Raw genomic sequence first — 269852 nt, forward strand, 5'->3', positions numbered from 1 at the left:
TGTGTCCTGTGCTCAGTTTTTCAGTATACAGTGCCCTGTGCTCGGTCGCTCTCAGTATACTGTGTCCTGTGCTCAGTCTCTTTCAGTATACGGGGCCCTGTGCTCGGTCTCTCTCTGTATACTGTGTCCTGTGCTCGGTCTCTCTCTGTATACTGTGTCCTGTGCTCGGTCTCTCTCAGTATACGGGGCCCTGTGCTCGGTCTCTTTCAGTATACGGGGCCCTGTGCTCGGTCTCTTTCAGTATACGGGGCCCTGTGCTCGGTCTCTCTCAGTATACTGTGTCCTGTGCTCGGTCTCTCTCAGTATACTGTGTCCTGTGCTCAGTCTCTTTCAGTATACGGGGCCCTGTGCTCGGTCTCTCAGTATACGGGGCCCTGTGCTCGGTCTCTCTCAGTATACGGGGCCCTGTGCTCGGTCTCTCTCAGTATACGGGGCCCTGTGCTCGGTCTCTCTCAGTATACGGGGCCCTGTGCTCGGTCTCTCAGTATACGGGGCCCTGTGCTCGGTCTCTCAGTATACGGGGCCCTGTGCTCGGTCTCTCAGTATTCTGTATCCTGTGCTCGGTCTCTCTCAGTATACTGTGTCCTGTGCTCGGTCTCTCTCAGTATACTGTGTCCTGTGCTCAGTTTTTCAGTATACAGTGCCCTGTGCTCGGTCTCTCTCAGTATACGGGGCCCTGTGCTCGGTCTCTCAGTATACGGGGCCCTGTGCTCGGTCTCTCAGTATACGGGGCCCTGTGCTCGGTCTCTCTTAGTATACTGTGTCCTGTGCTCGGTCTCTCAGTATACGGGGCCCTGTGCTCGGTCTCTCAGTATACGGGGCCCTGTGCTCGGTCTCTCAGTATACGGGGCCCTGTGCTCGGTCTCTCAGTATACGGGGCCCCTGTGCTCGGTCTCTCTCAGTATACTGTGTCCTGTGCTCAGTTTTTCAGTATACAGTGCCCTGTGCTCGGTCGCTCTCAGTATACTGTGTCCTGTGCTCAGTCTCTTTCAGTATACGGGGCCCTGTGCTCGGTCTCTCTCTGTATACTGTGTCCTGTGCTCGGTCTCTCTCTGTATACTGTGTCCTGTGCTCGGTCTCTCTCAGTATACGGGGCCCTGTGCTCGGTCTCTCAGTATACGGGGCCCCTGTGCTCGGTCTCTCTCAGTATACGGGGTCCTGTGCTCGGTCTCTCTCAGTATACTGTGTCCTGTGCTCAGTTTTTCAGTATACAGTGCCCTGTGCTCGGTCTCTCTCAGTATACTGTGTCCTGTGCTCAGTTTTTCAGTATACAGTGCCCTGTGCTCGGTCGCTCTCAGTATACTGTGTCCTGTGCTCAGTCTCTTTCAGTATACGGGGCCCTGTGCTCGGTCTCTCTCTGTATACTGTGTCCTGTGCTCGGTCTCTCTCAGTATACGGGGCCCTGTGCTCGGTCTCTCTCTGTATACTGTGTCCTGTGCTCGGTCTCTCTCAGTATACGGGGGCCCTGTGCTCGGTCTCTCAGTATACGGGGCCCTGTGCTCGGTCTCTCAGTATACGGGGCCCTGTGCTCGGTCTCTCAGTATACGGGGCCCTGTGCTCGGTCTCTCAGTATACGGGGTCCTGTGCTCGGTCTCTCTCAGTAATCAGTGTCCTGTGCTCGGTCTCTCAGTATACGGGGCCCTGTGCTCGGTCTCTCAGTATACGGGGTCCTGTGCTCGGTCTCTCTCAGTATACTGTCCTGTGCTCAGTTTTTCAGTATACAGTGCCCTGTGCTCGGTCGCTCTCAGTATACTGTGTCCTGTGCTCAGTTTTTCAGTATACGGTGCCCTGTGCTCGGTCGCTCTCAGTATACTGTGTCCTGTGCTCAGTCTCTCTCAGTATACTGTGTCCTGTGCTCGGTCTCTCTCAGTATACGGGGCCCTGTGCTCGGTTTCTTTCAGTATACGGGGCCCTGTGCTCGGTCTCTTTCAGTATACGGGGCCCTGTGCTCGGTCTCTTTCAGTATACGGGGCCCTGTGCTCGGTCTCTCTCAGTATACTGTGTCCTGTGCTCGGTCTCTCTCAGTATACTGTGTCCTGTGCTCAGTCTCTTTCAGTATACGGGGCCCTGTGCTCGGTCTCTCAGTATACGGGGCCCTGTGCTCGGTCTCTCTCAGTATACGGGGCCCTGTGCTCGGTCTCTCTCAGTATACGGGGCCCTGTGCTCGGTCTCTCTCAGTATACGGGGCCCTGTGCTCGGTCTCTCAGTATACGGGGCCCTGTGCTCGGTCTCTCAGTATACGGGGCCCTGTGCTCGGTCTCTCAGTATTCTGTATCCTGTGCTCGGTCTCTCTCAGTATACTGTGTCCTGTGCTCGGTCTCTCTCAGTATACTGTGTCCTGTGCTCGGTCTCTCTCAGTATACTGTGTCCTGTGCTCGGTCTCTCTCAGTATACTGTGTCCTGTGCTCGGTCTCTCTCAGTATACTGTGTCCTGTGCTCGGTCTCTCTCAGTATACTGTGTCCTGTGCTCGGTCTCTCTCAGTATACTGTGTCCTGTGCTCGGTCTCTCTCAGTATACTGTGTCCTGTGCTCGGTCTCTCTCAGTATACTGTGTCCTGTGCTCGGTCTCTCTCAGTATACTGTGTCCTGTGCTCAGTCTCTTTCAGTATACGGGGGCCCTGTGCTCGGTCTCTCTCAGTATACGGGGGCCCTGTGCTCGGTCTCTCTCAGTATACTGTGTCCTGTGCTCGGTCTCTCTCAGTATACTGTGTCCTGTGCTCAGTCTCTCTCAGTATACGGGGCCCTGTGCTCGGTCTCTCTCAGTATACGGGGCCCTGTGCTCGGTCTCTCTCAGTATACTGTGTCCTGTGCTCGGTCTCTCTCAGTATACGGGGCCCTGTGCTCGGTCTCTCTCAGTATACTGTGTCCTGTGCTCGGTCTCTCTCAGTATACTGTGTCCTGTGCTCGGTCTCTCTCAGTATACTGTGTCCTGTGCTCGGTCTCTCTCAGTATACTGTGTCCTGTGCTCGGTCTCTTTCAGTATACGGGGCCCTGTGCTCGGTCTCTCTCAGTATACGGGGCCCTGTGCTCGGTCTCTCTCAGTATACTGTGTCCTGTGCTCGGTCTCTTTCAGTATACGGGGCCCTGTGCTCGGTCTCTCAGTATACGGGGCCCTGTGCTCGGTCTCTCTCAGTATACTGTGTCCTGTGCTCAGTTTTTCAGTATACGGGGCCCTGTGCTCGGTCTCTCTCAGTATACTGTGTCCTGTGCTCAGTCTCTCTCAGTATACTGTGTCCTGTGCTCGGTCTCTCTCAGTATACTGTGTCCTGTGCTCGGTCTCTCTCAGTATACTGTGTCCTGTGCTCGGTCTCGCTCAGTATACTGTGTCCTGTGCTCGGTCTCTCTCAGTATACTGTGTCCTGTGCTCGGTCTCTCTCAGTATACGGGGCCCTGTGCTCGGTCTCTCTCAGTATACGGAGCCCTGTGCTCGGTCTCTCTCAGTATACAGGGCCCTATGCTCGGTCTCTCTCAGTATACGGGGCCCTGTGCTCGGTCTCTCTCAGTATACGGGGCCCTGTGCTCGGTCTCTCTCAGTATACGGGGCCCTGTGCTCGGTCTCTCTCAGTATACTGTGTCCTGTGCTCGGTCTCTCTCAGTATACTGTGTCCTGTGCTCGGTCTCTTTCAGTATACTGTGTCCTGTGCTCGGTCTCTCTCAGTATACGGGGCCCTGTGCTCGGTCTCTCTCAGTATACGGGGCCCTGTGCTCGGTCTCTCTCAGTATACGGGGCCCTGTGCTCGGTCTCTCTCAGTATACGGGGCCCTGTGCTCGGTCTCTCTCAGTATACGGGGGCCCTGTGCTCGGTCTCTCTCAGTATACTGTGTCCTGTGCTCGGTCTCTCTCAGTATACTGTGTCCTGTGCTCGGTCTCTCTCAGTATACTGTGTCCTGTGCTCAGTCTCTTTCAGTATACGGGGCCCTGTGCTCGGTCTCTCAGTATACGGGGCCCTGTGCTCGGTCTCTCTCAGTATACTGTGTCCTGTGCTCAGTTTTTCAGTATACAGTGCCCTGTGCTCGGTCTCTCTCAGTATACGGGGCCCTGTGCTCGGTCTCTCAGTATACGGGGCCCTGTGCTCGGTCTCTCTTAGTATACTGTGTCCTGTGCTCGGTCTCTCAGTATACGGGGCCCTGTGCTCGGTCTCTCAGTATACGGGGCCCTGTGCTCGGTCTCTCAGTATACGGGGCCCTGTGCTCGGTCTCTCAGTATACGGGGCCCTGTGCTCGGTCTCTCTCAGTATACTGTGTCCTGTGCTCAGTTTTTCAGTATACAGTGCCCTGTGCTCGGTCGCTCTCAGTATACTGTGTCCTGTGCTCAGTCTCTTTCAGTATACGGGGCCCTGTGCTCGGTCTCTCTCTGTATACTGTGTCCTGTGCTCGGTCTCTCTCAGTATACGGGGCCCTGTGCTCGGTCTCTCTCTGTATACTGTGTCCTGTGCTCGGTCTCTCTCAGTATACGGGGCCCTGTGCTCGGTCTCTCAGTATACGGGGCCCTGTGCTCGGTCTCTCAGTATACGGGGTCCTGTGCTCGGTCTCTCTCAGTATACTGTGTCCTGTGCTCAGTTTTTCAGTATACAGTGCCCTGTGCTCGGTCTCTCTCAGTATACTGTGTCCTGTGCTCAGTTTTTCAGTATACAGTGCCCTGTGCTCGGTCGCTCTCAGTATACTGTGTCCTGTGCTCAGTCTCTTTCAGTATACGGGGCCCTGTGCTCGGTCTCTCTCTGTATACTGTGTCCTGTGCTCGGTCTCTCTCAGTATACGGGGCCCTGTGCTCGGTCTCTCTCTGTATACTGTGTCCTGTGCTCGGTCTCTCTCAGTATACGGGGCCCTGTGCTCGGTCTCTCAGTATACGGGGCCCTGTGCTCGGTCTCTCAGTATACGGGGCCCTGTGCTCGGTCTCTCAGTATACGGGGCCCTGTGCTCGGTCTCTCAGTATACGGGGTCCTGTGCTCGGTCTCTCTCAGTAATCAGTGTCCTGTGCTCGGTCTCTCAGTATACGGGGCCCTGTGCTCGGTCTCTCAGTATACGGGGCCCTGTGCTCGGTCTCTCTCAGTATACTGTGTCCTGTGCTCAGTTTTTCAGTATACAGTGCCCTGTGCTCGGTCGCTCTCAGTATACTGTGTCCTGTGCTCAGTTTTTCAGTATACGGTGCCCTGTGCTCGGTCGCTCTCAGTATACTGTGTCCTGTGCTCAGTCTCTCTCAGTATACTGTGTCCTGTGCTCGGTCTCTCTCAGTATACGGGGCCCTGTGCTCGGTCTCTTTCAGTATACGGGGCCCTGTGCTCGGTCTCTTTCAGTATACGGGGCCCTGTGCTCGGTCTCTTTCAGTATACGGGGCCCTGTGCTCGGTCTCTCTCAGTATACTGTGTCCTGTGCTCGGTCTCTCTCAGTATACTGTGTCCTGTGCTCAGTCTCTTTCAGTATACGGGGCCCTGTGCTCGGTCTCTCAGTATACGGGGCCCTGTGCTCGGTCTCTCTCAGTATACGGGGCCCTGTGCTCGGTCTCTCTCAGTATACGGGGCCCTGTGCTCGGTCTCTCTCAGTATACGGGGCCCTGTGCTCGGTCTCTCAGTATACGGGGCCCTGTGCTCGGTCTCTCAGTATACGGGGCCCTGTGCTCGGTCTCTCAGTATTCTGTATCCTGTGCTCGGTCTCTCTCAGTATACTGTGTCCTGTGCTCGGTCTCTCTCAGTATACTGTGTCCTGTGCTCGGTCTCTCTCAGTATACTGTGTCCTGTGCTCGGTCTCTCTCAGTATACTGTGTCCTGTGCTCGGTCTCTCTCAGTATACTGTGTCCTGTGCTCGGTCTCTCTCAGTATACTGTGTCCTGTGCTCGGTCTCTCTCAGTATACTGTGTCCTGTGCTCGGTCTCTCTCAGTATACTGTGTCCTGTGCTCGGTCTCTCTCAGTATACTGTGTCCTGTGCTCGGTCTCTCTCAGTATACTGTGTCCTGTGCTCAGTCTCTTTCAGTATACGGGGCCCTGTGCTCGGTCTCTCTCAGTATACGGGGCCCTGTGCTCGGTCTCTCTCAGTATACTGTGTCCTGTGCTCGGTCTCTCTCAGTATACTGTGTCCTGTGCTCAGTCTCTCTCAGTATACGGGGCCCTGTGCTCGGTCTCTCTCAGTATACGGGGCCCTGTGCTCGGTCTCTCTCAGTATACTGTGTCCTGTGCTCGGTCTCTCTCAGTATACGGGGCCCTGTGCTCGGTCTCTCTCAGTATACTGTGTCCTGTGCTCGGTCTCTCTCAGTATACTGTGTCCTGTGCTCGGTCTCTCTCAGTATACTGTGTCCTGTGCTCGGTCTCTCTCAGTATACTGTGTCCTGTGCTCGGTCTCTTTCAGTATACGGGGCCCTGTGCTCGGTCTCTCTCAGTATACGGGGCCCTGTGCTCGGTCTCTCTCAGTATACTGTGTCCTGTGCTCGGTCTCTTTCAGTATACGGGGCCCTGTGCTCGGTCTCTCAGTATACGGGGCCCTGTGCTCGGTCTCTCTCAGTATACTGTGTCCTGTGCTCAGTTTTTCAGTATACGGGGCCCTGTGCTCGGTCTCTCTCAGTATACTGTGTCCTGTGCTCAGTCTCTCTCAGTATACTGTGTCCTGTGCTCGGTCTCTCTCAGTATACTGTGTCCTGTGCTCGGTCTCTCTCAGTATACTGTGTCCTGTGCTCGGTCTCGCTCAGTATACTGTGTCCTGTGCTCGGTCTCTCTCAGTATACTGTGTCCTGTGCTCGGTCTCTCTCAGTATACGGGGCCCTGTGCTCGGTCTCTCTCAGTATACGGAGCCCTGTGCTCGGTCTCTCTCAGTATACAGGGCCCTATGCTCGGTCTCTCTCAGTATACGGGGCCCTGTGCTCGGTCTCTCTCAGTATACGGGGCCCTGTGCTCGGTCTCTCTCAGTATACGGGGCCCTGTGCTCGGTCTCTCTCAGTATACTGTGTCCTGTGCTCGGTCTCTCTCAGTATACTGTGTCCTGTGCTCGGTCTCTTTCAGTATACTGTGTCCTGTGCTCGGTCTCTCTCAGTATACGGGGCCCTGTGCTCGGTCTCTCTCAGTATACGGGGCCCTGTGCTCGGTCTCTCTCAGTATACGGGGCCCTGTGCTCGGTCTCTCTCAGTATACGGGGCCCTGTGCTCGGTCTCTCTCAGTATACTGTGTCCTGTGCTCGGTCTCTCTCAGTATACTGTGTCCTGTGCTCGGTCTCTCTCAGTATACTGTGTCCTGTGCTCAGTCTCTTTCAGTATACGGGGCCCTGTGCTCGGTCTCTCAGTATACGGGGCCCTGTGCTCGGTCTCTCTCAGTATACTGTGTCCTGTGCTCAGTTTTTCAGTATACAGTGCCCTGTGCTCGGTCTCTCTCAGTATACGGGGCCCTGTGCTCGGTCTCTCAGTATACGGGGCCCTGTGCTCGGTCTCTCAGTATACGGGGCCCTGTGCTCGGTCTCTCTTAGTATACTGTGTCCTGTGCTCGGTCTCTCAGTATACGGGGCCCTGTGCTCGGTCTCTCAGTATACGGGGCCCTGTGCTCGGTCTCTCAGTATACGGGGCCCTGTGCTCGGTCTCTCAGTATACGGGGCCCTGTGCTCGGTCTCTCTCAGTATACTGTGTCCTGTGCTCAGTTTTTCAGTATACAGTGCCCTGTGCTCGGTCGCTCTCAGTATACTGTGTCCTGTGCTCAGTCTCTTTCAGTATACGGGGCCGTGTGCTCGGTCTCTCTCTGTATACTGTGTCCTGTGCTCGGTCTCTCTCAGTATACGGGGCCCTGTGCTCGGTCTCTCTCTGTATACTGTGTCCTGTGCTCGGTCTCTCTCAGTATACGGGGCCCTGTGCTCGGTCTCTCAGTATACGGGGCCCTGTGCTCGGTCTCTCAGTATACGGGGTCCTGTGCTCGGTCTCTCTCAGTATACTGTGTCCTGTGCTCAGTTTTTCAGTATACAGTGCCCTGTGCTCGGTCTCTCTCAGTATACTGTGTCCTGTGCTCAGTTTTTCAGTATACAGTGCCCTGTGCTCGGTCTCTCTCAGTATACGGGGCCCTGTGCTCGGTCTCTCAGTATACGGGGCCCTGTGCTCGGTCTCTCAGTATACGGGGCCCTGTGCTCGGTCTCTCTTAGTATACTGTGTCCTGTGCTCGGTCTCTCAGTATACGGGGCCCTGTGCTCGGTCTCTCAGTATACGGGGCCCTGTGCTCGGTCTCTCAGTATACGGGGCCCTGTGCTCGGTCTCTCAGTATACGGGGCCCTGTGCTCGGTCTCTCTCAGTATACTGTGTCCTGTGCTCAGTTTTTCAGTATACAGTGCCCTGTGCTCGGTCGCTCTCAGTATACTGTGTCCTGTGCTCAGTCTCTTTCAGTATACGGGGCCCTGTGCTCGGTCTCTCTCTGTATACTGTGTCCTGTGCTCGGTCTCTCTCAGTATACGGGGCCCTGTGCTCGGTCTCTCTCTGTATACTGTGTCCTGTGCTCGGTCTCTCTCAGTATACGGGGCCCTGTGCTCGGTCTCTCAGTATACGGGGCCCTGTGCTCGGTCTCTCAGTATACGGGGCCCTGTGCTCGGTCTCTCAGTATACGGGGCCCTGTGCTCGGTCTCTCAGTATACGGGGCCCTGTGCTCGGTCTCTCTCAGTATACTGTGTCCTGTGCTCAGTTTTTCAGTATACAGTGCCCTGTGCTCGGTCGCTCTCAGTATACTGTGTCCTGTGCTCAGTCTCTCTCAGTATACTGTGTCCTGTGCTCGGTCTCTCTCAGTATACGGGGCCCTGTGCTCGGTCTCTTTCAGTATACGGGGCCCTGTGCTCGGTCTCTTTCAGTATACGGGGCCCTGTGCTCGGTCTCTCTCAGTATACTGTGTCCTGTGCTCAGTCTCTTTCAGTATACGGGGCCCTGTGCTCGGTCTCTCAGTATACGGGGTCCTGTGCTCGGTCTCTCTCAGTAATCAGTGTCCTGTGCTCAGTCTCTTTCAGTATACGGGGCCCTGTGCTCGGTCTCTCAGTATACGGGGCCCTGTGCTCGGTCTCTCTCAGTATACGGGGCCCTGTGCTCGGTCTCTCTCAGTATACGGGGCCCTGTGCTCGGTCTCTCTCAGTATACGGGGCCCTGTGCTCGGTCTCTCTCAGTATACGGGGCCCTGTGCTCGGTCTCTCAGTATACGGGGCCCTGTGCTCGGTCTCTCAGTATACGGGGCCCTGTGCTCGGTCTCTCAGTATACGGGGCCCTGTGCTCGGTCTCTCTCAGTATACGGGGCCCTGTGCTCGGTCTCTCTCAGTATACTGTGCCCTGTGCTCGGTCACTCTCAGTATACTGTGTCCTGTGCTCAGTCTCTTTCAGTATACGGGGCCCTGTGCTCGGTCTCTCAGTATACGGGGCCCTGTGCTCGGTCACTCTCAGTATACGGGGCCCTGTGCTCGGTCTCTCTCAGTATACTGTGCCCTGTGCTCGGTCTCTCTCAGTATACGGGGCCCTGTGCTCGGTCACTCTCAGTATACTGTGCCCTGTGCTCGGTCTCTCTCAGTATACTGTGTCCTGTGCTCGGTCTCTCTCAGTATACGGGGCCCTGTGTTCGGTCTCTCTCAGTATACGGGGCCCTGTGCTCGGTCTCTCTCAGTATACGGGGCCCTGTGCTCGGTCACTCTCAGTATACGGGGCCCTGTGCTCGGTCTCTCTCAGTATACTGTGCCCTGTGCTCGGTCACTCTCAGAATACGGGGCCCTGTGCTCGGTCACTCTCAGTATACGGGGCCCTGTGCTCGGTCTCTCTCAGTATACTGTGCCCTGTGCTCGGTCACTCTCAGTATACGGGGCCCTGTGCTCGGTCACTCTCAGTATACTGTGTCCTGTGCTCAGTCTCTTTCAGTATACGGGGCCCTGTGCTCGGTCTCTCAGTATACGGGGCCCTGTGCTCGGTCACTCTCAGTATACGGGGCCCTGTGCTCGGTCTCTCTCAGTATACTGTGCCCTGTGCTCGGTCTCTCTCAGTATACGGGGCCCTGTGCTCGGTCACTCTCAGTATACTGTGCCCTGTGCTCGGTCTCTCTCAGTATACTGTGTCCTGTGCTCGGTCTCTCTCAGTATACGGGGCCCTGTGTTCGGTCTCTCTCAGTATACGGGGCCCTGTGCTCGGTCACTCTCAGTATACGGGGCCCTGTGCTCGGTCTCTCTCAGTATACGGGGCCCTGTGCTCGGTCACTCTCAGTATACGGGGCCCTGTGCTCGGTCTCGCTCAGTATACGGGGCCCTGTGCTCGGTCTCTCTCAGTATACTGTGCCCTGTGCTCGGTCTCTCTCAGTATACGGGGCCCTGTGCTCGGTCACTCTCAGTATACGGGGCCCTGTGCTCGGTCTCTCTCAGTATACTGTGCCCTGTGCTCGGTCACTCTCAGTATACGGGGCCCTGTGCTCGGTCTCTCTCAGTATACGGGGCCCTGTGCTCGGTCTCTTTCAGTATACGGGGCCCTGTGCTCGGTCTCTCTCAGTATACGGGGCCCTGTGCTCGGTCTCTCTCAGTATACTGTGTCCTGTGCTCGGTCTCTCTCAGTATACTGTGTCCTGTGCTCGGTCTCTCTCAGTATACTGTGTCCTGTGCTCGGTTTCTCTCAGTATACTGTGTCCTGTGCTCGGTCTCTTTCAGTATACGGGGCCCTGTGCTCGGTCTCTCTCAGTATACGGGGCCCTGTGCTCGGTCTCTCTCAGTATACTGTGTCCTGTGCTCGGTCTCTCTCAGTATACTGTGTCCTGTGCTCAGTCTCTCTCAGTATACGGGGCCCTGTGCTCAGTCTCTTTCAGTATATGGGGCCCTGTGCTCGGTCTCTCACAGTATACGGGGCCCTGTGCTCGGTCTCTCTCAGTATACTGTGTCCTGTGCTCGGTCTCTTTCAGTATACGGGGCCCTGTGCTCGGTCTCTCTCAGTATACTGTGTCCTGTGCTCGGTCTCTCTCAGTATACTGTGTCCTGTGCTCGGTCTCTCTCAGTATACTGTGTCCTGTGCTCGGTCTCTCTCAGTATACTGTGTCCTGTGCTCGGTCTCTCTCAGTATACTGTGTCCTGAGCTCGGTCTCTCTCAGTATACGGGGCCCTGTGCTCGGTCTCTCTCAGTATACGGGGCCCTGTGCTCGGTCTCTCTCAGTATACTGTGTCCTGTGCTCGGTCTCTTTCAGTATACGGGGCCCTGTGCTCGGTCTCTCTCAGTATACGGGGCCCTGTGCTCGGTCTCTCTCAGTATACTGTGTCCTGTGCTCAGTCTCTTTCAGTATACGGGGCCCTGTGCTCGGTCTCTCAGTATACGGGGCCCTGTGCTCGGTCTCTCTCAGTATACTGTGTCCTGTGCTCGGTCTCTTTCAGTATACGGGGCCCTGTGCTCGGTCTCTCTCAGTATACGGGGCCCTGTGCTCGGTCTCTCTCAGTATACTGTGTCCTGTGCTCAGTCTCTTTCAGTATACGGGGCCCTGTGCTCGGTCTCTCAGTATACGGGGCCCTGTGCTCGGTCTCTCTCAGTATACTGTGTCCTGTGCTCAGTCTCTTTCAGTATACGGGGCCCTGTGCTCGGTCTCTCTCAGTATACGGGGCCCTGTGCTCGGTCTCTCTCAGTATACTGTGTCCTGTGCTCAGTTTTTCAGTATACAGTGCCCTGTGCTCGGTCTCTCTCAGTATACTGTATCCTGTGCTCGGTCTCTCTCAGTATACTGTGTCCTGTGCTCGGTCTCTCTCAGTATACTGTGTCCTGTGCTCGGTCTCTCTCAGTATACTGTGTCCTGTGCTCGGTCTCTTTCAGTATACGGGGCCCTGTGCTCGGTCTCTCTCAGTATACTGTGTCCTGTGCTCTGTCTCTCTCAGTATACTGTGTCCTGTGCTCGGTCTCTCTCAGTATACTGTGTCCTGTGTTCAGTCTCCCTCAGTATACGGGGCCCTGTGCTCGGTCTTTCTCAGTATACGGGGCCCTGTGCTCGGTCTCTCTCAGTATACTGTGTCCTGTGCTCGGTATCTTTCAGTATACGGGGCCCTGTGCTCGGTCTCTCTCAGTATACTGTGTCCTGTGCTCGGTCTCTCTCAGTATACTGTGTCCTGTGCTCGGTCTCTCTCAGTATACTGTGTCCTGTGCTCGGTCTCTCTCAGTATACGGGGCCCTGTGCTCGGTCTCTCTCAGTATACGGGGCCCTGTGCTCGGTCTCTCTCAGTATACGGGGCCCTGTGCTCGGTCTCTCTCAGTATACTGTGTCCTGTGCTCAGTCTCTTTCAGTATACGGGGCCCTGTGCTCGGTCTCTCTCAGTATATGGGGCCCTGTGCTCGGTCTCTCTCAGTATACTGTGTCCTGTGCTCGGTCTCTCTCAGTACACTGTGTCCTGTGCTCAGTCTCTCTCAGTATACGGGGCCCTGTGTTCGGTCTCTCTCAGTATACGGGGCCCTGTGCTCGGTCTCTCTCAGTATACTGTGTCCTGTGCTCGGTCTCTCTCAGTATACTGTGTCCTGTGCTCAGTCTCTTTCAGTATACGGGGCCCTGTGCTCGGTCTCTTTCAGTATACGGGGCCCTGTGCTCGGTCTCCCTCAGTATGCGGGGCCCTGTGCTCGGTCTCTCTCAGTATACGGGGCCCTGTGCTCGGTCTCTTTCAGTATACGGGGCCCTGTGCTCGGTCTCTTTCAGTATACGGGGCCCTGTGCTCGGTCTCTCTCAGTATACTGTGTCCTGTGCTCAGTCTCTCTCAGTATACTGTGTCCTGTGCTCGGTCTCTCTCAGTATACTGTGTCCTGTGCTCGGTTTCTCTCAGTATACTGTGTCCTGTGCTCGGTTTTTCTCAGTATACTGTGTCCTGTGCTCAGTCTCTTTCAGTATACGGGGCCCTGTGCTCGGTCTCTCTCAGTATACGGGGCCCTGTGCTCGGTCTCTCTCAGTATACTGTGTCCTGTGCTCGGTCTCTTTCAGTATACGGGGCCCTGTGCTCGGTCTCTCTCAGTATACTGTGTCCTGTGCTCGGTCTCTCTCAGTATACTGTGTCCTGTGCTCGGTCTCTCTCAGTATACTGTGTCCTGTGCTCGGTCTCTCTCAGTATACTGTGTCCTGTGCTCGGTCTCTCTCAGTATACTGTGTCCTGAGCTCGGTCTCTCTCAGTATACTGTGTCCTGTGCTCGGTCTCTTTCAGTATACGGGGCCCTGTGCTCGGTCTCTCTCAGTATACGGGGCCCTGTGCTCGGTCTCTCTCAGTATACTGTGTCCTGTGCTCGGTCTCTTTCAGTATACGGGGCCCTGTGCTCGGTCTCTCAGTATACGGGGCCCTGTGCTCGGTCTCTCTCAGTATACTGTGTCCTGTGCTCAGTCTCTTTCAGTATACGGGGCCCTGTGCTCGGTCTCTCTCAGTATACGGGGCCCTGTGCTCGGTCTCTCTCAGTATACTGTGTCCTGTGCTCAGTTTTTCAGTATACAGTGCCCTGTGCTCGGTCTCTCTCAGTATACTGTGTCCTGTGCTCGGTCTCTCTCAGTATACTGTGTCCTGTGCTCGGTCTCTCTCAGTATACTGTGTCCTGTGCTCGGTCTCTCTCAGTATACTGTGTCTGTGCTCGGTCTCTCTCAGTATACTGTGTCCTGTGCTCGGTCTCTCTCAGTATACTGTGTCCTGTGCTCGGTCTCTTTCAGTATACGGGGCCCTGTGCTCGGTCTCTCTCAGTATACGGGGCCCTGTGCTCGGTCTCTCTCAGTATACTGTGTCCTGTGCTCAGTCTCTTTCAGTATACGGGGCCCTGTGCTCGGTCTCTCTCAGTATACTGTGTCCTGTGCTCGGTCTCTCTCAGTATACTGTGTCCTGTGCTCGGTCTCTCTCAGTATACTGTGTCCTGTGCTCGGTCTCTCTCAGTATACTGTGTCCTGTGCTCGGTCTCTCTCAGTATACTGTGTCCTGTGCTCAGTCTCTTTCAGTATACTGTGTCCTGTGCTCGGTCTCTCTCAGTATACTGTGTCCTGTGCTCGGTCTCTTTCAGTATAGGGGGCCCTGTGCTCGGTCTCTCTCAGTATACGGGGCCCTGTGCTCGGTCTCTCTCAGTATACTGTGTCCTGTGCTCGGTCTCTCTCAGTATACTGTGTCCTGTGCTCAGTCTCTCTCAGTATACGGGGCCCTGTGCTCAGTCTCTCTCAGTATACGGGGCCCTGTGCTCGGTCTCTCTCAGTATACTGTGTCCTGTGCTCGGTCTCTTTCAGTATACGGGGCCCTGTGCTCGGTCTCTCAGTATACGGGGCCCTGTGCTCGGTCTCTCTCAGTATACTGTGTCCTGTGCTCAGTTTTTCAGTATACGGGGCCCTGTGCTCGGTCTCTCTCAGTATACTGTGTCCTGTGCTCAGTCTCTCTCAGTATACTGTGTCCTGTGCTCGGTCTCTCTCAGTATACTGTGTCCTGTGCTCGGTCTCTCTCAGTATACTGTGTCCTGTGCTCGGTCTCGCTCAGTATACTGTGTCCTGTGCTCGGTCTCTCTTAGTATACTGTGTCCTGTGCTCGGTCTCTCTCAGTATACGGGGCCCTGTGCTCGGTCTCTCTCAGTATACGGGGCCCTATGCTCGGTCTCTCTCAGTATACGGGGCCCTGTGCTCGGTCTCTCTCAGTATACGGGGCCCTGTGCTCGGTCTCTCTCAGTATACTGTGTCCTGTGCTCGGTCTCTCTCAGTATACTGTGTCCTGTGCTCAGTCTCTTTCAGTATACGGGGCCCTGTGCTCGGTCTCTTTCAGTATACGGGGCCCTGTGCTCAGTCTCCCTCAGTATACGGGGCCCTGTGCTCGGTCTCTCTCAGTATACGGGGCCCTGTGCTCGGTCTCTTTCAGTATACGGGGCCCTGTGCTCGGTCTCTCTCAGTATACGGGGCCCTGTGCTCGGTCTCTCTCAGTATACTGTGTCCTGTGCTCGGTCTCTCTCAGTATACTGTGTCCTGTGCTCGGTCTCTCTCAGTATACTGTGTCCTGTGCTCGGTTTCTCTCAGTATACTGTGTCCTGTGCTCGGTCTCTTTCAGTATACGGGGCCCTGTGCTCGGTCTCTCTCAGTATACGGGGCCCTGTGCTCGGTCTCTCTCAGTATACTGTGTCCTGTGCTCGGTCTCTCTCAGTATACTGTGTCCTGTGCTCGGTCTCTTTCAGTATACGGGGCCCTGTGCTCGGTCTCTCTCAGTATACTGTGTCCTGTGCTCGGTCTCTCTCAGTATACTGTGTCCTGTGCTCGGTCTCTCTCAGTATACTGTGTCCTGTGCTCGGTCTCTCTCAGTATACTGTGTCCTGTGCTCGGTCTCTCTCAGTATACTGTGTCCTGAGCTCGGTCTCTCTCAGTATACGGGGCCCTGTGCTCGGTCTCTCTCAGTATACGGTGTGACGGGGTGTACAGCAGAGCAAGGAGAGACAACAGGCCGAGGAACGATCCAACAGGTTTATTCACAAGAACACTGGAACAGCACACGATAAGTCCACGTAAAACAGATTCGGGGGCACCTCCCGATAATCCAAAGTGCCAGATCACAACGTAATAGTCCTTTTCAGAGTCCCAGAAATCCCACACAATCCACTGGACGGCGAGGTCTGTCCGCAGATTCAGATCTCGCTCCCTTCCTCTTCAAAAACTCAACTCCCAACTGCATTTAGAAACAGGAGTGTATTGTCTGAGCTCGTGGGCCCGCCCCTCAAGGGTAGGGGTCTATGCAATGGTTGGGTCCACTAGAAGATTCTAGAAGGTTGGCTCCGAGATGTCTACAGGTTTGTGTAGTTGGCGTTATCCACTGCTTACGAAACAATGGGAAGTTCCCCTGGCTGTGTGGACAAGAGATAATTGCATTATGGGCCCAGAGACACAGGAGATGGGGGGAAGGTATGGTTACTTACATCCCAAGACATTTCAAAGTGTTCAGTAAGTACAACCAAAGGAAAGTGACATCACATCCTGACATAGTATTACAGCAAATACAGTGAGAAGGTAAAATACATCACATGGCATCTTATACAAGAAATATGGGATGGAGAAAAGCACATACATCATGACAATTCCTTCCCCTCCCAACTTGTGTACGTACTAGGGACCTCTACAGGTCACTGGTTAAGTACACACAGGCAGAGCGTTACTTACATGTGGCTTCATGCAGCCACGAATTGGCATTGTAGCTCTCCCACATCATTGCCCAGGAGAACAGCTGCAGGCAGACCACCCATCACCCCAACCACACATCGCCTGACCCCAAAACCAAAGTTCAGATCCACAGTGGCTGTGGGAATAGTCCTCCATTGTCCACCAGCCAGTTCAATAACAATCCCAGGTCCTCTATGGATTGCCTCAGGCCGAACCACTCGGGGATCAGCCAGTGTGAGGAAAGCACCCGAGTCACAAAATCCAACAAGTCTCTGTCCATCCAGCACAACCTCCTGCAAGTGCTTACCTCGATGAGCAGAAGTCGTCATAACTGCGGGTCGCACCCCGTAAACTCCTGGTGGTGCAACATGGGGGGCTGAGTCACTAGGCCAGTCCTCACATAACGGTGCCACATCTTCCTCCATGGCACTGGGCTGTAAATAATTAACAATCCGATTGGGTGCAGGATCAGTCCTCATTTGAACAGCTGGGCAGGAGACTTGCCGATGCCCTGGCTGTCCACATTGATAGCATCTGAGCTGGGTCTCCCTCCATCCAAGGCGTCCTCTTGGGTAAGGGGTAGGGGAACTTGGAGGCCGGCTCCCACCTGAAGGTGCTGTAGGGGTTTGAGGATGATTCCTCCATGGCCTGGCTGGGCATGAGGCCTGCAAATGCCCGGGATGCCTACAAACATAACACCTGCGCTCTGTTACTTCCTCTCCCCGGTGTATTCCAGAAAGTGCAGTAGAAGCAACTGGAGGCACATTAACACGGGTATCAACATGTGGTGGCTTAGAGGAACGGGGAACAATGGGGACAGAATAACTGGGGGCATCCGGTGTTGTGGAGCTGTTAGGCGTCTCTCCATCCTCCAACAGAACCCTCCACTGAGGCTTGATGGTGAGCACCTCATCAGCGAGAGCAGCAGCTTCATCCACTGTCGCTGGTTTTCTCTCACGCACCCATTCCCGGATCTCAGCGGGGCACTGGGCAAAGAATTGTTCTTTTAGGATGACCTGCAGGAAGGTCTCCCAAGATAAGGCCTCCTCTGCCTCCAGCCAGCGATTACATATTTGTTTGAGTCTATGAGCATATATCTTAAAAGACACTTCCCCATCACAGGCTAAAGCACGGAACTGAGTCCTGTAAGTGTCTGGGGTCACAGCATAATGTTCTAGAATAGTCTGTTTAATATCCGCATACTCACAGTTCCACCGAGGGTCCATAGCTCTATAGGCTTCAGCAGCTCCCCCCTCTAGGAGCCCAACCAGATGCCGGACGCGCTCCCTTTCTGGGACTTCCATTAATCGACACTGATGCTCAAAGTCCTGGAAGAAGCCCTCAATGTCACCAGCAGCCTCATTAAATGGCTTAAAGTCTTTGCGGGACACCCTGGGAAGTTCCCTCATGATGGGTGCTGGGGTTACAGTCTGTCTGGAACCTCTCGCGGCTTCCACAGCGAGCTCCTTATCCAGCAGTGCCATCTCCTCCATCCTGCGCTCCTTCTCTTCAGCTCCACGCATGGCCTCCCTCTTATCTTCTATGGTGGCCTCATCTCCAAGCAGTGCCATCTTTTCCTTGTACCACACAACCCATTGACTTTTTTGGGTATTCACCTCCAGCTCCCGTCTTTCCTCCCTTTGCTGTGAGGATCCTTCCTCCACGTCATTTTGCGAGCAGACTCCTTCTAGCGCCTCAATCAGCTGCTCCTTGGAGAGTCCTTTGAAACGAACTCCTACTTCACGGGCCTTTGATTGCAGGCTCCCCAAAGTCCAGGTCTTGTACTCTGCAGTGCTGGTTCCTGATGTTGAGCCATTGTCCTCCATTACTTCTGCTCTGATCCCACCGCTGCCACCAGTTTGTGACGGGGTGTACAGCAGAGCAAGGAGAGACAACAGGCCGAGGAACGATCCAACAGGTTTATTCACAAGAACACTGGAACAGCACACGATAAGTCCACGTAAAACAGATTCGGGGGCACCTCCCGATAATCCAAAGTGCCAGATCACAACGTAATAGTCCTTTTCAGAGTCCCAGAAATCCCACACAATCCACTGGACGGCGAGGTCTGTCCGCAGATTCAGATCTCGCTCCCTTCCTCTTCAAAAACTCAACTCCCAACTGCATTTAGAAACAGGAGTGTATTGTCTGAGCTCGTGGGCCCGCCCCTCAAGGGTAGGGGTCTATGCAATGGTTGGGTCCACTAGAAGATTCTAGAAGGTTGGCTCCGAGATGTCTACAGGTTTGTGTAGTTGGCGTTATCCACTGCTTACGAAACAATGGGAAGTTCCCCTGGCTGTGTGGACAAGAGATAATTGCATTATGGGCCCAGAGACACAGGAGATGGGGGGAAGGTATGGTTACTTACATCCCAAGACATTTCAAAGTGTTCAGTAAGTACAACCAAAGGAAAGTGACATCACATCCTGACATAGTATTACAGCAAATACAGTGAGAAGGTAAAATACATCACATGGCATCTTATACAAGAAATATGGGATGGAGAAAAGCACATACATCATGACATACGGGGCCCTGTGCTCGGTCTCTCTCAGTATACTGTGTCCTGTGCTCGGTCTCTTTCAGTATACGGGGCCCTGTGCTCGGTCTCTCTCAGTATACGGGGCCCTGTGCTCGGTCTCTCTCAGTATACTGTGTCCTGTGCTCAGTCTCTTTCAGTATACGGGGCCCTGTGCTCGGTCTCTCAGTATACGGGGCCCTGTGCTCGGTCTCTCTCAGTATACTGTGTCCTGTGCTCGGTCTCTTTCAGTATACGGGGCCCTGTGCTCGGTCTCTCTCAGTATACGGGGCCCTGTGCTCGGTCTCTCTCAGTATACTGTGTCCTGTGCTCAGTCTCTTTCAGTATACGGGGCCCTGTGCTCGGTCTCTCAGTATACGGGGCCCTGTGCTCGGTCTCTCTCAGTATACTGTGTCCTGTGCTCAGTCTCTTTCAGTATACGGGGCCCTGTGCTCGGTCTCTCTCAGTATACGGGGCCCTGTGCTCGGTCTCTCTCAGTATACTGTGTCCTGTGCTCAGTTTTTCAGTATACAGTGCCCTGTGCTCGGTCTCTCTCAGTATACTGTATCCTGTGCTCGGTCTCTCTCAGTATACTGTGTCCTGTGCTCGGTCTCTCTCAGTATACTGTGTCCTGTGCTCGGTCTCTCTCAGTATACTGTGTCCTGTGCTCGGTCTCTCTCAGTATACTGTGTCCTGTGCTCGGTCTCTCTCAGTATACTGTGTCCTGTGCTCGGTCTCTCTCAGTATACTGTGTCCTGTGCTCGGTCTCTCTCAGTATACTGTGTCCTGTGCTCGGTCTCTCTCAGTATACTGTGTCCTGTGCTCGGTCTCTCTCAGTATACTGTGTCCTGTGCTCGGTCTCTCTCAGTATACTGTGTCCTGTGCTCAGTCTCTTTCAGTATACGGGGCCCTGTGCTCGGTCTCTCTCAGTATACGGGGCCCTGTGCTCGGTCTCTCTCAGTATACTGTGTCCTGTGCTCGGTCTCTCTCAGTATACTGTGTCCTGTGCTCAGTCTCTCTCAGTATACGGGGCCCTGTGCTCGGTCTCTCTCAGTATACGGGGCCCTGTGCTCGGTCTCTCTCAGTATACTGTGTCCTGTGCTCGGTCTCTCTCAGTATACGGGGCCCTGTGCTCGGTCTCTCTCAGTATACGGGGCCCTGTGCTCGGTCTCTCTCAGTATACGGGGCCCTGTGCTCGGTCTCTCTCAGTATACTGTGTCCTGTGCTCGGTCTCTCTCAGTATACGGGGCCCTGTGCTCGGTCTCTCTCAGTATACTGTGTCCTGTGCTCGGTCTCTCTCAGTATACTGTGTCCTGTGCTCGGTCTCTCTCAGTATACTGTGTCCTGTGCTCGGTCTCTCTCAGTATACTGTGTCCTGTGCTCGGTCTCTTTCAGTATACGGGGCCCTGTGCTCGGTCTCTCTCAGTATACGGGGCCCTGTGCTCGGTCTCTCTCAGTATACTGTGTCCTGTGCTCGGTCTCTTTCAGTATACGGGGCCCTGTGCTCGGTCTCTCAGTATACGGGGCCCTGTGCTCGGTCTCTCTCAGTATACTGTGTCCTGTGCTCAGTTTTTCAGTATACGGGGCCCTGTGCTCGGTCTCTCTCAGTATACTGTGTCCTGTGCTCAGTCTCTCTCAGTATACTGTGTCCTGTGCTCGGTCTCTCTCAGTATACTGTGTCCTGTGCTCGGTCTCTCTCAGTATACTGTGTCCTGTGCTCGGTCTCGCTCAGTATATTGTGTCCTGTGCTCGGTCTCTCTCAGTATACTGTGTCCTGTGCTCGGTCTCGCTCAGTATACTGTGTCCTGTGCTCGGTCTCTCTCAGTATACGGGGCCCTGTGCTCGGTCTCTCTCAGTATACGGAGCCCTGTGCTCGGTCTCTCTCAGTATACGGGGCCCTATGCTCGGTCTCTCTCAGTATACGGGGCCCTGTGCTCGGTCTCTCTCAGTATACGGGGCCCTGTGCTCGGTCTCTCTCAGTATACGGGGCCCTGTGCTCGGTCTCTCTCAGTATACTGTGTCCTGTGCTCGGTCTCTCTCAGTATACTGTGTCCTGTGCTCGGTCTCTTTCAGTATACTGTGTCCTGTGCTCGGTCTCTCTCAGTATACGGGGCCCTGTGCTCGGTCTCTCTCAGTATACGGGGCCCTGTGCTCGGTCTCTCTCAGTATACGGGGCCCTGTGCTCGGTCTCTCTCAGTATACGGGGCCCTGTGCTCGGTCTCTCTCAGTATACTGTGTCCTGTGCTCGGTCTCTCTCAGTATACTGTGTCCTGTGCTCGGTCTCTCTCAGTATACTGTGTCCTGTGCTCAGTCTCTTTCAGTATACGGGGCCCTGTGCTCGGTCTCTCAGTATACGGGGCCCTGTGCTCGGTCTCTCTCAGTATACTGTGTCCTGTGCTCAGTTTTTCAGTATACAGTGCCCTGTGCTCGGTCTCTCTCAGTATACGGGGCCCTGTGCTCGGTCTCTCAGTATACGGGGCCCTGTGCTCGGTCTCTCAGTATACGGGGCCCTGTGCTCGGTCTCTCTTAGTATACTGTGTCCTGTGCTCGGTCTCTCAGTATACGGGGCCCTGTGCTCGGTCTCTCAGTATACGGGGCCCTGTGCTCGGTCTCTCAGTATACGGGGCCCTGTGCTCGGTCTCTCAGTATACGGGGCCCTGTGCTCGGTCTCTCAGTATACGGGGCCCTGTGCTCGGTCTCTCTCAGTATACTGTGTCCTGTGCTCAGTTTTTCAGTATACAGTGCCCTGTGCTCGGTCGCTCTCAGTATACTGTGTCCTGTGCTCAGTCTCTTTCAGTATACGGGGCCCTGTGCTCGGTCTCTCTCTGTATACTGTGTCCTGTGCTCGGTCTCTCTCTGTATACTGTGTCCTGTGCTCGGTCTCTCTCAGTATACGGGGCCCTGTGCTCGGTCTCTTTCAGTATACGGGGCCCTGTGCTCGGTCTCTTTCAGTATACGGGGCCCTGTGCTCGGTCTCTCTCAGTATACTGTGTCCTGTGCTCGGTCTCTCTCAGTATACTGTGTCCTGTGCTCAGTCTCTTTCAGTATACGGGGCCCTGTGCTCGGTCTCTCAGTATACGGGGCCCTGTGCTCGGTCTCTCTCAGTATACGGGGCCCTGTGCTCGGTCTCTCTCAGTATACGGGGCCCTGTGCTCGGTCTCTCTCAGTATACGGGGCCCTGTGCTCGGTCTCTCAGTATACGGGGCCCTGTGCTCGGTCTCTCAGTATACGGGGCCCTGTGCTCGGTCTCTCAGTATTCTGTATCCTGTGCTCGGTCTCTCTCAGTATACTGTGTCCTGTGCTCGGTCTCTCTCAGTATACTGTGTCCTGTGCTCAGTTTTTCAGTATACAGTGCCCTGTGCTCGGTCTCTCTCAGTATACGGGGCCCTGTGCTCGGTCTCTCAGTATACGGGGCCCTGTGCTCGGTCTCTCAGTATACGGGGCCCTGTGCTCGGTCTCTCTTAGTATACTGTGTCCTGTGCTCGGTCTCTCAGTATACGGGGCCCTGTGCTCGGTCTCTCAGTATACGGGGCCCTGTGCTCGGTCTCTCAGTATACGGGGCCCTGTGCTCGGTCTCTCAGTATACGGGGCCCTGTGCTCGGTCTCTCAGTATACGGGGCCCTGTGCTCGGTCTCTCTCAGTATACTGTGTCCTGTGCTCAGTTTTTCAGTATACAGTGCCCTGTGCTCGGTCGCTCTCAGTATACTGTGTCCTGTGCTCAGTCTCTTTCAGTATACGGGGCCCTGTGCTCGGTCTCTCTCTGTATACTGTGTCCTGTGCTCGGTCTCTCTCTGTATACTGTGTCCTGTGCTCGGTCTCTCTCAGTATACGGGGCCCTGTGCTCGGTCTCTCAGTATACGGGGCCCTGTGCTCGGTCTCTCAGTATACGGGGTCCTGTGCTCGGTCTCTCTCAGTATACTGTGTCCTGTGCTCAGTTTTTCAGTATACAGTGCCCTGTGCTCGGTCTCTCTCAGTATACTGTGTCCTGTGCTCAGTTTTTCAGTATACAGTGCCCTGTGCTCGGTCGCTCTCAGTATACTGTGTCCTGTGCTCAGTCTCTTTCAGTATACGGGGCCCTGTGCTCGGTCTCTCTCTGTATACTGTGTCCTGTGCTCGGTCTCTCTCAGTATACGGGGCCCTGTGCTCGGTCTCTCTCTGTATACTGTGTCCTGTGCTCGGTCTCTCTCAGTATACGGGGCCCTGTGCTCGGTCTCTCAGTATACGGGGCCCTGTGCTCGGTCTCTCAGTATACGGGGCCCTGTGCTCGGTCTCTCAGTATACGGGGCCCTGTGCTCGGTCTCTCAGTATACGGGGTCCTGTGCTCGGTCTCTCTCAGTAATCAGTGTCCTGTGCTCGGTCTCTCAGTATACGGGGCCCTGTGCTCGGTCTCTCAGTATACGGGGCCCTGTGCTCGGTCTCTCTCAGTATACTGTGTCCTGTGCTCAGTTTTTCAGTATACAGTGCCCTGTGCTCGGTCGCTCTCAGTATACTGTGTCCTGTGCTCAGTTTTTCAGTATACGGTGCCCTGTGCTCGGTCGCTCTCAGTATACTGTGTCCTGTGCTCAGTCTCTCTCAGTATACTGTGTCCTGTGCTCGGTCTCTCTCAGTATACGGGGCCCTGTGCTCGGTCTCTTTCAGTATACGGGGCCCTGTGCTCGGTCTCTTTCAGTATACGGGGCCCTGTGCTCGGTCTCTTTCAGTATACGGGGCCCTGTGCTCGGTCTCTCTCAGTATACTGTGTCCTGTGCTCGGTCTCTCTCAGTATACTGTGTCCTGTGCTCAGTCTCTTTCAGTATACGGGGCCCTGTGCTCGGTCTCTCAGTATACGGGGCCCTGTGCTCGGTCTCTCTCAGTATACGGGGCCCTGTGCTCGGTCTCTCTCAGTATACGGGGCCCTGTGCTCGGTCTCTCTCAGTATACGGGGCCCTGTGCTCGGTCTCTCAGTATACGGGGCCCTGTGCTCGGTCTCTCAGTATACGGGGCCCTGTGCTCGGTCTCTCAGTATTCTGTATCCTGTGCTCGGTCTCTCTCAGTATACTGTGTCCTGTGCTCGGTCTCTCTCAGTATACTGTGTCCTGTGCTCGGTCTCTCTCAGTATACTGTGTCCTGTGCTCGGTCTCTCTCAGTATACTGTGTCCTGTGCTCGGTCTCTCTCAGTATACTGTGTCCTGTGCTCGGTCTCTCTCAGTATACTGTGTCCTGTGCTCGGTCTCTCTCAGTATACTGTGTCCTGTGCTCGGTCTCTCTCAGTATACTGTGTCCTGTGCTCGGTCTCTCTCAGTATACTGTGTCCTGTGCTCGGTCTCTCTCAGTATACTGTGTCCTGTGCTCAGTCTCTTTCAGTATACGGGGCCCTGTGCTCGGTCTCTCTCAGTATACGGGGCCCTGTGCTCGGTCTCTCTCAGTATACTGTGTCCTGTGCTCGGTCTCTCTCAGTATACTGTGTCCTGTGCTCAGTCTCTCTCAGTATACGGGGCCCTGTGCTCGGTCTCTCTCAGTATACGGGGCCCTGTGCTCGGTCTCTCTCAGTATACTGTGTCCTGTGCTCGGTCTCTCTCAGTATACGGGGCCCTGTGCTCGGTCTCTCTCAGTATACTGTGTCCTGTGCTCGGTCTCTCTCAGTATACTGTGTCCTGTGCTCGGTCTCTCTCAGTATACTGTGTCCTGTGCTCGGTCTCTCTCAGTATACTGTGTCCTGTGCTCGGTCTCTTTCAGTATACGGGGCCCTGTGCTCGGTCTCTCTCAGTATACGGGGCCCTGTGCTCGGTCTCTCTCAGTATACTGTGTCCTGTGCTCGGTCTCTTTCAGTATACGGGGCCCTGTGCTCGGTCTCTCAGTATACGGGGCCCTGTGCTCGGTCTCTCTCAGTATACTGTGTCCTGTGCTCAGTTTTTCAGTATACGGGGCCCTGTGCTCGGTCTCTCTCAGTATACTGTGTCCTGTGCTCAGTCTCTCTCAGTATACTGTGTCCTGTGCTCGGTCTCTCTCAGTATACTGTGTCCTGTGCTCGGTCTCTCTCAGTATACTGTGTCCTGTGCTCGGTCTCGCTCAGTATACTGTGTCCTGTGCTCGGTCTCTCTCAGTATACTGTGTCCTGTGCTCGGTCTCTCTCAGTATACGGGGCCCTGTGCTCGGTCTCTCTCAGTATACGGAGCCCTGTGCTCGGTCTCTCTCAGTATACAGGGCCCTATGCTCGGTCTCTCTCAGTATACGGGGCCCTGTGCTCGGTCTCTCTCAGTATACGGGGCCCTGTGCTCGGTCTCTCTCAGTATACGGGGCCCTGTGCTCGGTCTCTCTCAGTATACTGTGTCCTGTGCTCGGTCTCTCTCAGTATACTGTGTCCTGTGCTCGGTCTCTTTCAGTATACTGTGTCCTGTGCTCGGTCTCTCTCAGTATACGGGGCCCTGTGCTCGGTCTCTCTCAGTATACGGGGCCCTGTGCTCGGTCTCTCTCAGTATACGGGGCCCTGTGCTCGGTCTCTCTCAGTATACGGGGCCCTGTGCTCGGTCTCTCTCAGTATACTGTGTCCTGTGCTCGGTCTCTCTCAGTATACTGTGTCCTGTGCTCGGTCTCTCTCAGTATACTGTGTCCTGTGCTCAGTCTCTTTCAGTATACGGGGCCCTGTGCTCGGTCTCTCAGTATACGGGGCCCTGTGCTCGGTCTCTCTCAGTATACTGTGTCCTGTGCTCAGTTTTTCAGTATACAGTGCCCTGTGCTCGGTCTCTCTCAGTATACGGGGCCCTGTGCTCGGTCTCTCAGTATACGGGGCCCTGTGCTCGGTCTCTCAGTATACGGGGCCCTGTGCTCGGTCTCTCTTAGTATACTGTGTCCTGTGCTCGGTCTCTCAGTATACGGGGCCCTGTGCTCGGTCTCTCAGTATACGGGGCCCTGTGCTCGGTCTCTCAGTATACGGGGCCCTGTGCTCGGTCTCTCAGTATACGGGGCCCTGTGCTCGGTCTCTCTCAGTATACTGTGTCCTGTGCTCAGTTTTTCAGTATACAGTGCCCTGTGCTCGGTCGCTCTCAGTATACTGTGTCCTGTGCTCAGTCTCTTTCAGTATACGGGGCCGTGTGCTCGGTCTCTCTCTGTATACTGTGTCCTGTGCTCGGTCTCTCTCAGTATACGGGGCCCTGTGCTCGGTCTCTCTCTGTATACTGTGTCCTGTGCTCGGTCTCTCTCAGTATACGGGGCCCTGTGCTCGGTCTCTCAGTATACGGGGCCCTGTGCTCGGTCTCTCAGTATACGGGGTCCTGTGCTCGGTCTCTCTCAGTATACTGTGTCCTGTGCTCAGTTTTTCAGTATACAGTGCCCTGTGCTCGGTCTCTCTCAGTATACTGTGTCCTGTGCTCAGTTTTTCAGTATACAGTGCCCTGTGCTCGGTCTCTCTCAGTATACGGGGCCCTGTGCTCGGTCTCTCAGTATACGGGGCCCTGTGCTCGGTCTCTCAGTATACGGGGCCCTGTGCTCGGTCTCTCTTAGTATACTGTGTCCTGTGCTCGGTCTCTCAGTATACGGGGCCCTGTGCTCGGTCTCTCAGTATACGGGGCCCTGTGCTCGGTCTCTCAGTATACGGGGCCCTGTGCTCGGTCTCTCAGTATACGGGGCCCTGTGCTCGGTCTCTCTCAGTATACTGTGTCCTGTGCTCAGTTTTTCAGTATACAGTGCCCTGTGCTCGGTCGCTCTCAGTATACTGTGTCCTGTGCTCAGTCTCTTTCAGTATACGGGGCCCTGTGCTCGGTCTCTCTCTGTATACTGTGTCCTGTGCTCGGTCTCTCTCAGTATACGGGGCCCTGTGCTCGGTCTCTCTCTGTATACTGTGTCCTGTGCTCGGTCTCTCTCAGTATACGGGGCCCTGTGCTCGGTCTCTCAGTATACGGGGCCCTGTGCTCGGTCTCTCAGTATACGGGGCCCTGTGCTCGGTCTCTCAGTATACGGGGCCCTGTGCTCGGTCTCTCAGTATACGGGGCCCTGTGCTCGGTCTCTCTCAGTATACTGTGTCCTGTGCTCAGTTTTTCAGTATACAGTGCCCTGTGCTCGGTCGCTCTCAGTATACTGTGTCCTGTGCTCAGTCTCTCTCAGTATACTGTGTCCTGTGCTCGGTCTCTCTCAGTATACGGGGCCCTGTGCTCGGTCTCTTTCAGTATACGGGGCCCTGTGCTCGGTCTCTTTCAGTATACGGGGCCCTGTGCTCGGTCTCTCTCAGTATACTGTGTCCTGTGCTCAGTCTCTTTCAGTATACGGGGCCCTGTGCTCGGTCTCTCAGTATACGGGGTCCTGTGCTCGGTCTCTCTCAGTAATCAGTGTCCTGTGCTCAGTCTCTTTCAGTATACGGGGCCCTGTGCTCGGTCTCTCAGTATACGGGGCCCTGTGCTCGGTCTCTCTCAGTATACGGGGCCCTGTGCTCGGTCTCTCTCAGTATACGGGGCCCTGTGCTCGGTCTCTCTCAGTATACGGGGCCCTGTGCTCGGTCTCTCTCAGTATACGGGGCCCTGTGCTCGGTCTCTCAGTATACGGGGCCCTGTGCTCGGTCTCTCAGTATACGGGGCCCTGTGCTCGGTCTCTCAGTATACGGGGCCCTGTGCTCGGTCTCTCTCAGTATACGGGGCCCTGTGCTCGGTCTCTCTCAGTATACTGTGCCCTGTGCTCGGTCACTCTCAGTATACTGTGTCCTGTGCTCAGTCTCTTTCAGTATACGGGGCCCTGTGCTCGGTCTCTCAGTATACGGGGCCCTGTGCTCGGTCACTCTCAGTATACGGGGCCCTGTGCTCGGTCTCTCTCAGTATACTGTGCCCTGTGCTCGGTCTCTCTCAGTATACGGGGCCCTGTGCTCGGTCACTCTCAGTATACTGTGCCCTGTGCTCGGTCTCTCTCAGTATACTGTGTCCTGTGCTCGGTCTCTCTCAGTATACGGGGCCCTGTGTTCGGTCTCTCTCAGTATACGGGGCCCTGTGCTCGGTCTCTCTCAGTATACGGGGCCCTGTGCTCGGTCACTCTCAGTATACGGGGCCCTGTGCTCGGTCTCTCTCAGTATACTGTGCCCTGTGCTCGGTCACTCTCAGAATACGGGGCCCTGTGCTCGGTCACTCTCAGTATACGGGGCCCTGTGCTCGGTCTCTCTCAGTATACTGTGCCCTGTGCTCGGTCACTCTCAGTATACGGGGCCCTGTGCTCGGTCACTCTCAGTATACTGTGTCCTGTGCTCAGTCTCTTTCAGTATACGGGGCCCTGTGCTCGGTCTCTCAGTATACGGGGCCCTGTGCTCGGTCACTCTCAGTATACGGGGCCCTGTGCTCGGTCTCTCTCAGTATACTGTGCCCTGTGCTCGGTCTCTCTCAGTATACGGGGCCCTGTGCTCGGTCACTCTCAGTATACTGTGCCCTGTGCTCGGTCTCTCTCAGTATACTGTGTCCTGTGCTCGGTCTCTCTCAGTATACGGGGCCCTGTGTTCGGTCTCTCTCAGTATACGGGGCCCTGTGCTCGGTCACTCTCAGTATACGGGGCCCTGTGCTCGGTCTCTCTCAGTATACGGGGCCCTGTGCTCGGTCACTCTCAGTATACGGGGCCCTGTGCTCGGTCTCGCTCAGTATACGGGGCCCTGTGCTCGGTCTCTCTCAGTATACTGTGCCCTGTGCTCGGTCTCTCTCAGTATACGGGGCCCTGTGCTCGGTCACTCTCAGTATACGGGGCCCTGTGCTCGGTCTCTCTCAGTATACTGTGCCCTGTGCTCGGTCACTCTCAGTATACGGGGCCCTGTGCTCGGTCTCTCTCAGTATACGGGGCCCTGTGCTCGGTCTCTTTCAGTATACGGGGCCCTGTGCTCGGTCTCTCTCAGTATACGGGGCCCTGTGCTCGGTCTCTCTCAGTATACTGTGTCCTGTGCTCGGTCTCTCTCAGTATACTGTGTCCTGTGCTCGGTCTCTCTCAGTATACTGTGTCCTGTGCTCGGTTTCTCTCAGTATACTGTGTCCTGTGCTCGGTCTCTTTCAGTATACGGGGCCCTGTGCTCGGTCTCTCTCAGTATACGGGGCCCTGTGCTCGGTCTCTCTCAGTATACTGTGTCCTGTGCTCGGTCTCTCTCAGTATACTGTGTCCTGTGCTCAGTCTCTCTCAGTATACGGGGCCCTGTGCTCAGTCTCTTTCAGTATATGGGGCCCTGTGCTCGGTCTCTCACAGTATACGGGGCCCTGTGCTCGGTCTCTCTCAGTATACTGTGTCCTGTGCTCGGTCTCTTTCAGTATACGGGGCCCTGTGCTCGGTCTCTCTCAGTATACTGTGTCCTGTGCTCGGTCTCTCTCAGTATACTGTGTCCTGTGCTCGGTCTCTCTCAGTATACTGTGTCCTGTGCTCGGTCTCTCTCAGTATACTGTGTCCTGTGCTCGGTCTCTCTCAGTATACTGTGTCCTGAGCTCGGTCTCTCTCAGTATACGGGGCCCTGTGCTCGGTCTCTCTCAGTATACGGGGCCCTGTGCTCGGTCTCTCTCAGTATACTGTGTCCTGTGCTCGGTCTCTTTCAGTATACGGGGCCCTGTGCTCGGTCTCTCTCAGTATACGGGGCCCTGTGCTCGGTCTCTCTCAGTATACTGTGTCCTGTGCTCAGTCTCTTTCAGTATACGGGGCCCTGTGCTCGGTCTCTCAGTATACGGGGCCCTGTGCTCGGTCTCTCTCAGTATACTGTGTCCTGTGCTCGGTCTCTTTCAGTATACGGGGCCCTGTGCTCGGTCTCTCTCAGTATACGGGGCCCTGTGCTCGGTCTCTCTCAGTATACTGTGTCCTGTGCTCAGTCTCTTTCAGTATACGGGGCCCTGTGCTCGGTCTCTCAGTATACGGGGCCCTGTGCTCGGTCTCTCTCAGTATACTGTGTCCTGTGCTCAGTCTCTTTCAGTATACGGGGCCCTGTGCTCGGTCTCTCTCAGTATACGGGGCCCTGTGCTCGGTCTCTCTCAGTATACTGTGTCCTGTGCTCAGTTTTTCAGTATACAGTGCCCTGTGCTCGGTCTCTCTCAGTATACTGTATCCTGTGCTCGGTCTCTCTCAGTATACTGTGTCCTGTGCTCGGTCTCTCTCAGTATACTGTGTCCTGTGCTCGGTCTCTCTCAGTATACTGTGTCCTGTGCTCGGTCTCTTTCAGTATACGGGGCCCTGTGCTCGGTCTCTCTCAGTATACTGTGTCCTGTGCTCTGTCTCTCTCAGTATACTGTGTCCTGTGCTCGGTCTCTCTCAGTATACTGTGTCCTGTGTTCAGTCTCCCTCAGTATACGGGGCCCTGTGCTCGGTCTTTCTCAGTATACGGGGCCCTGTGCTCGGTCTCTCTCAGTATACTGTGTCCTGTGCTCGGTATCTTTCAGTATACGGGGCCCTGTGCTCGGTCTCTCTCAGTATACTGTGTCCTGTGCTCGGTCTCTCTCAGTATACTGTGTCCTGTGCTCGGTCTCTCTCAGTATACTGTGTCCTGTGCTCGGTCTCTCTCAGTATACGGGGCCCTGTGCTCGGTCTCTCTCAGTATACGGGGCCCTGTGCTCGGTCTCTCTCAGTATACGGGGCCCTGTGCTCGGTCTCTCTCAGTATACTGTGTCCTGTGCTCAGTCTCTTTCAGTATACGGGGCCCTGTGCTCGGTCTCTCTCAGTATATGGGGCCCTGTGCTCGGTCTCTCTCAGTATACTGTGTCCTGTGCTCGGTCTCTCTCAGTACACTGTGTCCTGTGCTCAGTCTCTCTCAGTATACGGGGCCCTGTGTTCGGTCTCTCTCAGTATACGGGGCCCTGTGCTCGGTCTCTCTCAGTATACTGTGTCCTGTGCTCGGTCTCTCTCAGTATACTGTGTCCTGTGCTCAGTCTCTTTCAGTATACGGGGCCCTGTGCTCGGTCTCTTTCAGTATACGGGGCCCTGTGCTCGGTCTCCCTCAGTATGCGGGGCCCTGTGCTCGGTCTCTCTCAGTATACGGGGCCCTGTGCTCGGTCTCTTTCAGTATACGGGGCCCTGTGCTCGGTCTCTTTCAGTATACGGGGCCCTGTGCTCGGTCTCTCTCAGTATACTGTGTCCTGTGCTCAGTCTCTCTCAGTATACTGTGTCCTGTGCTCGGTCTCTCTCAGTATACTGTGTCCTGTGCTCGGTTTCTCTCAGTATACTGTGTCCTGTGCTCGGTTTTTCTCAGTATACTGTGTCCTGTGCTCAGTCTCTTTCAGTATACGGGGCCCTGTGCTCGGTCTCTCTCAGTATACGGGGCCCTGTGCTCGGTCTCTCTCAGTATACTGTGTCCTGTGCTCGGTCTCTTTCAGTATACGGGGCCCTGTGCTCGGTCTCTCTCAGTATACTGTGTCCTGTGCTCGGTCTCTCTCAGTATACTGTGTCCTGTGCTCGGTCTCTCTCAGTATACTGTGTCCTGTGCTCGGTCTCTCTCAGTATACTGTGTCCTGTGCTCGGTCTCTCTCAGTATACTGTGTCCTGAGCTCGGTCTCTCTCAGTATACTGTGTCCTGTGCTCGGTCTCTTTCAGTATACGGGGCCCTGTGCTCGGTCTCTCTCAGTATACGGGGCCCTGTGCTCGGTCTCTCTCAGTATACTGTGTCCTGTGCTCGGTCTCTTTCAGTATACGGGGCCCTGTGCTCGGTCTCTCAGTATACGGGGCCCTGTGCTCGGTCTCTCTCAGTATACTGTGTCCTGTGCTCAGTCTCTTTCAGTATACGGGGCCCTGTGCTCGGTCTCTCTCAGTATACGGGGCCCTGTGCTCGGTCTCTCTCAGTATACTGTGTCCTGTGCTCAGTTTTTCAGTATACAGTGCCCTGTGCTCGGTCTCTCTCAGTATACTGTGTCCTGTGCTCGGTCTCTCTCAGTATACTGTGTCCTGTGCTCGGTCTCTCTCAGTATACTGTGTCCTGTGCTCGGTCTCTCTCAGTATACTGTGTCTGTGCTCGGTCTCTCTCAGTATACTGTGTCCTGTGCTCGGTCTCTCTCAGTATACTGTGTCCTGTGCTCGGTCTCTTTCAGTATACGGGGCCCTGTGCTCGGTCTCTCTCAGTATACGGGGCCCTGTGCTCGGTCTCTCTCAGTATACTGTGTCCTGTGCTCAGTCTCTTTCAGTATACGGGGCCCTGTGCTCGGTCTCTCTCAGTATACTGTGTCCTGTGCTCGGTCTCTCTCAGTATACTGTGTCCTGTGCTCGGTCTCTCTCAGTATACTGTGTCCTGTGCTCGGTCTCTCTCAGTATACTGTGTCCTGTGCTCGGTCTCTCTCAGTATACTGTGTCCTGTGCTCAGTCTCTTTCAGTATACTGTGTCCTGTGCTCGGTCTCTCTCAGTATACTGTGTCCTGTGCTCGGTCTCTTTCAGTATAGGGGGCCCTGTGCTCGGTCTCTCTCAGTATACGGGGCCCTGTGCTCGGTCTCTCTCAGTATACTGTGTCCTGTGCTCGGTCTCTCTCAGTATACTGTGTCCTGTGCTCAGTCTCTCTCAGTATACGGGGCCCTGTGCTCAGTCTCTCTCAGTATACGGGGCCCTGTGCTCGGTCTCTCTCAGTATACTGTGTCCTGTGCTCGGTCTCTTTCAGTATACGGGGCCCTGTGCTCGGTCTCTCAGTATACGGGGCCCTGTGCTCGGTCTCTCTCAGTATACTGTGTCCTGTGCTCAGTTTTTCAGTATACGGGGCCCTGTGCTCGGTCTCTCTCAGTATACTGTGTCCTGTGCTCAGTCTCTCTCAGTATACTGTGTCCTGTGCTCGGTCTCTCTCAGTATACTGTGTCCTGTGCTCGGTCTCTCTCAGTATACTGTGTCCTGTGCTCGGTCTCGCTCAGTATACTGTGTCCTGTGCTCGGTCTCTCTTAGTATACTGTGTCCTGTGCTCGGTCTCTCTCAGTATACGGGGCCCTGTGCTCGGTCTCTCTCAGTATACGGGGCCCTATGCTCGGTCTCTCTCAGTATACGGGGCCCTGTGCTCGGTCTCTCTCAGTATACGGGGCCCTGTGCTCGGTCTCTCTCAGTATACTGTGTCCTGTGCTCGGTCTCTCTCAGTATACTGTGTCCTGTGCTCAGTCTCTTTCAGTATACGGGGCCCTGTGCTCGGTCTCTTTCAGTATACGGGGCCCTGTGCTCAGTCTCCCTCAGTATACGGGGCCCTGTGCTCGGTCTCTCTCAGTATACGGGGCCCTGTGCTCGGTCTCTTTCAGTATACGGGGCCCTGTGCTCGGTCTCTCTCAGTATACGGGGCCCTGTGCTCGGTCTCTCTCAGTATACTGTGTCCTGTGCTCGGTCTCTCTCAGTATACTGTGTCCTGTGCTCGGTCTCTCTCAGTATACTGTGTCCTGTGCTCGGTTTCTCTCAGTATACTGTGTCCTGTGCTCGGTCTCTTTCAGTATACGGGGCCCTGTGCTCGGTCTCTCTCAGTATACGGGGCCCTGTGCTCGGTCTCTCTCAGTATACTGTGTCCTGTGCTCGGTCTCTCTCAGTATACTGTGTCCTGTGCTCGGTCTCTTTCAGTATACGGGGCCCTGTGCTCGGTCTCTCTCAGTATACTGTGTCCTGTGCTCGGTCTCTCTCAGTATACTGTGTCCTGTGCTCGGTCTCTCTCAGTATACTGTGTCCTGTGCTCGGTCTCTCTCAGTATACTGTGTCCTGTGCTCGGTCTCTCTCAGTATACTGTGTCCTGAGCTCGGTCTCTCTCAGTATACGGGGCCCTGTGCTCGGTCTCTCTCAGTATACGGTGTGACGGGGTGTACAGCAGAGCAAGGAGAGACAACAGGCCGAGGAACGATCCAACAGGTTTATTCACAAGAACACTGGAACAGCACACGATAAGTCCACGTAAAACAGATTCGGGGGCACCTCCCGATAATCCAAAGTGCCAGATCACAACGTAATAGTCCTTTTCAGAGTCCCAGAAATCCCACACAATCCACTGGACGGCGAGGTCTGTCCGCAGATTCAGATCTCGCTCCCTTCCTCTTCAAAAACTCAACTCCCAACTGCATTTAGAAACAGGAGTGTATTGTCTGAGCTCGTGGGCCCGCCCCTCAAGGGTAGGGGTCTATGCAATGGTTGGGTCCACTAGAAGATTCTAGAAGGTTGGCTCCGAGATGTCTACAGGTTTGTGTAGTTGGCGTTATCCACTGCTTACGAAACAATGGGAAGTTCCCCTGGCTGTGTGGACAAGAGATAATTGCATTATGGGCCCAGAGACACAGGAGATGGGGGGAAGGTATGGTTACTTACATCCCAAGACATTTCAAAGTGTTCAGTAAGTACAACCAAAGGAAAGTGACATCACATCCTGACATAGTATTACAGCAAATACAGTGAGAAGGTAAAATACATCACATGGCATCTTATACAAGAAATATGGGATGGAGAAAAGCACATACATCATGACAATTCCTTCCCCTCCCAACTTGTGTACGTACTAGGGACCTCTACAGGTCACTGGTTAAGTACACACAGGCAGAGCGTTACTTACATGTGGCTTCATGCAGCCACGAATTGGCATTGTAGCTCTCCCACATCATTGCCCAGGAGAACAGCTGCAGGCAGACCACCCATCACCCCAACCACACATCGCCTGACCCCAAAACCAAAGTTCAGATCCACAGTGGCTGTGGGAATAGTCCTCCATTGTCCACCAGCCAGTTCAATAACAATCCCAGGTCCTCTATGGATTGCCTCAGGCCGAACCACTCGGGGATCAGCCAGTGTGAGGAAAGCACCCGAGTCACAAAATCCAACAAGTCTCTGTCCATCCAGCACAACCTCCTGCAAGTGCTTACCTCGATGAGCAGAAGTCGTCATAACTGCGGGTCGCACCCCGTAAACTCCTGGTGGTGCAACATGGGGGGCTGAGTCACTAGGCCAGTCCTCACATAACGGTGCCACATCTTCCTCCATGGCACTGGGCTGTAAATAATTAACAATCCGATTGGGTGCAGGATCAGTCCTCATTTGAACAGCTGGGCAGGAGACTTGCCGATGCCCTGGCTGTCCACATTGATAGCATCTGAGCTGGGTCTCCCTCCATCCAAGGCGTCCTCTTGGGTAAGGGGTAGGGGAACTTGGAGGCCGGCTCCCACCTGAAGGTGCTGTAGGGGTTTGAGGATGATTCCTCCATGGCCTGGCTGGGCATGAGGCCTGCAAATGCCCGGGATGCCTACAAACATAACACCTGCGCTCTGTTACTTCCTCTCCCCGGTGTATTCCAGAAAGTGCAGTAGAAGCAACTGGAGGCACATTAACACGGGTATCAACATGTGGTGGCTTAGAGGAACGGGGAACAATGGGGACAGAATAACTGGGGGCATCCGGTGTTGTGGAGCTGTTAGGCGTCTCTCCATCCTCCAACAGAACCCTCCACTGAGGCTTGATGGTGAGCACCTCATCAGCGAGAGCAGCAGCTTCATCCACTGTCGCTGGTTTTCTCTCACGCACCCATTCCCGGATCTCAGCGGGGCACTGGGCAAAGAATTGTTCTTTTAGGATGACCTGCAGGAAGGTCTCCCAAGATAAGGCCTCCTCTGCCTCCAGCCAGCGATTACATATTTGTTTGAGTCTATGAGCATATATCTTAAAAGACACTTCCCCATCACAGGCTAAAGCACGGAACTGAGTCCTGTAAGTGTCTGGGGTCACAGCATAATGTTCTAGAATAGTCTGTTTAATATCCGCATACTCACAGTTCCACCGAGGGTCCATAGCTCTATAGGCTTCAGCAGCTCCCCCCTCTAGGAGCCCAACCAGATGCCGGACGCGCTCCCTTTCTGGGACTTCCATTAATCGACACTGATGCTCAAAGTCCTGGAAGAAGCCCTCAATGTCACCAGCAGCCTCATTAAATGGCTTAAAGTCTTTGCGGGACACCCTGGGAAGTTCCCTCATGATGGGTGCTGGGGTTACAGTCTGTCTGGAACCTCTCGCGGCTTCCACAGCGAGCTCCTTATCCAGCAGTGCCATCTCCTCCATCCTGCGCTCCTTCTCTTCAGCTCCACGCATGGCCTCCCTCTTATCTTCTATGGTGGCCTCATCTCCAAGCAGTGCCATCTTTTCCTTGTACCACACAACCCATTGACTTTTTTGGGTATTCACCTCCAGCTCCCGTCTTTCCTCCCTTTGCTGTGAGGATCCTTCCTCCACGTCATTTTGCGAGCAGACTCCTTCTAGCGCCTCAATCAGCTGCTCCTTGGAGAGTCCTTTGAAACGAACTCCTACTTCACGGGCCTTTGATTGCAGGCTCCCCAAAGTCCAGGTCTTGTACTCTGCAGTGCTGGTTCCTGATGTTGAGCCATTGTCCTCCATTACTTCTGCTCTGATCCCACCGCTGCCACCAGTTTGTGACGGGGTGTACAGCAGAGCAAGGAGAGACAACAGGCCGAGGAACGATCCAACAGGTTTATTCACAAGAACACTGGAACAGCACACGATAAGTCCACGTAAAACAGATTCGGGGGCACCTCCCGATAATCCAAAGTGCCAGATCACAACGTAATAGTCCTTTTCAGAGTCCCAGAAATCCCACACAATCCACTGGACGGCGAGGTCTGTCCGCAGATTCAGATCTCGCTCCCTTCCTCTTCAAAAACTCAACTCCCAACTGCATTTAGAAACAGGAGTGTATTGTCTGAGCTCGTGGGCCCGCCCCTCAAGGGTAGGGGTCTATGCAATGGTTGGGTCCACTAGAAGATTCTAGAAGGTTGGCTCCGAGATGTCTACAGGTTTGTGTAGTTGGCGTTATCCACTGCTTACGAAACAATGGGAAGTTCCCCTGGCTGTGTGGACAAGAGATAATTGCATTATGGGCCCAGAGACACAGGAGATGGGGGGAAGGTATGGTTACTTACATCCCAAGACATTTCAAAGTGTTCAGTAAGTACAACCAAAGGAAAGTGACATCACATCCTGACATAGTATTACAGCAAATACAGTGAGAAGGTAAAATACATCACATGGCATCTTATACAAGAAATATGGGATGGAGAAAAGCACATACATCATGACATACGGGGCCCTGTGCTCGGTCTCTCTCAGTATACTGTGTCCTGTGCTCGGTCTCTTTCAGTATACGGGGCCCTGTGCTCGGTCTCTCTCAGTATACGGGGCCCTGTGCTCGGTCTCTCTCAGTATACTGTGTCCTGTGCTCAGTCTCTTTCAGTATACGGGGCCCTGTGCTCGGTCTCTCAGTATACGGGGCCCTGTGCTCGGTCTCTCTCAGTATACTGTGTCCTGTGCTCGGTCTCTTTCAGTATACGGGGCCCTGTGCTCGGTCTCTCTCAGTATACGGGGCCCTGTGCTCGGTCTCTCTCAGTATACTGTGTCCTGTGCTCAGTCTCTTTCAGTATACGGGGCCCTGTGCTCGGTCTCTCAGTATACGGGGCCCTGTGCTCGGTCTCTCTCAGTATACTGTGTCCTGTGCTCAGTCTCTTTCAGTATACGGGGCCCTGTGCTCGGTCTCTCTCAGTATACGGGGCCCTGTGCTCGGTCTCTCTCAGTATACTGTGTCCTGTGCTCAGTTTTTCAGTATACAGTGCCCTGTGCTCGGTCTCTCTCAGTATACTGTATCCTGTGCTCGGTCTCTCTCAGTATACTGTGTCCTGTGCTCGGTCTCTCTCAGTATACTGTGTCCTGTGCTCGGTCTCTCTCAGTATACTGTGTCCTGTGCTCGGTCTCTCTCAGTATACTGTGTCCTGTGCTCGGTCTCTCTCAGTATACTGTGTCCTGTGCTCGGTCTCTCTCAGTATACTGTGTCCTGTGCTCGGTCTCTCTCAGTATACTGTGTCCTGTGCTCGGTCTCTCTCAGTATACTGTGTCCTGTGCTCGGTCTCTCTCAGTATACTGTGTCCTGTGCTCGGTCTCTCTCAGTATACTGTGTCCTGTGCTCAGTCTCTTTCAGTATACGGGGCCCTGTGCTCGGTCTCTCTCAGTATACGGGGCCCTGTGCTCGGTCTCTCTCAGTATACTGTGTCCTGTGCTCGGTCTCTCTCAGTATACTGTGTCCTGTGCTCAGTCTCTCTCAGTATACGGGGCCCTGTGCTCGGTCTCTCTCAGTATACGGGGCCCTGTGCTCGGTCTCTCTCAGTATACTGTGTCCTGTGCTCGGTCTCTCTCAGTATACGGGGCCCTGTGCTCGGTCTCTCTCAGTATACGGGGCCCTGTGCTCGGTCTCTCTCAGTATACGGGGCCCTGTGCTCGGTCTCTCTCAGTATACTGTGTCCTGTGCTCGGTCTCTCTCAGTATACGGGGCCCTGTGCTCGGTCTCTCTCAGTATACTGTGTCCTGTGCTCGGTCTCTCTCAGTATACTGTGTCCTGTGCTCGGTCTCTCTCAGTATACTGTGTCCTGTGCTCGGTCTCTCTCAGTATACTGTGTCCTGTGCTCGGTCTCTTTCAGTATACGGGGCCCTGTGCTCGGTCTCTCTCAGTATACGGGGCCCTGTGCTCGGTCTCTCTCAGTATACTGTGTCCTGTGCTCGGTCTCTTTCAGTATACGGGGCCCTGTGCTCGGTCTCTCAGTATACGGGGCCCTGTGCTCGGTCTCTCTCAGTATACTGTGTCCTGTGCTCAGTTTTTCAGTATACGGGGCCCTGTGCTCGGTCTCTCTCAGTATACTGTGTCCTGTGCTCAGTCTCTCTCAGTATACTGTGTCCTGTGCTCGGTCTCTCTCAGTATACTGTGTCCTGTGCTCGGTCTCTCTCAGTATACTGTGTCCTGTGCTCGGTCTCGCTCAGTATATTGTGTCCTGTGCTCGGTCTCTCTCAGTATACTGTGTCCTGTGCTCGGTCTCGCTCAGTATACTGTGTCCTGTGCTCGGTCTCTCTCAGTATACGGGGCCCTGTGCTCGGTCTCTCTCAGTATACGGAGCCCTGTGCTCGGTCTCTCTCAGTATACGGGGCCCTATGCTCGGTCTCTCTCAGTATACGGGGCCCTGTGCTCGGTCTCTCTCAGTATACGGGGCCCTGTGCTCGGTCTCTCTCAGTATACGGGGCCCTGTGCTCGGTCTCTCTCAGTATACTGTGTCCTGTGCTCGGTCTCTCTCAGTATACTGTGTCCTGTGCTCGGTCTCTTTCAGTATACTGTGTCCTGTGCTCGGTCTCTCTCAGTATACGGGGCCCTGTGCTCGGTCTCTCTCAGTATACGGGGCCCTGTGCTCGGTCTCTCTCAGTATACGGGGCCCTGTGCTCGGTCTCTCTCAGTATACGGGGCCCTGTGCTCGGTCTCTCTCAGTATACTGTGTCCTGTGCTCGGTCTCTCTCAGTATACTGTGTCCTGTGCTCGGTCTCTCTCAGTATACTGTGTCCTGTGCTCAGTCTCTTTCAGTATACGGGGCCCTGTGCTCGGTCTCTCAGTATACGGGGCCCTGTGCTCGGTCTCTCTCAGTATACTGTGTCCTGTGCTCAGTTTTTCAGTATACAGTGCCCTGTGCTCGGTCTCTCTCAGTATACGGGGCCCTGTGCTCGGTCTCTCAGTATACGGGGCCCTGTGCTCGGTCTCTCAGTATACGGGGCCCTGTGCTCGGTCTCTCTTAGTATACTGTGTCCTGTGCTCGGTCTCTCAGTATACGGGGCCCTGTGCTCGGTCTCTCAGTATACGGGGCCCTGTGCTCGGTCTCTCAGTATACGGGGCCCTGTGCTCGGTCTCTCAGTATACGGGGCCCTGTGCTCGGTCTCTCAGTATACGGGGCCCTGTGCTCGGTCTCTCTCAGTATACTGTGTCCTGTGCTCAGTTTTTCAGTATACAGTGCCCTGTGCTCGGTCGCTCTCAGTATACTGTGTCCTGTGCTCAGTCTCTTTCAGTATACGGGGCCCTGTGCTCGGTCTCTCTCTGTATACTGTGTCCTGTGCTCGGTCTCTCTCTGTATACTGTGTCCTGTGCTCGGTCTCTCTCAGTATACGGGGCCCTGTGCTCGGTCTCTTTCAGTATACGGGGCCCTGTGCTCGGTCTCTTTCAGTATACGGGGCCCTGTGCTCGGTCTCTCTCAGTATACTGTGTCCTGTGCTCGGTCTCTCTCAGTATACTGTGTCCTGTGCTCAGTCTCTTTCAGTATACGGGGCCCTGTGCTCGGTCTCTCAGTATACGGGGCCCTGTGCTCGGTCTCTCTCAGTATACGGGGCCCTGTGCTCGGTCTCTCTCAGTATACGGGGCCCTGTGCTCGGTCTCTCTCAGTATACGGGGCCCTGTGCTCGGTCTCTCAGTATACGGGGCCCTGTGCTCGGTCTCTCAGTATACGGGGCCCTGTGCTCGGTCTCTCAGTATTCTGTATCCTGTGCTCGGTCTCTCTCAGTATACTGTGTCCTGTGCTCGGTCTCTCTCAGTATACTGTGTCCTGTGCTCAGTTTTTCAGTATACAGTGCCCTGTGCTCGGTCTCTCTCAGTATACGGGGCCCTGTGCTCGGTCTCTCAGTATACGGGGCCCTGTGCTCGGTCTCTCAGTATACGGGGCCCTGTGCTCGGTCTCTCTTAGTATACTGTGTCCTGTGCTCGGTCTCTCAGTATACGGGGCCCTGTGCTCGGTCTCTCAGTATACGGGGCCCTGTGCTCGGTCTCTCAGTATACGGGGCCCTGTGCTCGGTCTCTCAGTATACGGGGCCCTGTGCTCGGTCTCTCAGTATACGGGGCCCTGTGCTCGGTCTCTCTCAGTATACTGTGTCCTGTGCTCAGTTTTTCAGTATACAGTGCCCTGTGCTCGGTCGCTCTCAGTATACTGTGTCCTGTGCTCAGTCTCTTTCAGTATACGGGGCCCTGTGCTCGGTCTCTCTCTGTATACTGTGTCCTGTGCTCGGTCTCTCTCTGTATACTGTGTCCTGTGCTCGGTCTCTCTCAGTATACGGGGCCCTGTGCTCGGTCTCTCAGTATACGGGGCCCTGTGCTCGGTCTCTCAGTATACGGGGTCCTGTGCTCGGTCTCTCTCAGTATACTGTGTCCTGTGCTCAGTTTTTCAGTATACAGTGCCCTGTGCTCGGTCTCTCTCAGTATACTGTGTCCTGTGCTCAGTTTTTCAGTATACAGTGCCCTGTGCTCGGTCGCTCTCAGTATACTGTGTCCTGTGCTCAGTCTCTTTCAGTATACGGGGCCCTGTGCTCGGTCTCTCTCTGTATACTGTGTCCTGTGCTCGGTCTCTCTCAGTATACGGGGCCCTGTGCTCGGTCTCTCTCTGTATACTGTGTCCTGTGCTCGGTCTCTCTCAGTATACGGGGCCCTGTGCTCGGTCTCTCAGTATACGGGGCCCTGTGCTCGGTCTCTCAGTATACGGGGCCCTGTGCTCGGTCTCTCAGTATACGGGGCCCTGTGCTCGGTCTCTCAGTATACGGGGTCCTGTGCTCGGTCTCTCTCAGTAATCAGTGTCCTGTGCTCGGTCTCTCAGTATACGGGGCCCTGTGCTCGGTCTCTCAGTATACGGGGCCCTGTGCTCGGTCTCTCTCAGTATACTGTGTCCTGTGCTCAGTTTTTCAGTATACAGTGCCCTGTGCTCGGTCGCTCTCAGTATACTGTGTCCTGTGCTCAGTTTTTCAGTATACGGTGCCCTGTGCTCGGTCGCTCTCAGTATACTGTGTCCTGTGCTCAGTCTCTCTCAGTATACTGTGTCCTGTGCTCGGTCTCTCTCAGTATACGGGGCCCTGTGCTCGGTCTCTTTCAGTATACGGGGCCCTGTGCTCGGTCTCTTTCAGTATACGGGGCCCTGTGCTCGGTCTCTTTCAGTATACGGGGCCCTGTGCTCGGTCTCTCTCAGTATACTGTGTCCTGTGCTCGGTCTCTCTCAGTATACTGTGTCCTGTGCTCAGTCTCTTTCAGTATACGGGGCCCTGTGCTCGGTCTCTCAGTATACGGGGCCCTGTGCTCGGTCTCTCTCAGTATACGGGGCCCTGTGCTCGGTCTCTCTCAGTATACGGGGCCCTGTGCTCGGTCTCTCTCAGTATACGGGGCCCTGTGCTCGGTCTCTCAGTATACGGGGCCCTGTGCTCGGTCTCTCAGTATACGGGGCCCTGTGCTCGGTCTCTCAGTATTCTGTATCCTGTGCTCGGTCTCTCTCAGTATACTGTGTCCTGTGCTCGGTCTCTCTCAGTATACTGTGTCCTGTGCTCGGTCTCTCTCAGTATACTGTGTCCTGTGCTCGGTCTCTCTCAGTATACTGTGTCCTGTGCTCGGTCTCTCTCAGTATACTGTGTCCTGTGCTCGGTCTCTCTCAGTATACTGTGTCCTGTGCTCGGTCTCTCTCAGTATACTGTGTCCTGTGCTCGGTCTCTCTCAGTATACTGTGTCCTGTGCTCGGTCTCTCTCAGTATACTGTGTCCTGTGCTCGGTCTCTCTCAGTATACTGTGTCCTGTGCTCAGTCTCTTTCAGTATACGGGGCCCTGTGCTCGGTCTCTCTCAGTATACGGGGCCCTGTGCTCGGTCTCTCTCAGTATACTGTGTCCTGTGCTCGGTCTCTCTCAGTATACTGTGTCCTGTGCTCAGTCTCTCTCAGTATACGGGGCCCTGTGCTCGGTCTCTCTCAGTATACGGGGCCCTGTGCTCGGTCTCTCTCAGTATACTGTGTCCTGTGCTCGGTCTCTCTCAGTATACGGGGCCCTGTGCTCGGTCTCTCTCAGTATACTGTGTCCTGTGCTCGGTCTCTCTCAGTATACTGTGTCCTGTGCTCGGTCTCTCTCAGTATACTGTGTCCTGTGCTCGGTCTCTCTCAGTATACTGTGTCCTGTGCTCGGTCTCTTTCAGTATACGGGGCCCTGTGCTCGGTCTCTCTCAGTATACGGGGCCCTGTGCTCGGTCTCTCTCAGTATACTGTGTCCTGTGCTCGGTCTCTTTCAGTATACGGGGCCCTGTGCTCGGTCTCTCAGTATACGGGGCCCTGTGCTCGGTCTCTCTCAGTATACTGTGTCCTGTGCTCAGTTTTTCAGTATACGGGGCCCTGTGCTCGGTCTCTCTCAGTATACTGTGTCCTGTGCTCAGTCTCTCTCAGTATACTGTGTCCTGTGCTCGGTCTCTCTCAGTATACTGTGTCCTGTGCTCGGTCTCTCTCAGTATACTGTGTCCTGTGCTCGGTCTCGCTCAGTATACTGTGTCCTGTGCTCGGTCTCTCTCAGTATACTGTGTCCTGTGCTCGGTCTCTCTCAGTATACGGGGCCCTGTGCTCGGTCTCTCTCAGTATACGGAGCCCTGTGCTCGGTCTCTCTCAGTATACAGGGCCCTATGCTCGGTCTCTCTCAGTATACGGGGCCCTGTGCTCGGTCTCTCTCAGTATACGGGGCCCTGTGCTCGGTCTCTCTCAGTATACGGGGCCCTGTGCTCGGTCTCTCTCAGTATACTGTGTCCTGTGCTCGGTCTCTCTCAGTATACTGTGTCCTGTGCTCGGTCTCTTTCAGTATACTGTGTCCTGTGCTCGGTCTCTCTCAGTATACGGGGCCCTGTGCTCGGTCTCTCTCAGTATACGGGGCCCTGTGCTCGGTCTCTCTCAGTATACGGGGCCCTGTGCTCGGTCTCTCTCAGTATACGGGGCCCTGTGCTCGGTCTCTCTCAGTATACGGGGCCCTGTGCTCGGTCTCTCTCAGTATACTGTGTCCTGTGCTCGGTCTCTCTCAGTATACTGTGTCCTGTGCTCGGTCTCTCTCAGTATACTGTGTCCTGTGCTCAGTCTCTTTCAGTATACGGGGCCCTGTGCTCGGTCTCTCAGTATACGGGGCCCTGTGCTCGGTCTCTCTCAGTATACTGTGTCCTGTGCTCAGTTTTTCAGTATACAGTGCCCTGTGCTCGGTCTCTCTCAGTATACGGGGCCCTGTGCTCGGTCTCTCAGTATACGGGGCCCTGTGCTCGGTCTCTCTTAGTATACTGTGTCCTGTGCTCGGTCTCTCAGTATACGGGGCCCTGTGCTCGGTCTCTCAGTATACGGGGCCCTGTGCTCGGTCTCTCAGTATACGGGGCCCTGTGCTCGGTCTCTCAGTATACGGGGCCCTGTGCTCGGTCTCTCTCAGTATACTGTGTCCTGTGCTCAGTTTTTCAGTATACAGTGCCCTGTGCTCGGTCGCTCTCAGTATACTGTGTCCTGTGCTCAGTCTCTTTCAGTATACGGGGCCCTGTGCTCGGTCTCTCTCTGTATACTGTGTCCTGTGCTCGGTCTCTCTCAGTATACGGGGCCCTGTGCTCGGTCTCTCTCTGTATACTGTGTCCTGTGCTCGGTCTCTCTCAGTATACGGGGCCCTGTGCTCGGTCTCTCAGTATACGGGGCCCTGTGCTCGGTCTCTCAGTATACGGGGTCCTGTGCTCGGTCTCTCTCAGTATACTGTGTCCTGTGCTCAGTTTTTCAGTATACAGTGCCCTGTGCTCGGTCTCTCTCAGTATACTGTGTCCTGTGCTCAGTTTTTCAGTATACAGTGCCCTGTGCTCGGTCGCTCTCAGTATACTGTGTCCTGTGCTCAGTCTCTTTCAGTATACGGGGCCCTGTGCTCGGTCTCTCTCTGTATACTGTGTCCTGTGCTCGGTCTCTCTCAGTATACGGGGCCCTGTGCTCGGTCTCTCTCTGTATACTGTGTCCTGTGCTCGGTCTCTCTCAGTATACGGGGCCCTGTGCTCGGTCTCTCAGTATACGGGGCCCTGTGCTCGGTCTCTCAGTATACGGGGCCCTGTGCTCGGTCTCTCAGTATACGGGGCCCTGTGCTCGGTCTCTCAGTATACGGGGTCCTGTGCTCGGTCTCTCTCAGTAATCAGTGTCCTGTGCTCGGTCTCTCAGTATACGGGGCCCTGTGCTCGGTCTCTCAGTATACGGGGCCCTGTGCTCGGTCTCTCTCAGTATACTGTGTCCTGTGCTCAGTTTTTCAGTATACAGTGCCCTGTGCTCGGTCGCTCTCAGTATACTGTGTCCTGTGCTCAGTTTTTCAGTATACGGTGCCCTGTGCTCGGTCGCTCTCAGTATACTGTGTCCTGTGCTCAGTCTCTCTCAGTATACTGTGTCCTGTGCTCGGTCTCTCTCAGTATACGGGGCCCTGTGCTCGGTCTCTTTCAGTATACGGGGCCCTGTGCTCGGTCTCTTTCAGTATACGGGGCCCTGTGCTCGGTCTCTTTCAGTATACGGGGCCCTGTGCTCGGTCTCTCTCAGTATACTGTGTCCTGTGCTCGGTCTCTCTCAGTATACTGTGTCCTGTGCTCAGTCTCTTTCAGTATACGGGGCCCTGTGCTCGGTCTCTCAGTATACGGGGCCCTGTGCTCGGTCTCTCTCAGTATACGGGGCCCTGTGCTCGGTCTCTCTCAGTATACGGGGCCCTGTGCTCGGTCTCTCAGTATACGGGGCCCTGTGCTCGGTCTCTCAGTATACGGGGCCCTGTGCTCGGTCTCTCAGTATTCTGTATCCTGTGCTCGGTCTCTCTCAGTATACTGTGTCCTGTGCTCGGTCTCTCTCAGTATACTGTGTCCTGTGCTCGGTCTCTCTCAGTATACTGTGTCCTGTGCTCGGTCTCTCTCAGTATACTGTGTCCTGTGCTCGGTCTCTCTCAGTATACTGTGTCCTGTGCTCGGTCTCTCTCAGTATACTGTGTCCTGTGCTCGGTCTCTCTCAGTATACTGTGTCCTGTGCTCGGTCTCTCTCAGTATACTGTGTCCTGTGCTCGGTCTCTCTCAGTATACTGTGTCCTGTGCTCGGTCTCTCTCAGTATACTGTGTCCTGTGCTCAGTCTCTTTCAGTATACGGGGCCCTGTGCTCGGTCTCTCTCAGTATACGGGGCCCTGTGCTCGGTCTCTCTCAGTATACTGTGTCCTGTGCTCGGTCTCTCTCAGTATACTGTGTCCTGTGCTCAGTCTCTCTCAGTATACGGGGCCCTGTGCTCGGTCTCTCTCAGTATACGGGGCCCTGTGCTCGGTCTCTCTCAGTATACTGTGTCCTGTGCTCGGTCTCTCTCAGTATACGGGGCCCTGTGCTCGGTCTCTCTCAGTATACTGTGTCCTGTGCTCGGTCTCTCTCAGTATACTGTGTCCTGTGCTCGGTCTCTCTCAGTATACTGTGTCCTGTGCTCGGTCTCTCTCAGTATACTGTGTCCTGTGCTCGGTCTCTTTCAGTATACGGGGCCCTGTGCTCGGTCTCTCTCAGTATACGGGGCCCTGTGCTCGGTCTCTCTCAGTATACTGTGTCCTGTGCTCGGTCTCTTTCAGTATACGGGGCCCTGTGCTCGGTCTCTCAGTATACGGGGCCCTGTGCTCGGTCTCTCTCAGTATACTGTGTCCTGTGCTCAGTTTTTCAGTATACGGGGCCCTGTGCTCGGTCTCTCTCAGTATACTGTGTCCTGTGCTCAGTCTCTCTCAGTATACTGTGTCCTGTGCTCGGTCTCTCTCAGTATACTGTGTCCTGTGCTCGGTCTCTCTCAGTATACTGTGTCCTGTGCTCGGTCTCGCTCAGTATACTGTGTCCTGTGCTCGGTCTCTCTCAGTATACTGTGTCCTGTGCTCGGTCTCTCTCAGTATACGGGGCCCTGTGCTCGGTCTCTCTCAGTATACGGAGCCCTGTGCTCGGTCTCTCTCAGTATACAGGGCCCTATGCTCGGTCTCTCTCAGTATACGGGGCCCTGTGCTCGGTCTCTCTCAGTATACGGGGCCCTGTGCTCGGTCTCTCTCAGTATACGGGGCCCTGTGCTCGGTCTCTCTCAGTATACTGTGTCCTGTGCTCGGTCTCTCTCAGTATACTGTGTCCTGTGCTCGGTCTCTTTCAGTATACTGTGTCCTGTGCTCGGTCTCTCTCAGTATACGGGGCCCTGTGCTCGGTCTCTCTCAGTATACGGGGCCCTGTGCTCGGTCTCTCTCAGTATACGGGGCCCTGTGCTCGGTCTCTCTCAGTATACGGGGCCCTGTGCTCGGTCTCTCTCAGTATACGGGGCCCTGTGCTCGGTCTCTCTCAGTATACTGTGTCCTGTGCTCGGTCTCTCTCAGTATACTGTGTCCTGTGCTCGGTCTCTCTCAGTATACTGTGTCCTGTGCTCAGTCTCTTTCAGTATACGGGGCCCTGTGCTCGGTCTCTCAGTATACGGGGCCCTGTGCTCGGTCTCTCTCAGTATACTGTGTCCTGTGCTCAGTTTTTCAGTATACAGTGCCCTGTGCTCGGTCTCTCTCAGTATACGGGGCCCTGTGCTCGGTCTCTCAGTATACGGGGCCCTGTGCTCGGTCTCTCAGTATACGGGGCCCTGTGCTCGGTCTCTCTTAGTATACTGTGTCCTGTGCTCGGTCTCTCAGTATACGGGGCCCTGTGCTCGGTCTCTCAGTATACGGGGCCCTGTGCTCGGTCTCTCAGTATACGGGGCCCTGTGCTCGGTCTCTCAGTATACGGGGCCCTGTGCTCGGTCTCTCTCAGTATACTGTGTCCTGTGCTCAGTTTTTCAGTATACAGTGCCCTGTGCTCGGTCGCTCTCAGTATACTGTGTCCTGTGCTCAGTCTCTTTCAGTATACGGGGCCCTGTGCTCGGTCTCTCTCTGTATACTGTGTCCTGTGCTCGGTCTCTCTCAGTATACGGGGCCCTGTGCTCGGTCTCTCTCTGTATACTGTGTCCTGTGCTCGGTCTCTCTCAGTATACGGGGCCCTGTGCTCGGTCTCTCAGTATACGGGGCCCTGTGCTCGGTCTCTCAGTATACGGGGTCCTGTGCTCGGTCTCTCTCAGTATACTGTGTCCTGTGCTCAGTTTTTCAGTATACAGTGCCCTGTGCTCGGTCTCTCTCAGTATACTGTGTCCTGTGCTCAGTTTTTCAGTATACAGTGCCCTGTGCTCGGTCTCTCTCAGTATACGGGGCCCTGTGCTCGGTCTCTCAGTATACGGGGCCCTGTGCTCGGTCTCTCAGTATACGGGGCCCTGTGCTCGGTCTCTCTTAGTATACTGTGTCCTGTGCTCGGTCTCTCAGTATACGGGGCCCTGTGCTCGGTCTCTCAGTATACGGGGCCCTGTGCTCGGTCTCTCAGTATACGGGGCCCTGTGCTCGGTCTCTCAGTATACGGGGCCCTGTGCTCGGTCTCTCTCAGTATACTGTGTCCTGTGCTCAGTTTTTCAGTATACAGTGCCCTGTGCTCGGTCGCTCTCAGTATACTGTGTCCTGTGCTCAGTCTCTTTCAGTATACGGGGCCCTGTGCTCGGTCTCTCTCTGTATACTGTGTCCTGTGCTCGGTCTCTCTCAGTATACGGGGCCCTGTGCTCGGTCTCTCTCTGTATACTGTGTCCTGTGCTCGGTCTCTCTCAGTATACGGGGCCCTGTGCTCGGTCTCTCAGTATACGGGGCCCTGTGCTCGGTCTCTCAGTATACGGGGCCCTGTGCTCGGTCTCTCAGTATACGGGGCCCTGTGCTCGGTCTCTCAGTATACGGGGCCCTGTGCTCGGTCTCTCTCAGTATACTGTGTCCTGTGCTCAGTTTTTCAGTATACAGTGCCCTGTGCTCGGTCGCTCTCAGTATACTGTGTCCTGTGCTCAGTCTCTCTCAGTATACTGTGTCCTGTGCTCGGTCTCTCTCAGTATACGGGGCCCTGTGCTCGGTCTCTTTCAGTATACGGGGCCCTGTGCTCGGTCTCTTTCAGTATACGGGGCCCTGTGCTCGGTCTCTCTCAGTATACTGTGTCCTGTGCTCAGTCTCTTTCAGTATACGGGGCCCTGTGCTCGGTCTCTCAGTATACGGGGTCCTGTGCTCGGTCTCTCTCAGTAATCAGTGTCCTGTGCTCAGTCTCTTTCAGTATACGGGGCCCTGTGCTCGGTCTCTCAGTATACGGGGCCCTGTGCTCGGTCTCTCTCAGTATACGGGGCCCTGTGCTCGGTCTCTCTCAGTATACGGGGCCCTGTGCTCGGTCTCTCTCAGTATACGGGGCCCTGTGCTCGGTCTCTCTCAGTATACGGGGCCCTGTGCTCGGTCCTCTCAGTATACGGGGCCCTGTGCTCGGTCTCTCAGTATACGGGGCCCTGTGCTCGGTCTCTCAGTATACGGGGCCCTGTGCTCGGTCTCTCTCAGTATACGGGGCCCTGTGCTCGGTCTCTCTCAGTATACTGTGCCCTGTGCTCGGTCACTCTCAGTATACTGTGTCCTGTGCTCAGTCTCTTTCAGTATACGGGGCCCTGTGCTCGGTCTCTCAGTATACGGGGCCCTGTGCTCGGTCACTCTCAGTATACGGGGCCCTGTGCTCGGTCTCTCTCAGTATACTGTGCCCTGTGCTCGGTCTCTCTCAGTATACGGGGCCCTGTGCTCGGTCACTCTCAGTATACTGTGCCCTGTGCTCGGTCTCTCTCAGTATACTGTGTCCTGTGCTCGGTCTCTCTCAGTATACGGGGCCCTGTGTTCGGTCTCTCTCAGTATACGGGGCCCTGTGCTCGGTCTCTCTCAGTATACGGGGCCCTGTGCTCGGTCACTCTCAGTATACGGGGCCCTGTGCTCGGTCTCTCTCAGTATACTGTGCCCTGTGCTCGGTCACTCTCAGAATACGGGGCCCTGTGCTCGGTCACTCTCAGTATACGGGGCCCTGTGCTCGGTCTCTCTCAGTATACTGTGCCCTGTGCTCGGTCACTCTCAGTATACGGGGCCCTGTGCTCGGTCACTCTCAGTATACTGTGTCCTGTGCTCAGTCTCTTTCAGTATACGGGGCCCTGTGCTCGGTCTCTCAGTATACGGGGCCCTGTGCTCGGTCACTCTCAGTATACGGGGCCCTGTGCTCGGTCTCTCTCAGTATACTGTGCCCTGTGCTCGGTCTCTCTCAGTATACTGTGTCCTGTGCTCGGTCTCTCTCAGTATACGGGGCCCTGTGTTCGGTCTCTCTCAGTATACGGGGCCCTGTGCTCGGTCACTCTCAGTATACGGGGCCCTGTGCTCGGTCTCTCTCAGTATACGGGGCCCTGTGCTCGGTCACTCTCAGTATACGGGGCCCTGTGCTCGGTCTCGCTCAGTATACGGGGCCCTGTGCTCGGTCTCTCTCAGTATACTGTGCCCTGTGCTCGGTCTCTCTCAGTATACGGGGCCCTGTGCTCGGTCACTCTCAGTATACGGGGCCCTGTGCTCGGTCTCTCTCAGTATACTGTGCCCTGTGCTCGGTCACTCTCAGTATACGGGGCCCTGTGCTCGGTCACTCTCAGTATACTGTGCCCTGTGCTCGGTCACTCTCAGTATACTGTGCCCTGTGCTCGGTCACTCTCAGTATACGGGGCCCTGTGCTCGGTCTCTCAGTATACGGGGCCCTGTGCTCGGTCACTCTCAGTATACGGGGCCCTGTCATCCCTCAATATAATGGCATGCTGCTGCTGCTCCTATGATAAAGCGTTACTCATCCACCAGACTCGCGCGCATTACGCTACACGTGATTTACAGCTGGTGCCGGTCACGTTATGTGGAAGCTCCGCCCCGCGCTGTCGTCACTCTAGCGGTACACGTGACCGGAAACCAGCTGTTGTTTTCCCTTTGGAGCCCGAGTGCAGCGACGGAAGCCTGTGTGGCCCCTCAGGTAGAGGTCGCGGGGCCCCTCACTGGCTGTGGAGTTAGAATACGTTCCAGTGATAGTAATATAGCCGCACGGGTGCCGCGGTGTGAGGGCGCCGCCGGGGGGCGCTGCGTTTCGCTTTGGGCTTAGTTGTATATTTTTCGGTTGTGGGAGTGTGGGGGGGCTGCTCGGTGATTTGGGGGTTGTGCGTGCGTGTGTGTTTTTTGGTGGTCCTAGATGTAAGGGAAGTCGCTGGATGCATGGTGGGGGGGGGGGGGTTGGGTGCTGCTGCGTGCTGGGGTCTTACACGTGGGGGCTGTTGCTGTGTGTGCGTTACATCCTGTTTATTGTTGGTCAGTGGGATCCTCATGGGGAATGTAGTTGGGGTGATTGTCGTGTTCCTGTGGTTGCTGGAGGTGTTGGATGCTTTGTGGGGTCTTTGGGGTGTTGTGATGCCCCTCATTGAGGGGTCATTGGTGAATATGGGCACTGTTGTGTGTATTGATGCTGTGTATTGGGGTGAAACTCACTATTTGGGTGCTTTAGGGAGTGTGTTATATATATATATGAGATACTTTGGGATGTTGTTTGCTGACCTTGGGGTGTAGCTAAGTTCTAGGTTGAGATTAAGAGGCATCTTGCTTTGAAACGCGTAAAGAGATGATGGGACTTCACTTTTCCATCCTTTGTCATATGCTTTCTAACTTGACAAGGCAAAACTGTCCGTAGCTAAGTGTAGGGGTTAGGGGTGTTGGAGGGTATCTCGTGGGATGTTGCTATCAGGGATCTCTGCTTTTGCCTCCATATTTAGTGTCACCTTCTTTCCTCTCAGGGGACATGTGACTGATTGTGTCGAAGCGCTGACATGTACTCGCCGCAGACCCCGCTCCCGGACCCCAGAGATGTCAAACAGGTATTGGGGTCCCCTGTTTTGATCTCGATCTTCTTGCGCCACTGGATTAGTTTTATCACTGGCACCAATCATATTTTTGGTCAATAAATGAGGGGATTGTGCCATCTCTGCTGTGTCCTGGCATTATCTGTGGTGTAGGGTTATCCTGCGGCTATTGTGGGGCCTCTCCTATGGTCAGATAGAACAATCTCCACCACTCTCCCGATGACTGATGCCCACAGGTGACAGTGTTCCCACATATGTCTTCCAGGTGCCAGCCTAAATCTTATGTTTCAATTCTTAAGTCTCTTTGTATAGTTTTGATAAGTTTCTGTTGTGTGCTGTAAAGGTGCATGTGGACATTTCTAGCTGAGTCTTAGGAGAGCCCTGTGCAGGTGGAGAAGGAAAACCTTGGAGGGATTTCTTGTAATATTGTTTTTCTTCTCATGACAGAATATAACAAAAAAGTTAGCGTCCTCGCTCCGCGCCCTTCAGATACGCTATGTGACGACTGATGATGTTGTCACGAGCGACGATGATGATGCGAATGGCTTGTGTGTGGCGCTGGAGGCCATCTTTGTCCATGGACTGAAAGTGAAGTTCATCAAAATCCAAAACGACAGAAGGAGAAATAAGGGGCGCCACATCCCCTTACCCCAGCCGGCCTTCTGGCCCCTTCTGAAAGCGATCACTCACCGGTCAGTGCATGGAGGGTAAAGTCTTTCATTAGTCTGTTCTGCCATTACCCTGTATACTGGTCTGTCCTCCGTATAGCATTTTGTCATTACCTTATATACCTTTCTGTCCCCTGCATACTGTCCTGACATTGTCCTGTATATCAGTCTGTCCATATACCATTCTGTCAGTACCATGTATACCAGTGTGTCCCCCGTATACCGTCTTGACATTACCCTGTACCGCTTTGTCCTCCGTATACCATTCTATCTTTACCCTATATACAGGTCTGTCCCCCGCATACTGTCCTCCGTATACTGTCCTGACATTACCCTGTATATCGGTCTGTCCCCCATATACTGTCCTTTCATTATCCTTTATACCCGTCTGTCCCTATATACCATCCTGACATTACCTTGTATACCGGTCTGTCTCTATATACCATCCTGAGATTACCCTGTATACCGGTCTGTCCCTATATACTGTCCTGACAATACCCTGTATACCGGTCTGTCTCTATATACTGTCCTGACATTACCCTGTATACTGGTCTGTCCCCCGTATACCGTCCTGACATTACCCTGTATACTGGTCTGTCCCCTGTATACCATCCTGTCATTAGCCTGTACAGCAGTCTTTCCCCCGTATACCTTCCTGTCATTTCCCTGTACAGCAGTCTGTCCCCCGTATACCATCCTGTCATTACCTTGTACAGCAGTCTTTCCCCCGTATACCTTCCTGTCATTACCTTGTACAGCAGTCTTTCCCCCGTATACCTTCCTGTCATTACCTTGTACAGCAGTCTTTCCCCCGTATACCGTCCTGTCATTACCCTGTATGCCGGTCTGTCCCCCGTATACTGTCCTGTCATTGCTCTATATACTGGTTCCCTCCGCTCAGCGGGTCGGTACGTAATCTTCTCCATGTTTCTTGTCTTGCAGCGACGTCTTCACTCAGCTGGAGGCTATAAGTTACATAACCAGTGATGTTGGCCGCTGTCGTTCTTGGTTGCGCCTGGCCCTGAATGAGTCTCTTATGGAGTGCTATTTCCTCACACTGCAGAGGGAGAAGTCCCGCTTGGTGGAGTACTACCAGCCATTTGCACTACTGCTGGATGCGGAGGATTGTGACGTTGTCCTCAGCTATTTGCAGGGTCTGTCCTCCCTGACATTCACCCTTTCCTACAAGTCTTCTATCCTGAATGAGTGGACGGCGTCCCCGCTGACATTATCGGGCCTGTGGCCGGAGGACGCTGAGCGTGTTGTGCCATATGAGCCGCACAGGAGGAAATCTCTGGACTCGGTCTCCCAGTCTTCTAGCTCTGATGACACCAACCATTCAATGATCAGTAACACTAAGGGGCAGCTGGAGTCGTCTTCTCTGAGCCTGGATAATAGCAGCACATCTTCCCAGCTTTCTTCCAGCCTGGGATCTGATGAACCAGTAAATCAGAGCTTAGTGCCTCCCGCATCCCCCAAGATCTCAGCATTTCCCCTACAAATTCCCGACCCTTGTGACGTTGTGGAGAGCGTTGATGCCGGCACGCAGTAAGTGCGGGTGGGGTTGGTTAGCCAGGGCAGGATACAGAGCTTATTTCCACTTCTGTTTTCCAGATGACAGCTCACATAAATGTCACAACCTTGTGTCACATGTGAGCGTTTACAGTCACTGGTCAGAGAGTGTGAGGCGTGATTACATGAGCCTATTTGGCCGCAGCAATAAAAAAACCTAGTATTACATCCAACTGTCGCAGATTTGCAGGATTTGTCAGTAAAGCAAATATATTTTAGCTGTAAATAAATAAAAACAATGGCAAAAACTGCATCACAAAACTGGTGTGTCACGGTAAAACCAACTTTTTTGCTTCTGTGGCTAAACACAACTCACAAATACACCCACATGATAGCGATCATTTGCGTTCGATAGCGGTAGGGCGGATACTATGAGCTAAATTATCTTTGACACTCTTTATTCTCAGGGACACAAGCACTGTGATGTCTGACGAGCCATCTCTGTATGATTTACCCATCCCCAAAGTCCTCAAAGCAGATGAAGAATACAAGGAGCGGTCAGAGCCTCCTGTAATAGAGACGCCTGAGACTATTCCCATCATAGAAAACACCCAGGATGCTGAGCTGGCTACCACTGAACTGCCCTCCTCTCCTTCCACACCGGCACATTGTGTGGACAACCATCCCATTCCTGCTCCTCCTAGCAACAGGTCTCTGTCAGCCAAGGCATCATCAACTGCAGAACTCCCAGTGAGTACCCACTGTAGTGCCAGTAACACTTTTGCTGACGGAAATCACCTATACACGCTGCTTGTCACTTTGTGGCTCTGCCTTACATATCTGTCATTATTGCATATGACCCTTCGCCTCGCTCTGTGTCCCAGCAAAACTTGTCGCCCCCCCACCTTCTCTCCGGCGAAACCTGCCCCCCCACCCTCTCCTTCTGTCCAGCGAAACCTGCCCCCCCGCCTTCTGTCCAGTGAAACCTGCTGCCTCCCCCAACTTCTCTCCAGCGAAACCTGCCCCCCACCTTCTCTCCGGCGAAACCTACCAACCCCCGCCCTCTCCTTCTATCCAGTGAAACCTGCCCTCCCGCCTTCTGTCCAGTGAAACCTGCCCCCCCCCTGCCTTCTGCCTGACGAAGCCTGCCTTCCCCACCTTCTGTCCGGCAAAACCTGCTCCCACCTTCTGTTTATCTTATTCCCTCTAACAATTGTTCTTTGGGGCCCTTTATATAGCAAATTTATTCACATAAACCCCAGAATTTCTTAAAAATTACCTTTTATTAGTTTTTGCTAAAATCCACCCATAGACAGACAAACAACAATGGGTATCTTAATTAGGCAATGATATAAATATCTTCAGTAATATAACCAACAGTTATGGAAATCACCACTCCAAACCAAGAATTTTTTGGTACTATTACTCCCACCAACTCCCCATCACATTTAGTTCATAATTTATCCATCAATAACTGCATAGATTCATACGATGGGACGACACAGATGAAAAAAGGAGGGAGAAAAGGAATTTTAGCAAAAAACTTATAAAAGGTAATTTTTTATGAAATTCTGGGGTTTATTTGAATAAATTTTCCCCACCTTCTGTCCGGCGAAACCTTCCTCCCACCCACCCCCATTTTCTGTCCAGCGAAACCCGCCTCCCCCACCTTCTGTTCGGCGAAACCTGCCTCCCACCCACCCCCATTTTCTGTCCAGCGAAACCCACCTCCCCTGTTACGGTTGCTGCGAGCACTGGAGACTAAGTCCAGATTTCTTGCTACTGCACATGTGCGAGCGCCGGAGACTAAGTCCAATCTTGGAGCCATTGCACATGTGCGGGTGACATCATCGCTGACACGAGGTCACATGTCTCTGACACCTTCTATGCCGATTGGTCGCTGGTCATGTGCTTGTGACGTCTTGCTCGGTGATAGGCCAGCATGACGTCACTCCTGTCATTCTGGAAGCGGATTGGCTCTGGTGTCCTCCATCTTGGATGAGGCACAGAGTCTATATAAGACCCTGACACACGCCGCATGGTGCTCAGTCCTCTTGGTTCATGCATATGAGTAGACGCTCTGTGCGTGTTCCTCTAGGCATTCCTCTGTCTATGCTAGGTGAGCGCTACCGGCAGGGTAGCGTTCTTATACCTTACAGCTTCGGCTGCTGTCCGTATCCTTACCTCTTAGGGGAGCGGACATAGGCAGGTGCCTGAGGCACATGGTCTGGCTGGGCCTTGTGATTGTACTCGTAGGTGGACGTTGCCGCTAGGGTAACGTTCCTTATACTGCGTCTGGCAGTTGTTCGTATCCTCGCACACTAGGGGAGCGAACAGAGGTAGGAGCTTTGTGCGGCTTACGCTGCTGTTCGTCTCTTTTGCACCACTAGAAGAGCGGACCTAGGTAGGTGCCATTTCGCACACATTGCCTTTGTCTCTGTGATTATTAACAGAGATCATTCCACACACCCTCCAAGTAAGGGAGGAATTGCTTTACTTTCTTATTATATCCTTCTGTGAGTTAACAGAGGTATTGCACTCTGCCATAGTCTGCAGCAAAGTCTTTGCACGGTGGACCCTGACTGTCTGATACTCCTTTCGGTTATTATCAGACAGCCCCCCGTAACATCCCCCACCTTCTGTCCGGCGAAACCTGCCTCGCTTCTGTTAGTTCACATTACTATTGAGGCAGTAAGTAGAGCCATTTTAATCTTGTGTTTTTTGTGTTTTGTTTTTTAATCTAATGTATTTTTTTTCCCCTCAATTTGTTCAGAAAAGCCGGAGCTGGATCTCTGAAGACGACTTCCATACAGAATCTCCTGTTATTGCAGTAGATGAACCCAGTATTGGACATTTGGCCTCCAAACTGCCAAATATTTCCAGCTCTGAGCTCCTGAAGCCTCCTGGTGTAGCCTTTAATGTAGTCCACCGCAGGCAGATTGGTAATTCCCATCTGTTCAATGCTCCCCCCTATGAATTCTTACCTTTTTAGTCTTGTGCTAATTTTTCCTATGTTGTTTCCCACAGGGCTGCCCAACCCGTTCCGTGGCCTCCTGATGCTGGGATCCTTGGAGCGTAAAAATGCCTTAGGCCTATACAAGCCGTATTACTGTGAGCTGACGCCGTATGAGTTTCGCCTGCATGTAGAAGGAGATGAGCAGAACTGCCCTGAGAGCTGTTCTCTGCTCCGCTGCGAATCCGTAGGCCCCGCACACAGCGACGGTCGCTTTGACCTTTACTTTCCAAGTAAAAAATTGTACATGAGGGCACCGTCTAAGGACGAGGCCCAAGACTGGGTGGACAGAATACAGGAAGCGGTTGAGAAGTTTCGACCGCAGAAGGATGATTGCTGGGAGGTGATAGAGTGGCCGGATTCCCAACAAAGTTCTGCACTTCCCAGGGAGAGGGCGTCCCCCTGCCAAGTATTTGACTGGACTTTCCAAGTGGAAGAGGAGACTGATATCTTGAAAGAGTCTGTTCTGTATATGAAGCAGCACAAGTCCTGGTCGAGGTTCATTTTTTCGCTGACGACGCAAGCACTGAAGTGTTTCCAGATACGGAGCAGGGAGAAGACTCTGTACAACATATACACTGCCGAGATGGTGAAAGACATTCTGCCGGACACCGGCCTCGGCAGCCCCTCCTGCTTCCGGCTGGTGACTACCAAGGGCTCCTTGCAGTTACAGGCGGAAAACGCAATTGAAGCCAAAACCTGGAGGGAGCTTGTCCGCGCTGTGTTCCTGGAGTTGGAAGATGACGCTATGCTTTTCCTGAGGGTGGCAAGCTTCCACATAAAACCTCACATCAGGGAGCACCTGCTCTTCCAGTACCTCCTGCATATCCCCACCGAGCGGGGGTTGGACACGCAGAACTTTAAGTGTGCAGGTGGGTGAAAGCCTGGGGGTCCTACGTAGATGCCGTTCTGCACGGGTTGTTAAATTATACACATTTATTGGGCATCACTAGATGACCAAATTAAAGGAGTAACGCCATTTTCCAATAAAAACAATCTTTATTTTGACATATATTTTAGCATAAAGGTACCGTATACAAGAGAGACACAGGCAGGAGAAGTAATTAAATCCCTATAATAATAACTGGGATATTCACACCCAGCCAGGTGAGTATCTGTATTGTTACAGCCAAAGTACACGTTTACAAATGAACACCCGCAGTGATGACCACAAAGTCCACATAAGCCATTTGCGAAACACGTGTCGGAGTGTGAGGGTCACGGCAGGATACCTCCTACCCAGGTGATGTAATTTTGCGATACTAATATGCTTGATGTTAGCCTATCTACAGTAGTTTGTATTTGGTTATGTACTCATGTGGACTTTGTGGTCATCACTGCGGGTGTTCATTTGTAAACGTGTACTGCATTTCTGAACTGTAAAGGCTCCCATACGTTTATGGACGTATGTGGGCTCTGTGGATACTGCTATGTGTGTTCAATGGTAATCTACACTGCACTTTTTGGAATTATCCCTTTGCTCTGGGGACCCTGTATACTCTTTTATTTATTTATTTATTCTTACGAGTACAAATTATCATGGGGGAACCCTGCATTGAAGAATCTGTGCATTACTGATGAAAAACGCAGGTGGAACCGCAGAGTCTGCACTTGGTCCATTTAATATATGATATGTTTGTAAAAATCATGTATGGGGGAACCTTGCATTGAAGAACTTTTTGCATCATTGATAATAATGCAGTTGGGATCACTGAATCCATATTTGGTCCATTTAATATATGATATTTGGCTGTAACAATACAGATACTCACCTGGCTGGGTGTGAATATCCCAGTTATTATTATAGGGATTTAATTACTTCTCCTGCCTGTGTCTCTCTTGTATACGGTACCTTTATGCTAAAATATTTTAAAATATATGTCAAAATAAAGATTGTTTTTATTGGAAAATGGCGTTACTCCTTTAATTTGGTCATCTAGTGATGCCCAATAAATGTGTATAAATTATGTCAATTGGAGTGCCAGTAGTCAATTATTAGGACATGAGGTTGTTAATCACGGGTTGTTAAATGTCTACTTTTGTTTCAGGCTGCCATAAACAGATTGGGTTTAACTTTGGTAAGGCGAAGTTGTGCGCGTTTTCTGGCTTGTATTATTGCGACTCGTGTCATCAGGATGAAGTGTCCATCATCCCCTCCAGGATTGTGCATAACTGGGATTTGACGGAGCGACCGGTGAGTACAGCTGGGATCTCTCTTCTCCCTCATCTGCCTAGTTCCTGCAGGTTGGGAGCAGCTCGCACCTCTTGTTCTGGTTACTAGGCCCCCTACAGATGGGCATTCAGGTGGTGGCACCCCCTTCACTTCACTGCCCATGTGTCATCTACTTTTTTCATTAAGGTACATTCACATGATCACATTTTCAGTCCTAGTGTTTGCTGTAAAGAAACCGGACCTCACACGGACAGCACTCGGGGCAATGTTATTCAGTTAGCCGGCTATACAAATGCCCGGTGATTTTTTTTTTTCTTCACATAGACCGAATGTCCTTTCGTGGATGAGACTTGCACAAAATAATAATCTGATCATTTATATGACATCCAATGTTAATGTATAAACTGCAGTTATTAACATAAGAAATTGTATTTGGTCTTGTAAGTTTCATGAACTATTGATGTATAAAAATGGCTGCCACACTGATGACGATACAGGCAGTCCCTGGGTTACCAACTCAATTTGTTCTGTAGCTTTGTTCATAACCTGGATATGTATGGATATAGGAACAGGTCCAGGGAAGAAAAAACAAACTAATACCTCATCTTACCACTCCCGCCGCTCCTCGCTACTCTGCCCACCATATTGTAGTCTTTCCATCATCCAATGCCGAATCTCCTGGCCTCCTCACTACAGACCAGGTCTTATGGCCACAACAAGGCCTCGATGGTCACTGCGCATCATAACGTTGCAACGTCATTGCCGTAATCTTAGGAGTCTCGGAGATCCGGCGCACGACGGCTGATAGAACAGGACTGGAGGGCAAGCAGTGAGGCAGCGAGATACGCGAGTGTTTTATTATTTTTTTAACCAATACCTTAGCCATCCGGTTCTCTTCTTACCATCGCGTGCACTGCATTTCAGCCCTGTTCACTATAGGCCAGGCTCCCGGCTTCACCAGAATTTACAGTTTGTCCTGAGGTTGTGATGACAACGTGACTTAACTTTGTTCATGGTAAAACCCCTTTAATTTTTAATCAATAGATCTTGGAATAATAATAATAATTTCCTCAATCGGATATGACTAAAAAAAATGTTTTTGTGATGTGATAATCTTATATATGTGCCCGTACTGTGTAATGACAGTGTCTGACTGTACGGACATGGTCTGATCACACCACATCTCATGGGCAGGGGGGACACGAGTATAAAGACATTACAGAATAGGATCATAGCTGATTCTTTATGTGAGGTAAAACATTTCTCTGCCTCTTTTTAAAAAAAAATGTTTTACCTCAAAGAATTATGTTCCTGTGCTATAATGTCTTTATACTCTTTTTTTCTTTATCGTTCCTATGGGAGACCCAGACCATGGGGTGTATAGCTACTGCCTCCGGAGGACACACAAAGTTACTACACTCAAAACGTGTAGCTCCTCCCTCCTAGCATATACACCCCCTGCTAGCCAGTCCTAGCCAGTTTTTTGCTTTGTGTCAGGAGGATCACAACACACACATGCATCCTTTTTTGATTTTCATTTTTTCTACAGATTTGGAAGAAAAGCGGGTCCACTGGACCCCCGGCATGTCCCTTCACACCCCCCTGGCGGCGGTGCTGTTAAGGTTGATTCAGGGCAAGAGCCCTTCATGCCGCGCTTCTTCACCATCCCATGCTGGGGCTCTGGCTTGAAGTGGGAGCCAACACGGTTCTCACTGCTTTGCAGGAGACCGGCCTCCATCCGCAGCCCTTTGACAGGACCCTGCTGGACGGAGCACTGGACCCCCACCCCACCAGGGACTGGACCCTGCGTCTCAAATCTAAGTATAGAGACGTTATTCAGAGGGTCCTTCTGCAATGTGGGGCACTTTATTAGGGGGACAGTGTTTGACTTTGATAATGCTGCTTGTACTGTGTTTCCGGCCGGTTCCACTGTTTTTTTCTGTGTACCGCGCCGATGATGCCTGATTTTCGGCCGCATGTTTAACTCTAGGCCCCGGCTTCAGCCGCGGCCTAGTTTCGTCTCGTTCCCCTGCATGTCAGTCATGCAGGGGGACGCTGCAGCGCCGCCCGCCGGCCGCTCTGCACAGGGGAGGACACTCCTTGTTGAGGAGATGATTCCCTCCCCTGTACATTTCTTAGCCCTCCGATTCCCGCTCCTGGGTTAACCCCCGCCCTCCCCCCTCACTCTAGCGCCATTTTCTCAGCGTTCTTAGTACGCTGATCGGCGCTGGCTGCTCTGCAGTGCAGAGGGAGTGAATATCTGGCTGGGGGTCCAGGCTTGGAACCTGGGGGGGCACTCACAGCGGCCTGACAAGTCACAACCTCTGGTTGTGCACTTTTATATACTATCAGGGCATCGTGAAGGAGTTAATTCTTTATTATAGAACCTCCTCCTCAGCAGCATGTCTCACTAGGAGCAAAGCTCCAAGGCTGTACACTACATGTTCTGCATGTAAGCTCATATTGCCTGAACCGGCACAGACCCATCCTGTCATGGTTCTTAGGTGGTGGTGCCTCAGCCTGGAGTCTCCCCAGGCTGAACCCCTGTCTTGTGTTTTCTAGACATTCTAGACAGAGCCCCCCACCTCTGCAGCAGGTCTCACAGAGCGAGGCTGCAGGCTGTTTTTTATTATCCACTGCTGGTAGTCTCGTACGGCTGTACCGAGCTCATAACCGCTGTGGCCCCTCAGCTTGGAGCCTCATGCATGGTCCCTCCAGCTGCTCTGGGTTCGGTGGCTGACCCCTGGGGGAATCTTTTTCCAGGGGTCGGCTGTCCCGGCATCCCCTGAGCATGCAACCCCCTTCTCAGGGCGTTTTCTGCTTGCTCAGCAAAGCTCACAACCCCGTCCTCCTGACAGGGAGACGCAGGGTCCCCTGTCCTCCCCGTCCCGCAGCTCCGATACGAGCTGACCCACTGGACGAGGAGGATGTCTCTATCAGGGGCTCGGACGCTGCTTTACGTACTTTGATCCGTCCGTAGATGACGGGGATGCGAATGATTAGATTGCGTCCATTATATTGGACCTCCATCCGCCTGTATCAGGGGAGTATTCCCCGCTGGCAAAAAGGCATCAGTATACCTTTAACAAGACGAGGAGTGTGTTCCTTAACCACTCCAGTTTTCAACCCGCTGCGTCCAAGCCCGCAGCCTGTCCTGCAGATCCCACAGCGGGGTTCTGCTGCCTGTCTCCCCCTCCCATCAGAGGTGGTCAAGGAGTGTACTCATTCGCCAAGCGTGGCCACTCCGGTGTCCAGACTTTCAGCCCGGATAGTTGTATCAGTGGCTGACGGCACCTCTATAAGGATCCCACGGTACATTAACTTTGTACTGGACCTCAATCCGCCGGAGTTACCTTATCTAGGTGAACACAACGTGTGTTCCTTAACCACGCCAGTTTTCAGGCCCCTGTAACCAGCCCAGGGTCCGCTCTGACAGTCGCTTCCCATGAAGCGTGATTCTGAGGACTGGGTTTCCCCCGTCCACCAATGATGGTCAAGAGGTGGGCTCATTCACCTCAGGTGGCTCAGCCCGGACCGTTGTGGCTGATGGCTCCTCAGAGGAGATGCATTCCCTCACAGGGACTCTATGCCCAAGACGGTTGCCTGAACTTCCAGACTTCAGTCTTTCCATCCTCTGCCAAGTCTGCCATGCTGGACACCGCACAGCGGTGGTTTTGGCTACTTTCCTCGCTATCCGCAGGTGTGGCTTCGGCAATGGAAGGCAGATGCCTCTATAGAGGTTCCTTGCTGGGCTCCCCTTTGGTGGGACCAGTCTCTTCGGAACCAACTAGATGAAATTTAGGAAGCTCTCGGCGACGAGAGTTCTTCCTTGCCACAAACCTAAACCAGGGCAGGAATCAGTTGAGGTTTCGGTGGTTTCCGTTCCTCCTTCTGATCGTCCTCTAGCTCGGCCTTAGTTCATAGAACCAAATGGCTTGAAGCTGCGTCTTCAGAAGACCGCAGGAGATGCTACCTCGGAGTCAGCTTCCTCCGAGCTATCTGGCCACGCCAACCACCTCCTTGGTCGGTGGCAGGCTCTCTCCACTTGGCGACGTATGGTTCTACCACGTCTCCGTTCAGTGGGGGCGAGTTTATATCTCCCATGGCTACAGGATGGAATTCTGTCCACCCGCCAAACAGATTTTTTCTGTCAACTCCTCCCGGCTCCAAGGCCGCCGCCTTCTCACAGGCCGTGGCATTTCTTGCAGGCCAACGGAGTAATTGTTCCGGTTCCCGACTGGGAACGGTTCTGAGATTTTTGCTTAAATCTATTTCTAGTCCCCGAAGAGGGCGGTGCTTTCCGACCTGGATCTTTAGCTTTTCAAGCATGGTCAGGTGTGGCGTTTTCACATGGAGTCTCGGTCTTGTTCCGTGTGTTTTTTCACCGGATCAATCAAGAACCCAAGGAGATTCCCTAGCAGCCATCGGCATCAGGGATGCCTTTCGGCAAGGATCAATCGCAGTTTCACACCAGCGTTGACTACGTTTTGCCATCGGAGTGGTCCAATTCGTGGCTCTTCCCTTTGGGTTAGCCACGGCCCCTCGAGTATTCTCCTTGGGGCTGCTGTGATTAGGGTCCTGCACCCCTAGGGGTTGGCAGTGATCGTTTGCCCTGGACGGTTTTCTTCTCGGGGTTTCATCCAGCGCAGACTCTTAGTAGAGTACTTCGCTTACTCTCGCCACTCTAATCTATTCGGGTGGCTTGTCATTCTGTCCAGGTCCACTCTGACTTCGCACCAGAGGTTTTCAGGGACGCAATTCGAGACTCTGTCGGCACTTGTGAAGCTGCTCTTAGTCGATCAGTAGTCCCTCCGGGTCGACGTCGTTCTATCAGACACCAAATAAGGTGCTGGTCAGACGGTGGCGTCAATGGAAGCGATTCCTTGCCCAGTTTCTCCTGCGTCCTCTGAGACTGGAGGGTTTCCGCTGTACACGCGACCTCCCTCCTTCTCGGAGTGGTGGCTTCGCCACTGACCAGGGGCTCGTTGCAGTGGTGGTTTCGGCCACTCTGTCTCAGGGATGCTCCTTCCTAGCCCCGTCCCGGGTGATCCTCACCAGGGTGCTGGTCTTTCCGCCTTGGGAGCAGTATATCTCCACCGTGGAGCGCAGGGCACTTGGACTCTGTCCGATTCAGCCCTCTGGTTCAATGTGCTGGAAATCAGAGCTGTATTTCTAGCTCTCTAAGCCTTCACCATCTGTTGGCGGCTAGGCACATTCGAGTCCAGTCGGACAACGTGACAGCGTTTTCCTACATCAACTTCCAGGGCGGGACATTCAGCCGTCTGGCAATCTTGGCGACTCATCATTCTTCAGTGGACAAGGGACTCCTAGTCCACCATATCCGCAGCCCACATCCTAGATGTGAAAACTGCGAGGCAGACTATTTCAGCTGTCCAACCGTGGTCCACAATCCTCAGGTTTTGCGGTAGGCACACTGGTTCATGTTTGATCCCAGCTTCGTCTCTACCTCTTGCCCAGAGTCCTGCGCAAGATCAGTTAAGGGGGCCGTCGGGTCATCCTCATTCTCCAGACTGACCCAGGCAGGCTTGGTACCCTGACCTGCTCCTTCTGTCCGTTGGATTGCCATGGCATCTTCCGGACCGTTCAGACCTTTTCTCAAAAGGGTCCGTTTTTTCCGTCAGAATTCTGGATTCTCAGATTGACGGCGTAGATCTTGAGTCCTGGATCTTGGCGACTTCTGGTATCCTTCCTGAAGTCATCTCCGCTATGACTCGAGCTTCAAAGTGTCCTTTGACCTTTTTAGCCTTGCCGACCCTCCTGTCTCTTTCACAGTCCGGTTTACAGCTAGGACTATCCCTCATACGGGACAGGTCTCGGCTCTGTCAGTATGTGCCAGCGGCGTATCGTCCGGCTGGCTCCGGTGCGCTCCTTTCAGGGCGCATCTCACATTATTCCGCCTTTCCTGCGGCCTATGGAGCCCTGGGACCTTAATCCGGTCCTCCCGGTTCCCGGAAACCCCCCTTTGCGCCTCTTAGGGAGGTTTCTTTGTTTCATCTTTCACAGAAAGTAGTCTTCTAGTGGCTATAATTTCCCGCCAGAGAGTTCTAGCTGTACTCTCTCGGAGTCACCCCCTTCTTGGCCTTTTGCATCAAGACAAGGTGGTCTCCGTCCGACTCCGGACTTTTTTCCCTGAGGTGGTTACTGCTTCCACCTTATCCGGGGCAATTTTCCTGCCTTCCTTTTGTCCGGCTCCTGTTCATCGTTTGAGAAAGCGTTGCATATCCTGGATCTGGTGCGGGCGCTCCGGATCTATGTGTCTTGCACCGCCGTTATTAGGCAGTGCACCTCTCTCTGGTGCTGACCGCTAGTCAGCGTAGCGGTCTCTCGGCATCTAAGCCGACCCTGGGTCGTTGGCTTAGGTCGGCCATTTCCGAGGCCCAACAAGTGTACTCAAGTGCCTTCCCCGCCGGGGATCAGAGCACATTTGATCAGACCTGTCGGTGCCTTTTGGGCTTTCAGGCTCCAGGCTACGGCTCAGTAGGTCTGTCAGACTGCAGCTCGAATTAGTCTGCATACTTTTTTCGAAGCTCTATCCAAGGCATGCTTATGCTTTGGCAGACGCATCTTTCAGGCGTCTGTCGCCCATTTGTGAAGTTAGGTTTTGCCTGCTTCTCAGTTGTCTGTTTATTCCCACCCATGGACTGCTTTGGAACGTCCCATGGTCTGGGTCTCCCATAGGAACGATAAAGAAAAAGAGAATTTTGTTTACTTACCGTAAATTCTTTTTCTTATAGTTCCGTCATGGGAGACCCAGCACCCTCCCTATTGCCTGTTGGCAGGTTTCTTGTTCCGGTGTCTTCACCGGCTGTTATTGTTGTAGACAGAGGTTCCGGTTCTTCCGGTTTTTACTCTGTCTCTTCTTGTGGGTGGATGTCCTCCTTCAGCTTCTGCACTAAACTGGCTAGGACTGGCTAGCAGGGGGTGTATATACTGGGAGGGAGGAGCTACACGTTTTGAGTGTAGTAACTTTGTGTGTCCTCCGGAGGCAGTAGCTATACACCCCATGGTCTGGGTCTCCCATGACGGAACTATAAGAAAAAGAATTTACGGTAAGTAAACAAAAATTCTCTTTTCTTTTTTTTTTTTTTTTTCCTTTCTCCCTGGCCCAAGAGATGTGGGATGATCAGTCCATGTCCCTTTACGGTCAGACACAGTCATTACACAGTACACAGCAGAGAGACATACAGTCAGGGCCAGAAATATTTGGACAGTGACACAAGTTTTGTTATTTTAGCTGTTTACAAAAACATGTTCAGAAATACAATTATATATATAATATGGGCTGAAAGTGCACACTCCCAGCTGCAATATGAGAGTTTTCACATCCAAATCGGAGAAAGGGTTTAGGAATCATAGCTCTGTAATGCATAGCCTCCTCTTTTTCAAGGGACCAAAAGTAATTGGACAAGGGACTCTAAGGGCTGCAATTAACTCTGAAGGCGTCTCCCTCGTTAACCTGTAATCAATGAAGTAGTTAAAAGGTCTGGGGTTGATTACAGGTGTGTGGTTTTGCATTTGGAAGCTGTTGCTGTGACCAGACAACATGCGGTCTAAGGAACTCTCAATTGAGGTGAAGCAGAACATCCTGAGGCTGAAAAAAAAGAAAAAATCCATCAGAGAGATAGCAGACATGCTTGGAGTAGCAAAATCAACAGTCGGGTACATTCTGAGAAAAAAGGAATTGACTGGTGAGCTTGGGAACTCAAAAAGGCCTGGGCGTCCACAGATGACGACAGTGGTGGATGATCGCCGCATACTTTCTTTGGTGAAGAAGAACCCGTTCACAACATCAACTGAAGTCCAGAACACTCTCAGTGAAGTAGGTGTATCTGTCTCTAAGTCAACAGTAAAGAGAAGACTCCATGAAAGTAAATACAAAGGGCTCACATCTAGATGCAAACCATTCATCAATTCCAAAAATAGACAGGACAGAGGTAAATTTGCTGAAAAACACCTCATGAAGCTAGCTCAGTTCTGGAAAAGTATTCTATGGACAGATGAGACCAAGATCAACCTGTACCAGAATGATGGGAAGAAAAAAGTTTGGAGAAGAAAGGGAACGGCACATGATCCAAGGCACACCACATCCTCTGTAAAACATGGTGGAGGTAACGTGATGGCATGGGCATGCATGCCTTTCAATGGCACTGGGTCACTTGTGTTTATTAATGACATAACAGCAGACAAGAGTAGCCGGATGAATTCTGAAGTGTACCGGGATATACTTTCAGCCCAGATTCAGCCAAATGCCGCAAAGTTGATCGGACGGCGCTTCATAGTACAGATGGACAATGACCCCAAGCATACAGCCAAAGCTACCCAGGAGTTCATGAGTACAAAAAAGTGGAACATTCTGCAATGGCCAAGTCAATCACCAGATCTTAACCCAATTGAGCATGCATTTCACTTGCTCAAATCCAGACTTAAGACGGAAAGACCCACAAAGAAGCAAGACCTGAAGGCTGCGGCTGTAAAGGCCTGGCAAAGCATTAAGAAGGAGGAAACCCAGCGTTTGGTGATGTCCATGGGTTCCAGACTTAAGGCAGTGATTGCCTCCAAAGGATTCGCAACAAAATATTGAAAATAAAAATATTTTGTTTGGGTTTGGTTTATTTGTCCAATTACTTTTGACCTCCTAAAATGTGGAGTGTTTGTAAAGAAATGTGTACAATTCCTACAATTTCTATCAGATATTTTTGTTCAAACCTTCAAATTAAACGTTACAATCTGCACTTGAATTCTGTTGTAGAGGTTTCATTTCAAATCCAATGTGGTGGCATGCAGAGCCCAACTCGCGAAAATTGCGTCACTGTCCAAATATTTCTGGACCTAACTGTATAAGAGATTATCATCTCAGCACAAGAACATTTATCTTAAACACATCCAGTTGTGGAAATTATTATTATTCCAAGATCTATCGATTTTAAAATAAGCTTTGTGGGAAAACCCCTTTGAAATGAACCTCTCAGGTGCAATCTGCACCCAGAACCACAAGCAGTTCTGGGTGTATATTGCTAATCCCTGCATAACTGTCCCTGTATACAGTAGCATAGATAAAGAGATCTTTAGAAAAAGTATTTCTAAAGATCCTTTGGATCAATGGTGCTCTATAAATAAACAATAATAATAATAATAATAATATGCTAATGAGCGCGGGGACTAGTCCCAAGGGAGTTAGTTCCTGCGCTCATTCCGCCATGTTAGCATGCCCACAGGGACATGCCAACATGCTATTCAATTCCCATTGCCTAGCATCATTAGCGGTGACTCGTGAACCTTTCCATTGTCACTGCTTCAGAACGCCGGGTTTAGGCTCAGTGCACATGATCAGAAGTTCCAGCACTTATGGTAATGCGCACTAGACCTCTCTGAAGCTGGGAATATACACCCGGCTTCATAGTGCACATGACCGGAAGTGCCAGGAGTTCTGATCATGCGCACTAAGTGGTGACAACAGACACAGGTCCGCGCGTCACTGCTGATGACACTGGGTAATAGGCATTGAATAGCATGTTAGTATGCCCCTGTGGGTGTCCTAACATGCTAAAATGGCGGACTAGTCAGGGGAAGTAACGTCCTTGGTACTAGTCCCTGTGTTCATTAGCATACGGTAAAAGATCTTAAGAAATACTTTTTCTAAATATCTCTTTATCTATGCTAGTGTATACAGGGACTGTTAGGCAGGGATTAGCAATATTCACCCAGAATGGCTCATGGTTATTATTATTTTATTTATTATAGCGCCATTTATTCCATGGTGCTTTACATGTGAAAGGGGTATACATAATAGAGACAAGTACAATAAACAATACAAGGCACAGACGGGTACAGGAGGATAGAAGTCCCTGCCTGCGAGGGCTCAGTCTACAAGGAGATAGGTGAGGATACAGTAGGTGAGGGTGGAGCTGGTTGTGCGGCGCTGTATCAGACTGAGGGTTACGGCAGGTTGTAGGCTTGTCGGAAGAGGTGGGTCTTCAGGTTCCTTTTGAAGCTTGTCAAGGTAGGCGAGAGTCTGATGTGTTGTGACAGAGCATTCCAGAGTATGGGGGAGGCACGGGAGAAATCTTGGATGCGTTGGTTGGAAGAGGAGATGAGAGGGGAGTAGAGAAGGAGATCTTGTGAGGATCTGAGGTTGCGTGCAGGTAAGTATCGGGAGACTAGCTCACAGATGTAGGGAGGAGACAGGTTGTGGATGGCTTTGTATGTCATGGTTAGTGTTTTGAACTGGACTCGTTGGGCAATGGGAAGCCAGTGAAGGGATTAGCAAAGAGGAGAGGTCGGGGAATAGCGGGGGGACAGGTGGATTAGTCGGGCAGCATACTGGACTTGATAGGTTCCCTTTAATGACTCCCATTGAGCTCCGGCCGGGACACAGCTGGGAGTTGTGGTCTATATTGAGCAAGGCAGAGAAGTGACTGTGGAAAGAAGAGGACCAGACAGCGGCTGCAGAGGTGAGCGGTGAGGGAAGAATATTTAGAGGGATTTTTTTGAACGTCTGCTATTTGTAAGTCAGATATTCGTGAGTCGGAGACTCCGGTAAAGGAGAAAAATCGCTTGTTTTTTTTTTTTTTTCTGGATGAGAATCTGACTTTTTTTTTTTTTTTTTTTTGTTTGTTTACTACACTTGTGTGAACTTAGCCTTACTGAGAAGGTAGGTTCAGTAGTATTGTGTCAGCATTTTCTCTTCTGAATTCTCACCACGGGTCTCATGACACAATCTTACAACATCACAGTGCTGAGACCTATATTCGGGCCACAAATCCAGTCACAGTAACATTTGGAGAGAGTCACAAGTTCCTTTCAGCTTCTGGCGGGGACCACCGGGTGCTGCGCTGTGGTTTCCTAATGTGAGCGGTTATTGATCTCTTCCTCGTAGGCTTGGGTGGATGTTTTCTGTCTTCTGTGACATTTGATTCACGACCTGTTATTGTTCTCCACAATCAGCTCAGTGACGAGTGACTGTCCCACCCTCTTCTGACTCCAGGTGTCCAGACCAGCCCTAAACTTCCTACGGATGGTGCAAGAGGAGCCAATTTTTAACCTCAAATGTTTAAATGACAGACTGTATCAGCACACACAGACCATGCGGGAGATCGAGAATAGTCGGGAGAAGCTGCGGCTGCTGGGAGAGTATCTGATGACCTGTCGTAGCGGAGCACTGCAGGAGCTCAGCACAAGGTAAATGTCGGGGTCCCCTAATACTGCACCCACCAGTGTTACATAGCATTCCTGCTAGAGGCGGTGGAAATAACGCCACAGGAAGACTGGCACAGTGATTTCTTAGAGTAAACTTGTCCCTATATTTATTATTGGTCTCTCAGCGCCATCTAGTGACAGTGGAAGGATCTTCAGTTGTTATTTTTGCACATGGTATTTGCGACTGTATTTGATAGAATATTGTGTCCCGTCATGGCTCCTGGGTGGACACATCACATATAAAGTTAAAAGGAGCTACTTGTTACTAATTAACTGTTTTTTTGTTTTGTTTTTTTTTCTCAGCCTAAACCAACGCGATTATCTCCTGGACTGTGCTCATACTTACAGCGTGCGGGACCTTAAGCAGGTGCGTTACCAGCCTCCATATCTCTGCATATAACCCTGGCCCTTATCAGAAGTGCGGGACTATAAACCTGCCCTGCCAGGCTTCAGCTGTGCGTAATTCTCTGTTTTTCTTGTAGGTCGCTGATGGAGCATTTGACTGTTTTCTTCAGTCTGCCCTGGAGTTTTCAAGCAGCCATGTCTACAAGTGTGAGCTGTGCAGCCAGAGAGGCTTCATCTGTCAGATCTGCGACCAGGATGAGATCATATACCCTTTCCAGTTTGACACCACAACAAGGTGAGCGCTATTGTCTCTGTCATCAGGTTCATTCACACAAGAAAACTCACTGGAGCAGGTGCAAATTGGGTGCAGGGGCTCTGGAGGCCACGGGGTGGGTGCAGGGGCTCTGGAGGCCACGGGGTGGGTGCAGGGGCTCTGGAGGCCACGGGGTGGGTGCAGGGGCTCTGGAGGCCACGGGGTGGGTGCAGATGCTATGTATTAAAATATAAGTAAACGTTGCTTCAAAGCATCTGCAGCTAATGTTTTGGGCCGGAGCTGATAGCGACACATTACAGACATAACATGTATGTACTTTTAAAGGGAACCTTGTCACCAGGTTTTTGCCTTTATGAGCTGCAGCCACCACTTGTGAGCCCTTTTATAAAAGCTGTTTTTTATGTTATACAGAGTGACCTGGGCTCCTATATACACTCCATGACAGAAGTTCTGTTGCTTATCCATGTTATGTTAATAAAAGCTTATAACCTGACTTTAAATTCATCCATTGGTTTCATAAATTACTCTTTTGAAAGCTGAAACCCTCCCGAATTTGGTTTAGGTTATGAAAATAAAGTTGCTGTAAAGCTGAAATATTGATCATTTAATGAACACAGAAAGGTCAGATTTTGGCAAGACAAAAGTTTTGTCGCCCACAGAAAGTAATGTGAAATTTAAACAAATTAACTTCTAATACAAAGATATGTTGCATAACATTGGTGAATGAAGTTGTGGTGCTATTAGAGCCATATTTAATATTTTGTTAGACTTCCATGAGCTTGAAGGACTGCATCCATGCGGTTCAACAATGATTCATACAATTTATTGATGAAGTCATCAGGAATAGCAAAGAATGCAGTCTTACATGCCTCCTAGAGTTCATCTAGATTCTTTTGTTTTGTCTTCCAAGCTTCCTTTTTCATCCTGCCCCAAACATGCCCAATGATGTTCATGTCTGGTGACTGGGCTGGCCAGTCCTTGAGCACCTTGATCTTCTTTGCCAGGAGGAGCTTTGTTGTAGAGATGGATGTATGAGATGGAGCACCATCCTGCTGCAGAATTTGACCCCTTTTATGATTGGAAATGTTAGAGGTAGCTAATACTTCTTGATATTTTAGGCTATAGATATTGCCTTTCACCTTGCAAATGTTTCACACACCCCCATACTGAATGTAACCTCAGACCATGATCTTAACTTAACCAAACTTAACTGTTTTCTCTGTGTATTTTGGATCCATACGGGCTCCAGTAGGTCTCCTGTAGTATTTGCGGCGGCTGTGGTGTATTTCAACTGAAGATTCATCGGAGAAATCCACCTTCTGCCACTTTTCCAGTTTCTATCCGTTTAGCAGGCTGTGGGACTTGGCAAATGCCACACATTTTTTTAATTGCCTTTTGTTTAGTGCTGGCTTCTGGGCACTGATTCGACCATGGAGGCAAATTTCGAGACAGAATCCTTCAAACTGTTCTAGTTGACACAGGGACTTGAGGTGACCAGGCCTGTTGGAGCTCTGCTGCAGTGGAAGAGGGGCTGGCTTTAAATTTTCTAACCAACAAACGTTCCTCCTGAGCAGTTGTCTTGCGGGGTCTGCCGGACCTGGGCTTGTCAAAAACATCTCCAGTCTCTTCAAATCTTTTTTTTTTTTATTATTATTTTTTGTACTTGACCCTGGACACATTAAAGGTGCCAGCCACCTCTGCAGTGGATCTGGTCTTCAGTCTCTTGATAATCAAAGCTTTGGTTGCAGGGTTGATTTTTGGCATGTTGTCAGAGGTCAAGTTGCAGTTCAACTGAAGGTCTGGGGTGCTGGGTTTTTTTTTTTTTAATCACGCCCACTAATTAACCGATCATTTAGTGAGCACAGGTGAGGATGTACACTAGGATTGGGTGGATTATATAACAAGGCAATTAAACTTTTGTCTTGCCAAAATCTGATCTTTCTGTGTTCATTAAATGATCAATATTTCAGCTTTGCAGGAACTTTATTTTCATACCTAAACCAAATTTGGGAGGGTTTCAGCTTTCAATAGAGTAATTTATAAATCCAATGGATGAATTTAAAGTCAGGTTATAAGCTTTTATTTACATAACATGGATAAGCGACAGAACCTCTTGCCGGTGAGTGTACAACATTCTAGAATACTTTCTTTATCGTTCCTATGGGAGACCCAGACATTGGGTGTATAGCTTCTGCCTCCGGAGGACACACAAAGTACTACACTAAAAAGTGTAGCTCCTCCCTCTGAGCCTATACACCCCCTGGAGAACCAGATCTAGCCAGTTCATTGCTTTGTGTTCAGGAGGCATACATCCACACATGCATTCTCATCTGATTTTTCATTTTTGGAAAGATTTTGAAGAAAAGCGGGTCCAAGTCTGGACCCCCGGCATGTCCCTTCTCACCCCACTGTGTCGGCGGTGCTGTTAAGGTTGATTCCAAGGCTGGAGCCTTACATGCCACGCTCCTTCACCATCCCTCGGGCTCTGGCTTGAAGTGGGAGCCAGCACGGTTCTCCATGCTTTGCAGGAGACCGGTCTCCATCCGCAGCCCTTCAGGATCCTGCTGGACGGAGCACTCATCCCCAGGGACATGGCCCTGCGTCTCAGCAAGCTAAGTACCTGAGACGTTTATATTCTGGGGGTCCCTGTACTTTATTCTGTGGGGAGAGTGTGCTGAGTGAGTTTTCTGACATTTCCGGCCGGTTCTCTGGCTGTCGCCTGAGAACCGCGCCGAGGGTGCCTGCGCGCCGGCCGCACCGCTCAAATTTAGGCCCCGGCTTCGCCAGAAGCCTACTTTCGGTTTCACTGCCCTCGCATGTCATTCATGCAGAGGGACAGTGTGGCTCCGCCCAGCGGCCATTCTGCACAGGGGAGGGACACTCCCCACTGGGTACATGTCTCCTCCCCTGTAAGTCTCTTTGGCCCTCCAGATCCCGCTCTCAGGATTGGCCCCGTCCCCTCTCCTCCATGTGCCCCATTGATCTGTCCGAAAGTGACTCCGATGTTAGTGATTTGATTGCGTCCATTAATTCTGTACTGGACCTCAATCCGCCAGTATCAGAGGAGCAACCCTCTCTGGCAGAAAAGCACCAGTTTACCTTGCCTAAGAGGACAAGGAGTGTGTTCTTTAACCACTCCAGTTTTCAGGCCACTGTGACCAAGCCTAGGGCCTGTCCTGACAAACGCTTCCAAAGCGTGGTTCTGATGACCGTTTTCCCTTTCCACCTGAGGTGGTCAAGGAGTGGGCTCATTCACCAAAGGTAGACCCCCCCGGTGTCTAGACTCTCAGCCCGGACCGTTGTATCAGTGGCTGATGGCACCTCTCTTAAGGATTCCACTGACCGCCAGGTTGACCTTCTGGCCAAATCTGTATATGAGGCGGCAGGGGCCTCGTTCTCCCCATCTTTTGCAGCAGTGTGGGCTCTCAAAGCCATCTCTGCTTCTCTAGAGGAGATGCATTCCCTCACCAGGGAATCTATGCCCAAAATGGTTGCCTTAACTTCCCAAGCTTCAGCCTTTTCATCCTATGCCATGTCTGCCATGCTAGAGGCTTCTCACCGCACTGCGGTGGCTTCGGCTAATTCCCTCGCTATCCGCAGGATCTTGTGGCTTCGAGAGTGGAAGGCAGATGCTTCTTCAAAGAAGTACCTTGCTGGGCTCCCTTTTGCTGGGTCCATGCTATTCGGTGAACAACTGGATGAAATTATTAAGGAAGCTACTGGCGGGAAGAGTACTTCCATGCCACAAACCAAAACCAGGAAACCTGTCCAGGGTAGGAACCAGTCGAGGTTTCGTTCCTCCAACTGGTCGTCCTCTAAGCCCTCGGCCTCGTCCACTAACTCAGCCAAGGACAAGAAATCCAACTGGCGCCCAAAAACGCGTCCACAGAAGACCGCAGGAGCTGCTGCCACTAAGGCAGCCTCCTCTTGACTATCTGTCCGCGCCAGCAACGTCCTTAGTCGGTGGCAGGCTCTCCCACTTTGGCGACGTGTGGTTTCAACACGTCTCCGATCAGTGGGTGCGGGATATCATCTCCCACGGCTACAGGATAGAATTCTCTTCCAGCCCGCCAAACAGATTTTTTCTGTCAACTCCCCCCTGCTCCAAGGCCGCCGCCTTCTCTCAGGCCGTGGCATCCTTGCAGGCCAACGGAGTAATTGTACCGGTTCCCGTCCGGGAACGGTTCAGAGGTTTCTACTGTGAGGTAGCACGGTCGGCTGCGCAGCAGAAGACACGGGATCCAGGCATTAAGGTTCACAGCACACGGTTTTAATGTCCAAACAAAAGTCCATAACAAAATACATGTGCCTCTCCAGCAAAGAGCTCAGGGAGTTCTGTTCACTCCCTCACACCCGGCACACCTGCCCTCGTTCCTGTTTCCATTTAACCATTCCTTCAGCCTGTAGGGAAACAGTATTAACCCTAGAGTGGATTTACTTTCTATCATGGAGTGAGCACAACCGGGGCGAGACATACCGGCCGTCATAGATAACCCCGGTCACAGTCTCACATACCCCCCCCCTCAGTTCAAGCGTGCGGGGTTGAACTCCCGCCATCAAACACTGGCCGCGTGACAAGGCATCGGCGTTGCCCTGCAACCTACCGGCCCGGTGTTCAACCGTAAACCGGAAGTTCTGCAGAGAAAGGAACCACCGGGTAACCCGGGCAATTCCGTTCCTTGGCGGACCTCATCCAGACCAGTGGAGAGTGATCCGTCACCAAGCGAAACTGCCGTCCCAGCAGGTAATAGCGTAGGGACTCCAAGGCCCACTTGATCGCCAGGCACTCCTTCTCCACTACGCTATAATTCCGCTCGGGAGGGGTGAGCTTCCTACTCAAGAAGGTGACGGGGTATTCCTCCACCTGAACCACCTGAGACAGTACTGCCCCCAGGCCGACCTCTGAGGCGTCAGTCTGTACTATGAACTCCTTCCGGAAATCAGGGTGTACAAGAATGGGCTGTCCGCACAGGACCTCCTTCAGGGCCCGGAAGGAGTCCTCGGCCTGCGGAGTCCAGCGCACCATGACGGACTTCTTGCCTTTTGAGAAGGTCCGTCAAGGGGGCTGATAGTCCCGCAAAATCCTTTACAAACCTCCTGTAGTACCCCACGATACCCAGGAAGGCCCTAACCTGCTTCGTGGTCAGGGGTCTAGGCCACTTCTGGATCGCCTCAACCTTGTTAATTTGGGGCTTAATCACTCCTTGGCCTATCACGTAGCCCAAGTAGCGGGCTTCCGTGAGTCCCAATGCACATTTCTTGGGATTGGCTGTCAATCCGGCTGTTCGAAGCGCGTCCACCACCGCTTGTACCTGTTCCAAGTGGGTCTGCCAATCGGAGCTGTAAATAATGATGTCATCCAGGTACGCTGATGCATACGCCTGGTGGGGTTCCAGCACGAAGTCCATCAACCTCTGGAACGTGGCCGGAGCGCCATGTAACCCAAAAGGCAAGACAACATAGTGGAAGAGACCCTCCGGCGTAACAAAAGCGGTTTTCTCCTTGGACTCCGTTAGTGGCACCTGCCAGTATCCCTTGGTCAGGTCGAGCGTGGTAAAATATCGCGCCTGTCCCAGCCTATCAATCAGCTCATCCACCCGGGGCATGGGGTAGAGATCGAACTTGGATATTTCGTTCAATCTCCTAAAGTCATTGCAGAACCTTAAGGAGCCATCGGGTTTTGGTATTAGGACAATCGGACTAGCCCATTCACTCCGGGATTTTTCGATGACCCCCCAGGCGTAACATTGTCTTTACTTCCTCCGATATGGCTTGTCGTCGAGCCTCCGGTACCCGGTATGACTTCAGGCGTACCTTCAGGTGCGGCTCGGTGACAATATCATGTCGTATCAGACTGGTCCTACCAGGCAGCTCGGAGAAGACATCGGGGTTCTGCTGAACCAACCGTCTGGCCTCTCGCCTCTGTTGCTTGGTGAGGGCTTCTCCAATCCTTACTTCTGGTTCGTCCTCTCCGGAGGTCGCTGGAGCCGGATGTGAACGACCCGAAGAGGAGGGAGGTGGGGAAAAAACAGCCATCAGGCTTTCCCGTTCCTGCCAAGGTTTTAATAGGTTGACATGGTATATTTGTTCAGGTTTCCGCCTACCGGGCTGCAATACTTTATAGTTAACCACCCCGACTCTTTCCTTTATCTCGTAGGGGCCTTGCCACTGAGCCAGGAATTTACTCTCCGCCGTGGGGATTAATACCAACACCCGATCCCCGGGTTTAAAGGTCCGCACGGTGGCTTGTCTATTGTAGCGGCCGCTTTGCGCGGCCTGAGCCTCCTGTAAATGCTCCTTCACAATTGGCATGACCGCGCTTATGCGGTTCTGCATACCCAAAATGTGTTCGATCACACTTTTTTATGGGGGGTGGGCTCTTGCTCCCATGTTTCCTTTGCCAGGTCCAACAATCCCCGGGGATGTCGCCCGTATAACAATTCAAAAGGCGAAAACCCCGTGGATGCCTGTGGCACCTCTCGTATGGCAAACATCAAATAGGGAAGCATCATATCCCAGTCTTTCCCGTCTTTTGAAATTACCCTTTTGAGCATGGTTTTCAGGGTTTTATTGAATCGCTCCACTAAACCGTCCGTCTGAGGATGATACACAGACGTACGCAACTGCTTGATCTGGAGTAGCCGACATAGCTCTTTAATCACTTTAGACATGAATGGGGTCCCCTGATCCGTAAGGATCTCCTTGGGCAATCCCACCCGGCAGAACACAGCAAACAACTCCCGAGCTATAAGCTTTGCTGCAGTATGTCTGAGAGGTATCGCCTCGGGATACCGGGTGGCATAGTCAACGATCACTAGGATGTGTTGGTGCCCTCGAGCGGACTTTACAAGGGGCCCCACCAGATCCATCCCTATCCGTTCAAAAGGGACTTCTATAATGGGTAACGGTACCAACGGACTGCGAAAATGGGTCAGGGGTGCGGTAAGCTGACACTCCGGGCAGGTTTCGCAGAACCGTTTTACCTCCCCAAAGACCCCGGGCCAATAGAACCTTTGCAATATTCGCTCCTGCGTTTTCTTGACCCCTAGGTGGCCACTCATCAGGTGTTTATGAGCCAAGTCGAGGACCCGCCGGCGATGCGGCTGGGGCACCACCAACTGTTCTACCCCCATGCCCCGTATTTCATCTACCCGGTAGAGTAAATCCTGCTTAAGAGCGAAATGGGGGTACCTTACCTGGGCACCGGGCAGCTGTGCCACCCCGTCAACTACTGTCACCCGACTCCGGGCATGTATTAACGTAGGGTCCTGGAGTTGGGCTGTCCCAAACGTATCCGGGGACGCCTCCAACTCCGGGATGGGCTCGACCGTCTCAGCCTCTCCTGCCAATACCTCTAGGGGTGACCTATCGGGTTCACACTCTGTCCCTATCATGGTGACCCCTACGGCAGGTGTCCCGGATTCAGGATTGTAGGGCTCAGGTCCCGGACCGACCAATATCTGAGGGGACTTAGGGGGTCCCCTCCATAAAGTCCAAAAATAGGGCAGATCCCTTCCTAGGATCACGTCATAAGGAAGAGTGTTAAGAAGTCCCACCTCATGTTGCACCTGACCGCAAGGTGCTGTGATGGTGACAATCCCCGTGGGATAGTCGCGGCGGTCCCCATGTATGCAAACCACCCCCACGGTGCGTCCTGTGGCCTTTACTTTAGCCCTCAAGGTGGATCGCACAAGGGTCACTAAGCTTCCGGAATCCAACAATCCTGTAACCGGACATCCATTCACCTGTATTTGGCACAAGTGGGGCTCAGTCTCTGGGGAGACCAGGTCAGCGGTACACACCACCTGAGCATACATTGAACCCCACCGGGTAACCCCACAATCCATGGGCTCCGTGGTGAGTGGACACTGGGCTTCCATATGTCCCACCCGCTGGCACCGCCAACATCTAATGGGGACGGAAACCCCCTTGACGGGTTGTCGTTTAGGGTACAGAACCTTCCGGACCTCAGGAATGGCGGCCGCGGCCTCAGACGGGACGGTAGGGGACTCCTGCACCGTTGTCAGCGGTGGGTCCTTGGCCCTAGGCTTGGAGGGGCCGGACCGACGGGCGGTACGCAAAGTCTCAGTGTCCCGTATCAAGTCCTGCGTAGCCACATGCCGCTCTACCAGGGACACTAATTGGTCCAGGGTACTCGGGTCACCCTGTCCGACCCACCGTTGAACGGTGACGGGTAAAGTGCGCACAAAACGATCCACTACTACCCTTTCCACCATTTGCGCCGGGCTCAGAGTGTCAGGCTGCAACCACTTTTTTACAAGATGCAACAAGTCATAGGCCTGGGAGCGTACGGGTTTGGCTTCCTCATAGAACCACTGATTTACCCGCTGAGCCCGTACATAGGTATTCACCCCCAACCGAGCCAGTATTTCGGCTTTCAGGGTCACATAGTCAATGGCGTCCTCGGTACAGAGGTCCAGGTACGCTTTTTGGGGTTCCCCCGTCAGATAGGGCGACAATACCTCAGCCCACTGCGGGGTCGGCAGCTTTTCCCGCTCGGCCACCCGCTCAAACACCGCCAGGAACGCTTCCACATCATCACCCGGGGTCATCTTTTGCAACGCTTGTCTCACCGCTTTCCGGATGCTGCCGTCGTCACCCGGTCCCGGGGTTGTTGCTGCCGGTCCGGCACGGATCGACTTGGCCAGGAGAACCATCTGTTCTTGGTGCCTTTTTTCCTGCAATTGCAAGGCTTGCTGCTGACGTGCATTGGCCTGATCCATCTGTTCTTGGAGTTTTTTTTCCTGCACTTGCAAGGATTGCTGCTGACAATCCAACGCCCGGAGCAGGTGTGCATTGGTCTGTTGCTGCTGTGCATTAGCCTGTTGTTGCTGTGCATTAGCCTCTTGTAGCTGTGCATTAGTCTGTTGCTGCAGCCTTAGTATGTCTTCCATGGCGTCGCTGGGTTTGGGCTGTAGTATAGCCGCTCGAATCCAGGACATGTGCTACCGGGTCACCAGGGATGGATGCTACACCTCACCGGCTGTCATGCCTGCATTCTCCACCATATGTGAGGTAGCACGGTCGGCTGCGCAGCAGAAGATACGGGATCCAGGCATTAAGGTTCACAGCACACGGTTTTAATGTCCAAACAAAAGTCCATAACAAAATACATGTGCCTCTCCAGCAAAGAGCTCAGGGAGTTCTGTTCACACCCGGCACACCTGCCCTCGTTCCTCTTTCCATTTAACCCTTCCTTCAGCCTGTAGGGAAACAGCATTAACCCTAGAGTGGATTTACTTTCTATCATGGAGTGAGCACAACCGGGGCGAGACATTCCGGCCGTCATAGATAACCCCGGTCACAGTCTCACACTACTCAAATCTCTTCCTAGTCCCCAAAAAGGACGGTTCCTTCCGGCCCATCCTAGATCTCAAGCTTCTCAACAAGCATGTTCAGGTGCGGCATTTTCGCATGGAGTCTCTGCGATCAGTCATTGCCTCAATGACCCAAGGGGATTTCCTGGCATCCATCGACATCAGAGATGCCTATCTGCATGTGCCAATTGCAGTTTCACACCAGCGTTGGCTACGTTTTGCAATCGGAGAGGAACATTTCCAATTCGTGGCTCTCCCCTTCGTGTTAGCCACGGCCCCTCGGGTATTCACCAAGGTCATGGCAGCAGTGGTTGCGGTTCTGCACCTCCAGGGGTTGGCAGTGATTCCTTACCTGGATGACCTTCTAGTCAAGGCTTCATCCAGCGCAGACTGTCAGCGGAGTGTCTCGCTCACTCTCACCACTCTAGCCCAATTCGGGTGGCTTGTCAATCTGCCCAAATCCACTCTGACTCCGACCCAGAGGCTCACGTACCTAGGGATGCAGTTCGAGACTCTGCCGGCACTTGTGAAGCTGCCCTTAGTCAAACAGCAGTCCCTCCAACTGGCGGTGCGCTCTCTGCTGAGGCCCCGCCGTCATTCCATCAGGCACCTAATGCAGGTGCTGGGTCAGATGGTGGTGTCAATGGAGGCTGTTCCCTTTGCCCAGTTCCATCTGCGTCCTCTGCAGCTGGACATTCTCCGCTGTTGGGACAAGCGGACTTCCTCCTTGCACAGGCTAGTGGCTCTGTCGCCACAGACCAGGAGCTCTCTTCAGTGGTGGCTTCGGCCCCTCTCTGTCTCAGGGGCGCTCCTTCCTGGCCCCGTCCTGGGTGATCCTCACCATGGATGCCAGTCTATCCGGCTGGGGAGCGATATGTCTCCACTACCGAGCGCAGGGCACTTGGACTCCGTCCGAGTCAGCCCTCTCGATCAATGTGCTGGAAACCAGAGCTGTGCTTCTAGCTCTCCTAGCCTTTCACCACCTGTTGGCGGGCAAGCACATCCGAGTCCAGTCAGACAACGCGACAGCGGTTGCCTACATCAATCACCAAGGCGGGACACGCAGCCGCCTGGCAATGTTGGAGGTTCAACGCATCCTTCAATGGACGGAGGACTCCAAGTCCACCATATCCGCAGTCCACATCCCAGGCGTGGAAAACTGGGAAGCAGATTATCTCAGCCGTCAAACCGTGGACAGTGGCGAGTGGTCCCTGCATCCGGCAGTGTTTCAGTCAATCTGCCGCAAGTGGGGCACTCCGGAAGTGGACCTAATGGCATCCCGTCACAACAACAAGGTTCCGGTTTACGTGGCTCGCTCCCACGATCCTCAAGCCTTTGCAGCGGACGCTCTGGTTCAAGACTGGTCCCAGTTTCGTCTGTCCTACGTGTTTCCCCCTCTAACTCTCTTGCCCAGAGTTCTGCGCAAGATCAGAATGGAGGGCCGTCGGGTCATCCTCATTGCTCCGGACTGGCCCAGGCGAGCTTGGTACCCAGACCTGCTCCATCTGTCTGTAGAGGTGCCGTGGCATCTTCCGGACCGTCCAGACCTTCTCTCACAAGGTCCGTTTTTCCGCCAGAATTCTGCGGCTCTCAGATTGACGGCGTGGCTCTTGAGTCCTGGATCTTGACGGCTTCTGGTATTCCTCCTGAAGTCATTTCCACTATGACTCGGGCCCGGAAGTCTTCCTCGGCCAAAATCTATCACAGGACTTGGAGAATTTTCCTGTCCTGGTGTCGCTCTTCCGGCCATGCTCCTTGGCCTTTTTCCTTGCTGACCCTTCTGTCCTTTCTACAGTCCGGTCTGCAGCTAGGACTATCCCTCAATTCCCTCAAGGGGCAAGTCTCGGCTCTGTCAGTACTGTTCCAGCGGCGTATCGCCCGGCTGGCTCAAGTGCGCACCTTCATGCAGGGCGCGTCTCACATCATTCCGCCTTACCGGCGGCCCTTGGATCCCTGGGACCTCAATTTGGTCCTCACGGTCTTGCAGAAACCCCCCTTTGAGCCTCTTAGGGAGGTTTCTTTGTTTTGTCTTTCACAGAAAGTGGTCTTTCTAGTGGCCATAACTTCCCTCAGGAGAGTCTCTGATTTGGCTGCGCTCTCTTCGGAGTCACCTTTTTTGGTTTTTCATCAAGACAAGGTGGTTCTCCGTCCGACTCCGGACTTTCTCCCTAAGGTGGTTTCTCCTTTCCACCTTAACCAGGACATTTCCCTGCCTTCCTTTTGTCCGGCTCCTGTTCATCGCTTTGAAAAAGCGTTGCATACTCTGGATCTGGTGCGGGCGCTCCGGATCTATGTGTCTCGCACCGCTGCTCTTAGCGGTGCACCTCTCTTTTTGTGCTAACCACAGGTCGGCGTAAGGGCCTCTCTGCTTCTAAGCCGACCTTGGCTCGTTGGATTCGGTCGACCATTTCCGATGCCTACCAGTGTTCTCAGGTGCCTCCCCCGCCGGGGATCAAGGCACACTCGACCAGAGCTGTCGGTGCCTCTTGGGCTTTCAGGCACCAGGCTACGGCTCAGAAAGTCTGTCAGGCTGCCACTTGGACTAGCCTGCATACCTTTTCAAAGCACTACCAAGTGCATGCTCATGCTTCGGCAGATGCGAGCTTGGGCAGACGCATCCTTCAGGCGGCTGTCGCCCATTTGTGAAGTTAGGCTCTGCCTACTTCTCAGTTTTTCTGTTTATTCCCACCCATGGACTGCTTTGAGACGTCCCAATGTCTGGGTCTCCCATAGGAACGATAAAGAAAAAGAGAATTTTGTTTACTTACCGTAAATTCTTTTTCTTATAGTTTTGTATTGGGAGACCCAGCACCCCCTCCCTGTTGCCTGTTGGCAGTTTCTTTTTCCGCGTGTTATCACCGGCTGTTGTCGTGGACAGAGTCTCCAGTTGTTCCGGTTCTTGCTCTCTTTACTTGTGGGTGGCTATTCTCCTTCAGCTTTTGCACTAAACTGGCTAGATCTGGTTCTCCAGGGGGTGTATAGGCTCAGAGGGAGGAGCTACACTTTTTAGTGTAGTACTTTGTGTGTCCTCCGGAGGCAGAAGCTATACACCCAATGTCTGGGTCTCCCAATACGGAACTATAAGAAAAAGAATTTACGGTAAGTAAACAAAATTCTCTCTTTTATATATAAGGACTCAATGTTGGTGGCTGCAGCTCATAATGGAAAAACCTGGTGACCGGTTCCCTTTAATGTTAGGTGTTAGGGCTGATAGCTGAAGTCATTTTGATAAAGCGGAGAATGTCTCTGTAGTCTACTATATCCCAGCTGTTCCAGGTAATGAGGTGATGATTTGGGAGACTGCTGAACATGCAAAGACCTCAGTTATCAGTCTGCACCATTATCAAATGTAGTGAAGGCACCGTGGGCTTTTTGTCTCTGCCTTTTAACAGGTGATTGCTTGGTGTAAACATCCCATCTCCTCCTATAAATCTCGGCAGGTGCAGGGGCAAAGAACCCACTTGTTCTAGCACTTAGTGGGGGTCTTGGCTCCTGGAGAGTCACCAAGAACATCCTGTGACCTGTCTTCAGTGACCGTGGCACCTATGGCAGCCCCAGCGGAGGCTCTGACAGTAGGAGATGCAGCGGGGCATTAGGACGTGTTGCCTTTCACGAGATCTGTTTGTCATTGGGCAGCAAAAATATTTTAAATAATGAGTTAAGAAGTGATACAACCGAAGGGCAAACTGTTACGATGTGACACAGACTGAACATATGAACCAGTTGTTTTGACATTGAGGAGATTCTGTTCATTCCTTTTTGGCTTTTAATAGCTCTTTTTGAGGCAGTCTCCAATAATCATCTGCCTGAAGATGTGTGCACATACCCCAAGAGGTACAAACTCTCCCATCAGTGCTACTTTTTGTGGTGCCTATAGGGTAGTATTGCAGGCCCCTACCTCCCAGAGAATCCTCTGAGCCACTCTCCCTTGGTTTCAGTATTGTTCATCTTCCCTTGCCATGAAGTGGTTAATTTGACATGAGGAAGTGACCTGTCGCAGTCAGACATATACTGTGCATACATGATCTGTGTTTCTCCCGCCAGTAGGTGACAGCAGCGGCTCAGCCTCTCATTCTTTTTCCTAGGTGTGGTGACTGTAAAGCCGTCTTTCATAAACCCTGCAAAACGCCCGTCATTCAGTGTCCACGATGTGAGAGGCGGAAAAAGTGCCAGGACAAGCGGGCGTTGATGTGAGTCTCCCGGAGCCACAGCCCCTCTGCTTCAGTTTGCACACCCGGACGGTATCATACTCGTCACTTTATTCTTGTACATAGAATTAGTGTGTATATTGTGTACATAGAGGCCACTAACTCCCAGACCCTGTACACAGCGGGCGCTCGCTCAGGTGATGGCAGGAGGTGCTCATCTCCATTTGTCTCTCTGCTGCCGGGCAGTCTTCCATTTAACAGACCAGTCATTGCCAAGAGACTCCTTACCGGGCAGAAGGAGGCCGCCTTCATGCTCCCCGCTCTCCAGAGTTATTTTTGTATCATCAGGTATTTTTGTATTTAGTGACTGGAAGCATCTGATCTTGTGCCTTGTCCTCTGGGCAATCCATAACATGGCTATGGAGAGCGGGTCATGTGCCAATCTAACGCCATACTAATGTTCATTTTCCCCAATGTCTGACAGCTTGGCCAGTTTTGTTGTGTTGTCATGCAGTCTTCCCCTCCCTGAGGGGTGTGACATTTTACATTCTTTCATCATGACAGATGTGAGTGTGCTACTGACTACAACATTGTTACTTAATTCGCCTAATGACCCAAAGCTGCTGCTGTGTAGGAAACAAGGGCAATGCAATTCCTGCACTGGGTACCAGTGTCCCCCACCTAGTAGTGCGGCTCCTGCACTGGGTACCAGTGTCCCCTACCTAGCGGTGCCAGCTCGTGCACTGGGTACCAGTGTCTTCCACCCAGCAGGGTAGTGTAGCTCATACAGTCCTGGACCAGTATCTTACTTTATATAAGGGCAATGTGACTCCTGCACTTGGTGCCAGTGTTCTCCACCCAGCAGTGCTGCTCCTGCACTTGGTGCCAGTGTTCTCCACCCAGCAGTGCGGCTCCTGCACTGAGTACTGCACTCCATTTCTCAGCGTACAATCCAATACCTGTATCTTCCATACAGCGGGACATGCAGTTCATACACCAGCATCCTTCACCCATCAAGGCAGCATAGCTCATGTTCCTGGACTATATGATCCAGGAATATGTCCAGCAGATAAACCTTGACCAGTATCTTCCACCTATTAGCGTTGTACAACTCTGGTCAGCATCCTCCAGCCATCAGGGCCGTGCAGCTCATATACCAGGGCCAGCGTCCTCGAGCCGTCAGGGCAGTGCAGCTTATATTGCTGGGTCAGCCATCAGGACAGTGCAATTCATATACCTGGGCCAGCACCCTCCAGCCATCAGGGCAGTGCAGCTCATACACCTGGGCCAGCCATCAGGGCAGTGCAGCTCATATTGCTGGGCCAGCGTCCTCCAGCCTTCAGGGCAGTGCAGCTCATGTACCAAGGCCAGCGCCCTCCAACCATCAGGGCAGTGCAGCTCATGTACCCAGGCCAGCGTCCTCCAGCCATCAGGACAGTGCAGTTCATGTCCCCAGGGCAGCGTCCTCCAGCCACCTGGGCAGTGGAGCTCGTATATCTGGGCCAACGATCTCTATCAACAGGATAGTGCAATCATGTCCCCAGGCAAGCATCCTCTAATCAGTAAAGTGCAGCTCATATACGGTCCAGTGTCCTCTAATCAGGACAGCTCAGCTCATTCCCCTGCTGTGATGGAGACGCTCTGCTAGGTGGAGGTGACCACTGGTCTGGTGGCTCGTGGGTGAATTTTCCTCTCTTCATATGTGCCAAACACTTTCCTACCAGCTGACAATGTTTTGTGTTTATGGTTTTTATTACACTGACGTCATTTGTTTTATTTGTCTTCTGTACAATAATTGTAATAAATGTGATTTTACAGCTTTGTTTCATTTTATCGAGTTGTCTGCAGTTACTTAAAGGGATCTTTGTTGGCTGAGATTAGTATACCTGTAGGGTGGTGGGATGGTGGCAGACGTGGGCAGCCTTCTGTCTCTTGGGCAGCCCTTGATGGAAGGTTTCTGTTGCAGGTATATCTTGCCATGAATGGTACTCTGTTATGGCCTCTCCCTGCCTCTTCTTCATCTGCTCAGTGCTTCTTCCATCACTGTCCGGCCTGAGCCATCTTATATATTGAGTGATGCTTGTGCTGTTTCACAACATCACAATAAGGAAGCCACTAATACTCTGAGCTGCAGACATTAGTCATGTGAAATGCCATGCGCTTGTCATGGAAAGGGAACTTAAGGAGCTACAAACCTCAGAATATAAATGACTATACTGTATATGGACAAAACTATGTGCCCCCTCTACATTACTCTATAGGAGCTTTTATGTCCTCCCATTCTACAACTATTGCACTAGGAACAAGTGATACAAAAATCTTTTTGTGGCTCGGGTATTAGGCCTGATTTTAGGCATATTCAGTCCTCTGAATCAGAATACGTCCATTTTTTTTTTTTTGTAGCAGCTCTACTTTTTAAGATAATGATATGAATTTGGGATTACCAGTGGCCAAACTGTGTGAATCTAAAGATAGTGAATATTCACATAGGACAGCAGAGTGGATACTCTAATGGTCATGCCACACACGACAGTGACGTCGCTGCTAAGTCACCATTTTCTGTGCCGTAGCAGCGACCTTGCTAGCGATGTCGCTGTGTGTGACATCCAGCAATGACCTGGCCCCTGCTGTGAGGTCGCCGGTTGTTGCTGAATGTCCTGGACCATTTTTTAGTCGTTGCTCTCCCGCTGTGAAGCACAGATCGCTGTGTGTGACAGCCAGAGAGCAACGATCTGAATGTGCAAGGAGCCGGCTTCTGCGGACGCTGGTAACCAAGGTAAATATCGGGTAACCAAGCAAAGGCTTGGTTACCCGATATTTACCTTGGTTACCAGCATCCGCAGCTTCTTGAAGGCGGCTGCCTGCTCCCTGCACACGTAGCCAAGGTACACATCGGGTAACTATAAGCAAAGCGGTTTGCTTATTAACCCGATGTGTACTCTGGCTACGAGTGCAGGGAGCCAGCGCTAAGCGGTGTGCGCTGGTAACCAAGGTAAATAGCGGGTAACAAAGCGAAGCACTTTGCTTGGTTACCCGATATTTACCTTAGTTACCAAGCGCAGCATCACTTCCACGCATTGCTACTGGCTGGGGGCTGGTCACTGGTCGCTGGTGAGATCTGCCTGTTTGACAGCTCACCAGCTACCATGTAACGACGCAGCAGCGATCCTGATAAGGTCATATCATCGTTGTGATCGCTGCTGCATCGATACGTGTGACCTAGGCTTAACTATCCTTGTTTTATCTGTCTTTGGGATACTAGATGACAATATGATCACTGAGTGAGAAAACAGTGTCTTCTGAGAGAACACATGGTAGTGGGAGAAAAGAATGGAATTGCAGAAACATTGGTTGACAGGAATAAGATAATTTTACCAGTACTGCACATCAATTTAGATTCTTTACAAACTGCTTCATTAAACCTAAACAGAGGGAAGATTTTTGATAGTCCTCAAATCAGAGGACTGCTGAAAGATCCACACTTCAAAGATTCATTGAACGATGCTGAGGCAGATGCATGGTCTTCTTTCCCTATGGTTGTACAGAATTTTCTTGTGACCTATAAAGTAGATAATTACACTGAATAAGTACAGTAGAAAGATTGTCATCTTCTTTCTGTCCACCTTGGCTGTACAATGAGTATCAAGGTACATCATCTCCACAGCCACTTGGATCGTTTCCAATAAAACGGTGGCGTAAATGAAGAGCCAAGATTTAAGAACAATAGAAGAAAGATGTCGAGGACACTGGTATACCCACATGATAGCGAATTACTGCTTGTTTATCCAAAGTGATTGCCCTAGTGCAACTCAGCAAGAAATATTTTAACCTCTTCAGGACACATGATCGTGTAAGGGTAATCGCCAACGGCTGCCGCAGAGATCCCCACACATGTCAGCTGATTTGAACAGGTACGAGTGGATTCGCGCTTCATCCACACCTATTAACCCCTTATAATGGGCTGTCAAACTGTGACAGGCCGCTGTACATGCTCAGCATGGTAATCGAGTACTCACTGGCCGCCATCGGAAGTCACATGACATGATCACGATGGTTGACAGGGTAGCACAGGGTCATGTTATGACTCCTATAGCTATCACGAGTCACTTCCTCTTACACCCGGAAGAACGCTGTGTGTGAGAGGAGAGCAGCTTTTCTGCAGATCTCAGCTGTGCAGCTGTGATCTACAGAAGTGATTGAGTGATCAGACTGCTGATCCTCATAGTCCCCTAGGGGGACTAGTAAGATTTAAAAGAAAGAAAAAAAAAATAGGGTTTTTTTTACATTTTTAAATAACTTAAGTTCAAATCACCCCCCATTGAAAATTAAAGGGTTAAAAACATACACATTTGGTATTGCCGCATTCAGAAATGCCTGTTCTATCAAAATATAAAATCAATTAACCTGATCGGTAACCTGCATAACCGCAAAAAAATTCAAAACGCCAAAATTGAATTTTTTTTTGGTCGCCACAAATTTTGCGCAAAATGCAATAACGGGCGATCAAAATGTTGAATCTGCGCAAAAATGGCACCATTAAAAACGTCAGCTCGAGACACAAAAAATAAGCTGTCGCTGAGCCCCAGATCCCGAAAAATTAGTACGCTACGGGTCGCGGAAAATTGTGCAAAAACTGCACCACTTTTTTTTTGGAAAAACGTGTGAATTTTTTGAACCCCTTAGATAGACACCAAACATGTATAGGTTTACTTTTAACAACTTGTACCGATGTGAGGCATCATAGTAACACATCAGTTTTACCATATAGTAAACATGGTGAATAAAATATCCCAAAAACAACTGTGCAATCGCACTTTTTCCACACTTGGATTTTTTTTTGCCATTTGCCATGGTTTTATTTAAAAGTACAACTTCTGCAAAAAATAAGCCCTCATATGGCAAGATTGACGGAAAAATAAAAAAAGTTAGATCTCGGAATAAGGGGAGCAAAAAAACAAACGGATAATTGGAAAATCGCCCGGGGGTGAAGGGGTTAAGCACCGCTTTTGAGAGGTAACTCAGTAAATGGACAATTTATCAAGGACAACATTTTATGCATGTTAAATTCTTATTCTGTGATGTAAATTCTTCATAAATAAAAGAAATCTGCATGTATGAATTTGTTTTAACAACCAAGAAGGCAAAAAGAATGTTTAGTAGATATCAGTCCTAGTGTCGATCAGTCATATGCATATACATTTGGGTGTGTGCATATCTCATTAACTGATGGGGAAAAAAATAAGGGCAGAGTTAGAATCTGCAACAAAAACTGAACTATAAACAGGTCAAATATCTCGGGCACCAATTTTCTGGTTCCCCAGTCTAGTCATTAATATGGAGTCCATCCCTTTGCAGCTATATCAGTTTCCTCTTTTCTGGGAAGGATTTCCACAAGATTATGGAGGTGTCCGTGGTAATTTTTGCCCAGTCATCCAGAAGAGCATTTGTGAGTTTAGACACTGATGTCGGGGAGAGACAGGGCTCAAAATTCCAGATCAAGTACATCCCTAAAGTGTTAGATGGGGTTCACGACTGGGCTCTGTTTGGCCGGTTGTGTTCTTTGCGCTAAACTACCCCAACCGTGTCTTTATGGACCTTGTGCACTGGGCACAAGGGAAAAAGGGGCCTTCCCCAAACTGTTCCCACAATGTTGGAGGCTACAATTGACCATACTGTCTTGTGCTATCTTGTACTGTCTCTTTTGCTGAAGCAATTATTATTATAGCGCCATTTTTTCCATGGCGCTTTACAAGTGAAAGAGGGTATACGTACAACCATCATTAACAGTACAAAACAGACTGGTATAGGAGGAGAGAGACCCTGCCCGCGAGGGCTCACAGTCTACAGGGAATGGGGTATGGTACAATAGGTGAGGACAGAGCTGGTTGTGCAGTGGTGTACTGGACTGAGGGTTATTGTAGGTTGTAGGCTTGTTGGAAGAGATGGGTCTTGAGGTTCCTCTTAAAGCTTTCCACGGTAGGGGAGAGTCTGATATGCTGAGGTAGAGCGTTCCAGAGTAGGGAGGCACGGGAAAAATCTTGTACGCGATTGTGGGAAGAGGAGTAGAGAAGGAGATCTTGTCAGGATCTGAGGTTGTGTGCAGGTAGGTACCGGGAGACTAGGTCACAGATGTAAGGAGGAGACAGGTTGTGGATGGCTTTGTATGTCATGGTTAATGTTTTGAACTGGAGTCATTGGGCGATGGGAAGCCAGTGAAGGGATTGGTAGATTGGCGAGGCTGGGGAATAGCGAGGGGAGAGGTGGATTAAGCGGGCTTCAGAGTTTAGGATAGATTGGAGGGGTGCAAGAGTGTTGGAAGGGAGGTCAGAGAGCAGGAGGTTGCAGTAGTCGAGGCGAGAGAAGATGAGGGCATGCACTAATGTTTTTGCTCATTCTTGGTTAAGGTTAAGGAAATTACGGATCCGGGAGATATTTTTGAGTTGTAGTCTGCATGAGTTGAAGAGGGCTTGGATGTGTGGCTTGAAGGATAGAGCAGAGTCGAGGGTTACTCCAAGGCAGTGAGCTTGTGAGACTGGGGAGAGTGAGCAGCCATCAAGTTTGATGGAAAGGCTTGTTGGAGGAGATGAGTGAAGAGGAAAGACAATGAACTCTGTTTTGTCCATGTTAAGCTTTAGGAATCGCACCGAGAAGAAGGATGAAATAGCGGACAGACATTGTGGGATTTTGGTTAATAGAGAGGTAATGTCAGGTCCAGAGAGGTAGATCTGTGTGTCATCGGCTTAGAGATGATACTGAAAGCTGTGGTACTCTATGAGCTGTCCCAGGCCAAAGGTGTAGATGGAGAACAGCAGGGGTCCAAGAACTGAGCCTTGGGGAACACCGACAGATAGGGGGCGAGATGAGGAAGTGGTGTGAGAATGGGAGATGCTGAAAGTTCGGTCAGTTAGGTATGAGGAGATCAAAGATAGGGCCAAGTCTCTGATTCTCAGAGATGTGAGAATCTGTAGTAGGAGGGAATGGTCTACTGTGTCGAAGGCAGAGGACAGGTCCAGGAGGAGGAGGACAGAGTAGTGTCGCTTGGCATTGGCGGTTAGTAGATAATTGGTGACTTTGGTTAGGGCAGTTTCAGTAGAGTGATACGGTCGGAAGCCAGATTGTAGCTGGTCAAAGAGGGAGAGGTATGAGGACAATTCATGATGGATATGCTGTTCCAGTAGTTTTGAGGCATAAGGGAGAAGGGATATGGGGCGATAGTTTGACACAGAGGATGGGTCAAGGGAGGGCTTTTTGAGGATGGGTGTAATGGAGGCATGTTTAAAGCATGAGTGGAATACACCACTTGTTAGTGATAGGTAGAAGCAGTGAGATTCCCCCTCACTGGTTCTAGGGGACCAAAGCTGATCCCTCAAAACAAACCCATAACATTATTCCTCCACAAAACTGTTCAGCAGGCACAATGCAGTCGGGCTGGTAACATTCTCCTGGTACTCAGACTCCTCCATCAGATGCCAGATAGAAAAGTGCTATCCATCCCTACACAGAACACGTTTCCACCACTCTAGAGTCCAGTGGTGGCTTTACACCACTCCATCCAATGCTCGATATTGTGCTTGATGATGTACAGCTTCAGGCAGCTGCTCGGCCATGAAGCTCCCGGCGGGGCGCAGTGTTTGGGGTGATGACAATACCAGAGGAGATTTGGACTCTGCAGTTATGGAGTCAACAGAGCTTTGGTGACTTTTCTGCCCCCTTCTCTTCAGCACTCGGTGACTCCTCTCTATTACGTTACATTGTCGTGGCTGAACTGCTGCGTTTCATTCCACTTCTCAATATTATTACTCATAGGTGATGGGGGAATGTTAAGGAGAGAAGAAATATGAATGGACATGTTACACCGGTGGCCCCTATTACAGGACTGCGCTAGTATCGGTGAGCTCTTTGCCACTAACCATTCTGTCACACTTTAGTAATGGCAGCCGCGGGGCCAGGTGTTTATATTCTTGTTGTAATGCTGCAGCATGAACAACCTGAATTCATTGAATAATTGGCCCGTCACAAAAGTTTTTTCCTATAGTTTGTCCAAAGAGCTGATCCTTACCCGGCATTTTACTAAGACTTTTGTCACTGGCAAAGTTGTGCTGTCTAGATGACCGAGTCAGAAAATTTCCAAAACGGCAGGTCTGGTCTGGTGTTCCTGGTATGCAGTGGTGAGTACCTACCAAAAGAGATCAAAAGAAGGATAATTAGTCAATGGGGTCATAGGAGCCCAAGGCTTACTGATGTGTGCAGAGAGATAAGGTCTGTCTTTCTGAGCTGTGACATTAATTGCTGAACACAAAAATATTGCCACTGTCCACCATTGTATGCATTTAGAAAGGGTACAGTGCCCATCAGAACTGGACCATAGAGTAATGGGAAAAGGTGATCTGGTTTGGTGACTCACATTTTTTACATCCTGTGGATGGTTGAGTGCATCACTTACCAGGGAAAAGATGGTATTAGGAAGAAGACAAACTAATGAAACCATGTGATGATCTGGGCAATCTTCTATTTGGAAACCTTGGTCTCTGACATTCAGGTGGATGTTATATTGATTTCTACTCAAACGTTGTTGTCGAACAAATACAAACTTTACGGCAACAATATTTAAAAAAAAGAGGACATTAAAAATAGTTCAGTGATGCCTCAAAATTCCCAGATCTCAATCATAGGTTTGACCCATGGAGGTCTTGAGTAATACCTTAGAGACTTCTAGGATCTGCTGCTGATATCTTGGTGCCAGATCTTCAGAGGTCTTGTGTAGTCCATGCATTGAGTGTCACAGCTGTTTTGTTGACAGAAATGGGACCTATACAATATTTATATATTGGTTCTAAAGGGTGTTATCCAGGACTATTTTTTTTCTCTTTTTTTTTTTTTACTGTGTTCCTAAAAACTAAGAGGCAGGTAGTTTTCTAACTCCCTGCCTGTTCTACATAGCGCTGGTACAGAGCAGACATGGACATCTCCTGCCGTGAATTCAGCTGCTTCACGTCAACAGAGCCACTCTTCTTCTAGGTTGGTTTGTCGACAGTGTGTGACGGCATTATGCTGATTGACAGCCGACTCCCCTCTGTAATTATTGCAGTAATCATCCATACCCCCCATTCCAGTTTATTAACATAGTAATACCTGTAGTTATCCTCTATCACCTGCCATTCACCATAGTCTCTGCCCCGGGATATTATCACAGACCGTAACCATGTTGACATGCACTAATCATCCATCACATGCTCTTATGGTGTCTCTAACAGGCTGCCAATCACTTGATAAAGGGTTAAAAACTCGTTCAATGGGCAAAATGATTTTTAGGTTAACTTAAAAATAATTTTTCTCTGCAGCACACCGTCCTTTGTAAACGGAGTATTTGCTGTCGAGGACAATGACACTATATGTGAACAGAACAATCTATTGCTGATAATTCTGTGCACATATTAAATGTAGTTACTCCAAACAGGCTGTGAAACATCTGCCCACGGATCAACGGTCGTTTAATGCTGCAAGTCCTCTATTGTAAACCTCTAATGTTCCTCATTCTTGGCCCCATAAAGTATAATGTCCCATGTTCTGGCCTCCTACATTGCATAATGTTCCCAATTGTGACCTCCATACAGTATAATGTGTAGCGCCAGCGTCCCTGCTCTGCCTCTCTCCAGTAGGGTGTCACGCTACAAGTGTGACCAGCGCGTTCCGACCAAAAGGACGCGCAACGAAAAAAAACACCAAAACAACACCACAAATAAGGGGAGGACACAATAACAATTGATGGGCCCTAGTGCTAGTGAGAGCATAGATGGGACACCTCCTATCCTCACCTGTAGCTGTCCCTACACTCCTAGCCAGTCTCTGAAACTGTCGCTGAGCAGCACCATGAGATCCTGGGAAACCCTATAGATGCTCTGACTAGTGAGAGGCAGGTGAGGTTAACTAAACCCACCGCTGCACTGATAAGACAGGAGGGAAGGGGAGACAAACGGGAAAAACATCAACACAAAAGGATAAAGTCCGGCTTCTGGAAAACTTCTTCACAGGTCCTTCCACCAAGGGGCCAGAGAACAAATTAATTTATATCTTCAGCAAGGATTGCTGGGAAACACCTCTAGTTAAACATGAAGGGGCATGGCTACAAAGCAGCTACAGCTGACACTAGGAACTCCTGGAAAAGCTGATGGCAGCAAAACTGACATTAACTGTTTCAGTACAAAGAGAAGCGAAACAACATTTAAATGTAGAGCGCACGATGGAGATGAGAGGCTCCAGTCCTAAAGCTGTCACTAGTCTCCAAAAACAGATAGACAACCGTGTCACAGGGATGCCGACTTACTGCTGCGGCCAGCCTGTAGTACCCTGGCTTGCTCCCCCGTAGTTTTCCATGTGTGAGTCGCCTTTCTCCTCCTGGGGCCTGTGCATGCCGCACTGGTCTTCTAGGAATGTGCCTAGGGCACTAACGCGCCAGCCCTGTCTTTAAAAGGCCAGCACACTTTTTGCCAGACATGCCTCTTAGCCTATTGATGAGAGGCACTAGATACTTAAGGCACTCTCCCACTAGGAGAGGTGCCTGAGTAACTTGGTCAGTTAGTGTTGTCCATCTAGCTAGCTAGTTGTCAGGTCCCTTTGTCCACCCTCCGTCACCTGTGCCAGTGTCTTATCAACACGTACCTGTCACCCCGTCTCAGCTGTGCCCTTGGTACCCTCCTGTCCTGGCCGTACCGTCTGCCTCAGCTGTCCCAGCTGCACCAGTCAGCACTAGAGACTCTGCCTGTGCGTTCTGGCTGTACTGTCTGTCTTGGACATCCCGGCTCCACCTATCAGCTCTAGAGACTCTGCCTTTACGTACTTGAGCCCGTTCCTGTCCTGGTGGGGTCAGCTTCCACAGTCCATGTCACTGTCCTGGAAGTGGCACCTGGCATCTGCTTCAGTAGGCGGTTAGTCAAGCCCCTCCCACTAAAGGCTAAGCCCATGTCCCCCCTGTGGTCAAGTGGGTCCACTCCTGCTTGCCGCCCCATCATCACCATTAAGTAATACATAATGTCTCCCATTCTTACCCCTATACAGTATAATGTTCCCCATTCTGGCCCCCTTATGGTATAATGTCACAGATTGTGAGCACCATACAGTATAATATCTCCCATTCTGATCCTCATACAAAATGTCTCCCTTTCTGACCCCCATACACTATATGCTCTCCCATTCTGGCTCCCCATGTGATATACTGTAATGTCTTCCATTGTGACCTCCCCATACAGTATAATGTCCCCCGTTGTGAATCATATACACTATAGTGCCCCCTATTATGACACCCATATAGTATAATGTCCCCCATTTTGTCCTCCCATATGGTATGATGTCCCCCATTATATCCCACACACAGTAAAATGTTTCCTCTGTAGTGCTCTTTGCAGGCAAAAAAAGAACAACCATTCCACTCACATGTCCACAATCCCACAACGAGCAGCTCTTTCCACTGTTGCCCGTCAAAGGCGGTACCATGCAGTGATGTTATTGCGACGGGATGCTGACATCAGCTGCCACTGCTGGCCTCTGATAGGCAGCTCATATGTAGAGGTAATTCCGGGCTAGGAGCCAGTAGTCCAGGACTCGCATTCAGCTCAGAATAGAGCAGGCACTGGCTGTCTCTCCTCTGACCCGGGCGGACTTTCCTCTGCCCTGGGCCGGCTCTCCATTGACCTGGGCCAGCAATCCGTACCCCTGTCTAAGATACTGCAACTGGCTGCTGCATAGCGCAGAGTCTCTATATGACAGAGGTGCAGCAGCATTTCGTTGCCTCCTGTCAGACAGCTCAGACCTGCCACCTGCGGATCATCTCACCTCATCTGCCTTTACAAATATTTGTTAAAGAATAGCCAATTCTAAAGCTCTAACTTATTCCAACATGCTACTGTAATAAGGACTACAGTTGTAACAAGTCCGTTCATTATATTTTCTCTCTCCTAAATCTTCCCCCATCACCTGTGAGTGATATTACTGAGAAGAAGAAGGAAACGCAGCCATTCAGCCTTGAAGTGGAGACCACGTAACGTTACAGAGCGGGGGGCCGAGTACTGAGAACAAAAGTCACCAATGCTCTGCTGACTCCATAACTGCAGAGTCCAAACCTCCTCTGGTAACATCAGCACAAACACTGCGCTCCGACAATTAGAACCTCCATTTTTGTGGGTACAGTTTGGGAAAGAAAAAGACCATAGATGATCCAGCGAGGGAAGGAAGTCAACCAGGGATAAGTAAAGTCTTGCATTCATCAGAAAAAACTCTAAAATCACTCTGGGGTGTGTGGCAAGTTACAGATAAGCACCTTTCAGCTAGCCTTAATCATAATCATTGTGTTTTTTGACAGTTTGAGAAAGACCCAACTAACTGTGAGCAGTAAACAAAGCAATGTTCATAGAGACATGGTTTGGGGAGTTTTGTATACAAGGACAAAACCGTCCACACAGAGCCAGACCTCAACCCTATCTAAAATCTGGAAAGGAGATTGTGAGCTCGGCCTCTCCTGAGGATCAGTGTCTGACCTCACAAATGTTTTTCTGGATAATTAAGTAAAAATTACCTCTTGTAATTACCAAAATCTTGTAAGTGTAATGTGATGGTGTCCCAATACTTGTGTCCATACAATGTAGAGTATCTCCAACCATTGCCATCACTACTGTATTAGGTGCTGCAGTTCTCATTTCTGATTAGTGCATTGTGCAGAAGATCAATGATCGGCTGTTTTGGTTTAGTTAGGGTTTGTTTCCTGGGTTTGTGTTTTATAAAAAAAAAAAAAAATCAAGGAAGTGAATAAAATTTCAGGTTAAGTGGTTGGTTTAGAGTCTGTTCAACAGGAAATGCTAGAGGGTGCAGGCAAGCAGATGCACAGCCTCTGCTCAGACCTGCCCGAACACCACTCTGACACAACGCCCAGCGCTGATCCGATACTGCACCCTGCTCCTATACTGATCCTGCACTGCTCACATACTACATCCAGCCTGTATACTGATCCTTCACGGCCCACATACTACACCCAGCCAGCCTCTATACTGATTCTCCAGAGCCAACATACTACACCCAACCCCTATACTGATCCTTCTCGGCCCACATACTACACCCAGCCTCTATACTGATTCTCCAGAGCCAATATACTACACCCAACCCCTATACTGATCCTCCAGGACCCACATACTGCACCCTACCCCTAAACTTATCCTACGCCGCTTATTCTGCCTTTATACTGATCATTTACTATCCACTTACTACACCTTGCCCCTTTACTATTCATACACTGTCCACACCTTACACCCTGCCCCTATAATGATTGTACACTGGCTGCCTACTACACCCTGCCCCTAGACTGGTCCTACACTGCCTGCCTACTACACCCTGCCCCTAGACTGGTCCTACACTGTCCGCATACTACACCGTGCCCCTATACTGATCTTACACTGCCTTCAAACTGCACCCTGCCCCTATACTGATCTTATACTGCCTTCATACTGCACCCTGCCCCTAGACTGGTCCTACACTGCCTTCATACTGCACCCTGTCCCTATACTGATCCTACATTGCCGTCATACTGCACCCTGCCCCTATTCTGCTCTTATACTACATCCTGCCACGATTCACTGATCCTGGCACTACCACTACCACTACTGGTCTACGACTACTGTACCCATCCCACGCACTTTATACTTTTAGCGCTGCCTTTTTTGTCATTTTGGATTATGTCCTTCACGATGCCCTCTGGATCCCGCAGTGACTGCACCCAACTCTGAGCCGGCACCTGGCACACCCTTTACCTACTTCATCCTTGTGAGTGAGAAGGTCCCTGGATAAGATGCTGTGAGGAGAAGCAGGTAAGGAGAACTTCTCTCCTAGGTATTGTGATTGATGTTCCCAGGGCACGGATTTGGTGGCTGATTTTATGAGCTGTGATTTTGATCTGCCCCTTCCTTCTCCATGTGAGTAAATTGTGACACTCTCCATTAAGGCCACAATGGACGCTGTGCTGTGTGTCATATGTGATGATAAATTTCCTCACCGAGTGTTTATCTTTATTGTTCAGCATCTGATGGGCGGGGGTTAGGGGGTCACCGATCACACACACAGGAACCCCCCGCTCTTCCTGTGCTCCACACACTTGTTATGTCTCCACAAATGCACAGAGTACAGGAAAGAGCAGGACGGACGATGGAGCAGATGAAATAAGTGAGGAAGGCTGTGTGGTATGTCCGCCCAGTAACCAAAACTTTCCTTCCAGGAATGTAGTAGATTGTCAGCTCTGTATTGTTGTAGACAAGCATCCGGGGAATGGCTTCCTCTGCCCCGTCTGGAAGAATGTCCTTCAGCCCTACAAGGTCACAGCGTTGCATATGATTGCCGGTAGCCCGTCTTCTACGTGGACCAACGGTGGGTATTTTGTGTATTTCCAGTGTCGTGGAACCACCTATGGACAATAAGTACATGACCCCAGTGAGTGTTATGGGTGTGTATTAGTCACCTTGCCACACACCTTCTCCTTCCAGTTCTCCACCGTCTGTATTTGCAGCTTGGTTGAAAACAATAATTTACATAGGACAGAGTTTCTGCTAGGAGTTACTCTACATGTGCTACCCACAGAGTTTTTGCTGTAGCAGTTTTGGTACTGTGCATTACCTGCCTTCCGAGCCCCCTCCTGCTGAATTTCAGCAATGTCAGACATGTTCACAGGTTTCTTCTCGCTTCGTCTCCTGTCATATTCGGCCTTATGATGTAGAACGCCGGACCCAGCCCTCCCCATTAATCATGTCTATTACTTTTCACCTTTATAGGAAAACACTAGCCGTCATGATGCAGAGTGCCGGGACGTTTGACAAGGACTATGTCCTGGTGGAGCATGGATTTGAGTACACGGCTAAAGATGGCAGCGTTATCTGTATAAAGCCGCATGAGCGCTACATTCTCCTGAAGAGGACCAATGAGCACTGGTGGCAGGTCTGTCAGGACCACAAGTCCAAGCCTTTCTATATCCCTGCAAAGTACGTCAAGGTCCTGTCCTCTATTGGTCACGGCTCCTATGGGACTGACAGTTCTTGGAAAAAGTCGGAGGATCTCACAGAACCACCATCTTGTATTCAGTACAGCTACACATTTGTGCCAGCCGAGCCACACGAAAGTGCAGCTTCTGGTGGCCAAGAAGATGTAATCATAAGCAGTCGACACAATGCGGGCACTGCCAGTGCAACCAATGTGCAGCTGCAGCGTCTGGCCACAAAAGGATCATCTCAGTCATTACTTGATCTATCCCAACTGAATCACGGCTCGGCGACAGAGCAAATGGCGTTACGGGATGGTCTCAACACTGACCACAAGCTGGGACCTCTGAGAACTTTTCACAACTCCAAGAAAGTCTTGGATCCCCTAAAGCGGATTAGCTATATGAGCCCCCCAGAGCTGCAGCCCAGGATAAGACCCTCACAGTCTCTCAATGATCTACAGCTTATAAAGTCAGTGTCACACTCCTCCAATCAGCTGCCCCTTGATATGGTCATGATACCAGCGATCCAGCTTCACCTCGAGGAACTGACCATTGAGCAGAGAAATGTGGCTGGCTCCGACACCTGCTTAACACTGGAAAAGGTAATTACATGGTGAAGGGGAGGAAGGAGGTGCAATAAATGTACTTATCGAATCTTTATGAAGGCCAGATGTGGTCCTAAGCGTATTCAAGGCCATATGTTAGTAGTTTTCATAAAGCAGGTAATGGTCAAGAAGTTCTTCTAAGATGTTTCCCCTCATTCCTTAAAACTAGGTATTTTTTTATCCATGTAAAAAGGTTTTTTTTGTATCCCTCCTAAAACCCAAACCATTACACCCAATATTGGCAGTCACTGGGCTAACATCATCAGATGGGTTGGTTGTGAGCCGCTGGGTGCACTGTTATGATCATCATAGAGGTCCATCGTCTATAATAAAATAAAAGAATATCTGCCAACTTTCTTGACATGTTAGTCTTTCTGTGTTAGTAAATCCCTCTATTAATACTATTGTAAACTAGCTATGGTACCGGCATCGCCTGGGATAGTAACTAAGTGTCTCTCTGTATCTTTACCACTCTCTCTCTCTGTCTATCTCTCTCTGCCTGTCTCTATCTGTGTCTGTCTGTCTCTCTCTGTCTCTCTGTCTGTTTGTCTCTGTCTCTGTCTGTTTGTCTCTCTGTCTGTATCAGTCTCTCTGTCTGTCTCTGTCTGTCTGTCTCTCTGTATCAGTCTCTCTGTCTGTCTCTCTCTGCCTGTCTCTATCTGTGTCTGTCTGTCTCTCTGTCTGTCTCTGTCTGTTTGTCTCTGTCTCTGTTTGTCTTTCTCTGTCTGTCTCTCTCTGTCTGCCTCTCTCTCTGTCTCTGTCTGTCTTTCTGTCTCTCTGTTTGTTTGTCTGTGTCTGTCTCTATGTCTGTCTCTTGCTCTGTTTGTCTGTCTGTCTCTCTGTCTGTTTCCCTCTGTCTCTCTCTGTCTGTCTCTCTCTATCCGTCTCTCCACCAACATCATATTCCCTCACACATAAGCTTCTTATACTAAGAATGACCTTCGTTGCTTATAGCAACCAATCACAGCTCCTATTAATGACCTGTAGCTTCCAGCTCCATTTACTTTAATGTAAGCAGGTTTCTTGGCAAATAACTGTAAAGCGCAGGGTTAAATTTTCCCCTCAAAACATAGTCTATGACGTTCCCTGAGTCAAATGAGGTGTCTGTGCAAAATTTCGGGATTGGAAATGCGACAGTGCGAATTCCTTTAGCAGACACACACACACACACACACACACACACACACACACACACACACACACACACACACACACACACACACACACACACACATACACATACATAGACACATACATACACTCAGCTTTATATATTAGATAAATTGACAACTAGGTGTTACCATCGGAGGGGTTGTCCCTTCATCGTCTGACAGTATCCAATCAGTGCTGGTAGCATCACACTGTAGAGACAGATTCCCTTCACAAGAAGAATGTTACAACCCAGTTGTCAATTTACTAGAACATTTCCAAGAGAAATACTAGAAGAACAGCACAACTCAAAGTGATAAAAATAATAGATGGAGAAGTGTTATTTTACAGGTAGGACAGACATGTCAGGAGGGGAGGCAGGTCTTAAGGGTGCTTTACACGCTGCGATGTCGCACATGTGACCGGCGCTACAAAAATGATCTATGTGCGATCTCGGCAAATCTTATCTGCGATCTGGCGTGTCACATCGCTAACGAGATCGCTAGCGATGTCGCAGCGTGTAAAGCACCCTTTAATGTATACTTAGTGAAAACGATTCCTAAACATCTGATTTTAATTTTCTGGGGCATCGATTGCCCTCACAGCACAGGATCCCCACATAAACAGAGATATAAATATATACACCACATTGTATATAATGTGTGTGGTGTACATATAATAACATGTAATGTAATACAGGGCACAGCTCAGTATGTATGCGTGTGTGATGTAGTACAGGATTGGTGTGTGTACTATGTATACAATATAATTATGGTTGCCACCTTTTGTATCAACAAATGCCGCCCAGGATAATATGAGCAGTAGGTTATGTTGTTCTGTGGTTTGGCTGCACATTGCCTGCCCTGGCAGTGATGTATAATGTGTAGCTTGTGGCTACCATCTGGTGTCAGCAGGCCCAGAACATAAATAAATGAATATACATTGAAGAATTTATAGTAGATTTGTTGATGGAGGTGTATTCCCAATTTGCATATATCGTGATATCATATCCCTGAGATGCGTCATACCTTTATGATTTGGGGTTATGGGGATCTGTGGATGACACGTTGTTATGGAGGCATCTGTGGATGTCACACGGTTACGGGGATCTCCGCATGAAACACTGTTATGGAGGATCCGTCGATTACACACTGTTATGGGGATCTGTGGATGATGGAGAGTTATGGGGATATGTTGATGACACACTTTATTATGGGGATCTGTGGATGCCACTTATGGGGATGTGTGAATAACACACTGTTATAGGTTGGTTTGTGGATGATACACTGTTGTGGAGGATCCCTGGATGACAGACTGTTAGGGGGAATCTTTGGACTGTACACTGATATGGGGGATCTGGGGATGACACTGTTATGGGGGATCTTTGAATGATGCACTGTTATGTGGGATCTGTTTATGCCACTATTATGGGGGATCTGTGGATGACACTGGTATGAGGGATCTGTTAAAGGGAATCTATCATCAGGTTTTTGCCACCTTATCTGAGAACAGCATAACGTAGGGGCAGAGAACCTGATTTCAGCAATGTGTCACTTACTGGGGTGCTTAGGGGTGCTTCACACATAGCGACATCGCTACCGAAATCGCTGCTACGGCACAGTTTTGGTGACGCAACAGTGACCTCATTAGCGATCTCGCTGTGTGTGACACTGAGCAGTGATCTGGCCCCTGCTGCGAGATTGCTGCTCGTTACACACAGCACTGGTTCGTTTTCTTCAAAGGCGCTCTCCCACTGTGACGCACAGATCGCTGTGTGTGACAGCGAGAGAGCGACGAAATGAAGCGAGCAGGGAGCAGGAGCCGGCATCTGGCAGCCTGCGGTAAGCTGTAACCAGGGTAAACATCGGGTAACCAAGGTGGTTACCCGATATTTACCTTCGTTACCAGCCTCCGCCGCTCTCACGCTGCCTGTGCTGCCGGCTCCTGCTCTCTGCACATGTAGCTGCAGTACACATCGGGTTAATTAACCCGATGTGTACTGTAGCTAGGAGAGCAAGGAGCCAGCGCTAAGCAGTGCGCGCGGCTCCCTGCTCTCTGCACATGTAGCTGCATTACACATCGGGTTAATTAACCCGATGTGTACTGTAGCTAGGAGAGCAGGGAGCCAGCGCTAAGCAGTGTGCGCGGCTCCCTGCTGTCGCGGTTATGATCGCTGCTTCGGCTGCTGTGTTTGACAGCTAAGCAGCGATCATAACAGCGACTTACAAGGTCGCTGTTACGTCACAGAAAATGGTGACGTAACAGCGACCTCGTTGTCGCTGTCGCTTAGTGTGAACCAGCCCTTAGTGTAGATTTGATAAAATCACTGATTAATCAGCAGTAGATTATCATTAGAGGACTACTTGGTATGCTGCAGGTAGTCCAGCATATTCATGATTTTATCATTGATTTTATCAAAATGACAGCAAACAGCTCAGTAAGGCTGCTTTCACACATCCGATTTTTGCCGTGCGGCACAATACGGCGCTCTGCAGAAAAAACGCAACCGGTTTTTTTTGCCGCCGGTTGCGTTTTTTCCCCGCATAGACTTGCATTAGCGCTGTATTGTGCCGCATGGCCTTGCGTTGCGTCCGTTTTTTGCCGGATGCGGCATATTTAGCCCATGCATCGGCCAGATGGAACGTTGCCTGGCACGTTTTTTTGTGCGGCGAAAAAACCACATCGTGCCGGATCCGGCGCGATACGGCGCGATTCACAGTGCAAGCCTATGGACGCCGGATGCGGCGTCCTGCGGCAAAAAACGCATCCGGATGCGTTTTTTTGTTCTGCGCATGCTCAGTATTAAGCCGCATCCATCAAAAACCGGACGGGCCGCATGGAAAAACTTATGCAACGGATCCGGTTTTTCGCCCCATCCGTTGCATAGGTTTTTGAGCCGTATTGTGCCGCTCAGCACAAACCGGGTGTGTGAAAGCAGCCTAAGGCTATGTGCACACGTGTGCGCTCTGCACTGCACACAAAAGGTCCGCTTCAGAGCTCAGCTGAACAGCTGCGTTCTGAAGCGCATGGTGCCGGCAGAGAACGTGCGCTCTGCATGCTGCATCTCCCTATAGACAGCATGCAAACCGCACGGAAGAAGTGACATGTCACTTCTTAGAACGCAGCGATTCGGGCAGCAGCCGAATCGCTGCGTTCTAATACGCCACGTGCGCACGGCCCCTGCACAATATCCATAGATTGTGCTGGGGACGCAGGACGCATGCAGTTACGCTGCGCTGCAGATCGCAGCGTAACTGCATGCAATACGCACACGTGCGCACATAGCCTTAGTGACACACCGCTAGAATCAGGGTCTCTGTCTCTACATTATGCTGCGCTCAGATGGGGGAGCAAAAGCCTGGTGACAGATTCACTTTAATGACAGACTATTATGGGAGATCTGTGAATGATACACTGTTATGGGGGATCTGTTGATGACATTGTTATGGGGGATTTGTGCATGACACTATTATGGCGGATCTTTGGATGACACACTTATGGGGTATCTGTTGATGACATTGTTATGGGGGATCTGTGGATGACACACTTATGGCAGCTCTTTGGATGACACACTGTTATGGGGGATCTATGAATGACATTGTTATGGGGGATCTGTGGATGACACTTATGGAGGATCTTTGGATGACACACTTATGGGGTATCTGTTGATGACATTGTTATGGGGGATCTGTGGATGACACACTTATGGCAGCTCTTTGGATGACACACTGTTATGGGGGATCTATGAATGACATTGTTATGGGGGATCTGTGGATGACACTTATGGAGGATCTTTGGATGACACACTTATGGGGTATCTGTTGATGACATTGTTATGGGGGATCTGTGGATGACACACTTATGGCAGCTCTTTGGATGACACACTGTTATGGGGGATCTATGAATGACATTGTTATGGGGGATCTGTGGATGACACTTATGGAGGATCTTTGGATGACACACTTATGGCGGCTCTCTGGATGACACACTTATGGGGGATCTGTGAATGACATTGTTATGGGGATCTGTGGATGACACTTATGGAGGATCTTTGGATGACACACTTATGGCAGCTCTTTGGATGACACACTATTATGGGGGATCTGTGAATGACATTGTTATGGGGGATCTGTGGATGACACTTATGGAGGATCTTTGGATGACACACTTATGGCGGCTCTTTGGATGACACACTGCTATGGGGGATCTGTGAATGACATTGTTATGGGGGATCTGTGGATGACACTTATGGAGGATCTTTGGGTGACACACTGTTATGGGGGATCTGTGAATGACATTGTTATGGGGGATCTGTGGATGACACTTATGGAGGATCTTTGGATGACACACTGTTATAGGGGATCTGTGAATGACATTGTTATGGGGATCTGTGGATGACACTTATGGTGGCTCTTTGGAAGACACTGTTATGGGGGATCTGTTGATGACATTGTTATGGGATGAGTGGATGAGGCACTGTTATAAGAAAGATATGGCCGTTACTGTAATGTTGATGTATGGACGCTGACATTCAGCTGGGGTGAGGAGACGTTCTCTGTTGTCTTTGTATTTTGTTTTCACTCTCCGTATACTTAGATGAAAGTAAATAAACATTTCCCATGTCTTCCTTAGGTTACTTAGCCTGTTTTCACACATCAGTTTTTGCCATCAGGCACAATCCGGCAAAAACATGAAAAAACGGATCCGGCGTCTGTTGCCACCGGATCCGTTTTTTCCCCCATAGACTTTCATTAGCGCAGGATTGTGCTGGATGGCTTTGCGTTTCATCCGATTTTTGCCGGCAAAATTTACTTGTCCGGCGGCCGGATGAAACGTTGAAGTCAACGTTTTTGTGTCCGGCAAAAAAAACTGATCACGCCGGATCCGGCGCTGTAGGACATGTTTTATAATGGAAGCCTATGGACGCTGGATCCAGCGTAATGCGGCAAAAAAAGGATCCGGCCGCCGGATCCGTTTTTTTGAACTGAGCATGCTCAGTATCACACCGGATCTGTCAAAAAACTGAAGGAACTGATGGAAAAAACTGATGCAACTGATCCGTTTTTTTTGCCGGATCCGTCCCATCAGTTTTTTCGCTGGATCGTGCCTGATGCCAAAAAACTGATGTGTGAAAGCAGCCTAAGGCTACTTTCACACATCCGGCTTGAGCCCTGCGGCTCAATCCGGCTGTGCAAGCTATGCAACGGATGCGGTGAAAACACCGCATCCTTTGCATAAGTTTTTCCCATGCGGCCCGCCCGGTTTTTGCCGCTTGCGGCATGCTACTGAGCATGCGCAGTGGCAAAAACCGCATGCGGCGGCCGGATGCGGTATTTGCCGCATCGCGCCGCATCCGGCCGCCATAGGCATGCATTGAGAGATGCGCCGCATCGGCCGAATGCGGCGCGATGCGGTTTTTTTTGTAGCACGAAAAAACGTGCCAGGCAACGTTCCATCCGGCCGCCGCATCGGCTAAATCTGCCGCATGCGGCAAAAAACGGATGGAACGCAAGGCCATGCAGCACAATGCGGCACTAATTAAAGTCTATGCAGGAAAATCGCAACCGGCAGCAAAAAAAACCGGTTGCGATTTTCATGCAAAGTGCCGGATTGTGCCGCAGAAGAAAAACCGGAGGTGTGAAAGTACCCTTAGAGGGGCCATATGTAGCTAGTGCCCCTATTCGTCGCAGCTGCTGGACCCCACTGATCAATGCTGTGTGGACTTTACACCATGAATGTCATTTCTGGGCCTATGAGCTGATGGATCTTCTGAGCAGCCTTGTATGGAGGATTTCTGTTCCTAGTTGTAGGATCAAAGGGTGAGAGGAGATCTTCCCTCCATTATGTATTGGGATAACTGCAGGCAGAGTGTCTCTGTGCCGCAGGAACCTCAAGTGTCACAGCTGCCTCCGATGACTTTTCCTTCCTCCCGGAGACTATTGTCTTCCTCCTTAGAGATGTCCGCTTTAGTCATTTCCTTTCTGATGAGAAGGTGAGTTCCTGCAATTCATCAGGAACCTAAACTGCAGGGAAGTCGTCTCATCACACGTCACAAATAACCAAATGTATGAGGAGCGGATGAAGGCCCAGCTCCATCTATAGAAGCACACTATGGACTACAGTGTGGTTATCATATTGTAAGGGCGTGTGCCAGCCGAGTCCTTCACACCCCACATCAGAGGAAATCATACACCACTTTGTAACGTTCTCAACATTCGGGTATGTGCACACAATGTATTTTTAGGTGGGTACGGTCCATAACTCGCCTGAAAAAGCACTAAATAAATGGTCAAAGAAAGAACATGTGCACTGCAATGTAAAAACAATTCGTTGTTCATATATTCAATCTTTATTGCATCTTTTAACCACATAAGGTTTCCAAAGATGCCAAGAGGTTAAAAGATATGAGTAGACCATTCTTGAGATGGCTTCCAACACTCACCAATTTATACAATACAAGAAAAAAATGAAAAAAAACACTCAGAAATGATCTTCCAAAAAAGACGCTTTATGACCAAAGGTGGCGGTGTATCTTCAAGTGTCTTCCTACTAAAGAACTCGGTTGGTTCGTGCCTGGTGTATATATATCCTAAAACAGCTTGATTTATCTACACGACTTCCAACAAGGAGGTGTATTACTGGCAACATTTCAGAACTAGAGCTTGTACTCTTTCGAACATTTTCACAGCTCTGTCCCCAGCTCTCAGTGAGGCCCAAGCTCACACCAGTTTTTTCCTGGAGGTCTCACTCCTGATTCAGGCCATCTTAGGCTGCTTTCACACATCCGGTTTTTGCAGTGCGGCTCAATCCGGCTCAAAAACCTATGCAACGGATGCGGCGGAAAAAACGGATCTGTTGCATAAGTTTTTCCATGCGGCCCGTCCGTTTTTTGATGGATGCGGCTTGATACTGAGCATGTGCAGTGCAAAAAAAACGCATCCGGCGGCCATAGGCTTGCATTGTAAATTCGGCGCGATGCGTTTTTTTCGCCACACAAAAAACAGTGCCAGCCAATGTTCCATCCGGCGCTAATGCAAGTCTAAACGCAACCAGCAGCAAAAAAACGGTTACGTTTTTTCTGTAAAGCGCCGTATTGTGCCGCTCAGCAAAAACCGGATGTGTGAAAGCAGCCTTACTCCACTGGTACTGGTATCCCCCTAACAGTCCCTCAGGGCCCTTGCCCACTTAGGTTAAAGGGAACCTGTCACCAGTTTTGGGGCCTATAAGCTGCGGCCACCACCAGTGGGCTCTTATATACAGCATCCTAACATGCTGTAGAGCACAGGCCGCTGGGTAGAACATAAAAAACACTTTATAATACTTACCTAAACGGTCACTGCGGTGGAGTTGGGCCATATGGGCGTCTTCGTTCTCCGGTGTTGGCGCATCCTCTTTCGGCCATCTTCGTCCTCCTTCTGAAGCCTGTGTGCATGATGCGTCCTACGTCATACACACTCGCCAGTCCCGCGCAGGACCTCAATGCCGGCACGTGTGCATGACATAGGACGCATCATGCACCCCGGCATCAGACGAAGGACAACATAGATGGCCGAAAGAGGAGGCGCCAACACTGGAGAACGAAGACGACCATCTGACCAGTCTGCACAGTACCGACCATTTAGGTAAGTATTATAAAGTCATTTTTACGCTCTACACAGCGGCCTGGGCTCTTATATATGTGACGCCCTGGACTAGTCAGGTCGTCCCAGGTAGTCACACACAACACCACACCCCCTCCCGATTAGGTAACATCAGTCAAACTAAAAACCTTGTCACCACCCTCCAGGTTTGATGTCCACACCGGGGGGGGTGGAGCCAGGTGGTTGGCTCTGCCCACCGAGGAGTTCACAGGCCTGGAGGCGGGAAAACACACACAACAGTTCAAGTACAGGTGGAGAGTAGTCTGGAGGAGGGAGAGAGCAGTCAAGTTCACGGGCAGTCCTGTGTCCAGGCCTGCCAAGAGACTACTGGGTGGCTGGGTCGGAGCCCAGTCACCATTGGCAAGGAGGGAGACGGTGGTGGCCGCCTGCAGGAGCTGGGAATATAACCGGTGGAACCGTAGGGACCGGGGTCGGGCGGTGGCCCGCCGGTACCGAACCGGGGAACCGATTGGAAACCGGAGCACCAGGAGGGGTACTCAGACCCAGTACAAAGCCCTGAACCGACAGGGCCGAGTCAAATCAACTGATTGCGGACTGGACTTAAGGACCTATCCCACACAAGCCCCGTTAGAAAACAACAGCCCAACCATACAGGGTAAAGCCACCGCCAAGGCATAGAAACCCAAAGGGCCAGCGCCTGCGGGCAAACAGGCTCCTACGGCATATACAAGTCGGGGAGCGGACTACCGGTGTCTAGGCATAGGAGTCAAACATTTACACACAGAGGTGCAGGAGAAAGGCGGAAACCACCAATCTATACCGGGAGAAGCTGCAGCCGGCTGCGGGCCCCGTTCATCACCCCGTTTGGTTTACCAGAGACTCCAGTGTGTTGTGTCAGAGTGAGTACAACAGTGCCATCAGGCACCGCACCGCAACACCTCACCCTGCACCCCGGCCCTCGCCAACCAGGCCCGGGACCAACACCCCCTACCCACGGAGGGGTCAACACCTAGCTGCGCCATTTCACCGCTCACGGGAGCCCCCCCCATGCCGTGGAACTCCTCACCCAAGTCCCCGCGTGTAGCGCCAACTCCCTTGCAGAGCGACGTGACCCCCGGGTCCGTGAGAGGCTCGAGCCACCACCCTTAGTACGAGCATGAATCCGAGCGGCTCGGCGGTCGCAGCCGAGCCCGCGGGGCGGTACACATCCAGCATGTTAGAATGCTCTATATAAGAGGCCACTGATGGTGGCCACAGCTTATAGACCCCAAAACTGGTGACAGGTTCCCTTTAATGTCACAGTGTGGTCCATTCCTGGGTTCTTTTCTCCCAGAGACTGAATGATGGAACGAACGCTTGGCCAACAGCTATTTCCCCAGACTTCTCCATACAAAGGAGCGATCCCGATGGCCAAGCTCTCCTGTGTTCTTTATGATAGTCACTGCTTGACTCCTGTGGTGTCTGGTAATCTCACTCAGTACAAAGGGATCTGTAGTTCGAAATTGGACATTATGAACCTTTATCTTCCCCAACCTCATCTGTTGGAGGAGTATTGGGGGGCCCATACATATTAGACTACCATCCGAGCATGCTGGTATTGGCGTGTTTGGCTGATGTTAGTCTAATGTGTAATGTGTATGGGTTTCTTTAGTTTGGCTATCTGGATCTCTTTTTTGAGGCCACCACTGTCTTTCAAGGTGTCAAATTAACTCTAGTTTTGTAGTCCCTGGCCTGGAAATTAGCCCCTTTTTCACAAATGGGTCTCCGGCCTGCTCTCTGTACTGTTTACTGTAGAATATGACTTCCTTTCTGCCTAGGTGTACAGTAAAACCCATGCCTAAATCTATCCCTATTTCCTTAGGGAACTAGCCTCTTCTTTAACTCCACTTTTCCTATTGGCGGGAAAATTCATTATTCAATTCATATGACACAGTCACATGATTTAAAGTCTGGAGCCACAAAATGCCGCACACTCCTCTTTCGTCAATCAATCACACAGACAACCCGCTGCATAGAGGGAGGAGGTATACTCATAACATTGTCGGATATAAATGATTTAGTGATGAAATGTGTGATTGGTGGAGGAAGATTGAACTAGATGAACCTAGGTATTTTTTCAAGCTATGTAACTATGTATATTGGATAATATATCATTTTGCATGTGACGCTTCGTCTGGGATCAGGCATAGGTCTTACAAAATAACATTTTGTCATACAGATTTACATGAGATATGATTTCTGGCCATAACAGGGTGTATTGTACATAAAAACAAAGAGAAAGACAGTATAAAACGACAGTATAAAAACACCAAACAAAAATCAGTGGGCAGTCATTATTTCCCAATTTACGTTTCGCATGTGACTCTTCGTCTGGGGGTCAGGCATAGGTCTTACAAAATGATATTTTGTCATACACATTTACATGAGATATGATTTCTGGCCATAACAGGGTGTGCTCTACTTAAAAACAAGGAGAAAGGGCTACAAATCCTTCCCATTACAATATGTGACACCATTTCCTGAGCCATTATATCTAAACCTATCATGAGTAATAGTGTCTCAGTATACCACACAGCTATACATTCTCTGCCATACAGTACTGTCACCTTGGGTGAATTTTATAGTGACATATAAGCATTTGTCCTATGAAGATATGTCATGTCTTGTGTTAGTAGCCCTAGTGTCTGCTGTAGTGTTGTATCGTCTCCACCAGGTGGTGCTGTACACTGTCTATAGGTTGTGGTGGCATCATCATTCTTCATACATTTTAATGTGGATCACATGAAGCTTTTTCTAGGGAACCATGAACAATGGCCTGGATCAAAAAGTTCTTCCATGTGTCCATATGCAAGTCTAAACGTGAATTGGCTGAGGAGATGCAACATGAATGTCCTGACCTGAAACTAGTAGAGAAGCTGGAGTTGGACCTGAAACGCGTAGACTTTCCAGTGACACTGAAGAACATCAGAGGGAGGAAGTAAACGCTAAATAGGACTATCCCATTCCGAAAAAATCCATCGCCTGTCCACAGAATCAGTGATAAATATTTGACTCCGGGTGGGCCCAAAACTAAGACCTCCCACAATCATTAGAAGAAGGGTCCCAAGACCCTATTTCAGAGCAGTGGTCACATATGTACATATGAGAAAGAACTGTTATCTTGGTCAGTCCTATAGACATTCACCGTGTTGGTGTTGTACAACACCTCGCCATTGTCTGAGGCCTTATTCACACATACCATATTCCCACGTACAAGAAAAGCGGACGCATTATTCCGATCAGACTCTCATTAGTGTGATCACAGTGTGGTACGAGCGTCATCCAATTTGCTCGTACATGAAACAAAATTTCCCCCATTCTGCCAGTCCCTGTATCATCCGAGGGAAGTCCGATATTTTCACAGTCCCATTGACTTATATTGCCAATTTTGACCTGACCCTCAAGTTTTTCTGCTTTATTTTCCGCAGACCCCTTGGTCCACGATATCATGTACATGTTGATAGTTCCATAAATGAGCACAGGTATGAGTGTGACCCATGAAAACTACATATAGCACTCGTACGAGAGAATGGGACGTGAATGAGGCCTCAATGTGACAGCACTTGTTAGGTATAATAGCGGTAGAACAACCAGTTCTTGTAGGGCGGGCGGTTAGTTTTTCGCATGGATTACGTGACTTCTCAGGTTACTTTATCTCATTTTACACCAGAAAGCTTTCATTGTGATAACAGGGGACACTATAGCTGTGGATTAATACTGGGCTCTTTGTAGATCTAAAGAATATTGCGCTTCACCCATGTAGTGCTTCATATCGCTTTCTAGAGACTCTGCGTCCATTGCAGTATGTGGACAGAAGGGGGCGCTGTGAGAGTAGGCCTGCCGGAGGAGGGGAGGGTCAGCTGCACTCCACCTGCCCTGGGAAGCTAATTATAGTAGTGCTTGTGTGGAGTGCAGAGAGAAATGCAGCAATCCACCATTAATCTGCTGTACTAAGGCCTGGTGGTTGGAGGTGATCGTGTAGGAGTTATGGGTGTAGGGCGAGAAGAATTTAGGATTAATATATGACTTAACACCTATTCTAAAATGTGAGGATAGACGTGCTGTGTGCTGCCACCTGACATTGACTCATAAGTATTTTTATGGCCTCCGTCTGTCCTCAACACCAAAACATGGCTGTGCTTACATCCTCCACACCGGGCCCAGTCATTCCGGTTTGTATTGCTTCACGTAACTTCTATGGTGCTAAATATGTCAAAGTGTCTCTCTCAGGCTATGTTCACACTAAGATTTACTTTTGTGTTCAAAAATTACAAGTTTTTCAAGGAGAAACTGGAACAGAAAATGTGGCTTTTTGGAGGGAGGGCTTGGAGTCATGTCTTCTGGGGGTTGTTTTTTTTTTTTGGCCTTTTTACACCCTCCCACCCCCACCCCCTTTTTTCTTCTTTTGGTCAGTGCTGAGTTTGGAGTAGATTCTATCACCTGTATGTTTTGGTTTGGGTTTTTTTCGCCATGTAGTCTCTCCATGAATGAATAGGAAGAGTTTTCCAGGCATTTTTGAGTTAACTTTTGAGTACGATCTGTCCGCCCTAAGGCTATGTTCACACCCTGCATCTTTTAATGCGTTTTTGCTGCGTTTTTGAGGTCACAAAGATGCACCCAAATATATGCATTTCTTCTCCCAGCGAAGTCTGAGATTTCTATTTTGCTGTCCACACTGGGTATCTTTTGTTGGCTGTGTTTTTGCCACCGTTTGAGCTCTTCTAGTCAATAGTTTTGACTTAAAAAACGTATTGCATTTTTGACGCGTTTTCGCCGTGATGCGCTTTTTGGGACAAAAACGCTGCATCTTTGTGTTTAAAAAAAGATGCCGCGTGTGAACATACCCTTAAAAACCCAAAACCTATCCACAAATTGTCTATGGCCTTAAAGGGAACCTGTCAGGTCCCATATGTGCTACAAGCAGGGTGATGTGTGGCCTAGAAACCTCTTCCTACCCATGCCTGTGTAATATGAATGTATTAAAAAAAGTTTTTTATAACTTATATGTTCCCTATGTAAATAAGCAGAGGGTCTAGGCCCCTCTGCGTCGCTTCAACCTGTGGGCGTATGCATGTATTTCGTGGTATCACGCCCCTGTGAGCGTGATACCATGGCTTTGAGTGACGTCACCGTCCGCTCCTGGAGATCCCTCGCTTACCGTTCACACAGCCTTCTTATCCGGAAGTTTACTTGTCGCAAGCGCACTGCGCATGATCAGAAGACTGCGGTTCCGACCATGCGCAGAGCGCGTCTAAAGCTGGCAAGTAAACACCCGGATAAGAAGGTTGCACGAATGAGAAGTGCGCACGTGCGGGATTCTGAGGGAGCAGACGTGACGTCGCTCATGTAAATCCATAGTATCAGGCCCACAAGGGCCTGATACCACGGAAAGCATGCAAACGCCCACGGGGCGAAGCGACGCCAGGGGACTAGAGCCTCTGATCATTTACATAGGGAATATGTACGGTAAGTCATAAAATTCATATTACACAATATTACAACACAGGATGGGTAGGAAGGGGGTTACCAGGCCACACATCACTCTGCTTGGAGGTCAGAACGCATATGGGACCTGACAGGTTCCCTTTAAAAAGTGACACATTCCCTTTAATGTACCTTCACATTATCCATTTGTTTTTTATTTTTTATTTTTTTTTTATTTTTGCCTACTTATTGATTTAAAAAAAAATGTGCTGGAGAAAGATGCGCCAATTTCATTGACTTATATAAATCTGAATACATTTGGCGCATCTTTTCCCTCTCATGCACCACCATAAGACATCTACTCCAGTCAGGACCTGGAGTACATTTTTCTGCCATAAATGGCTCAATTTTTATGAAAATGAAGATGAGTTTTTACCCGTGCCCCTCCAACTATACTCCATGCACTTTTTTTTTTGTTCTTCTTTTTCAAAGTTGGTCTGGGCTGGAAAAGAAAAAAAAAAAAAACCTCTGGCAAAAACTGTTTAATGAATCAGAGCCTTAGGGGTACTTTGCACGCTTGCGACATCGCTAGCCGATGATGGCTATGCCGAGCGCGATAGTACCCGCCCCCGTCGCACATGCGATATCTTGTGATAGCTGCCGTAGCGAACATTATCGCTACGGCAGCTTCACACGCACTTACCTGGTCGGCGTCACTAATCGGCCAGCCAATAGAAGCGGAGGGGCGGAGATGAGCAGGATGTAAACATCCCGCCCACTTTCTCCCTTCCGCATTGCCGGTGGACGACTGGCGCAGGTAAGGAGATGTTTGTCGGTCCTGCGGCTTCACACACAGCGATGTGTGGAGCTGCAGGAACGACAAACATCGTACCTGCGGACGCACCGACATTATGAAAATGAACGACGTGACACTGATTTTTTTTTTTTTTTTACTGTTTCACGCTCGTTCATCTTCTCTCCTAGGCTTTTCACGTTGCGACGTCGTTACTGGCGCCGGATGTGCGTCACTTTCGATGTGACCCCGACGATATCGCAGTAGCGATGTCACAACGTGCAAAGTACCCCTTTAGTATATATTCAACTGGAATAGTACATTTGCCCCCCAAAAATTTGCAACTTTTTCTACTTTACACTTTTGGTTGTTTTTGTAAAATGTGGGTAGTCAGTGGGCATGGTTTGCTATGCAGATTAGATTTATGCCAGATTAAAAAAAATCAAATTCCCTACATAACTCCCCTCCAGTATGTCTTCTTTGTGTTTGTTTTCTTTTTTGTGTTTGTTAGTTTTGTGTTTTTTGGGGGTTTTTTTGTGTTCCATGGAGCTTTTTTCAAATTACTTTGCCCCCAATTCATTAAGACTGGTACTTTGTAGGTCAGTCTTAAACGGGGCTATCCAGGCTTTTTACAAGTCTGTAGTCAATATGACTGCACACTTGTGAGTCCTCACTTCGCCCACATTGAAGATTCCTGGTTCCGAGACCCAGTGGTTATACAATAACAAGTTTGTGATGTGCATATTCCGATGAGACATGGCTCGCGCAATTCACTTGTATTCAGTGAGGCTGTGCAGTCTAGTCTGAGTGTGGACGGTAGTAAGCATATCACATACTTGTGGTCGTGTGACTGCTCGGTCTCAGCATCGGAGAATCTTCACAGTGCACGTGATGTGAGGATTCACAAGTTTGTAGACACATTTCATGACTACAGACGTTCGTTAAAAGCCTGGACAACCCTGTTTAAAGAGTGGGTTGTGCAGAAATAAGGTGCTTTAAATTTATTAAGAAGTGCACTCCTGAATTTGGCACATCTTAGCAGTGACATGTACCTTCCCGGTAATGTTACTCCATTCATGCACTGGAGTAAAATGGACTCCTCCGCTTTTGATGAATTTGTCGGGCAGGCACTGCAGTATACTTGTATAATCAGAGACTGGAAGTGAGTGGGCGTGGCTGACTGGAGTTAGTGGGCGGGAGGTGAGATAGTGGGCGTGGCCAACCAAGGTTAGTTAACATTAATTCTTAAATACACGTAGGCATGGAGATGTTTATACTAGAAGGGGGGGTCTGGGGGTAAGAGCCCTAGACAGAGTGGGTGCAAGGGGGGACAAGCCCCCCTCGTATTGTCAAAGCGGCATACTTGCGGCCTAACTGCTGGGCGTGATACCCGTATTGGTAGGCGTGGCCTGTATCAGACCACGCCTACCAAAATACCGCTGTGTCTAAGCAAGGGGGTGCTAATTATGATGTAAACTCTTCAATGAATCCTGAGGGGTGGTGTGGGGCGCTTGTTGTTTAGTGCCTAAATACGTAAAAACAAGCCTATAGGTGATCCTGTTGGACATACAATGGAACAATCTCCCTCTTACTCCTCCAAATACACTCAGATTGCCCACCTCCCCAGAAATTACTGTCCATAAGTGTCCACAATTTTTTAAAGATATAAAGACCTGTTTGGATTATTACTGTAATTACTAGTTCACGGTTCCCAGTGACTTTAGCGGATTTCCTAAACTTGAACTGTAGACCTAGATTACATAAAAGCTGATTTCTATTATGGTTTTCTTATGTGTCTGTAGAGAAATGTTGGATGTTCATGTGTTGTTTTTTTTTTTGTTTGTTTGTTTTTTTTTATCAGCTGCCCAGAAAAAAAAATCAAGTTGGCAACCCTGGCTGAGTCTTCCTGTGTTGCACATTAGGCAGTAGGCCATCAGCAGTGTGGCCATCTTGAATCTAATGTGTATGATGCTTATGGCCATGGTCAGTAGTCACTATACAGAACTGGGGATATGGGCAGAAGCAGAATATTTTGCCTGGATATTACGCCTCGCACCTCGCTGTATGAGTGTCTTGTGTGGTCTCTGCCTTGGAGGATGTTTGCTGGCTGTAGTCCTGCAGCATACCTCGGCAGAACCGACCACGTTCAGCTAATATGAGAAGTAGGATTTTCATGACTCATTTTAAGAAAGTTGGGGTTTGTAATGAGACTAAGAGGTCAACACACAAGACTGTGACCTGCCCAAATTTAGACACATAAGTGCTGTACATAACACTGCTCCAGACCTTGTATATCCTCTCTCCATGGCTATGTCGCGGGCGGGGAGGAGGGTGTCAGCACTGCGCTCCCCCCTCTGCTCGGGTCCGGCTGCTGCTGCTCAGTGGTGGCTCGAGCGGTGGGCCGGATCCCGGGGGTTCTCGAGCGGCACTCCTCGCCCGTGAGTGAAAGGGGATCGGGTTTTGGGATATAGTCTATTGTCCGTGACGCCACCCACGGTTGTGGTGATCTGTTAGCACCACCGGTGCTCGGTGTGGGGATCCCGGGAGTGATGGTGTGAAGCAGCAAGTTGTTGTGTTGCCCCTCCGTGGGTAGGGGTTGGTGATCCCGGGGCCCAGTGTTGAGGTGGGTAGATGCAGGGCTTGGTCGGCGCAGGGACGCGGGGGCAGCGCTGTGCCTTGCGGCACTGTGGTACTCACTCAGCCTGAGACGTGGACATAGTTCTCGGTAAAACACACGGCTGGAAAGACGGTTCCCACGGACGGCTGCACTTGCTTTCCCCAGTAGGTGACGGTGATGTCCCTTTTCCTGCACCTAATGTTGTTGATGGTCTCGATGGGTTCCCACCGGTAACCCGCTCCCCGGCTTCAAGCTGGACCGGAGGAGCTCTACTCTTTGCCCGCAGGCGCTGGCCCTTAGAAACTGGTGCCCTGGCGGTGGCGGTGTCTCTACTGTAATGGTTGGGCTGTTGCCTTCAATCGGGACTTGGTTGTTGGGAGACAGACGTCCCCTTCACTGACGGATTTGGCAAATTATGGCGACTCCTAGCCTTGCCGGGGTCCGAGAAGCCCCTGCCCTGGTGCTGACTGTCCTTTGTACACTGCTCCAGACCGCCGGGCCACCACCCGTCCGCGGTCCTTCCAGGAACTTCCAAACGGTCACCCCTCCGGACAATCACCGCCGTTGCTGACCTTGCTGACTCTGTCCTGCACACAGCTGGACCAACTTCAGGCTTTTCTACTCTCACTTTTACTCTTTTCTTCTTTGCTCCACTACTACTTCACTTTCACTTCACTTAGCTCCTCTACCACTTCACTGTTTACTCCTCCACTTCCCTCACCGTTCTTTAGCTCTTCCCTGAGCTGACTGCTAAGTTCTTCCCGCCTCCAGGGCTGTGTACTCCTCGCTGGGCGGAGCCAACCGCCTGGCCCACCCCCTGGTGCGAACATCAGCCCCTGGAGGAAGGCAACAAGGATTTTGGTTAGCTGTGATGTTCCTAACTGGGGTGTAGGGTGTGGTGGTGTGATGACCTGTGACCCCTGGCTTGCCCAGGGCGTCACAGCTACAGAGAAAGCAAACAGTAAGGTCATTGATGAACTCAAGGTTGTCACACGACTTTGCTGGTGGTACAGATCGCTGAAGATGTCCAGATGTCGGAGATCTTGGAAATCATCAGATCATTTTATTAGTTTCTTGATACGTACCATTTCAGATCAGGATGTGATATTGGACTTCCTGACTGAAACTGCCCCTGAGACAGAAGTAGCCCCTTCTCTTAATGTTATGAGTGACTAGGAAAGAGGAAGTGAAACTGGTCCATCCATGGGACCGGCTAAAGAAAACAGCAGGTCATTATAATGCAACACTAATACATACCTCCCAACTTTTAAAGAAGGAAAAGAGGGACAAAGTTTGCGGCGCGCGTAGCGCGGCGCGGCAAATTTTTAGGCCACGCCCCCTAACCACACCCATTTCACAGTCACGCCCATATCCACTCCCCATCCACACCCATTCAGCACAAACACGCAGGCAGCCGGCGGGCCTCCAGCACGGACACGCAGGCAGCCGGCGGGCCTCCAGCACGGACACGCAGGCAGCCGGCGGGCCTCCAGCACGGACACGCAGGCAGCCGGCGGGCCTCCAGCACGGACACGCAGGCAGCCGGCGGGCCTCCAGCACGGACACGCAGGCAGCCGGCGGGCCTCCAGCACGGACACGCAGGCAGCCGGCGGGCCTCCAGCACGGACACGCAGGCAGCCGGCGGGCCTCCAGCACGGACACGCAGGCAGCCGGCGGGCCTCCAGCACGGACACGCAGGCAGCCGGCGGGCCTCCAGCACGGACACGCAGGCAGCCACAGTGAGGCGGCCGGTCGCCCGCACAGTGAGGCGGCCGGTCGCCTTCACAGACAGGCGGCCGGCCGCCTTCACAGACAGGCAGCGGGCCGCCCGCACAGAGAGGCGGCCGGCCGCCCGCACAGAGAGGCGGCCGGCCGCCCGCACAGAGAGGCGGCCGGCTGCCCGCACAATGAGGCGGCGGGCCGCCCGCACAGACAGGCGGCGGGGGGCGCCCGCACAGACAGGCGGCAGGGGGGCGCCCGCACAGACAGGCGGCAGGGGGGCGCCCGCACAGACAGGCGGCAGGGGGGCGCCCGCACAGACAGGCGGCAGGGGGGCGCCCGCACAGACAGGCGGCAGGGGGGCGCCCGCACAGACAGGCGGCAGGGGGGCGCCCGCACAGACAGGCGGCAGGGGGGCGCCCGCACAGACAGGCGGCAGGGGGGCGCCCGCACAGACAGGCGGCAGGGGGGCGCCCGCACAGACAGGCGGCAGGGGGGCGCCCGCACAGACAGGCGGCAGGGGGGCGCCCGCACAGACAGGCGGCAGGGGGGCGCCCGCACAGACAGGCGGCGGGGGGCGCCCGCACAGACAGGCGGCAGGGGGGCGCCCGCACAGACAGGTGGCGGGCCGACCGCACAGACAGGCGGCCGGCCGACCGCACAGACAGGCGGCCGGCCGACCGCACAGACAGGCGGCCGGCCGACCGCACAGACAGGCGGCCGGCCGACCGCACAGACAGGCGGCCGGCCGACCGCACAGACAGGCGGCCGGCCGACCGCACAGACAGGCGGCCGGCCGACCGCACAGACAGGCGGCCGGCCGACCGCACAGACAGGCGGCCGGCCGACCGCACAGACAGGCGGCCGGCCGACCGCACAGACAGGCGGCCGGCCGACCGCACAGACAGGCTCCGGCCGGGGGTGAGGGGGGAGGGAGGGAAATCAGCGCTGGGGAGATTAGTTTACTGTACCAGCAGCAGCACAGGCAGCGCTCCTCTCTATGCCACGTCTACTAGGATGGTAGGAGGGAAAAGCAGGGAGGCGGAGAGAGAGTGGGTGGGCGGAGCCCGGGAGCCGGCCGTCCCGCCCGTGGCAACGGGACAAACAACGTAAAGCGTGAAAGTCCCGCTGTATCCGGGACGGTTGGGAGGTATGCAGCATGTTAGAATGTGTACATAAGATCCCGCTGGTGGTGGCCGCAGCTTATAGGCCCCAAATCTGGTGACAGGTTCCCTTTAAAGTGAACCTGTCAGGTGCAATATGCACTCAGAGCCAGGAGCAGTTCTGGGTATATATTGCTAATCCCTGCCTAACCATCCCTGTATACACTAGCATAGATAAAGAGATCAAGAACAAATATTTTTAAAGATCTTATATCTTATGCTAATGAGCGCGGGGACTAGTCCGAAGGGCGTTACTTCACTTGGCTAGTCGGCTCGCATAGCATGTTAGCATGTTATTACGCCCCTGTGTGAGTACTAATACGCTATGTGAGCCGACTAGCCAAGTGAAGTAACGCCCTTGGGACTAGTCCCCGCGCTAATTAGCATAAGATATAAGCTCTTTAAAAATACTTTTTCTATAGATGCCTTTATCTATGCTAGTGTATACAGGGACAGTTAGTACCCACCCATAATCTCGTGCCCGCGCTTCTCACTCTGCCTCCACCGTTATGCGCAAGCACTGTCCATATGAACCACGTTACCTATTACCATGGGCGCGAGATTATGGGCGGCGCTGTGATTGTCATCAGCAAAGTCATCCAAGTACCCGCCCATAATCTCGTGCAAGCGGTAATAGGTAACATGGTTCATATGGCCAGCACTTGCGCATAACGGTGGAGTCAGAGGGAAAAGTGCGGGCACGAGATTATGGGCGGGTACTTGGTTAACGCTGTTGATGACAATCACAGCGCCGCCCATAATCTCGTGCCTGCGCAATCACCTGAAAAAGCGTTCACATGCGCAAATCTTCGGGAGGACAGTTACATGAGGAAGGCGTTCTTGTGTATGTAAATGAGCAATGGGGGACTGCGTAAAGCGGCAGGAGGGGGAATAACGGACGCCAGACAGCCCGCCCCTGTGACCATAAAAACACATTTGCATACAAAAAGGTAAGACTTCATAAAGTATTTTTGTAGGTCTCAAAGGGGGCACAATAACAACAGGAACCTTTCTAGAAGCAGCCCAGGAGCTGCAGAGGGGAATCTATTACTTTTATTGTGAAATTTCTGCTGACATGTTCCCTTTAACTGGTAGGGGAGCCAGGATAAAGCAGAGCTGAAGCTGTTGGGAAGCTAGGACCCAGCAGCTCTGCTCCACAGGCAGGAGACCACTGATCGGTAAGCTAATAGAAGCCTGCAGATGCCACTCTGCATAGGTTATTGTCACTGCTATCTGCAGGAGATAAGTGCTGATTGCACGGTCTCCTCAGCTTCCTGACTCCCCGCGTGTCTGCAGCAGTGAGAAGCCGCACAGGGGGAGTCAGAGAACAGCTGCAGAGAAACGCAGGCTCCAGGACTGGGGGGGTCGGCTCTGGTGCAGGGGGGGGGGGCTCTGCTGCAGGGGGGGGGTCGCTCTGCTGCAGGGGGGTCGCTCTGCTGCAGGGGGTGATTCATACCTCAGCAGCAGTCACAGGAGTAGGTGCGCGCTCGGCTCTGTAATGAATAGAAGGGAGAAACAGCGAGGCGGGGCTACAGTGGGTGGGTGGAGCCCGGGATAAACAGCCTCACGGGCGGGACCCGGGATCAAAGGCTCAGAAGAGGGACTGTCCCGCTGTATCCGGGACGGTTGGGAGGTATGCTAATATATATATATATATATATATATATATATTTTTTAAGGCTTGTAGGTGCTAAACTTGAACTTTGTATCTTTTGCATTGGTAAGCTAAGGGTACTTGTACCCCGAGGGATTTTTGATTGCCATTTCCAGGATGAAAAGTCCAAGTTTTTGGGGACTTTGGGAGAGTTTCTGTTCTGTTTCTGTTCCAAAATGTCCTAAAAACAATAAATAATTTGTCTTAATTTCAGGCCACTTACGGACTTTCTATTTTGCATTGTTTTATGGCGGTTAGGCTTGGTTTTATTCTCACGTTTAGCTCGTTGTTTCATTATTACAAGTGTTTGGTATTGATTAGGCTTTGTGTTTAGTTAGTTATGGTAGAAGTAGTTGTTTTGTATATGGAAATTTAAAGTGGTTGTCCAGGGTTATGATTGGAGATGAGCAGACCTGTTGAAGTTCAGTTCGGCGGGATCAGCTGAACCCTATAGGAAATCACTGGGCAGCTCGTCTCTCCGCCCGTATACAGACAGCTATACACTCAAACACTGCAAGCGGCTCGCACCGGGCCGAGCACCGAGCGTTCCCGAGCACAGCGATGCTCCATTGCATGGTTTGCATACATAAAGCACCCGAACTCTGCACTCAATTACTAATTTTTTTTCTTTCTGTGAAGTCCAAGTTAACTTTACTGTTCAGGTTCGCTCATCTCGTTATTGATGACCTATACCAAGGATCTATCCTATCAGATCTGTAGGGGTCTGACAATCGCCGGTTTTGAGCTTCAGCAGCCGGAAGTAAACAGAACGCCGCTGACACAGCTCTGTTACCTTGTAGTGGCTGTTCCTGGGTACTGCAGCTCAACGTCTATTCATTTCAATAGGGCCTGAGCTTCAGTACCCAGAAACACACTACACAGGGAAAGGAGCTGCGCTGTTTGGGCTCTATTAGGCTCTATTAGGCTACTTTCACACTTGCGTTAGTCGCAATCCACCACTTTGGAAAGCAGCGCAATCCGTTAATGGCTTGCGCTGTGTTCCATAGACTTGTATGGACGACGGATTGCGACTATTGTGTCTGCGTTGCATCCGCCGGCCGACGCTGAGTCGTTATTTTGACTGAGCGCCGGCCCGATAGAATGCAGCATGTAACTTTTTTTTTTTTAGTGACGAATTGCGTTGTTTCACACTGAGCTTGCTCAGTGTTTGTGTGAAATCAATGTTCGGGGAATCTCTCTCCGCCGGTGACCAATCAGCTGATCGCCCGGCAAACAGCTTTTATAAAGATCAGCTGATTGGCCGGCTTTTGTGAAGATCTGCTGATTGGCCGGCTTTTGTGAAGATCTGCTGATTGGCCGGCTTTTGTGAAGATCTGCTGATTGGCCGGCTTTTGTGAAGATCTGCTGATTGGCCGGCTTTTGTGAAGATCTGCTGATCCGGCTGATTACCTGATCTTTATAAAAGCCGTCCGCTGGCTTCTGATCGTCCAGCCAAACAGTAAAAAAAAAAAATAAAAAATAAAAACCATCCGTTTTTTTGCATCAGTCACATCAGTTGTGCCACTATCTGCAATGTATCCGTTGCATCAGTCACACAACTGATTGTGATGGATGCCGCACAACGCAAGTGTGAAAGCAGCCTTAATTGTGTACATCCAGCCGCCGTCATTGGTGCTGATAACGGCAGATTGGCGAGTGTGCTGGGTATTGGGCTGCTACCAGTCTGATGATGACGACTTAGATACTGATGACCTCTCTATATAAAAGGGGTATTCTACTACTTATCTTATAAAGTGTAGCAATGGTATCTAAGAAGCTGGACTAGTGATAGATTTACTTATTAAAGGGGCTGTCATCTCCTTTTTTTTATTGATGGCCTATCTTTAAGATAGGTCATCAATGTCTGATTGGCGGGGGGTTCGACACCCCACACCCTATCCTATTGATTAGAATGGGAGGCGTATATGCAGTACCCGGAGACGGAGCAGCTCTGTAGCTGACCATTTCCATCTGCCTGGTGCCACCACCGGGACGGAGAACAGCTGGTCAGCGGAGTTGCTGGGCGTTGGACTCCGGCCGGTTAGATATTGATGACCTATCCAAAGGATAGGCAATCAATGTAAAAGTAGTGGACAACCCCTCTTAATATAGACTATATATATCGCTTTTATTCCTCAGCTGTAAATCTTCGTACATGAAGAGAAGTATATCCATACCACTTAGTGCATCCTGCGTATGATTGTTACTACTGAACACATATATTCTATGAGATGTCTGCGGTTTTGGCCTTTACTAGCTAGGAGCGGCTGCATAATGTGGGGGAGGAGAATTTATGGAGCACATTTCTCTGTGTAGTGCTTTATAAGGCTAAGATCACCTTTGCTCCTTCTAAGATTCCTTTCACCCTCATAAACGACCCAGGTGCCTCTATACATTATTGTTCTGCAAAGTTTTTGATTAGTTCATAATGGCTCTTATCAGACATGGGATATATAAGGCTGTGTGTCCACGATTGTAGCGTTTTGGGCACAGTGTGTTTTCGCTGCCTCCAAAACGCTGCGTTGTACAGTGGATGGGATTTCTATAAATCTCCCGCCTACTGTGATTCTTTTTTCAGTCAGCGTAAACTAACATTCGGCGTGGGTTCCCGATCTACAGCACGTCTGTTTATGCTTGTGGAGGCAAGTGTGTTCTCAGTGGGGAGAACATGGTGAAACTCTGCAGCGCCTAGGACCCTCATCGTGGGCATGGACCTCTACGTCATCACGCGGACAACACTTGCATCTCCGCAGGAGCAGACGTGCTGCGTCCTGGAGGGATCGTGTGCACATACCCTTAGAGAGAAAGTGAAAAGTCAAGTCTTGAACGTAATGTGTTAAAAGCCAGAACAATATGTGAGGAAAAATATCTGAGTGACTTTGACAAGGCCCCAACTATGACCAACTATGATGGCTAGATGATTGGGTCAATGCATCTCCAAAACAGAAGGCGTTAAGTTTTGTCACCAATATACAGTACTTAGTATTGAACAAGAGTGGTCCAAAAGAGGATAATTGGTGAATCGGCAACAATGCTTGCTGGTGGAGAGTGAAGGCCTGTACCGTAGAGCTCCTGTATCACAAATTACTGAAAATGTTAGTACTGGGAAGCAGGTGAATTTCCGGTGGACCCTACATAAGGTGGTTTGGCAGAGTATACTTAATGCAACGATTCGCCATTAATTTAATAAACTACCTAATCTATTAGTATATTTAGAAGCACAGACAATATTAGGACCAAGGTTAGTTAATATTTGAATGAAGCTGAACCATAGGCCCCAGAACAAACGTCACTGATGAGCCCTGGTCACCCCAGTGCGACCCTTTGGATGGCTGTGATAGAAAGGTATCAAACACACAGTATGTGACCGCTTGTTTTATATGGGTCTACAGAGCAGTCAGTGGCCCATGCTGTGGAACCCCCCCCCCCCCCCCCCGCTTCCCGTCCAATATTCGAGTGTGCTTACAATGGGCACACATGCAATAGAAGACCGTGGCCTGGTCCGACAGATGGCATTTTCTGTTATGCTATGGCCGGCCAGTTGAGTGTGCGTTGTTTACCAGGGCAACAGATATCATCAGAAGACGAGCCGAAGGAGGCAATGTGATGCTCTGGGCAATGTTCGGTTGGAAACCCTTGGATCCTGTTTTGGCGGCATGAGGTCAGACTTGCGCAATATTAGACAGGTGCGTTTAATGTTAACTTGCAAACAGAGCTAGACCCTCAGGTGAGTTATACTGGGGAGATACGGACCCGAGCCCAGCAATGACTAAATTAGATGAGAATTCTTGCCGCAGGTTACAAGGGATCTGAGATAATAACGGTGACTTACAGGAATGTGACACATAGTGAAATGAGAAGTGGTCAGACTGGATTTACATGCTCGGCGACCGAAGGGTTAACTTCAAAAGAAAGGGTACAGAGGCTCCTGGCCACTCCCAATGCAAATAGCATACAGCGTCACCTGACACAGGATGTGGCTGTGAGATCCAGAGCCTGCGACGCACAGGTGACCTGCAGCTCCAACGTCTCTCCATCCAGGTGCTACCAGGACACAGGTAACGTACCACCGGCTGACTCTCCTCATCGGAGAGGACATGGCCACCTTACTGGCTGTTGGCGATTTGCGAAACGGTACCCCAGACCATGGTCTGTCATTATTTTACATGCAAAGGGTGATTATCTAAAGGTGGAAGCTGTGTCCCTCTCCTGAGACTGGTGGCATCTTGTGCTCTGGAGATTTCGCAGGAGTGCATGGAACCAGTACTAAGGCTCCGAACATGACCGCAGGGAAGATTTCTCCATTCAGGTATTGGGTGTTAACAAGGTCCAATAATTTAGTGAGCCATCTCTGTATGTGCCACACCTGACAGCGGAGTACACAATGCGAGCCGAGAATGTCACCACTGTTTGTTCTGTGCTCTTGTCACTCAGAGAACCCTGTGCGATGAGTGTTACACACCCAGAGGGACGGGCACTCACAAATCCTGCGCACCCCTAATTGTCTCCATACCTCGACCAAATATGCTCTCCCCCCTCCCCCTCCACCATTTATCTCCCTTCCACTTTGCTCATAATCTAATGTGGCTGGGAATCGGTTGAATGGCTCCTATTGGGAGAAGTGGAATTTGGGTGGTTTGGCAGGTAGCTTGTGTAGTCATTGCTTCATGAGATCGCATGCATTGCCCCTTTACTCCTTATTGTCATATTCTTATTATTGGCAGTGAGATCTTTATTGTGTATGACCGGCATTATCTCAACACTCAATATATTTTACTTAGCACGATCACGTTTCACAGCGCGGTTATCACTGTCCCCATCGGGGCCCACAATCTAAATTCCCGATCAGTATGGTCTTTGGAGTAAGGAACCCGGAGGAATCCCACACAATCGTGGGGAACACAACATGCAAACCCCTTGCAGAGGTTTCCTCTGGTGGGTTTTGAACCTACTAGGAGAGTCCAAATCCAATCAAGAATAACATCTGCAAGGAATTTGCATGCATTCTGTGTAAATTATTATTTATTTTTTTTTCCCCTTTGATTTTCTACTATAAAGTGACCATTGTAACCAAAGAGCCACCAAGTACAATATGTGGGATTTATAAGCTGGAAATGATTGTGCCGGTTGTCGTAAGTCCTACACAGTGAATGATACTGATATCTTCATACCTGTATCTGCTCAACAGAAATGGATGACTTCTCAGCCTTGCTTATATCAGTGTCTGATCTATAGATACGAGTTATCGTCCGTATTATATAATTCTGTTCTATAGACGGGGCCGACTGTAGAATTATGATGGTTTCTGGGCAGCAGAACCCCAGTGGGATCCTCTTCATTTTTTTTTTTTATTTTTTTTTTTTCCTTGTCTCCATCCAAGAGCTCTACCCTTTTTTTGTTCTGTTTGCGTTATATGAGAGTTTAGTTTTTGTAGTATAGGCTGTATTTTTCATTGCTACAATTTTGGGATCCATATGACTTGTATGAGGTGAAGTGATCCTTCAGCATCATTGCCGAACACCATATACAGTGGGGAAATAAGTATTTGATACACTGCCAATTTTGCAAGTTTTCCCATCTACCGTACAAAGAATGGAGAGGTGTTTAATTTCTATAGTAAATACACTTCAACTGTGACACAGTTAAAACAAAAAAAAAACAAAACAGAAAATTACATATGATGTTTAAATAATTAATTTTGCATTTTATTGCATGAAATAAGCAATTGATCACCTACCAACCAGCAAGAATTCTGGCTCTCAAACCTGATATTTTTTTTTTCTTAAGAAGCCCTCCCACTCTGCTCCCATTTTGTGTGTGTGTGTGTATGTATGTATGTATGTATGTATGTATATGTATATATAATATATATATGTATATATAAAAGATGCCTGTCCACACACTCAATTACACCCCAACCTCACCAAGACCAAAGCGCTGTCTAAGGGCTAGAGATGAGGGAACCCATAGAAGGGTTGTTTGTTTGTTTTTTTTTTTTTTGTTTTTTTTGTGGGTTGCACACTACATTCAATTACGCTGTTAGTCGTTCAAATGCTACAAGTGGCTCACACTGGGCAGAGCACTGAGCATACCTGAGCACAGCGATGTTTACGTGTTTTTTTTTTTTAAAGTCTGTGTTCAATCCAAAAACCACTCATTTCTACTAAGGGCACACCATGGACAAAATTGTACACCTGCAGAAGGCTGGGATGGACTACAGGACAATAGGCGAGCAGCTTGGTGAGAAGGCAACATGGAAGAAACAAAAGATGACTGTCAGTCTTACTTGGTCTGGAGCTTCATGCAAGATCTTGCCTCTAAAGGCCCTGTCACACAGAGATAAATCTGCGGCAGATCTGTGGTTGCAGTGAAATTGTGGACAATCGGCGCCAGCTTCGTGGCTGTGTACAAATTGAACAATAGGTCCATGATTTCACTGCAACCACAGATCTGCCAAAGATTTAGCGCTGTGTGTGATGGGGCCTTTAGGGTAAGGATGATTCTGAGAAAGATCAGGAATGAGCTCAGAACTACACAGGAGGACCTGGTCAATGACCTAAAGAGAGCTAGGACCACAGTCTCGAAGGTTACCGTTAGTAACACACTATGCCGTCGTGGATTAAAATCCTGCAAAGCACGCAAGGTTCCCTGCTCACACCAGCACATGTCCAGGGCCGTTTGAAGTTTGCCAATGATCATCTGGATGATGCATGGGAAGGAGGTCAGATGAGGCCAAAATAGAACTTTTTGGTATCAACTCCACTCGCCGTGTTTGGAGGAAGAAACATGAGTACCACCGCACCAACACTGTCACAACTGTGAAGCATGGATGTAGAAACATCATACCTTGGTGCTTTTCTGCAAAGGGGACATGACTACTGCACCGTATTGAAGGGAGGATGGGTATGGTCATGTATTGTGATATTTTGGCCAACAATCTCCTTTCCTCAGTAAGAGCATTGAAGATGGGTCGTGGCTGGGTCTTCCCAGCCACGACCCATTACCTGAACACACAACCAGGGCAACTAAGGCGTGGATCAGTAAGAAGCATTTCAAGATCCTGGAGTAGCCTAGCAAATCTACAGACCTGAACCCAATAGAAATTCTTTGGAGGGAGCTGAAATTCAACATTGCCCAGTGACAGCCCCGAAACCTGAAAGATCCGGAGAAGATCTGTATGGAGGAGTGGGACAAAATCCCTGCTGCATTGTGGGCAAACTGGGTCAAGGACTACAGGAAATGTCTGACCTCTGTGATTGCAAACAAAGGTTTCTACCAAATATTAAGTTCTGTTTTTCTATTGTATCAAATTCTTATTTCATGCAATAAAATGTAATTATTTACATATCATACAATGTGATTTTTCTGGATTTTTTTTTTTTTTTTATTCTGTCTGACACAGTTGAAGTGTAGTAGTTGCGATAAAAGTTCCAGACCTCTCCATTCTTTGTAGGTGGAAAAACTTGCAAAATCGGCAGTGTATCAGATACTTATATTCCCCCACCGTAATCTTGATCCTGTTGAAATGTTTTGACGTGTTGTGTTTTGTTTTTTGTTCTGATTTAAGAATATACAATAACGAACTGTCATGGTGTACATTTCCACATCGCATTCCCCAATTTACCAATGTGGAAATTGTTGTGAAAATGTTGTTAATCTGCAAAGGGTGACATCCGCTCCGACATTCGTACCCGCACCATAAATTGGTTTGGATTTTAAAATTGCAGCGCCAGTCAATTTACACTGAAAAATATATATATATATATATATATAATTGTTTTGTTGTTTTTTTTGCAGTATGTAAAAGACATTTCTTTAAATTTCACACACCATGCTGGTAGTGTTCAACTGTGGCAACATTATGCAGCGTGCACAGGACTGCTGCACGATACCTGCTGGCGGCCAGAGGCCTGTTCATGCCTGTCCAGCAGCTGTTGATGCACCGCCGGCAGCTCCTTATCTCTCAATGTTACAGTGAGACGTGATAAGATACCCCTTTTTTAACCTATTTTCTTCGGTTTAATCACACAGTTCTTAAATAATACAATTCCTTCCTGGCAGGAAGACCACAAAGGGCATCTCCCGGCTGATCCTCCACAATAACAGTTTCCTCAAAATACGGTGTACCACAGTGCTTGCTTCTGTCCTCAATGCAGTTTACATGCTACTATTAGGATAATAATCCAGAGTCATGGCTGAGAATACCACGCTCAGACTATGTGCACTAAAAGGGTTTTTCTGTAGCAAGTCTGCGCCATAAAAAGGAGATTGTTCACCCATCCTAATTCCACCTGATCCACATGGAGATGAAGTGCACAGAGCCACCCAGGTCAAGGCTTCGGTGCAGTAATAGAGAAAAAATCCAAATCTCCAGCGTCCAAAAAAACCCACAAAACTGCCCATGCTTGTGTATGTATGTGTATATGTACATAATTTCAATGTTAACTCAGTTTGCTGCTTATAAGTGGAGGTTTTTTTCCACTTCAGATTTTCTAAAACACCTGGTGGGGGGAAAAAAAAAGTGCATGTCGTTATTTCTTCGAAGTAATGGAATCTGCTCTAAGCTAAGTAGTGTCAGATTGATAGTAGGAAAAGAATAGAAAAACTTCAGGAAAATATCTCTTCCAAAAATTGCTTCAGGAAAAGAAAAATACATCCAAAACTTGCTCCAAAGAAAAGCTGGTCATTTTTGCCTGAAAATCTGTTTTTGTTTTGTTTTTGTTTTTTTTTTTCTTTTGTTTTTGCAGAGTTTTTAAAACAGAACCTGGCAAGATTTTGAGGATTGAGTTTCTGTTCCAAAAACTCCACTGGTACTTAGCCTTAGAATATAACATGTCACAAATGCAGTGAAGTTTCCACCTAAATTACCAGCATTGTGGATGATTGTTCCTGTTCTCACACTGTAGGAGAAATCCACGATGTAAATTGGTCTGATATGCAAAGGGTATGCAACAAACAGATGTGCGGATTACGCTGTGAAGTGTCTTGTGTGGTTAAGTCCCGCCGTGGATGTATTCTTATACAGAAGAAAACAAAGTAGACCAGTCTTAAACCGGGAGTCAATTCCTTTTCAGATACGAATACCTACTTAAAGGGGACCTTGAACATAGTCTGGTCTGTGGATGGGACCTTGGACATAGTCTGGTCTGTAGACTGCATGGTATATAAGAGGAGAAGCGGAGTAGATTTGTATGTTTGTTGGAAAAAGAGAACTTAGTATAACATATTTGTCATTAAAATGCCTGGTGTTTGTATGTATGAGTTTAGTGGGCTGTGCCATCAGTGACTGACACCTGCATGCAGTAATACAGGAAGGACTGTAACAAAATAGGACTACCCACTGGACTCTTTCATATAAATACCAGGGATTTTAATTCGTAAAATACTAGTTTTACTGAAACTTTTCCATCAAAAATGTATGTCAATTTCAACATGACCGGTTTGCTTTGTGAACTACAAGAACCAGCAGAAACCCAGTTTGCTAAAATCGAATCTGGACAAAACTGAAGTACGCTTGGTTGGAAATTGGTGTCTAACTGTATGGCAACTTTTAAAACCTCTATCCCTGGGAGTAGAAGCACAAAGAGACAAGAAAGGTAGAGCATTAGAGGTCTTCAAGTAGCACATAAAGGAAAGTCGCTGAAGGCATGGAAGCAAGGATGGAAAAGTTGATTACGTCTCCACGTAGTTGAAGGAAGCATGGAACAATCTCTGCATACTGATTCTTATCCTTTGTTGCAATGTCTGAATTTTTTTCTCCAATAAACTTGAATGGAAACAGAATGTGTCAATTAGAGAACACTTTGGGTGCAGGGTCCCCTCTGCACAGTACTCATCATCTCTTCTCCTGAGTCTATAAACAAGCCACCTGATTTTCTATACAGTTTCCTTCCTCCACCTAACACAGGAAATGTGCAAACCCCATCACAGCCGCTTCTAGTTCTTCTTTCTCCAATGTCTGCTGTGTGACAGCTTAGAGTAACAATGTACATGAGGTCTCGGAAATGTGTGTAGCCTATGTGAGGAGCGGGGCCTGGGACCATTATGGACTTCTTTAGCAGAACCTCCAGGAGGATAAAGAAGATGGTGCCAAGCCCAACCAGGAATGTTGAGGTATGGTCTAGGGCTTTTCATCTGTTGATGGTCACCAGCATAGAGCATATTGGCTTCTGTGGAAGTTGGGAAACCTGTTGATGGTCCTCAGTCGGTGCTAATCATCCTTCTACCTTCATGTTATGAAGTGTCATAGTAAGGATATGTGTACAGTTTTCTGGTCCGTGTCCAGCTTTGTGACTTATGTATGGTCGGTCTTCTCTAAGTGCTGAGTGAGATGCTATCTGTCCATTGAGGGACTTTTGATCTATCATAACAAGGGGAGGTCCCCAACATCTAGAAGGAAGGATTCTACACAGATGGGGATTCTTTACTATAAACCTGTCCGTACACATGAGCTGTTGGACAACACATTGGCTGACAACTGTCTCCTAACTTTCATATATACAAGAATGCTCAGCTTAAGGGTTTTTAAAGTTCTCTAGGAGTAGCCGAATAAGAGGCTGAATAGTATGAACTTTTTTTTTTATATGAACTTTAAAGGGAATCTGTCAGCAGGTTTTTGCTCCCTCATCTGAGAGCAGCATAATGTAGAGACAGAGGCCCTGATTTCAATGATGTGTCACTTACTGGGCTGTTTGCTGTCATTTTGATAAAATCAATGTTTTCTCTGCTCCAGAGCTAGTAGTTATACAGAGCTCATGAATATGCTGGACTACCTGGCACTATGCCAAGTAGTCCTTTTAATGATGATCTTCTACTGATTAAACAGTGATTTTATCAAAACTTCACTAAGCAGCCCAGTAAGTTAACACATTGTTGTAATCAGGATCTCTGCCCCTAATTTATGCTCAGATTAGGTGGCAAAAACCAGGTGACAAGATACCCTTTAATTGTGTAATTGTACTTATCCCCTTAGTTCATGGTTGCCATCCAAAATATTGGTGGCTCAATAGTGAAAGTATTGCATTTGGGTTTCTAATCTTTTCATTTAGAAGGAAGATACCTACTCGTGGTATGTGCACGACATCAACATCTTTTTTGGGATGATTCCGCCTGGAACCGTCCTGAAAAATCACTCAAATACTAAAAATAATGAACATATGAACAGTAACATCAGAATGACTTGATGTGCAGATGTTCATCTTCTTCAGGCTTTGAATGCCATGCACTGGCTGGACAAAATGACCTGAACACTAATAGCCACCGCAATATTTTACATTTAGAATTTAAAAAAAACAGCAAAAATGACGATGCCAATAAGACACTTTAGGAAAAACGCCACCAGCAATGTATCTTACACTTCAAAAACTGCGGGAACACTGGCGTCTATAAGGCATTTTCCATACTACACATGTTTTTCTTTTCCCAATGGTTGGAGCTTTGTCCTATTCGGTTGGAAGAGACCAAGCCGGTCTTAGATTGATGCTATAGTGGTTTTAGTACACACTGAATCCTACGTGAAACCACAAAGATCTGATGGGACATTGTCTACATGTTCCTTGTCTGTTTTGGGAACATACAGGACAGGGCTCTAGTGGCAGCCGTATGAACTGGCCAAGTGGCATGGACACCCTTGGGTGAAGGTCTTCAGAAGCTCCCCAGTCCACACTTCTTGTGGTTTGTATGTGGCTAGTAGACAGGCTCTGAATGTTGATGCTCTTTATGGCCGATATGTACCAGTACTACATGTCCGCATATCTTTCGCTTTTCTATGCAGACCACAATTTAGAGGGCGTGAGCAATGACTGTTATGAACGGTCCAGCTCCATTTGTGGGAGCATGTTTAGATCGTGCCAGAGGCGTTTTGGTTAGATGTTTTGTAAACCTGTGGCTTTTGAGCAGGAAACATTATTGAGAAGTCGCTAATTTCACAAGCAGGCAGTCATTTTTGCACTTGACAAAGATGTGCCGCGCACACTGACACCTGTAGAAATAGTGGACTTCTGCTTCATGGAACTTGTCATGTTGCGAAAGTTGCTGAGGAGCCCCCAGTATAAACTGCTCTAACTGGTGCAGTAGGTTTTATTCTTCCAGCACTGGGTTGTGTGGCCTCGTTGTTCCTCATATATAAATCCTATTTATGCTGACAGGAAGACAGTGTGGCTTTTCTATACAGTCTGTCTGCCGTTTTACTTACTAGCATCAAGGAGATTCCACATAGTTAATCCATCAATGGAAGCTCCATCCTCCAACAGAGAGGATTTACTAGGAGGATGGACTACCGTTAGATCATGTAGCTTTTATGGACAGCTCCATAATCTGCAGGCTGCTGGGTTGTGAGGAGTCTTGTACTTGAGCATGTATATTTTATTTTCTCCCATTAAGTGACTGGGGTTAATCGGTATAAGAATGGTTGTAGGGTATGCGTGATGTTTGTAGAGCTCATGAACGTCTGCACTGTACTGTATGTTCCACGTAAAATCTCAAACAATGGACTGAAAGTGCAGAAACCACTTATGGGCCTGTAATCCATATCTGGACCATGGATGAGGTGGAACAATCTTCAATAACTGGGTAGTGACATTCAGCTCTCAAACCCACTTTATTTTTCTGCATTGTCCCATCCATTGCCACCAGTGCTCCCCTGTGAAATAAAAAAAGGGGTCCTCAACCACACACAAGGAGCTGATCTGACTTTAGAATCTGCTGCAGGTCTTCTTTTGACTTGTCAAGTTTTCCTTTTTAATCTTAAAAAGATCTGGTGAGCTCCAGTAGTCCAAACCCAGGAGCACCAATGGCGTACTTCACTTTTCTCCAATTTATGAAGATTCACATCACTTCATTTCTAATGGCCTAGACAGTTGATAGAAATGAAATGCATGACATTTTCTCCAAAAATTCAATCTTTAAGTTGGTCAAAATTAGTTCAGATTGAGCTGTCCTAGTGTAATCCCTTCGAGAAGCGATAAGTTGGAATCAATCTTGCATCTACAGATTCTTTGTTGAATGGTGCCTCAATGACTTGGCCATTAAATTGTGCTCCCCTGTATTTTTCGTATCTACGATACTTTCTTTACATGTTGAGATTTGTCTTTTTCCATATGATTTTTGTCCTGGGACCTCCTCTATTTGGTGAAACAAAAAAAAAAAAATCCGTAGTTTTTTCTTCTTTTGCCTGTCTCCTTCTCTTCACTGGCGCCTCCTCAGTTTTGTTTTGTTTGCCTAGTGGGTCTCGTGAGTTTTCTTTTACTAGTGTGTCTTGTATTTACTCCCTTGTCATCAGTTTTAGGCCTCACTTGGATGTATTTTATGCACCCGTTATACCCATTATATTCTATGGGGCTGTTCGCATACTTTTTTTTATGGATCCGTAAAGCAAAATAGACAGCTTAGACTGCATGCTAAGGAGTTCCTAGCACTGTCCAATCTACAGACTCCTTTTGGTTTTCTCAATCTTCCTCTAACAATTTTGTTCCTCTTTTTTTATTTTTGTTTTTTTATATAATATATATATCCCCCACCCCCCAAAAAAACCAAACCTGAATCAGTAGTGGTAAACACTGATACTGATGAAAATCAGGGAACAAATGGACGACTGAGGTTTTCTAAGAATACAAATTTTTTTGGGGATTTTTTTTTCAGTTTCCAGTTTTGCGTAGCTCCTAGTGTTTCCTTTGTTTAGATATACTCCTTCGTTTTTTAAGACTTTATTCAGATGTGTCCTAATTTTTTTACATATGCAAAATTAAAAAATAGTACTCAGTATTTGGTCAGTTTTTACCAGGTTTCTTCGGTACTTTTGTCATTTATTTTTGATACATGAAAAGCTTCTCCCATTCATTGCAATGTTTATCCTGGACCGCACACAGATTGTATACGGACACCACCCGTGAGCTGTATGTGATTTTCATAGCCCCATAGACTTGTATGGGTCATTTTTCATTCATGATACCGGTAAAAAACCAAACATTTCTCCCAAATTCATTTTGTGTCGACAGTCCATGAAAAAACAAAGCCTCGGCATGTGAAGACCCGACAGACTATAATGGTCACTTGTGGACACAGACAGAAAGGGGCCCCTGTGCAAGAACAATATATGGGCCCTTTGCAGCCCAATAGTTTATCATAATGCACAATTCCACCTGCTTGGAGGTAGAACTTGGGCCCCTGTGTAGCCGCACAGGCTGCACCAATGATCTTTCCACCCCTGATAATGGGGAAAGTGTGCAATCCATGAAAACATCAGAATAGTTGAAAACTGGACATGTGAATGAGGCCTAATGTCTTTCTGTCTTACAAGTTCCATCTCTTCCCAGGTGTCTCCTGCTTTGTGTTGCTCTTCATTTAGGTCTTCCTATGGAAATCCTTCTTTTGGCTGGGATCTTCTTTGTTTAGACCTGTTTTCTTTAGCAGTTATTTAATTTCTTTTAGAAGACTCCTTCTGTTCCTGGTATCTATGGGGTTTTGTTTCCTATGGTTAGACTTAGTAGACTTTCCATCTTGTAAGGTTCCTTCTTTGACCTGGTGTCTCCCCTCTCTCTGGTTAGAGGCTTTCTTTTCCCAAGTGTGTGTTCTGTCTTGTGACAGGGTAATAGTCTCAAGGATCAATGAGGGTCCTTTGATCACTAACGCAAAGTGGCAGAAGCGTTCACCCGAACACTGCTATAGTCCAAGACTGAAAATGGACCTGTGGACTTTGGAGACCATCTTCTGCACATGACTCCCAAGGCTCAGAACATCTGATTTTGTCTCAATGTCATTATTAAATGTTACTTGTCTTTTTTGAAGCTCCTTCTCTTATGTGGTATCTCATCTCTAGAAAGACTCCATTTTTATTTTGTTTAGTGGTTTTTGTTTAGTTTTTTTTCTTTAGGTTTGAGAAGCTCCTTCTCTTCCTATGGTTTCTTCTCGGCTCTCACGGCTTTGTTTTATTGCCTTGGTTATTTGATGGGCAGGGAAGTTATTTAGTCAACACTGAGAGTGAGTCAGGGGTTAAGAATTCGGTTTATTTAAGAGACAATGACAGAACAAAAATGCTGATGAGCAATCAGGTGCTGTCACTGAGCGCACATGGCAGCATGTAGTGCTGGGAGCATGAGGGCAATGGCAAGCTAACGCCTCCTCCTCACAAGACATTTGTCGAAAATATATATTCCAGGTACTGGAATTAATTTACATTGCTTCGTGTTATGCCAGAGCCTCATGCATGGCCTATTATTCAGAATGTCATGGTGATGACAGTGATAATTAGACACAAGCCATACTGTCACTAATGCTCAGTGACATAAGACTAAGAAGTGCCACCGTCCACTAAGTGTTCTTTATTCTATTGCAGGTGGTGAATGAAGAAGAGGATCCATCTCACATTTATGCCAACTTGGAAGACTTTCGTAGTGATGAACTGAGGAAAAGTACGTCCTCTCAGCAGAGGTACTCCTCCAGTACCATAGATGACTGGGAGACCCACACTGATAACGGGACTGGACAACTGTTCTACTACAACTGTGTTACTGGAGAAACAACCTGGGATTGTCCTTTTGACCAAATAGAGGAGACTCTTCAGTCACCCATTTCTCCAACCTCACCAAGCTCTGTGTCGGAAGAATTAGAGTGGGAGAAACATTTTGATGAATCCAGTGGGCAGTTCTATTTCTACAATTTAGTGACTGGAGAGACATCTTGGGACCCACCTCCAGAGAGTGAGCTGCATCTTACAGCAGTGAAGCCAATGTTTTCCCCTTATGGACCAGAAGGGTTGGACAGAAGGGTTGGTATATCCTTGTATATAGCTTCTCCAATGTTCACCTCACCTCCAGTAGCACTGTGCCAGTGGTGGTGTTTATAATCTACTTTTTGGCTCATTCAGCAGCTGTAATCCAAAACCATTTCCTAACATCATTTATTTTTTATTTTGGGGGGTCTACAGAGAAATCTATTCATGTATGTGGTGGAGGGGTTCCCCTTACATCTTTTGTTTATCAGAATCAGTCCAGATACAGAGAATCAGGAATGGTTGGTGACATCTTATCCAGCTGCCCTGATTTCATTTGGCTGTTGTGGGGATTCTTCATAATAGTCTCCTACTAGGTGTCTATGATTATTAGTTCCCCATATTAATGATATTTCTGGCATATGAGTTAATTGAACAGTTTGGATGAATTAAAAAATGTAGGGTTTAACAAAGTGAAAAGATTCCCATTTAAAATCCAACACATTTATTATTATGCATTAAAAATACTAATGCAGAGAGCAAAAATACTTGCCAATATTAAAATTTGTACTGGATGGAGTAGTGCAAACAGGATGTGAAGGGTATAGAGGTGATATTTAAGTACACCATTTGATGTGTAATGCCTAAGAGGCTCTCTAATATGCCCCTGGCGGAATTTCCGACCTGATCGTGGATGTTGGCACCACAAAGACACACGCGAAATGGTGCCCCTGCTCAACATAGGCTATCCTTTCTTTATTCCTGAATCATCCATGTGTGTGTGCAGATGTATATATGTGTGTATGTATACATGTATGTGTGTGTGTATATATAAGTATATAATATATATATGTATATGTGTGTGTGTGTATGTATGTATATGTATATGGGTGTGTGTGTACTGTGTGTGTGTACTGTGTGCGTGTGTGTATGTGTGTGTGTGTATATATATGTATATATATATATATATATATATATATATATATATATATATATATATATATATATATATATATATATATATATATATATATATATATATATATATATATATATAATATGAGAAAAAAGGAACAGTCGCACACTGTGAAAAAACAAAATAAATTCTACTTAAAAAGTATTAATGGAGGTATTTAGAATATTATAATGGCCATTGTAATACCAGCCCAGCGCCCCTTCACGGCATCCTCCTCTGCTGGGTCCTACTCTACACTGCATCTTTTCTAGGTTTTAAAAACCTACAAGATCAGCTGGTGGACACAAAAAAAGGCTAATGAAGCTGCCAGGAGCTAGAGGGCAAATCCAGCAAACAGAGCACCACTCCCTGTTATATACAATGTAGAGAAAAAAAACCCCAGAATGAAACAGGGGTTCTGTATGAATAAATGAAACAGGTGCGTATCTGTACGTGATGTGAAATATATGAATGGAGGTCTTTAGAATATTATAATGGCCATTGTAATACCAGCCCAGCGCCCCTTCACGACACCCTCCTTTGAAGGGGCATTGGGCTAGTATTACAATGGCCATTATAATATTCTAAATACCTCCATTAATATTTTTAGATAGAATTTATTTTGTTTTTTCACAGTGTGCGGCTGTTCCTTATTTCTCATATATTTCACATCACGTACAGATACGCACCTGTCCACATTGTAAAGGTGCTGCCAGTCCAGCTTGAAGTCAGGTTAGTACCAGCGTGTCTGTTTCATTCTGTTTTAGAAACTTCAGCCACCAAGCATAGGATCTTTCAAAAAAAAGGAACATACATACATACATACATACATACATACATATATATATATATATATATATATATATATATATATATATATATATATATATATATATATATATATATATATATATATATATTATATATAATATATATATTTATATATTATATATAAAATGTGTGTGTCGGGTCATTTGGTAAATATACCTGCTCATCCTGCGTCATATATGGCTTGCCCCCTTTACTATATTTAAATATTGCGCATTGCTGCGGCGGGTGCGCATTGCAGCGGTAATTATGTATTAATTTAAAATGGCGCCAAAGTCTGCACATGTACGTACAACGATTTCTAGCACAATTTTATTGAAGACACCGTGGTGAAGACATTAAGCGGCATTGGTGCATGGGCAGATGAAAAAAAAATCTGCAACATGCAGATGCCACTCCGGTCTTCTCCAGTGTCTTCAATAAAATGGCAGAGGAGATCGCAGTACTCGCATGCAAGGACTCCGGTGCCATTTTAATGAAGACATAATTACTGTGGCAATGCGCATGTGCCTCCAACAACAGAGACAAGCCATAGAGGACAGAGGAGGAGGAATATACACACAGCACCCGACCCACAAATGCCCGCACTGCTGCACACATCAACCAAAGTGCAGTGGGCTTCTGCAACTTTGATTAAAAGATATTTCAGTAATCAAGTATCCGATCCTTCAATAAAAGGTATGCTTGGATTCAGCATCCGAGTGCCTGTATGGAACTGTCTTGACTTCATACATCAAAATCCTGGTGGTTGGTTCCCTTTAAGAACTTGAGTGCCCCCCCCCCTACTCCAAAAAAAAAAATAATAATGTGACCTTGACGTGTTTCCCCTCCTTCTAAGGTTCATCTGGAGGCCCAATAGCTGGGTTTAATACCTGAAGGACATGTGGTTGCTGTCATGTTGGTTCACTATTCACCGGTTTAAATAGCAAAGGGGACGGCGCACAAAGAAAAAAAAGTCCAGGTGACACTCCAATGGCGTGTGGTGTGTAGAATGTCTCCAATTCTGTAATGCTCATGTCTGCAATACTATGAACCCCGGGTATCCCTAACATGCTTACTTCCCATTGTTGCGCATTTCTGTTCATGTGGTTGACGTTATTCACATCATCCCACGCTTCCAAACATTCTGCCATGACTTGAATCACCACAACCTCGGAAGTGGTCAAATGATATTCCCGGGCCGGAAATCTACTTGGACGAGGCAGATCGTGTCATGGGTATTTCTGGCATATAACTCTCATCTACTGTAGGGATTCAGCTACTCGCACACCTACTGTATTTCTCATGTTAATTTGCCACTAAGGTAAACTGTCACCTCTTCTGTCCACAGCCCCCAACTCCAGAAGCCGACTACCCTGAATATTCTCACGACAACACAGACAGTTACCCAGAAGCTGATTATGATGGACAATATATTCCCCCTCCGCCCCAGCAAGCACCAGCAGATATCAGTCAGATCTCAGGTTGGACCTGTCAGATCAAGGATGGACAGAAACTGTACATCAACAGTAATAGTGGTGAAACGGTGAGTATTGGGCCCCAACCAAAGGGTCGGCATCGGAGCCTGGCAAGATCGGGGCACAATGGAGGAACCACTGCTGCTTTCTGCTCTACATTACCTCCTGCATGGTTTATCTTCCATAGTACACAGATCTGACTTTATATTTTGTGTAGATTTTCCTGCACAAGATGTTGGGTCAAAAGTCTGTGTAGCTCTCAGATAGTACTAAGGGGATGTCTTTATATACCTCTTGTTTTACCAGTTCCCTGCCAGGTAATAAACTGAGGAGCTGCTGTTTGAGAGACAGAAACAGTCCGTGAACGTCAGGCTACACTCCTGTCTTTAGGAGGAATTTCTACAACTAAATATCTCAATATTTTTATAGTAGCATAATGTGCTGGTATATTTAGATATTTCACCATAATATAGATAGAAAAGAGAGCTAAAAATAAATATAATTTCATGCATATTGTGACTTTTTTCATTGCAAGTAAAAAAAAAAAAATACAAAAAATATCACTAGTGCCGTTATTGGTGTATAGTCTACTCCATGGATATGGGCAGCACCAGTGGTTAGCGCCATTGATTCCCAGCTCTGGGGTCCTGGGTTCAAATGTCAAGTGTAGAATGTGAGCCCCAATGGGGACTGTGATGTCTGTGAAGGGCTGAGGAATATGATGGCAAAGCAAGATAAATCATAATAAAATAATGGATGTAAGAAAATAAGCATTTGGGGGCCTACTTGGTAACTTTATCACCCAAGGGCTCTTGGAACCCTCCCGTCCGTCGCAAACATCTATGCAAAGCTGTGACCTCTTAATACAGATCGGTGCAGTATTGGGGGCACTTTATCTGTATTATGGGGGTGTTTATGAAATATTCTGGGCACCTCAGTACTGATGACTATGCTCTGAGTATTTAGCTGTAGTAATTAGACTTTCTTGTTACAGTGGCTACAGTCTCGGGACTCATCTGGGAAAACCTATTTCTACACCCCGGATGGCTCCAACTCACAATGGAAGCTGCCACAGGTCAGTAACTGACCTTCTCTCCATTTCTTACATCAGGCTCAGTCCGCAGTCCTTATATCCCCATCATCATCGCCACATCTCCCATTCCTGGGTCACTCTTATCGCGCATCATCCTCCCTTGGTCACTCTCTTTTCTCAAGAAGGAACTGACCGCACTCCAACCGCTGTGTAGGAATTCTCATTTAATCATCAGTGCAGGTAAGTCTGGACGCAGCCGGTGAGCAGGCTCCTACAAGAGGACGACGGCCGTTTCGCCTATCAATTAGGCTTCCTAATTGATAGGCGAAACGGCCGTCGTCCTCTTGTAGGAGCCTACTCACCGGCTGCGTCCAGACTTTTACCTGCACTGATGATTAAATGAGAATTCCTACACAGCGGTTGGAGTGCGGTCAGTTCCTTCTCGTCTCTTTCCATATGGACCTTCTCCTGTGACGAGCACCCCCGCTTTGGATTCTATCACTGCTTAACCTCCCTCCGGAATACATGCGGCACCGCAGGTAACACATGCGCTGAACATTGGTGCAGGACCGTCCTCACTCTTTGTACTCTCTTTTCTCAAGCTTCATCCTCCCTGGGTTACGCTCTCTTCTCAAGCTTCATCCTTCCTGGGTCACTCTCATCACTTTCCTAATCTGCTATAATAAATGTAGAATATTTTATATTATTCCCTGTTTTTGTTGCCTAAAGCTTGGCCCCTCAGAACTGCAGAGCGGGAACAGTGACCTTGATCAGAACAGCAATGTATACAACACTTGGCAGCAAAATATCACAACTCTCCCCATGCAGAAACCGACACAGGTAAGACCCTTACCCCTCACTCCTCCTTGTTGTCCTTTTGGAATAAGATGTTATGCCATGGAGGAAACTCCCAAGATTTCTGGAAATCGTTTTATATATCGTTGTATATAAAGTAGTTTAGCGGTCTACAGTAGTGATGGATGCAGTCTAACCCATAGTAGAGATGTTGTAATGTAGATCTATTGGGCGTCGCTGCTGCTAGAAGTAAAGGGAGAGTCCTGTGGTCAGGGCTAATGTGTAGGAATGAGCAAGCTGGACACAGTGTCTGAGGTTCGGAACCTGAACACTGACTTAAAAAAAAAAAAAAAAAAGTCTGCTTTCGGGTACTCTTCATTTGTTAATAAAGTTTGCAGCCAGTCAACAAGCTTCTTGCATTCGGAAGTTGCCTTTTCACAGTAAAGATAAAAAAAGGAAAAAAAAATGTCATGAGCTCCGACCTATTTTTGATAACCAGTGCAGGTAAAACAGACGGCTACAAGCTGCAAACCCTCAGCTGTCTGCTTTACATTGGCTGGTTGTCAAAAATAAGGGGGATCCCACACCGTTTTTGTTTTTTTTTCTTTTGTTGTTTTTCTTTAAAGTAAAAAAAACCTGTGTGAAATTTGTTCTACAGTATTTTTGATAACCAGCTAAGGTGAAGCTGAGGGCTGTAGCCCGTAGCCTTCTGTTTTACCTGAACTGTTTTTTAAAAAAATATAAATAAATAAATAGGAGGGGAGCCCACAGACGGCAGACAGGGCCACAGGCGACGGAGATCCGGTCGCGGGAGACCTGAAGTGGACCGGGGCAGGGTTGTAGCCTGGCGGTGCCGACAGCGGGAATCCGGTCCGGAGGCCGTGCACAGTCGGGGTGCCAGAACCCTACAGCGAGGAAGGTTTCAAGCCCCTTGTCAATTGACCAGCCGGGGACAAGATTCCACGTCTTGTCCCACCAACAAGCCCAGAGAGTGAAACGGAAACACAACACGGAGGATAGGGTGTCCGCCAGAACCCAGAGAGATCCCACGGGTCAGATTTCGCGGGCCACAGCTCCCAACATATAAAGTTACCGGGAGTGGACTTCCCCATTTTAAGCGGAGTCGTCCTGTTGAAGACACAAACACTGAGTGCAGGAGGAAGGGACCCCTGTTTGCTGTACCAGGGTGTGGGACCTGAATACACCTGTCGGAGGTTACCGGTCACTGGCAATTTGGTTTACCACTAGACTCTGTGTGAAATCCTTTGGAACTGTGAGTACACCATTCTGGCTCGGTCTAGCCTTGCATGCCACGCTCCGCAGCATCCTTTCCCACACACCTGGGCCCCGGGACAACACCTCCCTACCCGTGGAGGGGATACCATCCTACTGCCACACTCAATCAGCCACGGGCGTCCCATATCCAGGCAGCGGCGGTGCCACCAACTCTCTTCGCAACCCATGGGTGGCGTCACTGACAAACTTTTCTCCCTGTAAATACACCCTTTCTACGGTTGTGAGGACGGGCGGCCGCACGAGCCCGGGTCCGGCTGTCACTCAAGCCACAGTAACGAACCCGGATCCGAGCAGCCCCTGCAGTGGTCCGGCCCCCGTCCGCAACAGCCCCATTTTGCTTCCTTTTGCGGGTCATCAGGCCTGTCTACGATCATTTTACAGCACACAGGTTCAGGTTTCCATTGACTTATATGGGGGTCGACGTCTGGGGTCAAGTGTGGGTCCCAAAAAGAAGTGTTATTTAAAGTCCGGCCGAACCCGACGGACAACAACCCATAGGTTCGCTCATCACTACTAATGTGGGCAGCTGGATCCACGTATTAATCAAACATTTATCGAGATCTCCAGGGATTATCATGTCTAAAGCGCTTTACCTTGGAGAAGGATGCAGTCAGGGATTTCTTGTGTTGCCTTGTAGTAGAGATACAGGATGGATGTTGCAGCCTCATAGATGAAGCATCTCTGCTACTAATGTATGGTCTGTATAATTTAAGAGCAGGAAGAGTCCTGGGGGCAGGATTAATGAGAGCATCTTGCAGAGTCGTCCTTTTAATATTAATATGTTGGGAGAGTGGTAATCTTTGGGATCCATGTGTTGTCACCTCTGATCTGTTTTTCACTTTTGGATTCTTGTTATCTTTTATTATTGCAGACGAAAGGTCCGGAGAAAGCGGGAGTCTTGCACAAGACCAAGGTTGCTGAGCATGGGAGGAGGTTGCGGTAAGTGGTGGCTGCAAAAAGCTGGGCTGGACTCTCGCTGAATGTAGAAGACATGGGTGACATGAGTGACTGGGATACAGCTATGATGGCCGATGCCTCTGTATAGCTGACTATGTGGAAAAATAAATTATCAGGATATTATCATGCAGGACGCTGATGTACTGGGTGGGGGAAGGGATGACGGAGAAACATCTCGTGACAAATAAAATGTGCCACCTTCTGTGACCGTCATGCTTGAAATGGAACAAGGTGTTCCAGTGTTTCCATAAAATCTGGGAACATCTCCATACCTTGTGCTCCTCAAGATCAAGACCACCTTGATCTGAATCCTTGAGGTATTTTTTACGTGGCTTTTTTCTTTAAAGAGGTTTCTTTCTGCCAACATTCAGGGGAAAAAAACCCCCTGCATGTATGTCAAATTTCAACACTCCCTTGAATTTAGTTTCTGAGACAAGTAGTGGGGTTGGCTGAGCGGGCCTTTAACAGCCACAAGAAGCTCTCCTCTGCTGTGTATGATGCTTCCAGAAGTGATGTGACAGCGGGTTACGACATAGCGGTGCCACTACCCACAAAAGTGTCAAGACCGGGCACTGCAGCTGGATCCAGGAGGTGCTGATGCTCTGTGTCTTATATCCTTCTTACTGGCAACATATGTACGAACACTTTGTGTGTATATAGCAATTTTTGTTATATTATTACAGCAAGCTCCTGATGAAGCTTTGTAGAGGAGAAACGTGTTGAGCGCTACCATTTTCATCTTGGTGTTACTGTGTTTAAAAAATAATTTCCAGTGTCTTTTTTGTGTATATTTTAATATTTATTCCAGTTGGTATTTTCCTACTATCTTATATACTTATTTGGCTGATTGCTGTCAGTTTCTTGGGTGTATTAAGTGTGGTCCTTTTTTTTTTATTTTTGATAATTCCTTATTTTTGTGGTCGAAGGCATCAATTTGGTAGTTAAAAGATTTTCCTTGTCTCACGGGTGTTACACATACTATAACCCAGGGGGAGCAGTCAGTGATAGGGGGTGCCATTTGCGTTTGTCTAGGGTGTGTCGAGCAACAAGGCAACCCCTATCAGTATTTACCTTTTATCTTATTATACTTTTGACCAATTCTTTGAAATTGGCAGCTACTTTTGTATAAGGGGTTATTTTAATTAAGATATTAGTTACGTTTTAATGCACTAGTGCAGTGGTCCTCAGCCTTTCTGACCTTAAGAGCCACATCCAGCTGAGAGGGCGGTTGCGAGCCACGTCCAGCTCCTGCCCACTTTACAGTAGTGACACCCAGAGACCCAATTACCGGTATAACAGCCAAAGCTTTTCCACAGAAATCATGAGGGAGTATACAGGTATCCCAGGGGTTCCTACGCTATCCCCATTCAGACGTGCTCTTCTATGTGGGTCTACTCACAAGTCACCATCTCTTCATAGCGGTTTGCTAGACCTGGTGCTAATCCATTAAGCTGACAGACAGCCACTAGCCACACATCACGGACCTGCGAGCAACATTTGGCTCCCGATCTATAGGATGGGAACCCCTGCACTAGTGCATAAATGTATGTATCCAGGAGGTGCTTGTACTATATGCCGTTTCTGAGAGACAATCTTTTATTTCTTCTCTCCAGTAGGAAGAACTGGAGCTCATCCTGGACGGTAATGGAAGGGGGAATATTGACATTTTTCAAGGACACTAAAAACCTCTCATCCAACAGTCTGGTGAGGCCTTTAATATGAAGGGCTGAGGTGGATTATATGAGTAAAATATGGATTATAGAGGAATGGTATGGATGTGTAATATTGAGTTTGATGTACATTCTAGACTCTATACGGACGTTATGGATTATGGTTGCTTTCTCATGAGCCAGATCAGACACCCCCATACTTTGCACTGACGAGGGGCAAGCACCCCGAAACACCGTGTCTGCAAATTGGGATTCTGATCTGGCTTATATATCCTGAGTCATATTGCAATGGATTGTTGAAAATCCACTTGTGACTTTTAGGATCGCTACTTCCAATAGGTGGCGCTGTGCTAGAGTTTGTCTCCTTTACTGGAGAGACAATTTGAATATTTCCCAGAGGGGCATTGCAGCTATAAGTCCCCTTACCTGGCAGCCAGACTGGCTTGCAAAGTCTCCTTAAGGAGAATAGTGTTCCCCCGTGGTTGACTGATATACATTATAAATGTATCGTTTGGTTATAAGGAGGGAAATGATAGATTAGAGGGGTGATGTGGATTAGGGTTATATAGAGGATGTGTATTATTGAGGATGATGTGATTTATATGGAGAAATGTGTAATATATTAAGGGCTTATTATACTGGTATTTACATAATAAAATACCAAATATTTGGTATTCTTATATAGGTAAAATGTATTATATAGGAAGTGATATGTTACCAGAGATGTAAATAATGGGGGCAATGTTCTTGGTTCACTATATAAGTAGGGCATTTGTGCAATGTAAATGGGGGGCCATGTTCATCCTGGTGTTTGCACCTTTGACCTTCATAACTTTATTAAATATCTCTTATTTTCATATATTTCAGAAGCAATCTCAGCTCATTGTCCCGGAGCACACAGTCAGGTTACAGGGGGCGTCACTCAGCTGGGCCACAAAGGACAAGTCTAGTAAAAAGCACGTCATAGAAGTGAGTACTGCAAATCCATGTGTGTTATGTACCCAGTGTTTTCCCATCCCCCTCCCTCCCTCCACCTGTCCTGTATGATTTTTTTTTTTTTTTTTAAATCCGATACTTTTGTATTAAAACAGAATACATACAACAGTATAACAAATCTGCATCCAAATTAAGTTTATCATATCTATTACCCCTTTCCCACCCCGGCAGCAACACTCCTCCGTAATACTACATCCCATTTAGTACACACTTAGAATACCCTCCAACTGTAGTATAGCAACCATCCCGTTCACCCCGATGTGCAGGAGGAACTACTAGTAACAAATAAAACAAAACACACACATCAGAGGTCTCCGACGGCTATCCCGGTCCCAAACCAGTTGACTGGTCCATCACTCGTCCTATTCGCATTGCAGCCAAGGAGACCATAGCTTCTCAAACATTTTAACATTCCCCCTTCTTTCATACACTCCCTGTTACCTGTCCTGTATGATACTTGCTCCTTTACAGCAGCTGCCTGACGCTGATTATTTCAGTCCAGTTTATTAATCATAACTTCCTTACTCTGTCATTGTTACTTGAGGTTTTCGCACCCAGTATGTGCTGGTGACCTCTAGACCCTCTGATGTATCTGTGCTAAATCTCATTTGCTAGTTGCATTCAATTTTATTTAATTTTTTTGTTTCCAAATTTGAGTAGAATGAGTCATGACGGTCTATACTGCCCCTTGGTGGCTACTACTTGTTACTACACTGCATCCTGAATGTTTTGATTTTCAGTTGTTTTTTCGAGCTAATGCATGTTCTATCTTTCCGCCAGCTGAGAACACGCGATGGGTGCGAGTATCTGATTCACCACGACTCTGAGGCCATCACCAAAGATTGGTTTACATCAATAAGCAAAAGTGTTGGCAAGAACGTGAACATAGTAAGTGTTCGGCCCGGACGCTGCCTCCTTGTGTCTGATGTGGCCTCGTCTGATTATTAGCTAAGCCTTAAGACTGATAATAACCTAAACGTCCCTTGTACATAGTTACATTGAAAAAAAGACACCGGTTCAACCTTTCTCCACCAGTTATACATTATCAACGGATTTCTATAGCCCTCTGACATTTGTTGTGAAAAATGCATACGTAAAAAAAGCCCCAAACAACTTGTCAGCCATTACTACCTATTGTGGTCGGCATTCCACAATCTGACTGCGTTAACTGTAAAGAACCCTTTCCTATTTACCTGCTGAAATCGCCTTTCCTACACCCATAATAAGTGCCATCTGCTCCATTATAAGGTCTTTACAAAGGATTGATACTGCATTTATTCCTTCCATTGACCACACATGTAATTTATAAGATCTCATCTGAGACGTCTTTTTTTTTTTTTTTTTTTTCCTTCTTCTAACTGTCATTGCTACCAATGTGTATCATGACCGCTGAGTTTTTTTCCCCAGACATGTCTGATCCGCAAGATGCCGAACCAATGCACCTGGTAGACAAAACACCGTTCGGCATTCAGTCTCTGTGGTGGTGACTGTATTTCCCTTCACGGTTTGAGCGGTTGCCTTCAATCGGGTCTTGACTGCTGGAAAACCCCGGAGGTTCCCTTCGCTAACGGATTTGACCGGTTTTACGGCGATTCCAAGCCTGGTCGGGGTCCGTAGGCCCTGCCGAATGGTGCTGGCTTCTCTTCGCTCTCCGATCCGGTACCGGTGGGCCACCGCCCGTCCCCGGTCCTTACGGTTCACGTCAATCAGCCCCTCCTGCAGACGGTCACCACCGTCTGCCAACCTTGCTGTATGTGCCCGGGCCACGCACCTGGACACAGTCAGTCTGCTCCGCTACCACTTCACTTCTCCACTCTCTTTCCACTCTCTACTTCAACTCCTTCCTTTTCCCGCCTCCAGGACTGTGAATTCCTCGGTGTGTGGGGCCAACCGCCTGGCTCCACCCCCTGGTGTGGACATCAGCCCCTGGAGGGAGGCAACAAGGATTTTTGTCTGACCTTGATATGCCTAGCCGGGGTGTGGGGTGTGTTGTTGCAGTACCTGTTTTGGAGAAGTTTGGTGTGCACACGGCCAAGTAAAAGAGGTTGAGGTGCAAATGTGAGGACCAAGGTCCAGTATTAAAGTCAAAATTACAACATTGCACTCTCGAAAGCAAAAAATGAGGAATGAACAAGATTTATTCTTTGCAAAATTCTTGTATTTTTTATTTATATTGAAATGTGACAGGGGAACGTTTCGGCCCAATACAAGGCCTTTCTCACGCCTAGTCACTTCAAGTAGGAGATTTGGCTTTTGTAAAGCAGATTCTGCTAGATGCAGTGATAAGTGAAATAGAGGTGGTCCACCAAAAATATAGCTGGGTTGGGTTCACAGTAAATGATTTCTGTTTTGTTACTCTTAAAGGGTTTATGCGTCCTTGGAGATATATGTAGAGATTAAGAGGATATATCATACGTTGTGCCTTAAGCTTGTTGAGAATAAAGGAATTAGATTCTAGTGTAGCTCTAGCTATATAGCACAAGGAATTTCCATCTGTGGCTTGTACATCAGAGGTTACAATGCTGTGGTGGACTGAGCCCTCTTGCTGCCTCCTTCCCAGGATGTGGCCGAATGCATAGAAAAGCCAAATCTCCTACTTGAAGTGACTAGGCGTGAGAAAGGCCTTGTATTGGGCCGAAACGTTCCCCTGTCACATTTCAATATAAATAAAAAATACAAGAATTTTGCAAAGAATAAATCTTGTTCATTCCTCATTTTTTGCTTTCGAAAGTGCAATGTTGTAATTTTGGTTGCAGTACCTGTGACGTCCTGGCTTGTCCAGGGCGCCACATTCCCCCTTAGTAAAATGCAGACCGTCCGCGGGCTGCCTGTCTATCACCGGTTTTATTTTTGTTAACTGCAAAGCTAGAAAACTGTAAAAACACGTAAACATCACAAACATTTTACAACGGTACGGCTTCCGCTCTTCTCCCACCCAAACAACCTGGCCCTGATGCTGCCCCTAAGAAGTGGGCAGCACCCCTTGACCCCAGTCCAGAACCAAGTTGCCCGAGCGGGTACAGTCTCTTTCAGGGGACCCGCGTCCATGGGGACCCCTGAACCCCCGGAGGATCGCCACCGGTTACGGTAGTGGCGGGCCTGGGCCATCCCTTTCCTCCAGGCCCATCCTCCAAATCAGCCTCTCCAGAGGCGGCAACGGTGTAAGCCACAATTATTTACATTCCACTAGTTCGTGGTTGCCCTGCAAGTTCTCGGGCTTGTCCGTAAGAAGTTCCTTACGCATCGGTTGCAGAAAGTCCCTACGGGGACTAGTTGCCGGCAACGGCCGGTTTAATCACGGTTCCAATCAGATAAACTTCGGTTGATCAATCTTATCATTCAAGCTTCTAATTATACTGGTGGTCCCAACGCGGACAACTTGCAGCGGGGCCCCACTGCCATCACTCTGACTCTTCCGCTGAGGTGGCCTCATCCTCTGCTACTAACATTTCGAACATGCAGTGGCAGGCCTGTTGGGAGAGGGGTGCCCGGTATCCATTTCCACCGGTGCGCGGGCTATAGAAAACCACCGGCCCTCCTTCATAGCGGAGACGCTCACTCGCCTTCTCGAACTCAGAGGTGGGCCCGGCGCCGGGGCCAGAGTCATTATCAACTGTCCCTGCGCCAGGCGGGTTGCCGCCAGCTGCCGCAGTCTCCGGGTTTCCGGCACTCAGCACGTCAGGTTCTACTGTGGTAGCACGGGGCAGCAGGTCAGGTCGGTCAACACTGAGGCGCCCCATAGGTAATGGCAGGGACGATACGAGGGCCGAGCCCCCCAGCCGCAGTGGCCGGTCCTTGTGGGACATGGGGGCGTGGGTCACTCGACGGCTCCGTCACGTCGGCTCCCATCACACACATCGGGGCAGTCGCAACCAGCGTTTCCACCTCATTGGTCCACTGCTCCATCATGAGTTATATCTGATTCTGTTGGCGTTGGTTGAATTCAATTTCTCTGGCCTTCATCCATGCCACGGTCCCGGGCTCGGGCACGGAACCTGGTGCGATCCCTGTCGGGGCCTCTGATGCATCTTTGTTAAGGGGCCGCGGCAGCTCACAGAGGAGCGGTTCAGGGCGGCCCCGAGCGTCTGCAGCCGGTCGGTCCGCCGGGGCGGATTGGCAGGGTACCGCTACCGGTTGGGCGGGTAGCGGGCCTAGTGGTGGGGCGGTAGCGACTAACACGGGTAGCGGGGGAGGCAGCAGGGTGAGCGGGTGCTGGCCGGGCCCCCCAGCCGCGGTGGCCGATCCCTCAGGAATACAGGGGCGTGGGTCCCTTACCCGCTCCTCCAAATCTTCCTCCACTTCGCGTCTCCGCATAGCAGCCACTACGTCCGCCATATCGGCCTCCCACTCCTCCAGGAGGAGCTGCATGCGGGCCTGCAGACGGTTACTCAGCGGGGCGGTCCGGTCCTTCACCCACGCCGCGGTGCCTGGCGCGGGGACTACGGGGTTGTTGGTTGGACTGTGCATCTCGGCCATGGTGCTTTCCAGGAACCCAGTATCGCCGCAGAGTCCTGGCGTCCCTGCTTTTATAACCGCGAGCTACATGCAGCCAGACTCCATCCATCCCCCTTAGTCTTTTTCCGGCTCCTCCTCTACAGGGGCGGGGTTTCGGCTTTCGCGCCTCCACTGCTCGGGAAGACGCTCGAGCGGGGATTTTTCGCGCCCAAAATGGCGGCTTCTCAAAATTTTCGGCCGGACACCTCCGGCGGTCACAAGGCGCACCTCTACTGGACGGCAGAGCGGTAAGATCCTGTTCGGGGACGCCAAGTTGTCGCGGGCGGAGGAGGGGACGCTGCGCTCAGCACGCTCGGGTCCGGCGCTGCTGCTGCTCAGTGGCTCGAGCGGTGGGCCGGATCCGGGGACTCGAGCGGCGCTCCTCGCCCGTGAGTGAAAAGGGGAATGGTTTTGGGGATTTATTGTCCGTGACGCCACCCACGGTTGTGGTGAGGTTGTGACACCACCGCTGCTCTGAACGGGGATCCCGGGAGCGATGACAGGGAGCAGCTTGGATGTTGTTCTTCCCCTCCGTGCGTAGGGGGGTTGGTTATCCCGGGGCCCAGTGAGGGAGGAATGGCAGGCGGGTTACGGGGCCTGGTGAGGTGCAGGGTCACAGGGGCAGCACAGTGCCGCACGGCACGGTGGTACTCACTCAGCCAATGATGAATGCAAAGTCTCCGGTAAAACAAACGGCTGGATGGACGGGTCCCACATATGGCTGCGGTGGTTCTTCTCCCGGTAGGTTGGCGGTGACTGCCTTTCCCTGCACCTGTGTTATGTTCTCGGTTCTGGTGGCTTCCCACCGGTAACCCGCTCCACAGCTTGGATGGAGGCTGAGGGAGCCCCTTTTGCCCGCAGGCTCTGGCCCTGGGAACTGTAGCCTTGGCGGTGACTGTATTTCCCTTCACAGTTTGAGCGGTTGCCTTCTTGACTGCTGGGAAACCCCGGAGGTCCCCTTCGCTAACGGATTTGACCGGTTTTACGGCGACTCCAAGCCTGGTCGGGGTCCGTAGGCCTGGGGCCTGGTCCGTGCTGGCTTCTCTTCGCTCCCCGATCCGGTACCGGCGGGCCACCGCTCGTCCCCGGTCCTTACGGTTCACGTCAATCAGCCCCTCCTGCAGACGGTCACCACCGTCTGCCAACCTTGCTGTATGTGCCCGGGCCACGCACCCGGACACCGTCAGTCTGCTCCGCTACCACTTCACTTCTCCACTCTCTTTCCACTCTCTACTTCAACTCCTTCCTTTTCCCGCCTCCAGGACTGTGAACTCCTCGGTGGGTGGGGCCAACCGCCTGGCTCCACCCCATGGTGTGGACATCAGCCCCTGGAGGGGGGCAACAAGGATTTTTGTCTGACCTTGATGTGCCTAGCCGGGGTGTGGGGTGTGTTGTTGCAGTACCTGTGACGTCCTGGCTTGTCCAGGGCACCACACATACATCTGCGCAGATTAATTTGAACTCCGTCTCTGTGACCCTGAAAAACCCAATTTGCGGTTTTCCCTAAATTCCCAACCTTGACACTAGGTTGTGCTAGATCAAGACGAAGCTCCTTGACACTTTTCCTCCTACTTTTTTCTTTTTGTCACCCAGCTCCCTCTTTCTGGATCCTTATCTTGTCCACCCCCATATCACTGGCTCCAGCCAGAGACGCTCAGTGATTGATTTATTTTTTTTAATCAGACAATCCTTGGACCCATAGGTGTGTCAATTGTCCACTCACACATCTGGGAAAATCACAGATTCAAGAAAAAAACGTCAGCGCATGTGCAGTGTACACACCCATATATTTGGGGCAGGAGGCACTATTAGGCCCAGACATAGGTGCTGAGTGGTGGTGTGGCTTTTTTGAGATGTTGTGTAGTTTGGGGTGTCGTGCTGCTCCTACCTCATTCGTGGTGCTTCAGACCCATCCTAGGGTACATCTATATGATTTAGAGTTTAACAAGGTCTGTCTACTTCCTTCCTACCTAATGGTTTACTGTGTCACAGATCAATAATTTACAGCTTCCTCAGCATTTAGCCGCAATGTTGGATTTCCATGCACGTTTCGGCTGCATGGCAACTGGACTGATGCTCTGAGCTGGAAACTCTATACCTGAGGGTGGGCCTTGCTCAATGGGCTCTGTAGCTTTGCGGTTATGCCCTTGGTCTCTTGCGCTACCGCCTATAGCTAGCAGATGTGCCACTTGCAAGGATCCAGACCTGTCTCTGTATTTCGATTCCCTGCATAACAGGACCGTGCCTTTTTAATTTCTTCTGTTGTTAGTAGTCAGGGCTCTGGAAAGACTGGCCAGGTACTCCATCCTAGCACTCTTGTACTGCACTCCTCACCTCTATCTGGGTCTGTTTCTCACATCTAACTGCCGTCTGCCAACTGTAAACTCTCTCTGGTCACCATAGTGACCAGACTATAGAGGATGTTGATCAGACCTCCTCCAATACAGTCCCTTGCTGACCTTTACCATCACCTGCTGGTCTCCGGTGGTATTACAGAGCAATAACTTGCATTTAATCTGACTAAATGACACCAGGCAATACATCAAATCAGGAATTATTCCACTGGCTCCTATGAATGCAGAAATGTTTGTAATGACCCCTTTGGGGCCATTACATATCCTGTACTGATCCGATGTTGAACAGGACATACTCAGTGGGTCTTTGCTCTGTATAATAAAGATTGGGTAGCACACAGACATTCACACAGATGCAGGGCTGTATTTTGCCTTCGTGCTGCCCTAGGCACTTTAAGTGGTCGCGCCCCTTAGTGACAACGTAAAAATGAGTTTTCGCACACGACATCTGTTTAAGGCAGATCTACTCTGTAGCACACTTTAAAAAGTATCAATAAGAAACGAACCCCCCCCCCAATGGGAATCACCACAGGCACATCAAAACATAGCATGAGTATAAAATATTCCCACCACACCGTCCCCACTTATATACTGTGACTGTGACACTGCCCCTAATAAACACCACACTGCCCTCCCTTATAAACTACTGTATATCCACCACACCTTCCTCGATTATGAAATATGATCTGTACATTGTGAGGAGGGAGCAGCATGATGTGAGGACAATGTCCCATGCATGCTGCCCCCTCCTCACAATGTCCCATGCATGCTGCCCCCTCCTCACAATGTCCCATGCATGCTGCCCCCTCCTCACAATGTCCCATGCATGCTGCCCCCTCCTCACAATGTCCCATGCATGCTGCCCCCTCCTCACAATGTCCCATGCATGCTGCTCCCTCCTCACAATGTCCCATGCTTGCTGCCCCCTCCTCACAATGTCCCATGCATGCTGCCCCCTCCTCACAATGTCCCATGAATGCTGCCCCCTCCTCACAATGTCCCTTGCATGCTGCCCCCTCCTCACAATGTCCCATGCATGCTGCTCCCTCCTCACAATGTCCCTTGCATGCTGCCCCCTCCTCACAATGTCCCTTGCATGCTGCCCCCTCCTCACAATGTCTTATGCATGCTGCCCCCTCCTCACAATGTCCCATGCATGCTGCCCCCTCCTCACAATGTCCCATGCATGCTGCCCCCTCCTCACAATGTCCCATGCATGCTGCTCTCTCCTCACAATGTCCCATGCATGCTGCCCCCTCTTCACAATGTCCCATGCATGCTGCTCCCTCCTCACAATGTCCCATGCATGCTGCCCCTCCTCACAATGTCCCATGCATGCTGCTCCCTCCTCACAATGTCCCATGAATGCTGCTCCCTCCTCACAATGTCTCATGCATGCTGCCCCCTCCTCACAATGTCTCATGTATGCTGCTCCCGCCTCACAATGTCCCATGCATGCTGCTCCCTCCTCACAATGTCCCATGCATGCTGCTCCCTCCGCACAATGTCTCATGCTTGATGCTCCCTCCTCACAATGTCCCATGCATGCTGCTCCTTCCTCACAATGTCCCATGCATGCTGCTCCCTCCTCACAATGTCTCATGCATGCTGCCCCCTCCTCAGTGTCCCATGCATGCTGCCCCCTTCTCACAATGTCTCATGCATGCTGCCCCCTCCTCAGTGTCCCATGCATGCTGCCCCCTTCTCACAATGTCCCATGCATGCTGTCCCTCTCCATGAGCTCCTAATGCTGCCTTCCTCTTTTCCATAATGAGACCTTCATGTTGCCCCACTCATGCTAAGACCACCACACTAACGCTTATGCTGAGACCCCCCCACACACACTACCCCACTCTTGATATTGACTCCCCTACATTGCTCCACTCCATACTGATCCCACACATGCTGCCCCTTCTTCACAATGAGCTCCCAATGCTGCCCCCTCTTATTCTGAGTCCTTACACTCCCCCCACCCAATCGATTTTGTCATTGCACTATCCCTCATCCCTTGTCCTCTGTCTCTAGCATTAGCCCCTCTCTCCCACTCCCCCAGCATCAGCCTCTCTCCCCCAGCATCAGCCTCTATCTTCCCTCAGCATCAGCCTCTCTTCCCCAGTCTCAGCCTTTGCCTCCCCCCAGCCTCAGCCTGCCCCAGTCTCCGCCTCAGCCTCCCTCCAGCCTCCCTCCAGTCTCAGCCTCAGCCTCCCTCAAGTCTCAGCCTCAGCCTCCCTCCAGTCTCAGCCTCAGCCTCCCTCCAGCCTCCCCCCAGTCTCTGCCTCTGCCTCCCTCCAGCCTCCCCCCAGTCTCTGCCTCCCTCCAGCCTCCCCCCAGTCTCAGCCTCAGCCTCCCTCCAGTCTCAGCCTCAGCCTCCCTCCAGCCTCCCCCCAGTCTCAGCCTCAGCCTCCCTCCAGTCTCTGCCTCCCTCCAGCCTGCCCCCAGTCTCTGACTCTGCCTCCCTCCAGCCTCCCCCCAGTCTCTGCCTCTGCCTCCCTCCAGCCTCCCCCCCAGTCTCTGCCTCTGCCTCCCTCCAGCCTCCCCCCAGTCTCTGCCTCTGCCTCCCTCCAGCCTCCCCCAGTCTCAGCCTCTGCCTCCCTCCAGCCTCCCCACAGTCTCAGCCTCTGCCTCCCTCCAGTCTCAGCCTCTGCCTCCCTCCAACCTCCCCCCAGTCTCAGCCTCTGCCTCCCTCCAGCCTCCCCCCAGTCTCTGCCTCTGCCTCCCTCCAGCCTCCCCCCAGTCTCTGCCTCTGCCTCCCTCCAGCCTCCCCCCAGTCTCTGCCTCTGCCTCCCTCCAGCCTCCCCCCAGTCTCTGCCTCTGCCTCCCTCCAGCCTCCCCCAGTCTCTGCCTCTGCCTCCCTCCAGCCTCCCCCAGTCTCAGCCTCTGCCTCTCTCCAGCCTCCCCCCAGTCTCAGCCTCTGCCTCCCTCCAGCCTCTTCCCAGTCTCTGCCTCTGCCTCCCTCCTGCCTCCCCCCAGTCTCTGCCTCTGCCTCCCTCCAGCCTCCCCCAGTCTCAGCCTCTGCCTCCCTCCAGCCTCCCCACAGTCTCAGCCTCTGCCTCTCTCCAGTCTCAGCCTCTGCCTCCCTCCAGCCTCCCCCCAGTCTCAGCCTCTGCCTCTCTCCAGTCTCAGCCTCTGCCTCCCTCCAGCCTCCCCACAGTCTCAGCCTCTGCCTCCCTCCAGTCTCAGCCTCTGCCTCCCTCCAACCTCCCCCCAGTCTCAGCCTCTGCCTCTCTCCAGTCTCAGCCTCTGCCTCCCTCCAGCCTCCCCCCAGTCTCAGCCTCTGCCTCCCTCCAGTCTCAGCCTCTGCCTCCCTCCAGCCTCCCCCCAGTCTCAGCCTCTGCCTCCCTCCAGTCTCAGCCTCTGCCTCCCTCCAGTCTCTGCCTCTGCCTCCCTCCAGCCTCCCCCCCGTCTCTGCCTCTGCCTCCCTCCAGCCTCCCCCCAGTCTCAGCCTCTGCCTCCCTCCAGCCTCCCCCAGTCTCTGCCTCTGCCTCCCTCCAGCCTCCCCCCAGTCTCTGCCTCTGCCTCCCTCCAGCCTCCCCCCAGTCTCTGCCTCTGCCTCCCTCCAGCCTCCCCCCAGTCTCTGCCTCTGCCTCCCTCCAGCCTCCCCCAGTCTCTGCCTCTGCCTCCCTCCAGCCTCCCCCCAGTCTCAGCCTCTGCCTCTCTCCAACCTCCCCCCAGTCTCAGCCTCTGCCTCCCTCCAGCCTCCCCCCAGTCTCTGCCTCTGCCTCCCTCCAGCCTCCCCCCAGTCTCTGCCTCTGCCTCCCTCCAGCCTCCCCCAGTCTCAGCCTCTGCCTCCCTCCAGCCTCCCCACAGTCTCAGCCTCTGCCTCCCTCCAGTCTCAGCCTCTGCCTCCCTTCAACCTCCCCCCAGTCTCTGCCTCTGCCTCCCTCCAGCCTCCCCCAGTCTCTGCCTCTGCCTCCCTCCAGCCTCCCCCCAGTCTCAGCCTCTGCCTCTCTCCAACCTCCCCCCAGTCTCAGCCTCTGCCTCCCTCCAGCTTCTTCCCAGTCTCTGCCTCTGCCTCCCTCCAGCCTCCCCCCAGTCTCTGCCTCTGCCTCCCTCCAGCCTCCCCCAGTCTCAGCCTCTGCCTCCCTCCAGCCTCCCCACAGTCTCAGCCTCTGCCTCCCTCCAGTCTCAGCCTCTGCCTCCCTCCAACCTACCCCCAGTCTCAGCCTCTGCCTCTCTCCAGTCTCAGCCTCTGCCTCCCTCCAGCCTCCCCCCAGTCTCAGCCTCTGCCTCTCTCCAGTCTCAGCCTCTGCCTCCCTCCAGTCTCAGCCTCAGCCTCCCTCCAGCCTCCCCCCAGTCTCTGCCTCCCTCCAGCCTCCCCCCAGTCTCTGCCTCCCTCCAGCCTCCCCCCAGTCTCAGCCTCAGCCTCCCTCCAGTCTCAGCCTCAGCCTCCCTCCAGCCTCCCCCAGTCTCAGCCTCAGTCTCCCTCCAGCCTCCCCCCAGTCTCAGCCTCCCTCCAGTCTCAGCCTCTGCCTCCCTCCAGCCTCCCCCCAGTCTCTGCCTCTGCCTCCCTCCAGCCTGCCCCCAGTCTCTGACTCTGCCTCCCTCCAGCCTCCCCCCAGTCTCTGCCTCTGCCTCCCTCCAGCCTCCCCCCAGTCTCAGCCTCTGCCTCTCTCCAGCCTCCCCCAGTCTCAGCCTCTGCCTCCCTCCAGCCTCCCCCCAGTCTCTGCCTCTGCCTCCCTCCAGCCCCCCCCAGTCTCTGCCTCCCTCCAGCCTCCCCCAGTCTCAGCCTCCCTCCAGCCTCCCCACAGTCTCAGCCTCTGCCTCCCTCCAGTCTCAGCCTCTGCCTCCCCCCAGTCTCAGCCTCTGCCTCTCTCCAGTCTCAGCCTCTGCCTCCCTCCAGCCTCCCCCCAGTCTCAGCCAGTGCCTCCCTCCAGTCTCAGCCTCTGCCTCCCTCCAGCCTCCCCCCAGTCTCAGCCTCTGCCTCCCTCCAGCCTCCCCCCAGTCTCAGCCTCTGCCTCCCTCCAGCCTCCCCCCAGTCTCAGCCTCTGCCTCCCTCCAGTATCTGCCTTTGCCGCCTCCCCCCCCCCCCGCATGCGCAGATCTCTGGTCTGCATTAGAGACACTCCCACGCTCCTTATGAATCCACTTACCTGCTCCAGTGCCCGCCGCCATCTTCCTGGCTCACGTGAGTATCCTCTTCTGACACCGGCTTCCATCACGGCGTCCTCCGCGGCGTCCTGCTGTGAGCTCTGCATGTGACGTCCACACAGCAGTGGACGCAGCACAGAGGAAGGAGCGGATTGGCGCGCGCCTGTGACCCCGGAAGTGCAGGCGCCAGCAGTTCCGGGGTCAATCAGCTCCCTGTGCTCGGCGGCCACAAAAAAAAAAAATGTAAAAAAAAAAAAAAAAATTTTTTTTTTTTTTTTTTTTTTTTTTTTTTTTTGCTGCCAGAAGGTGCCGCCCCTCACAATCTGCCGCCCTAGGCACCGGACCACGGGTGCCTAATGGTAAATACGGCCCTGCACAGATGTGTAAATGGATCCTAATAGCAATGAACAATACAGAGACTATCAGGAAAGTTAGGTTTGGTGTCTATTTATTTATTTATTTATTTTTTAAGTTCTTGTGCTGAACTACGCCCTTTGACAAGCCTCGCTCTTGCCAATGGTTCAGAGAGGTTTGAGGTCCCCTAATATGGCAGGTCATGTCTTTCACATAAATGATATCTTCTCCAGATGTCATTATTCTCATTACTGTCTATAAGAACTTGGTTGATAATATTGTCCAGAACTTCGTATCATGAATTAGTAACTTTTTTTTTTTTCTTTTCTAGTCCTCCGATTACACCTCAGAGAATGAGACAGAGTCACTGAGTGATTTTGGCTCAACCGAGAAATTAGGAATGAAGGATGACAAGAAGAATTCTGGTAAGAAAACCTTAGGTAGTGGATGGGAGTGAGAATAGTAGCTAGAGTTGAGGAAATATTTACAGGATCCTCGGTAGTCTATGGGATATGGATTGGAGCTCTGCATACCTCCTTTCAATCTGCCGGCATTCCCGAAACTTCTGATAAGTAAGCTGATGCAACGTCGTGTGTGCAATTTGCCACAAGGATGACGTCGCACCAGGCCTACTGATCAGAAGAGGCGCCCAGGTTGTGAGTAGCTTCACAGGGCTTCTGGTCCAGTGGTCATGGACTCCTGACGTTGAAGCCAGACCGAGATCCTGAGAACCCTTTTTCCCCCCAACTCTAGTGGCACTAAACTGTATTCCACCTCTGTGCTCTTAAAAGCTTTGTACATGCTGTACTTGATGGATCTTCTGCAGCCAGACAGAAAGATTTTATGTAGATCAGCAGGTTAAAGTGGTGTGAGACTGGTTTCTTCTGTGATCTAATACCTATAGATTTGATTGCTGGCTGCTCTTGCATCTCCACAAGTCAGCAACTGTATGGCATCCAGTCAGTGCATAAGCTAAAAGGATGGAGTATTGACATGAGGGGACGTTTCTTTAGTTGACCTCCCTACCATGTATTTAAGGGATTCTTCTGTGTTGTGCCTCTACAGGACAGAACTCTGACAGTGACCGCAATGTGAGGTCAAAACTGAGGAAGTTCCTACAAAGAAGACCAACATTGCAGTCCCTCCGAGACAAAGGTTACATCCGCGGTAAGAACGGTGTCCTGACAGCATACATCCCCCCCTTCATGCATGCTTTCCATGCAATGACCTCTTCATTATTTCACCACAGACCAAGTCTTTGGTTGCCACTTGCATCACCTGTGTGATCGGGAGAAAAGAGATGTGCCTGAGTTCGTCAGCCAGTCCATTGAGGTGGTGGAGAAAAGAGGCAAGTTCATGGTTCCCATGGTTACCACCATGTCCTGATGGTGGCTGCCAACTGTCCCAATAGGGTTAAATATTATTGGTTGGTTATTTTTTTTAGCTCCCTTCATTCCAGGGTGCAGTACGTCCAAAATTAGGGTTTTATAGTACAAGATCATTTAGCAAGGGAGTGAAGGTGGATGCCTATTCAAAACCATAGTAGGACACATGGAGGCACCTAATCCTTTTTTATGGGGTAGCTTGGGATGGATTGCAACCTCCAAGAGACCCATGATGGTAAGTAGGCTCAGGCACGAGCCATAATGCATTTCTCATGATACCACTGAAGGATTTATAGTGGTTGCACAGTTTCCTAGCCCTCAGTAAAAAACTGTAAAAAATGTCTACCCCACCATGTGTAATTGTCAAGACATGTAACGCATCTAGAGACTGTAACCATTATGCTTTTATCATGCACACTACATAATGTCTGCAATGTTTTGCCACTTTTACTTCAAGGTTTTGTTTTATAATTTGTGTTAATAGGTTTGGACATTGATGGCTTATACCGTATCAGCGGAAACCTGGCGGTCATTCAGAAATTACGTTATAAGGTGGATCATGGTGAGTGTTAAAGTATTAAATTACTCCTGAGGAAGACTTGCTGGCAGTGATACATGTGGGGTTTTCGCTGATTATGCCCCAACCTGGCTTATTCCTTTACCAGAACATGACACTGATACTCTAGGGGTTCTGTATTGCACATTATACATAGTGTGTGTGTGTTTGCGTGTGTGTGTTTGCGTGTGTGTGTTTGTGTGTGTGTGTGTGTGTGTGTGTTTTCAAAAAAATTACCCTGGTTGCCACATTCAGGATGAATTGGAAAGGAGAAAGTTTAGGAATTTAGGAAGAGGGAGACCAATTGGTAGAGTTGCAGTGGCCCAGACAAGAATGAATGAATAAGAGCAACAGTAAGAGTTTTATGCAGTCTCAAAGGCGAGAAAAGGTTGGATTCTGGAGATTTTTTTTTTTTAGATGCAGGTGATAGGAGTGAGTGAGTGATTGGATATAGGAATTAAATAAAAGTTCTGTGTATAATACAACCCCTTGCCCAAAATTACACCAGGTATACGCTTTTTATGGACACCATACACCATACATTGTACCTTTCTGACAGCTCTTAACACGTCCTTATAATTTTCTAGGTGAAAACTTTAGCTTAGAAGATGGTCGGTGGGAGGACGTCCACGTGATCACCGGAGCACTGAAGCTGTTTTTCCGGGAGCTGCCGGAGCCGTTGTTCCCTTTTAGTCATTATGAGCAGTTTGTTGAAGCGATAAGTAAGTCCTTGTCTCACTCAGTGTCTGGGGCGAGAGGACATCAACAATTGTTCTCTCACTTGCGTCTTCTACTTGGTTCTCAGGGTACAGATGCTTCTTTTGCTTGGCCCCTCAACTACTTTTTTATTGTCTTCTCATCAGCAAATTCCCTTTTTAACTTGACTTCTCCTTCTTTGCTAGAAATAAGTGATCACAACCAAAAGATCCGACGACTGAAGGACCTGGTCCTGTCGCTGCCGCTGCCCAACCTGGAGACAATGAGGGAGTTGTTCAGGCATCTTTGTAGGTTAGTGGATAAATAAAACAAATGAAAAAGGGACTTGGAAAATGTGCACATAGAGGTTTTTTTCTCTTGTGGTATTTATTGCCATTTTTTTCTTTTCTGCACCAAATTCATCAAAATCGGTCACACTGTTCCTGAATTTTGCACAAAGCCAAAAATTGTCTTTTATTTTTGCCTTTTAACCCTTTACAATTTTTTATTTTTACTATTTTTGCACAAAAACCTACATGTTTCCTAAAATAGGGCACACGTAAAATCACTCCAGTGGGGGAAGGGGGCTGGAGTGCATATTGTCAAACTTTTGTGACTTTATCAAACGATTCATCATTTACAACTTTTTCAAAACATCTGGAAATCCTAAACCCTGTCCACAATAGAAGAATAATGCAAAAAATAAAATAAAGGCGCAAATTGAAGAAAAAATAGATTATTAAAGTGGAAAAAAAATAACAGGCGACAAATAGCCAAAACTAAGCAAAAAAAATGCTTCAATGCAAAAATGAATTAGTCCCAATTTGTTACCCCAACTGAGTGATGTATGAGGGGGTCTCTCTGGCATTCGGGACCTCCATTAAGAAGCTGAAATGAGGAGCGGATACAAAGAGTACCTCTGTAGGATCATGCATTACATGGATGACCCGTTAATTTTAACCTCTTCCAAAATTAGAACATAACAGTACGTCCTTTGTCTGGTTTGGGTGTACAGCTATAGCTCAGGAGATGCCAGCTGTGTAATACAGCTGTAATCCGCCTGTAATACCAAGGACCAGAGCGAGCTGTTTAATGATTTACTATAAGTATTTCTGTCAATCTTTAACAGCAGCATTTAAATTGATTAGTTGCCAGTGTGCCTTGGTTATTTTGGCTATTCGCGAGGGGTGTCGATGGGTTCCAGGACCACCAGACACCACCTGAAAGCCTCTGTTGCTGCCATCTTGGTTTTCTTATGAATCTCTGATTATGGTTGGACTTCATAGCCCAAGTGATCGAGCTATCGCAGGTGTCAGTCCCTAAAGGGGACTAAAAAATATATAGCAAAAAATGTAAATTAAAGGGGGATATATGGTGTGTTTTGGGGTTTTTTGTTTGGTTTTTTTTGGGTGGGGGTCTGATTACTAGCTACTTGCCTGTTGTTCCCAGTGCCGATATATGCTGGCACCAAATGGTCACAGACCGCTCCGGGCGTGAATTCAGCGGCCGTCGCGTCAACAGACTAGCAGCGTTTTATCCATTCTACTCTGCTGATGGTCCGTCACTGCCAACATCATGGAGATTGACAGCCGGCTCCCCACTGCCTAATGCAGGAAACTGATTGTCAATCAGCATGATGTTGGCAGTCGCACCCCATGGACAGAGTGGCTCGGAAGAATAGCTGATCTGTTGACGTGAAGCTGCTGAATAACCAGCCGGAGTGGTCAGTGACCAATCTGAGCTGGTGCCAGGTAGAAAAGGCAGGTAGTTGCTTCTATTAGCAGCTAAGAAGTTTTTGAAGATATGCCTTAAAAAAAACAAACAAACAAAAAAACTCAAATTCAATAGAAAGCAATCAAAACATGTACCCCAAAATATCAATTAAAAACAGCTTGCCACACAAAAAGCAGGCCTTAATAAAGCTCCAGTTGTGGAAAAATAAGCTATAGGTTTCAATTGGTGACGCAAACCAAATGTTTATTTCTTTGTCGCTCCTAATTGGGAGACCCAGACAATTGGGTGTATAGCTATGCCTCCGGAGGCCACACAAAGTATTACACTAAAAGTGTAAAGCCCCTCCCCTTCAGCCTATACACCCCCCGTACTGCTACGGGCTCATCAGTTTTTATGCTTTGTGCGAAGGAGGTCAGACATCCACGCATAGCTCCACAGCTTAGTCAGCAGCAGCTGCTGACTATGTCGGATGGAAGAAAAGAGGGCCCATAACAGGGCCCCCAGCATGCTCCCTTCTCACCCCACTCTTGTCGGCGGTGTTGTTAAGGTTGAGGTATCCATTGCGGGTACGGAGGCTGGAGCCCACATGCTGCTTTCCTTGCCCATCCCTCAATTAGGGCTCTGGGTGAAGTGGGATCCCATCGGTCTCCAGGCACAGGAGACCGTGCTCCATCCACAGCTCCTGAGGACCCTGCTGGATAGGAGCCGAGTATCGTTCAGGGACATGGCCCTGCTACTTGGAGGTACTCTGTGTCCCCGTGGGGACCGCGCACAGCAACACTCCAGCATTGCTGGGTGTGCTAGTGCACCGGGGACAGCAGCGCTGGCTGCATTTGTGCCACTATACACTTCAGCGTCGCTGAGTGTGTTTGTGTCTTTCTTCCCGCCCCCAGCCCTGCCAGTCAGGGGAAGGGCGGGACGCTGTACAGGTCGGCAGCACTGAGGGCTGGAGCATTCTTTGCATACTCCACCCCCTCACTCTGCACAGTGGGGCACCAGTTCCCGCACTTTTCTGGGTCACGCCCACGGCTCCCTCCTCTCCCCAGGACGCTGGCAGCCATTCCTCTCAGCTCTGCTAACGCTGGAGAGGAGAGACAAGCTCAAAGAGACCCAGGCAGGAATTCTGGTGCCCACACAAACGCTTTGCGCAGGCGGTAAGCAGCACCTGTGGTGCTGGCCCCACTAGTGCAGAAGTGTATTTATAGTTTATATGATTATAGTCTATACTTTACACTGTATGGTGCACTGTTGATTTGTGGCTATTTACCCTCCTGTATTGCTCAGAGGAGACAACAGCATGTCGTCCACAAATAGCAAGGGTGCCAAAGCACAGACTTACTATGCTGCCTGTGCAGCATGTACGGCTATACTGCCGGCAGGTTCCACTGACCCTCATTGTGTGCAATGCTCGGCCCCTGTGGCACTTTCTCAGCCAGAGCCTCTGCTAAGGGTGGCCCAGGGAGAACCACCTGTTGACACTGTCCAGGTGACAGGGACGGAGTTTGCAGTTTTTACTGAAAGACTTTCTGAGACTATGGCTAAGATATTAGAAGCCTTGCAGTCCAGGCCGGCATCTCAAGCTAGGGGCACTGTGGAATCATTGTCCCCTGGTTCCCCTCAGTGGGAACAGCAATGTCTTCCCGGGGTGTCCCATGGATCCCAGGGTGAGGTCTCTGACACGGACCGCAGCCCCAGACCGACTAAGCGAGCTCGCTGGGAAATCCCCTCGACCTCATCACATTGTTCAGGGTCTCAGAAGATGAAGCGGAGGTAGCTGATCAGGATTCTGACCCTGAAGCCGCTCTCAACCTTGATACTCCTGATGGTGACGCCATAGTGAATGATCTTATCGCGTCCATACATCAAATGTTGGATATTTCTCCCTCAGCTCCTCCAGTGGAGGAGTCAGCCTCTCAGCAGGAGAAATTCCGTTTCAGGTTTCCCAAGCGTACAAGGAGTATGTTTCTGGACCACTCTGACTTCAGAGAGGCAGTCCAGAAACACCGAGCTTGTCCAGATAAGCGTTTTTCCAAGCGCCTTAAGGATACACGTTACCCTTTCCCCCCCTGACGTGGTCAAGGGCTGGACTCGGTGTCCCAAGGTGGATCCTCCAATCTCCAGACTGGCGGCTAGATCCATAGTTGCAGTGGAAGATGGAGCTTCACTCAAGGATGCCACTGACAGACAGATGGAGCTCTGGTTGAAATCCATCTATGAAGCTATCGGCGCGTCTTTTGCTCCAGCATTCGCAGCCGTATGGGCACTCCAAGCTATCTCAGCTGGTCAGGCGCAAATTGACGCACTCACACGTACGTCTGCGCCGCAGGTGGCGTCCATAACCTCTCAAACGTCGGCATTTGCGTCCTACGCTATTAATGCTGTCCTGGACTCTGCGACCCGTACGGCGGTTGCAGCCGTCAATTCGGTGGCAATACGCAGGGCCTTGTGGCTGCGGGAATGGAAGGCAGATTCGGCTTCCAAAAAGTGCTTAACTGGATTGCCATTTTCTGGCGACCGTTTGTTTGGTGAGAGATTGGATGAAATCATCAAACAATCCAAGGGAAAGGAAACATCCTTACCCCAGGCCAAACCAAAAACACCCCAACAGAGGCGGGGACAGTCGAGGTTTCGGTCCTTTCGGGGTACGGGCAGGTCCCAATTCTCCTCGTCCAAAAGGCCTCAGAAGGATCAGAGGAACTCCGACGCATGGCGGTCTAAATCACGCCCTAAAAAGACCGCCGGAGGTGCCGCTACCAAGGCGGCTTCCTCATGACTTACGGCCTCCTCACACCGCATCCTCGGTCGGTGGCAGGCTCTCCCGCTTTTGCGACACCTGGCTGCCACAAGTAAAAGACCGTTGGGTGAGAGACATTTTGTCTCACGGTTACAGGATAGAGTTCAGCTCTCGTCCTCCGACTCGATTCTTCAGAACATCTCCGCCTCCCGAGCGAGCCGAGGCTCTTCTGCAGGCGGTGGGCATTCTGAAGGCAGAAGGAGTGGTGGTCCCGGTTCCTCTTCAGCAACAGGGTCACGGTTTCTACTCCAACCTGTTTGTGGTTCCAAAGAAGGACTGGTCCTTCCGTCCTGTTTTGGACCTAAAACTGCTCAACAAACATGTAAGGACCAGGCGGTTCCGGATGGAATCCCTCCGCTCCGTCATCGCCTCAATGTCCCAAGGAGATTTCCTAGCATCGATCGATATCAAGGATGCTTATCTCCACGTACCAATTGCTCCAGAGCATCAGCGCTTCTTGCGCTTCGCCATAGGAGACGAACACCTTCAGTTCGCGGCACTGCCGTTCGGCCTGGCGACAGCCCCAAGGGTTTTCACCAAGGTCATGGCTACAGTAGTTGCGGTCCTCCACTCTCAGGGTCACTCAGTGATACCTTACTTAGACGATCTGCTGGTCAAGGCACCCTCTCAAGAGGCATGCCAACACAGCCTCAACGTTACTCTGGAGATTCTCCAGAGTTTCGGGTGGATCATCAATTTTCCAAAGTCAAATCTGACACCGGTCCAATCACTGACATATCTTGGCATGGAGTTTCATACTCTTCCAGCGATAGTGAAGCTTCCGCTGGACAAACAGCGTTCACTACAGACAGGGGTACAATCTCTCCTTCAAGGTCGGTCACACCCCTTGAGGCGCCTCATGCACTTCCTGGGGAAGATGGTGGCAGCAATGGAAGCAGTTCCTTTCGCGCAGTTTCACCTGCGTCCTCTTCAATGGGACATCCTACGCAAGTGGGACAGGAGGCCGACGTCCCTAGACAGGAACGTCTCCCTCTCTCAAGCAACCAAAGCTTCCCTTCGGTGGTGGCTTCTTCCCACCTCATTATCGAAAGGAAAATCCTTCCTACCCCCGTCCTGGGCGGTGGTCACGACGGACGCGAGCCTGTCAGGGTGGGGAGCAGTTTTTCTCCACCACAGGGCTCAGGGTACGTGGACTCAGCAAGAGTCCTCACTTCAGATCAATGTTCTGGAGATCAGGGCAGTGTATCTTGCCCTAAAAGCGTTCCAGCAGTGGCTGGAAGGCAAGCAGATCCAAATTCAGTCGGACAACTCCACAGCGGTGGCTTACATCAACCACCAAGGTGGGACACGCAGTCGGCAAGCCTTCCAGGAAGTCCGGAGGATTCTGCTGTGGGTGGAAGCCACAGCATCCACCATATCCGCAGTTCACATCCCGGGCGTAGAAAACTGGGAAGCAGACTTTCTCAGTCGCCAGGGCATGGACGCAGGGGAATGGTCCCTTCACCCGGACGTGTTTCAGGAGATCTGTTGCCGCTGGGGGATGCCGGACGTCGACCTAATGGCGTCACGGCACAACAACAAGGTCCCAACATTCATGGCTCGATCTCAAGATCACAGAGCTCTGGCGGCAGACGCCTTAGTTCAGGATTGGTCGCAGTTTCAGCTTCCTTATGTGTTTCCTCCTCTGGCTCTGTTGCCCAGAGTGTTACGCAAGATAAGGGCCGACTGCCGCCGCGCCATCCTCGTCGCTCCAGACTGGCCGAGGAGGTCGTGGTACCCGGATCTGTGGCATCTCACGGTCGGCCAACCGTGGGCACTGCCAGACCGACCAGATTTGCTATCTCAAGGGCTGTTTTTCCATCTGAATTCTGCGGCCCTCAACCTGACTGTGTGGCCATTGAGTCCTGGATCCTAGCGTCTTCAGGATTATCTCAAGAGGTCATTGCCACTATGAGACAGGCTAGGAAACCAACGTCCGCCAAGATTTCCTCCCTAAGGTGGTATCCCCTTTTCATCTCAATCAGGACATCTCCTTACCCTCGTTTTGTCCTCATCCAGTTCACCAATGTGAAAAGGATTTGCACTTGTTAGATCTGGTGAGAGCACTCAGACTCTACATTTCTCGTACGGCGCCCCTGCGCCGCTCCGATGCACTCTTTGTCCTTGTCGCTGGCCAGCGTAAAGGGACACAAGCTTCCAAATCAACCCTGGCTCGGTGGATCAAGGAACCAATTCTCGAAGCTTACCGTTCCTCGGGGCTTCCGGTTCCCTCAGGACTGAAGGCCCATTCTACCAGGGCCGTGGGAGCGTCCTGGGCCTTGCGACACCAGGCTACGGCTCAGCAGGTGTGTCAGGCAGCTACCTGGTCGAGCCTGCACACTTTCACGAAACACTATCAGGTGCATACCTATGCTTCGGCAGATGCCAGCCTAGGTAGGCGAGTCCTTCAGGCGGCAGTTGCCCACCTGTAGGACGGAGCCGTTACGGCTCTATTATGAGGTATTATTTACCCACCCAGGGACTGCTTTTGGACGTCCCAATTGTCTGGGTCTCCCAATTAGGAGCGACAAAGAAGAAGGGAATTTTGTTTACTTACCGTAAATTCCTTTTCTTCTAGCTCCAATTGGGAGACCCAGCACCCGCCCCTGTTTTTGTATACACATGTTGTTTATGTTAAATGGTTTCAGTTCTCCGATATTCCTTCGGATTGAATTTACTTTAAACCAGTTTATAATTTTTTCCTCCTTCTGGCTTTTGCACCAAAACTGATGAGCCCGTAGCAGTACGGGGGGTGTATAGGCTGAAGGGGAGGGGCTTTACACTTTTAGTGTAATACTTTGTGTGGCCTCCGGAGGCATAGCTATACACCCAATTGTCTGGGTCTCCCAATTGGAGCTAGAAGAAAAGGAATTTACGGTAAGTAAACAAAATTCCCTTCTTTCAGTAGTGAAAAATAGAGATGGGCAAACAGTAACTATTCGTGTTCGGATAATGCTTACTGAATACTTTAGCGTCTGTGTTTCTTGTTTTTTTTTCTTCTCTGTATGAAAATTGCAGTCATTGACCATAAAATCACAGCTGAAATCATTGTTGTATGTTTTTTTTTTTTTTCTTTCTTTCTTTCTTTGTGCTATGGCATTTTTATGTTAATGAGGGAAACCTGCAGTAAGGCCATGTGCACACGTTGAGAATTTGGTGAGGTTTTTTTTACCTCAGTATTTGTAGCCAAAACCAGGAGTGGGACAATCAGAGAAAAAGTGTAATAGAAACACAGGCACCACTTCTGTGTTTATTACTCACTCCTGGTTTCGAATTACAAATACTGAGGTAAAAACTCACCAAATACTCAACGTGTGCATGTGGCCTTAGTGGAAGGATTCACTTGGGTTTTTATAAGGTCATGTTGAGTATTTCGCGTTTTTTTTACCTCAGTATTTATAAGACAAAACCAGAAGGGTGTAATAAATACAGAAGTGGTGCCCGTGTTTCTATTATACCTTTCCTCTGATTGTTCCACTCCTGGTTTTGGCTACAAATACGGAACTGAAAAACTCACCAAATACTCATTGTGTGCACGGGGCCTTAGAGGGAGCTTTCTCAATCATACCTTCATGATATATCAAGAGAACATGGCCGTTGCTCGCTGATGTGAATGAAGAGGCAGCAGATGAGTAAAACTAATGTGTTTTTTTTACTTTGTGTTTTCAGTGTCATCGCACATAAAGATACAAACCGGATGTCGGTCCAGAGTGTCGCCATTGTCTTTGGACCGACCCTCCTGAGGCCTGAGATGGAGGGTAGTAACATCGCCATGAACATGGTCTGCCAAAACCAAATCGTAGAGCAGATCCTCATCCAGTACATGTTCATCTTCAGCTGATGGGCGGCTGAGAGGACGATCACCGACAGCGACATGAAGGCGCAGGCCGCCTGACGACATCTCCATATTTAATGTATAGACTACACCGCGTGTACATATTCTGAATCAGCTTCATGGAACAGGGTATCCTACCCGGCTACATGACGGGAACTTGTGGCCGCTGTTTGCTTTGTGAGCAGACAAGGGAGACAAGCGTCTTTATATTACATATATTTGTCTAGAATGAGACTGATATTATAATACAGGGGCTTTCAGGACGTAGATGATTGGATGTTATTGGTAGGAATGTTGGGGTCTAATATTTCTGTGCAGGCATGTCCACTTTAAGGCAACTTTGTTTTTTGCCTTTTCTCACTGGGTTTAGCACCTCGAAGATTATGTTCACACCACGGTTTGTCTTGCTTTAACACATCAGGCTGGAAAAGCTCTTGACATAATGTTAAAGTTACTCTATCAGCACAGAATGACTGTTCAAACCAAGTTCAGGTGCTCGATGCATTACAGCAGGGCTGATCACTTAAGTGTACACTCCCACTTGCTTGTTTTCAGTCTATCTCCGGCTCTATGAAGCCAAAGCTGACAATCAAAGAAGAGGGGGATGAAGGTAGAGGGAAAACAAGCAGGTGGGATGGTGCACTTAAATAATTAGCCCTGCCATGATGCACAGAGCTCATGTGCTTGGTTTAGACAGTCATTTTAGGCCAGAGTCACACTTGTGAGAGTCTCGTGCAAGTCTTGCATCACATCACCCGACATGGCATGCAGCTCTCCTGACAGGATCATCTCAGCTGCATAGAAATACATGCAGCTGAACCGCTCCTGCCAGGAGAGTGTGTACCCATGCCGGGTGATGCAATGTGAGACTCGCACGAGTCTCTCGCAAGTGTGACTCCAGCCTTATGCTGACAGTCCCATTAATTTCTGCGTAAGAGATTCCAGGATCCTGTGATTGATACTGAATATGAGTGACTGGTCTTTTTTATTGATGGATCTGTTTAAAGGGAACCTGACGCTTGATACATGCTACCCAATCCATGAGCAGCATGTTACAAACATGTATGCCTGAAATCCTGCAGCCAGTGTCTAACTATGAAATGCTGCAGCAGAGAAAAACTTAGTTTAAAAGCTGCTGGGGAAGAAGTCTCATGGATGACTAGTCAGATAGGCTGTTCCTAATACAACGTCTTCCCGCCCACTGCCAATGACTGACAGGTCTCTCCATATACAGGAATAGACCTGTAACTCTAGGGCAGCAGGCGGGGAAAAGCCATCAGAAACCGCCTGTCTGACTAGTCTCCTGTGTGAAAACAATGGGAGAGTAAACGCGCAATTGGGTCTTAACTGCTTAAAAAGGGGCACAAATGACAGTGGTGCGCTCACCTGATAGGGTTGTGAGATACACAACGTTGTATAGGTATGAAACATCAGATGCTGAAGACATACGTAGAGACTTGGGCCAGAGTCACACTTGTGAGTTCCTCGCGTGAGTCTCTCATTGAATCACCCGGCACGGACTCACACTCTCCGGACAGGAGCGTCTCAGCTGCATAGACATACATACAACCGACCCGCTCCTGACAGGAGAGTCAAGTCCGCGCCGGGTGATTCAATGAGAGACTCGCGAGTGTGACTCTGACCTAAGAGTTAAAATGGAAACGTGCTGGTTCTGTGCTGCTGTGAGACATGATTAGTGGAAAAGGAGTCCAGGACACACAGGTGACATGCGGTTTATTCTACATGTTTCACAGCTATCAAGCTTCTTCTTTAGGAGAAACCATAATCTTGTGGTTGCACCTGAAGAAGCTGGATAGCTGTAACGTGTAGAATAAACCGCATGTCACCTGTGTGTCCTGGACTCCATCCATGGGAAAGATTTCTCACAGCAACACAGAACTATACACATTTTTCCTTTTTACCTCTTAGTTTGCTGTGTGATTTAGTCCCTGCCAGCTTTTAAACTGTTTTTCACTAAAATGCTGTAGTGTCGCTGAAATCATGCAGCCAGTGTCTGATGCACCCTAACCAATCCATAGGTAGAATGTATCGGCTGACAGGACCCTGATTGCATACATTAAAGGGAACATAATTGTAGGGAGTGCAGGGGTTGCAATTGCACCCAGGCCCTGGACCCTAGGACGGCCCAAAAGATACCTTTTGTCCCATATAAAGACTATCACTATTAAAGACCTGGGATAGTTGGGGTCCCTGTTTGAGATTTGGGCCCTTACGTTATGCTACTGCATGTCTTTATTGGCTTTAGGTCACAAATACCATTGTTAAAGGGATTCTGTCACCAAATTTTTGCCACCTAATCTGAGAGTAGCATGATGAAGGAACAGTGACCCTGATTCCAGCAATGTGTCACTTACTGGGCTGCTTAGTGTAATTTTTATAAAATCGCTGTTTAATTAGCAGGAGATTACCATTAGAGGACTACTTAGCGTGCTGCCAGGTAGTCCAGCATATTCCTGAGCGCTGTATAACCCTGCTCTACATTCAAATAACTGCTGGTCTGCAGCAGAGAAAACAGTGATTTTATCAAAATAACAGCAAGCAGCCCAATAAGGCTACGTCCCCTCGGGAGATTAAACCTGCGGATTTATCTGCGGAAAATACGCAGATTTTCTGGATTTTCCAGATAAATCTGCAGGTTTCAGCATGTACAGACACTCCCCATGTTATCCTATGGGACATGGGGAGTGCTGTGTCCATGCTGCGGATACGTGCGTCTGCGGAACATTCTGCGGATGTCTCGCAGCCGCACGCAATTGCATGTCAATTACTTCTGCGTAATTACCTGCGGAAATACCGGCTCTCCACTATAGAGATAGGGTTGGGACTTCCGTAGGTAAGCCACACGAATGCCTGCAGGTTTACCGCAGCTATTTCGCTGTACTATTGCAGCTATTAAATAGCTGCGGATTCCAGAGAACAGCTGCGGGAAACCTGCGAATGTACCTGGGGGATATATCCGCAGGTACAAAGTCCCGTGGGCACATAGCCTAAGTAATACAACACGGGTCTCTGTCTCTACATTGCTTCTCTCAGATGGTGGATCAACACCTGGTGGTAGGGTCCTTTTTTAAATAACCTTTTTAACAGATCTATCACCCATTGCATCCACTTGCTGGATCTGTCATTAAAAGCTATTCTAGCCTATCAAAATGCCCTCTGATGAAAACTATAGACATTACAAAGTTAAACTTTGTAAAACCCCCTTACCTTTTTTTTTTTTTATTTCATTTCTTTTCCAGTGGTACACCATCATGCAAATGTTCAAATGTTATTTTAACTGAATAGTTCATGCTCTTCTAGTATCTGCTTTGAACTGCAGCTTGAATAAGAATCTATACTCAGACAGGGAGAGTGATTGAATAAGAGTGCGCTCAGACGAGCGTGAAAATCGGACGAGTGTAATGCGAGAATATCTCACATTGACTAACATTGGTACGAGTGCAATGAGGGACAGCAGTTGGTCAGCTTTTCTTGCATCCAGATTCTGGATGCGAGAAAAGTAGCAGCATGCTGCGATTTTAATCCAGAATTCGTCCGAGACTCACCAATACAAGTCAATGGGTGTGAGGAAAAAACTGATGTCACACGGACCATCCTAGTGACATCCGTTTTTCTAAATATAATCCTATCATGTAGCACAGAGCACTATAAAAGCTCCTGTACATGACTGTAAATTAGTAATAGCTGCTGAGGAAAAAACGGATTGCACACTGACAGGACACAAATTAAAAATGAGAAAAAATTGTCCTCACACAAATGAGAATGGGACTGGTTTTTCATATGTTTGTGTGAGTCCAGCCTAAGGATTATTTCTAGAGCAGCAGTTCAAAGCAGCTACTAAAGGAGGTTGAACTTTGCAGATAATACAATACTTTCAGCATGGTGTTTGGGAAAGAAGGAAGCAAAATAAATTAAAATGGATAATGTTACAAAGAATATTCTTGCCTAATTATAGTTCAGATAATTACTTGTTCTTTAAATGGATACCTGAATTGGATTTAATGTTCATCTCAATCACCCCTGTGCCGCCATGTTAAGGAAAAAAAACACAAAATAAAGTATACATTTTAGCTAGTCTATGACAAAAGCCAAAAAAAGTACATGCTTTTTGGCCTTTGTCTGGTAAGAAAGGTTTAGCATGTTCAGCTAGAGATCTCCTAAGGTAAATATAGAGATATTATGTGATCTTTCCAAAGATGATGATAAACGCAGGGCATCAGGATGTGACTGGTATATAAAGGCAAGTGAAACCTCTGCATAAGTCTGTACAGCCACGTCATGAAATATATGGTGTCAACTTTTTTTCTCTCTACCTTTTGTGTATATAAAAGGCGCTGAGCGCTGATCCGATCACATCCTTAAATACTCACTTGTTTTATCCCAGTTATATAAAGTGTCTGGGGTTTTTTTTCCTCTTGTAGCACATGACTGTATAATATAATGCTGCTATACACTTCTCAGCCTGAGCTTCTTTATGCTAATGCCCACTTCTTACTCCACAAATGCCTCTTCACTCTATTTTTATTCTCTTTATATAGCTCTACTTACCGTATTTTTCGGACTATAAGAAGCACCGGCCTATAAGACGCACCCTGGTTTTAGAGGAGGAAAATAGGAAAATAAAACTTTAAGCAAAAAAATGTGGTCATGACACACTGTTATGGGGCGAGGATCTGCTGCTGACACTGTTATGGGGGTAATGTCCCCAAATTCTCTACTAAGGTACCCCATCCTGATAATGATCCTCCTGCCTTGTATATGATCCTGCTATAAACCCCCATCCTGCTCATATAGCCCCATCCTGTTCATATAGCCCCCATCCATCCTGTTCATATACCCCCCATCCATCCTGTTCATATACCCCCCATCCTGTTCATATACCCCCCATCCGTCCTGCTCATATACCCCCATCCTGTTCATATACCCCCATCCTGTTCATATACCCCCATCCTGTTCATATACCCCCCATCCATCCTGCTCATATACCCCCATCCTGTTCATATACCCCCCCATCCCTCCTGCTCATATACTCCCATCCTGCTATATGCTCCCATCGTGCTCATATACCATCCTGGTATATGGCCTGTATCCTATAGCACAGAGAAAAAAAAACAAACGTTTATACTCGCCTTTTCCTCACTCCCTCCAGCACCGATCATCTTCCTCTCTGCGCCGCTGACCTGCGTGTGTGGAGCCGTTCCCCTGCAGCACGCAATGTCTTCCTGCCTGTGCCGATCAGCACAGATCAGCTGACCGGCACAGACAGGAAGACATCGCGTGCTGCGGGGGAACGGCTCCACACACTGGGACGGGTGAGTGTACTGATTCACTGCACCCCGCGCTGATAATGATGTGCGGGGGGCAGTGAATACAGCTGCACATGATCACTCCAGGCTGTAATTGCCAGGGGTGATCATGTGGACCGGCTCTTTACTATGCGCGCGTCCCCACTCGTCCTCCCGCCCACCTGTCAGCGCCGGCTTCTGCGCTGAGAAATGGGCGGGAGGATGGGCGTGCATATGTAATGAGCGGGCACACTTGGTCACGGCAGGCTGCTATAGTAGCCTGCTCGTGCCCCCGATGACCCGCTCCACCGCAGCACCCTCGTTCCCCGCAGCCACAGTCAGACCATAAGACGCACCCCCAACTTTCCCCCAACATTTGGGGGAAAAAAAGTGCGTCTTATGGTCTGAAAAATACGGTATATCTTTACTCTTCTCACACACTGCAATAGAAAGCGCTCTATGCTTGCTGCAGCTCTCCAAACTGCCACCAGAGCGCGCTCTATAACTGCAGTCTGAGAAGAACGCACCCTACACACAACTCCTCCATTCATTGCCTTAGGAAGTTTTGGAGAGACCTGTACATAAGGACGCATATATACAATGTACACCAGGACCCTCAACCACTAAGAGCTTTTCTTCTGCCATTTAGAAAGTGAAACTACTACAGCAACCAAGAATAATGGCACAAATCAAATCTTGTATATACTATACAATGTGTCCACCCCTATCCTGTCCACCACCATTAACTTCAGAATGGCGGCAGCTATAGGCATAGAAGTGGTGTCTAGGTATAGTAAAGTAGCCATGCACTACGCAATGAAACCACCTATTGCGCCACCTGGTGGAAAACAACGGAGTTGGCATTTTTATCTTGAAAACGGAACGAGATAGAGGGAAAAAAAAGTGAATTACAAAGTTGTAGGGCATCATCAATGCAATACGAATCGACACCTTGCATACAGAAATGCTATGATCAGAACGTGTAAAACTCACAAGGCTGCGGACGTGAAGAGAGAACCTCATGGACACCGTCCTACAAGTCATTGGGTATGGTGGCTGTGTGGTGTGGCCCCCACGCTCACCTGACCCCATTGACTTCTTTCTGTGAGGTCACATCAAACCGCAGGTGTATGCGACCCCTCCACCAACATTGCAGGATCTACGACAACGTATCACAGATGCTTGGTCAAACGTGTCACCTACCATATTGCACAATGCGCAGCAAGATACAGTATGCTGTCCAGATGTATATTGCACATGGCTGGGGGCCACTTTGAGCATCAAAGTTAAATGAGCACCATATGCGGGACCAGCATTCAATGTTTTGGGGTGGGGGGGGTCATGGGTTTCATATCAAAGCATTTCTGTATGCAAGGTGTCGATTCGTATTGAATTGATGATGCCCTACAATTTTGTAATTCACTTTTTTTCTCTATCTTGTTCTGTTTTCGAGATAAAAATACCAACTCCGTTGTTTTCCACCAGGTGGCACTATAAGTGGTTTCATTGCGTAGCGCATGGCTACTTTACTACACCTAGACACCACTTCTATGCCTATAGCTGCCGCCGTTCTCAAGTTAATGGCGGTTGACAGGATATGGGTGGACACACTGTATAAGACACCTTTTATATAGCCAGTGTGTCCATGATGTCTTCTCCGCATCATGTCTGTGGTTGATCGGCCCTTATTTTTATTAATCCCTGTGAGCTGACACTTCACAAAAGGTGTAAAAAAAAATGAGACGAGATGATTATAAAAGAATGGAAAATCCATGTGTTTCTGAAAAGAGGAGGCAATACATGGCAGTAAAGTGGAACAAGACAAATTCGAAAGCTTCCAGCCAAACGGGATACTGTGGATATCACGTAACTTTGCAAAGGAGACAGGAGGAGGATGTGAAGAATTGTTCTGGACCATGGTGCACAGTGAAGAGAAAGCAGGGCTGGAGTCTGACTGAGGGCTCACTCACACCGCAATATTGTCTGTCTGAGTGCGGGCCAACAAGACATCAGATCACACTTGGACCACGGTTATCTTATGAGGCTGCTCAGATCAGATTTGTTTTTTCCTCAGAGCGACCCGGTCCGATGAAGATATCACTGCATGCTTGAGTTTGATCCGATATTCAGATCACACTTGGCAATACAAGTCCATGAGTGTGTGGAAATCATTGGATGACATCTAAGTGTAGTTCGATTTTTAGCGCACTGATACAATGGAGAATATGGAGACATTTCTTTATCCATCTTCTCCTCATCGGAGAGAATCGGATCACCATGCTGACCAGGGATCACACTCATCACAATCAAACCGATTCTCTTGAATGTTGAACTCTACGGTCGTGAGACCCTGGACTAAGGGTGCGTTCAAACTGAGTTCATTTGCGTATTTCTTTTTTGGGGGAAGGAGTAAACAGAAAGCTTCCAACTCTCCAAATAAAACTTTTTTTTTTTTTAGCTTCTTGTTGTCTTGTAGAGTTTCTACTAAAAAAAAATCAGCACAAAAACTCTGCACTCTGTGTCCAAACTCAACAACTTGTTCCTTTGCACCGATGAGCCTTACCAGCCGACAAGCCGTTCCCGTGCCAGGTATAACAGAAAGACATGACTCCCGTCGGCCCCGAGGAGTGAAAAAAACATTTCCCGGACAGATGAATCCTGAATTTTATTGCACCATGCTGATAGGATGATCAGAACTTGGAGCAAGCAGAACAACTCGATAACCCCTCCATGTCGGGTGTCAAGGTGGGGAATGTTTTTTATGGCATTCCCTGTATGGACCCCTCATACAGTGGGGGTGGGGCTCTCATACATTGTAGGAACATCTGTTGGGGGATTCTCATAAAGTGCGGGCACTATTTTACAGTAGGAAAGCTAATGTGCTGGCCATTATTCAGCGTGAAGGCTACTGTGGGGGTCATTATACTGTGTATAGGGGAGCCGTGGGCCCATTTATACTGTGTATAGGGGAGCTGTGGGCCCATTTATACTGTGTATAGGGGAGCTGTGGGCCCATTTTACTGTGTATAGGGGACCTGTGGGCCCATTATACTGTGTATAGGGGAGCTGTGGACCCACCATAATGTGTATAGGGAAGCTGTGGGCCCATTATACTGTGTATAGGGGAGCTGAGGGCCCATCATACTGTGTGTATAGGGGAGCTGTGGGCCCATTATACTGTGTATAGGGGAGCTGTGGGCCCATTATACTGTGTATAGGGGAGCTGTGGGCCCACCATAATGTGTATAGGGAAGCTGTGGGCCCATTATACTGTGTATAGGGGAGCTGTGGGCCCATCATACTGTGTATAGGGGAGCTGTGGGCCCATTATACTGTGTATAGTGGAGCTGTGGGCCCATTATACTGTGTATAGGGGAGCTGTGGGCCCACCATAATGTGTATAGGGAAGCTGTGGGCCCATTATACTGTGTATAGGGGAGCTGTGGGCCCATTATACTGTGTATAGGGAAGCTGTGGGCCCATTATACTGTGTATAGGGGAGCTGTGGGCCCATTATACTGTGTATAGGGGAGCTGTGGGCCCATTATACTGTGTATAGGGGAGCTGTGGGCCCATTATACTGTGTATAGGGGAGCTGTGGGCCCATTTATACTGTGTATAGGGGAGCTGTGGGCTCATTATACTGTGTATAGGGAAGCTGTGGGCCCACCATACTGTGTTTAGGGGAGCTGTGGGCCCATTATACTGTGTATAGGGGAGCTGTGGGGTCATTATACTGTGTATAGGGGAGCTGTATAGATATCATACTGTGTATAGGGGAGCTGTTGGCTCATTATACTGTGTATAGGGGAGCTGTGGGCTCATTATACTGTGTATAGGGAAGCTGTGGGCCCACCATACTGTGTATAGGGGAGCTGTGGGCCCATTATACTGTGTATAGGGGAGCTGTGGGCCCATTATACTGTGTATAGGGGAGCTGTGGGCCCACCACACTGTGTATAGGGGAGCTGTGGGCCCATTATACTGTGTATAGCGGAGCTGTGGGCCCATTATACTGTGTATAGGGGAGCTGTGGGCCCATTATACTGTGTATAGGGGAGCTGTGGGCCCATTATACTGTGTATAGGGGAGCTGTGGGCCCACCATACTGTGTATAGGGGAGCTGTGGGCCCACCATACTGTGTATAGGGGAGCTGTGGGCCCACCATACTGTGTATAGGGGAGCTGTGGGCCCATTATACTGTGTATAGCGGAGCTGTGGGCCCATTATACTGTGTATAGGGGAGCTATGGACCCACCGTAATGTGTATAGGAGGGAGGTGTACATGAGGGGATTCAAAACATTATTAAATGTTATGTGGACACTTAAGAATCATTATTCTTATAGGGGCACTCAGACTAAAGTGACTGTTAAAGGTGCACAGGGGGCATTATTACTTTCTAGGGAAAAATGTGGTCACTTTTCTAGGGCACTTTCACAGGGCATTATTATTTTCTAGGGGCATTTTTACCATCTAGAGGGCACAAAGGAGATATGTAAGGCTATGTTCACACGTTGCGGTTTTACTGCAGTCAAAACCTGGGTTCTTGGCAGTAAAAAAGCTACTTCCACTAAGCAGATTTTGCTGCTTTTTTGGCGTCATTTGTCTGCAGTACATGTTTAATGACGTTAGTTTCATTCGCCACAAAAGAAGCAAAAACAAAGCGGTTGCATTTTTGCCTTTTTTTCATTTGCTTTTAATGGTAAAAATACTGCTAAAATGTTGGAAAACACAAAGAATTAATTGCTTCTTTCAAAAACCTATCGCATTCCATTTCAGTCACGAAAAAAAAGCAATCATGCACAATGTATTCCTGGAATCGCATCGCTTTTGCTGGTACTGTAAAAAGCAGCTTTTAATTTGCATAAAACTCATGAAAAAACGCAGCAAAAAAATGTAACGTGATTTAAGTTTTTTTAAAAGGATTTTCAAAGTTTTAATGCCGATATGCATCAAAAACTCCTCAAAAACTCAGTGTGCACATAGCTTAAAGAGAACCAACCAGCTGGATTTTCATATATAAAGTACAGTGCTATACTGGCGCTGGGATGCTAAATGTAAGAATAGCTTTTCTTCTGAGATTGGAGGTTTTATTTCAGAAATATGTGCAAGTAAAGTTTCAGCAATGCACTGCTATTTGATTGATCGCAGCCAGAGAATAGCTAATATGTGGGTGGGATTTTGCTATCTATTCCCGCCCCTGGCTGCTGCCTGGCCTCTGTAGATGTAAGGCTAAGGACACACTGGCATTTAGCATCAGATACGTTATGCTAATGACCCCCAGCCCCCGTTCGTCTGCGGGTGTAAGCTGAGTGTCATTATACTGTGCTAGCTAACTCCTTGTGGCACCTGCTGCAGCCGTAACCTACATGCTTTCAATAACAGTTGTGATTATTTTCACAACTGCATCAGGTGAGTACATCTGATATTTATTCTACAAACATTTGTAACATTAGTACCCTTTCAGCGCCTTTTGTCTTTTCAGTCTCCTTCACATTGATTATACTGTGCTGTGATCCTGTGATCGGATCACAGCTGTGGAGGAGAGGGAGGGACTAATTTCCCCATCTCCTCCATTTTCATCTGATTCGTATATCGCACTGCACTCCGGTGTAATGTGAGTGCAGTGCGATGTTTCTCTCGCACCCATAGACTTGTATGGGTGCCAGTCAAAACGAATCAGATTGCACTCTTCCAGTCTCTCTGTATTTCTGTTGAAATCTGCTGATGACACTCTCTGACATTGTAAGCTCGGTGGCCACTTCCATCTGAGAACATCCTAATCACAATGGTGAGGTACTGCTGTTCAATTGTTAGGTGTCATATTGGTCTCATAATGCCAAAATGTGAACAGCATGATGAGGAGGACTGTTTAAATACCAATTCTAATTGAACCCCAAAATATATTGGGCGATTTATGGATGAAACACCTGTTGAGAATTTTGCAATTTAAATGCACTTGGAATTTTTTGCCCCTTGTTAGAGGACAGCAAGTTGTGCAAAAAGTACTGAAACATTGAACATGAGCATTCAGAAGATTAGAGAAGGTCACGTAATGTTAACCTGAAAAGGTTACAGGGCATTTTAGGATCATCCTGAAATTGCACCCGCCAAATATCCCTAAATGTTTGAGTAGTTTGTGTGTGTATGGGCTTAGTATATACATGTGTGTTGTGTGTGCATATACATATGTTTGTATGTGCACTGTGTACACGTGTGTGTAATATAAAGTGTATGTGTCACTGTGTGTATGTAACATCTATATTTATAAATCCCGGAAGCACAGACAAGAGTTCATAGGTGTAAACATATTGGCAATCGCTCACCAAATGAGCAAAATGCTGGTCATTCCTCGGGTGATTGGATTGCTTATGGTGGAACAAAGATCCTTGTTCTCAGCAGCACATCGCCTGGAGTAAACTACAGAAGTGCTGCCGATAACATGATACTGTATGGGGACAGATTGATCGGTGATCGTTCTGTGCCCATCAATCTTCCTCATCCTGTATAAAGAGGCCGGAAACAAACATCAAATGACTTGAATATCGTTGATCACCCTCATTTACTGGTCTGAACTCAGCATATATACAGTAAATGCAACCTGAATGGTTGAGTATGATGGTGCAATATGTGAGCATTTAGGGCCACACTTTGCTTAAACCAACCCTGATGCTAGGCATTGACTAATTTCAGGAACTTAATACTTTCCTCGGAATTTACGTCCCCCAGATCTTAACAATATATTTATTCACTTATAATGCGATTAATTCCACAGCGCTTTACATACATTGCGAGCCCCAATGGGGACAGTGTTGCCAATCTAAGTTCAATCTAAGTACTATCCGTACAGTCTTTGGAGTGTGAGAGGAAACCAGAGAACCTGGAGGAAACCCACGCAAGCACGTGGAGAACATACAAACTCCTTGCAGATGTTGACCTTGGTGGGATTTGAACCCAGGTCCCCAGCGCTGCAAAACTGCAATATATATATATATATATATATATATATATATATATATATATATATATATATATATATATATTTCTGCTGCTAGGGAAAAACGGGCCATTCTGATGTGTGGCGCCCTGGACAAGCCAGGACGTCACAGGTACTACAACAACACACCCCACACCCCGGATAGGCACACCGAAGTCAAACACAAATCCTTGTTGCCTCCCTTCAGGAGCTGATGTCCACACCAGGGGGTGGGCCAGGCCATTGGCCCCGCCCACCAAGGAGTTCACAGTCCTGGAGGCGGGAAAAGGAAGGCAGTTAGTTTAGTTTGGAGTTTTGGAGTTGAAGGAGTGAAGTAGCAGTAGAGGAGACTGACCGTGTCCGGTGGTGACCGTCTGCAGGAGAGTCTGATTGGAGCGAACCGTAAGGACCTGGGACGGGCGGTGGCCCGACGGTACCGGATCGGGGAGCAGAGAGAAGCCAGCACCATTCGGCAGGGCTTACGGACCCCGACCAGGCTAGGAGTCGCCGTAAAACCGATCAAATCCGTTAGCGAAGGGAACCTCCGGGGTTTCCCAGCAGTCAAGACCCGATTGAAGGCAACAGCTCAAACCGTAAAGGGAAACACAGTCACCGCCAAGGCTACAGTTCCCAGGGCCAGAGCCTGCGGGCAAAAGGGGCTCCCTCAGCATCCATCCAAGCTGGGGAGCGGGTTACCGGTGGGAAGCCATTGGAACCATGAACACAACACAGGTGCAGGGAAAGGCAGTCACCACCAACCTACCGGGAGAGCTACCGCAGCCATCTGTGGGACCCGTCCATCCAGCCATTTGTTTTACCGGAGACTTTGCATTCGTCATTGGCTGAGTGAGTACCACCGTGCCGTGCGGCACAGCGCTGCCCCCGTGACCCTGCACCTCACCAGGCCCCATAACCCGCCTGCCATCCCTCCCTCACCGGGCCCCGGGACAACCAACCCCCCTACCCACGGAGGGGAGAAACAACATCTAGGCTGCTCCCTGTCATCAGTCCCCGGGATCCCCGTCCAGAGCAGCGGTAGTGTCACAACCTCACCACAACCGTGGGTGGCGTCACGGACAATATCCCTAAACCAAACCACCCCTTTCACTCACGGGCGAGGAGCGCCGCTCGAGTCCCCGGGATCCGGCCCACCGCTTGAGCCACCGACCGAGCGAGCAGCAGCCGGACCCGAGCAGTGGGTGAGCGCAGCGCCCACTCCCCGCCTGTGACAACTTGGCGTCACGAACAGGATCTTACCGCTCTGCCATCTGGTAGAGGTGCGCCTTGTGACCGCCGGAGGTGTCCGGCCGAAAGTTTCGAGAAGCCGCCATTTTGGGCGCAAAAAGTCCCCGCTCGAGCGTCTTCCCGAGTAGTGGAGGCACGAAAGCCGAAACCCCGCCCCTGTAGAGGAGGAGCTGGAAAAATACTAAGTAGGACGGATGGCGTCTGGCCGCATGTAGCTCGCGGCTGTGGAAGCAGGGACGCCAGGATTCCGCGACCTGCTGGTTCCTGGAAAGTACCGGTACCAACATGTCCGTCCCGTCCAGCTACGCAGGGGTTACAGAGCCTGTGCCCGGAACATCGGCGTGGCTCAGGGCCCGAACGGCGGGGATCTGCCGGCGCTACCGGAGTCAGATATGTCTGCTGATGGAGCAGTGGACCGCAGAGGTGGAGGAGGTAGCTGCGGTCGCCCGGGTGTACGGAATGGAGGCTATGATGGAGGAGCTGGTAAGTGACCCACGCCCCTGTGTCCCTGAGGGACCGGCCGTTGCGGCTGAGGGACCCGGTCTACCCCTGGCCCCCATGCCGCCCCTGTCTTCCCTGCTCGTGCGCCCCGCTACTGCCGGTCCGTCTGACGTACACCCCCTCGTAATGGCAGCCGAAAGAGTGGTGAGCCCGGAGACTGCGGCAGCTGGCGGCAACCCGCCTGGCGCAGGGACAGATGATAGTGGCTCCGGACCTGACACAGAGCCTGTTTCGGAGGAAGACGAAGGAGTCGTCGCCCTGTATGGCATGGAGGCCACTTACATCCCCCGGAGCGGAAATAACGGATACCGGGCGGCCCTTCCTCATCGCGCCTGCTATGCGCTGGAGGGGCTGGTGCCCGTGTTCTTCCACCCAGGGCCGGGTGAGGAGGACGAAAGTGAGCAGTAATGGCAGCGGAGCCCCGCTGCAAGTTGTCCCCGTTGGGACCACCAGTTTAACAGTTTTTGAATGATAAGAGTGAATCACATGAAGATGTAACCAGATTAGCACTTTGATTAAATGGGTCGTTGCCGGCAACCAGTCCCCGTAGGGACTTCCTGCAACCGTTGCGTAAGGGACTTCTTACGGACAAGCCCGAGAACTGGCAGGGCAACCACAAACTTAGTGGGATGTAAATAAAAATGTTTGGCCTGAAACCGTTGCCGCCTCCGGAGAGGCTGATTTGGGAGGATGGGCCTGCAGGAAAGGGATGGCCCAGGCCCGCCACTACCGTAACCGGTGGCGATCCTCCGGGGGTTCAGGGGTTCCCCATGGACGCGGGTCCCCTGAAAGAGACAGAACCCGCTCGGGCAGCCTGGTGATGGACTGGGACAAGGGGTGCTGCCCACTTCTTAGGGGCAGCATCAGGGCCAAGTTGTTTTAGTGGGAGAAGAGCGGAAGCAGTTACCGTTTGCAGCGTTTAAGTACTGTACCTCCTGTTAAGGGAAGTTTTATACAAAATGCTTGTTTTTACTGTTTTTATATGTTTTACCCCTTTTTTTACAGTTAAACAAAAATAAAACCGGTGATGGACGGACAGCCCGCGGACGGACTGCATTTTACTAAGGGGGAATATGGCGCCCTGGACAAGCCAGGACGTCACAGGTACTACAACAACACACCCCACACCCCGGCTAGGCACACCGAAGTCAAACACAAATCCTTCTTGCCTCCCTCCAGGGGCTGATGTCCACACCAGGGGGTGGGCCAGGCGGTTGGCCATGCCCACTGAGGAGTTCACAGTCCTGGAGGCGGGAAAAGGAAGGCAGTTAGTTTAGTTTGGAGTTTTGGAGTTGAAGGAGTGAAGTGGTAGTAGAGGAGACTGACCGTGTCCGGGTGCGTGGCCAAGGCACATACAGCAAGGTTGGCAGACGGTGGTGACCGTCTGCAGGAGAGGCTGATTGGAGCGAACTGTAAGGACCGGGGACGGGTGGTGGCCCGACGGTACCGGATCGGGGAGCAAAGAGAAGCCAGCACCATTCGGCAGGGCTTACGGACCCCGACCAGGCTAGGAGTCGCCGTAAAACCGGTCAAATCCGTTAGCGAAGGGAACCTCCGGGGTTTCCCAGCAGTCAAGACCCGATTGAACGCAAAAGCTCAAACCGTAAAGGGAAACACAGTCACCGCCAAGGCTACAGTTCCCAGGGCCAGAGCCTGCGGGCAAAAGGGGCTCCCTCAGCATCCATCCAAGCTGGGGAGCGGGTTACCGGTGGGAAGCCATTGGAACCGTGAACACAACACAGGTGCAAGGAAAGGCAGTCACCACCAACCTACCGGGAGAGCTACCGCAGCCTTCTGTGGGACCCGTCCATCCAGCCGTTTGTTTTACCGGAGACTTTGCATTCGTCATTGGCTGAGTGAGTACCACCGTGCTGTGAGGCACAGCGCTGCCCCCGCGACCCTGCACCTCACCAGGCCCCGTAACCCGCCTGCCATCCCTCCCTCACCGGGCCCCGGGACAACCAACCCCCCTACCCACGGAGGGGAGAAACAACATCCAGGCTGCTCCCTATCATCAGTCCCCGGGATCCCCGTCCAGAGCAGCGGTGGTGTCACAACCTCACCACAACCGTGGGTGGCGTCACGGACAATATCCCTAAACCAAACCACTCCTTTCACTTACGGGCGAGGAACGCCGCTCGAGTCCCCGGGATCCGGCCCACCGCTCGAGCCACCGACCGAGCAAGAAGCAGCAGCGGCCGGACCCGAGCAGTGGGTGAGCGCAGCGTCTACTCCCCACCCGCGACAGATGCATGTCAGAACCTCTATCTAAAGCCTCATTGAGGCATCTGTTTTTTTCTTTTGGGAATATAACGGACACATTTTCATCAGGCCACGTGCACACATTCAGGTCATATTTGGTCAGTATTTTTACCTCAGGGTTTGTAAGCCAAAACCAGGAGTAGAACAATCAGGGTAAGGCCACATGAGCATATGGATGCGATATCCTAGTCAGTCGAGTGTCATTATAGTGTGATCTGATGCTGCGATCGGATAACAGATGCTGAGGAGAGGGAGGGATTAATCTCCCCATCTCATCCATTATCAGCTGATGCGATTATCACACTGCACTTCGGTGTCATCCGAGTGCAGTCTGATGTTTCACTTGCACCCATAGACTTGTATGAACTTTCACTCGTAGGAGGCGGGAATTGTTTCTCGGTCCGATTAGGGCTGAGAAAACAATCAAAGATTGGAATGACATTATAGAGTAACATTTTTTTTTATCGCATTCCACTTGGCCCATTTTACTCGCCGTGTGTCCCATGCCTAAGAGAAAAAGTGTAATAGAAACACAGGCACCGCTTCTGTATTTTTTACCCACTCCTGGTTTTGGCTACAAATACTGAGGTAAAAAACCTCACCAAATACTCAACGTGTGCACTTGGCCTTAGTTTTCACCATCAGTGATTTTCTGTTACACAAAAAAAAGATGTAAATCATCTCCTTTCCATTACAATGTTAAAAATGGACAGGACATGTCTGCATACTGGTGGCATCCATGTTCTGTTTGTGTTTTTATAGACCCATACATCTGTATGGGTAATTTTGATTATGGACTTGGATCAAAATTGGTTATGTCTCTGTGATTTGATACGGACACAAAGCACAGACTTGTGATTGGCTCCATAGATTACAATATGTAAGGGTGCTAGCTGTGAAAAACACATATAGAACATGTATGTGAAAAATGGACATCTGAATGAGGCCTAATCTGGACAACGATGAGATGCTATCCTGTCCACATGGGAGAAGGGTTTTGCAGAGTGATTTCAGCACTTAGTGGATAGCGATGAGCGGATTGATGCTCGGGACTCTGGTCCAGGTCACTGGTAACTGGCAGCTAGACCAAAGGTTTGCAAATCTCTATCTGTGTTTTTATATATATATATATATATATATTTTTTTTTTTTTTTTTTTATTTTTTTTCTGTTACTTACTTTGTGTGATGACTTGAGTATTGTACACACTGACAGTTTGGGCTAAAATTACTAATGTATTTTATTTTGTTACCTATTATGGAAATTTGTTGAAGAAAGTCATTAAGGGCCTAAACATCCGGCCATAATAGTGCGGCTTTAGTAACACTGCTAACGACTTAGATTAGAATACTTTCATTTCAGATCATGAAATATAAACATTTCCTTTCCGAGCAGTTGGAGTCTGATGTAGTGCAGCGTGATTCCTGTGGTTATGTAAACCTTCACCCTGAACTGTACATAGATCTCAATCTGCAAAGAAACACAATGTATAGTCTTCGCGACCATAAATACCCGTCCTCATGTTCACACCTTTGGTGTATCGCATGATACCGAGGACTACTGAACTAGTGTATCTAAGTATCACACATCATAGGGTGTCTGCTGAGCCTGAATATTGTATCCTTCAATACCCACTAGTGTTAGCTGAGCCCCTGTATCTAATCATGACATGATACTGTCTGTCAAGCGCTATATCTAATTCTCCCCTGTGCCCAGGGCTTGTTCACACATAGCATTGTGTCAATTTTAAACATTTTGTATTCTAAAATCTCATTCACGTTACATTTTTTTGCCATGTGTCTTCCAATTGACTCGCCCACCCCAGGGCTATGGGACACCCGGTGCCGGGCCGGACTAGTCCGGGGTTCGTCAGTGGTGGCGGGGCCCGACTCCGTGGCCCTGGTGGGTGTCAGTTAATATGTGGCTTGATGACTTGGTGAATAATGTTTGTGTTCGTGACGCCACCTGTGGTATGCGGCTATTAAGCCGCCGCTGCTGTGTGAGGCCTCCGGGGTGATGATATGGCAGCAATGGTGGTACTGCTCCCCACAGGTGGAGCAATGCTCGGGGCACTGTTGGTGCTCGTGAGAGTCTATGGTGTAGTGGAAGTCTAAGCAGCTGAAATAACAGAGACCACTCCAAGGGTGCAGTTCAAGTTCTTTACTCACAATTCTTGTCAAGGCCGGCAGGAACCCTTGGACTGCTGGGACCACTGTCAGGGACCTCCGCCGTTTCTGGGTGATTCTTGGAGCAAAATCCGGTGCCCTTCTCTTAAGTGACTCTGTCTTCTGCTGTCTTCCTAAGCCTTGCCTTTTGTATGGTAAACCTGGCTTGGCCTCCACAACAGCCTCCAGGCTGGGGAGTCACCTGTCGGCTGATTACCCCTTTTCTAAAGGTACTGCTGTGGGCTGTGGCCCGGGGAGTTTACAACTTTCCCTGGGCCTCGGTTTTTACTGTTTGGAGATGATTTTGCACTCCTCCGGTTTCTAGGGACCGTCCCCTGTTGCAGCTTGATCCCTCCACCGATGTTCCTGTGGAGCAGGCCACCGCAGCTCTACAGCTACCCGTGGCCCTGGGACCCCTTCTGTTCTCTGCTTGGTGTCACCTGGACACTCTGAGTCCCAGGATCTTCACCAGAAGCGTCTCTTTCTTCTTCTTAGCTCCTGACTGACTTGGAGCTCTCTTTCCTTTCACTTCTCCTCCTTGCCTGCCTCCTGCAGACCTCCTCCTCCTTCCCCACTCTCTCTCTCTCTTCAACTAACTAAACTTGACCTTCCTTTCTTTGTCTGCACTCTTGTGGCTCCTCCCACCTCCCCAGTTGCTCTGATCTACCCTATAGGAGCAGGGATGGGTCTTAAGGCCCCTCCCAGCATGCAGCATGGGAGGGTAACTGCCACTATCCCTGGTCCCAGTGTGTTCCTAGCAATGGGTGTAGTGTAGATTTACCAGGGGACCGGTGTTCACTCCCTTCCTCACCCAGAATGGGCATCACACCGCTGGATGGGGTGCAATGACCTGTGGCGACGGAAGCCTCAGGGGCGCCACACAATCATGTCAATTATTTAACTTTCTTAAAGCCACATTCACATGTTCAGTATTTGGTGAGTTTTTAAGTTCAGAATTTGTAAGCCAAAACTAGGTGTGGATAAAAAATGCAGAAGTGGAGCCGGTGTTTCTATTATACTTTTTCTGTAAGGCTATGTGCCCACGTTGCTTTTTACCTGCTTTTTACCTGCTTTTTTGCTGCTTTTTCAACTGCATCGTTTAATGCCAAAATGGATGTGTTCTGCTTTTCAAGTGTCGCGGGCGGAGGGGCCGCGCTCGCTACGCTCGGGTCCGGGGCTGCTGCTGCTCGGTGGCTCGAGCGGTGGGTCGGACCCGGGGACTCGAGCAGCGCTCCTCGCCCACGAGTGAAAAGGGGGTGGTTTGTTTGGGGAGATAGTTCGTGACGCCACCCACGGGTCGTGGTGATAATGGGCACCACCGCTGCTGGTGACGGGGATCCCGGGAGCGATGGCAGGGAGCAGCTAGGATGTTGGTTCCACCTCCGTGGGTAGGGGTTGGTGATCCAGGGGCCTGATGGCGATACGGGGAGGCAGGAAGGTTGGGGTGCAGGGTTGCAGGGGCAGCGCGGCGCGGTGCCGGATGGCACTGTTGTACTCACTCAGGCACAGATTCACAGAGTCTCTGGTAAACCAAACAGCTGGATGGACGGGTCCTGCAGCCGGCTGCAGTGTCTTTGCTCTCCCCGGACAGGTTGATGGTGGCTGTCTTTCCCTGCACCGTTGTGTAAGTATCGACTCCGATGGTTTCCCAACGGTAGTCCGCTCCCCGGCGTGTATGTACCGAAGGAGCCCGTTTTGCCCGCAGGCGCTGCCCCTTGGATCTCTAGCCTATGGTGGTGGCTTTTTATCCTCTCTGTGTGGACTGTTGCCTTCTGTCGGGTCTTGGGTGTTAGGAAACCCCTGGGGTTCCGGTCACTCTCGGATTTGACCGTTGTCGGCGGCTCCCAGCCTAGTCGGGGTCCGATGGCTCTGCCTTTGTGCTTAGCTTCACTCCGCTCCCCGGTTCGGTACCGACGGGCCACCGCCCGACCCCGGTCCTACGGTTCCGCAGAGGTCCACTAACTCCTGCAGATGGCCACCACCATCTGCCGACCTTGCTGACAGTGCCTGGGCTCCTACCCAGACACTAACAGTTTCTGTCCTTCACTACTTGAACTCCAAAACTGAACTAACTGCTTTTTCCCGCCTCCAGGCCTGTGAACTCCTCGGTGGGTGGGGCCAACTGCCCGGTTCCGCCCTACCTGGTGTGGACATCAGACCCAGGAGGGAGGCAACATGGATTTTGTTTGACTGATGTAGACTTTCCAGGGGAGGGGGTGTGTGTGATGTTATGTCTCTGACTACCTGGCTAGTCCAGGGCGTCACATTATCCCTTGGTGAAATGCAGACTGTCCGCGGGCTGCCCGTCCATCACCGGTTTTATTTCTGAAAAATAGAAATTTAACATGGAAAACATATAACAGAAGCATATTTTTCATTCTTCCCTTACGGGAGGCTTTTCTCTTAAACGTTACTTAACGGCATAAAAACATTTTTATTAATAACGGATGGGTTCATGTTCTTCCGTTCCCCCACCCAGGTAACCTACACCTTGATGCTGCCCCTAAGAAATGGGCAGCACCCCTTTACCCCAGTCCTGGTCCAGGTTACCCGAGCGGGAACGGGTATGGTGTCTCGCACCCGGCTGTCATTTCAGGGGACCCCACGTCCAGGGGGACCCCTGACCCCCCCCCCCCCGGAGGATGGTCACCGGTCCTGGTGGCGACCGGACCCCAGCCTACTCTGCTGCGGGTCCTTCCTCCAATCTGCCTCTCCGGAGGCGGCAACGGAATACAGTCCACAAATTATTTACAAGACCACAAGTTCGTGGTTGGCCTGCAAGTTCTCGGCCTTGTTCATGAGTAGTTTCTCATGTGGGCTCTTTCGAGGTAGTAATACGGCAGACAAAGAACAAACATACTGATGGTCCCAACGGGGACAACTTTCTCCTTTTTCAAACGGTATAAATCAGGTAAGTCATTCGGATCATTGGTGTTCATTCAGTCAAACGAAACAAGGTGCTGAGGGTCCCAACGGGGACAACTGGGTTGCAATGGTGGACCGCTGCCTTTATTGCTCATATCCGTACTCCTCCAACTCGACACCCGGACAGTACGGTGGGGGAGGGGACTGGGACCGCATCTGGACACCGCGGCCTTCCCTCTGCTTCACATCTAGGGCAAACCAGCCCCTCTCCCCGCAATGTCGGGTGTAGGTCACCAGGACGCCCGGTTGCAGGTCACGACCAGGGTGGCCCGTTGGCAAATGGGAGTTTACATCCCGGCGAGCCACAAATATCTCGGCCTCCAGGCCCGGTTCGTAGACGAAGCCATATCCCCGCTGAGGGTCAAACCGTCTGACCTGGCCTTCGTAAACCGGGCCCCGCACCCGGAAGGTGGCGTTGCGGATGTTGTCTTTTTCTCTTATGGTGCGAGCCAGCACTTCGGACCTCTGTTGCTCTCGGGCGGCAATCTCGCGGCCCAGCGGGTTCGGCTCCTTGTCCCAGTAGGGGGCGTTTGCGTGCCCCGGCGTGCAGGTCGGGCCCCGCTGGACCTCCCCCACACCGGCCACGACCGGTATCCTCTTTGGGGGGGTCCTACGGTGACGTGGCCTGGGATGCTGCCTTGCAGCGGCGACCCAGCGCAGCCTCAGCTGAGGCGTGGGTTTTAAGGACAACAGGCCTTACCTGCTGGGCCTTCCTGCTCATGGCTTTCACTTCCTCCGTAGCCTGACGGACTGCCGGAACCGGGACTTTCGTGGGCGCGGCCACTTCCGAGGCCGATGGCTTCTTTTCACGGACGGGCACCTCCCGCGGGCTCTTCCATGGCAGCGGGAGCGGTGCGGGTCGTTCACGGGCAACGCCTACAGGCTGGTCCTCCAGGGCGGACGGGCTGAACTCCGCAACCGGTGTTGGGGGCAGCGGGCCTAGTGGCGGGGCAGCAACAACCGGTGCAGATGGCGGGGGAGGCAGCAGGGTGAACGGACGCAGAGGGGGCCCCTCAGCCGCAGCGACCGGTCCTTCAAGGACACAGGGGCGTGGGTCGCTTACCCGCTCCTCCAGCACTGTCTCCACCTCGCGTCTCCGTACGGCTGCCGCTACTTCCTCCATTTCGGCCACCCATCGCTCCATTAGGAATCGGACTTGGGCCTGCAGGCGGCAGCACATTTGCGCGGTCCGGGCCTCCACCCATGCCGCTGTTCCTGGCGTGGGCTCTGGGATCTCAGCATTGCCGGACGGGACGGACATACTGGCGCTTGTGCTTCCAGGAACCGGATGTGTAGCAGAGTCATGGCGTCCCTGCTCTTTATGCCTTCGGTTACATCAGGCACACCTGCACCCGCCCCCCCTTGGTTCTTTCTAGCACTTCCCTCTTCTGGGGGCAGGGCCTCACTTTCGCGCCTTCCCTGCTCGGGGAAGACGCTCGAGCGGGAAATCTTCGTGCCAAAGATGGCGGAACTTCAAATTTTTCGCCCGGACGCCACCGGTGGGAACTGCAAGGCGCACTTCTACCGGTAGGTAGATTGGTTCTATCATGTTCGCAGACGCCAAGTTGTCGCGGGCGGAGGGGCCGCGCTCGCTACGCTCTGGTCTGGGGCTGCTGCTGCTCGGTGGCTTGAGCGGTGGGCCGGACCCGGGGACTCGAGCAGCGCTCCTCGCCCACGAGTGAAAAGGGGGTGGTTTGTTTGGGGAGATAGTTCGTGACGCCACCCACGGGTCGTGGTGATAATGGGCACCACCGCTGCTGGTGACGGGGATCCCGGGAGCGATGGCAGGGAGCAGCTAGGATGTTGGTTCCCCCTCCGTGGGTAGGGGTTGGTGATCCCGGGGCCCGGTGGCGATACGGGAGGTAGGAAGGTTGGGGTGCAGGGTTGAAGGGGCAGCGCGGCGCGGTGCCGGATGACACTGTTGTACTCACTCAGGCACAGATTCACAGAGTCTCTGGTAAACCAAACAGCTGGATGGACGGGTCCTGCAGCCGGCTGCAGTGTCTTTGCTCTCCCCGGACAGGTTGATGGTGGCTGTCTTTCCCTGCACCGTTGTGTAAGTATCGACTCCGATGGTTTCCCAATGGTAGTCCGCTCCCCGGCGTGTATGTACCGAAGGAGCCCGTTTTGCCCGCAGGCGCTGCCCCTTGGATCTCTAGCCTATGGCGGTGGCTTTTTATCCTCTCTGTGTGGACTGTTGCCTTCTGTCGGGTCTTGGGTGTTAGGAAACCCCTGGGGTTCCGGTCACTCTCGGATTTGACCGTTGTCGGCGGCTCCCAGCCTAGTCAGCGTCAGATGGCCCTGCCTTTGTGCTTAGCTTCACTCCGCTCCCCGGTTCGGTACTGGCGGGCCACCGCCCGATCCCGGTCCTACGGTTCCGCAGAGGTCCACTAACTCCTGCAGATGGCCACCACTGTCTGCCGACCGTGCTGACAGTGCCTGGGCTCCTACCCAGACACTAACAGTTTCTGTCCTTCACTACTTGAACTCCAAAACTGAACTAACTGCTTTTTCCCGCCTCCAGGCCTGTGAACTCCTTGGTGGGTGGGGCCAACCGCCTGGCTCCGCCCCACCTGGTGTGGACATCAGACCCAGGAGGGAGGCAACAAGGATTTTATTTGACTGATGTAGACTATCCAGGGGAGGGGGTGTGTGTGATGTTATGTCTGTGACTACCTGGCTAGTCCAGGGCGTCACACAAGCATAGTCTATGGGAATTTGGGTTTCTTGTCCGCACTATGCTGTTCAAAATGCTGCCTTTTTGTGGCAGAAATTTGGGCAAAAACTCTGCTTTGCAGTTGAAACGCAAATGGCAAAAACAATTGACATGTTGATTCTTTGAAAAGCAGAGTTTTTGCCCAAATTTCTGCCACAAAAAGGCAACCATTTTGAACAGCATAGCGCAGACAAGAAACCCAAATTCCCATAGACTATGCTTGAAAAGCAGAACACGTCAATTTTGGCATTAAATGCTGCAGTTGAAAAAGCAGCAAAAAAGCAGGTAACGAGCAGGTAAAAACCAACGTGGACACATAGCGTAAGGGTGCATGCCCACATCAGTGTTTACAGCATTTTGGATGTAGGATGTTTTTGCTGTGTCCAAAACACTGCATTGTACAGTACAAGCATAGTGGATGGGATTTATAGAAATCCCGTGCACACTGTGCTTGTTTTTTCCACAGCAAACACTGACCTGCGGTGCGGCTTGCCAGGTTGCAGCACGTTAATTGTTTGCTGTGGATTTGCATCTGTCCTCCGTAGGGAAAACACAAGCGAGAGACCGCAGTGCACTGAACCCTGATCGTGGGTACAAGCAGCTGCAGTCTCCTGCGTTCTCCTGTGGTGGAGACTCGCGGACCCGCAGGTCAGAACCCGCTGCATCCAGGATACAGTGAGTCCTGATCGTGGGCACATAACCTTATTCTTCCACTCCTGGTTTTGGCTTACAAATACTGAGGAAAACAACTCACAAAATACTCAATGTGTGCATGTGGCCTTAGGGATAAAGCTGCGTGCCCACGATCAGAGTTTACAGCGTTTTGGATGCAGCGTGTTTTCACTGTGTCCAAATCTCTGTGTTGTAGAATACAAGCACAGTGGATGGATTTCTAGAAATCTCCTGCCCACTGTGCTTGTTTTTCCCACAGTGTAAACTGACCTGTGATGTGGCTTCCTGAGCTGCAGCATGTCAATTTATTGCTGTGGAGCTGCGAGTATTCTCCACAAAGAGAATAGAGAAAAAGACCGCAGCAGCCCGAGCCCTGATTGTGGGCACAGGCAGCTGCAGTCTCCTCCGGACAGCACTCGCGGCCCCACAGGAGAGGACATTCTGCATCCAGAACACAGCATGTCTGGATCATGGGCCCATACAAGTGCATCTCAATAAATTAGAATATCATCAAAAAGTTAATTTTATTTCAGTAATTCAATACAAAAAGGGAAATGCATATATTATATAGAGTCATTACACACAGAGTGATCTATTTCAAGTGTTTGTTTCTGTTAATGTTGATGATAATGGTTTACAGCCAATGAAAACCAAAAAGTCATTATTTCAGAAAATTAGAATGATTACCACAAAACACCTGCAAAGGCTTCGTAAGCATTTCAAATAGTCCCTTAGTCAGGTGCAGTAGGCTACACAATCATGGGAAGCCTGCTGACTTGACAGAAGTCCAGAAGGCAGTCATTGACACACTCCACAAGGAGAGTAAGCCACAAAAGGTCATTGATAAAGAAGCTGGCTGTTCACAGAGTGCTTTAGCATATTAATGGAAAGTTGAGAGGAAGGAAAAAATGTGGTAGAAAAAGGTGCACAAGCAACTGGGATAACCGCAGCCTTGATAGGATTGTTAAGAAAAGGCCTTTCAAAAATTTGGAGGAGATTCACAAGGAGTGGACTACTGCTGGAGTAAGTGCTTCAAGAGCCACCACACACAGACATATCTAGGACATGGCCTAAAAATGTTGCGTTCCTTGTGTGAAGCCACTCATGACCAATCGAGAATGCCAGAAACGTCTTACCTGGGCCAAGGAGAAAAAGAATGGACTGTTGCTCAGTGGTCCAATGTGTTGTTTTCAGATTAAAGTAAATTTTGCATTTCATTTGCAAATCAAGGTCCCAGAGTCTGGACGAAGAGTGAAGAGGCCACAATCCAAGCTGCTTGAGGTCTAGTGTGAAGTTTCCACAATCAGTGATGGTTTGGGATAGCCATGTCATCTGCTGGTGTGGGTCCACTGTGTTTTATCAAGACAAAAGTGAATGTAGTCGTCTACCAGGAAATTTTAGAGTATTTCATGCTTCCCTCTGCCAACAAGCTTTTTGGAGACGGAAATTTCATTTTTCAGCAGGACTTGGCACCTGTCCACACTGCCAAAAGTACCAATACCTGGTTTAATAACCACAGTATCACTGTGCTTGATTGGCCAGCAAACTCAACTGACCTAAACCCCATAGAGAATCTATGGGGTATTGTCAAGAGGAAAATGAGAGACACCAGACCCAACAATGCAGACGAGCTGAAGGCTCCAGTATTATGTTTCCCTTTTTGTATTGAATTACTGAAATAAATTAACTTTTTGTTGATATTCTAATTTATTGAGATGCACTTGTATCCTAAGGATTCACTTGTGTTTTTACAAGGACACATTGCGTATTTGGTGAGTTTTTTACCTCACTATTTGCCTAAACCAGGAGTGGGTGATTAATCCAGAAGTGGTGCCCGTGTTCCTATTATACTTTCCTCTGACTGTTCCACTCCTGGTTTTGGCTACAAATACTGAGGTAAAAAACTCACCAAATACTCAACGTGTGCACGTGGCCTTACTGCAGTTTTTCTTCATTAACATAAAATTGCCTTGGCACAAAAAAAACCCACTCCAAATGCGAGAATGATTTCAGCTGGGATTTTCTGGTCAACGCCTGCATTTTTCATACAGGAAAAAAAAACACACAAAAACGCTAAGTATGAACATTCCCTTATACTGCCTGCTGAGCTGCTATATCCAGTGTCGGACTGGGGTGATAAGAGCACACCAGTAACATTGAGTTTTGGGGCCGACTGTTCAACTACATACATATATTACATATATTATATCTGCAGTCACAAATTTACTATATAATACACTGTGCAGTTCGATACATTATGAGATTCTGCCATTGACGGTACACAGTGAATCAAGTGTATTGTGCCAACTACTACTCATATAAGGTGGTAAGTGACCAACTCCTGCACAGGGGCAAACGGGCCCACCGGGGGATTCACCTGCCCTCCTGTGGGCCAGTCGAAGCCTGGCTGTATCTAATTCTATCATGTGTGATACTGTCTGCTGAGGCCAAGTATCTAATCCTAACATGTGATACTGTCTGTTGAGCTGCTGCACTTATCTTTCTTTCACATATTGTACAGTCTGAGCCACATTCCCCCTTGTGCTGGCGTAAAGTATTTGTATGGATTTTGGGCACATATGGAGGGGGCTGCCCACGTGGCTTGCAGTCACTTGGGCAGTTTGTGCATGATCAGTGGAGATTTCTCATTTACTTGACGTCTTTCTCATATTCTTGTGATTTGGTGTCAGGAAGAGGAATGAACCCGGTGAACGTAGTGAGAGATTCCAGCTCCGGAGACCTGACTGGATCCAGGCAACATTCCCGCTCCTGTGTTTATAGCGAGGATTCCAAGAGCTGAGAAATGAACGAGAATCCAGTTATGTACGCAAGACTCTATTAACCACTCGTAACATGACGAAATCGGTCTGATGATAATGTCTACCGGTAAAAAAAAGGTGTAGCTTGTACCAATAAATTAACACTGCTTAGAAAGTAGCAGGAAGTATGTAAGGTCGCAAAGAGGCCTCCTGTGCTTTCAGCAGGGCTAGTTTAGGAGGAAAATGGGGCTGCATGCAAAAGTCAAGTTTTAGAGTTTATGCTGCCATAGACACTTTTACGCTGTGGTCTGTTTCTTTTTTGCTGCACACGCGATATAATGAACATACGATAAAACCTTGTGGTTATGCCACCAAACGTGTGAGAGCAGTACAGAAACAAATATTTCATGACATTGCAGGATCTTCATAGATTACATGTTAGGTAGGACTACCCATTTTTCTGCCGACCCCAAAAATACAAAAGTTGAATACACATGTAGTATCCTTAACTTGTTGGATGGCACACTACTTTATTACCAGCCATGTAGCACATCATATGACAAATTAACCACTTCACCACCTGGCGATTTTCCATTTTTGCGCTTAACACTGACCTGGCAATATTATTCTCCAGGTCAGTACGAGTTTGTAGATATCAAACATGTATAGTATTCTTTCAATGTAAGTATTGAAAAAAAAAATTCAGGAACTTGTAAAAAAAATAAATAAAATATTGGTCTTGGCGCCATTTCCCAAGACTTGTAACATTTTTATTTTTTGGGATTTGAGGCTGAGTGCTTATTTTTTGTGCCCTAAGATGACGTTTTTACTGATAACATTTTTGAATAGATGCAATGCTTTGATCGCATCTTATTGCATTTTATTGCAATGTCGCATCGACTAAAAAAAACGTAATTCTGTTGATTTGATTTGTTCTTTTATTACGCTGTTTACTGATTGGATTAATTTAGTTTATATCTTGATAGATCGGTCATCTCTGAACACAGAGATACCAAACACGCACATATATTTTTTTTTTTATTTTCAATGGGGAAAAAGGAGGGGTGATCTGAACTGATGTGTCTTTTTTACTTTTTTCATACTTTTTAAAACTTTTTATTGTATTTAGGGGACTTGAAGCTGTGATCATCCAATCGCTTGTGCTATATAGAGCGTGCCATCAGCATAAGCACTGCTATGTACAGCTGAATTCACGATCTCCTATGAATGCCAGCTCACATCCGGCATTCACAGGAAGTTCATCTTGACAGAAACGGAGGTCAATTGCTGGCTGTTATGCCAACCTAAGTGCGCCATGGCGTGCACTGCCCTCCGGCGTGTGTTAAATCCCACTGTCAGAGATTGACACGGGATTTCAAATATGTTGAAATATGATGTTGCAATCGACTGTATTGGTCAGGGCACAAGTGATGTTATGGGACATGTACAGGTGTATGGTGGGGATAGCATACTGGTAAATATATTGGCAGCTGGGGATCGAATACCGCAGAACGTCCACTGCCATCATGTTACCGAAAACCTCAGAGTCCACAAACCTAAACGGCAAAATTTCCAAAGCAGCAGTAAGGTAATCCAAGCACGTAGCACCCTGTGTACTTTCTCCATCTCCACAAGGTCCATATGCAAAGCTTCCACTTTAATTGTGGTCAGCGAGCGTGTGAGTAGACACAGAAGTGGGATGGTTATGCTGATTATGGTTTCATAGCTATTCACTCTTTGTTGATTCCTTAAAGTTTTGTCAGTTCAGCAACGGTCGCCTGATGGCCCTCCAAAATTTATCAGTGAGTGCCGCCTGATGGCCCTCTAAAAATGTGTAGGGAGGGTCGTATGATGACCCTATTTATATGGTGGAGGAGGAAGACAAGAAAAATAATAAACCATAAACTGTATACCATTTTTTGAGTGGGAAGGAGTGTGTGGTGCCCCTGAGGCTTCAGTCGCTACAGGTTACTGCACTTTACCAGATGTGCGGTATTCATCCTGGCTAAGGAGGAGGTCATTGCTGGTAACCCACCACAATCCACCACAACACACAGTTAGATGCCCTCTCACTGGGACTGGGCTAGGGTAGAGACTTGTGGGGTGGACATCACTAATGTAGCGGACCCTCTGCTCACTAGTTCAGGAACCCGGGGGGAGGAGCTTGTAACAGGAGCAAGGCGACACACGCACACTCAGACAGTTGGAGTTAGATGCTGACACTGGATAGTGCCAGACACGGAACAAGTGGGACGGGGAGAGAACACGGTCGCTGAGGGGAGAATTGTGCCATAGCTCCCTCAGGATCGAGCGCACACTACAGGGTGCGGAGCCCTAGGCTGGTGGGCACCTCACGTCCCGGCAGCAGAATCTGCCGGGTAGAGGATTTCAAGTCTTCTGGCCCACACAAAGTGCCTGGGGCACAGCAGCACATATAGCCAGTAGTCGTGACAACAAAGCGGCACCAGTTATCGACTCGTGCTGCCTGCTATACGGGACAGGAACGGGGTCCTTTCAGGGACTTGGGTACCCGCGTGGCTTTAGGCCGCAAGGAGTCACACAACACAGTGCAACAAGGAAAGACTCACAGAACGAAACACCGTCTCTGACCTCCGAACTATCCGCGATCGGCTGGGGCCCATCACAGCGGAGTCCAGCAGTCCAAAGGTGGTGACATCTCAGTGAGTAAAGAACTTTAACTGCAACCGCTGTGTCGTTCAGTCCTTGCCGCGTTCCTTTGATAGAGTGGACTACTAACTTCAACCTCCCTGTGGGCCTGAGCTCCACCTGTGGAGAGCTGTACCAACATAGCTGCACTACCATCTGCCCTCAGGGGAAACATCATGCAGCGGCTGCTCCTATTGTAGCCGCACACCACAGGTGGCGTCACGAATAACTTCCATCCCCATCATTATCCCTCTATTTATTGACACGGCCGGGGTCACAGAACCGGGCCTAGCTGCTGTGACATATCAAACCCCTGCACCAGCCCGGTGACGAATAACACTTGGGACCCCGTGGGTGTGTCAAGTGCATAGGAATACACCTGAAAAAAAGGAACACCTAACCCTTCAGCACTTGCCATGTGTAGGTGCTCTGGGGAACAGTTGTCCACCTTCTCCCTTTCATGCATGTGGATTCAAACCCTTCATTCTATATGCCAGACCACAGTAGAATCAGCTTTTTTTTGGCTGTTTAGTTTCTGTTATCCATGCTTTGGTTTTATTAGGGTAACAGTTGTATTTATTTACTGGATTACCTGCCCAATCATCCTTTATGTGAGGATTCAGGTTTGTTCCTCCTGCTGGTATTTCTTGCTGGCGATATTCTCCTTTTGAATTCTAGCCATATTGCTGTTATATTTTTTTCAGGAAGTGGAATACCAGCTACAATATTACTATGCTGTTTTTGTTCTCCACTTTGAAGCTGTGATGTTTGTTGTCAGTAAGTAAGTGGTATATTCTTTACCAATATTCACCTTGTTTTTTTTTGTATTTTTTGTGTGTCTTACTCACTCTGGGATCACTTTCTACCTCAGCACATCTTCCCTTTTGTAGGTAATTTATTCTCTGCTCTGCGCTCCGATTCCTAAGGAGGAACGTGAAGTACTCGATGGCCAATAGCATAGGCACAAGTTGCCATCGATTATTCTATGATCAAGCCTATTCTAACTCCCAGAGGAACCACTATTGACTGCAGGGGTTGGGATCTCTAGTCTGTAAGGGAACTAACAGGGTTAGTTGCAGTTTTTAGTGTGTTACCTTTACCCCTTTGAGAGTTGTAAGAACATAACACTCCCTCTAGCCACCCTATTGCTTTTTCCTGATAAAAACCCACCCAGCGTTTAGCAGTGGGTTTTCCATGGTCGCACAGGCATCTGGTAGCTAGGTAATATATGTATGGTTCAGTAAGGGTTAATGTGTTTTCATAATATGGAGTAATCCAGCTGGTAACGTGGACAGCTGGAATTAACCGGTTTTGGCCAGCTGTTGCGCGCCTGTTTTTCTAGGTTACGGATTGGCTGAGCGGAAAAAGTGCGGGAATTTGAAATATATTTAAGGCAATGTCCGTGGGTCAGCTGTGCAGTTCCAGCTGACTGAAGAAAGAAGCGCCCACCCTCCCTCCCATGATGTTTTTTAATGTCGTGATGATTTGTTAGAGGGAAAAATCACCCAGTTTTTGCTGGGTGGATTTGGTTTTTATTAAATGGAAGTATGGTTGATGAAAAATGGTTTATTAATTCAGTAAAAAGGTTGTTTGTGAATATGTAATTTTTATGATTTTTGGTTATTTAATTCTTATGAAACTCTTAATAAATCATCACGGCCATTTTTCACCATTATTGAGTCTTCTGTCTTTATTATTCTTCAGTGTTAGTAATTTAATAATAATTATATTAGGGTATGCCTTGTGCTACCATGCCAGTTACTGATGCCACCACCTCTGCACTGCTGTCCTCACTTTGCATGGCACCTTGCCAGGTTGGGTGAGTGACATCATCATCTAGCACCTTGTATTACACTTCCGCACTCTGATCCTCCAGAGAGGACGGAGCATTGCCCCCCCCCCCCACCCCGGGGCATTTGCGGAGGCCGGCATGACCCCTGATTGGTGGGGAGGTCAGGGTGTCATGGGTGGGGGAGGGGGAGTGAGCCCGTTTTGAAGGGATTGGATGGCCAAAGGGGAGGAGCGGTACTTTCCCGCTCCCCTGACTGAAGGAAGAGTCGCATCCACCTTACCTGCGACTATGGAGTCTGTGGAAGAAATCCTGGAGCGGCTGAGAGCGGCGGCAGGCGACCGTCCTCCAGGCTGGCTGCAGGCGTCTGTGCAGGGAATCATCGGAGGGAGTCTGGAGGCGGAGGGGGCTTCCCCCCCACGTGAGCGGCGCCTCCGTAAGTCCAGACCGCCGGAGCGGTTATCCCCTGAGCTGACTCCCCGGGCCCAGCGTCGCCCCAGAAGCCCCTCCGGGGACCCTCCAGGCTGGGCGCCACATGCAAAAAAGTCCAGCAGGCCCCGGTCTGGGAGGAATTCAAAAGTGCTACTGGGTCCAGCGGTGGTGAGCAAACCTCTGCCGGAGTTGGGGGCGGGGCCTGCTCCCACTTTATCAGCGATGGATGTGGGAGCTGCGGCGGGGCGCTCTGGTGATGTGCCTGCCGAGCGCCCTGAGCCCTGTCTGCAGCGTAGGTCGGATGAGGGGGCGGGCCCCAGCGGAGGGGGCGGAGCAAGACGACTGGGATCGGTGGTGCACCGGGCCTGGCGTGCAGGGCCCTCATCAGCAGAGGCCCTAAACGGAGGGGGGGCCCCGTGGAGTGGCGTGGGGGAGCTGCGACTGCAGGATTCGGACGAACGCAGACAGCCCCCTGTTGCAGCCGGCTGGGGGGGCGGACATCAGCTACAGGATCAGCGACTGGAGGGATCTTCCAGCCCTGCAGCAGCAGGGGCCAACGGCGGCGAAGCGGATGACGGGAGCCGGGAAGCTACGGTGCAGCCGGAGGGACGTCGGGAGTCCGGAGGTCCGGCTGGCGGGGCCTCTACCCTCATGCAGCCCGGTGGGTATGCCTCTATGTCTTGTTTGTCTGCTCAGTACTGTCAGGACCAGAATGCAAGGGGGGATGTAGGTCACCATGGGTTTAGTCAGGGGGTACCCACGGGGGGTGGAGGATATGCGTCGGGAAGGGGGGAGCTGGGAGAGCTTATAGGTTGTGTGCGTACGTTGCTGGAGCGGATTGGGGGGGCACGGGAACACTCAGGGCCAGTGGGGGCTTGGATTAATCCACCTGTCCTGGGCATTAGTGAAACGCCGGTTGCGGGTATTTCTTCCCCGGTGTCGGTGTCGGTTCAGACGGAAAAGAATAAGGAGGACAGGATTCATTTAGATGATCGGGCGCGTGGCGAGGTTTACGTCTGTTTTGAGGGCCCCTTGGGTTCCCATCTTAAAAAAGAGGTGAGGGAGAAGATCTGGAAAGATGAATACGTCGAGATCTTCTCCCTCCTTCCGTTGGCCAAATTTAATTTGGACAAAGGAAAAAAGGATGATAGCAAGAAAGAAGATGAGGAAAAGCGGCGATGGAGCTTGATCCCTCAGACGTTTAATAATTGGTTACAAGCTTTTGCAATTTTGGCGAGCGTGATAGGCGAAAAAGCGCCGGAGAACTGTTCACATTTGTTTTGCTATATGGACTCTATTGGTGAGGCTTACAGGGTGTATGGGGGACAGACTTGGCTTAGGTATGACGAACAGTTTCATCAGCGGAAGGCCGTTCGACCTTCTATTAGATGGGACCAGAAAGATATCGGGTTGTGGTTGCGGGTTATGGCGCCGTCGAGGTATGGCCAGCCCTTTCAAGGCAGGGCCGGGTCGGCCGGCCAGTCTGGAGCACAGGGTGCCGGTAGTCAACAAGGTCAGGGGGGATCGCAAAAGCCAGGCGTGTGTTGGCAGTTCAATGAGGGGCAATGCAAGTTCGGGGCCACCTGCCGTTTCAAGCACCTCTGTACCCATTGTAATGGGACCTCGCATGGAGCGGCAAAGTGCTTTAAGAAAGGCAAATCCAAGCCCGGAACAACTCATACCCAAGGGTCTGACGCCGGTGAGCTTAGCCGCGATGCTTCCGTACCTAAATAGGTACCCTGATAAGGAGAAAGCTGAAGTTTTGCGGTTGGGATTTGGGGAGGGTTTCAGAATTCCGATTTTGTTGTCCCGGCGGCGACGAGGAATCTTTTGTCAGCTTACCAGCATTCGGCGGTCGTGGCGGAAAAATTAGGCAAGGAAGTGGCTTTGGGGAGGATGACGGGGCCGTTCCAGGCCCCTCCTTTTCCCGATCTGGTGGTCTCGCCGTTGGGGGTGGTGCCAAAAAAGGAGCCAGGGAAATTCCGACTGATTCACCATCTGTCTTACCCAAGAGGTAGGTCGGTGAATGACGGGATACCAGATGAACTGTGTTCGGTGGTATATACGTCATGTGATGAGGCCACAAGGTGGGTAAAAAAATGTGGTAAGGGGGCGCTTATGGCTAAGACAGATATTGAATCAGCTTTTCGGCTCTTGCCAGTGCATTCAGATTGTGTCCGGTTGTTGGGTTGTTTTTGGGAAGGGGCTTATTTTGTAGATCGCTGTCTGCCCATGGGGTGCTCAATCTCATGCGCATTTTTCGAAACGTTTAGTTGTTTTTTGGAGTGGGTTGTTCGGGACGTTTCGGGCTTGTCAGCATTGGTACATTACCTCGATGACTTCTTGTGTGTTGGTCCTGCCGATTCGGCGCAGTGTGCCGGGATCTTGGCAACTGTGGAGTGGGTTGCGGACCGCTTTGGGGTGCCCTTGGCACCTGAAAAAACTGTGGGGCCAACTACTAGCTTAAGTTTTCTGGGTATTGTGATCGATTCAGTGGCCTGGGAAGTCCGGGGACAAGGTTGCTGCCATGAGGGACGAGGTGGCAAGGGCACGGCGGGTAAAGAAGTTGCAATTAAGGGAGGTTCAGTCCCTACTGGGAAAACTTAACTTTGCTTGTCGGGTGATGCCAATGGGCCGGATTTTTTCGCGACAACTTGCCAGGGCCACGGCGGGGGTGCTTGCTCCGCACCATTACGTTCGGTTATCGGCAGAACACAAAGCGGACTTAGCAGTTTGGGGACAGTTTTTGGAGCACTACAACGGTCTTTCCCTGCTAATGGAGGATGTATTGGACAATTTTGACTTGGAGTTGTTCACGGATGCGGCGGGCAGCTCTGGCTTCGGAGCTTTCTTCCAGGGTCAGTGGTGTGTGGGTCGGTGGCCGGACAACTGGACGGCTGAAGGCTTGACAAAGAATGTGGCACTATTGGAAATTTTTCCAATAATGGTGGCACTTCATCTTTGGAGAGACCAGTTGGTAAACAAGAGGATTCGTTTTAACTGTGACAACATGGGGGTGGTACTGGCGATTAATCAGTTTTCGGCGTCCTCTCCTCCGGTTGTTCGGGTGTTACGGGAGTTGGTATTGGTTTGTTTGCAAATCAACGCATGTATTACGGCGGCTCATGTGCCAGGCGTTCAGAACCTAATAGCTGATTCCCTCTCTTGTTTTCAGTGGGATCGGTTCCGGGTTTGCGCACCAGAGGCAGAGCCCAGCGGGTTGGAGTGCCCAGCACAGCTTTGGAACGTGGTCTTCGGGCAGCGGGACCGCTAATTCGGGCGTCCTTATCGGGTAACACGTGGACAGCGTATCAGGCAGCATGGGGGCTTTGGGAGCAATGGTTGCAGGGTGGGGATTTTTCTGAAGAGGATCAGTTGGGAATATTGTTGGAAAAGTTGGGGGAAGTGGCGGTTACAGGGTGGTCAGTTGCGAAGGTAAATCGTTTTATGGCGGGGTTAGCATTTGGTTTCCGGTTGCGAGGGTTACGGGAATTAACTAAGTGTTTTTTGGTTGTCCAGGCGTTGAAGGGTTTTCGCAGAGGACGAAAGCTACTGGATGGTAGACGACCGGTGTCATTCGGCTTATTGGAACGGCTGGGTGGGGTGTTGGGTGAGGTTTGTACATCTCCGTTTGAGGAACATTTGTTTAGGTTGGCGTTTTCCTTGGCGTTTTTTGGAGCCCTGCGGGTTGGGGAATTGGTATCTCCCAGTAAGGTGTCCCCCGGGGGTTTGAGTCGTGGTGACATTATGGCTGTGGACAGGGGAATCGAATTTTGGATAAGAAAATCTAAAACTGATCAACGGGGGGCAGGGAGGCGAGTGTGTTTGGGAGCGGTTGGGGGATCGGATATGTGCCCGTTGAGGTGTTTCAAGAATTTCGAACAGATCCGTCAAAAGCCCGCTGTTATGTCATGACGATGGGTCTTTCTTATCACGATACCAATTTGTGAGTGTTTTCAGGGCGTGTTTGAAGTCGTTGGGGTTAGATCCCAAGTCTTTCGGATCGCATTCTTTTCGCATAGGGGCGGCAACAGAGGCATCCATGTGCGGTTTGTCTGAAGACACGGTTAAGCGGATTGGTAGGTGGAAGTCGGGGCGTTTTAAGTTATACGTCCGCCCCCAGGCGGTGGTCGGGAACTGAGTAGGGAGTCTTACAGTGAATGGGGGGGGGGAGGCCTGGGTGTTGGTGTTTCGATTTGAGGGTATAAGGCACTAAAATGGTTGTTTGTTTGTGCTTTTGTATTGCAGAAACACCCCTTCCCTCCCCCTCGCTGGTCTGGATCCTTGGCCATTCTTACGTGTATTGGGGAGCCCGGCGAGCGGATGCGAGAAGGAACGGGAGACAGTTAGGCTTCGCCAGGGACGTGGCTCTCGTACGATGGCTCGGGGTTCGGGGGTTAGGGTGGAGCAGGGTGTTACAAGAGGTGCATAAACATGCCCGATTAGACAGGCCTGCTGAAGTTTTGGTCTTGCACGTTGGGGGGAACGATCTAGGGGAAAGGCCTTTTAGAATCTTGATAAAAGACATCAAGCACGACTTGATACGGCTATGGGTGTCCTTTCCAGGGATTACGTTGGTTTGGTCGGAGATGGTGGCGAGAAGGAGTTGGCGGAAAGCGCGGTCTGTTGATAGGCTGAACAAGGCGCGGGCAAAGGTTAATAGGGCGATTTCAAAGTTTGTTAGTCGGAATGGGGGTGTTTGTATCCGGCATGTGGAGTTGGAAAGGACGGAAGAGGAATTTTGGTTGGCTGACGGGGTACACCTAAATGCGGTGGGGATCGATTTGTGGGCCCTCGGCCTGCAGGGAGGTATTGAAAGGGCCCTGAGGTTGAGGGGGGTCTCAGGCACTTGAAGGTTATCAAGGTGCCTTCGTTGTGGCGTGTTATTGGTGGGTCCTTGAAGTTGGTTTAAAATTGTTCGGGGAATCCATACGGGTGTGGATCCCCTCATTGGCAGAATGGCTGGTCACCTGGTGATTTGGAGGGGAATCCCGACGGGGATGTCGGGGCCCCTGTGGGGGTGTTGGGGTTAACGAAGGATTAACCCTTACAGTGTGGTGCGCCTGAGCCAGTGTGGATAACGGCTGGGAGCAAGTTGGTTTTATGGTTCGGTTTATAGGAATCACCAGGGTTTGTAGCTTCAAGGACCTTACCATATTGCAATTTTATTGGTTATGTATTTTTGTTAATAAATGGCTGCTATGGCCAGAATTATCCAAAGATATTCGGTGTCTGGGTAGTCATTTTAGATAAGAATGGGAATGGAGGGAGGAGATGAGAAGGAGACCGGAGTCAACAATTCCAGGGTCAAGAGAGGACGGAGCATTGCCCCCCCCCCCACCCCGGGGCATTTGCGGCGGCCGGCATGACCCCTGATTGGTGGGGAGGTCAGGGTGTCATGGGTGGGGGAGGGGGAGTGAGCCCGTTTTGAAGGGATTGGATGGCCAAAGGGGAGGAGCGGTACTTTCCCGCTCCCCTGACTGAAGGAAGAGTCCCGCCCGCCCTCCCTAATATTCGTGGTATGACTGGGTTGTGCATTATATGGGAGGGGTGGGGGGGTGGGGGTGGGGTTTCTCGGGTCGTAGTGGCTGATTGGCGTGTTATTGGTGGGTCCTTGAAGTTGGTTTAAAATTGTTCGGGGAATCCATACGGGTGTGGATCCCCTCATTGGCAGAATGGCTGGTCACCTGGTGATTTGGAGGGGAATCCCGACGGGGATGTCGGGGCCCCTGTGGGGGTGTTGGGGTTAACGAAGGATTAACCCTTACAGTGTGGTGCGCCTGAGCCAGTGTGGGTAACGGCTGGGAGCAAGTTGGTTTTATGGTTCGGTTTATAGGAATCACCAGGGTTTGTAGCTTCAAGGACCTTACCATATTGCAATTTTATTGGTTATGTATTTTTGTTAATAAATGGCTGCTATGGCCAGAATTATCCAAAGATATTCGGTGTCTGTGTAGTCATTTTAGATAAGAATGGGAATGGAGGGAGGAGATGAGAAGGAGACCGGAGTCAACAATTCCAGGGTCATGACTTGTTGACTTAACTACATAATTTGTTGGCAACTGTGTTTCATCATCATCGCCCACATGAGATACCAATTGCCATTGCACACCGTCGTCTTCTTATGACCGTAGCTTCTCAAATATTCAACCATCACTACACCTGATCTTCTCATGTCCCTCTTGAGATGTGCAGGGAAAGAGGCTGGAATCAATGTAAATGTAAAGACTCACTCCTCGGAGTGTCCAATTGTTGGTTCACTTGTCTCCTGGGTGCTCGCCATGGTGGGAGAAAGGAGAGTGAAGTTGAGGATTCTGTTGTCCAGACTTTTGACAACTGAGACAGGACCACGTGGAAGACAGAGTGGGGCTGGGAAACAGACTGCAAGCATTATCTGCCATCCATCCAACCACCTGTTCGCACTGTTCTGACTTCGAGTGTTGTCCGTGCCTCCCTGAAAAGTGAGCCAGGAAGCTAGGTCTCATGGATGACTGTGTGTGGTGTGCTCCTGCCTGCAAGCTGTATGGGTTTATATTTGTAAGTAAAATATGTAGCCCTGAAAAATACATTTGTTGGGGCGGGACGCCTGCTAGTGGAGGGCCACTATTTCAAGTGATAGCAACTAGGGATGATCGAATACCTCAAATATTCGGCTTCGCGAATATTTGCCGAATACCTTGCCGCTATTCAACTATTTGTCAATATTCGATGCGCAATGTAAGTCTAAGGGAAACCCGAATAACAAATATTCTGAACTATTTGGGCTTCCCATAAACTTACATGGCGCATCGAATATTCTCATAGCGGCAACCTATTCGTCGGATATTCGTGAAGCCGAATATTTGAGGTATTCGATCATCCCTAATAGCAACTTTTCTATCTCAAAAATCTAATTGTGATTGTGACTGATGTTTCTCATAAATGTGTATATTTATACTAAAGAATATTGCGGTCTATACTGACACTACCCATGTGTTTGCAGCACTATAACAATATGCGGATTTAACATTAACTGCATTAATTCACTTGCCTGTCAAATTTGACTAACTTTGATCTGCTCTGGGATATTATATTATGCATAATCCTGAGTAGTTTTTCAGCTAATTTTGCATGACTGTACTGCTATTTGATTACACCCAGTTTTTTCCGCTTGTTGATTCGTGCACTGACTCTTTAGAAAAATAATAGATTTATTTTAATTTTTGTATCCAATAAAATGTTTAATCTTTAAACTTCATTGCTGAGCGCAAGAACTCTTTTCTTCCAGTTTCGTAATCGTGTGAACATGGCCTGAGGGGTGGAGGAGGCTGTTTTTCTCTCGTATTAAATTTGCCTTAAAAGGAATCTGTCACCAGGTTTTTCCTTTATGAGCTGCGGCCAGGAAATAATGTTTCCCAGCACTCTTTCCTGTTAAATCCCTGTTATCTTCAGTTTAGAATGTTTTATTGCTAGTCCATAAAAGTGACGTAATACTCTGACAATATCGTGCCCGGCAGAGACCTGGGAGTCAGGGATGCATCCCTATTGCATTCCATCCATTTCAGAGATTTTCCTGACCCCCCCCCCAGACCTCCTGGAAGGATCTACCTTAAAATGCTGGAGTTTTCCATTGACTTCCATTATGCTCATCACTCGAGTTGAGTTGTCGAGCATTACAATGTGCTCGACTTGAGTACCGAGCACCCAAGCATTTTAGTGCACGGCGATCACTAGAGGAGACCTAATTGCACTACAGATAAATCATCAGTGTGATCATGCCACTAAAAGTCATGGCAGGGAGCTTATTTCTTCTCCCAGGCCTTGCAGAAATGTCCACCCCCTCTACGCCAACACCAGTATGTAATTTCTCTTTCACGCTGGCGTGGCCCCCCACTATATGCCACCATTGCATAATCACTTGATTTTTGCGTAATAGTAAGAAAACTATTTCCTATATCTTTGATCAGATGTTGTTACAAAAAATGTAGTTGCTTTAGTTCCTTACCAGAACAGAGCATGAAAAGCAGTCTGTGTCTGTACAGAATTAATGTCATGTAATCACAGCAGCCTCAGCACTGATACAAGTATACAGTCTTTCTCTATTTCTACACATCTATACCAATTATAAGGAAATGTGTGGCGCCCTGGCCTAGCCAGGTCGTCACAGATAACATACAAACACCCCCACCCCCATTAAACAGGGACACCAGCCAAACAAAAATACTTGTTGCCTCCCTCCAGTGTCTGATGTCCACACCAGGTGGGGCGGAGCTAAGCGGTTGGCCCCACCCACCGAGGAGTTCACAGGCCTGGAGGCGGGAAAAGTGACAGATAGAGTTTAGGAGTTGAAGTGAGAGGAGTGCACACTGGGTGTCTGGGTTTGTGGCCCAGGCACTGACAGCAAGGTTGGCAGACGGTGGTGGCCGTCTGCAGGAGTGGTGGAGCAACGCGGAACCGTAGGACCGGGGACGGGTGACGGCCCGCCGGTACCGACCGGGTAGCGAAGTGAAGTCCCGATTGAAGGCAACCGCCCACACCATGAGGGTATACAGCTACCGCCTAAGGCTAGAGACCCAAGGGCCAGCGTCTGCGGGCAAACGGGCTCCTCCGGTACCCATACACCGGGGAGCGGACTACCGTTGGGAATCCATCGTAGTGAAACAAGTACATCAAGGTGCAGGGAAAGACAGCCGCCATCACCTGTCCGGGAAGAAGCACTGCAGCCGGCTGCGGGACCCGTCCATCCAGCCGTTTGGTTTACCGAGGACTTTGTACCTTTCTTGCTGAGTGAGTACACCCGTGCCATCCGGCACCGCGCCGCGCTGTCCCTGCAACCCTGCACCTCACCGACCCTGCCTCCCCGTCACAACATCACCGGGCCCCGAGACCACCGACCCCTACCCACGGAGGGGGAAAACAACATCCCAGCTGCTCCTTACCATCGCTCCCGGGATCCCTGTCATCAGCAGCGGTGGTGCCTATCTTCACCACGACCCGTGGGTGGCGTCAGGGACTAAATCCCCCAAACCAACCACCCCTTTCACTCACGGGCGAGGAGCGCCGCTCGAGTCCCCGGATCCGGGCCACCGCTCGAGCCACCGAGCGGCAGCAGCAGCAGCACCGGACCCGAGCGTTAGCGAGAGCGCAGCAGCGACGGCGTCCTCCCCGCCCGCGACAAATGTGTAGACTGGTTTATAAATATGACTATTGGAATTACATCATTAATATTCAAATACAATATAATGAACAGTGCACAGAAAATGGGACACAATAGTACTAGACTAATCAAACAGAAAACATATTAGTAAAACATATTAGTAAATCTTTTCATAGGACAACACTGAAGATATGACACTTTGATACAATGTGAAGTAGTTGGTGTACAGCTTGTATAACAAGGTAAATTTGGTGTGCCCTCTAAATAACTCAACACACAGCCATTAATGTCTAAACTGCTGGCGACAAAAGTGAGTACACCTCTAAGTGAAATGGCCAAATTGTGTCCAATTAGCCATTTTCCCTACTCAGTGTCAGGTGACCCAGTAGTGTTATAAGGTCTCAGGTGTAAATGAGGAGCATGTGTGTTACATTTGGTGTTATCGCTCACACACCCTTTCATACTTGTCACTGGACGTTCAACATGGCCCCTCATGGCCAAGAATTCTCTGAGGGTCTGAAAAAATGTGTTGCTTTATATAAAGATGGGCTAGGCTATAACAAGATTGCCAACACCATGATACCGAGCTGCAGCATGGTGGCCAAGACCATACAGAGGTTTAACAAGAGAGGTTCCACTCAGAACAGGCCTCACCATGGTCGACTGAAGAAATTGAGTGCACGTGCTCACTGTCATATCCAGAGTTTGTTTTTTCAAAATATATGTATGAGGGCTGCCAGCATTTGTGGAGAAGTTACAGGGGTGGGGTTAGGGGGTCAGCTTGTCAGTTCTCAGACCATATTCCGCGCACTGCATCAAATTGGTCTATATGGCTGTCATCCGAGAAGGAAGTCTCTTCTAAGGATGATGCACAAAAAAGCCTGCAAACATTTTGCTGAAGACAAGGAGACTAAGGACATGGATTACTGGAACCATGTCCTGTCATCTGATGAGACCAAGATAAACTTATTTGATCTCCTCAACTGGTTACTAACATACACATGAGACACCATCTGAACAAAAGACAAGTGTGTCTTGCCTACAGTCAATCATGGTGGTGGGAGTGTCATGGTTTATGACTGCATGAGTGCTGCCGGCTGTGGGGAGCTACAGGTCAGGGAACCATGAATGCCAACATATACTGTGACATACTGAAGCAGAACATGATCCTCTCTCTTCGGAAACTGGTCCGCAGGTCAGAATTCCAACATGATAACGCCCCCAACACATTTCCAAGATGAGCACTGCCTTGCTAAATAAACTGCGGGTAAAGTTGTTAGACCAAAACTAAATTGAGCATCTGTGGGGCCTTCTCAAACCGAAGATAGAGGAGCACAAGATCCCTAACATCCACCAGCTCCGTGATGTCGTCAAGGAGGAATTGAAGAGGATTCCAGTGGCTCCTGTGAAGCTCTAGTGAACTCCATGCCTGAGAGTTAAAGCAGTGCTTGAAAATAATGCTGGCCATGCAAAATATTAACGTTTTGGGCACAATTTGGCCATTTTACTTAGGGGTGTACTCAATTATGTTGCCAGTGGTTTAGACATTAATGGCTGTTGGTTGAGTTATTTAGAGAACTCAGAGTAATTATGGTTACAGCTGGGAGTAATTATGGTTTATGGAGTTGTTGTTGGTAATCAGATTTTTTTTTTTGTAGCTTCAAGGATTCTAACAATCATACAGTCATATGAAAAAGTTTGGGCACCCCTATTAATGTTAACCTTTTGTCTTTGTAACAATTTGGGTTTTTGCAACAGCTATTTCAGTTTCATATATCTAATAACTGATGGACTGAGTAATATTTCTGGATTGGAATGAGGTTTATTGTACTAACAGAAAATGTGCAATCCGCATTTAAACAAAATTTGACCGGTGCAAAAGTATGGGCACCTCAACATAAAAGTGACATTAATATTTTGTAGATCCTCCTTTTGCAACAATAACAGCCTCTAATCACTTCCTGTAGCTTTTAATAAGTTCCTGAATCCTCGATGAAGGTATATTTGACCATTCCTGTTTACAAAACAATTCCAGTTCAGTTAAGTTTGATGGTCGCCGAGCATGGACAGCACGCTTCAAATCATCCCACAGATGTTCAATGATATTCAGGTCTGGGGACTGGGATGGCCATTCCAGAACATTGTAATTGTTCCTCTGCATGAATGCCTGAGTAGATTTGGAGCGGTGTTTTGGATAATTGTCTTGCTGAAATATCCATCCCCTGCATAACTTCAACTTCGTCACTGATTCTTGCACATTATTGTCAAGAATCTGCTGATACTGAGTTGAATCCAATGCGACCCTCAACTTTAACAAGATTCCCAGTGCCGGCATTGGCCACACAGCCCCAAAGCATGATGGAACCTCCACCAAATTTTACTGTGGGTAGCAAGTGCTTTTCTTGGAATGCCGTGGTTTTTTGCCTCCATGCATAACGCCTTTTTGTATGACCAAACAACTCAATCTTTGTTTCATCAGTCCACAGGACCTTCTTCCAAAATGTAACTGGCTTGTCCAAATGTGCTTTTGCATACCTCAGGCGACTCTGTTTGTGGCGTGCTTGCAGAAACGGCTTCTTTCGCATCACTCTCCCATACAGCTTCTCCTAGTGCAATGTGCCCTGTATTGTTGATCATGCACATTGACACCATCTGCAGCAAGATGATGCTGCAGGTCTTTGGAGGTGGTCTGTGGATTGTCCTTGACTGTTCTCACCATTCTTCTTCTCTGCCTTTCTGATATTTTTCTTGGCCTGCCACTTCTGGGCTTAACAAGAACTGTACCTGTGTTCTTCCATTTCCTTACTATGTTCCTCGCAGTGGAAACTGACAGTTTAAATCTCTGAGACAATTTTTTGTATCCTTCCCCTGAACAACTATGTGGAATAATCTTTGTTTTCAGATCATTTGAGAGTTGTTTTGAGGAACCCATGATGCCACTCTTCATAGGAAATTCAAATAGGAAAACTACTTGCAAGTGGCCACCTTAAATACCTTTTCTAATGATTGGATACACCTGCCTATGAAGTTCAAAGCTCAATGAGGTTACAAAACCAAATTAGTGCTTTAGTAAGTCAGTAAAAAGTAGTTAGGAGTGTTCAAATCAAGAAATTGATAAGGATGCCCATACTTTTGCACCGGTCAAATTTTGTTTAAATGCGGATTGCACATTTTCTGTTAGTACAATAAACCTCATTCCAATCCAGAAATATTACTCAGTCCATCAGTTATTAGATATATGAAACTGAAATAGCTGTTGCAAAAACCCAAATTGTTATAAAGAAAAAAGGTTAACATTAATAGGGGTGCCCAAACTTTTTCATATGACTGTATATACTGTATATAAAATGTTGAAGTGAAGTGTTTTTCCATTATGTTTTCAAAAATAAAAGGCTGCTGTGGCCAAATTATCCAACTTATGTATCAGTGTGTTGGATGCTCCATGCTGGGGCGGTTTAAAAGTTATTATGGGGTAGGTGGAGTAGGCATTGCACCGGAATATCAATAATGCCAGAGTTATGGCAGTGTGTTGAGATATTTAAAAGGCACCAAATTTACATTGTAATACAAGCTGTACCCAGACTACTTTATATTGTATCATAGTGTCATATCTTCAGTGTTGTGCCATGAAAAGATATAATCAAATATTTACAAACGTGTGAGGGGTGTACTCACTTTTGTGATATACTTTGCCTCACACAAGGAATGTCTCAAATAAGCATACGTTGGGGTCCCATATCATCAAACAGTTTTCATGCAAAACTATTTGAAATGTTGCAAAACTTTTCCAACCTTTGACAGTTTTCTCAGAGTTTCGATCATCTTCGCTAACCTTTTGGGTAGGATTGGCTTGTTTCAGGGTTCCAGTCAAACATTGCAGCAATGAACACTATTAAGCTCTAATTCGAGAAAATTAAGGTCATCCGTAGCAAAATGATTTGAAGCACCCTGTTTTAGCAGCCATGTCATTAGTCCATGTTCTCTGGATCAAAACCCTTTGAACCTCCTCCTACCTGCTGGCATATCCGGCAACTCTTCTAATTATTAGGTTTGGCTTGATGCCATGACGCATACATGATGTTGTGCCAGGCCTGTTAATCAGGAGATGTTTTGGGGATGACAGCAGTTTGGAGGAGGGTCACAGGGCTCTGATCTGGCAGCCCAAACTAACGACATAGCCAGTGGACCAGGGTACTGTGAATCCTTTTGGTTAACTCTATTAGTTTTAAGGGTACTTTACACGCTGCGATATCGGTACCGATATCGCTAGCGAGCGTACCCGCCCCTGTCGGTTGTGCTTCTCGGGCAAATCAATGCCCGTTGCGCACAACATCGCTTACACCCGTCACACGGACTTACCTTCCCTGCGATGTTGCTCTGACCGGCAATCCGCCTCCTTTCTAAGGGGGCGGTATGTGCGGCGTCATACGGCAGCCGTCCAATAGAAGCAGAGGGGCAGAGATGAGCGGGACAAACATCCCGCCCACCTACTTCCTTCCTCATTGCGGCCGGCCCCAGGTACGAGTTTGTTGCTCGTTCTAACAGTGTCACACATAGCGATGTGTGCTGCCACAGAAACGACAAACAACCTCGTTACTGAATAGGCAAAGATTTTTGGTAAGTGAACGACGTCTCACATACCAACGATTTTTGCCTCTTTTGCGAACGTTTAAGGTCGCTTAAACGTGTTACACGCTGCGACATTGCTAATGACGCCGGATGTTCATCACAAACACCGTGACCCCGACGATATATATCGTTAGCGATGTCGCAGCGTGTAAATGGCCCTTAAAGCAAGATGCGGTACAATTAGCACACCTTTAATTTATGGAAATAAAAGTTGGAAAACAATAAAAAAAACAACATGATGAAAAAGTGCAAGGGTGAAATGAGCTAACAAAACAGTGACTGGTGACCGGACTGCGGCTCCACTGTATGTGTAATATGGCTTCCACTTCCTATGAGTGAATTAGGAGAAGGAAGAAGTCTGCAGCATCTAAGTTCTGTAAGGAAAAACTTCATGGAGGTTCTGCACATGAGGATCAGGCAAGGTCTCATTTTTCTTTCGAAGTACGGTTTAAGAAGATGGACGATGTTATTTTACACATGAGAAAAATGTCAAGTGGTGTTTATAGTGAGAACAACATCAGACTTGTAGTTTATACATGAAGAATTCCAGACAAATGATGGCTGAGATTTTCAGCAACCTAATGGCAACATTTATATCTTCAATACTTTTTTCTTAAAGAGACCTAGCATGCGTTAGGGAGACTCCAATTACACCGGCTAGTGATAAGTAGACCCATAAAAGTCTTGGAACCGCGCGGGTTCAAAGGTACCCGGGCCCTGAGCTCTCAGCGAATTCCCAGTATCGATCTGGATCTGGCACTTGGGTAATACATAAAAATAAAGGAAAAATAAAGAAAAAAATAATAAAGCAAGGGGGCTATACTTACTGAGTCACCGGTGTGACTGTAACTGCTTCTGCAGCCACTCATTCACTTCTGAGGCTGCTCATTACCTTCATTGCATATCCACTGTTTCCCCCGCCCACTGGTGTCTGTGATAGGTTGCAGTCAGAGGGGCCCCCATGCTGAGTGACAGCGTCTCTTTCACTTCCAATCACAGACGCTGTGCACGGGTCTATATTGGGGTGTAAAAATAAATAAAAAATTAGCATATGGTCCCCCCATATTATGATACCCAGCACAGATAAAGCATACAGCTACAGGCTGCAGCCCCCAGCCATGTGCTTATCTTGGCTGTATATCAATTAAGAGGGCCCGCATCCAGCCTTTTAAAAAATTATTTAAATGAATCATTTAAAAGAACAGTGTGCAGTCCCCCCAATTTTGATACCCAACCATGATAAAGCCCGACAGCTAGGGGCTGGTATTCTCAGGCTGGGGAGACCTATGGTTATTGGGCTCCCCCAGCCTAAAAAATATCAGCCTGCAGCTGCCTAAGATTGCTGCATCAATTATATGTGACAATCCCAGCACTTTACCCGGCTCTTCCGGATTGCCCTGATGCAGTAGCAATAGAAGAAATAAGAGGTTAATCGCAGCTCATAGCTGCCACTAAGCCCTAGATAAGTAATGGGTAATAATGGGAGACGTCTATGGGACTTCAGGCAGATAGTGAGCCACAGCAATCAGCAGTGATGTCCCTCAGGTAAGTCGCGGGCACACCTGGAGGTTCCTATGGCCCTCCACCTGTAACCGCAGGTCACTTGACCTCAGGTGACTTCATTAAACTGAGTGACTTCACCTGAGATGGGGGGGTTACTAAGTTCATTGAGGTGCCCTAAGGTCAGGTTACCTGCAATCACAGGTGGAGGGCTGTGGGAACCTCCAGCTGTGCTCGCAACTTACCTCAGTCACCACTGATCGCTGCTCAGTCTGTGCTGAAATCCGCAGCAGGTGGTCATGTACCATGATCATTCGCTGTGCCTTCAGTAATATAGCAAAGCTGGAATCATCAAGGGACCTCATGTGGATTACATCGAATCTGCAGGGGTGTTTTTGGGGTTAATAAAGTGGTAAAATAGGGTTTTTTTTTCTTTAATTTAAAATAAAGGATTATTTCGGTGTTTGTGTTTATTTACTTTCCCTTACAGATTAGTAATGGGGGGTCTCATAGACGCCTCTCATTACTAATATAGGGCTTAGTGGCAGCTGTGAGCTATGATTAACCCCTTATTACCCCCATTGCCACTGCACCAGGGCAATTGGGTAGAGCGGGGTAAAGTGCTGGGATTGTCACATCTAATGGATGCAACAATTCTGAGCGGCTGCAGGCTGCTATTTTTAAGCTGGGGGGCCCAAAAATCATGGGTCTCCCCAGTCTGGGAATACCAGCCCCCGGCTATTGGGCTTTATCATGGCTGGGTATCAAAATTGTGGGGGGGGACCGCATTCAGATGATAAACTGACACTCAGGGTGGGGGGCGTGTCTGACTGCAACCAATCACAGACGCTGGTGGGTGGGGAAAGCAGTACATATGCAATGAAGGTAATGAGCAGCCCTGGAAGCAGTTAGAGCCGCATCATAGACTCGGTAAGTACAGCTCGCTAGTTCGCATCCCCCATCCCTTCTATGACCATTGTTAAGAGCTGGATTCTGATCCCCATAACTTTATATGTGGACTGGCATCTGTTCAGATATCCTGGACCAATCCCGGGCCAGAATCAATTTGGTTTTTTTTTAACCCAGTTAGACCCGCCAGTCTTGGTTATGTGCGAGTCCACCCATCACTAATGCCAACTTTACTACAAAAATTACAAATAGGTTAATTTTTTCTTTTTTAGAGTTTAACATTTTACCACAGTGGAGCATAAAAGATTGAGGATAGAGGAGGTGAACCTGTAAAACAAATGAGGGGATTTCATCATTTAGCACAAAGATTCATATCAGGAGATAAGGGAAAATATTACTGGTTTCAAACGCTGCCCTCCCAAAAATACATATAGATTAAGTAAGCACTTGGAAACCCCCAAAATCATGTGCTAAAAATAAAAGGTAATGAAAATTTGCTATGCGGTATATATGATTGTGTAGCGCCCCACGGGGGAGGTGTTTTAACCTACTCGTTGCCGGGCCGGGGTGCAGATTCTTCTGCGTCGTCACGAAGTGGCCTGGCCTGGTTCCGTTGCCCCAAGGCATACAGGAGGGAGGATTGGAGAGTGGCAGGGGGGATGGAGGTAGTAGTCAGGGGTTTAGGAAAGTCTATTAGGATTGTGACACCACCTGTAGTATGCGGCTAGGGATGGAGGCCGCCGCTGCAGGGTCTCTCCTCTCACCGGGGCAGATGTCAGCTGCAGCCGGGATGGTGTCGCTCCCCACAGGCAGAGCGGGATTACACTGGGAGGATGGCGGGGGTAGTAGTGGTTCCCCGTTGGCGTCGCAGCGCTGGGCGCCGGTAAAGGAGAAGCAGAGACAGGGGCTGCGGTTCCAGGTGTTTTTACTCACAAGTTTTTCAAGCACTGCCCAGGGTACTATTCTCTGCTTCGATGGGCTCCAGCCGATCCCGGATCCGTGAAAGGTCAAGTCCGGTGGGTGTGTGAGTCAGCCAGTGAGCCCTTTCCTACTTTGATGCGCTAAGTCTCGGTCCCCCATGTCAGTAAAGTGTCCTGTTCTGTATGCTGATAGCACGGTTCCATTATTTGGCCGGTCCTCAACCCCGGATCCCATGTGCTATTTGCTGCAGACTCATGGGACGGGTCCGGTAACTTTCCGTAGCCTTTCCCCGCAACCCTTGCAGAGTTGGTAGACAACTTGGAGTATGCCTGCCCTAGGATTCTGTATCCCGACAGCGTCAGTCCTGTGGAAGCAGCTGCCCTGCTTCTCCCCAGCGACTGTGTTGAACGCCTTGCCCACAGAGCTGCGCGCAGCACGTCCGCTCTGCTCTGTGTCTAAAGCTGAACTCCCTGTTGTAGTGGTGTTGTGTGATCTGAGCTGTTGCCCCAGCCGCTGCCACCGGCTGGTTCACTACTATCACTAGGTCAACCTGCTCTTTCCACTGTGCTCCTAACTCCCCCTGGTGGTTGCTTCTCCCTGACCCTGAGTCCCCAGTCCAGTGGATCTGGGGAGCTCTGGTGCGGTGGTGTTCTGTAAACCCACCGCTGTAGTGACCCCCTATTGTGATCCGACCCTGGCCCGGTCCCCATTGGGGAGGGCAACACAATGTCTGTATGTTTGTGTATGTGTAAACCGACCTTGACTTTCATCGGACCCAGGATGAGGCTCGAGCCACCACCCGTAGAACGCGTACACGGATCCGAGCGGCTCGGCAGCCGAGGCCGCGGGGCGGTACACATCGACTCTTCTGGCGTCACAAACGGGATAGAACCAGTCTACTTACCGGTAGAAGTGCGCCTTGTGATCCCCGTCAGCAGCGTCCCGCTGAAAAATCTGAAGATCCGCCATCTTGGGTGCGAAGGTTTCCTGCTCGAGTCATCTTCCCCGAGCAGTGGAAGCGCGAAAGTGAAGCCCTGCCCCCAAAGAAAGAAGCACTGTAGAAAGACCGAGGGGGGAGCGGGTGAAGAATGGCGGCATGTAACTAGCGCTGCAGAGTGCAGGGACGCCAGGACTCTGCCGAAACCCGTTCCTGGACCCAGCGGCAACATATGCCAGGAGCTCCAGGCCACAGTCCACTCCATGATGGCGGAGTGGGTGTCGGAGATGAAGGGCCTGGTTGCAACCGTGCGGGCATATGAAGTGGAGGTGGTCTCCGAGGAGCGGATAAGCGACCCACGCCCCTATGTCCCTGAGGGAACGGCCGCTGCGGCTGAGGGGACGGCCTGCTGCCATCCACCACGCCACCTTCCTCACTGCCCATGTCCACGGCCACCGCCTCGACCGACCCGTTACCCCTGTCACCGGTGGCGGAGCCCGCAGCGTCTATAGGAAAGGGCCCAGACCTGGGGCCCCCGGGCCTTACCTTGGTCACCGCCCTGGCACCTGTCCCGGCTTCCATCCCGGCTGCGACAGAGATGACGATGGCCCCAGCAGTCCGCCCGGCCACAACGGAGGCGATCATCACCCAGAAGCCAGCACCGCAAGTCCCGCTGACCGCTCCCAGGCACCCGGCCTCGGCTGAGGCATGGAGGGGATGTGGAGGGGCTTGGCAGAACAGGCCACGTCACAGCGGGGTCCCTTGTTACCGAAGGTGCCGGTCATAGCAGGCACAGGGGGATTCCAGCTGGGCCCGTCCCCCACAAAAGCTGACCCGGAGCAGGTTGAAGATGCTCCATACAGGGAGCGGCAGCTACGGCAGCTGCGCCACGAGATCGCTGTTTAGAGAGAAGAGTGTTGAAAGGTAGCGGTTCCCGGCTACCATTTTAAAGTCCCCGTTGGGACCTAAAGTGTTTGTGGTAGCCTGTTGCCTGCTGAAGTGCCCGTCCCCGTTGCGACTGATGTTGTCCCCTTTCCTCCCCTCAAAGACAAGGCTGAGAACTAGCAAGCCACCCAAAAACTGTTGGGTTTGTAAATAGTTCCCAACTGCCCCTACCAGCAATTGCCAGTCCCCGGAGAGGCTAGTTGGAGGAAGGATCTGCAGCAGAGCAGGCTGGGGTCCGGTCACCATCAGGACCGGTGACCATCCTTCGCGTTAGGGGTCGCCTTGGACGTGGGGCCTCTGAATGACTGCCGGGTGCATATCACCGTACCCGTTCCCGCTTGGGTGGCCTGGGCCAGTTCCCGTTTTCCGGACTGGGGAAAAGGGGCAGCATCAAGGTTCAGTTTGCTTGGTTGGGAAAGCGGAAGGACCTGTTAATGTTATTAAAAATGTTTTCCCGTTTGCAACGGTTCAAGTGATGTGCCTCCCCTGAGGGAAGAAATGAAAATACTTTTTGAATGTTTTTACCTGTTATTTATCTTTTTGCAGTTAACAACAAAATAAACCGGTGTGGACAGGCAGCCCGCGGACGGTCTGCATTAAACCAAAGGGGAATGTGATGCCCTGGACTCCAGGGGTCACAGGTCACAACAGCACCACATACACCCCCCCACACTAGAAAGGTAACATCAGCCAAACCATAAAGACCTGATTGCCTCCTTCAGTGTTAGACAGGCACACCAGGTGGGCAGAGTCAGGCGGAAAGACATGCCCACCGAGGAGTCTGCTGGCCTGAGGCAGGGAAAACACAAAGAGTTGAGTCAGAGAGTTCAAGGAGTGCAGGACAGTGGAGTGGAGAGTTGGTCCAGTACAGTCAGGCAGGCAGACGGCAGTTGCCGCCTGCAGGAGACCGGGAATACGACCAGCGGAACCATAAGGGACCGGGATAGGGTAGTGGCCCGCCGGAACCGAACCGGGGAGCTAACAGGATACCGGAGCACCAGGCAGGGTACTCAGACCCCGAACTAGGCTATATGTCACCACCATAGTCGAATTAACTGATTGCGGTCTGGACCTCAGGGGTTCATTCCCACCAAAGTCCCGTTTGACGACAAAAGCCCAACCCGTCTGGATAGTAGCCACTGCCAAAGGCCAGAGATCCAAGGGCCAGCGCCTGCGGGCAAAGGAGCTCCTCCGACATGTACACGCCGGGGAGAGGACTACCAGTGCTCAGGCACAGTGGTCAAACTACAACATAGGTGCAGGAGAAAGGTGGACATTGCCAACCCGACTAGGAAGCTGCAGCTGGCTGCGGGCCCCGTTCATACCTTCGTTTGGTTTACCAGTGACTCTGTGTGGTTTAATCGTGAGTACACCAGTGCCATCAGGCACCGTACCGCGCTGTACCGCAACCCTGCGCCCTGCACCCTGGCCCTCGCACCACCGGGTCCCGGGACCAACACCCCCTACCCACGGAAGGGTCAACACCTAGCTGCGCCACTACACCGCTCCCGTGAGTCCCCCGTACCTTCACCGCAGCGGTGGTGTCCACCATCACCACAACCCGTGGGTGGCGTCACGAACAATCACCCCAAAACCAAATACCCGCATTCCCCCGTGTGTAACACCAACCCCCTTGCAGAGTGACGTGACCCCCGGGTCCGTGAGAGGCTCGAGCCACCACCCGTAGAACGCGAGCACGGATCCGAGCGGCTCGGCGGCCGCAGGGCGGTACAAGTACTACACCCTAATGGGGGTGCAGTACCCTGTGGCGCCTGAAGCCGCAGGGGCACCACAATTGCAGATGGACCCTCTGATACTGCTGACACTATATCCTGTGGGGGAGATGGTGCCCGCAGTGGGGCCCAGTGATTACTGCACTGGCTTGTCCCTTCCCTGTGGTTAGTATGTTCTTACTTGTGCACTTACAGGAAAAGGAAAGGCGTTCAGCTCTGGGTGAGATGATGTCAGGTGCTGAACTACCACATTGTGGCTCCATATCAACTTCCTCCAAAATATTTGAGTTTTGATGTGTTTCCTGTTCACTGATTTATCGATGTAGATCTTGTGCACATTTTTCATCATCAGACAGTTCACTGAACTTCGAATCTATAACTTAAAGGGTTATTCCCATATTCATAGATGGCTATTGTCACTCTTGCTTGTTAACATTTACAGACTTTCTTGAGATATTAACATTTTTCTTTTGTTTACAGCTCATCGCCTAGGAGACCGACCACTGCTACTGTCTAGCTTGTAAGTACTGCAGCAAACCTGGCTGGAGTCAGGAGGTAGCAAGGCTGGCCGTAATCCTGGCCAACTTGAAAACATTGAATAGAAAAGAGATTGTAAGCACTGCGCATGTTCTCCAAGGCCACGGGCTTTAACCCCTTCACCACCGTTTTCTCCTCCCCTTCTTCCAAGAGCCATAACTTTTTTATTTTTCCGTTAATATAGCCATATGATGAGGGATTGTTTTTCTGTGGGAGGAATTGTACTTTTGAATGACAATGACAATTTTCAAAGGGGCAAAAGGTGGATAACTTGAACTAGGTTTTTATTTTTTCATATTTTTAAAAACTTTTTTTAAACTTTTTATTGTCTTTATACTTGCAGTCTGCACTATCTAATCGCTTCTGCTGATCAGAGCGATGCTTCAGTATCCTTCTAAGCAGCAGAAATGTAGATCTCTTGTGAATTAGTGATGTGTGTGTTGGTCGTGAACGATCCGACTCAAACATCCATCTCCCTGCTGTGACCGACAGGAGCCGGATCACCAGTGAGAGCCACTAAAATCTCTAAACGGCTCTTTTCACCGCTGAAACCCCACTCACCCGTGGCTAAACTCTGCCTACTCAACAATCTAATTTGTCACTTGTAAGTGGGTGGGGTTTAGCTGCGGGTGGACGGGGTTTTGGCGGCGTTACTTTAATCTTAAATATGTGTTCACCTGGGGTGAACACATTTAATAAGAAGCCGAGAACGATCTGAAAGATCCGGCTCTTTTTGGTGAGCGGAGCCATGGGAACCGGATCACCAAAAAGAGCCAGACTGGCCATCACTATTGTGAATGTCGGCAATCTGCCAGCATTCACAGGAAGTGAGTCATGATAGCAACAGGGGTCATTAGCTGACCCCACGCTGTCATGGCAACCCATTGGCACCTTGTGATCATGTCATGGGTCCGCCAATGGTGGCAGGGAATGGCACAATCCCCGCCAGAGCACGTTAGATCGCGTTGTCAAAGTTTGGCAGCGCCAAACTGGTATTCCCGTTATATAAAACCTTTGGTAAACATGGAAAGGTCTCATTGTTGAACAGCTACTCTGTTATACATTGTCATGCATTGTTTGTGAATTGTATCGTAATTGACCCAGATTGGTGCGATTCTATGTTTATTGTTAAATAAAGAATTTAAAAAAAAAAGTTTGGCAGCGCAATCTAACTAGTTAACTGCTGCACATGTTAACTGCACATATCTGTTGATCAGATGAACAGACATGTGGGGGGAGTAATGCAGGTTCGCTGTTCGAGCCCTTATTAAAGAACAGATACGACCTAGCAGGTATAGGTATGTCCTAGGTCGTAAAAAGGTTAAACAAATGAAAAGTATTAATATCTCAAGAATGGATGAAAATTTTAATAGGCAGTAAATTGTAAAACTGCTTGTATTTGCAAACACTATCCAACAATACCCATTTATGAAGATGGGAATAACCCTTTAAGGTCACCATATAGAGTGGGTGAATAAGCATTCAACATGTCACCAAATTTCCAAGTAAATGTATTTCTAAAGGTGTTATTGGCATGAATATCTGACCAAATGTCAGTAACAACCAATCCAATAAACACAGGTAAAGAAATCAAACAATAAATGTTGATAAATTTAGTGATGTGTAATAATGAGAAATGACACATGGAAAAAGTATTGCTCATGAAGAAAGAGAGGTGTAAAAAGCCATAAAAGGTCATGACACCAGATAAAATCTATCAGTAATTGGAAGCAATCCTGTCACTTAGTGAAAAATAATTTCAGCTGGTTCAACTGATGGCCTATAAAAAGGTGTCTTATTACCAAGGCGCCACACAAGAAACATCTCATTATGGCTAAAACAAGTGAGCTGTCTCTATCCTTCACTACCTTATTGTTGCAAAACATACTGATGGCCTTGGTTACAGAAAAACTTTTATACTACTGAAGGTCCAGTGAGCACTGGTGATGCCATAATCCAGAAATGGGGAGAACATCATTAGACCCTAAACCAGTCACAACCAAGGACTCATCACAAGATTTCAGACAGAGGGTGAAAATAATTATCAGAAGAGGTGCCCAAGAGGTAATAACCAACTATGGAGAGCTAAAGAAAGACCTGGAATTAGCAGGTACAATTGTTTGAAAGAAAACTATAAGTAATACACTCCACCTCCACGACCTGTATGCACGCTCAACATGCAAGACTCCAAAAAGCATGTACAAGAACATCTAAAATTTGCTCAACAGCATATAGACAAGCCTGTGAAATACTGGGAGTCTGGTCAGATGAGTCTACAATTGAACTTTTTGGATGACATATTACACACAGTGTATAGCGGCCAAAAAGCACTGCATATCACCCCAAAAACACCATACAAACAGTGAAGTTTGGCGGTGGGTACATCATGGTGTGAGGCTGTTGTTTATTACTTGGCACTGGCAAATTTCAAATAGTTGAAGCAAGAATGAATAGACAAATGTACCGAGCTTGATAAAAATTTGATTGCATCTACCGGGATGATGAAGTTGAAACAAAGGTGGACATTTCAGCAAGACAATGATCCCAAACACACAGCCAAGGAAACTCTCAGTTGGTTTCAGAGAAAGAAAATAAAGCTGCTAGAATGGCCCAGCGAGTCACCTGAGCTGAATCCAATAGGAAATTTATAGAAGTAACTAAAGCTCAGAGTTCATAGAAGGAGCCCACGCGACCTTAAGGATTTGAAGAGTGTTTGTATGGAAGAATGAGCCAAAATCACACCTGAGCAATGCATGTCACTAATTTCTCCATACAGGAGGCATCTTGAAGCTTCATCATCAAGAAAGGCTGTTTTATGAAGTATTAAATCAGTTTCAGTAAGCATGTTCAATACTTTTTCCCTGTGTGATTTCTCATCATTACACATTACTAAATTGATGGACATCTATGGTTTGATTTCTTTTTCTGTGTGGATTGGATGGCTTGTTACTGACATCTGGTGAGAAATTCATGTCAAATAGCACCTTTAGAGATATATTTACTTTGAAAATGTATGCTATACAATGCTTATTTCACGCACTGTACATTGACTTAAATGTGGAAAAGCCCCTCATATCAGTATTGACTGATCATCTAATGGGGCCTCACTTCCCTCCACGAACAGATCATGTCAAAGAATTGAAGGCGTTTAATTTCAAATTCTCAATCTTTTTGTTTCTCAAACCAATAAAACCAAATGGATGCTCAGCACACTGCACACTTTTCAAAACCTAGTAATGAATCAGCTCAATACCTGGCCTGACAAGGCTTCAGAGAAAACAAGGCCAAGAAGGGAGCGTCAGGCTCCATTACCAAACTTGCTTACCATTCCTTAAAAATCCCGACTGAAAGCAGGAATTAAAACCCTTAGCCAAATTATACTTTGCAAGAAATATCCAGCCTTGCTGGGTTCTTTATACCTCACCCCGTATGAGATATTTCATGTTTCTGAGGTCATACTGTACATACTTGATGGTGCCTTATCCATGGATGTGGTCTTTTATTCAGAACTCAGTGCCCCACTCGCAGATGGCACAGTGACAGGCATGGCAGGTTGAAACTAAAACAGATTTTACTAAACTGTAGACAATTTAGCTTAGTGGTTACAGACTCTTCACGAGGATACAAACCTGACAGCTATACATTGGATTTTGCCACTTTGGATTAAGGTACAGAACTCAGTGGTAGAGATGAGCGAACCCGAGGTTTGGTGTTCGTACCAAAAGAAGATATTACAAAAAAAACCAGAGCTCAGATTCGGAGTTTGGGTTCTTTATGTATGCAAACCACTTGAGCGAGTGTCGCTGTGCTTAGGTAAGCTCTGTGGTCAGCCCAGTGCGAGCCGCTTGCAGTGTTTGAATGGCTTGCACTGGGGGTAACAACAGCATGATCTAATGTAGTGTGCACACCAAACAAAAAAAAAAGGAAAAACAATGCCCATTCTCTCCCGGATGTCCTGTTTATGGCTGGCTGCATGTGGGCGGAGACCCAAACTGCCCACTTAGGGACTTCCTTTGGGGTTCAGGTCAAGTCTGGGTCCCGAACCAAACTTTTTCTAAAGTCCGGCTGAACCCGCCGACTTGAACTTTCACGAATCCGCTCATCTTTACAGTTACACATTTACACATCAGAACTGAAAAACAAAGCCTGGCAGTTACATACGACAGCTGAAGCAGAGAGCTCGGTGATTACACATGAAAACTAAGACACTCAGCTTGCCAGTTACATGGGAGAACTGAGACACAGAGCTTGGTGGTTACACATGAGAACTAAGACACTTAGCTTGGCAGTCACATGTGAGAGAACTGAGACACAGAGGTTGGTGGTTACACATGAAAACTGAAGCACAGAGCTTGGTGGTTACAGGTGAGAACTGACATTTAGCTTGGCAGTTACACGAGAGAACTGCAGAGCTTGGTGGTTACAGTAACAGTAGCTGTGTCTTTCTTCATTTCACTAGCAATGGATATCTCACATCACAGTTCTCACTGTGCAAACTGCCTCTTCAGAGAGGAAGAGGACTTTAACTCTAGTGCCACCTATTGGAAGTTGCACTCCTAAAAGTCAATATCAACCCTTTAATGAGCCTTGTCATATGACTTAGGTTGTATAAAGTGTGAGACTGTGACCGGGGTTATCTATGACGGCCGGTATGTCTCGCCCCGGTTGTGCTCACTCCATGATAGAAAGCAACTCCACTCCGGGGTTAATGCTGTTTCCCTACAGGCTTCAGGAAGGGTTAAAAGGAAACAGGAACGAGGGCAGGTGTGCCGGGTGTGAGGGAGTGATCACATCTCCCTGAGTTCTCTGCTGGGAAGGCACATATGTACTATTGTGGACTTGTTCTTTGGATAATAAACCGTGTGCTGTGAACCTTGGTGCCTGGATCCCGTGTCTTCTGCAGCGCAGCCGACGACGCTACCTCACATATGGTGGAAAATCGGCGGGCATGACAGCCGGTGAGGTGTAGCATTCATCCCTGGTGACCCAGCTGCGCATGTCCTGGATTCGAGCGGCTATACTACAGCCCAAACCCGGCGACGCCATGGAGGACATACTAAAGCATTTGGCTCAGGCTAATGCACAGCAGCAACAGGCTAATGCACAGCAGCAACAGGCTAATGCACAGCAGCAACAGACCAATGCACACCTGCTCCAATCCTTGCAAGTGCAGGAAAAAAAATTCCAAGAACAGATGGATCAGGCCAATGCACGTCAGCAGCAAGCCTTGCAATTGCAGGAAAAAAGGCACCAAGAACAGATGGTTCTCCTGGCCAAGTCGATCCGTGCCGGACCGGCAGCAACAACCCAGGGACCGGGTGACGACGGCAGCGTCCGGAAAGCGGTGAGACAAGCGTTGCAAAAGATGACCCCGGGTGATGATGTGGAAGCGTTCCTGGCGGTGTTTGAGCGGGTGGCCGAGCGGGAAAAGCTGCCGACCCCGCAGTGGGCTGAGGTATTGTCGCCCTATCTGACGGGGGAACCCCAAAAAGCGTACCTGGACCTCTGTACCGAGGACGCCATTGACTATGTGACCCTGAAAGCCGAAATACTGGCTCGGTTGGGGGTGAATACCTATGTACGGGCTCAGCGGGTAAATCAGTGGTTCTTTGAGGAAACCAAACCTGTACGCTCCCAGGCCTATGACTTGTTGCATCTCGTAAAAAAGTGGTTGCAGCCTGACACTCTGAGCCCGGCGCAAATGGTAGAAAGGGTAGTTGTTGACCGTTTTGTACGCACTTTACCCGTCACCATTCAACGGTGGGTTGGACAGGGCGACCCAAGTACCCTGGACCAATTAGTATGCCTGGTAGAGCGGCATGTGGCTACGCAGGACTTGATACGGGACACTGAGACTTTGCGTACCGCCTGTCGGTCCGGCCCCTCCAAGCCTAGGGCCAAGGACCCACCGCTGACACCGGTGCGGGAGTCCGCTACCGTCCCGTCTGAGGCCGCACCCTCCGTCCCTGAGGTCCGGAAAACTATGTACCCTAAACGACAACTCGTCAAGGGGGTGTCCTTCCCTATTAGATGTTGGCGGTGCCAGCGGGTGGGACATATGGAAGCCCAGTGTCCCCTCACCACGGAGCCCATGGATTGTGGGGTTACCCGACGGGGTTCAATGTATGCTCAGGTGGTGTGTACCGCTGACCTGGTCTACCCAGAGACTGAGCCCCACTTGTGCCAAATACAGGTGAATGGATGTCCGGTTACAGGCTTGTTGGATTCCGGAAGCTTAGTGACCCTTGTGCGATCAACCCTAAGGGCTAAAGTAAAGGCCACAGGACGTACCGTGGGGGTGGTTTGCATACATGGGGACCGCCGAGACTATCCCACGGGGATAGTCACCATCACAGCACCTTGCGGTCAGGTGCAACATGAGGTGGGACTTATTAATACTCTTCCCTATGATGTGATCCTAGGAAGGGATCTGCCCTATTTTTGGACTTTATGGAAGGGACCTCCTAAGTCCCCTCAGTTATTGGTCAGTCCGGGACCTGAGCCCTACAATCCTGAATCCGGGACGCCTGCCGTAGGGGTCCCCATGATAGGGACAGGATGTGAACCTGATAGGTCGCCCCTAGAGGTATTGGCAGGCGAGGCTGAGACGGTCGAGCCCATCCCGGAGTTGGAGGCGTCCCCGGATACGTTTGGGACAGCCCAACTCCAGGACCCTAAATTAATACATGCCCGGAGTCGGGTGACAGTAGTTGACGGGGTGGCACAGCTGCCTGGTGCCCAGGTAAGATACCCCCATTTCGCTCTTAAGCAGGATTTACTCTACCGGGTAGATGAAATACGGGGCGTAGGGGTAGAGCAGTTGGTGGTGCCCCAGCCGTATCGCCGGCGGGTCCTCGACTTGGCTCATAAACACCTGATGAGTGGTCACCTAGGGGTCAAGAAAACGCAGGAGCGAATATTGCAAAGGTTCTATTGGCCCGGGGTCTTTGGGGAGGTAAAACGGTTCTGCGAAACCTGCCCGGAGTGTCAGCTTACCGCACCCCTGACCCACTTTCGCAGTCCGTTGGTACCGTTACCCATTATAGAAGTCCCTTTTGAACGGATAGGGATGGATCTGGTGGGGCCCCTCGTAAAGTCTGCTCGAGGGCACCAGCATATCCTAGTGATCGTTGACTATGCCACCCGGTATCCAGAGGCGATACCCCTCAGACATACTGCAGCAAAGCTTATAGCTCGGGAGTTGTTTGCTGTGTTCTGCCGGGTGGGGTTGCCCAAGGAGATCCTTACGGATCAGGGGACTCCATTCATGTCTAAAGTGACCAAAGAACTATGCCGGCTACTCCAGATCAAGCAGTTGCGTACGTCTGTGTATCATCCTCAGACGGATGGTTTAGTGGAACGATTCAATAAAACCCTGAAAACCATGCTAAGAAGGGTGATTTCAAAAGACGGGAAAGACTGGGATATGATGCTTCCCTATTTGATGTTTGCCATACGAGAGGTGCCACAGGCATCCACGGGGTTTTCGCCTTTTGAATTGTTATACGGGCGACATCCCCGGGGATTGTTGGACCTGGCAAAAGAAACCTGGGAGCAGGAGCCCACCCCCCATAAAAGTGTGATTGAACACATTTTGGGTATGCAGAACCGCATAAGCGCGGTCATGCCAATTGTGAAGGAGCATTTACAGGAGGCTCAGGCCGCGCAAAGCGGCCGCTACAATAGACAAGCCACCGTGCGGACCTTTAATCCCGGGGATCGGGTGTTGGTATTGATCCCCACGGCGGAGAGTAAATTCCTGGCTCAGTGGCACGGCCCCTACGAGATAAAGGAAAGAGTCGGGGTGGTTAACTATAAAGTATTGCAACCCGGTAGGCGGAAACCTGAACAAATATACCATGTCAACTTATTAAAACCTTGGCAGGAACGGGAAAGCCTGATGGCTGTTTTTTCCCCACCTCCCTCCTCTTCGGGTCGTTCACATCCGGCTCCAGCGACCTCCGGAGAGGACAAACCGGAAGTAAGGATTGGAGAAGCCCTCACCAAGCAACAGAGGCGAGAGGCCAGACGGTTGGTTCAGCAGAACCCCGATGTCTTCTCTGAGCTGCCCGGTAGGACCAGTCTGATACGACATGATATTGTCACCGAGCCCCACCTGAAGGTACGCCTGAAGTCATACCGGGTACCGGAGGCTCGACGACAAGCCATATCGGAGGAAGTAAAGACAATGTTACGCCTGGGGGTCATCGAAAAATCCCGGAGTGAATGGGCTAGTCCGATTGTCCTAATACCAAAACCCGATGGCTCCTTAAGGTTCTGCAATGACTTTAGGAGATTGAACGAAATATCCAAGTTCGATCTCTACCCCATGCCCCGGGTGGATGAGCTGATTGATAGGCTGGGACAGGCGCGATATTTTACCACGCTCGACCTGACCAAGGGGTACTGGCAGGTGCCACTGACGGAGTCCGCCAAGGAGAAAACCGCTTTTGTTACGCCGGAGGGTCTCTTCCACTATGTTGTCTTGCCTTTTGGGTTACATGGCGCTCCGGCCACGTTCCAGAGGTTGATGGACTTAGTGCTGGAACCCCACCAGGCGTATGCATCAGCGTACCTGGATGACATCATTATTTACAGCTCCGATTGGCAGACCCACTTGGAACAGGTACAAGCGGTGGTGGACGCGCTTCGAACAGCCGGATTGACAGCCAATCCCAAGAAATGTGCATTGGGACTCACGGAAGCCCGCTACTTGGGCTACGTGATAGGCCAAGGAGTGATTAAGCCCCAAATTAACAAGGTTGAGGCGATCCAGAAGTGGCCTAGACCCCTGACCACGAAGCAGGTTAGGGCCTTCCTGGGTATCGTGGGGTACTACAGGAGGTTTGTAAAAGATTTTGCGGGACTATCAGCCCCCTTGACGGACCTTCTCAAAGGCAAGAAGTCCGTCATGGTGCGCTGGACTCCACAGGCCGAGGACTCCTTCCGGGCCCTGAAGGAGGTCCTGTGCGGACAGCCCGTTCTGGTCAACCCTGATTTCCGGAAGGAGTTCATAGTACAGACTGACGCCTCGGAGGTCGGCCTGGGGGCAGTGCTGTCTCAGGTGGTTCAGGGGGAGGAACACCCCGTCACCTTCTTGAGTAGGAAGCTCACCCCTCCCGAGCGGAATTATAGCGTAGTGGAGAAGGAGTGCCTGGCGATCAAGTGGGCCTTGGAGTCCCTACGCTATTACCTGCTGGGACGGCAGTTTCGCTTGGTGACGGATCACTCTCCATTGGTCTGGATGAGGTCCGCCAAGGAACGGAATGCCCGGGTTACCCGGTGGTTCCTTTCTCTGCAGAACTTCCGGTTTACGGTTGAACACCGGGCCGGTAGGTTGCAGGGCAACGCCGATGCCTTGTCCCGCGGCCCGTGTTTGATGGCAGGAGTTCAACCCCGCACGCTTGAACTGAGGGGGGGGGTATGTGAGACTGTGACCGGGGTTATCTATGACGGCCGGTATGTCTCGCCCCGGTTGTGCTCACTCCATGATAGAAAGCAACTCCACTCCGGGGTTAATGCTGTTTCCCTACAGGCTTCAGGAAGGGTTAAAAGGAAACAGGAATGAGGGCAGGTGTGCCGGGTGTGAGGGAGTGATCACATCTCCCTGAGTTCTCTGCTGGGAAGGCACATATGTACTATTGTGGACTTGTTCTTTGGATAATAAACCGTGTGCTGTGAACCTTGGTGCCTGGATCCCGTGTCTTCTGCAGCGCAGCCGACGACGCTACCTCACAAAAGCAAAATCTGAATTTGAAGACACTGTGTTTTGCCCTTCGTCAGTGCAAAGTATGAGGTCTGATTTGACTAAGTGAGATGCTAAGAATGGGATCTAAGGGGTAAGTTTTCTACTTCTTAGAATTGCTACTTCCAATAGGTGGCAATAGAGTTCAAGTCCTCTTATTCTCTGAAAAAGCAATTTGCATATTAAATTTCCTAGAGGAGCATGCAAGGCTTTTAAGTCTCCTCATATTGGCATGCCAGACCTGGTGTGTCACTCTCCATAAGAAGAAAACTTACTCTTACATCCCAATCTTAATCTCTCATCTATCCAAATCATGTCTCACACTTTGCACTGATGAGGGGGCAATACCTCGAAACAAAGTGTATGCAAATTGAGATTCTGGTGTGGCTTATAAACCTTATTTCATATGAGAAGGCTTGGAAAGGGGAATTTGCATATTACATTTCCCAAAGGAGCATGCAAGGCTTTTAAGTCTCCTCATACCGGTATGCCAGACCTGGCGTGTCACTCTCCATAAGGAGAAAACTTACCTCTTAAATCCAAATTCTCACTGTACTACGTTTAGTAGACTACAGTTACTTTCTCACTACTAGAAGTCTGCAATGTTAAGGTCCAGTCACACACAACGATTTACCAGCGATCCCGAAAATGATGCGACCTGATAGGGATCGCTGGTAAGTCGCTGGGAGGTCGCTGCTAAGATGTCACACAGTCAGACCTTACCAACGATGCAGGAACGATACAGGTTGCAGTAGCGACCTGTATAACGATCTCAGCAGTCACTGTGACCCTGTCACACAGTGTCAAACACAGCGATGTGTCCTGCCCAGCAGGACATCACCTTTGAAGAAAATGGCCTGGACCATTCTGCAACGACTAGAGATCTCACAGCAGGGGCCTGATCGCTGGTAGGTGTCACACATAACAAGATCGCTAACGGGATCGCTACTGCGTCACAGAAACCGTGACTCAGCAGCGATCTCGTTATGTGTGACGGTACCTTTACTCACTAGTGCAAGCCACAGTAGAGCTCATTGATGAAGGTCACAGGGGAAGTCAACAATTCAGGGCACAGATTCCACTCTTGTCAGAAGCCACAGCAGAACTTTTCTGGTCACAATATGTGCCTCACAGGGGGTTGCAGTACAGGAAGAGTGGAATGGTCAACAGCTGAAGGTCACTTTACGGCATACTTGGCTGTAGTCACTCAAATGGCAAAAATGAATCAGTGTTTTTCTCTGAAATACTGATACTGATCATAAGGTGCAGCATTGACCTTCTTAGGGAATATTCACACGTCACTTTTTACATAGGTTCTGTGCTGTTCATACATTGAGTTTTTTATGATGTAAATGGCAACACAATCTGTGGGGCACAAGGCTCTAGTGTCCTCAGATATGGCCTGTTACCACAGCCAACTTACATACACTCACATATCTCAGGTAAGGACACAGTGCTTGTATTGTACTCAGTTATATTTCTCATATATTGCTGCAATAAAAAGGTTAAAGATCAAGTAAACACAACAAGGAATCTGCCTTTCTCCGTTTTAGGGTTTGCTCACACTTACGTATAAAACAGACAAGTGCAATGAGAAAAAAAAATCACATTGCACTTGGACAAATGTTATTTAATAATGCCAGCTTCTTAAATGGCCAGTGTCAAACGTAGTTTTTTGGAAATTTTGTCAAATATTCTCAATTTTTCTGGCACAATCCTGTAAACCAGACCACAAAGGGGTGGGAGTCAGCATAACCTCACCTGTGTCATTTTGGAGATAGAAAATGGAAGGGCTTAAATGGCATGGGATTGGTAATCTGATCGTTCAGAAGGAAGCTTGCAGATTTATGGGTCACATAAACTAGAAAGAACCTGGTCTACTGCAACAATATGCTGGGTGACAACCACAAAATCAGCACGTTCCTTTGCATGTTGATATTGTGCCTATGTCTCCTCCAGAAATAATTGAAGATGTATCTGAGAATCTGGTTCCATTACAATAACCATGAGGCAACTTAGTTCCATCCAGGGTCAGTAAGATGCATGTGTCATGGTGGCTAAATAAGTTTCTATTGCAACTCTCAGAACTAGTATTGTAACCTGATGGTCATTGACCCCAATGTCAAATCTTCAACAGTGTCCACAACTATCAATGATCTTTAGTATTGGACTTCTCATATGGGTCAAAAGTCCTTAAGGGTCTGAGTGTGACTAGAAATCCTGCAACCTCTATAGTTACATTCCTTCTCCGAGCCCTAGCGGCAGAGGTGGACACTTCTCAGTACAAAGGATCGGATGAATATCTCTGTGGAATGTCAGCCATCCTGGCTTTTACTCCAGGAAACAATTACTGAGGATAAATGTTTCTGATCTTTGTTAATATCCTGGAGCAGAAATGAGAAGTCTACGCTCCAAAACTCCGTTTGTGCATTCAGAAGAAATCCAATCTTTGCCGTATAGTGAGAAACAGTACTCTACAGGAGGAGGAAAACACTACTGCGGGGTGAAAAACACTAGGAGATTCTGGATCATGTCTGACATATACTGAGATGTTTGTGTATGTGATATCAGTGTGAATATGGTGTTATTGTGGAGTCACTAATGATATGTCAGTAAGGATTGCAGGGACTGGCTAGTATGCTTGATAGTTGATGCCGATCAATTATTCCAGTGGAAATGGTAACTTTCTTTTTACATTTTTTTCCCATCATTTCCACTTGAATAATTGATCGGCATCATCTATCAAGGAGCATACTGGCCATTCCCTGCAATTTTTTTTTCCATTCGGAGCCTACTGTAGGATTCCCATTCATCAGGCCGGTCCAGCAGCCTCCGGATGGTTTAGGGTTTTGTGACTATTACACGCCTGTTACTATCTCCACAAGTTGAGTGCATACAATCCAAGCACTCCAAATTGTCTGAATTATTACACCCACAAAGCGCCGTCTCTCCTCTTCATTCACACAAATCAATCCAGTCTTTATGCCAGAATAGATGTCATATCAGTGTAAATGTGGTGTTAGTGTGGATGTGATGTCAGTGTGGATGTCATATCAGTGTGCATGTGGTCTCAGTGTAGATGTCATATCAGTGGGAATATGGTGTTAGTGTGGATGTGATGTCAAGTTTGGATGTCATATCAGTGTGAATAGGGATAGGGACTCTAGATTGTAAGCCCCATTGGGGACAGTGTTGCCAATGTATGTAAAGCGCTGTGGAATTAATAGCGCTATATAAATGAATACAATTATTAATTATTCTTAGTGTGGATGTGGTGTCAGTTTGGATATCATATCAGTGTGAATGTGGTGTTAGTGTGGATGTGGTGTCAGTGTGGATGTCATATCAGTGTGAATGTGGTGTTAGTGTGGATGTGGTGTCACGTTTGGATGTCATATCAGTGTGAATGTGGTGTTAGTGTGGATATGGTGTCAGTGTGGATGTCATATCAGAGCGAATGTCATATCAGTGTGAATGTGGTAGTGTGGATGTGGTGTCAGTATGGATGTCATATCAGTGTGAATGTGGTGTTAGTGTGGATGTGGTGTCACGTTTGGATGTCATATCAGTGTGAATGTGGTGTTAGTGTGCATATGGTGTCAGTGTGGATGTCATATCAGAGCGAATGTCATATCAGTGTGAATGTGTTAGTGTGGATGTGGTGTCAGTATGGATGTCATATCAGTGTGAATGTGGTGGTAGTGTGGATGTGGTGTCAGTATGGATGTGGTGTCAGTGTGAATGTGGTGTTAGTGTGGATGTGGTGTCAGTGTGGATGTCATATCAGTGTGAGCATTGTGTTAGTGTGGATGTGGTGTCAGTGTGGATGTGATCTCAGTGTGAATGTGGTGTTAGTGTGAATTTGGTGTTAGTTTGGATGTCATATCAGTGTGGATGTGGTGTTAGTGTGGATGTCATATCAGTGTGAATGTGGTGTCAGTGTGGATAGAATGTGTAATTCTAGTTTCAACGTGGATCTGATGTCATTGGGGATGTGAAGTCTGCATGAATGTGGTATCGGTGAAAGTGTGGATGTGATTACAATATAGTTGAAATGTTGGTGTGCAAGTGGTTTCAGTGTCAATTAGGTGTAGTATCTATGTCCGTGCAAATGTGGTGACAGCAGAGATGAGGTTTTAATATCATTGTGGATATAATGTCAGTTTGGATGTGGTGTTAATAAGGATGTTTTATTTGTGTTAGAGCAATTGATTACTTTGAACACATCATATAAAGAGAGCAATCACTGGAAAAGGACATCATGGAAGGAAAAATAGAAGGAACAAGGTGAAGAGCAAGGTGAAGAGCAAGACCAGCAACTTGATAGCGGAGAAGACCCTGGTGGACCTATCTAGGAATACACAAAATTGATCTTCCTACAGAGCGTTCATCCATCAAGTTGTTATGGCTGGAGATCGAGCTCAAGGCCTTTAAAATAAAATAATTAAAAATAAAGAGCAATTGTGTTATTGGTATCACTGTGGACGGGATCTCAGAGTGAATACTTGGTTTTGGTATCGTGATATTTGTGTGGACTTGGTATCTGTGTGGGCGTAATGTCCACATGTGTGGATGAGGTTAGTGTGGATTATGTAGGACCTGACAATTATATAAAACATGGAGATTATACATGACTTGATTACTTTATAGGAAATGATTACAGTTTATTCATTGCGTACTGCTAATACAATTCTCCTTCGAAATAAACATATTTCATAAAAATATATAAAAATATAATCGTTATTCATTAAAGTCCGTGCAGTAGAATAATACGGTATATGGAAAGTCACAGATCTTGTAGTCACTGACTGCCTTCACTTTAATACCAATGTGTATCTGTATAAAATGTACAAAATATATACAGGGCTACAAACGTGTCCACTATTTGATAAAGACTGGGTCTACACAAGTCGTGTGGCCAAAGATCAGACTATGCTTCTTCTTCATTGCAGCATAGTGCGGATTACCTGCAAGTTATCGTGACTATGACAAGCGAGTTGCAAAATATCCAAATGGCTCTATCGTTTTGTGACTTGCAAGTAGCAATGCGAAACCATCCACCTGCATTTTGCTGTAGTGATGCAGCGGAATAAAGGGATCTTTGCCCTATGTTGACCCCTATAAATGCTCTCTTTATACATCAAATATAGTATACATATTATGACTTAAGGGGGCTTTACACGCAGCGATATTGCTAACTATATCGCTAGAGAGCGTACCCGCCCCCCGCACAATATTGTTAGGAGCCGTCACACGGACTTACCTGCCTAGCGACGTCGCTGTGGCCAGCGAACCGCCTCCTTTCTAAGGGGGGCGGTTTGTGCGGAGTCACAGCGGCATCACTAAGCAGCCGCCCAATAGAAGCGGAGGGGCGGAGATGAGCGACCACCTCCTTCCTTCCTCATTTCCGGCAGCCGCAGGTAAGCTGTAGTTCGTTGTTCCCGAGGTGTCACACATAGCGATGTGTGCTGCCTCGGGAACGACGAACAACCTGCGTCCTCAACAATCAACGATTTTTTGAAAAGGAACGACGTATCAACGATGGACGATTTGGTGAGTATTTTCCATCGTTAACGGTCGCTCGTTGGTGTCACACAACGACGTTGCTAACAATGCCGGATGTGCGTCACGGAATCCGTGACCCCGGCGATATATCGTTAGATACGTCGCTGCGTGTACCGGGGCTTTAAGAGGATGCTGATAGAAACTCATCAGAAAACACCAGTCTCCCCAAGAGAAACATTGGTGTCTTCATGGGCCTATGTGCCCCTGAGGACACCAGTCTCCAATTCTATACAATAATCTCATGGCTGTTATCTTTCTCCTATATTGGATTACTAAAACTGTAATAGCAGACATGACCATTGATAGAGAGGGGGCTGTTTCTGGAGGGTAACCAGCAAACATTTTTTGTGGCTTTTTTACTAGCTGTTAGCTGGGAGTCAATATTAACATATGCACCATACATACTGTGTTATTAGTTATTAGTGATTTTTTTGTGTGTGTTGTGGAGTTTTTTGGGCAAATTGTAAATTTACATTCTTTTTTGCTTCTGTGTTAAAAAATGCACGTGTTCGTATGTATATATATATATATATATATATATATATATATATACAGTATATATATATATATATATATATTTATTTTTTTGTGCAATTTTGACATTACAAATGCGGTTCTAAGAGGAATAGCATGATTTATGAGTTACATAACCTGTAATATTAGAAATACAATGATGTAAAGCACAACTAAAGGTGCAGATACTAAATCTGTGTTGTTTCTCAAGAGAACACCAAAAAATGCCATAAAAATGGATGTAAGTATGTAAAATTCTGGGGAGAAGTGTGATTGAAGGTGACCTCAAGTGAGGGTTTTTATCCTTTATGTGTCCCGAATCTCTACAATAGTCCATAGATGACATTACGTTTGGTGAAATATCTACCCTACGTTTTGATAAATTTATGTGGCTTTATGTTAGCCCCCTGTCCTGTATTATATGCTCACTAATAATTACACAAATGGCTTTTATTTCTATGGTGTCAGGAATATAAGAAAAATTAACTAATTAGGACACATGATGATGTAAGGAGAAGAAAAATCCATTGATATCTGGACTATAATACCAATGAACTTACTGCCAACCTATGCTATGTACATATATTAATGACATTTTAGCATATGTCATCGATTAGGGTTCACTGACTATAAACTTTTAAATCCCTTGAGCCCAATATTTTCTTGGAGGTTGTGTTTCTGCACTGGGGACAATATCTTCAATGGTATCATGACCCAAGAACATGATCTTCTCTATTGTATTCATAGGGTAGGTTTGATATTCAGTGACAATGCGAATCAAAGGAAGAGAGACAAAATCCCGAGTGTTCGGGGGTTAATGACTATATAATAGCCCATAAAACAGCTTTATGATGAAATGCAGCAGCATTATGAATGCCTAATGAGATCCAAGTTTAGTTTGGTACTGAAACATGCCCATTACAACACTTCAGAGAGCTCTTCTTCCTTTCCACTCATAGACATAGCCTGGATATCTGGGAGAGAATGGTTTGTAGCCACATAGACAAGGGCGTACCAGGCTCTCCTCTGGATCTTTCTAAATCTTGAAACAAAGTTTTCATTGGTCACTAAATAAAGTAAAGGGTTGATGGCGCTGTTCATGGCAGCCAATCCTCTGGTCACTTGATAGGATATATAAACGTTCTTCAGGCTTTCAGTACAGGTCCCCTGGAGCTGCCAAACTCTGGAAAGTAAATTGAGGTTCCGAAATGTATAGTATGGAAAGAAGCAGACAGCAAACAGGGTCAGGATGATGAAAACTTGTTTGATGCTTCTGCTCTTCAGGTTTGGGTCCACATTTTTGTTTTTTGCAAGAACGGTGAGGATCCAGGTGTAACAAGTCAAGATTATCAGAAATGGGATCAAGAAGCCTGTGACTGTAATAATCAACGTGTAGGGCGCATAGGATTCCAGGTGCTCATTGATGGTCGAGTCGTGGCAGTATGTGTCGTTTTTTATGGCATTAGTATAGTAGAGGTTAGGTAAGATCTGAAGAATGACCAATATCCACATGAGAAGGCTGATGTACAATGAAGGACGCAAATTCTTGAAACGACCCATCATTTTCATTGGGTGTACTATTCCCAGGTAGCGCTGAACGCTAATGCAGGTAAGGAAGATGATACTTGCGAACATGTTCATGTGGAAAAGGATGCGTGCAAATCGGCAGAATCCATAGCCAAACATCCAGACACCTTCACTGAGGTAATAGGATACAAAAAATGGCAATGTCCCAACGTAGAGAAGGTCAGCAATGCCAAGGTTCAACACAAATACATTCAGTGACGTCCATTTCTTCCAGTTCACGCACAGATTCCATAATCCAAGACCATTGCCTATTGATCCAACGATGAAGACGATAAGGTAAACAGAAGATAAATAGCGAAAGGTGAAAGTCTTGTTGACATTGCATTCTGAACTGACATTAAGGATTCCGGCTGTTATGGGCGACTCGAAGAAATCCTCTTCCATGATGGAGTGTGGAGGGAGCTGTAGATGAAGCAGGCATGGGGCTGCAGATGGACACCCTCAGCCGTCAGCTTTCATGGAGAGCACGGTGCTTCTGCTGGAGTGCAGCGATCTGACATCTCACAGCTGAAAACTGCCCCTCCCTTCACTAAACACAGTGACTCTGTCTAATGGTGCTGCCCTCTGCTCACAGCTACTTTCACTTCAGTTCTTCAGTATGGGAATAACTCACATACTCTAGTCTACAGATAAGCGAAGCAACTTCTGCCCAACTGTGGCGGCTGTATAACATGGGCTACCTGCACCACACCTGTCATACGTGTCCTGGTATAACCTTAGGTCTGCATTAGGCCCAGCATTACTCCCTCAGCCACTCTTCTTTGTGCTCATTCATATGTTACTGATTTTTCTCGTATGTAAGAAATGGTCCAACTTTCCTAAATCCTTTGGATTAGCTTTCCATCAGCCGATGGAGGTTTATCAAGCGTCTCCCACCAAACAGCCCGTGCACACTGGAATCCGAATGATGGCCAATATTTGCATGGACCGAAAGACTTGCATATGCAAAACTGATATCAGGCACAACTGATACGAGGTGAGATCGATCTGTGATTTTGTGAGGACAAGAAAGTACACAGACATGTACACAGTGCACATGTACACAGACATAAAAAAAACAACCAAAAAGGCGAATCCAGGAGGCTGAAACATTATAACAGGACATAAAGAAGGACTGTACAGAAAACTATAAAAACAACATAAATTAGGTATATATTCATATAATAGGTATCAGTTCTATCCATGAAAAACACTGATATAACTCATCTATGAAAAACTAACTGAAAAAAATCCTTATTCTGGAAGAAAGGTTCGGAGAGATTACTGCAAAGCCCTCATCACTATAGGACGAGACATATTGTCATCAGAGGCTCTTAGTAGTGCAGCCTCAGGCTTTGGACAGGTAATTTCTAACTGCATTGTACTGTATATATTAAAGTCCCTCGTCACCAAATTCATAGGGAAGAAAAATTAGTAAATAAAGAAAAAACTAAATGTGTAACGATTATTGTTTGGACCCACAAATGTAAATGATTTTTAACCCTTTTTACTTATACACAACATTTGTATTTACAGACTGTAATCTTTGTAATGACTAAGGTCTAAAGGTCCATTTATACTGCACGATTATTGTGAGTGAGTGCTCCTGGGAGCGTTTGTTTCATGATAATCGTAAAGTGTAAACCAGCTGCCGATCACCCGATGAACTAGAAATACGCTCGTTCGACTTCGTGGGAGGAAATTATATTTTGATTTGCACAAAAGATCATCGTTCTCGACAGCACATTGTACCGTGAAAACAGGCCCAGTGCTGCCGAGAACAATGGCAGCCGCTACGTACAGATCGATTTATTAATGATCGTTCACTGCTCATCTAAATTAGGACTGTGTAAACATAGTATTATACCACTGACTGAGAAACATGGAATCCATTGTGCTGTTTACGTGAAACGGGTTATTTTAAGTGTTTTGCTTCTAGAAGAGGTTTGATAAGTGTCTGATGCAAAATAAAAAAGCAAAAGTCACTTCTATAGAGCAGATCGTGAGAAAATCGGCTCAAAACTAGGCACCGTCAGATCAAATGGTTGCAAAAAAGAAAGGCAGGTGAAAAAATATTCTAGTGGTCTCTGTCTTCAGGAAATGACAAAACATCAAACTTTCCCCCCAAAAGGAGTGTTTACTTAATGGGATTTTCCCACTAACAAACTTAAATTTAATCAATAGATCTTGGAATAATAATTTCCACGATAGGATGTGTTTAAGATAAATGTTCCTGTGCTGAGATAATCTTATATACAGTATATGTCCCTGCTATTTACTGTGTAATGTCCGTGTCTGACCGTCCAGTGATATTGTCGCGGGCGGAGGAGGGGACGCTGCGCTCTCCTACTGCTCGGGTCCGGCTGCCGCTGCTGCTGCGGCTGCTGCTCGGTGGTGGCTCGAGCGGTGGGCCGGATCCCGGGGACTCGAGCGACGCTCCTCGCCCGTGAGTGAAAAGGGGATTTTGATTGTGGGGGTTTTGATTATTGTCCGTGACGCCACCCACGGTCGTGGTGATATTGGTGACACCACCGCTGCTCTAGACGGGAATCCCGGGAGCGGTGACAGGGAGCAGCTTAGTTGTTAGTTCTCCCCTCCGTGGGTAGGGGGTTGGTTGTCCCGGGGCCCGATGATGGGGTAGGGATGGATGGCAGGCGGGTTACGGGGCCTGGAGAGGTGCAGGGTTGAGGGGGCAGCGCTGTGCCGCACGGCACGGTGGTACTCACTCAGCCAATGATGAGAACACAGTTCTCGGTAAAACACACGGCTGGATGGACGGGTCCCACAGACGGCTGCGGTGTTGTTTTCACCCGGCAGGTTGATGGTGACTGCCTTTCCCTGCACCTATGTACGGTAGATGGTTCCGATGGGTTCCCACCGGTAACCCGCTCCCCAGCTTGGATATGGGCTGGAGGAGCCCCTTTTGCCCGCAGGCTCTTGCCCTGAGAAATGGTTGTCTTGGCGGTGGCGGTGTCTCCCTCACTTTGGTTGGACTGTTGCCTTCTGTCGGGACTTGGCTGTTGGGAAACCCAGGAGGTTCCCTTCACTAACGAATTTGGCAAATTCACGGCGACTCCTAGCCTTGCCGGGGTCCGTAAGCCCCTGCCAGATGGTGCTGGCTTCTCTTTGCGTACCGGTCCAGTACCACCGGGCCACCGCCCGTCCACGGTCCTTACGGTAAACTCTGATAGGCCACTCCTACAGACGGTCACCACCGTCTGCTAACCTTGCTGATCTGTCCGGGCCACACACCCGGACCAACTTCAGGCTGCTCAACTACTACTTCCTTCTGCTCACTTTCACCTCCAACACTGGTCTGCCTGGTTTTCCCGCCTCAAAGACTGTGAACTCCTCGGTGGGCGGGGCCAACTGCCTGGCCCGCCCCCTGGTGTGAACATCAGCCCCTGGAGGAAGGCAACAAGGGTTTTGTGTTCTGACTTCGGTGTGCCTGCTGGGAGTGTGGGGTGTGTGGGTGTTGTTCTCTGTGGCCCCTGGCTTGTCCAGGGTGCCACAATATGGTCTGATCACACCACATCTCCTGGGCAGGGAAGGAAGCAAAGGAGTATAAAGACATTACAGAATGGGAATGCAAATAATTATTTCTTTGAGGTATAAAACATTTTTTAAAAACAGGCCAGGAAATGTTTTACCTCACAGAAAGAATCAACTGTGTCACGGCAACTATGGGGGGTAGTGCATTTCTGAGATCTGTCACAGATGAATGACGTTGACAGAGGGAATAAGGACACACACCAGCAGCTCTAGCTATAACAAAAAAAAAAATCCCCTTTATTTGGTGGAAGTACTGGGTTTTGTAGCCCAATTTTGGGAGTAACAAAGAGATAGTATACAAAATATAAGCATAAGCATCTTATTAGTTGCATATACAAAATATAAGCATCTTATTGGTTGCATTATCATTTTTACAGCAATTTCAAAATATGAGCTTCTTATTGGCTGTCATTCAGTCTTATACGTGATTGATTGGATATTAATTTCAACTAGTGTTTTAACAGGTAGTGTGGGCATATTGCCATGGTGCATGAGCGCATATACTGTATAAAAAAAATATAATGAAAAAAATATTTAGCTTTGTTTTGCTTTTCAAAGCAAATATAATAAGTTCTGTATGCATTCCTTAAAAAGAAACTTAGATAGTGCGTTCTCTTCGAAGGTCAGTGCGTGTAGAAACTGTATTTTTCTAGAAATTTGAACAGAAACTCATTGTGCATTCAACACGCCAACAAAAAAATTATTTGTGTGTTTGAAAAACACCGTACAGGAGACAAAGTGTGTGCCGTTGCCATATTAGAAAGTGGACATCACCATCACAGCTGTAGTCCTGTAATGTGTTATCTCTTTTGTGTCCTCCCCGGACCAGGAGATGTGGTATGATCAGTAGAGATGAGCGAACCGGTCCCGGTTCGGCTCGAGGCCGGTTCGCCGAACGGGGGTCCCGTTCGAGTTCGGTTCGTCGAACGTTCGACGAACCGAACTCGAACGTATAGGCTATAATGGGAGGCAATCACAAACACATAAAAATGCATTATAAATGTACACAAACAGTTAATAAACATTGCCATAACACTTACCGGTCCTCGCGATCCCTTCTGCACTCTGTCTCCTGCCGCTATTCCATCCGATGATCGCTGAATCCTCCCGGTGACCTGCACTGCCAGCAGAGAAGCAGGACCTATCGTGACGTCAAAATAGCCATGTGACCAGTCACGTGGCTATTATTTCATTGGCTACAGACTGGTCACATGACTATGACACGTCATGTAGGACCTGCGAGTGCATCTCTCCGGTACACGGTGCACATATGTGTATCGCCGTGTACCGGCAACATGCTCTAGCACACGGTCGACTCCCCGTTCCGTTAGGGACCGGCTGACACAGCCGGTCATTAACGGAGATCACCGTTGCCATAGCAACGCAGTTAGCGGTGACGTCACCGCTAACCGCGGCTCCGGGAGCACCGTTGCTATGGTAACGCGTCTGTCAGCGTTACCGCTAGCAGCCAGCAGTGATCACTCACGGAGTGAAGGCTGCACGCTGCTTCCCGATTGTAGTGAGCATTGTAGTTAGGATGGAGGTTCCCCAGCCCCAAGTGATGCCCCTCACTACAATCGTCACTACTACTACACTAGAAAGAAAGAAGACAGAAGAGCAGGATCGTGGAGGGCTGACAGGGGTAATAAAGATGGAGTCTCTAATGTGTCTGTGTATTTATTTCTATTAAAGTATTTTTTCTCTGTGTGGTGTCTTTTTTTAACCCTTTATTGGAGATTCTTAATGGCCGGGTCAAACGTGCCTGACATTAAGAATCTCTGGCTTAATACTGGCTGGTAAAACAAAGCCAGTATTAACTCATGATTACCCAACAAGCCACCCGGCTCCAGGGCTGTTGGAAGAGTTGGATACAGCGCCAGATGATGGCGCTTCTATGAGAGCGCCATTTTCTGGGACGGCTGCGGACTGAAATCCGCAGCAGAGGCGCCCACAAACCTCGGGCTAACCTGTGCTGCGGATTCCAATCCCCAGCTGCCTAGTTGTACCCGGCTGGACACAAAAATAGGGCGAAGCCCACGTCATTTGTTTTTTAATTATTTCATGAAATAAGTGAAATAATTAAAAAAAACGGGCTTCCCTATATTTTTGGTTCCCAGCCGGGTACAAATAGGCAACTGGGGGTTGGAGGCAGCCCGTGGCTGCCAGCTGTACCTGGCTAGCATACAAAAATATGGCGAAGCCCACGTCATTTTTTTGGTGGGCAAAAAACTTCTGCATACAGTCCTGGATGGAGTATGCTGAGCCTTGTAGTTCTGCAGCTGCTATCTGCTCTTCTCCATACAGACAGACAGCAGCTGCAGAACTACAAGGCTCAGCATACTCCATCCAGGACTGTATGCAGAAGTTTTTTGCCCCCTGAAAAAATTATGTGGCTTCGCCATATTTTTGTATGCTAGCCAGGTACAGCAGGCAGGTACGGCTGCCCCCAACCCCCAGTTGCCTATTTGTACCCGGCTGGGAACCAAAAATAAAGGGAAGCCCTTTTTTTATTATTTCATGAATTTCATGAAATAATTAGAAAACAAATGACGTAGGCTTTGCCCCATTTTTGTGTCCAGCCAGGTACAACTAGGCAGCTGGGATTGGAATCCGCACCACCGGTTGGCCTGAGCTTTCTGGGCCCCACTGCTGCGAATTGCAGTCTGCAGCCACCTCAGAAAATGGCATTTTCATAGAAGCGCCATCTTCTGGCGCTGTATCCAACTCTTCCAGCACCTGCCTGCTATACCTGGCTAGCATACAAAAATATGGCGAAGCTCACGTCCTTTTTTTGTAGCTTTTTGGCAAAAAAAAAAAAAAATGCTTCCCTGGATTTTCCATTGCCAGTGAAGGTAACACCAAGCAGTGGGGGTTAGCAGCCAGTAGCTGCTTGGATTACCCTTAGCTAGCAATACAAGAAATGCAGTGGGAGCTAACATATATTTTTTTTAATTATTTATTTAAATAACTAAAAATAAAATGGGCTTCCCTGTATTTTGATTGCTGGACATCACAGTGCTGTAAAAATAAATCTTTAAAAAAATGACGTAGCGCTCCGCGGTATTTTTGATTCTCAGCGCAGATAAAGCAGACAGCTATGGGTTGCCACCCCCATCTGCCTGCCGTTACCTTGGTTGGCAATCAAAATACAGGGAAGCCCATTAATTTTTTCTATTTAAAAAATAGTTAAAAAAAAAAAATTACGTTGGGTCCCCCCATTTTTGATAGCCAGCTAGGGTAAAGCAGACGGCTGTAGCCTGAAAACCACAGCTGGCAGCTTTACCGTGGTTGGGGATCCAATGTGGAGGTCCCCTCAGGCTCTTTTTTATAATTATTTTATAAATATTAATAATTACACAATAAAAGTAGGGGACCCCCCAAATTGGATCACCAGCCAAGGTAAAGCGGACAGCTGTGGTCTGGTATTCTCAGGGTGGGAAGGTCCATAGTTATTGGGCCTTCACAGCCTAAAAATAGCAGGCCGCAGGCACCCCAGACGTGGCGCATCCACTAGATGCGCCAATCCTGGCACTTCACCCCAGCTCATCCTGTGCCCTGGTGCAGTGGCAAACGGGGTAATAAATCGGGTTGATACTAGCTGTAAAGTCACCTGAGATCAAGCCCAGCAGTTTGTGATGTCATGGCGTCTATTAGATACCCAACATCATAAACTGTCAGTACTAACAAAAACAAAAAATCGACAAAAGAAATTTATTTGAAAAAACAGTCCCCAAAACATTTCCTCTTTCACCAATTTATTGTAAGAAAAAAAATAAAGGGGTCCCACGACGACTCTGGACCGTCTAGAATATGGGGGGGAGACACTCAGGGAACGTATCCCCCATTTTCTAGGAGTGCGGACCCTTCATGTGAGGAGTGTGGGTGCAATGAATCTGCACTCACTCTCCCCGGGTCCACAGCAGCAGAGTCCATGTCGTAATGGTTGCTACCAAAGCTGCAATGCCCTGCTCATGAGGTAAGGGCATGCCTAATCAGGAGAACTACTGTAGAGGAAGCTCTGCTCACTGGTATATAGGTGCTCAGAGGTAATAATAGATAAAATTAGTGAGTAACCTCGGCACTCTATATCTCCCAGACTAAGTCAGTAAGTCACAACGGATAGTAATGCAAAATCACTCTTTATTGGTCCGTATTAAGAAATTTTTTTTTCATAAGCATATATGTTTTTGTCCAAAACAAGTTACAAATGACGTTTCGGCCTGAGCCTTCGTCAGATTGGACTTATCTGCATGTAATCATGAAAAATGACAATAATCAGTATCACATAAGAGTGAGAGAACAATAACATAAACTCGAACAATGTAGAGGTACAATTGGGATGCAGCAAAAAAATTGCAACACAGCAAGAAATGAAACACATGATACAAATGTCATAATACAGTACAAGGACAATATAGTAATGACAAATATGGGGTCAGAGTAGACTTAGACAGCTCTGGTACGAAAGAGATGTCAATCATAAAGTAACATGTGCAGTAGGTGTAGAGCTACACTATGCATGGCAGAGCTAATGGGTAGACCGACCATAGAAAAAGTAGAGAAAAAGTGGAGAAAAAGTGGAGAATAAGTGGAACATAAGAGGAGAAAAAGTGGAGAAAAAGTGGAGAAAAAAGTGGAGAAAAAGTGGAGAAAAAGTGGAGAAAAAGTGGAGAAAAAGTGGAGATTAAGAGGAGAAAAAGTGGAGAAAAAAGTGGAGAAAAAGTGGAGAAAAAGTGGAGCATAAGTGGAGAAAAAGTGGAGAAAAAGTGGAGAAAAAGTGGAGCATAAGAGGAGAAAAAGTGGAGAAAAAAGTGGAGAAAAAGTGGAGAAAAAGTGGAGCATAAGAGGAGAAAAAGTGGAGAAAAAGTGGAGAAAAAGTGGAGCATAAGAGGAGAAAAAGTGGAGAAAAAGTGGAGCATAAGAGGAGAAAAAGTGGAGATTAAGAGGAGAAAAAGTGGAGAAAAAGTGGAGCATAAGAGGAGAAAAAGTGGAGAAAAAGTGGAGAAAAAGTGGAGAAAAAGTGGAGAAAAAGTGGAGCATAAGAGGAGAAAAAGTGGAGATTAAGAGGAGAAAAAGTGGAGAAAAAGTGGAGAAAAAGTGGAGAAAAAGTGGAGAAAAAGTGGAGCATAAGAGGAGAAAAAGTGGAGAAAAAAGTGGAGAAAAAGTGGAGAAAAAGTGGAGAAAAAGTGGAGATTAAGAGGAGAAAAAGTGGAGCATAAGAGGAGAAAAAGTGGAGAAAAAAGTGGAGAAAAAGTGGAGAAAGTGGAGAAAAAAATGGAGAAAAAGTGGAGAAAAAGTGGAGAATAAGAGGAGAAAAAGTGGAGAAAAAGTGGAGAAAAAGTGGAGAATAAGAGGAGAAAAAGTGGAGAATAAGTGGAGAAAAAAATGGAGAAAAAGTGGAGAAAAAGTGGAAAAAAAGTGGAGCATAAGAGGAGAAAAAGTGGAGAAAAAGTGGAGAAAAAGTGGAGAAAAAGTGGAGCATAAGAGGAGAAAAAGTGGAGAAAAAAGTGGAGAAAAAGTGGAGAAAAAGTGGAGCATAAGAGGAGAAAAAGTGGAGAAAAAGTGGAGAAAAAGTGGAGCATAAGAGGAGAAAAAGTGGAGAAAAAGTGGAGAAAAAGTGGAGAAAAAGTGGAGCATAAGAGGAGAAAAAGTGGAGAAAAAGTGGAGAAAAAAGTGGAGAAAAAGTGGAGAAAAAGTGGAGAAAAAGTGGAGAAAAAGTGGAGATTAAGAGGAGAAAAAGTGGAGAAAAAGTGGAGAAAAAGTGGAGCATAAGAGGAGAAAAAGTGGAGAAAAAAGTGGAGAAAACGTGGAGAAAACGTGGAGAAAAAGTGGAGAAAAAGTGGAGAAAAAGTGGAGCATAAGAGGAGAAAAAGTGGAGAAAAAGTGGAGAAAAAAGTGGAGAAAAAGTGGAGAAAAAGTGGAGAAAAAGTGGAGAAAAAGTGGAGATTAAGAGGAGAAAAAGTGGAGAAAAGGTGGAGCATAAGAGGAGAAAAAGTGGAGAAAAAAGTGGAGAAAACGTGGAGAAAAAGTGGAGAAAAAGTGGAGAAAAAGTGGAGAAAAAGTGGAGCATAAGAGGAGAAAAAGTGGAGAAAAAAGTGGAGAAAACGTGGAGAAAAAGTGGAGAAAAAGTGGAGAAAAAGTGGAGCATAAGAGGAGAAAAAGTGGAGATTAAGAGGAGAAAAAGTGGAGAAAAAGTGGAGAAAAAGTGGAGAAAAAGTGGAGAAAAAGTGGAGCATAAGAGGAGAAAAAGTGGAGAAAAAAGTGGAGAAAAAGTGGAGAAAAAGTGGAGAAAAAGTGGAGATTAAGAGGAGAAAAAGTGGAGCATAAGAGGAGAAAAAGTGGAGAAAAAAGTGGAGAAAAAGTGGAGAAAGTGGAGAAAAAAATGGAGAAAAAGTGGAGAAAAAGTGGAGAAAAAGTGGAGAATAAGAGGAGAAAAAGTGGAGAAAAAGTGGAGAATAAGAGGAGAAAAAGTGGAGAATAAGTGGAGAAAAAAATGGAGAAAAAGTGGAGAAAAAGTGGAGAAAAAGTGGAGCATAAGAGGAGAAAAAGTGGAGAAAAAGTGGAGAAAAAGTGGAGCATAAGAGGAGAAAAAGTGGAGAAAAAAGTGGAGAAAAAGTGGAGAAAAAGTGGAGCATAAGAGGAGAAAAAGTGGAGAAAAAGTGGAGAAAAAGTGGAGCATAAGAGGAGAAAAAGTGGAGAAAAAGTGGAGAAAAAGTGGAGAAAAAGTGGAGCATAAGAGGAGAAAAAGTGGAGAAAAAGTGGAGAAAAAAGTGGAGAAAAAGTGGAGAAAAAGTGGAGAAAAAGTGGAGAAAAAGTGGAGATTAAGAGGAGAAAAAGTGGAGAAAAAGTGGAGAAAAAGTGGAGCATAAGAGGAGAAAAAGTGGAGAAAAAAGTGGAGAAAACGTGGAGAAAACGTGGAGAAAAAGTGGAGAAAAAGTGGAGAAAAAGTGGAGCATAAGAGGAGAAAAAGTGGAGAAAAAAGTGGAGAAAACGTGGAGAAAAAGTGGAGAAAAAGTGGAGCATAAGAGGAGAAAAAGTGGAGATTAAGAGGAGAAAAAGTGGAGAAAAAGTGGAGAAAAAGTGGAGAAAAAGTGGAGAAAAAGTGGAGCATAAGAGGAGAAAAAGTGGAGAAAAAAGTGGAGAAAAAGTGGAGAAAAAGTGGAGAAAAAGTGGAGATTAAGAGGAGAAAAAGTGGAGCATAAGAGGAGAAAAAGTGGAGAAAAAAGTGGAGAAAACGTGGAGAAAGTGGAGAAAAAAATGGAGAAAAAGTGGAGAAAAAGTGGAGAAAAAGTGGAGAATAAGAGGAGAAAAAGTGGAGAAAAAGTGGAGAAAAAGTGGAGAATAAGAGGAGAAAAAGTGGAGAATAAGTGGAGAAAAAAATGGAGAAAAAGTGGAGAAAAAGTGGAGAGAAAGTGGAGAAAAAAATGGAGAAAAAGTGGAACACCCTTTGGTACCTTTCATGTGGCACTAAGGGGTGCTTAGCTTTGTATTTAGCCAAAAAAAATGAAAAAAAAAATGACATAGGGTTCCCCCTAGTTTTGTAGCCAGCTAGGGTAAAGCAGACGGCTGCAGCCTGCAGACCACAGCTGGCAACCTCACCTTGGCTGGTAATCCAAAACTGAGGGCACCCCACGCTGTTATTTTAAATTAAATAAATAATTAAAAAAAAAAAACACGTAGGGGTCCCCCAAAATTGGATCACCAGCCAAGGTAAAGCAGACAGCTGGGGCCTGATATTCTCAGACTAGGGAGGTCCATGGTTATTGGAATCTCCCCAGCCTAAAAATAGCAGGCCGCAGCCGCCCCAGAAGTGGCGCATCCATTAGATGCGCCAATCCTGGTGCTTCGCCCCAGCTCATCCCGCGCCCTGGTGCGGTGGCAAACGGGGTAATATTTGGGGTTAATACCAGATGTGTAATGTCACCTGGCATCAAGCCCTGGGGTTGGTGAGGTCAGGCGTCTATCAGATACCCGACATCACCAACCCAGTCAGTAATAAAAAAAAAATAGACGACAAACACATTTTTATTTGAAAAAACACTCCCCAAAACATTCCCTCTTTAACCAATTTATTAGATTGAAAAACAAATCCAGGTCTGGTGTAATCCAAGGGGTTGCCATGACGATGCACACTGTCCCAGTCAATGAAGAGCAGGATGTTCCCCATTGGCTGGGAGAGCAGTGCAGTGACCTGAGCTAACATCAATGGGTCAGCCCAGGTCACTGCAGGGGGGTGACAAGTGCTGCTGTCAGTGAGGTACATTACCTGCGCTGATCTCCAGCACACTGACAGCCCCTGTCACTGAGGTCAATGACCGGCGCCTTCACATCAAGTATCGCGAGAGGTCCGTGACGTCACCGCCAGTGTCAGTCTCGGGTCGGAAGCGATAGGTGATGTGACAAGCGGCGGCCATGGAGGACAGTGACAGCGCTGAGGTCGGGATGGCGGGACTTCATCACCGCAGGTAAGCCGAGCGAGCGAGCGAGCGAGCGGGCGGGCGGGCGGGCGGGGTGGGGGGGGGGGGGGGTTGGTGGATGTGTGTGTGTGTGTGTGTGTTTGTGTATGTGTATGTATGTGTACATGCCGCGGGCAGGAGGGGGTGGAGCGAGCTGAGCGGGAAAGTGTGGGCTTCCTGCACGTAACTAAGATAAACATCGGGTTACTAACCAAAGCGCTTTGCTTGGATACCCGATGTTTATCTTGGTTACCAGCTTGTGGCAGGCTGCCAGCAATGGCTCCTGCTCACTGTAGCTGTAAAAAGCCCTGCTTTTTGCTGCTAGAACCGTTCTCGAACGTATCTAGAACTATCGAGCTTTTAGCAAAAAGCTCGAGTTCTAGTTCGATCTCGAACAGCCCAAAAATCACTCGAGCCTAGAACTGGAGAACCACGAACCACGAACCGCGCTCAACTCTAATGATCAGACCATGTACCTGTATGGTCAGACACAGCCATTACACAGTACATAGCAGGGGCACATATATAAGATTATCTCAGCACAGAAACATTTTTTCAAAACACATCCAATTGTGAAACCTATTGTTATTTCAAGATCCATTGAATAAAATATAAATGCACCACTCCAAGATTTTTTTATTGCACCGCTGGAATGATGCTTTATCCCCGGGCAATTTTCCATTTTTCGTTTTATCCTCCCCTTCTGCCAACAGCGATTTCTTTTTTATTTTTCCGTCACTATTGTCCTATGAAGGCTTATCTTTTTTTCTGCCTCAAATTGTACCTGGCATTATGATTCCCCAGGTCGGTACGAGTTCATAGATACCAAACATGTATAGATTTACTTTTATCTAAGTGGTGAAAATAATTCTGAAGTTTGTAAAAAAAAAAAAAAAAGAAATACGCTTTTCTCATCATTTTCCAAGACCTGTAGCGTTTCATATTTTTTGGGATCTGGGGCTCAGTGACGGCTTATTTTTTGCCGCTTGAGCTGACATTTTTAATTATACCACTTTTGGGGTGGTGCGATGTTTCGATCTCCTGTTATTGCATTTTAATGCAATGTTGCAAAGACCAAAAAATTGTAATTCTGGAGTTTTGATTTTTCTTTCTTGCCACGCCCTGTATCGATCACATTAGTTGATTTTACATTTTGATAGATCGGGGATTTCTGAATGCAGTGATACCAAATATGTGGATTTTTTTTATTGTTTTACTTTCAATGGGGCAAAAGAGGTGATTTGAACTTGGTGTTTGTTTTATTTTTTTTCATATTTATTTTTTACATTTTTATTGATTTAATGCTGGCGCTCTGTTGTCATGATATCCTATTGGTACCCAATGATCGTGTCACAAAGCTGCCGATGGGGGCGTGTAGATCATGCAGTCAGAGTTTGACAGCGCAATCTAAGGGGCTAGAGGGACTCCGTTAGGATGTTTTTTGCTATGTAATCTGACATTAGCATACTGTAAGAGTTAACATTACAGCCAGCCAACTCCTATCTCAAAGTCTGTTTTTGTTTACCTGCTATGTTAGTTTAAGCCTCTTAGTTTTATCATTAATGTGTCTGAGGAGCACATGAGTTGTAGTTGGACTCCGCCCTTACTATGATTAGCAGCTTATGTCTATGGAAGTGTAAACTGAAAGCCTGGTGTGGGTGGGGGCAGCTGTGAGAGCTCTGCTACATGTTAAAAATAATATCTTTCACTGTGTTAGAACGGCTGCAGCCAGTAATCTAAGGGGTGCTTCACACACAGCGAGCTCGCTGCCGAGATCGCTGCTGAGTCACGCTTTTTGTGACGCAGCAGTGACCTCATTAGCGATCTCGCTGTGTGTGACACTGAGCAGCGATCTGGCCCCTGCTGCGAGATCGCTGCTCGTTACACACAGCCCTGGTTCGTTTTCTTCAAAGCCGCTCTCCCGCTGTGACACACAGATCGCTGTGTGTGACAGCAAGAGAGCGACAAATGAAGCGAGCAGGGAGCAGGAGCCGGCGTCTGACAGCTGAGGTAAGCTGTATCCAAGATAAACATCGGGTAACCAAGGTGGTTACCCGATATTTACCTTAGTTACCAGCATCTGCAGCTCTCACGCTGCCTGTGCTGCCGGCTCCGGCTCTCTGCACATGTAGCTGCTGTACACATCGGGTTAATTAACCCGATGTGTACTGTAGCTATGGTAGGAGAGCAAGGAGCCAGCGCTCAGTGTGCGCGGCTCCCTGCTCCCTGCACACACAGCTGTGCGCTGGTAACTAATGTAAACATCGGGTAACCATACCCGATGTTTACCTTAGTTACCAGTCTCCGCAGCTTCCAGACGGCGGCTCCGTGCAAGCGCAACGTCGCTTGCACGTCGCTGCTGGCTGGGGGCTGGTCACTGGTCGCTGGTGAGATCTGCCTGTTTGACAGCTCACCAGCGACCATGTAGCGATGCAGTAGCGATCCTGACCAGGTCAGATCGCTGGTCGGATCGCTGCTGCATCGCTAAGTGTGAAGGTACCCTAAGGGATACATTGTTAGATTCAGAATCTATTTGCCTACATCATGCTGCTATCAGATAAGGTAGCAAAAACCTGCTGACAAATTCCCTTTAACAGGCGTGGATGGATCGGAGATCAACCAGCTCCTGTTAGCAGCACATGTGTGTTGATCAAATCGGCAGCCATGTGCAGGAAAAGATGAAAGGGAAGGAGGAGACCTAGGGGTTAAATTCAAGTCCTCTGCCACCTGTCTTACTTTCCAGCGGTTTCACCTGCTAGAGCACTCTAGTGTTACATGGAGCGCACCGGAGATCCCTGAGAGCTTCATTCTGCCCTAGTTCTTGCTCTCATAGAGATGCACTGAGCTCTGGTGATGTAGCCTCTGACTTACAGCCAGTCAGAAGTTATGGGCACAAGATGGCGCCACAAGACCGGAGAGGCGTTGATAAGAGATGAAACATAAGACAGGGGGGGGCAGGGGGCTTACATTTAAAGTGCCACTGCAAAGCTAAAAAAAACAACAAAAAACAACGCTAGAGTGGTGCTTTAAACTTAAATTAAATTAAACCCCTTTAAGCAGCATTCACTTGATATACTTGTTTTTGTTTGAATGGCTCGAAAAAACTCCATGAGATCATAGCCTAAGACCCTGTGCGCACAGTGCAGTTTTTCATGCATTTTTAGAGCAGTTTTGGGTGCAGTTTGTTGCCCTAAACTGCATGTCTTTGCTTCCCCAGCAAAGTCTATGACAATTCAGAAATGCGGTGAGCACGTTGCTTCTTTTTTCATTGCAGTTTTGGTTGCAGAAAAAGAAGCAGCATGTCAATTCTTTCTGCGTTTTTGACCTGCGTTTTTCCATTGAATATAGTGAAAAAATGCAGGGGCACAAATGCACCCAAAAAACGCACCAAAACGTGGCAAAAGCACATAAAAAACACATGCTTTTTATGCATTTTTTCGGCCAGAGGTGCGTTTTTCATAGAAGAAACAAAACTGCAGTGTGCGCACATAGCCTTAGGGGTACTTTGCCCACTACAACATCGCAAGCCGCTGCTGCGATGCCGAGTGCGATAGTCCCCGCCCCTGCCGCAGCAGCGATATGTGGTGATAGCTGGCGTAGCAAAAATTATCGCTACGCCAGTTTCACATGCACTCACCTTGCCCTGCGACATCGCTTTGGCCGGCGACCCGCCTCCTTATTAAGGGGGCGGGCCGTGCGGCATCATAGTGACGTCACACGACAGGCGGCCAATAGGAGCGGAGGGGCGGAGATGAGCGGGATGTAAACATCCCGCCCACCTCCTTCCTTCCGCATATCCAACGGGAGCCGCGGTGACGCCGGTAGGAGATGTTCCTCGCTCCTGCGACTTCACACACAGCGATGTGTGCTGCCGCAGGAGCGAGGAACAACATCGGACCATCGCGTTGGCGTAATTATGGTTTTCGACGACGCTGCACCGATGATACGATTACGACGCTTTTGCGCTTGTGTCGCCAGGGGTTAAGGAGATACCCAGAACCGGGCCAAGGGGTTGCTTCTGGAAAGGGGATCACGGTGTCGTGACCCGGTCTGTGCTCCCTGGTTCCACAATAAAAAGGGGGGTTATGTTCGTGACGCCACCCGTGGAATGTGATCAGAGATGACCACCGCTGCTGCAGAACCTCCGGGGTGATGGAAGGCAGCGTGAGATGGGACGGCTCCCCACGGGTAGAGCCTTTTCCCCGGGGCAGTATGTTAGTCTATGGGGGGAGTGCAGGACACGAGCACAATAAACAGGCAGACTCACGGTTTTGCAGTTTCTTTGTCTTTTACTGATGATGGTATTCAGCAGAGTACTGTCCACGGAGTCTGTGAGGGGTTCAGGGTTTCTCCCACCCAGCCGGGCCGTTTTGGCTTCCTTGCCTGCACTGTGTGTCTGTGGCCCCGCTGCTGAGTGAACTATGCAGCTGGCTCTGTGCTCCTCGGTACCGACCTGACAGGCAACTCGAGTCCTTACTAGTATGTTCCTGAACTCTGCGCTTGTTGCTTGTGTCTGTGGTACAGGTGAAAGATCTGGAATCTTCACTTCTCTGGTGGTAACTGTACAGTATGTAACCTGCAGTCTCGGATCCAGCACCCGTTCTGTGTGCTCCACTGGGATGAGCTCAGCAATGCTCTGTCTCCCAGGAATGTTCCTCTGTGTACTCTGTCTCCTTCCCTCAGACCCTCAGCTAGGCCTGGAATTGGTCAGTGGATCCTGAGGTGAGCTAAAGCCAGCTTCCAACCTACAGATCCTTTCTCCTCAGTGCTCTGCACTGAACTTCCAAACTGAAACTACTCCTGACCATTTCCTCCCCCCCCACCAGAATATACAGGGAAGCAGCTTGGTCTCCCCCTTCTGGCCAGGAGGTCTTGGTGTTGTGTGTGGGGAGTTAACCCTTTGTGTGGCAACCCTGGGGTGCCACATTCCCCCTTAGTGAAGAACAGTACTCCGGGACTGTGAAACAAACAAACAAGTTATCACAACAATTATATATATACAGAGTCTCAAAAGGAAAAAATACAAAAACCTTAAAGCTCAAAAAGAGTCCAAAATGTTCAAAAATATATAAGTGTTCATACAGTATAGTCTCTGTAGGTACTGGGCTTTTGGTCTTAACGTTGCAATTAAATAAACATTTAAACAACCAAACGCTTCTTACAGGTGTCTCTACTCTGGTCATAAGTGCAGTAGGCCTCACGGCCCTCGGGCCACCAACAATGTGATCAAGTTGTAACTCTCCGTGCTGCCACCTTACACCACTCTTCTCTCACCTTTTCTGTACACTAAACTGTTACGGTTTTTCATATAAACATTATAACATATGTACATTTTATATGCAATTCCACATTAGTCTTTATATCTTGCTGGTATCTGACCCTGAGTACTACGCTGTGATCTGCGTACTGCTGCTGTACTGGGTGTACTTAGCATAATGGTGTGAGTGGAAGTGTACCTATTTGGTGTTTCTGGTACTTGTGAGGATGGTGGACTGACTGTAGGACTGGCAAGCTCACTGGGACCAGGAATCTGTTCTTCCTCTACGGCTTCGACTTCCAGTTCTTCATGTCTTGGGACTTCTTGTGGTATGGGTTCTGATGTTGGTTCCACCACTTGAGGGAAGGCGATCATTGGGACTACTACTGCTCCATAGTAATTTGGCCATGTTTTTGGGAAATCTCCTAAGACTGTATGGAATACATCTTCTTCCTCCTTAACAGGTTGTACCTGTATGGGTAAGGTGACTTTTGGTGTCTTCAGGGTTTCAGGACACGGTTTGAGTTGATCTCTTGACACGACAGCTGATGTCCTTCCTTCATCCTTACTGATTAGACACACTTTGGGATTATCCATACTGGATGGTAAGACTGTATATGGGGTGGTTTCCCACTGATTATCCAATTTGTTTGTGCGCCGTTTCCTCTTGAGAACTTGGTCACCAGGTTGCAATGGGGTTGCTAGAGCATGCTGGTTGAAGGTTCTCTCCTGTCTTCCCCTAGCTTGTTGGAGACTTTTCTCTACGCACTCTTGTACTTGGCGATACTGCTGCTGACGTAGGGTATCCCAATTGGATTCTTGAACTTCTGCATCTGGCTTCAGAATTCCCATATCTAAATCAATTGGCAGTTTACCGGGCCTTGCACGCATGAGGTAAGCGGGGGTGCAGTTTGTAGAACTCACCGGGACATGATTGTACAAGTCCACTAGGTCTGGCAATTTCTCTGGCCATTGATTTCTTTCTGACTCTGGTAAGGTCTTCAACAGGTCAATCACAATATGGTTCATCTTCTCGCATAAGCCATTTGTTTGGGGATGGTATGCTGTTGTGCGGATCTTTTTACAGCCATACATGTTGCAGAATTCTTGGAAGATCTGTGATTCGAAAGCTGGACCTTGATCTGCAAGGACTTGTTCTGGGTAACCATGGGGTCTGCAAAAGTACGTCTGGAATGCTTTAGCTGCTGTTCTAGCTGTAAGGTCTTTCACGGGTACCACCACTAAGAAGCGTGAGTAATGGTCCACGATGGTTAAGGCATAGACATAGCCGGACCGGCTTGGTGACAACTTGACGTGGTCTAATGCGACTAGCTCGAGTGGTTGCTTGGTTACTATGGACTGGAGTGGAGCTCTCTGGTTCTGTTGATCCTTTCTTCTGAGGTTGCACGGTCCGCATTTTCTACACCAATCTTCAATTGATTTTCTCATGCCAACCCAGTAGAATCTTTCTCTTAAGAGCACTTCCAACTTTTTCCAACCAAAATGACCAGCACCGTTGTGGTAAGCTTCCAGAACCATCTTGACGTCTCTCTTGGGCACAATGATCTGCCAGACCAACTCATGTGTTTTTGGATTGGTGTGCCTTCTACAGAGCTTCCCTTGGTACAGGAACAATTTACCTCTCTCCTTCCAGAGATGTTGCGTCTCAGCTGGGGCATTCTGATTAGGGTAAGCACCTTGTTGTGTAAGCAGTTCTTTCACTAGCTTCACAGCTGGATCGCTGTCTTGTGTTTCAGCCCATCCGTGGTGTGCTAATGGGTTGAGAGTTGCCTGCTGTTGTTTTTGGTAGACACTCGGTTGATACTGTCCCACCTTAGGACGGTGAAAGGCCGGCAGCTCAATTTCTTCCAGTCCCTCCGGTTCCTCTTCCACGTTCCCCGAGTGTGGCATCCGGGATAAGGCATCTGCATTCCCATTCTTGTGGCCTGCCCTGTACTTGATGACAAAGTTGTAGTTTGACAGTCGGGCTATCCATCGCTGTTCCAGCGCACCTAGTTTTGCAGAGTCCAGGTGGGTCAACGGATTGTTGTCAGTAAAGATGGTAAATTCTGCAGCTGCCAGGTAGTGTTTGAAACGCTCTGTTACAGCCCAAACTACTGCCAGTAGTTCTAACTTGAAGGAGCTGTAATTCTCTGGGTTTCTTTCTGTAGGCCTGAGCTTCCTGCTTGCAAAGGCAATAACTTTCTCCTTGCCTTCCTGCTTTTGAGACAATACTGCTCCCAGTCCTACGTTGCTGGCATCCGTGTACAAAATGAAGGGTTGATGGTAATCTGGATATGCCAGGATCTCTTCTCCTGTCAGTGCCCACTTCAACTTCTTAAAGGACTCTTCTCTCTCATCACTCCACTGGAAAGGAGGATTTCGGGCTGCAGACTTCTTTGACTGTCCTACCAGGATGTCTTGTAGGGGAGCTGCTAGCTTCGTGAACCCTTTTATAAATCTTCTATAGTAGCCTACCAGTCCCAGGAATTGCCTCACCTCTTTCACGCTGGTGGGTCTCGGCCAATCCCTGATCACGGTAACTTTTTCAGGATCTGGTGCTACCCCTTCTGAGCTCACGACATGTCCCAGGTACTGTACCCTTGGCTTTAGAAGGTGACACTTGGATGGCTTGATTTTCATGCCGTATCCGGATAAGGCTTCAAACACTTCTGCCAGGTCTTGTAGATGCTGTTCATAGGTCTTGGAGTAGACTATGACGTCATCCAGGTACAGGAGGACAGTTTCAAAGTTCTTATGTCCTAGGCAGCACTCCATCATTCGCTGGAAGGTTCCAGGTGCGTTGCAGAGTCCAAACGGCATACAATTGAACTCACAGAGGCCCATCGGCGTGGTGAATGCTGTCTTCTCCTTATCAGCCTCTGCCACAGGAACTTGCCAATACCCACTAGTCAGATCTAGGGTGGAAAAGTAAGTAGCGGATTTTAATGCAGCCAATGACTCTTCTATCCTAGGTAATGGGTATGCATCCTTGTGTGTAATGCGGTTGATCTGTCGGTAGTCTACACACATCCTCATGGTCCCATCTTTTTTCTTAACTAGCACTAGTGGGGCTGCCCAGGGGCTACAACTGTCTCTTATTACCCCTGCTTCTTTCATTTCTTTGAGCATGTCTTTGGCGCATTGGTAGTGAGCTGGTGGTACTGGTCTATACCTCTCCTTTATGGGTGGATGGTTACCTGTGGGTATAGTGTGCTCTACCCCTTTGATCTGCCCAAAGTCTAATGGGTGTTTGCTGAATATTTGTTCATATTCATTCACTACCCTGTATACTCCATGCTTTTGATGGGATGGTGTAGAATCGGTACCTACATGTAGCTTTTGGCACCAATCCTCCAGCTTTCCCTCTGAGCCATTGTCCTCCGCCTGATTTGACGGCTTCAAGGGCTCAACGGTGGTGATGGCGTTGTTATCAACCGTATATAGCTTAGCCATGGTAGCATACTTAGGTAGGGTGACCTCATCTTCCCCACAATTTAGAAGGCGTATTGGCACTCTCCCCCTGTGTACCTCAACTATTCCTCTGGCCGTCAGTACAGTGGGCCTACTATCTGAGTACACGGGTTCTACCAGGGCCTGATAGTCTCGCCCTCTGATGCCTATTGCGGCTCTACACCAGACCAGCATTTCTGTTTTGGGAGGAATTACAATAGGTATTGGGTCACTTACCCTTGCACTGCCAATTTCACCTCCTGACACTTCTACCTGCTGCTTCAGCATCAAGGCTTTAATTTCCTTCTGCAGGAGTCTCTGTTGCCCAGGTTTGGCAGTCTCGACGATCTGCTGCAAGACAGTAATTACCTCTGCAAAACAATTTTCAATTACATTCATTCCTAGCAGCATAGTTGGTTCACGTTCTCGTCGGTCAACATCAACAATGATAATACCCTGATTCTGCAATTCTACTCTCCCAATCTTAATGGTCATTTCTCTGAAACCAACCTGTGGTACTAATTCACCATTGCTAGCCCATATATTCAATGCAACATTAGATGGACCACTGCTAACGTCTGAATCAGCCCAGTACCTCTTATAAAGGACATGCGGAATTGATGTTATTTGGGAACCAGTGTCCAGCAAGGCGTTGAGCGGAATGCCATCCAGCACGATGGGGATGACTGGACGTCCCCCCACATACTTGTCGTGCCAGGGTGAAGGACCTTGAGAGTTCATTCCTGAGGAGCGGCCCGCCTCCCCAGGGGATCCCCATTTAAAGCACATTCACGGGCAAAGTGACCTGGCTCATTGCAACGGCGGCAAATGGGCTGTCCATCCGGCTGGTAGCGGTCGCTGGGTCGTCCTCTCGTCGCTTGGTATCTCCTAGGCCTCATCCATGGGACATCCTCCTTGCTGGTCGCCAGCTCAATCTTGGGTGCAGACTTGGATCCACGCAGCTCCTGGACGATTCTAGCCATGGAAGCAACAGTGTCTGTAAGGGCTTCAAGCTTTTGATGTAGAGCCTCATTAGTGATCGGCTCCAGGTGGTTAGCAGCAGCGGCTGACATGGCCGATGTCACTGGCACTACTGGCTGCTGGGGTGCCACTGTAAGGTGTTGAACAGAGTCTATATCCTGCGGCTCCTCCACCTGCTGGAGGCGGATGGCTCTATCCTTTAGCTGGGCAAATGTTAGTCCTGGATCCTGGATCACCATCATGCTCAGTTGTCCCCGGTGGGAAGGGGATGAGAGTCCATCCAGGAATTGGTCTATCAGCAGCTTATCTGCTCCAGGGGCTAAGGCAGGTTCTGCTAATTTAAGTGCTCTGAGCGCCTCCTGTAAGTTTAAGGCAAAGTCTCTTGCGCTCTCTCTAGGTTTTTGCTTGCATCCAAAGAACCTCATTTTAGCCCGGCTGCCAGCAGTGGATTCAAAAGCTGCTTTTAGTCCAGCTATTATATGCTCTACAGTGTCTTTTGCATCGTCCGGCCAGGATGTAACCTCCCGCTGGGCATTGCCAGTTAACTGTCCCATAAGCATACCAACACGCTGAGCTTCTGTCAGGGGGTACATGCTGTAGTAGATTTTTAGCTTTCCGATAAAGTCATTAAGTGTGTTGGGCTCACCTGAGTACTGCGGCAGCCACACTGCACCCGGGGTGTACGGCATCAGGAACGGCATGATAGGTGCCGCTGCACCGCCGGGTACAACAGCGTCTCCCTGCTGCGACATCTTTGCGCCCCCTTAGTTAATTTCACCAGTCTTCTTGACAGCAAGCCTGGGACACTTTTCTGCGTTTTCGTTTGGGTCGCAGCACCGAGCGCACCTCCTCTGCAAGCGGTGGGCGGAGTCTTAGTTTAGGCGCGCTGTTCTCCCGCGCGTAGCAGCTAATGGCGCGATTAAAGATGGCGCCTGGAAAATGTTACCAATGATGTTTTTGGATTTTTCCAGGTATCTTTGCAAAGTTTAAAGTCCGTTCTTTGTTGCAACAATTCACAGTGCAAGTCTTTTATGCGATGCAATAAGTCTTTACAGGCACACGTCACCCGGGTTGCAGCCGGGTCCAGTCCGCATCCTGTTCGTGACGCCAAAGTTGTGTCGCCAGGGGTTAAGGAGATACCCAGAACCGGGCCAAGGGGTTGCTTCTGGAAAGGGGATCACGGTGTCGTGACCCGGTCTGTGCTCCCTGGTTCCACAATAAAAAGGGGGGTTATGTTCGTGACGCCACCCGTGGAATGTGATCAGAGATGACCACCGCTGCTGCAGAACCTCCGGGGTGATGGAAGGCAGCGTGAGATGGGACGGCTCCCCACGGGTAGAGCCTTTTCCCCGGGGCAGTATGTTAGTCTATGGGGGGAGTGCAGGACACGAGCACAATAAACAGGCAGACTCACGGTTTTGCAGTTTCTTTGTCTTTTACTGATGATGGTATTCAGCAGAGTACTGTCCACGGAGTCTGTGAGGGGTTCAGGGTTTCTCCCACCCAGCCGGGCCGTTTTGGCTTCCTTGCCTGCACTGTGTGTCTGTGGCCCCGCTGCTGAGTGAACTATGCAGCTGGCTCTGTGCTCCTCGGTACCGACCTGACAGGCAACTCGAGTCCTTACTAGTATGTTCCTGAACTCTGCGCTTGTTGCTTGTGTCTGTGGTACAGGTGAAAGATCTGGAATCTTCACTTCTCTGGTGGTAACTGTACAGTATGTAACCTGCAGTCTCGGATCCAGCACCCGTTCTGTGTGCTCCACTGGGATGAGCTCAGCAATGCTCTGTCTCCCAGGAATGTTCCTCTGTGTACTCTGTCTCCTTCCCTCAGACCCTCAGCTAGGCCTGGAATTGGTCAGTGGATCCTGAGGTGAGCTAAAGCCAGCTTCCAACCTACAGATCCTTTCTCCTCAGTGCTCTGCACTGAACTTCCAAACTGAAACTACTCCTGACCATTTCCTCCCCCCCCACCAGAATATACAGGGAAGCAGCTTGGTCTCCCCCTTCTGGCCAGGAGGTCTTGGTGTTGTGTGTGGGGAGTTAACCCTTTGTGTGGCAACCCTGGGGTGCCACACGCTCGTTAATCGTATCATCTAGGCTTTACACACTACGATGTCGAGAGCGACGCAGGAAGTGCATCACTTTCGACATGACCCCACCGACATCGCACCTGCGATGTCGTAGTGTGCAAAGCCCGCCTTACTGTCCTGTTGGGTTTAACTGGTTATAATCTATAGGTTTATTATTTCCAATCTTGGAAAAAAAAATTCTTAGAAAATGAAAAAATTTGTCGCCAATTCTCCACTCCCAGAGGCCACAAGATAGGCTGGGGCTCAGCAGTGGAACCCCCATATCCAGTGCTATGTCATGCCATAAGATGTAAATAACCCATTAAGACCTTTTGGGACTTGTGTCAATCTGAATGTACACTGTAGTCACAGTCTCCCTTGAAACAATGAAGTAGTCAGTTGCTTCCTTACTAGTGATGGGCGAACCCGCAGATATCCAGGAGTGGCGGGTCCAACCAGATTTGAAAAAAAAAAAACAAAACAAAAAACAACCCGGTTTGGGCCCGGTATTAATCCCAGATATCTGCCCGGATGCTGATCCCTATACAAGTCTGTGGGGATCATGCACTTTAAAATGGTGGTAGAAAGAGCAAGGGGGTTTAGAGCAGATGCGTTATATTTACTGGTCTCTACGCAGCTGTAACACTACTTCCGGTGCCGCTCATTATCCCTCATGCATATGAACTACTTCCCTGCCTTAGACCACAATAGAGAGGCACACAGTATGTGCGATTACAAGCAGTCAGACATGCTGTCATACTGGGTGAGGGCGCGGTCTGACTGCAACCAATCTCAGATGGCAGTGGGTGGTGGAAGCAGTGCATATGCATGAGGGTAATGAGCGGCCCCAAAAGTAGTGTTTCAGCCACACAGGAGACTGGTAAATATAACGCACCTGCTTTCTTAATATTTTCTTTCTTTTCTTTTTTCTTTTTCCTTTATTTTTTTTTTTAATTATCCAGATGGCCAGATCCAAATAGTTACCCGAAGTTCCCAGAAAACTCGGTGCCTGGGGTCAGTGCACAGATACTTAGTATCCCGCTCAGATCTGGACTTTTACAGTCTGGGTTCGCCCATCACTATTCCTTATCTTTCTTCTCTACCAAGATTTGATAACTTGTCTAAAGCCTGAGTCTGCATTACTGAGAGGTTCTGAGGACAACACATCACTCTCAGGAGCAGTGCTCCCATGGAGACCATGTGGGGATCTAAATCACCAAATATGTTGGTATCTTGGCCTATTCATATAAAATTGCCACTATCCATAGGAGCTGGATCCACATATTTATAGCATTCTTAGGACCAGCTCTGCTGCGATTTTCTGGTGGTTCATAGGAAGGGCCTCTCCTTTATTTTGGTTAGAACTTCTTATCATTTCTGATGTGTTTTATGGATCATTTATTAACCTCTGATGAGATCCTGTTTGGGGTAAATCATTGATGACAGCAATAAATGACCTTATTCCCGACAGTAATAAATGACCTGGTTTATTACTCCGTGTGTCCTCTACAGAGATATGCTTGTGCTCCACCTCCATATTATTCCCATTCATGGTTTCCCCAGCTCTTCGAACACAAATGTCTCCTTGTTTCAGGTATCTCAATTCATCACATTGGGGAAATGAGGGGTAGAAAAGGGGAGATTTTGTGGTAAGTTGTGTCATCTACTGAGATATCTAGTCACGTGCCTGTAGGATATGGATATCTACTAGACTACCATAAATCTATGTGACCTTCGTGTCCTTTCACACAACATCACGGTTTCATAGTTCATAGGACTCACCATGATAAATTCTGGCCCTCCCCGACATGCACAGATGCTGGTTTAATGCTACATGGAAAACATTACATTCCCTAATATCATCATGCTCTCCACTAAAATACTTTGAACATACATTATTGCGTAGAATTTTGGTTGAAGGAGATATGTACCGCCCAGGTGTTAGTTGGGACGCTCGGATCGTGGCTCGAGTGGGGTTCCGGTTCTGGACCCGGCTTGGCGAACACTTTGATCTTTAAAAAAGGGGGTATTTACAGGGGAGAAGTTTGTGACGCCACCTGCGGGTTGTGGTAATAGGAGTACCGCCGCTGCCGGAGGGAGTACTGTTGCAGATGGTGTGGGGCAGCAAGGTGTCAGTCCCTCCACAGGTAGGGAAGGCCCCGGACTCAGGGTATTTGATGGTTGTGGTGGTTAGTTGGGAGGACAGGGTGCAGGGCTCAGGGTACTCACTGTGTATTACGGTTGCTGTGGCACTGGAGTCTATGTCCAGATTTCTTGCTACTGCACATGTGCGAGCACTGGAGACTATGTCCAGATTTCTTGCTACTGCACATGTTCGAGCACTGGAGACTATGTCCAGATTTCTTGCTACTGCACATGTGCAAGCGCTGGAGACTAAGTCCTATCTTGGAGCCATTGCACATGTGCGGGTGACATCATCGCTGACACGAGGTCACATGTCTCTGACACCTTCTATGCCGATTGGCTGCTGGTCATGTGCTTGTGACACGTGGTCACATGTCTCTGACACCTTCTATGCCGATTGGTCGCTGGTCATGTGCTTGTGACGCTTTGCTCGGTGATAGGCCAGCGTGACTTCATTCCTGTCGTTCTGGCAGCGGATTGGCTCTGGTGTCCTCCATCTTGGATGAGGCACAGAGTCTATATAAGACCCTGACGCACGCCGCACGGCGCTCAGTCCTCTTGGTTCATGCATGAGAGTAGACGCTCTGTGCACGTTCCTCTAGGCATCTCTTTGTCTATGCTAGGTGAGCGCTACCGGCAGGGTAGCGTTCTTATACCTTACAGCTTCGGCTGCAGTCCTTATCCTTACCTCTTAGGGGAGCAGACATAGGCAGGTGCCTGAGGCACATGGTCTGGCTGGGCCTTGTGATTCTACTCGTAGGTGGACGTTGCCGCTAGGGTAACGTTCCTTATACTGCGTCTGGCAGTTGTTCGTATCCTCGCACACTAGGGGAGCAAACAGAGGTAGGAGCTTTGTGCGGCTTATGCTGCTGTCCGTCTCTTTTGCACCACTAGAAGAGCGGACCTAGGCAGGTGCCATATCTAGTGGTTCGTGTCCTCGCACACTAGTGGAGCGAACGCAGGTAGGAGCTTTGTGCGGCTTACGCTGCTGTTCGTCTCTTTTGCACCACTAGAAGAGCGGACCTAGGCAGGTGCCATATCTAGTGGTTCGTGTCCTCGCACACTAGTGGAGCGAACGCAGGTAGGAGCTTTGTGCGGCTTACGCTGCTGTCCGTTTCCTGGCACCACTAGAGGAACGGACCTAGGTAGGTGCCATTTCACACTCACTGCCTTTGTCTCTGTGATTATTAACAGAGACCATTCCACACACCCTCCAAGTAAGGGAGGAATTGCCTTATTTACTAATTATATTCCTCTGTGAGTTTAACAGAGGTATTGCACTCTGCCATAGTCTGCAGCAGAGTCTTTGCACGGTGGACCCTGACTGTCTGTTACTCCTTTAGGTTTTATTATCAGACAGCCCCCCGTAACATTAGGACTGAGCCAAGGGTCTGGCAGTTATGGCAGAATATCAGCAGTTACAGCGTTACATACAAGTACTTCAGTCACGGCTCAAGAGTATAGAGGATAAACCTCAGACCATGGTGACATCTGCACATGATCCTCGACTTGCTCTGCCAAACAGATATTCTGGCGATGCCAGATCATGTCGTGGTTTCATTAGTCAGTGTCAGATACACCTAGAGGTCAACTCTTCTCGCTTCTCTACGGAGAGGTCCAGAGTAGGCTTTATCATCTCCTTACTTCAGGACAAAGCCTTAGAATGGGCGACTCCCCTATGGGAGCGCTCTGATGTGGTTACTCTGAGACATCAAGACTTTCTTGATGCTCTTAAGGCGGTATTCATGGGTCCGCAGGTTACCCATGATGCGGCCCTGAGACTGTTAGATCTATCTCAGGGTTCGTTATCCACTAGTTCTTATGCCATTGCTTTTAGAACTCTGGTGGCAGAACTAGATTGGCCAGAGAAGGTGTTGATTCCTATCTTCTGGAGAGGGTTGGCAGGCTATGTTAAGGATGCTCTTGCTTCTCGTGAGGTCCCTGCTTCTCTGGAAGACTTGATCACAGTAGCAACGAGGATCGACGTACGCCATAGGGAACGTAGACTCGAGGTCTCTTCCTCACGCCCTAAGCATCGGGCTATTCCAGTTGTTGAGGGTCCACTACCATCTTCCTCAGCATCTGAAACATCTCCCACTCCTATGGAGTTAGGTCATACGTCCTCCAGACTACGCAAGTCTGGTCCTCCTATATGTTACGTATGTCGTCAGGCTGGGCACTATGCCAACAAGTGTCCTAGCCATCAGGGAAACTCCCAGGCCTAGTAACCATTAGAGGGGGGTTACTAGAGACGTCTTCTGCACCCTCTAAGTGTAGTATCCCAGGTCAGCTCTCATTCTCTGAGAATACATGGCCTATTATGGCTTTTGTGGATTCCGGAGCTGACGGGACTTTTGTGTCCTCAGGATTTGTAAAGAGACACAATATTCCCTCTATCATGTTAGAGGCGCCTATTCCTGTCCGTGTTGTTAATGGAACTATGTTGTCTGACTCCATTACATTGAGGACAGTTCCCTTGCGCCTTTCCCTGTCTCAGGGTCACATAGAGGAGATTTCTTTTCTTGTTTTGCCTGAGGGTATAGACGACGTCCTTCTGGGTCTCCCATGGCTTCGGACTCATGCTCCTCATATTGACT

General features: G+C 49.3%; 3 protein-coding genes and 1 long non-coding RNA gene across 7 annotated transcripts; 2 read left to right on the plus strand and 2 right to left on the minus strand.

Annotated features, from left to right (window-relative positions):
- The first annotated feature begins 49893 nt into the window (after positions 1-49893).
- On the plus strand, positions 49894-85351 carry PLEKHM1 (pleckstrin homology and RUN domain containing M1). Its single transcript, XM_075350654.1, has 12 exons — positions 49894-49972; positions 50781-50861; positions 51294-51538; positions 52457-53062; positions 53494-53776; positions 55800-55968; positions 56054-56911; positions 58088-58233; positions 69218-69411; positions 69733-69796; positions 69912-70069; positions 83472-85351. The coding sequence occupies exons 2-12, from the start codon at positions 50814-50816 to the stop codon at positions 83578-83580; spliced, it is 2880 nt and encodes a 959-aa protein (XP_075206769.1). The 5' UTR covers positions 49894-49972; positions 50781-50813; the 3' UTR covers positions 83581-85351.
- Positions 85352-86879: 1528 nt separating this feature from the next.
- Positions 86880-97515, minus strand: LOC142311858 (uncharacterized). Its single transcript, XR_012754306.1, has 3 exons — positions 97332-97515; positions 91594-91710; positions 86880-87093 (listed from the first exon to the last, which is right to left on the minus strand). It is a non-coding gene; the product is annotated as an uncharacterized LOC142311858 (long non-coding RNA).
- Positions 96445-172059, plus strand: ARHGAP27 (Rho GTPase activating protein 27). 4 transcript variants are annotated; one of them, XM_075350657.1, is made up of 17 exons: positions 96445-97384; positions 98339-99146; positions 136640-137071; positions 140128-140322; positions 141249-141329; positions 142017-142127; positions 144250-144317; positions 145949-146039; positions 146873-146974; positions 147782-147889; positions 159623-159716; positions 160357-160458; positions 160541-160639; positions 161161-161238; positions 161820-161954; positions 162135-162240; positions 170126-172059. In XM_075350657.1, exons 2-17 carry the CDS (start codon positions 98355-98357, stop codon positions 170295-170297), a joined length of 2766 nt encoding a protein of 921 aa, XP_075206772.1. In that variant the 5' UTR covers positions 96445-97384; positions 98339-98354; the 3' UTR covers positions 170298-172059. The 4 variants fall into 4 exon arrangements, with proteins under 4 accessions (XP_075206772.1, XP_075206771.1, XP_075206773.1 ...); XM_075350656.1 differs by lacking the exon at positions 96445-97384 and adding an exon at positions 98142-98220; XM_075350658.1 differs by lacking the exons at positions 96445-97384; positions 98339-99146 and adding an exon at positions 111936-112110.
- A 66325-nt stretch (positions 172060-238384) lies between these two features.
- LOC142310347 (P2Y purinoceptor 1-like) lies at positions 238385-241816 on the minus strand. The gene has a single exon (XM_075347864.1). The coding sequence runs from the start codon at positions 241746-241748 to the stop codon at positions 240696-240698; it is 1053 nt and encodes a 350-aa protein (XP_075203979.1). The 5' UTR covers positions 241749-241816; the 3' UTR covers positions 238385-240695.
- Positions 241817-269852: the final 28036 nt, after the last annotated feature.

Source organism: Anomaloglossus baeobatrachus, chromosome 5, assembly GCF_048569485.1.
Source record: "Anomaloglossus baeobatrachus isolate aAnoBae1 chromosome 5, aAnoBae1.hap1, whole genome shotgun sequence".
Taxonomy (NCBI): Eukaryota; Metazoa; Chordata; class Amphibia; order Anura; family Aromobatidae; genus Anomaloglossus; species Anomaloglossus baeobatrachus.

What these genes read in the sequence shown, in the direction of transcription:
- PLEKHM1 (XM_075350654.1), top strand. Translation starts at nt 50,814, where the DNA reads ATGTACTCGCCGCAGACCCCGCTCCCGGACCCCAGAGATGTCAAACAG. An exon ending in AGTCCACCGCAGGCAGATTG is followed by an intron (nt 55,969 to 56,053) that starts GTAATTCCCATC and finishes TGTTTCCCACAG; the next exon opens with GGCTGCCCAACCCGTTCCGT. An exon ending in GGGATTTGACGGAGCGACCG is followed by an intron (nt 58,234 to 69,217) that starts GTGAGTACAGCT and finishes TTCTGACTCCAG; the next exon opens with GTGTCCAGACCAGCCCTAAA.
- ARHGAP27 (XM_075350656.1), top strand. An exon ending in GAGCATGGGAGGAGGTTGCG is followed by an intron (nt 144,318 to 145,948) that starts GTAAGTGGTGGC and finishes TCTTCTCTCCAG; the next exon opens with TAGGAAGAACTGGAGCTCAT. An exon ending in ACCTCTCATCCAACAGTCTG is followed by an intron (nt 146,040 to 146,872) that starts GTGAGGCCTTTA and finishes CATATATTTCAG; the next exon opens with AAGCAATCTCAGCTCATTGT.
- LOC142310347 (XM_075347864.1), bottom strand. Translation starts at nt 241,748, where the DNA reads ATGGAAGAGGATTTCTTCGAGTCGCCCATAACAGCCGGAATCCTTAAT.